At 42.6% G+C, this 288,358-nt stretch overlaps 2 protein-coding genes across 2 annotated transcripts; one reads left to right on the top strand and one right to left on the bottom strand.

Moving 5' to 3' along the window:
• Window positions 1-55,852: 55,852 nt before the first annotated feature.
• TXNDC5 (thioredoxin domain containing 5) lies at window positions 55,853-83,277 on the top strand. The gene is made up of 10 exons (XM_063097928.1): window positions 55,853-56,115; window positions 60,258-60,407; window positions 65,317-65,422; window positions 70,592-70,688; window positions 72,943-73,058; window positions 75,125-75,211; window positions 75,803-75,946; window positions 78,854-78,936; window positions 80,421-80,550; window positions 81,596-83,277. The coding sequence occupies exons 1-10, from the start codon at window positions 55,853-55,855 to the stop codon at window positions 81,716-81,718; spliced, it is 1,299 nt and encodes a 432-aa protein (XP_062953998.1). The 3' UTR covers window positions 81,719-83,277.
• Window positions 83,278-84,376: 1,099 nt separating this feature from the next.
• Window positions 84,377-240,481, bottom strand: BMP6 (bone morphogenetic protein 6). Its single transcript, XM_063097866.1, has 7 exons — window positions 239,836-240,481; window positions 126,397-126,589; window positions 103,634-103,782; window positions 102,665-102,862; window positions 85,673-85,749; window positions 84,738-84,848; window positions 84,377-84,641 (listed from the first exon to the last, which is right to left on the bottom strand). Exons 1-7 carry the CDS (start codon window positions 240,479-240,481, stop codon window positions 84,492-84,494), a joined length of 1,524 nt encoding a protein of 507 aa, XP_062953936.1. The 3' UTR covers window positions 84,377-84,491.
• Between the last annotated feature and the right edge of the window lie 47,877 nt (window positions 240,482-288,358).

The raw sequence follows: 288,358 nt of genomic DNA on the forward strand, positions 1-288,358 counted from the left end.
AATTTCCTTCCTTTTTTTTTTTTTTTTTTAAATTTTTTAGACATTATTCACCTGTTTTGGCAGCTGGCTGGTGCAGGGATTAAACCCTGGATCTTCATGTTATCAGCACCACGCTCTAACCAACTGAGCTAACCAGCCAGCCCCCAGAATTTCCTTCCTTTTTAAGTCGGAATAATACTCCATTGTATGACTGTGCCACATTTTGTTTATTCATTTGTCTGTTGATGAATATGTGGGTTGCTTCCCCTTTTTGGCTATTGTTAATAATACCGTTCTGAACGTGGCTATAAAAATATTTGTTCAACTCCCTGCTTTCAGTTCTTCATATACCCACAAGTGGAATTGCTAGATCATATGGTAATTCTATTTTTCATTTTTTAAGGAATTGCCATACTGTTTTCCACCATGGCTGCAAAATTTGACATTCCCACCAACACTGTACAAGTGTTCCAATTTCTCCACGTCCTTGCTCACACTTGTAATTTTCTGGTTTTTCATAGTAGTCATATCAATGGATGTAAGCCTTAGAAACTTTAATCCACAGTTCCCTTTCCTCTAAGGACCATGATGCCTTCTTTTGTATCTTAAAACCACAACATTTACACTAGTGAACACACCCTGGGAAAGAAACCGTGACTTACCTAATATTTGGAAATAAACTTCGTTGAACTTGAAGATGAATCCATTAACAAGAAACAGATCAGTCTGTTTTTTGCTGTTTTTCATAAATAACAGAAATGTTGGTATTAGGGTTATGCTTGATTTATAGCCATGAATAAATGCTTTCTACCTTTTTTTATATTCTGGAAGAGTTGATATATATAGAATATTTTTTCTATAAATTAGATAAAATTCACCTGTAGAAATAGCAGAACCTGTTGGGAGGATTCTTTGATAACTATCTAAATTTCTTTCTTGATATTTAGTGTATTTATAGTTTTATTAAATTTGATCACCTCTATTTCCAGAAGTGTTTTCTATTTCAGTGAGTCTGAGGAATGTAAGTAAGCATTTAGTTACATAGAGACCCCACTTATAATTTTCGTGAAATTTCTGATTGTTTTCAAAAATTGAGAAAGTATTAGGGAGGTGGTTTTTAAGATTGCTTTATTATATTATTTGGCCAGGAAACCCAGAAATCTCCAAATCTGATCTTGGCCCAGCCAGCCCTGTTTTTTAAAGGGACTTCAAGGGACACACAAGAGCAGAGAAGAATAGCAAAGTGGAACAACAGAAAGCAAAGAATAGTCTCAGCCGTGACTTTCACTGGCACGGCAGCGCGGAATTGGGGGAGAGTGAGCTGGATCTGGATTGCAGGGCTGTCTGCTGGGTAACTGCAAAAAGGTACAACCAAAGCAAGTGAGTGTCTCATGCTGGCACTCTAATGACCCAGATATCCACTGCTACCAGAAGAAAAGGAGACAGAAGCCAGAGAGCATTCGCCCCAGTGACTAGCACTGAGCTAGCCTATGCTGTCTGCCCCCGGGCATTCCTAACATGCTGGTTGTTTTCTGCCCGGCTGCTGCACTGGAGAAAGACAGAGAGGACAGCAAAAGGGACTACCTGACACAGCCACAGAAAGCAGGGACATATGTATTGGGGAGGGGCGGGGGCATTGAAGGGGTGTGCAAGTGATAAAAAAGGGGGTGTAGAGCTCTTTTACCTGTCCGTAATCCTGCCGGCCAGTTGTCGAGCTAGGGCTGGGTCTGGAGCTCACAGCCCCCTCAAGCCCATTCACAGACTGGGTCACATACCCTTCACACGCCAGGCTGGGTCCCCAGACCCCTCATGCACCAGGCTGGGTCTCCAGACCTCTCACACGCAGGTCTATGAGCTAGGTAAGCAGCAAACAGGTCCTTGGAAGACACAGGTTGGAGAGCATGGCCGCGCAGAGAAAGGCTACACCAAGGCGGAGGCCAGCCAGGGTCCCTTGGCCACGCATGCGCACTAACTCCACCCACACACACAATTTGTTTACTGAACCGCCCCCAACCAGCCCTGAGGGAGAGGAGCCTGATTAAATTACTCTATTTTCCCAACAGGGGGAAATAAGAATGCTCTATAAGCTAAACTGTACACTTAATTTTAATATTTCCACTTAGTGTAACTGTATTATTACACATTTTGGCACTGGCAAATTTTAATGTTGACATGGTAGTGGAAGCACGATCACTTCTCAGCCCCATCAGCTGTGGGTTTGCTCCTGAGTCGCTGTGACACACGTATGCCATATGGAGTGGAAACTCACTTTCAAGTAGGCCAGCAAAACCGCAGAGACTGGGGACAGGGGACGTCATTTTACTCTAACGCTTTCTTCTTTTCTTCGTTTCCTGTATTCTCTATTATGTCCGGTTCATATTTGACAATTTATGGGTTATATTATACATGATTTAGGTGTCTTTCCTTGTGAAATTCCAAAGGGTCAAAATAGACAATTCTGCTTTTCTTTCATCTTCACAAGATGTGCAGAATTGCTAAATAAGATTTTCTCTTGGTTAATAGCCTAAATGGAATAATATATATATATATATATATATATATATATATAGTTTAATATTATAAATATGAGTACAACAAACACTTCTATAAAGAATGGGATTATAATCTAGTCTTCATTATTCTGCTTTGTATTATTATTGAAAATTTTATAATATGGGTTGGCTAAAATAGAATTGATGTTTCTCCTATAGCTACCTACCTAATGTATTCTTTTATACAATTTTATCAATTGTCAGTCTTGTTCTCTACTTAACTATTTGAAATTTCTGTTGACCTTGTACACAAATTAATAGTTTTCACAAACAGCATTAATTACAGCATTTTACTCTTGCGTAGCAAATACACATTTGTATTTTATCTGACTGATAGAATTTCAACCTACAAAACGTATAAAAATTTTATCTAAGTTTCATTAAGTGAGCATTCAGACTGGCATGCCTTATTGTAAACTGTTATGCTAATCAGAAACTTTGATCACATGACCACTGGTCACACACACTAAGAGATCAGCTATTTGCACTTCCAAATGCTCAAGGGGCAAACCTAAAGCAAAACTGCAGCTTTTGGCCAAGTTGAAAGATGATGCTGAACTTTGGTGAATCTTAATATGTACTTACATTTTCTCTTATTGTTTTTCTAAATAACTGTAATTATGGTGTATATTTTCTCTTTTAATCATTTACTATTTAGGAGAACATTTTAGGGAATTTTTAAACAGTTTTTTTTAACCAAAATGTTCTTATTTGTTTTTAAATTTTTTGTTATGGTCAAATAATGTGTAATTTACTTGCTCTGAGTTTAGTTTGCTTTTATTTTTTCAGTGGCTTAAGGTTATTGATTTGAGATTTCTCTTTTTTTGTTGTTTTTAATGCAGGCATGGACAACTATAAATTTCCCTCTAAGCATAGACTTCCCTCTAAGATTTCCCTCTTAGCTGCATCCCATAAATTTTGATATGTTTTTATTTTAATTTTTCTCAAATAATTTTATAATTTCCTTTATAATTTTGTAGTGGATTGAATTGTCCCCCCAAAACTCATTGAAGCTTGAATTGTGTTCCCCAAGTTTTATGTATTAGAAACTTAGCCCCCTTTATGACTGTTAAGAGGGTGGGAAATTCTATTATGATAATTGAAAGGTGGAGCCTTGAAGCAGTGATTGGATTATAGGACAGTGCAGTAGTGAATGGATTAAAAATGATAGTCAGGGATGTGGTTCTGAGGCCTTTAAAAGATGTGAAGAGTCTGTGTTTCTCTCTCTGTTGCTCTCTGCTCACTCTGCTTCCATCATCTTGCAATGTGAGACGTCTGGGGTCACTGTCGCCATCACCAGATGGACTTGGGACTTCCCGTCCTCAGAAACTGTAAGCAATAAACTTTGTTTTTCTTTATAAATCACCCAGTTTCAAGTATTTTATTATGAGCAACAGACACAGACTAATACAAATTTCTTCTTTGACTCATGGGTTATTTAGGAATATGTTGTTTAATTTTTATGTATTTGTGAGTTTCCCAAATTTCCTTCTGTTATTGATTTCTAAGTTCATTTCGTTGTGGTCAGAGAACATATTTAGTGGAAGTCAGTATTTTTAAATTTATTGAGACTTTTTTATGACATAGTGTTATTTATCCTGAATACATTTATGTGTACTTGAAAAGAATGTATATTCTGTTGTTATTGGGTGGAATGTTCTATAGATATGTTAGGTCTAGTTGGTTTATAGGGCTGTTCAAGTATTCTATTTCCTCACTGATCTTCTGTCTAGCTGTTTTGTTCATTATTTAATGTGAGCTACTGAAGTGTTTAACTATTACTGTTGAAAAGTCTGTTTCTTCTTTCAGTTCTGTCTGTTTTTGCTTCATGTATTTTGGGTCTCTATTGTTAGGTGCATACATGTTTATAATTGTTGTATCTTTTTGATACCTTGATCCTTTTATCTTTACTTAATATCTTTCTTTGTTTCCAGTAACAATTTTTGTCTTCATGTCCATTTTTTCTGAAAGTAGTATAGCCACTCCAGTTCTCTTTCATTTACCATTTACATGGTGTATCTTTTTTCTTACTTTTACTTTCAACCTATTTGGGTCTTTAACTCTAAAAGTTGTCTCTTACAGACAGCATATAATTGAGTCATGTTTTTTGTTTTTATTTTTATCCATTCTGCCAATTTCTACATTTTGATTGAAGTATTTTATCCATTTATATTTTATGTAATTTATAGTAAGGTAAGATTTAGGTATGCCATTTTCTATATGTATTATGTATATGCATAATGTCTTTTTTATTCATCTATTCCTCCATTGCTGCCTTCTTTTGTGTTAAATAGATACGCTTTAGTGTACCATTTTCAATCTATTTTAGTGTCTGTATATATTTTGGTTATTCCCTTAGTAGTTTCCCTGGGGATTACAATTAACTTCTTAGTTTATAACAATCTTGTTCAAATTAATTACAATTGAATTTCAGAAGTGTACAAAAACTTTGCTCCTACATAACTTTATTCCCTCCCTCATCCTTTGTGCTATTATTTTTACATAAACTGAATCTTTATACATCAGTTAAACCTTAACAAAGATATACTCATATAATTATTGCTTTATGTAGTCTTTTAAATCAGATAGAAAAAAAGGGCTATAGAAATATATTTATACTGTTTCTTATATGTACCTCTGTAGTTGACTTTACCAGTACTCTTTATTTCATTCTTTTATTGGATTTGAGTTACTGTCTACTATACTTTCATTTCAGCCTTGCAGGACTCTCAGTTTCTAAAGTATTTTTTGTAGAGTGGGTCTGATAGTAACTATTCTCTCATTTTCTGTTTAACTCGTAGTATCTTAATTTCTCCCTCATTTTTTAAATGGTAGTTTTGCTGGATATAGAATTCTTGTTCTGAGAGTCCTTTTCTTTCAGCACTTTAAATATGGCATCCCACTGCCTTCTGACCTCCATGGTTTCAAATGAGAAATTAGCACTTAATGTTATTGAAGATCACTTTACAGGATGAGTCACTTCCTTCCTGGTGCTTTCAGGCATTCTCTCTTTGGCACTGGCTTTCAACAATTTATTTATTATATGTCTAGTATATATAGATCTCTTTGAATTTATCCTTTACAGTATTTCTAATGCTTCTTGGATGTGTATTTTAATGTTTTTCATCAGATTTGGAAAGTTTACAGCCATTATTTTGTCACTTATTTTTCTGTCCCTTTCTCTTTTTTCCTTCTGGGACTACCATTATGCATATGTAGATATAGTAGACTCCCCCGTATCCATGATTTTGCTTCTTTGTAGTTTCAGTTACCCATGGTCAACTGCAGTCTGAAAATATTAAATGGAAAATTCCATAAATAAACAATTTATGAATTTTAAATTGTATCCCATTCTGGGTAGCATGGTGAAATCTCATGCCATCCTACTCTGTTCTTACTGGGATGTGAATCATCCCTTTGTCCAGGATATCCATGCTATAAATACTATCTGTTAGTAACTTGGTAGTCATCTTGGTTATCACATCACCTGTCCTGGTATAGCATGCATTTGTTCAAGTAACCCTTATTTTACTTAATAATGGCTCCAAAACACAAGAGTAGTGATGCTGGCAATTCAGATATGCCAAAGAAAAGCTGTAATGTGCTTCCTTTAAGTGAAAAGGTAAAAGTCCTTGATTTAAGGAAAGAAAAAAAATCATATGCTGAGATTGCTAAGATCTATGGTAAGAACAAATATTCTATTCTATTCATTCTATTCAAGAAGAAAAAAAATTGTGTATAGTATACATAGGGTTTGGTAGGATCTGTGGTTTTAGGCATCTACTGGGGGTCTTGGAACATATCACCTGTGGATAAGGAGAGACTACTGTACACTTGTTGGTATCCCAACAGTCTTTGAGGCTTTGTCACTTTTCCTTCATTATTTTTTCTTCTTTTCCTCAGACTAGATAATCTCAATTGACCTATCTTCAAGTTCACTATTTTTTTTCTACCTGCTCAAATCTGCTGTTGAACTCCTTTAAAGTGTTTTTTTTAAAAAATTATTTATTTCAGTTAATGTACTTTTTAACTTTAGAATTTCTATTTGGTTCTTTTTTTATAACTTCTCTCTTTATTGATATTCTCTATTTGGTGACACATCATTCTCGTACCTTTGTTCTTTGTCATGGTTTGATTCTTTAAACATATTTTTTAAAGCTGGTTTAAAGTCTTTGTCTACTAATGTAAGATATTTGTAATAGGAGAAACTGTGGGAGGGGGAGGTATGTGAACTGTCCGTATTTTCTGCTCAATTTTTCTGTTAACCTAAAACTTCTATAAAGTCTATTATTTAAAAAAAAATTAATTCTTTGTCTATTATGTCCAAAATCTGCATTTTCTCAGAAACAGTTTCTATTTATTGCTTTTTTCCTCTTTATACACCACACTTTCTGGTTTCTCTGCATGTTTCATAGTATTTTGTTGAGATTGGGACATTTTAAATGATATAATGTGGTAACTCTGGAAATCATGTTCTCCCTGCTTTCCAGAGGTTTTTGTTTTTGGTGTTTGTTGTTTTTGTTAAATGTTTAGTGACTTTTCTGTACTTATTTGGTAGTCTGCATTCTTTGTTGTATATAACCACTGACATCCCTGCTCAGTTATAGTGGTCAGCTAAGGATTGGGCCAAGATTTTTGTGAACACTTGGGACCAATAAGTCTCTCAATCTTTGCCAAGGTGTCTATGTACAGGTTGTGGCATGCCTTCGGCACTCAGCCAGGCAGTTGATAACTCTACCTTAGCCTTTACTTCCTGCTTATGCAGGGCTTCAAGGTCAGTCAGAGGTGAGAGCTTAGGGCCTTCTCAGGTCTTTCCTGAGCATATGCACAGCTTTCTAGAGCCCTAGCATTTAGTTAAAGATTTTCAAACGCCCTCTGGATATCTTATTTCCTAGCTTTTCCTTTTTAAGTTCTTTTGGTCAACCCATTGTTTGCCCCAGCTGTTATCACCACCTCAGGCAGCTGTGATATTAAACAATAGCCACTGATTTTTTTTGAGAAATGCCCTTGGGGAAACGGCTCTTCACAAGCCCTGAGTCAAATCAACTAAAGACAAGTTCTCTGAGTGAGTTTTCCAGGGAACTGTTAGACAATTCAAATATTTTCTAGGAATGGGGCTTTGGAGAAGCCCCTATCCTGTCTTTCCCCTCCAGCGGCTGCCCGACTGCTGGTGTTCACTGGATTGTGGGACCGCTTGTTTTCAAGGTGACCACAGAGGAGCTAGAGGAGGATAAGTACAGAGCAAGTTAAAACACCTCAACGTTTGCTGTTTTAACGGAAATTTCTGTGGAACAAATGCTGCCCAGATTGTTGCAAGCCTTTGGTTAATTTCTAGAGTTCTGAAAATGTTGATTTGGACTAATTTTGCCAGTATTCTCATTGCTTTTATGGAAGAGAGGATTTTCAGAGGGTCTTACTCAACCATTCCTGTCCACGTCACTCCTTGTAAAATCTCTGGTCAGATTATACCAAAACTTCCTGAAAATCCTCAGAGGCTTCTCTTTACAGTTAAAATCCCCATCCCTCATCAGTGCCTCTTAGGTCCTGTGTGATTTGCCCCTGCTGCCCCGTCATCTCATCACCTATGGCTCCTGCTCCACCCACTGTCCAGCCACTCTGCCTTCTTTCCATCCTTTGTGTACACCAGGGCTGGTTCCTTCTGTCATTCCTGTCTCAGTTCATGTCACCTCCTCAGAGAGGTTATGCCTTCGCTACTTCTCTCTCCCTCTTTTTATCACACACTACTTTGTGTTGTGATTTCTACTGTGTGGTTCTTTCTAATTTGGTATTGAGGTCTCTCCTTTGGGAGGGGCCATAAACTAAGAGGGCCACTCTCTAGGAAAACCCTGACCAGGGTGCGATGGGAGGGGGAGTTAGGTTTGGGTGCATCACTCAGGTGCAATGCAATGACGAGCTGAGCTAAAATGCATGAAACAGAAGAAATGTATCCCTTACAGATCCCAGAGAGGTTAGGAGTACCGACAGGAGGCCAACAGAAAGCCTGGAGCCATAGAGCTCAAGCAGGAGGTGCGGAGCAAGCCAGAGAGAGAGGACCTGTGGGACTGTGCCTTTATTAAGGCACATGGGTGTTACTGTCTAGTTGAAGTAAGTGTGTGTGAAGGGGAACTTATTTACATGACTCTGGTGTTAACCATTAGGTTCGGCTGTGGTCAGCAGCTATGGCATGTGTTGCAGTCCGGGTCTGTGGGATGAGGATCAGGCCTTATCACAAATAACTACTCAGGGAAGCAAAGTTTTAACTAGGCCAAAGGTGACACAGTACAACTGGATTTCAAATAATTTATGTCAGGCCCAGCAATGGATGTCAAGGCAGCAACTATACTAAGCAAACATATGACACCCCGGTTTATTTTATCTATAACATTTAGCAATGTCTAATCTTGTACTTGTAATCTCACACACAGATCTTGTACTTATTTCTTTATTGTATATTAACTGTCTCCCTCCCTCTCATGTAAACCCCATGAGAGCAAGGGCCTTGTCTGTCTTCTCTGCACATGCCCACTACTTAGAACATTTTTTGGTATACAGTAGGTACTCATTGTTGAATGAATTGAAAGCAAAGTCCCCAGCCTAGAAACAACTGAGAGACCCATTCCAGTTTCAAAGAGTATCAGAACTTTGTGGTTTTTCTTTCCTAAAATTTCTCAAATCTGTATTCTGACTTTCAAAATGAAGTTAATAAACTTTCTCAATCGTTTATTAAAGACAATTTTTACAATCGTTTTATGAATTTATTGTCTACATTAATTATGCCCAATGTATGTTCTTAATCCCTTTTGTTCCTGGCCTCATAGCTTAAGACCTCTGTTGATTTCAGAATTCAACTTTATATGTTATCAAACCCCAAAGACCATTTTCCTTCCCTTAACATTAGAAAAAATAATCACAGGAAATTCTGAAGAATTTCAGTCCCTAAAGTGGGAGACTATAAGATCTGAAAGGAAAATGAACTATAATAAGCCATGGGAGGTAAGAACCTGTGGAAGTTTTGGTTGTAAATTAGGCTCTTCCACATACGAATCTATTCTTCATTTATCATTGAATATACTTAGTGCTGAGTTACTCTCATGGAGTAACCAAACCAAATCTGTATTTAATATAAGAAAACTTTTAACTTTCCCCTGCCCTTCTCATGTTTAAGAACCATTTTTCCTCTTATGGCACTACTTGCAGAGTTGAAATCTGTGAAATTATTGTGTGTCCTTTATTAGTGTCCTAGTGCTGAATACACTGAGGTGTGGCCTGATGACTCAATTTGTGTAACTAACTCCACTCTCTCCAGGAACTGAGCTGTGCCCATATATGTAAGAGATCCAACACCAGATGTCAAAAAGTCAATGTTTATTTAGGAAAGGAAATATGTCATTGAGTGATTAACTCCTAGAAGCAATAGTTAAACTTTTGAATCATTTGAATTTATTTCCAAGTGCCACTTTTCTTCTTTACTTTGTAGCTGGAATTATTTATTAGACACTTGGGTTTTCAACAAGAAAACAACATGGCACTGGTAGCATCAAGAGTTTTTCTTTCATGGTTAGTCTGTAATATTAGCCTGGGAAATTCTGCAGTTAATAATTTCCTTCTCTGGGAGGGCTTTTGAACCTTACCAGGATTGTACCTGGGTGGGTTCCACTCAGAGGTGTACTTCTGAAGGCAGGGAGTGGCTGGTACATGTGGAAGATGCTGAAAACCAGAACCACGTGGCAGTGAAAGGTATAGACTGGTTATAAAAAAAGTTTCATTCAAGGAAGATATGGCTCCCAAAACCTTTATCATTTTAAGAAGGAGAGCACAAAATGGCCCTGTCCTTTCATTGGGAACAAGCCACAGGATGTTTCATTGAGTTGGCACACACAAGTCATAAGCCACACCAGGCTGAGAGGCACTGGCAAGCTTGCTCAGTTGGTTCGGTTAGTAACAGCATGATGCTAATGGAACCCGAGGATACCCTGTCTGATTCCTCTCAGCTCAGCCTGCTTGGATCAGAGGAAAACAGTCTACTCCACGGCAACAAGCATTATTACCCTTGCCCAATTCACCTAAACCCAAACCATTTAAAATTCTGTTACACAGTAATATTTGCTTCCATGGAAGAACATAATGGTAAATATCCTGTAGAAGCCACTTTCTATGTACTCACATCTTTTTTGCCCAGCTTTATTGAGATATTATTGACAAATAAAAAATTGTATGTATTTAAGGACTACAAGGTGGCTTTCAATATAACTATATGTTGCTTTGTGTTGCTTTGCCCCCCCCCATGGATTTGTCACCCCACTTCCCCTGGGTGACGGAGACACAAAGGATTACTCAAAGCCCATCTCTTCTGAGCAGTGAGAGGCCCTGAAGTGGTTAATCTCCCACTGGAACCCTCAAGCAAGAGCCATCCCTTCCTTGGGAAATTAACACTGAATTGGGGTTGTCTTCCTGCATTTATTTTCCAGACCAGGAAGTTACAGGAAGAGAACATAGATGGGGTTATAGTTTATCAATATAGGCTGGTAACTTTCAGTGAAACAAATCAGATGACATTCCAGTAGACAATTAAGTGGTCTTATCAACACAAGCTTGGTCTTAGCAAACATTCCTTCTTATAGCAATTTCTCAGTATCTTTACATAACAATCAGTAACTAGTCTGTCTTTGAGCCAGCAACCTGCTGTGCCACAAATCTTTAGCTTACAACAGAGACTTATAGCCTGAGGAAAATTTCCTGTCCTTGCAAGGTCAATATTTAAAACTGCAAGGCTTTTGAAAACCAGGCCCTGTGAAGTACATATGCTTTTTAGTATATTCCACAACTATACCTTGTCTAATTATTCCCACAAATAAGCTAATTAACATGTCTATCTGTTATCTCACATAGTTATTCTTTTGGGTGTGTGTGCGGTAAGAGCATTTAAGATCTTAGCAAATTTCAAGTATACAATGTATTAATATTAACTATAGTCACCATGCTGTCCATTAGATCTCTAGAACTTATTCATCTTAAAGCTGAAAGTTTGTACCCTTTGACCAACATCTCCCTATGTCCCCACCCCTGAGCCCCTGGCAGCCACCTTACTCTGTGCTTTTCTAAGTTTGACCTTTTTAAGATTACACATACAAGTGATATCATACAATATTTGTCTTCCTATGTCTGTCTTATTTCACTTAGCATAAAGTCCTCCATGTTTATCCATGTTGTCATAAATGGCAGGATTTCCTCCTTTTTTAAGGCTGAAAAATATTCTATTGCAAATACCATGCTCTTGGTTTGTCCAAGTTCCAAGTTTATTTCTAGAGAGAAATATTTCTTAATATTGAAGGTATTTTAATAACTATATAGTGAGAGAATTATGCAAATTGTATAAAAAGTATTTAAGCATTTGTTAGCTTATTCATTTAACCAATATAGAGTATTTGTTTGGGACCAGTTTCTAAGAGTACAAAAGCCAATAAGAAATAATTCCTGTCCTCACAAAATTTACAGTGTACTTAATATGCAGTTTGGGTTGTTTGGAAGTACAGACTTTTTAGGGAGAAAAACAGTAGTCTGAGGTCACACAAAATTCAAATATTCTCACACAGTTCTACAAGTAAGCCTTTTATTTTTTTCTTTTTATTAAAAATATCAAACTTATTTCTCTTGCTGTTGCAAAATAAACAGTAAATATCTATTCTGAAACTTTAATTCTGATAAACATTATATATATATACACACACATATAAAAATTATATATACACACACATATTTATACTAGTTTATATATATATAAATATATATAAAAAATATATGTGTGTGAGTACTATATAGATAAAAATTAGTTCCAGGTACTTTTAAAAAGGAATCTAAATTGGGTATCCTGTGTAAGAATACAGTTCTAAAGAGTGGTAATTTTTATTAGTGTTTCATTCTTATATATTCATTGTAGAAAATTTAGAATACACAAACCAAAAAGAAGAAAATAAAATTATCCATAATTCTATCACTCATCTATAACCACTGTTATGTTTCGATATATGCCTTCCCACCCTTTATTATATACATAATAATAAATATTTATTGAGTATGTAATGCACAATAACATTGCAGCATGCTGATAAGCTTATCACATGCAGAATCTCATTTAATAAATGTGCTAAGGCTCTGCATGTGTTTCCTGGCAGTTTTTAAATTAATATAGTGTGTGACACCTTTCTTTTCACTAAATTTCTACTAAGATGCCATTTTAAGTGGTTGCATAGTATTTTAATCAATTTGATTAAATAGATGTATGTAATCAAATTATTTATTTTTTGAACTTTTTTTGCTATTGTGATAAATGCTAGAGAGGAGCATGTATTGTTTGTAATAGCAAACAAAACAAAACTAAACCCAACAAGTAAGAAAACATATTGTTACCTTGAAGATTATTTCCTTAGGATAAATTCTTAGAAATCGTTCTGAATACCAGGGCTTGGACAGTATTAAGCTTTTTAGTAGATATTGGCAAGAGAATGTTCTTTTTGCAATGTTTATATTTGCAGAATGAAATAGACTTAATGATTATCTAATATTTTTGCATAATGTAAGCAATCAGTTAATTTAAGACACATGGTAAACTGTGTTACTCCTCTTGGACTGTTCTTAGCAGCTGCACATTTTGAGTTGCCAGGAACTTGTCTGGCAAAATCATGGGACACTTTGTTGGGCTCTTGGTACCTACTTACAACACTGCAGGGAGGCAGGGCAGTTGCCTTTCTTTCAGCTCAGAGAAATGAATTCTAATAAGTTTTTATAAGTTTAAATGTCTAATGAAGGTTTTTATAGGTTAAAACCCAAACTGCAACATTTTTGTTCCATAGCCCTCTCCTATCACCATAACATCCAAGTTATGAGATATGTGGCTGTGGAAAGAAAGATTGGGAGAGGTAAGTGTAGCCTGGTAGTGTGGGGATATTTGAACATGGAGGTCACACCCTGGGATCTTATGCCCTTGTGGGCTGTGGGCATCTTGAGATGCACAATATCCACCATCCCACCCTGGGAAAGTCTCCAGAAGGTTCTGATGCTCTCAACATTGGCACCAAAGAGCTCGCTTAGCTTCTCTGTGTCCTGGTTGCCAGTGTCCTGCAAAATTGATCAACTAAGTACCAAGATCATATGGAGTGATCACATCAAATAGTGGGAACATGAAAGATGTCAGCTCTAACATGCCCTTAACACAAAAGGAAATTCCGTTCATCTCTTAAGACCAGAGCAAATGCCAGTCTTGGGTAAATATTGGAGAACTGTAAGAATTCCATTTAGGAAGGCAACAGGAAGGACACTGGTCAAGGCAAATGTGGTCTCAAACCTCTTCCTGACTCTTGATTTCTAGCTCATGGTTTGGATTTTGTTCCGAAACTTTCTCTCTGGTACCATTTGGTACCATATTTGTAATTTTCTTGTCCCTTTGAGAAAATGCTGTAGTGTGGAAACTCTAAAGAGATATTTTCTCACAAAAAATACCACACATGCAGGTTTAAAAACAAAAGTCCTAATTAGTTACTTGAGTCTCTTCCACTTCCCCTAACATCTTAAATAAATAATTATTCTCACTTATGGGTTCTTCAGAAAAGGAATTAACTGGCAAATAACTGGTAATAGTAGTTCATTCTTTGCAGAGTCAAGCTATAATAAAATAGTTCAATATCTCCTGCACATTGGTGGGCTTATCAGTACTTTGAAATATTCAATCATATTTCCTGTGTTAGTTTAGAAGGTGGGGAGGTAGTTGCGTATTTACTCTGGTGTGCTATGGGTGCTGGTGGAGAGTCTTATTTTGTTCCACATTGTATTCCCCACGAGTCATTTATAATGGGCTTCCTGAATTCACACTCTACCTATGCATTTTTTAAAAAGCACTTAGAGTCAGTTACAAATATTTTCTTAGATAGCAATATTTTTAAGGCTAAAGAATTTTGTACCTTCAATGTTTGGCACTCAATAAAATGTACTTTGATAAGCATGTGGTTTAAAAATGAATTTTTTGCCTTGAGGTAGAAATAAAATCATGAATTCAATTTAAAATAGGACACGTTTCCAGCTTCTGTAGGTTTAGCTAGGCCCAAGGGTGTATAATTCCTGGTATAATATTTTAAGTCTCAATATTGTACATTGAGTTATAACTATTGGTGTTGCTTTCAAACAGGTTTTCCATTGAAAGTGTGACTTTTTCAAGTTTGCCTACTCCTGCACTATGATTTTTATTGCCCTAAAATTTTATTGTTGGAACATACCTACAATTTTATAGGGAAAGTTAGTGATGATAAAATAAACATAAACTGATTTTTCTCACCAACTTTCAGGAAAAAGCACTGTTCCATTAAGTGAGATATGACTTGGCTGGTATAAAGTATCAAAATGTAATTACATAAAGTGATTATATTTAATATTTAACAATATTTTGTAGTCAAACTTATTACTACTGTTGTTTATAATATACTATGCATATATTCTCATATATACGTTTATATATATATATATACACACACACACATCTCTTTTTAAAATTGGGAACAATGTTTTAAAAAGAAAACATGATTGGTGTATATTCAACAAGAACATCTATTAATCACATATGAAACACTTATTGTGTACCAAATCCTTACAATTTTTTTTCTGATAGTGATGATAGTAACTGTGAAAAATGTCTTCATTGTGCCCTTTTCAATGACAATTAAATATTCAATTTTAAAATGGTACTTATAGCTGCTTAATTATGGATGATTCCATTTTTAAAGATATTTTTACTAACAGTTTTCAAGATACACGGATATGCTTAGTGTATGTTTTCCAAATTCTTAACCATGCCCTCTTATCATTATTTTCTTACCAATATTTTGGCTGCAAGTGTGTGTGCTTTTGTTACTGAAACCCCTAAGGTCCGTTTGCTCGCTGCTCAGTAGCCTATAATTGAGAGACAAGCCTTGGTGTAAGGAAAGGTGGCCTTTAATCAGGAAGCCAGCAGCCTGGGGAAATAATGGATTCATGTCTCAAAGACCATCTCCACTTTTCCCAGATTTGCCAAGGGGTTTTATAGGGACAGGTGGTAGGGGGCTGATTCATGGTGATCTAAGCAGGGACATGCAGGCATAATCATAAAATTGCAGATAAGCATCAAAGAACTTCTCGGTGGGAGCTGATCCATGGTGACCACCCTCCATGAAGTCAAGTCACGGATTCAGTTCCTGTTAACCTCAAAAAGATGTAGTTAGTAAGCTAATAAAGAATAGCCACCTGGGTTAATAATTTCTTCTGTAATTATTCTGTGTACAGTGTGAGCAAAAGTCATTGTTCTAGCATCATGTGAACAAGAATCGTTGTATTCTAAAGTCCAGCTGCAAGCTATGTGGTCCAGGTTAGAAGAGTAAGAAAAAAAAAACCTTTTTAGTTTAGAAGTTTAACAAGATGGAGTCACTTCTGTTCGGCCTGTTACACTTGTTTTTCCTACAGCTCCTTCATTTTCTCCACCAGGTTCTACTGCGTGGCTGGATTGTGAGGAATGACATGCCCTGAATACACCCAGTGGCTGGCAAAGAACCTCATCATGACAGTTCTCCCTGCTCTGATGGATTTCCTTTCAGGTTCCCTCCTGAAAAGATCCCATCCTTGACTGTACTAAAACTAGGACTTCCAAGAAACATCTGGGTAATTGAAGGAATACAGAACTTAAAAATGGAGACGGCTGACCAGCTTCCTAAAACCTGGGCCCCCGAGCCCAGCACTGCTGTGGCGAGTTCACTGGAAGCCACTGGTGGTGGTGCCCACCGGGGCAGGTGGGGCTGCAGCCTGCCCGCTCGTCAGGAGAGGGGCAGGTTCACTGGAAGTCACCTTCAAGCAAAAGCCTTTTTCTCCTTTGAAATGGAAGCAATGCCACCTTGCCCTCAATTCCCAAGTCTCTGTCGAGGCTGCCAGGATTGCGTTAGGCCTTGAGAAGCATACATGAAGCAAACCTGGTCTGTGATGCCTCTGCGCTTCCAGCCTAGGGAGGGAAAGTGACCACCAGCAGGTAACAGGTAAATGCTCCAGAGAGGCAGGCATGAGGAGAGAGCATTAGAGAGCAGAGAAGCATCTGCTTGATTCTGGGAGTCTGAAGATCAGGGACTGCAACAGGGACAGCCTGTGTCCCCCCCGAGAGCAGAGCCTACTTCAGTGTCTCTGGGGAGATGAATGAAGTGGAGGTTGGGGGTTAGGAATTTGGATTTTATTCTTGGGCAGTGGGAAGCCTTCATCAGTTTTTAGCAAGGCTGTGATGGAATGAAGTTTGAATTGGAATGTGAAGGATTGGCGATGGGCCAGACGAAGTATCCAGAGATTGGGGAGGGGAAGCTTGCAACCAGCAGGTCAGGCAAGGGAGGACAAGGCCCCGCCCAGGCAGTGGCCAGAGCGGCACAGGAGAGGAGGGGCTCCGGGACAGATGGGAGGCTGGGGGTGGGCTGGGCGCTGACCTCACCAGACACTGTGCTCTCGGCCCCACAGCTCAGGCCCCCACCCCAGACAACCTGCTCCTCCTCTTCTCTTTCTCACCTGTCTTTTTTCCTTGTCTCTTTCCCACCTCCTGGAGTAAAGCCAAGTTATTCTTTGAGAGTGGCTTTCAATGTAGAATTTTCCAAATCCTGCTTAACCCCTCCCTCCCCCGCAACCCCCACCTCCTCCTGGTCATCAAATTTTATTGATGCTACCTGAGAGTTTCCCAAATCTGCCTTCTTTCTCTCAAGTCCCTGCTGCTGTTCTGACTCAGGCCTTAATTTTCCTCTTCATAACCCCCTTCTTTCTACCGTCTGTCATTCAAATCCTTGTTAGCACTGATTAGTGCTAAAAATGACTACAGATAGGAGAAAGTAAAACTCATTCTACCTAGCTAATTTCAATTCTTTGAAGATGTGATTTAAGCAAAAAACTGATGATGTTTGGGGAGATTTAAAAAAATATTTTAATCTGCCTTTTTTAGTTTAAGAAGTTTATCTTTTAAAAAAAATTTTTTTTTATTAAGAATATTCATGAGATACAAGGCTAATGGTCACCCCTCCTACCCATGATGTGAGGGCCAGATTCATACTGGGGGCATATCCATTACCAGAAATTACTTTTGTACCCTTTGTCCTCTTCCAATTATCCCCCAACCTCCCTCTCCCTCCCCCTCTCCCCTCAACTCCACTTTGTAGCCCAAGGAATGTTCCCTCCCTCTGTTGGATCACAGCACCACTGTGGTCTTTCTCTCCTTCCTTCCTTTCTCTCAGCTCTCACATGAGTGAGCACATGCGGTATTTATCCCTCTGTGCTTTGCTTATGTCACTCAACATAAGTTTCTCCAGGCTCATCCATGTTATTGCAAATGGGAGAATTTCATTCTTTTTTATGGTAGAGTAGTATTCCATGGTGTATATATACCACGGTTTCCTTATCCAGTTGTCCATTGATGGACATTTAGGTTGGTTCCATGTCTTGGCTATTGTAAACAGCTGCGATGAACATAGGAGTGCAGGTATCCCTTCAACATGATTTCCACTCCTCTGGGTATACACCCAGAAGTGGGATTGCTGGATCGTATGGAAGATCTATCTGTAGTTGTTTGAGAAACCTCCATACTGTTTCCCATAGTGGTTGCACTAATTTACAGTCCCACCCATGGTGTAAGAGTGTTCCCTTCTCTCCACACCCTCGCCAGCATTTGTTATTCACTGTCTTTTTGATTATGGCCAGTCTAACTGGGGTGAGGTGGTATCTCAATGTGGTTTTCATTTGCATTTCCCTGATGACTAGTGATGTTGAGCATTTTTTCATGTATCCATTGGCCATTTGTATGTCTTCCTTTGAAAAATGTCTATTCAGCTCTTTTGCCCATTTTTTAATTGGGTTATTTGTTTTTTTACTGTATAATTGCTTGAGTTCTATGTATATTCTGGAGTTTATCTAATAACTGAATTATAACAACTTTTTATAGGACACTGAATTATATAAACAGTAGTTCTTCCTCTAAGATTATTAATAAAGGAGCTACCTCTCCCTTCCTGTCCCCCTCTCCCCAAAGAAAAAACTGAAATATTTCAGTGAAGCACAAAAGATTTCTTTTCAGTCACCACTGTAGTATAGGAAAGTGATTATACATTGTGTAAAAAGCCAATTGATTACCAGAGACTACTCTCAATTATGGAAAATATCTAATTCAAATACTCTACACCATTTTATTCTGTCTAAAATACAGATAAACAGTTTCCTAAGAACACGATGGCTAATACTGCTCTTCTGTTGTTTTTGTGTAGGTAGGACAAGTGCTCTTGCCAAATAATGTGTCCTATTTTGGGCAGCCAGATTCAGCTAAGAAGTACTAATCTCTTTTTAACAGACTGCATTCGATACCGGATTAGTAAATAAGATCTCATCTCTGATGATACCCCTTTGTTCCTGTGATCTTTCTCTAGTGGACTCGAGGATGTTATGATTAAAGATTTTTGTGCTTCAGAATATGTTTAGAAAACTTCTTTCTTGAATGGTAAAGGATTTCTATATTGCTGAGCAGATGTATTTCTGGAATGAGAAAGAACAGACTAAGAAACTTATATGGCTCGATCATAGGAGAACAGTAAGAACACCTATTCCTCCTTCTTAGAGTTCACTTTATAGACAAATAGGCAATAAGTGAGGTTATTTGCACGCATTGTTGAAAGTCATAATACAAATATGACCATGAGAAAGGTAGAGGTAGAGAACCAAAACTGGTGAGTTGCACACATTGGTGAGAATGTGAAGGTAATTTTAGGGCTAGTGAAGTGGCCAGTTAAGGAGCTGCAGGGGGGATAGAATGGGATGTTCCTTAAACCTGGCAATTCTCTGTTGGTAAAGTGCCTCAGAACTGGTAATTTGTGAAGCTCCCAGGCTAAACTGGGGCAGGTGGGGCGGGGAGGGAACAGGGGTTCCCCGGCACACCTGGAACCTGGAAGACTTGGCTTACCTTGATCTGAGGAGACCCCTTTTATATGAAAGCCAATCTATGCACCAATGACTCCTGGCCCTAGACATAGTATTAGGAATCCACATGACGGTGGAATTTGGGTTGTGACAGCAGAAAACATAAAGAACATTGAGAATCAGAACATTTAGGTTCTAGTCCCTTCTTTTGCATTTGTTGGCTCTATCATGCACAGCAAGAATCTTGATGACTTTAACGCTGATTTCTCTCACCTCTGAACACTGGGAATAATACGATTTTCCTTATGTACCTCTGAGGGCATCACAAAGAAGTTCAAGGGAGAAGATGGAGGTGAGGCTGCCTTGTGAGAAGACTTCATGAGGACAAGGTGCTGTTGCTCTCTGCTCCAGGGTGTGATTCCTGTGAAAGGAAAACCGAGGTGGGGGGGTCATCTGGGAGGACTTTTGCTTTATCTCTTTTGTTGGAACTTTTTAAATTCTTTTAAAAGATGACCAGTAAGGGGATCTTAACCCTTGACTTGGTGTTGTCAGCACCACGCTTTCCCAAGTGAGCTAACCAGCCATCCCTATATGGGATCCGAACCTGTGGCCTTGGTGTTATCAGCACCACACTCTCCCAAGTGAGCCATGGGCCGGCCCTTGGAACTTTGATAAGCATGTATTGATAGATCACTTATAAAATTTTAAAAATTGAAAGAGTACAGAAATAAAACTGTGGGTTTTTTTAAAGGAATATTGTATCAGTTACAGAAATTTGATGTAAAAGAAGTAAGTCATTTGTTTTTCTTTTTGAATATAAGTCCACAATTCTTCATTATTCTGAAATCCAAAAAGCTTTGAAAACAGTTTTGTGTAAGTTTTCAGCAAACTTATTTGATGGTAAAACATAACCTGAACTAATGTGAGGCTAGTCTTTATGTATTAGACTTTGTGTAAATGTATACACTGGTAACATGCTACATAATGCATTATACAAGAACCATATTAACTTTCGAAAATCTGAAAAACTCTGATACACCTTGACCCCAGCAGTGTCATACAAGGTATGGGGTACCCAAACAAGCATAATAAGTTCATGAATAAAACAAATAGTCCGGTAGCTCTTTCTACAGATTTAGTCCAGGTGAATCTGATAACCAAGATGTGGTAACTTTTTTGAGGGCATAATTCAATACAACAAACGTTTACTGAATAGGTGCTTTTAGGAAAATATAGAGAATAGCAAGCTGAGATTGCGGCACCCAGGGAATTCTGGTTACAGTGGGAATGCACTTCTACTTAAACTTAACACAAATTACATTGAGCTCAGTCCTGTCACAGGACCCTAATCAGACAGCAAGACAGGGGAGGGCCCAGGGCCAGGCTCGGGGAGGAGGACCAGACTGCTTGGGGCAGGGGGAAGGAAGGCTTTTAAAGGCCTGATGTTTTAATTCTTTTTTCTTTCTAAGTAATTCAGTAACTTGTCTCCCACAACTGCATGGGGTGGAGGTTATTTTCCATAGTTTCTGTTACCTGAGGTCAGTTGTGGTCCAAAAACATTACATTGAAAATTCCAGAAACAAACTATTCATAAATTTTCAATTGCACACTCTTCTGAATAGCATGATGAAACCTCGTGCTGTCCTGCTCCATCCTACCCAGGACATGAATCATCCCTTTGTCCAGTGGATCCACACTGTAGATGCTCCCTGCCCGCATGTCACTTGGCAGCCATCTCAGTCATCAGATTGACTGTCATGGTATCACACTGCTCATGTTCAAGTGACCCTGATTTTGCTTAATAATAGCCCCAAGGCACAAGAACCGTGGTGCTGGCACATTGTTATGATTGTTCTGTGTTGTTACAAGTTACTGTTGTTCATCTCTTACTGCACCTAATTTGTAAATTAAACTTTATCATAGATATGTATGGATAGGAAAAACACATGGTATATTTAGAATAGGGTTCAGCCCTCGAGCATAAGGAGAGACCACTGTGCATTCTGTTGTTGACACCCTTCCTGTGACAGCTAAGGGGCCCTTTGGACTCAGCATTCCCAAAACGTTCCCCAGGGTGATGAGACACACTGAAAGCATGAATACTGGGGGAATGGCTCCCAGTCATTTCTAGTTGTGGCCAGCAGTAGTCAAGAGTCTTCCTCACCAGAGGTGGTGCTATGGCAGAGGACACTCTTCACCCAGACCTGGGGTTCAGAAATGACAGTTGTCCCAGAAAGGCTAGTGGTGATTGATATTGAAACACATTGGTTGTAAAGCCACCAAAAGAACAGTGGATAGTGAAGAAACAAACTGATGATTAAAATGTAGTCAAAACCAGGTTTTCCTCTAAACCCTACATGGGCCAAGAGTGAGTAAACAAGAGCACATAGTGATAATTTTTCTCCCAAAGCCTATTTTGTATCCAAGTTGCCTTTTAGTTTTGGTGCCATTTGTTGCTTCTGCAATTGCCCCTTTTTCTTTTATTTCCATTTTTATGATTACTGGCAAGTATAGTTCCATAATATGGATACATGTAATATCATATCCAAAAGGACGGTGACTCCAGAGCTGCAGGCAGAGGCAGCTGTAGGCCATGTAAAGAAGGTGTGTGTCCTTTAATGGAAGAGAACTTGAGCATAGTAAAATATGTCCAGCATTCCATCAAACACACGAGAGCAGCTGCAGAATTGGCAGGCAGGGAACACTCTCTTTATGACCCGTGACAACCTCAATACGTATGTGGCATGTATGAGCTCTGGCAGCCTAACCGAAAAGCCGCTGCGATTAGCATGATGGCAGGGAAAATTGCGTAAGGACTCAGAGCACAACAGCATATGCACTTGGTTAAAACTCAGCCTCCACAGCCCCAACTTGTGAAAGCTCTAATGGGAAAGGGCTCTAAAACTCACATAATTCCATGCAGAGGGAGCTATTGATCACGGCTCTGCGGGAAGCTAATGGCTCGATGTCATGGCCGTAATTTCATTGTAGTGGCAGTCGCTGAATCAAAAGAGAAAATGGAGAACTGAATAACTGTTATGAAAATATTTCCTCTCAAGCACACAAAACTTGTCAACTTAGCTGGAGTTCTATTCCTGCTAGCGTAGGCCATCTTCTGGGCTGTCAAACCCAAAACATTTGTGGGTGGCAAGATGATGTCATCCATGCTCAGCAGCTTGTAGTAATTTCCATTCCTAGCCCTGCTCAAGGGTTGAGATGATTGCTGTAAATGGGATCTAAGCTTACAGATGAAAGCCTCGCTTTCCTTTTCCATTGAGATCACAATACTCTCCTCTTCAACAGGATGACAATTGTGCTGTCACCAACATTACCTCATACTATCTCCCTTGAAGTGGCATCATTTAAGCGTGTGAGCACAGCTGTGAAAACAAAACATATTTTGCTGTGAGCATGGGAAATCCTCAAGGCACATACTAATTGGTTTGCCTTTTTAAAAGTAATATAAAAAATGTAATGAATGACATGTTGCTGCTACAAGTTAGTCAGGAGGCACCGAGAGATCAGGCCTGGGCAGTGGCTGGAGCTCTCTTGCTCATGGGTCTCATCGTCATATCTTGTGTTAAAAAAGCACAGACAGGAAAATAAGAAAAGGAAATTCACTGTAATAGTGAAACCAGGTGCCTCCTTCAAAGAGCTATGTATCAACAGGCAGAATTCACTCATTCTTGGGATGCACGTCTCCTTCCAGAAAGGAAAGATATTCTGAAGCGCAGTATCACCAAGTGAGGGAGGACTTGGATTGTGGTTTACTTTGCTAGAGCTGCCATAACAAAGTTCGACAGGCTGGGGGGCTTAAACACCAGAACTTTATTTGCTCACAGTTCTGGAAGCCGAGATCAAGGTGTTGGCAGGATGGTTTCTCCTGAGGCCTCTCTCCTTGACTTGCACATGGCCATCTTCTCCCTGTGTCATCGCATGATCTTCCCTCTGAATGTGTCTGTGTCCTCATCTCCTCTTCTTATAAGGACATTGGTTCTGTTGGATTAGGGACCACCCATATGATCTCATTGTACTTTAATTACCTCTTTAAAGGCCCTGTTTCCAAATACAGTCACATTCTGAGTTATTGAGGGTTTGGACTTCAGCATATGGATTTGGTTGGGGTGAGGGGGACAATTCACCCCATAACAGATACCATCCGCAGAGTGCATGCCTCCCACCAGCTAAACCCAGGCATGCATTCAATGTGACTAGGCAGGATTGCAGTGTCGATCTAGCTTTAGCTCTAATGTAAAATTCTATCACTAGCCTTACTCATGTTTAAAAACCAGCTGTTATTATCTTATGCAAGAGACAAAGTTTAGAATCACTGTAGACACTTTTTTTCGAGGGAAAAAGTGGATTTCTTCCTTCACTTCTGCCATCAGAAGTTTCCAGGGTGTAGGGCATTTCTTAAAATCCATATGAGGTCCTCATTATTGTGTCTATTTTGCAGACAAAAAACTTTGCCAGCAAGTCTTTGGCAGAGACAGCCCTGTAACTCAGAAATTCCAGACTCCTCCAGCCTTAGTGACACAGATGTTAGCAGCTACCAGCTCTCCCTGGAAGGGACCCCAGCAGCTGCCTAGCTGCACTTAGCGACACAACACACCTCAGAATGCTGTGACTCTTTTCCTTTGATACAAAAGGGAGGGATGCCACCACGTGTGTTGGGATTTGGCTGGAACAAAGGGAATCACACCACTATGTTTATGAAAAATGCAAAAGATTTTTTTAATTGAGCAGAAAAGTTATGGTTACATCACTGGGGTTTGTTCGTCATTAAATGCATTTGGTGTATTTTATATTATGTCTGACCTACGTGTGTAGATTATTCCAAGTTTGTAGAGTATACCAATATTTATAAAACAAATATATTTCATAGGGCCTAGTTTCTTGCAGTTTCAGGTTTAGCCTAACTTCTTAAAAGTACATATAAAATGTTGACCTTGCAAAAGACAGGGAATTTTTCTCCGGGCTAAAGATAAAGAATTGTAGCACAGCCAGGTTGCTGGCTCAGAGGACAGACAGGTTACTGATTGATATGTAGAGATACTGGGAAATTGCATAAGGAGAGAGAAGGTTTGCTAAGATCAATCTTTTGTTGGTGGATGACGACTTAACCTCTTGCAAATTGCATTATGGAATGTCACTTTGCGTGTTTTACTGAATGTTACCAGCCTATATTGTTAAACTATAACCCCACCTATGTTCTTTTCCTGTAACTTCCTGGTCTGGAGAACAAATGCGGGGTGAGAACCCAAGTTCTTGGTTAATTTCCCAAGGAAGGAATGCCTCTCTTTTGAGGGTTCTGGGAGATTAACCCCTTCGGAGCTTTTCACTGCTCGGAAGAGATGGGCTTTGAATAATCTTTTGTGGCTCTGTCACCCAGGGGAAGAGGGGTGACAAATCCATGGGAGGCAAAGCAACACAAGTTTAATTAAACACTGAGCAAGAAGACACAACTGACAAAGTACTAGGTACTCAAGACCTAATTTTTAATGTTGGCCAGAAGGCACAAAGATCTCCCATTCATTTGTAAATATGAAGACTTAAGACCTTAACTTGATTTTGTTACCTTAGTGCAATCAGTTCTAAAACTGACTTAGTCTTTGGTCTTTACACATATGGTTAAAAAGAGAGGACAAAGGAGAAGGCAATGGTGATGAAATATGGACTGAAATTCTTTAAAAGGAGATTTTTATTTCTATGGAGATATAATTTACTACAAGTTTAAACAGAAGAGGAGAAAATATACTTTGTAAGTTTTGTTTATTTATTTATTGACATTACTCAAAGTTTTCCATAAGAGGCACTGTTTATAAACAACTTTAAAATTAATTCCATTGCTTTAGGTGCCAGAAATTTTGTTTTTTGGTTTTTGTGTATTTTTTTTTAAAACAATTAAGGCTTTGGATAGATTTCTCTTTTTTTAAAAATTTCGCTTTTTATTATTTTTTTTTAATTTTTATGTTTTGTGATTATTGAAACATAATTGATTGTGCATATCTGTGGGGTACAGTGTTGAAAATCCGTACTTGTGTGAAATATGTGATGCTCAAATCAGGATAATTAGTATATTCAACATTATACAGTATACTCATTTTTTGTGGCCCTTTACCAATTTCTCACTAACACCCCTCCCCCTCTCCCTTTCCCACCTCTGGTTGTCTCTGTTCTGTTCTCTCTGTAGAAAAAAATATAACTTTAACATGCTTAATTTGCTTCTGTATTTAATGCTTGCTAAAGAAGGGAAAACATAACTAACACCATTTTAAGTAAGACAGGCCCAGACACATTAAATTCCAGGAAGGGAGTAAAACACCACCCGGTTCCAGGAACTGACTGACCAGTTCCTTATCTAAAAGCCACCTGGAAGATAAACGATTGGGAAGTGCACTGTTCCTTATTGGTGTGCCAGCCCACTAAAGCCCACCAATAAATCCAAAGGTCACCTCTGATAACCTGTAAACAGTAAACAACTCATCCTATTGTGAAAGTCTGTCTAAAAAACTGTATAAAAAGCTCTTGTGTTAAAGGCTTGGGGTCGCTTTTTTCTTGAATGCTGAGTGACCCCAGCATGCTGGAAATAAACTCCTCTTGCTTGATTGCATCGGTCTCTGTCTCATGGTCTTTGTGAGGTGAGCCATCCCCACGTGTGGGGTTTGTGTACGGTGCACAGATTTTACATTTTTGGTACGTTGGCCGGGAAGCGGCTCTCTCTCTCTGGGACCAGAGACTAGAGAACAGCGGATCGCTCGAGCAGGTACTGCGGTTGTCTGTCTGTCTGCTGTGTCTGTCTTTGTGTCTCTGTTGTCTGCTGTAGTCTGGTTTCAGCTTTTTGGTGGCTCTGGGAGGGAGTCATCGGTCTGGTTTTGGCTTTTCAGTGGCTCTGGGATGGAGCCATCGGTCTGTAGTGGTCATAGCGGCAGGTAGACATACTGGCACGTCACGGCCACAGGAATCCTGGAGGACACTCCAGATTCCTCTGTGGGAGACGAGCAAGTTTGGCTCCATGGGAGATCTCTAGGAAGGAGACCCCTCCCGAGTTCTCTGATAATCTGGTTGTGGTGCCCGTGGCAGGGGTGCGTCAGTGTTTTGGTGTTTGTCTGTCTGGTTGTGTGTGTGTGTGGACTGACGATTTTCTGGGGCGACATGGGGCAGACTGTCTCAACCCCTTTAAGTCTGATTCTGAAATACTGTACTGACTGACGTAAAGGACAGAGCTAATAATTTGCCAGTGCAGGTCAGAAGGAATAAGTGGGTGGCACTTTGTTCCTTGGAGTGGCCAGCTTTCCAACTCGGGTGGCCTGCTGAAGGTTCCTTCTCCCCGCCGCTGATCACGGTGGTAAAAAGAAAGATTTTTAGTTCTAAAAGTCACCCAGACCAGATACTTTATATCATTGTCTGGGAAGATCTAGTCACGGATCCTCCTCCGTGGGTCCGTCCCTTTGTTCCCCTAACAGGTCCATCGGCTGTATTTGCCCTCCGAGAAATGGAAAAGAAACCAGAGGTCCTGCTGTCCACTGACCCGGACTGGCTTCTTTCTGATCCTCCTCCTCCTCCCTATCCCCCTTCCCTTCGCCCACAGGCAGCCCGTCCTTCAGCCTCGCCAGAGCCTTCGGCCCCGCCAGTGGATCCACAAAGAGCACAAGAAGGTCCTGCGCAGGGGACATGCAGTAGGCGGGCAGCTTCTCTGGAGGCGATACCTATCTTCCCCCTGCGGGCTTATGGCCCTCCTGATGAAGAGGGCAACCAGCCCTTACAGTGCTGGTCTTTCTCCTCTTCTGATCTTTACAACTGGAAATCTCAAAATCCCCCTTTCTCTGAAAACCCCCAGGGTCTCACTAACCTTGTAGAGTCCCTTCTATTTACTCATCAGCCTATCTGGGATGACTGCCAGCAGCTCCTCCAGGTCCTGTTCACCACCGAGGAGAAACAATGGTTCCTCCTGGAGGCTCGAAAGAACATTCCAGGAACCAATGGGTGACCTGCCCTCCTCCCTGATGTCATAGATGCAGGGTTCCCATTGACCAGACCTAACTGGGATTTTAACTCGGCAGAAGGTAGGGAGCACCTGAAGGTCTATCGCCAGGCTCTAATGGCAGGTCTCCAAGGGGAAGCAAAACGCCCCACCAATTTGACTAAGGCAAGAGAGGTGATCCAAGGGCCCAATGAGTCTCCGTCAGCATTTTTGGAGAGACTCATGGAGGCATTCCATCAGTTTACTCCATATGATCCTAGTAGTGAGGAGCACAAGGCTACAGTGGCAGTTGCTTTTATTGACCAGTCTAGTAGAGACATCAGGAAGAAACTGCAGAAGCTTGAAGGGTTACAAGATAAGTCGTTGAGGGGATTAGTGAGGTGGCTGAAAAGGTTTATCATAATAGAGAGACAGAGGAGGAAAACGAAGAAAGGAGCAGGAAGCTAAAGAAATAAAGAGAGAAAAGCGCCAAGAAAGAAATTTTCACAAAATTCTGGCCACTGTAGTCAGGGAAACTAATAAGACAGTACCGGGCAATAGGAAGGGACCCCTAGCAAAGGATCAATGTGCGTACTGCAAGGAAAAAGGACATTGGGCTCGAGAATGCTCCAAGAAAAAGAAAAAGCCTCAGGCCCCCAAAGTCTCGGCCCTACAGGAGGACAGTGATTAGAGGGGACGGGGTTCGGATCCCCTCCCTGAACCCAGGGTAACCCTGAAAGTGGAAGGGAAGCCTACTCAGTTCATGGTAGATACTGGAGCTGAAAACTCAGTGTTACAACAAGCAAATGGACCCCTTCTCAAAAAGAAGTCGTGGGTGCAAGAGGCTACAGGGATTAAGCAGTACCCATGGACTACCCGAAGAACAGTGGACCTAGGCGGGGGCCGGGTATCCCACTCGTTCATTGTCTTTCCTGAGTGCCCCTACCAACTACTGGGAAGAGATCTCCTCACCAAAATGGGTGCTCAAATTCATTTTTACCCTAAGGGACCTCGGGTGTTAGATCGACAAGGAAAGCCTCTCCAGGTACTAACTCTCAGGTTGGAAGATGAATACCAATTGTTTGAAAAACAAGGGTGGGAGACCGGGCAGATGGACTGGTGGTTAGAAAACTACCCCCAGCCATGGGCAGAAACTGCAGGGATAGGGAAGGCTAGAAACCAGCCCCCCGTCCATGTAGAACTGAAGGCTGAGGCCAGTCCTATAGCTGTCCGACAATACCCAATGTCCCGAGAAGCATGCGAAGGCATCTGACCCCACATTGCCCATTTGCTCCAGCTGGGGATCCTACGGAAGTGCCAATCGGCCTGGAACACGCCCTTGCTGCCCGTCCAAAAACCTGGGACTAATGACTACCGGCTGGTCCAAGATCTCTGAGAGGTAAGCAAATGTGTGGCCAATCTCCATGCCACCGTCCCTAATCCCTATAATCTTTTGAGTTCTTTACTTCCAGACAGGACCTGGTACTCGGTACTGGACCTCAAAGATGCATTTTTCTGTTTGCCGCTGACTGTAAAAAGTCAAGATTACTTTGCCTTCAAGTGGAAAGATCCAGAGACTGGCCTAGCAGGGCAACTCACGTGGACCCGCCTGCCTCAAGGGTTCAAAAATTTCACCCACCATCTTTGATGAGGCCCTCCACCAAGACTTGGCTATGTTCTGGGCCTCTAACCCCCAGGTAACTCTGTTACAGTATGTAGACGATCTCCTCCTGGCAGCAGCCGACGAGGAACTGTGTCTGGAAGGAACAAAGCATCTCCTTACAGAGTTGGGAGAACTGGGCTATCGAGTCTCCACCAAAAAGGCTCAGATCTGCAAGTGACAGGTCAGTTACCTGGGGTACCTTCTTAAAGATGGGAAGAGGTGGTTGTCTGAGGCCAGAAAAGAGACAGTGTTTCACATTCCGCCACCCGCTAATCCAAGACAAGTCAGGGAATTTTTAGGTACTGCTGGGTTCTGCCACCTGTGGATACCTGGTTTTGCTGAGATGGCAGCCCCGTTATATCCCCTCACTAAAAACAGTCAGGCCTTCAAGTGGGGAAAAGAGGAGCAACAGACTTTTGACAACATTAAGACTGCCTTAATGTCCGCACCAGCTCTGGGGCTCCCCGGCGTAACCAAGCCCTTTCACCTGTATGTAGCAGAAAATAAGGGGGTTACAAAGGGGGTTCTAACTCAAAATCTGGGGCCCTGGAAAAGGCCTGTAGCATATCTGTCAAAAAAACTAGACCCAGTAGCCTCGGGGTGGCCAGCTTGTCTAAGAATCATAGTGGCAGTAGCTGTTCTGGTAAAAGATGCTGACAAGTTGACTATGGGACAGAGCGTGGTGATCTCGGCACCTCATGCCCTAGAGAGTATTGTCCACCAGCCCCCTGACCGCTGGCTCACAAATGCTCGCATGACTCACTATCAGACTCTGTTACTGAACTCAGACCGGGTTACTTTCGCTCCCCCGGCGAGCTTAAATCCAGCCACGTTGCTCCCAGACCCTGACCTTGACCCTCCTATCCATGACTGCCAACAAGTGCTTGCTGAGGCACATGGATGGTGGAAAGACTTGTCAGATCAGCCTCTGACAGACGCCGAAGCCACCTGGTTTACTGATGGCAGCAGTTACCTGGAGGAAGGAGTACGAAAGGCAGGAGCCGCTATAGTAGATGGCCAGAACCTGATATGGGCACAGACCTTACCGGCAGGAATGTCTGCCCAGAAGGCAGAACTCATCACCCTCACAAAAGCCCTTGAACTAGGAGAGGGCAAAAGAATCAACATCTATATGGACAGCGGGTATGCCTTTGCCACTGCCCATGTGCACAGTGCCATCTATCAACAGCGGGGCCTGCTAACCTCTGGAGGAAAAGAAATCAAAAACAAGGCAGAGATCATAGCCCTGCTAGAGGCCCTTCACTGACCGCTAAAAGTATTATACACTGCCTGGGCCACCAGAAAGGGGATTCCCCCATCTCCAGGGGAAACAGCTTGGCCGATTCTGAGGCAAGGGCAGCAGCCCACGGGTCCACGTCTATTCTATTAACGTCCCTGAGCTACAAAAGCCCAAGTTTAAATACTCTGCTAAGGACGTAGCAGTGATCTCAAGGGACTCTAATAACTATTATAATCAGGAAAAAGGGCACTGGCATGCAGCGTCAGGCAAGCCTATCTTACCACAAGAACAAGCATGCACCATGATAAAACAAATGCATCAATGGACTCATCTGGGAGTAAACAAATTGGCCTAGACTGCCCTAAGGACAAAATATCATATCATAGGGCTAAAAGAATTAGCAGAGCAGATAGTTAAAAGCTGTGTACCTTGTCAAAAGGTAAATGTCTGCAAAAATACAGCGGGACCTGGCAAGAGACTCAAGGGAGACAGACCAGGGGTGTATTGGGAAGTAGATTTTACAGAGATCAAGCCAGGCAGATATGGTTACAAGTATCTCCTAGTTTTTATAGACACCTTCTCCAGATGGGTAGAAGCATTCCCAACAAAACAAGAAACACCCACCATCGTGGTCAAGAAAATCCTGGAAGAAATCTTCCCACACTTCGGTCAGGGAGTGGCCAGACCTCTAGGGGTCGATTGGAAATTACATTGTGTCTATAGATCCCAGAGTTCAGGACAGGTAGAAAGGATGAACAGGACTCTAAAAGAGACTCTGACTAAATTAACCATGGAGACTGGGGTAGACTGGGTGGTGCTCCTTCCCTCGGCCCTGTTTAGAGCTAGGAACACCCCCTCCTGGTTCAACCTGACTCCCTTTGAAATTCTCTATGGTACCCCTGCCCTCTTGACTTTACTGGGGGATGCTTTTGAACCCACTTGCCATAGTAACAGTGACTTATATGCCAGGTTGAAAGGACTACAAGTAGTGCAGAAGGAAGCCTGGACACAGCTGGCGGCCACCTATGAGCCTGGGACCCCCGAAGTTTCTCACCTGTTCCAGGTTGGAGACACAGTCTATGTGAGATGACATCGCTCCCAGACTCTGGAACTCTGCTGGAAGGGACCTTACCTGGTGCTCTTAACAACCCCAACGACTGTGAAGGTACATGGGATCTCCACTTGGATCCACGCCTCGCATGTAAAACCTGCACCACCAGAGGACCAAGGACCAGGAAACGCCACCTGGAGAGTCCAGAGTTCCAAGGAACACCCCTTAAGACTGAAAATTGTTCGGACACCCTAAATGTTGTAAGATGAAAACTCTCTTGCTCCTCTTATGCCTAACAATTCTCTTCCAGGGCCCAAGAGCTAGCAGCCCACATATCCCCAGAAATTTCACTTGGTATGTTGTAAATGGGGTGGAAGATACAATCTGGAGTCAATCCAAGGTGACTACAGGAGAGTGGTGGCCTGACTTGTTTCCAGATGTGTGTAAACTAGCTTTAGGAGCCCCACCTAATTGGGATTTAGTAGAATACTTTGATAGCCATAAACCCCCTACCGCCCCCATCCCACTAAGCCACCCTGGGATATCAGAAGGGAACCCATAACTATCACGCTGTCTGTCCTTTTGGGCTTAGGATTAGGAGCCCCTGGGGCAGCAACAGGAATTTCAGCTTTGGCTGTTCAGCATCAAAATTACCAGAGTTTACAGGCAGCCATAGATGCTGATATTAAAGAAATAGAAAATTCAATTACTAAATTACAGGAGTCCCTCACCTCTCTTTCTGAGGTTGTTCTACAAAATAGAAGAGGATTAGACCTCTTGTTCCTTCAGCAAGGGGGGCTCTGCGCTGCACTACAAGAAGAATGTTGTTTTTACATTGGTCACTCAGGGGTGATTAAAGACTCCATGGCCAAAATTAGAGAAGGCCTAGCCAAAAGAAAAAAAAAGAAAAAGAGCAAAATCAGGGGTGTTTTGGGTCATGGTTCAACTCCTCCCCATGGCTCATAACCCTCGTGTCTACCCTGCTAGGACCACTAATTATTTTAGTGTTACTTCTGACCTTCAGTCCCTGCATTTTAAATCGCCTGCTAGCTTTTGTTAGAGAACGTGTTAGTACTGTTCAAATTATGGTGTTAAGACAACAATATCAAGCATTAAATCAACAAGAGACAAGTATTTCATAATTGAAATACGCACAAGAAAAAGGGGGAAATTGTAGAAAAAAATATAACTTTAACATGCTTAATTTGCTTCTGTATTTAATGCTTGCTAAAGAAGGGAAAACATAACTAACACCATTTTAAGTAAGGCAGGCCCAGACACATTAAATTCCAGGAAGGGAGTAAAACACCACCCGGTTCCAGGAACTGACTGACCAGTTCCTTATCTAAAAGCCACCTGGAAGATAAACGATTGGGAAGTGCACTGTTCCTTATTGGTGTGCCAGCCCACTAAAGCCCACCAATAAATCCAAAGGTCACCTCTGATAACCTGTAAACAGTAAACAACTCATCCTATTGTGAAAGTCTGTCTAAAAAACTGTATAAAAAGCTCTTGTGTTAAAGGCTTGGGGTCGCTTTTTTCTTGAATGCTGAGTGACCCCAGCATGCTGGAAATAAACTCCTCTTGCTTGATTGCATCGGTCTCTGTCTCATGGTCTTTGTGAGGTGAGCCATCCCGATGTGTGGGGTTTGTGCACGGTGCACAGATCTTACATCTCCTTTTGAAAGTTCAACAAATTATTGTGATTGTTGTATCTTTTTAAAATTTACTTGTTTAGGGGGCTTGCTTTTAAAATTTACTTGTTTAGGGGGCTTGCCTGTGGCTCACTTGGGAGAGTATGGTGCTGATGACATCAAGGGTTTAGATCCCTGTATAGGGAAGGCCGGTTAGCTCACTTCAAAGAGCATGGTGCTGACAATACCAAGTCAAGGATTAAGATCCCCTTACCAGTCATCTTTAAAAAAAAAATAGTTTATTGTTTTTTTAGCTCCTACTTATGAGGACATGTGATATTTTCTTTCTGTGTCTGGTTTTTTTCACTTAACATAATTTTCTCTATATTCATCCATGTTGCTGAGAATGGCAGGATTTAATTATTTTTTATGGCAGAGTAGTATTGCATAGTGTATATATACCACATTTTCCTTATCCAGTCATCTGACAATGGACATTTAGGTTGGTTCCATATCTTGGCTATTGTAAATAGAGCTGCAATAAACACGGGTGTGCAGGTATCCCTTCGACATGGTGATGTCCATTCCTTTGGGTGTATGCCTAGCAGTGGCATTGCTGGATGTATGGTAGTTCTATCTGTGGTTGTTTGAGAACTCTCCATACTGTTTTCCATAATGTCTGCACCAGTTTACAGTCCCACCAACAGTGGAGGAGGGTTCCCCCTCTGCATCCTCACCAGCATTTGTTATTCTCTATCTTTTTGACAATAGCCAGTCTAACTGGGGCGAGATGATATCTCAATGTGGTTTTGACTTGCATTTCCCTGATGCTGAGTGATTTGAGCATTTTTTCATGTGTCTGTTGGCCATTTGTATATCTTCCTTTGAGAAATGCCTATTCAGTTCTTTTGCCCATTTTTTAATCAGGCTACTTGTTTTTTTGCTATTAAGTTGTTTGTACTCCTTGTATATTCTTAATCCCTTGTCGGACAAATAATTTCCAAATATTTTCTGCCATTCTGTAAGCTATCTTTTTGCTCTGTTAATTGTTTCTTTTGCTGTGCAGGAACTCTTTAGTTTGATATAATCCCATTTGTTTATTTTTCCTTTTATTGCCCGCACTTTGGGGTCTTATTCATAAAGTCCTTGCCCAGTCCTACTTCCTGAAGTGTTTCCCCTATAGTTTCTTTTAGGGGTTATATAGTTTCAGGTCTTATATTTAAGTCTTACATCCATTTTGAGTTGATTTTGGTATATGGTGAGAGGTACAGTTCTAGTTTCATTCTCCTACATAAGGTTGTCCACTTTTCCCAGCACCATTTATTTAAGAGGCAGTCTTTTCCCCAATGTATGCTCTTGTTGCCTTTGTCAAAGATCAGTAGGCTGTAAATATGTGGGTTGATTTCCGGGTTCTCTATTCTGTTGCATTGGTCTGAGTGTCTGTTTTTATGCCAGTACCATGCTGTTTTGGTAACTATAGCTTTGTAGTATAATTTGAAGTCAGGTAGTTTTATGCCTCCAGCTTTATTTTTTTGCTCAAGATTGCTTTGGCTATTCGGGGTATTTTTTTGTTTCATATGAATGTTAGGACTGTTTTTTCTATACTGGGAAGAATGTCATTGGTATTTTGGGGATTGCATTGAATCTGTAGATTGCTTTGGGTAGCATGGACATTTTTGCAATGTTAAATCTTCCAATCCAAGAGCATGGAATATATTTCCATCTTTTAGTGTCCTCTTTAATTTCTTTCAACAGTGATTTGTAGTTCTTTTTGTATAAATCTTTCATCTGTTGGTTAAATTGATTCCTAGGTTTTTGTTTTTTTTTTTTTTTGATGACTATTGTAAATGGGCTTGCTTTCTTGATTTCTTTTTCTGCTAGTTCTTTGTTGGAGTAGAAAAATGCTGCTGATTTTTGTGTTGAGTTTGTATCCTACAACTTTACTGAAATCATTTATCAACTCTGAGGTTTTTTTGTAGAGTCTTTATGTCATCTGCAAACAGGGACAGTTCGACTTCATCTTTTCCAATCTGGCTGCCCTTTATTTCTTTCTCTTGCCTGATTGCTCTGGCTAGTTCCTCCAGTACTATGTTAAATAGGAGTGGTGAGAGTGGGCATCCTTGTGTTGTTCCTGTTCTTAAGTGAAAAGTTTTCAGCTTTTCCCCATTCAGGATGATATCGGCAGAGGGTTTGTCATATGTGGCTTTTACTGTGTTGAGTTATTTTCCTTCTATACCTAATTTGCTGAGAGCCTCTATCATGAAGTGATGTTGAATTTTGCCAAATGCTTTTTCTGCTTCTATTGACATAATCATGTGGTTTTGTCCTTGGTTTTACTGATGTGGTGTATCACATTTATTGACATGCATATGTTGAACCATCCTTGCATCTCTGGAATGACTCTCACTTGATCATGTAGTATAATTTTTTTTATGTGTTGCTGTATTCTGTTTGATAATATTTTGTTGAGAATTTTTGCATCTATGTTCATCAGGAATATTGGCCTGTAGTTTTGTTTTTTGTTGTTGTATCTTTATCTAGTTTTGGTATCAGGGTGATGATGGCCTCATAGAATGAGTTTGGGAGAATGGCCTGTTTCAATTTTTTGGAATAGTTTGAAGTGAATTGGTAATAATTGCTCATTTAAGGTTTGGTAGAATTCAATAGAAAAGCCATCCAATCCTGGGCTTTTTTTTTGTTGGGAGACTGCTGTTGATTGCTTCAATCCTGTCACTTGTTATTGGTCTGTTCAGTTTTTCTATTTCTTCTTGGTTCAGTCTTGCTAGTTCTTACATGTCCAGAAAGTTATCCTTTTCCTCCAGTTTCTCAAGTTTGTTGACATACAGTTATTTATAATAATTTCCAGTGATTCTTTGTATTTTTGTGGTATTGGTTTTAATGTCTCCTTTTTCTTTTCTGATTTGTTATTTGGGTCTTCTCTCTTCCTTTTTTAGTTAGCCTAGTTAATGGACCATTTAGTTGATCTTCTCAAAAAAACAACTTTTTATTTCATTGATCTTTTGTATCATTTTGGGGGTCTCTATTTCATTTAGTTCTGCTCTGATCTTAATTACTTCTTTCCATCTACTAATTCAGGGATTGGATTGTTCTTGTTTTTCTAGTTCTTTCAGGGGTAGCATTAGGTTGTTTATTTGAAATCTTTCTATTCTTTTGATGTAAGCATTTATTGTGATAAACTTCCCTCTTAGTACTGCTTTTGCAGTGTCCCACAGGTTTTAGTGTGATGTGTCTTTATTTTCATTAGTTTCAAGAAATTTTTTGATTTCCTGTTTAATTTCTTCTTTGACCCATAGGTTGTTCAGAAGCATGTTGTTGAATTTCTATGTATTTTTATAGTTTCCATGGTTTTGCTCATTATTGATTTCTAGTTTTAATCCATTGTGGTCTAAAAAGATAATTGGAATGATTTCAGTTTTTAAAAATTTGTTGAGACTTGATTTAAGAACTAAAATGTGATCTATTTTTGAGAATGTTCCATGTGCTGATGAGAAGAATGTATAATATGTAGTTGTTGGATAAAATGTTCTGTAGATATCTGCCAAGTCCAATTGGTCTGAAGTGCCATTTAAATCCTGTGTTTCTCTGTTGATTTATTGCCTAGATGATCTGCCCAATGCTGAGAGAGTGGTGTTCATGTCCCCAGCTATTATCATATTGGGGTCTATTACTTTCTTTATGTCTCACAGAACTTGCTTTATATATCTGAGTGCTCCAGTGTTAGGTGCATATATATTTATGATTGTTGTGTCTTCTTGCTGGATAGATCCCATTATCATTATATAATGGCCTTCTTTGTCTCTTTTTATGGTTTTTGGTTTAAAGTCTATTTTATCCGATATAAGAATAGCTACTATTGCTCATTTCTGGTTTCCATTTGTGTGTTATGTCTTTTTCCATCTCTTTACTATTATTCTGTGTGTGTTTTTACAGGTGAGGTGAGTCTATTTTAGACAGCATATAGTTGGGTCTAACTTTTCAATCCAATCATTGGTCTGTGTTTTTTGAACTGGGAATTTAATCTATTTACATTTAGGGTCATTTTTGAAAGGTATTGTCTTACTCCTAGCATTTTACTGATTTTTGTTTATCTTTTTCTTCTTTCTTCCCTTTTATTGATTGTCTTTTTCTGCTGGTTTTTTGAGGTGGTAAGATATGGATTCTTTCTCTCTCTTGTTTGTATTTTTTTTCTACATGTGGGTTTTTTTCTTTCTTGTGTATTTATGGTAGTGATTATCATTTTTTGGATTCCAGATGCAGAACTCCCTTGAGGATTTCTTGTAGGGCTGGTTGTGTGGTGGTGAACTCCCAAAGTAATTTTTTGTCTGAGAAATACACTATTTTCCCCTTGTTTCTGAAGGCTAGCCTTGCTGGATATAGTATTCTTGGCTGGCAGATTTTTCTTTTAGTATTTTGAATATATCATCACATTCATTTCTGCCCAGAGTTTCTGTTGAGAACTCTGCTGTTATCTGATGGGGACTCCCTTATAGGTGACTTGACACTTTTCTCTTGCAGTTCTTAGGATTCTCTCTTTGTCTTTGAGTTTTGTCAGTTTGACTTATATGTCTTGGAGAGGACCTTTTAGGGTTAAATCTGTTTGGGGATCTTTGAATCTCCTGGATCTAAAGGTCCATGTCTCTTCCTCTGCCTGGGAAGTTTTCTGGTATTGTTTTCTTGAATAGGTTCTCAATGCCTTTTTCTTTCTCATTTCCTTCAGAAACACTATGATTTGTGTGCACTTAAGGCTGTCTGCTATCTGCCTTTGATTTTCTTCATTTAAAAAAATTTTTGTCTTTTTTTCTTTGTTTGCCTGGGTTATTTCAAGAAGACTATCTTCAAGATCAGAAATTTTTTCTTCTGCTCACTCTAACCTGCTGCTTAAGCTCTTGGTTGTGTTTTTTATTTTGCTGAATGAATACTTCAGTTCCAGGAGTTCTGCTACATTCTTTTTTAAGGTATTGATCTCTTTGTAAATTTCTTCTTTCATATTCCTGGATCCTTTTTCTTTTTTGCTGTGTTTTCTAACTGAGTCTTCTCATATCTCATTGAGTTTTCTTAACATTGTTGCTTGGAATTCATTTGCAATCATTTCAATGGTTTTCTGCTCTGGGGGGTCTGGTACTAAATAACTATTGTGTTCCTTTGGTGGTGTAATTTTTTTATTTTATTTTATTGGATTGTATTGTATTTCTAGTATCTCTGTGTTGATGTATGGCATCTGGTAGAGCAGATGCTTTTTCTATTACTCTGGAGTGGGCTTTGAGGACAGAGACTTCCTCCTGTAGATGTGTTTTATATTGACCATTGAGTAGGGTGTTTTAGTATTGGATCCAGTACACACAGTAGTGTAGTCTCCATGTGAGTACTTCATCCATATTCGGTGTTGAAGTTGCATGAGTGCCTCCATGGCCTAGGCACTGGGGCACTTAGTGATTCCTTGCTGAGGTTAGTGACACTGTGTTGGTTCGTCAAGGACATGGGTGAGCTCTTGAATTCTTGGGAGAATCACCTTGGTGCCCTGTCACTCTTAGGCTGGGGTGGGTGTACTGGGTGGGCTTGTTAGCACCCACCTAGCATCCCATGACCCTGGGCAGGCTTGTTGGCACCCCAGCTAGTGTCCTGTGACCCTGATGGGGTATACTGGAGCTCCTCAGTTTGGATGGGTGAGCTGGGTGGGATTTCTCTTTTCTCTTTCCTATAGGCAGAGGCTCTTCCTTGGTCCTTGCTTCCCCCAGTTGGGGGAGGGGTTGGTAGTGATTGGGTATTTTCTTTCTAACTTCGTTTGGGTATCCTGGGTTTCTGCACTCTCAGGGGTTTCTGCATGTGTCTCTGCCCAGATCAGGGCAGTTGCATGGGCTGCACACATACCTCTCAACCCCAGGTGTGCCAGCCTAATTCTCCCTGTGGGTTGGACCACTGAGTTGCAGGTCTGTGCTTGCTCATCTCTTTCCCCTTGTTCTGCTGGTGACTCTCCTTGTGTCAATGCAGTCTAGTGGCTGGTGGGCCACCTACATGCTGGTCGTGGCTGCTCCTGTGGCATTGAGCTGGCCTTACAGCAGCAGTGGCTGTGGCTGCAGTAGTGGCAATGGCTGTCCATGGCTCCTGCTGAGGTCCCTGAGGCCCCTTGTCCTATCTGCTAGAAATGTTGACTCAAACAAAGGAAGTTTTGATATTATCATTAAATTAAATAGATATATTGAATGAGGCATTATTCTTTGGAAGTTAAGAAGAATGCTTCTTTAGACATTTGAACATATAGCACTGAGAATTTTTTTTCATAGATAGTTACTAATTTACTCTGCATTGGTGTACATATAATAATAAGTGGCACAGCTATTTATAAAATAAAATGCAATAGGGGCTAAGGAGTCTTTCATTGGATAGAAAGGGTATTAACTTTTGTTGAACTTCTTAATTTAAAGCAAACCTATTCACAAATTTATTCTCTTTAATTGTGGAGGCAATGCCTAACTTACAGTCCACTTAATCTATAATGCAGAAAGAGAATGAAAGTTCTAATTTTTCATTTTACATGTGCTATCTGGAAGGGCCATGTTGTTTAAAACAAAGGAAGGAAAAAACTGCTATGATAGCTACACCTAAAATAATTATGCTCTCATTTGAAAAAGATCTTCTGAAACATTGAGGTAAAGATGCTTGGTTTGGGGGACACAATTTATGTCTAAATAATCATTCCCACCAATGCTTAAATAGATAAAGTAAGAAATATAAAATTAGGAAAAGCACTCATTTATATAGAAAGCTAAGGAAGTCAACATCAAAATGGCAGAGACAGTTCCCACCCTAGGAGGAATGGCATTCTGGGAATAAAAGGGTAAAGATCTGGTCCCTGTGAGTTTCTGGGTTTAGAGGGCTGAAGGGCTGAGTTCTGGAGAAAAGGGTGGGCTGTGAAATTAACCTGGTGCTATCTGAATGTCTATGTACCCCCAAAATTCATATGTTGAAACTAACCCCCAATGTGCTGGCATTAGGAGGTGGGGCCTTTGGGAGGTGATTAGGTCCTGAAGGTGGAGCCCTCGTGAATGGGATTAGTGCCCTGATAAGAGAGGCCCCAGAGAGCTGCCTTTCTCCTTTCACCACATGAGGACACAGCAAGAAGCTACCATCTATAAAGCAGAAAGAAAATGCTCACCTGACACTGAGTCTGCTGGTGCCTTGATTTTGGACTTACAGCCACCAGAACCATGAGCAGTTTATAAGCCACCCAGTCTATGCTACTCTGTTATAGCAGCCAGAGCTGCCTAAGACATGGAACCAAAAGTGCCACATGAAGTCTGCTTAGATGCGTGGACTGCTGGGATCCCCTGTTTATGGGGTCAGTGCAGGACTCAGAGGTCCAGATCACTGTAATTAGTAAAGATCTGTGGTTCTGTAGCTCTAGAAAGGAAGTTTCCCAAAGTGTAAAGGTGACCACAATTGTAGTGATGAACAGCCTGGTAAAATTGGGCTGGAGACTGGGGAGCAGGGACCACCATGCTGAACAAGAAGCTGTTGGTGGTGGTAGGAGCAGCATTCCTGGATGGTGGTCTCACTCAAAGCCTAGGCTTTGCTGACACAGTAAAAGTTGTATAGATCAACTGGGCTAAAGAGGCAGATATTTATGTGCCAGATCAGAGGCCTGGCCTCAACAAGCCAGGTGCCAGGCAGAGTGGTTTCACTATAAACAGAGGAGAATTATAGAGATGAAGTCCCCTAGTCAGCACAGCCTATGGCACAAGTGATCTCTGTCATCCTCAGACTGGATCACTGGATTCATGGCAATCAGTAAGCAAGAATAAAACCAATATGGTATCAATGGAAAGATTCTTTATCATGAAATCCCACCAGTAAGTTTCAGAGAAAAAGTATATTTTTGAAAAATATTTTTGGCACAAAGCAATGAATTTCAGGCAGCATCTGATTTTTACTCTTGGTGATATTTAAGAAATATGGTTTCCATAAAATAAGATAAACTGTAAGATGACATGACAACAGAGGATTAAATTGAGAAGTAAGTAGAACCATAAAGGGAAATAAATGAGGTATTGAAGAAGTGTTTTAGAACTAAACAGATAATATCAGAGTTTCAAAATGCATTAGAAGCAGTAAAGAGCAGAATCAGACCTGCCAAAAATGATTTCAGGAATACAGAAGATAGCCTAGAAAACATGTATACCATTATACAAAAAATAATGCAAACAAAAGAATATGGGAGATTTTGTGGTCATACAATGGATAGATCCAACCTGTGGATAACTGATATTTCTAAAGAAGACACCAGGAGAAATGGAAGAAAAGCAAAAAGACAGATAAAAGTTTCTAGAAACCTAAATCTCCCAATTAAAATAGTCCACTGGCTACTAGGCAAAATAAAGAGGCTCAAACACTGAGCATACCCTGGTGAGAATTTTTTTTTAAGTTTATTTATTTATTAATATTATTATATTTTTACCTTCTAAGATGTTGTGGAGCAGTTAGGGGAGGAGGAGAAGGGGAGGGGGAAGAAAATAAGGTGAAAGAATGAGGAAGCAGAGGGGTGTGCTAGAGGCACATGGCACCCTCCTCATTCCTGCAGGGGAGACCAGGGGGCTTCCAGTGGTGGCTTGGTCATTGCTGGGCTAGATGCAGATGTCAGGGGATGTGGCTGAAGCCCTTGGCCCCCCCACTGCCCTGGCTCAGGAGCCCAGAGTGCTTCCTACAGCAGCTCAGTGGTTGTCGCTTGGCTGGTTGCAGGTGTCGGGGGGCATGGCTGAGGCCCCCAGCCTTTCCCCCTCCCTGTCTTGGGAGCCCAGGGGGCTTCTGGTCCTTCTAGGTGTTAGGGGTTTTCTTTGGTGAGTGAGACCTTTACTAATTAATATCAAACTTTGTCTCTGACCTGTGGGTATTTTGTTTTTTCTTTCAGTTCTGTGTGGGATTATTAGCTGTTCCCACCACTTAAACTCTGCACTGGAACAAATTTGTTGTCCTTTGCTGACTTCTAAAATGGGGGACCTTCCTATGGGAACCAGCACTTGAGCCCTGTGGTTTAGTTAAATTGCTGCTTTGCTGCTGATTCCCTGGGGAAGGCTTTTTGTGCACTTCAGGATTTAATTGTTGACTTTTTTTTTTTGTGACCGGTAAGGGTATCAGAACCCTTGGCTTGCTGTCGCCCGCACCGCGCGCTCGGCCAGTGAGCGCACCAGCCATCCCTATATAGGATCCAAACCCACGGTGGGAGCGCTGCTGCACTCCTAGCACCGCACTCTCCCGAGTGAGCCACGGGGTCGGCCCTAATTGTTGACTTTTTAAGCACTTCTGGGTCTTATGAGATCCGGTGAACCTGGGTTGTATAGAAACTCTGTTCTGGGCCTGAGACTTTTCAGCAAACTGCACCCCCTGCAGATCTGTATTTCTGACCAGTCTCCATAGAGTGGTCCTACGCTGATTGGAGGGCAGGTCACCTGTCCATGTTGTGCCCCAATGTTCCCCTCATGGCCCATATCCCCCACCACCCACACTCCAAACAGTTCCCATGGGACAGTGCACTGGTCCCTTGCAATGACTCACCGGCCTCTGAGTGGGTCTTTTTTTCAGTTGTTGTGGCTCCTCACTACTATGTATATTCAGGACCTGTTAGTGGTCCTGCTGGCCTGAGGGCCACCAAAACCCTCTTCTCCCCTGCAGCCTCCAAGCAACTTCATACGAAGGGTACAGCTTTCGTGGTTGGCCAGTACCGGGATCTGATGACTTTTTCTCACAGTTTCCATCTCTCTGTTGAAATTTTCCTTCTCTTTATGCATGTTGTACGTTTTTTCCCCTACAGCATCTAACATATGAATCATAATTATATTTAAATTCCTTGTCCGATAGCTCCAATTCCTGGGTTCTCTCTGAGTTGGCTGTGTTGAGATTGCATTGTCTATCAACTTTGGTTGTTTTTATCTTCGTGTGTGTGCGTGTGTGTGTGTGTGTGTGTGCGTGTGTGTGTGTGTGTGTGTGTGTGTGTGTGTGTTGGGACTTTTGATTGAATGTTGGATGTCATGTGCAGAGTAATTGACACTGAGGTAAATAGTATTTATACCTGTAAATGAGCACACCTCCTATGCTAGACCAGTAGTGTTGGGAATGCAGTATCTTGAGTATTGAATCCTCCTCAGTAAACCTACTTAGGAATAGAGGTGGGTTTGAATTTCGTTGTTGCTATGGTGACCTTCAGTACATTGCTGGCTTCAATTCCTCTAACATTACCTTGTGCTTAGGGTGGGGGCTGGGGTTCCAGGGGTTTTCTCAATGCTCCAGCTCCAGTCTCAACTTTCAGTCTTCCCTGTGTGCCTGAGCGAAAGAGGGGCGGCCTCTCTCTGTGTTCTTGCCCCCTTCCCAGAAGGAGACTGTTCTCGCTTGATGCTTGGTGCTTGCTAGCCTGGTGGTGAGGAGGGAAGGGAGGTCCTCTGTTGTCATTGCACAGCTTCAGGCTTAGGCAAGTCCTATCTGCCTAGGTCTTAGGGGTGGGTCCTTCTTGGCGAGCCTGCTCTTCTTCCCAGTGACGGCCAAACTGCCTTGTATCTGTGGTGGGTCTTCTATGGGACAGTTCCCTGCCCCTATCCCAGATGTAGGAGACCTCTATTCATATTGGCAGATGATCCTGGACCCAGAACTGTTTCCTGCCTCTTCTCCAGTAAGAATGTTACTTTTTTTTTTTTTCACCCTTCCCCCAGCTTCACCAGCGTCCCAGCAGCCCAACTCTTCTTATATAGGGAAGGAGAGTCCAGTTAGGATTTTGTGTCTTTCCTTTGACAGCAGCTGCTCCCATTTTCCAGGCCTGCACCACCTGAGGAGTTTCTCTTGATCTCCTGCTCTGCTCCCGGTGGTTCTCGTGAGCACCCTGCAGAGGCCCACATAGGAGACCCCATGGTGAGTGCAAGTTCCCGTTGCATCTGCAGCCCTCGCGTGGCCTTTTGTAATCCATTAGAAAGCTTAGCTGAAGTCTTCTTACCCACTTGGTGATGGTCTCAGAATCGCTTTCTCCTGCCTGCTACTGGGGAATCAGTGCGCATGCTCCATCTTGCCTTGAAAGGGCTTGACTTTCCTTGGATTTTAGGGTATTTGTTTGCCCTGTGGCCTCAACTCTGGTAAGTTCATGAAAAGTTATAATGTTGTAGTTGATCTGCTTTTTGGTTTTTTGTTGTGTTTGTTTATTTATCTGTTATTAAGGTAGAAGAATACTCTTCCTGCTTCTACATCCTAGGAGGAACCAGGCATCATTTTAAATGCTTTACATGCAATAATTCATCTCTTCCTTACAACAAATCTCTAAGGTCTCCATTTAACAGATGAAGAAACTTAAGCACAGAAAATTTTAATTACATAGCCCGAATGGATAGAGCTAAAATTCAAATCTAGGTGGTCTGATGGCAGAGGCTGCATCATGAACCACTGAAATACACTATCATGCATGTTGTGTATGTTCTACACAGGCTATTTTTTATTTAGTCAGTCCTCTCCTAGGGGTATTGGTTTGCTTGCAATGGTTTGCTATTATAAACAATACTGCTGTGAAATTGGGAAGTTGTCTCCCACAGATAAGGTCCTGGACCTATTGCTGTGTCAAAAGGTATACTTACTGAAATTTAAAATACCTACCGCCAAATAGCAACTAGGAAGTGTTCTTTAAAATTAATTTAAACTTTTTTCAATTACAAAGTTACATGAGCTGTATGAAGGTATGTGTATTGCAAACAAATCAAATGTAAAGTTAGTTATTTGTGTGTATACATGTATGTCTGTGTACAAATATTGTTTTATTAATTTATCCAGCTCAAATCTCATAGTCAAGTATTGCTGTTTCTCCCCTACTTACACTCTCACCCTGTTGCCTCTCTCTCTGCCTTTGTTACCTCCCTTGGCTGAATCACAAGCCTGGCTAAATCCAACTCGCTGTTTACTCTGTGTCTGAATCACATGGCAGAACATAGCTGGAGAAGATCAGGTATGTCTCATTGACTTCACCCGGAGCCTCAAGGCCACCAAGCAGTAATACCAAACGACCCTGGTCCCTTCACTCTCCCATTCTTTTCTAGATCTCTGTTTCAGACCTTCTCTGCCCTCTACAAAGTTCCAATACTTCCCCCAATCTTTAATCTCAGCTCATGATATTGCTTCCCATAGCGGTGAGAAGATGGAAACTTCTGGAAGAGGACTGTGCAAGCTCCCACCACCAACTGCATCTGCCCACCTCTCTGGGTCTGTGCTCACCCACCATGCCTGCTTTCCTCTTATCCCAGACAACTGTCCATACTCCGTGGAATGCTAACCTCCCTTACCGCTCACCTGGTGACATCCCCCTAGACTCACACAGGGACATCGCTCCAGAAATTCTCCCTCTGTCTCCTGTAGCATCAATATTTCCTTCTTTTCTTCTTCATCCTCATGATCCAGAATCAAAAAAATCAAATGTGCTGAATTTCATGTTAAAAACATAAACCCTCCTTGGCCCTGCTCTCCCCTCCAGGCACCGTGGTGTTCCTTCCCTTTGCTCCACAAGAGTTCCTGAAAGTGTTGTTTACACTCATTGCCTCCAATTCCACTCTTTCCCCTCCTGAAGTCGTTCCTATCAGGTTTCCACCACAACTATTTTCAAGGTTACCGGTGGCATATGCATCACCAAGTTCAGAGCTCATCACACTTGACCTGTCAGTAGGATGACCTGTCGATGTATTATCCAAACGGGGGCACGTTTGAGAGTGAATGAGGTGCTAGTAAGGATTAAGCCAAGGCGATGGGTGTGAACTGGGTTTGTCTGGGGCAAACCAAGACGTATCAGCAGATTTGAAAGAGCTGCTCACTCCCCGCTCTTTGAAACCTTTCTACTCTAGGCCTTCAGGACAGCAGTTCTCAGGTTTTCCTCCAGCCTTCTTGGCTCCTCCTTGTCAGTGTCTCTTCCCCTTTCCTGCTCACCTGCTGATCTTCAAAACATGGAGATGCCCGAGGGCTCAGCCGTTGTCTCTCCTCTGCACTGACTCCCACCGTGATCTCATCCAGTCTCATGGCTTTAGACACCATCCGCATGCTCACGACTCTCAAATTTATATCTGGCCCACATCCCTGCCCTGCACTCAAATGTCCTACTGCCCACTCTGTGTATCCGCAGACATCTCCCACTTGATATGTCGTATTGAGCGACTATTCCCCTGAAACTGTTTCCCTTCTCAGCCGATGACAACCCAGTCCTCCTAGTTGCTCTGCTAAAAGCCTCCATGTCATCCTTAACCCATCTCTCTCTCTCACAACCCTCTGCCCACGTCTGCTCAGTCAGCAAATCCTGTTGGCGTCGACATCAAAACAGACCAGAATCCAACTGCTTTTCGTCCCACCCGCCCCCCACCAGGGTGACTCAGCAGCGCCCCCGCTGGGGTGGTGGCAACGGCCCCTCGCCGGCCACCCTGCCTCCGCCCCGGCCCTTTTCCATTCCTCACTGCAGCTCTCAGAGCTGTGCTGTGGACATGGAAGCCAGACCATGGCATGTTTCTGCCCAAACCCTCCGGTGGCATCACTTCTCATGCTTGAGAGCCAAGCTCCTCGCTGTGTACCGCCTTGGCCTGTGTCCGTCACCTGTCCCTGCTTCTCCTACAACTCACCCTCCTTCATTCCTCTCTGAGTCCTTCAGCTGCTGCTCCCTGGCTGGAACGCCCTTCATCCCCAAATCCCCTCTGTCATTCCCTCACTCCGTCGCATCTTTACTCAAAAGCCACATCCCCAATGAGCCCTCCTTCAACTTTCAGCCCCATCCGAGCCCTGACACATCCCAGCCCCTTCTGCCCCTCAGCATTCACCGCTGCACCCAGTATTGATCTTATCTTTTTATCGGCTGTTTCTCCAACTAGAATCGAAGTTCCACTAGGGCGACGGTTCTGTCTGAGTCATTCCTGAATCCCTAGCACCTATTGGGTCCAAGAAATATTTGCTGAGTGAATTGCATTGCAATCAAGTACATGAAATGGAGGAGGAGATGTTGCCACCGTAGCAAGCAAAGAAGACTAGACATTTCTCCTTTCATTTGAAATACGACCCAGCTTTCATAGAGCATTTCACAAAGTGTTCTTCAGAGCCTCAATGCCACAAGAGCCACCACAGATAAAAAGGAGTCCATGATCAAATAAGTTTGGGAAACACAGCTTGGATTCAGATGGTGCCTTCACTTATGAAATCTCTGAGAAATCCTTTGAGAAATAAACTTGTATCTTTTTCTTTCATCCCCCATCCCCACTTCATCTGCCAATCCCTAAGTATTCTTCAAGATTCAACACATACACATTTGACGTTCTTCAGGCTGCTAACTTCTTCAAACACCTTCCCTGTGCTGTGGAGCCTCCCGCCTAACCTCCCCAAGCTGGAATAGCGCACAGACCACTCAGCCCCAGTGTGGACAGGCTTCCATTGGAAGCTAGTTATGTGAAGGGGCTCGTGCAAACTCCATTCCTGCAAGGGTGGTAGCAGGGCGGAGATTGTGGAGGTTCCTGTGGTTGTGTCTGGTGTCCTGCACCGCAGGTGGGACAGGCAGAGTTTGCACCCAGAGGTGGTGGCAGTGGTGGCAGCACTGTGGTATAATTTGGGCATTGTTCCTGCCTGTTCTGTCTCTGTTTAAATGCAGTGCCCCTCAAACATCTTTCAGTCAGAACTCTTCTCTTAAGAAAATGCCTATTATCTTCCAAGAAACAAAAGCATTCCTTGGTGGACCACTCCATGTTCACACTCTCCGGGCCCTGCAGGAGCCCTCTCCAGGAGCAGCAGGGACAGAGATCCTGGTTTTGCTTCAAATAACCTTAGTGCTTCTCAGACCTGGGATCCAGACCAGGGCGTTGGTATTGTTTTCAAGACCCAGGCAATTACATACAGTATGCAGCCAGAGTTGAAAACCTCTTAGGTAAACCATTTTCCTAGGTTCTGAACTTGGAATAGTGTTTTGGGATTCTGACAGCCATTAAGAGCTGGAGCTTAAGCACCATGAGAGAAGTGTGTTCCTATGTCCCTGTGCAACGTCGCAGATCCACGGCCAAGGCCATCATGGCCAGCTAAAACAGGCAAGGGAAAAGTGGAAACGCTTAGTGAGCAGCCTTCATCCCCAGGGGGAAGTCTCTTCTGTTCTCAAACCCAGCTGCTGATGGGCACGCTTCTGTATCAGGCTGGTGGCCCTGCGCCCAGGGGGTCTGTGGGAGAAAGACAGAAACATCCAGCAAAGGGCCGGGAGAATGTCAGGGGTGAGAGGAAGAAGAGCCAGCATGTGCACGGACTAAAGGAGCTACAGAGGAGCTAGAGCTGGGTTACCGTGGATTTTGAGAAATGACACAAATCAAGGCACTTTGAGCTTTGTGGTCACAATCCACTCAGCAGAGGAACTCTCTTTATCCCCCCACCCACCCGCTGGCAGAGGTCCCACACGGATTTGGAAAGCTTTTATCTCCCAAACACCTGAATCTATTACATTGCTTTCCCATGTTTGTTAATTGTTTACTAGGCTGTGTTGCTCACAGCGCGTATGTGGGTAGTGAGTAATATCAAATTTCCATGAACCATTTTAAAACACTGAAAATAGCTCTACTTCCCTGGGTGGTTCCAAGTTGAGAAATTGCTTTGGTCTTTTTCTTTAGGCTTTCTCCGATGAGAGCAATCTACTAGCTTTGCCCCGCTTCTCAACAAACACATTTTGAACGGTCACCAAAGCTCTTCAAGAAAACCAGTTTCTTTTCTTCTTTGGAGGCACCTTCCAGAATGTTCTGACCAAGTTAGAGCAACAGGATGTAAATGCTTTCAGTACCTGCCTGAAAGTAGTATTTTTTCAGTACCTTCCTAAAAGTAGCATTATTAATTTCCATTAATAACTCAGGATGCACCTGTTAAAGCAGATCAAGTGGTGGTATTTCAGTTTCTGGTGTTCTGTGGGGTCCTCTTCCCAAAGTGGCAACACATCGGGGGTTCATGTCACCTTTGGGAGGTAGAAAACAAAGCCGTGGTTTTTCCCCGTCAGTGGTCATTCCTCCCACTTCAGGTCTTGCAGTGCTCACCGGGATGAGGACAGCTTTACACACAGGAGGCTTTGCCGTGCACCTTTCGGGCCGCTGTTGGAAGTGGGTGCAGCTTCTTGAAGGCTACAGATTTGCAATGAGAAGGCAGTGTAGCAGTACTACTTTGCTATGAGTGACAACACTGACCTCCATCTATTGCCTGATTTGCTTGGGACAAGGTCATGATTTTGAGGGGGTACTCTCTCAAGGAAGCCATCCTCTGAGGGTAGACAAATGTAACTTTTCATTCATTCCCTCAACAAACATGTATTTAATGCCTGCTGTGTACCAGATGTCATATTCACACCCCTCATCCCATGAGCTTACGGTCTGATGGGGGAGTCTGATGCTAAACAAAAGATTTCCCAAACAAATCGTTATTATTCTGTTAAGGGTTGTAGAGAAAAGGTATAGTGTAGGGGGGGTCAGAGAAGTCTTCCCTGAGAAAGTTGTACTTACTTCATTGCTATAAAAATTCAGTCATTTCTCCATTTTTAGGCTTCTTTGAGCTGGAAGCCAGGCTACTCAGAGGTGGGTGTCTAAGCAGGGCCACTTGGAGCCACTGCCATGGGAGCATGTCAGTCCCTCGCAGGGCTGGGAGTTCAGAAGAAGAGGAGAGGACAGCCAGCCGTGTATGGCCGTGGGGTGCTGAGCCGCTTGGAGCAGAGGGGCTGGGGTGGATCGCACGGGACAGGCACCATCGTGACTGGCCAGGAGAAGGTGCCAGGTCATTCTACGCAAGGGGAGCAGCTCAAAGTACATTTGGAGAACAGCGCATCATTTAGTTTTAGTGGAGCATGGGAAAGAGATACGCTTAGAAAGATGAGTTCCTTCCTCCAACACTTGTTGAATGTCTACTGTGCACCAGGCATTTGGGTTCTCAGGAGAGGTGGAGAACATGGCAGACACCCTCTGGCCATCAGGGAGCTTAGTGATGGGGAAGAGGGCCAATTAACATACATCTGGAACAAAATGGCATCAGACTGTAAAAAGGGCCATTTGGAAACTAAGCTGTGTGCCATGGAGAAGGTGCAGTGGGTGGAGGGAGGCCGCTGCAGACAGGTGCCTGGGCAAGGCGCCCCTGTGGGTCACGTGGGGCAAGAGACCCAAGGGCAAGGGTGCAATGAGGTCAGGCAAGGAGACGGAGGGACGAGCACAGGGCACTGCAAGTGCAAAGGGCCTGGGGAGGGGAGTGCTGGGAGGGAGTTTAGAGTCATTGACATGGCCAGGATCTAGGGGAGCAGAGGGCAGAGTGGTATACAGCAAGACCACATCTTTCCTGAAGGTCCTTAAAAGCCAAGGCAAAGGGTTTGAAAAGGAAGCCACAGAAGGAAATTACAGGAGGAGAGAGATGATTCAATTCTAGTGCCATCTGAGGGTGGATTGGAGGGACTCAAGGCAAGAAGCACAATGATCAGAAGACTATTGCAGGAGATGAGATGAGACAAGACATGGAGAGGAATAAGTCCATTGGAGATGCGTCTCAGAAATGGAAATGATTGGACTTGCTGATGGGGGGATGGGAAAGGGGGTGGAGGTCAAGGCACTACAGTGAGGCACAAGGCAAATGAAGTTTGCAACCCAGGATTCTGGTTTGTGTAAACAGCAAGGAAGCACCATTTACCGAGGTGGAGAAACGGATGAGCAGATTGCTGTGGGGAATCACAAGTCTGGTTTTGGCATGCCTGGAAGACAAGCAAGCAGAGGTATCAGGTAGACAGAGCTCAAAGAAAGGCCTCAGCTGGTTATACACATTCTGGAGTCATCAGCATAGAGATGGTGGTTAAAGCCATGGCTATGAATGAGATCTAGGGAGTGAGTGCAGGAAGAGGAAAGTGGGTCGTGGTCCAAGCCCTGAGAAACTAACATCTAGAGGTTGGGATGAGGAGCCTGAGCAGGGACGAGCAAGGTAGGAGGCAGATCAGAGAAGGGGACAGGGCAGCAGCCTCGGATGGGGCTGGTGTCATTGTACCAGCGCTGCTGAGAAGCCCAGTGAGATGACGTGGACATCCTCGGTGACTTTGAGAAGGGAAGATTTGGTGTGCAGTGGGTCTGGGAGCCAGAGCGGCATGGGCTGAAGACTAAATGGAAAGTGAAATGAAGAGAACTCTTGTAAGTTTTGCTGTGAAGGAAAACTAATGAATCAGGACAGTAACTGCAGGGATGTGAGGTCAAGGCACTTTTTAACTTCTAAGTTGATACTGAAGTGTTACACTTCTCACTGTGCAACGGAGACGAAAAAAGGATTACTCAAAGCACCACGAATGCATTGAGGAGCCTGAAGGGTCTGTATCCCAGAGAAAGACTGGGTTACAGCACCCATTCAAAGTTAGCTTCTGTCTTTTATTGTAAAGACAAGGAAGTTTCACAAGAAAAATCAGTTGGTTCAATCATTACAAAGGGACACAAGGACATGGGCAGTGTTACAAAAGTTACCTATGGCTAAGCATGGCTTAACAATGGAAACTAGTAACTGGCAGTAAAATAAACAAAGTGACATTCCAAAGTACAATTAGTGAAAAGCTAGTTGGGCAAACTGACTCATTATCTAAAGTAAAACCTCTCCTTAAGCAAAAGTTACATTCTTATGAAAAAATCTAAATACAATTATCTCTAAAGTTTCCCCCAACAGGTAGCTTGCCCCTAGCAAACATTTTTCCCACAACTTTCCCTTCAGCAATTCTTAAAATCTCTTAACAGGATTGGTATGACAACCACCTGTTATCTCTAAAAACATTGAAGTATACAATCCCATACCTAAGCAGCCATTAGAGTTGATTAGATGGGCTGTTGCCACGCTGTCTTTGGGCTGTGGCTCCCTACCTGAGGGCTTTTGCTCTATGCACTAAAGGATGTTTGTACATTGGTAAAAATGATCCTATAGGAGGGAGTGATTGATAATTCATGGGCGGGGGTAGCTGAAGGGGCAAAGCCCTTGAGTAAGTGGGCTGGGAGGGTGAATGAGTTCCCTGTGGCTGCTGTAACAAATTACCAGAAACTTGGTGGCTTAAAAGAACATTTATTGTCTAACATTTTGGAGGCAGAAGTCCAAAATCAGTTTCAGTGGACTAAAGTCAAATTGTCAGGAGGGCCAAAGGTCCCTCAGGAGGCTGGAAGGGGGAATCCAGTTCCTTGCCTCTTCCAGCTTCTAGAACTGCATCCCTCAGCTCATGGCCCTTCGTCCGTCTTCCAAACCAGCAGCGTGGCATCTTCAAATCTCTCTGCTTCTGTCACATGGCCTCCTCTGCAGTCAAATTTCCCTCTGCCTCTCTCTCTGAGGACAGCGTGATGGCATTTAGGGCCCACACGGACAATCCAGGGTAATCCCCCACTCAATATCCTTAATTTAAACACATCGGCAAAGTCATTTTTTGCCATATACAGTAACAATCAGAGGTTCCAGGGATCAGGACCTGATATCTGTCCTAAGCATTGTACTCAGCAGGGGACACTGCCTCCTCCTTGGTAACCAGATGGGAGAGGGGAAGGTGCCCTGAGGGAGTGTAGAGATTTGGCCGTGGAAAGATGAGGGAGTTCATGTTTTTGGCTTCACCTTTCTGAGAGAAGAGTGAGGTAAACTTGACAACCAAGAGGGACAGAGACTGGAGTGTTGGGGGGGGGGAGAGAATGGAGGTGTCGCTGGAAGTACGGAAGCGTCTCAGAGAGGGAAATCAAACTGCCTAGGGAAACCTAGTTGGTTTCAGGACAGGGGTACTCACCCCTGAGTGAAGGCCCATTTTTATGAATGTGAAGTAAACTACTGCCTGCTTGTGCGATTTTTCTCCAGGGTTGGCTGCGTGGTTACAGGCACGGGAAGCAGAAAGATGGAGCTCTCCGGCATCCGTGTGGAGACCTCGGCAAGGCAGTCAGGGAGGAAGGAGAGTCCATGTGACCTAATAGGTCAAGAGGCCCAGGAAGACACAGCAGTTGCCGGGCTGCGGGGCACTGTGTGTGAGCAGACGGTGGCGTCAGTCACTCAGAGGTCACGATGAGGGAGGCATCGCAGGAGGGCCCAGCTAGCGAACTGCAAGTCTAGGAGGTGCGGCACAGTGGGACGCCTGTCCTTCAGATTTCAGAGACGGTGCCATTTCTGGTGATGACAAGTGCTGGGGTTTCCCTCTGGGAGGAGTTACTGAGGGACGAAGAAGCGGATCATCCAACTGGATGCTAAAGACATCAGGGATGAGGCCAGGAAACGGGTGGCCAGGAACACTGTGAGGCAGGAACCAAAGTCTTCAGTGAACAGTGAGGAGTGACCTGGAAGGATGACCCAGTGGCATCAATTTGCTGGAAGCTGAGGCTCTCACAGGAGGGATGGGGAGGCAGGGTTGAGAAGGAGCAATGGAGAATGAAGAAGACGCCTGCTTCCCTTCCTGGCTCTCAGGGATCCCCGGTGTGAAGGAACAGGCCACCAGCGTGTGCGAGGGCTCCTACAGCTATGCATCTGTTCAGATGAGAAAGAAGTTGGTGCTGTGGTTTGAACATCTGTCCCCTCCAAAACTCATGTTGAAACTTAGTCCTCAATGTGGCAATACTGAGATATGGGGCCTTTAAGAGATGATTGGGTCATGAGGGCTTAACCTTATGAATGAATCGATCCATGTATGGATTAATGGGTTAATGGATTATCATGAGAGTGTGACTGGTGCTTTATAAGGAGAGAGCTGAACTAGCACAATTAGCCCTGTGCCACCTCCAGACTCTGCAGAGAGTGCCCATCAAGAAGACCCTCACCAGATGCAGCCCCTTGACCGTGAACTCCTTAGCCTCCAGAATTGTGAGAAATAAAATTTGTTTCTTTATAAATTACCCAGTTTCAGGTATTCTGTTATCAGCAACAGAAAATGGACCAAGGTAACTCTAATCCTTTGTTGAAATTTCCCGATAGTATAGTTTGAAGGGTTTGGGAGGTATAAGGGGTTCGAGAGCACAAGGATTAAAGTCTGGCAATAACAGATTGTTGGTGAGAATCCCTGGATTTCTGATGGTGAGTTTCTAAGGGACACGAGGCCCTGAATGGCAGACTAAGGAATTTGCATTTTACACCATAGGCTAAAACCACAGGACAGTGTGGTGTGTGGGTGCAATTTGGAGCAGCAAACTGTCATGGTCAAAGGCGGGCTTTAGGAAAATTCGCTTTCCAGCCCTGTGAACAGAGGAAACAGAAAGCTACAGCAATAGGCCAGGTTTAGTATCTCTTCAGGGTATGAACACTGAGAATGATGGAAAGAAATGATGGTTGCAAGAAATCTGTTTGATATGCATTTGGGGACACAAGGGAAATGAGGGAGCAAGTGAGAGATGCCTCCATATTTCTCCTGTAAGTGGTTGGAAGAGTAGGTTTCAGAGGAAAATTGATGGTTTCGGCATTTGGCAAACTGGGGTTAAAGGTTTTCAAGTGGCTGAACCTAAGGTGGGAGCAGAATAGTGACAGGTGACTCGAGGGAGCTGCTGATGTTGCCATGCCAGGAGTAACTGCCCAGGGTTTCCTGGATTGCGGATAATCAAAGACCAAGCAGGATCCCAGGAAGCAACCTGGTGATTCTCCCTAATTTAGCTTCAGATCTTCAGGCCAGGGCTGGAACCTTCCACCACCATGGGCGATAAGGTGTGTGTGCAGGTGTGAGTTGTGAAGTGCCCAGCCCAGGGCATGCCTCGCAGCCATTCCACAAGGCCGAGCTCAGCCACAGCAGGGGTCTCTCATCCATACTTGTAACCTGGAAGAGTTAGGGCACCGTAGGACACCAGCCAGGCTTGCAGGGAGCAGCCCTTCTTGTCCAGAAGGGGCCGCTTTGACCTTCGCTCCATCACGGGTTAAGGCAGGGCCGGGATAACAGGCAAGGGGTCATTTGGGAAGCGGGTTTCATCACACCTCGGAGCCCAGGCCCAGAATCACAGTTGAGGTCTGGCCGGAATCACAGGTGCAAGCCCCACCCACGTCTGCCCATTTCCTTCATCTGCTGACAGCAGCTGTCTTCTTCCTTCGGCCCGGAATCCCGGGGTCTGTGCGTGTGCTGGGATTAGCCGGCGGCCTCAGCCGCGGCTCCCCGCCCGGCCTCTCGGCTCTTCATCAGGGTCCGTCTCGGCTCGGGGCCGAACGTGCGCTGGGGGAGGCCGTGAGGGGCGCGAGTGTGCCGCACGATCCACGACGCGGGTCCGGGAGGTGCCGCTCGGGCGCGCGCGCGGACTCCAGCCGGGCCGGGAAGCGGGTGCGCGCCGGCGGGGCGGAAGGGGGCGGTGTCTCGGGGGCGGGGCGGAAGGAGGCGGTCTTTCGGGGGGCGGGGCGGCGAGGAAGTGGGCAGCCTCTCGGGGGCGGGACGAGGAGGAAGGGGGCGGCCTCTCGGGGGCGGGACGAGGAGGAAGGGGGCGGCCTCTCGGGGGCGGGACGAGGAGGAAGGAGGCGGCCTCTCGGGGGGCGGGGCGGCGAGGAAGGGGGCAGCCTCTCGGGGGCGGGACGAGGAGGAAGGGGGCGGCCTCTCGGGGGCGGGACGAGGAGGAAGGGGGCGGCCTCTCGGGGGGCGGGGCGGCGAGGAAGGGGGCGGCCTCTCGGGGGGCGGGGCGGCGAGGAAGGGGGCAGCCTCTCGGGGGCGGAGCGGGCGGCCTCTCGGGGGCGGGGCGGGGCGGCGAGGAAGGGGGCGGCCTCTCGGGGGCGGGGCGGGGCGGCGAGGAAGGGGGCAGCCTCTCGGGGGCGGAGCGGGCGGCCTCTCGCGGGGCGGGGCGGGCGCCGCCGAGGGGACCGGCGGCCGCGGCGAGAGAGCGCCCAGCCCCGCCGCGATGCCCGCGCGCCCCGGACGCTTCCTGCCGCCGCCGGCCCCGGCCGCGCCGCCGCTGCTGCTCCTGCTCCTGCTGCTGCTGCGCAGTGGCGGCGGCGCTGGGCGGTGGGGCGCCCGGGCCCAGGAGCCGGCGGCAACGGACGGGCCGCCCGCGGCCGACGGCGGGGACGGGGAGGACCCGCACGCCAAGCACCTGTACACGGCCGACATGTTCACGCACGGGATCCAGAGCGCCGCGCACTTCGTCATGTTCTTCGCGCCCTGGTAGCCGGCCGGGCCGGCCCGCACTCTGCGCGCAGGGGTCGCGCGGGGACCGGGGGCTGGGGTCGGGAGGGGGTCGCGGGGACCGGGGGCTGGGGGCAGGCGGGGGCGCGTGGGTCCTCGGGGCTCCGGGCTCGGGCCGAGGGACACGGTGGGCGCCGCGGGCACTGCGGGCTCGGGGCTCCGGCCGGGGGCGTGGGCGCGCGGGCCGGGCGCTCGCGGCTGACGTGGCGCTGGCGGCCGGGGCGGTGCAGGACAAGTGGGCGGTCCCCGAGGGGAGAGCCGGGAAAAGGCCGCCCGCCCCCGCCCCGCGCGCCCTGTTCTCCCCCTCCCACCTCGGAGCCGAGGGAGGGCGAGCGGGGTCGTCGCCCTTTAGGACAGCTGGACGGAGACGTCGCCCCTCTTGTCCCCTGTCCTGCGCCCCAAACTTCCTGTGGACGCAGCGGCCTACCAGTGGCCAGGACCCGGTGGGCCACGTGCACTCGACAGGAGGGTCCTTCCTGCTGGCCGCAGGCGACAGGAGTTGGCGCTGGATACTTAGATGTCGGGCATCACTTTCGTGAGGCTTTAATTAAAAATTAGAAACTCAGGAAGTTGTGATTTTCCACACTGTGCGTGTTTTGCGGGGTGGGAAGGGAAGGTCCAGGCAGAGGAAGGTTCCTGTACGTGCTGGGGGACCCCTCCGCAGCTCGGAGTGGATGTGAGCTGTGCTATTGGTGACCGGAACCCAGGGACCTCAACTTGAGGCTGTCCTTTGTCACCTCCTCCCCTCTGCTGTCCCGGGGCCAGGTCATTTGGAAAGTGTGAGATGGCAAAAGTCACCCCGTTGAACACATAAACCCTCCTGCTTTGGTTCTGTGACTGGGGCTTTAGTGTGGGCCTGGCCGCTGGCCTGAGAGATCCCTGCCCTGAGAATTATCCTAAACAGGGCTTCCTATCATTTGCTCAAGTACCTGCAGCGTTCAGGCCTAGATGTCCTGAGGTAGAGAAATTCTCATGAGCAGAAAGCCATCGTTTTAGGGCATAAGGCAGGGTGAGATGTGGGGATGGCCCCAGAGCTCTGGAGGGGCTCGTTTGGGAGAGGGACGTAGGAAGGAGTAGGGAAAAGGTACCTGAGAAAAATGGCCTATTCATAAATAGTGCCTTTCCAAGTGGGAGGAACTTTTTTCTCTTAACCCCATATTCAGGCTATTATTGTGTTTCAGCTCATTTGGAGTTTAATCAACTGAGTCTGAGTCACAGCCATCACTGCTTAACAAAGAATGTATGGAATACATTGTGTTCCAGTTTCCCTAGGACAAACTGACTTGAATTTTTAGAACTACCAATGGTACAGAAAATACTTTGTAGCCTAAAACAGTCAGTCAATATTAATAGTTACTCTTTGCCAGAGTATTCTGTGTGCTATCTAATTGAATACACTATTTAATTGGAGCCTATTTCAGTGGAATAACTCTATTGGCTTTCCTTTTTTTCTTTTGAGAAAAATTGACATGTAGATGCAATTAGTCCCTGCAGTGCCAGTGGAGTTTTAATTTTGGAGTCTCTGCAATAAATACCAGCTAGTCCTGGACTGAGAAGACTGGCAAGTCTGGGCACTTGGTATTAAGTAAATTCCTTATTCGTTGTTTGTGAGTTCTACACGTTTAGGTGGATGTTCCCAGAAAAACTAACTTAACCATAAGTTTTTATTTGTTTGGGTCTTCGTAGTCTGCTACAAATGTTTAAATAGAAATGCGTGAGTTTCTATGATGGCATTTAAAAGTTAGACTTCTAAGAGCAGTTTGGAGCTTGGATAGAGTATGCTGTAGGCTGCCCTCTGCGCTACCTCTCTTTCCAGTTGGAGCGTCTAGGTTGGAAGTCTGTGTGCGATTGGGGGGTCATTTAGGGTCACCATGTAATGAAAACATTGATGTGTGTATTTTTGCTCTGAAATTGGCAGCTGTAGGGTTTTCCTGCTGTAGATTTTGCGGCAACATCACAGTTTCTCTGTGGTCAGAAATTGTGACTTAATGTTGCAGGTCACAGTGAACCTAGTGCCAGTGAGGTGAGGTCAAGATTAGGACCCAGGGGCTTTGCTGTATTGCTTGGCCACAGGTTACCTTCCACATGCACCTGGCTATCTCAGAGGTGTGTGCTGTTGCCACAAGGGCCCCAAATTAGAAGTGCCAACCAAATGGCACTGTGGACCCATCACAGCTACCAGGAGAGGGAGAGGCACCCCAGTTTGGTGATGACACAGGACAGTCTGTTTGATTTAGTGCATAATGAACTTGTTCTTTCTTCCTATTCGCAATGTAGTCTTGTGTTGATTTGGCAAGGATGTAGAGGAGTTCCAAAGTTCTAAAATAAGCATGTCTGACCCAATTTCCCTAGAGCCCCTGAAAATCCCTTGGGAAGGAGTCTTGTTGGAGACCACCCCACAGTCACCCAGTAAGTCCTCACAGCCAGGTTTTCCCGCAGCATTAGAACAGCTCATGGCTTCTTTGGTTATGTACCAAATGGACTGGCTCTTTGGTTAAGTACCAAGTGGACTAGTTGTCAGATCTGCATCTTTAGACAGCAGGGTCATATTGATGTGGTAAGATGCTGGCGCCATGAGAAGGAGCATGCTGGAACCGAGGCTGACTGAGGAGCAAACATTCACACGTGCAGTCACGCTGTGCTTTTTTTCATTCATTCAGCTAAAAGATTGCCAGGCACTTAGCATATGCCAAGCATGTGCTAAGTACAGGGGAGGCAGGAGTGAAAGTCAGTGCTTGCCTTCATGGCACTTACACCATGTGTATTTAGTGTAACACTGGGTTTCCCCTCACAATTACCTTCCAGAAAAGAGGGAATCATATTGTATTTGGGTCTCATAAAACGGGTTCTCTTAGCTGGCCGAGAATGTGCTGCGTAGGGAAAACACATTAGCTTAAAGCAAACTTTTCTGGTGCTACCTAATTTTGATGCTTATTTTTGAGGTCAGCTGTCAGAAAAGGAAAGAGGCTAGGAGATTTAACACAGATTTTATTGAGAAATTTTTTTCAGGAAGAACTCTCAAGTATAATCTTGGGTGTTCTTGTAAACAAACTTTTTTTAAAAAATCACTTTAAAAAGCAGTACAGCAAGTGACATTTTAGACATGAATATGAGAAGTGAAGAAAAGGAAAAAACCCATGTGCTATAATGTTTGTGATTGTGCTTGAAGCTTGGGATGAGGTTTCCAGTGTTGTCTCATACAAGATTCAAATATGGTACTGCAGATGGCTGAGACAGTGCAAGATGATGGTCAGCTGTGGGACAGAGTAGATCAGTGACGGGAAAGATGCGGGTGCTGTCGCGAGATGTGAAGGATGGCAAGATGTGGTAATCCTGAATTAATGTATTATTTACATGATAGGTCACTTAAAAATATTTGTATATAGCTAAATTTATGCAATGGGTATTATAAATAGACATTTGATTGTATCAGCCGTAGAAGTTTGGGTGGCCACAAACTTTTTATTTTCTTAGCTTCTCATTGGAAAAAATGCCGAGTGGATTTAATTTTGAGGTGGCTTTGTATTTGTGGACATTTGGTTTTATAGTGGAGGAGACGTAACAGTAAAGGAGCAATTACAGCAAGAAGTGCTAAGCTGCTGCCAAAGAGGGGGAGCAGGGAGCTTTCCAGAAGATGAGGAGACGAGAATGGGCAGCAGGCAGCTGGGAATCAGGGCAGATTTGCTGGAGGAAGTAACATCCACATGAAACCTGAAGGGCAAACAGGAGTTAGCCAGGAGGAGGCTAGGGAGGAAGAGTCAGAGAGCGCGTGGGCCTAGTATCAGGGGTGAGCCAGCTGGCGCTTTCGGAACCCTGCAAACGCCACGGGAGGGTGAGTGAGTTTTGGTAAAGAGGCTGAATGGGAGGTGAGCGGGGGTTGGATCAAGGAGGCTCTGAACAATGCCTTGTTAAGTTTCATTTTAATGCTGAGAGCCATGTGGGGACTCTCTGGAGGGGCTCAAGCAGGAGAGTGAGGTCCTGGAGAAACTGTGGGCTCCCCATCTACTGCAGTGCAAAGAAAGGATCGAGAGCCCCATTACCCTATGGAAAGGGCTGAAGAGGTGGGCTGGACACCCCGTGACCTGTCACTCAGCATGCTTGCTACTCTCGCCTTGTCACAGGTGTGGACACTGCCAGCGGCTGCAGCCGACTTGGAATGACCTGGGGGACAAATACAACAGCGTGGAGGATGCCAAGGTCTACGTGGCTAAAGTGGACTGCACGGCCAACTCAGAGGTGTGCTCAGCCCAGGGGGTGCGAGGATACCCCACGTAAGTGGAAAGGAAGGGTACGCACCTCCCAGCCCTCCACATGTTACCAGCAACATTCAGCCCAAGGAAGTCCCAAGTTAAAACTTCAGTAACTTCCTTTGTAGTTTTGAGGAGTGAAGAGATGCTAAATGTAAGCAGGCAGGCCCTGTTGTTAGGGAAAAATTATATTTAATGCTGTGTCTATTTTAGATGCCTTTTGTACTTTGTTTGCAAAAAGCCTCTAATTTAATCAATGTTGGGTTTTCCAGTTTATAAGAGAATGTGTTTGCAAGACAAAACTGGTGGTCTCCATGAGACCCTGCTGCATTTGGAGTTCACCAGTACACTTCACACAGTGCGCACAGACTTGTCATCAATTTTGGTTTGAATTTTTGGTGACCGTATTATTATTAAACACTCTTCCTAGAGTAATTTCCCGTGTGACCAGCACAAGGGTTGTTTCTGTTGGGAAAAAAGGTAATGAACCAGAGTACAGGAATTCTGACAAGTGGTACTACTTACTCTCTTGACAGTAAAGAGGTTTTTTTGGTTAGAAGAAACAGAAATTCAGACTGTCTCCTTAAGCAAAAGGAGATTAGTTAAAAGGCTGTGGGGGCAGCTCTGAGACTCAGCTCCAGGAGCTTGGGGGTCTCTTTCTACTCTGTCTCCCTTGAGGTGACAACTTTCCAGCTCTGCCTCTCTCCTCCCATGGAAGGACTTTGATTGGCCCTGCTTTGATGGAGTGTACATTACAGGAATAGTCGCTGTGGCCGGGGATGCAGAATCTTTTAGGAAGACTTCATCCCCATTCAGACCACATGGCAAGTGTTGGAGGGAAAAGCAGTTCTCTAAAAAAGGGAAAGTGCTATTTCCAAAGGAGGTGGGGAGGGTTGGCCACGACAACTCCCTAAATATGTTTCAATTGAGGAATGAAGTGAATTCTTTGTAATTCATTGCTCTATTGAGAATGTAGGAGGCCATTGATTGAGTATAAAGTCAGAGCTCATCTTCACACCTGAGAAGCGGTGTGGAAAAGTGTTAGGAACCATGGGTTTGACCCTTTCGGAAGCCACCATTGAATCCCAGCTCTACCGTTTACTTACCATGCAGCTCCAGCCACATCCTTTGACCTCAGAGTCTAAGTAGGGTGGTGATGCCTACCCCACCCCTGTAACACTGCTTATGGGAGGTAAATAGAATAATATGTGTGCAAACACCAGTCTGAGCACACCCGGTAAATGTTAGGGTTTCCCTAACATTCGGAAATTTGGCATTTCCATAAAGGGCTCTGGGGCTCTTGGTCTTTGGTGACTCCTTGCAATCTAAGTGTACTAATTTGAGTCTACATCAAATCAGATCAATAGAGGTAAAACTGCCTACATATGTACCTCCTTAAAGGCATTTGCTGTCCTGTGCTTCACAGCGTTGCCTTTAAAGCCTGGAACAAGAGCATCCAAACAAGCAGTGGTGAGTAGTGGGACGAGGAGGAAGAGGTAAATGCTCACCTGTTGAGAGCCTGTTCAGGATGACGTGCAGGGGCAGCAGAGATGGGTTGGCTGTGGTGTCTGTCCACTCTTAAACTGCTGACTGTGTGGCCACGAGGCTGTGTTTGCCACAAACCATGCCACAGGTATGGTGAAACTCAGCTATAAAGGGCTAAGAGAGGCATGTGTTATGGGACTTCAGAGAGGGAAGTAAAGGTTTCCACCTGGACTTGGTCGTAAGAGCTACCTGCCTATAGCATCAGTTACTCCATAGATGCTATTCACAAACTGAAAGATCTGTTTTGGTTCATGTGTTCTGATTTTTATTTAGAAGGTCTGGCCTCCCCAAGTAAACCAAGCACCGGTTTTGTGTTGTTTAAAAGAATGAAAATGAGACCACACTACGCCGAACGTGGTTTGGGAAGGAGCCTCTGTGACCATCACAGCCCTGTGCAAGTTCCTAAGAACAGATCTTTTCCCATGGAATACAGGAGGCGGAGTATGCCGTATAAAATGTGGTCGCACAGGGCCATTCATAGCTTTAGTCGTATGAGCTTTTACTTCCTCTAAAGCAGTACCCATCTCACTGAGTCCTCATGAGGCCTGAATCAGATGATGGATATAAATGCCTGAGCTTGGGGGTGTTGCAGTATATTAGCTGTTATGTCATCCTTCCCCTGGCACATTTAACTGGAGTAAAGGATTGGAGAGGGAGGGAGCCCCTAGAGGTGGCTGACTGTGCTCAGGAAAATGTTTTGAGGTCTTCCAGTTGAGACAGTAAAGGGTGATTATGTCTGAGAAACCATGAGCAGGGGCAGGACTGAAGGAGGGAAACCATCTGTGTTAGTTTCCTAGGGCTGCTTTAACAAAGTACCACACAACTAGGTAGCTGAAAATAACAGAAATGTGTTGTCCTACAGTGCTGGAGGCTAGAAGTCTGAAATCAAGGGTCGGCGGGGCTGTGTTCCCTCTGAAACCTGTTGGGGAATCTTTCCTTGCCTCTTCCTGGCTTCCGATGGTTTGCTGGCCAGCTGTGGTGTTCCTTGGCTTGTAGGTGCATCACTCCAATCCTCCACGTTCATGTAGTCTGCTCCATGTGTGTATCTCTGTGTCCAGATATCCTATTTTTATAAGGACACCAGTCTTAACGGGATAAAGTCACATTCTGAAGTTGGGCCTTAGGACTTCAGCAGATCTTTTTTGGTGGCGGGGGGGCAATTTAACCCATAACACCATCTATAGTAGTAGAACTTTTGTCATGCTGTTTTCTAGCATGACACCTAAGAGGGAATTTTCTTCCCTGCAGTCTCCTTGAAAGAGAAGCAAATCAGCAGGAGATTTGCTCATGTGGAGGTTTAGTGATTGCAGAAAAGTTTGGGGCAGTGCTTTGGGCTATACCCTGAAGTCCTGTCTCCTTCACCCCCTGTCCCCCAGCTACTGAGAATTGAAGTCAGATGTCCCAGACCGACTAGAAGGTCTGTAATGGGAACTTCAGTTCTATCCCTGGGCTCTATGAGCTTATTATTTCAGCCACCCAGTTGTGTGGAAGAAGCTCCGAGTTGGGCAGGTTAGAAAGATTTTCAGTGCAAGAAGAAGAGGTTTTTAAAAAAAACTGTTTATTTTTTGTTTTGCTCAGTGCATACTCAATCAGAAAAATCACAGGCTAGGTCTTAATGGATTTTAACTTTAGCAAAGAAATAAGGAACAAATTTGATCACCCCTGGTCCTATCTGATATTTTGAGGGTCCATCTGTGATCCACCTTGAGCAGACCTTGGGGTTCTTATGGTGTTGGGCTTCATGTAACAGGTGTGCTGGCCAAATCTAGTTAGATCCTGGCTTTGTGTCGTGGTTGTATGAAAGTATAAGCTACTGAGGAAGCTGGCATATGTTCTTCATTGGAGTCACGTTAGGGACCTGATCTAAGCCCCATCACATGACCTAAGGTTTTTGGTAAGGCCAGTATGTCCATTCAATTGAAATGCCTGATCTAGCCAATGTACTGGGTTTTTTGTATACCTATGAGACTTCATTTCAAGGCCTTCATTTCAAAGGCTTCATTGTAAAAGGAGTTAGCTATTTGCTATGGACTGAATATTTGTGTCCCCCCAAAATTCATATGTTGAAATCCTAACCCCTAATGTGATGGTATTAGGAGGTGGGGCCTTTGGGAAGTGATCAGGTCTTGAGGATGGAGCCCTCATGAATGGGATCAATACCTTAAAAAAGAGGCCCCAGAGAGCTCTCTTGTTCTTCTGCTATGTGAGGATGCAGCAAGAAGGCGCCATCTGTGAACTGGAAAGTGGCCCTCCCCAGACACTGAATCTGCCAGCACCTTGATCTCAGACTTCCCAGCCTCCAGAATTGCAAGAAATAAATTTCTGATGTTTATAAGTCACCCAGTCTATGGTATTCTGTTACAGCAGCCTGAACTAACTAAGACACTGTTCAAAACCACAATTATGATTTCAGCATATCTTGGCTTCTTACAATTCTGATACTGTACATAGTCACCGACTCACAAAGTCCGCATACATGCTGTAGAAGTGTTGGGTGTTTTAGATGAGTAGCCTGCGGACAAATGCTCATCTGTATTTCTGTTTTCTTCTGTCAATTGCCCCATTTCTCCATCCGTGACACCTTCTACTGAGTTATATCTAGAGCATGTTTTCCCATTGCTGGTGGAGTCATCCTGGACCTGGAAGTGATCGTTTCATCCTCTGGTGATGTCTTTTGCTCACTACTAAAGGAGTTGCTCCTGTATCCTCTGCAGATTCCTTCAGAGGCCAACACATGTAGAAAAAAAGATCCCTTCTCTGGGAGGAAGTGAATGGATTGGATCAACCTCTGTCAAGGATGTTCTTATAGTAGGAAAAAAATTCTCACAATAAGTGTATATTCGTAGCCTGGAAATACCTTGATTGCAAAACAGTGCTGTGTCTGCTGCAGTTCTGATTCACACACGCACGCGCGCACGCACGCACGCACGCAGGGAAAAGCATGAGTTCAGAGCACTGAACATTGATTGGCACCTTGGGGTTTAATCCATGGCACGAGGCTGCAAGTTGTCACCTCAGTGTTGTTTTCCTTGAATAAAATCAGAAACTTGTGGAAGTTTAGGATTAAATAAATGTATAATCTCCTAGAACATTATTTTTGTTTCCTTTTCCAGTTTTTATTTTTCTTAAAAAATGACCAGTAAGGGGATCTTAACCCTTGACTTGGCGTTGTCAGCACCACGCTTTCCCAAGTGAGCCTCGGGCCAGCCCCTCGTTTTCCAGTTTTATCAGAGAGCGGCAGATACAGGTTTGGCTGCAGCCCGTCGACAGCTCATTCTCTGGTTGTTTTGCTAAATGAGTTTGCTCTTGGATAAGGCAGTGTGCTCAACTCGGGGAGTTCAACGTGCTTCAAAATTTTGCTCTGTCTAATCCTTTGTTACTCTTTCAGCTTAAAGTTTTTCAAGCCTGGCCAAGAAGCTGTGAAGTACCAAGGTCCTCGGGACTTCGAGACTCTGGAAACCTGGATGCTGCAGACGCTTAACGAGGAGCCCCCCGTGAGTGCCTCCCTCTTTCCTGCCTGCAGGCATTTTGGGGGTAACATGTAACTGGGCAGAGGCCAGTTGAAGTGAATAATTGTGCGGCTAGGAATTGAAAGGAATTCTTTACTTTTTTGAAACTCACCGTTGACATTATGAATGTTAGTATTATACCTTTTTAAGAAACTTTTTGTGATGGACATATCCAAATGTGCACAGAAGTAGAGAGCAGAGGCCCAGCTTCAGCAGTTGCTGCCGTTTCTGACCCTGTCTATCCCCCCTGCCGCCCACCCTTGCTTGGCTGCAGTCAGTCCTCAGGGAGTGTCATTTGTAAGCATTTTGTGTGCAGTCTCACAGATGGGCACTTGTTAGCATAGCCACGATGCCACCCTCGTGTGTGAGACACTTAACAGCGATTCTGTAGCATCAGACATTGACTCTTGGCTCCCTGGGGTCAGGGCCGGGCCCAAGCCAGAGTATCCAGTGCAGGGTGGCTTTGGTGCTTCCCGCCCACCTGCCCGAGGACCTCCATGCCCACCCCCCGCAGCTCCCTGGCTCCGTCTTACTTCCCCAGCTGTACCCTAGCGTGGACCTTTCCTTTCCCTCTCAATCCTCAATCTCCAAAGTCCTAGCTGGCTTTGCCAATAAGAACATTTAATAACCTTAATACTCCTAGTGTCCTACACCTCCCTGCAGAAAGGATAATGCCAGGAAATTATAGGCACTGTAAGAATATTACTTACTATATGTAGTCTGTTTTTTGTCACTTATAACAATACCTGAAACTGGGTAATTTATTTTAAAAAGAGGTTTATTTCTCACAGTTCTGGAGGTCAGGAAGTCCAGGGGCCTGGCTCAGCATCTGGTGAGGGCCTCCTTTCTGGTGGGGACTCTGCAGAGTCCTGAGGTGGCACAGGGCATTACAAGCTGAGAGGGACTGATGAGCGCCTGTTAACCTGCTCACTTGCTGTTCTTATGAAGCCACCAGTCTTGATCCTGTGGTGACCCACTCACCTGTTAGCCCATTAATCCTTTATTCTGATCATGAGGGCATAGTCCTCATGATCTAGTCACCTCCCAAAGATCCCACCTTTCGACACTGCCACATCGGCTTTGGAAAGGACAGACCTTCAGACTGTAGCACTTACTAAGAACAGTTTATAGTCCTTCCCCTCCCCAGCTGGTGCTGAGAGTCTTCATTTTGTGATCAGTCATTGTGATCCCAAACCATTCGTTGGGCGTCCCTCTGCACGTGGTGTGTTCTGATCAGTGCTGAGTGCTCATGCCACAGAGGCTGAGCGGGACGCCGGTGGTTTGTGCTGTTGTGTTGGTGGGGCTGGAAAGATGGTCATTGTTCCTGATCCGCGAGTTTCTGATGAAATATTAAGAGCAAATGAAACCCGTGAACATGATTGCAGTTCTGACAATTAACTAAGACTGCTGGATGGTATCAGGTGGGCATCTGCTGACTGAAGGTGGGCTGTGGTCATTTGCAATCCCAGCATCTTTCTGGAGCCCTGCCGCTTATGGCTGTCATCTTTCAGGGTGTCTTTGTGGCTCTTCAGCTGAGTCCCATATTCTGTGCAGTTCTCACAACTAATGAGAAACTGGCCGCTTCAGCACTACTATACCTCACAGCATGGTGTATGGTGTTGATCGAGTGTTTGCCCAAGACTTATCTAATTTTAGGTGACAGGGAAAACCACAGACCTCTCAGAGAGTAAATTTGCATCTTAGTCATGGCAAGAAAGCTGGATAAGCAGGTGTAGCTTTCAGGTAGATTTAAACTTCACCTGTTTTCTTTGTGAAAATGTTCTCTTTTGGTGCTTGTAGGGTGTAAGAGGAAACCAATTTTTTTTTTTTTTTGGCGGTTGGCCCTGCAGGGATGGAACCCCGGACCTTGGGGTTTATCTGCACCATGCTCTAACCACCTGAGCTAACCAGCCAGCCCCAGAAACCAGTTTTAGAGAGGAGTTAATACCCTCAAGTAAACATTTTTTTTTAAATTTTTAAAAATTATTTTTAACTGAGATGTATCAATTATACATATTTATGGGGTACAGAGTTATATTTCAGTGCATGAATACAATGTGTAATGATCAAGTCACAGTAGTAAGCAAATTCATCGTCGCAAAAGTTTATCATTTCTTTGCGATAAGAACATTTAAGCTCCTCTCTTTTAGCCAGTTGACAACACACAATAAATTACTGTTAATTATAGTCACCTAACAGTGCTATAGACCACTAGAACTGACTCCTCCTGTCTAGCTGTAATTTTGTCTCCCATAACCACTACCCTGCCCCACTCTTCCCAGCCTCTAGTAACCACAGTTCTGTCTCTACTTCTAAAAGGTCAACTTATTTATTTTTTACGCCCACATATGAGTGAGAATATGCAGTATTTATGTTTCTGAAATAAACTTTTAGGGGTGGCCGGTTGGCTCAGTTGGCTAGAGTACAGCCTTATAATACCAAGGTCATGGGTTCAGATCCCCATGCTAGCCAGCTGCCAAAAAAGAAAAAAAATGAAATAAACTTTTAAAAATAAACTTTTAACCAAAAAAAGCCAGTCTTCTATGATGCTTTATTCAAGAAACCAGGAGGCAGTGTCAGGAGAGCAGGAAGATTTTATCTCATGGACCCCCTTCCCCTTGGGGGAAGCGGCAGCCTCAAGCACGGGCTAGGAAGGACTGCGAGGCCGTGGCTAAGCTCAGCTCGACTTCCTGAGGAGCAGATCCTGTTTTTCTGGGTGTAGGAGAGGGGTGGCCATGTGGAATCCACCCTTTGCCACCCAGAACTGCAGTACCTTCTCACCATGTTTCAGTGTCTCCAAGCAATAGAGGTCTCAGATAATTGCCAGAAACAATGACAGTGTGCCTAATTGTGGAAAAGGTCAAGTATTCAAAGTTCATACTACAGACCAAGACTAATCTTCAATCTGAACTTAGCTTTTTAAACAAAAACTTTTTAAAAACTTCTTCATCTGTGTTTATACCTAAATAACTTAATACATACATTTTTTGTATCCATGCAGGATAAATTTAGATTCCCCCCCCCCCCCTTAGTGTTATGGCAATGTTAAGGAAACAAACAAACAAAAAAAGAAAATGTGCCATTTTATACATTCTACCCCAACTTTATATTGCCATTTTTGGTTCTGTATTTTTTTTTCTTGAACAGTTATTATCATATGGACATGTTTCATTTCCTTAATGATTCTTATATAGTTATGTAGTCTCTATTTGGATCATATATTATTTTATCAAATGGATTTGCCACAATTTGACTCTTCAGTGGATATTTACATTATTTATAAGCTTTCTGTCATCAGTAATGCTGTAAGGAACATATTTATCTTTGCGGAAGACTCTTTTTTCCTTCTTTGGAGTGATGTTTTTAGAATGTATTCCCAGACATAAAATTGCAAAGCGAAAAAAAAAGCAAGATCGCCTTTGTGGCTCTTCATGAATGTTGTCAGGTTGCTTTCTTAAGAGTCATGTCGGCCTGCCCTGTGACCAGCAGGGTGCAGCTGTACCCATTTCTGTACACAACGGTGTTCCTGTGATGGCAGGTACTGCCCAGATGTGTGCCCTGCAGCACAGGAAGCAGCGGTGCTCCCATAGATGCCATAAATGAACATTTTAATACTTTGAACAGCTTCGGAAGGATGACATGTGGTGTTCTATTCCACGTTATCTGAACTCACTGACTCTTCACCGTCGTTCTCTTGGTGTTCTTTTGTGTGGGTGCTTAGCACTTTGAAAGTTTTGACAAGCTAGCAGGAGAAAGGAAACTTCATTGTGCTTCATGACTACAACTCTGCATGGCTTTGAGCTGTCAACACTTTTAAAACCTTTAATAACTTAACCTGGTTATTATTTTTAATAGGATTGTGAACCTCCAGATAAAAATTGAGTAATATATACCCATGCATCTGCAGCAAAACAGTGATTCAATGATCTTCCTCATGTTTGTTTACTTTTGTTGGAAGTCACAGCTGTACCTGGCCTCAAAATTTGAGAAATTTAGAATTCTGTAGTGCTGTGGTGTCTGTATAGTTGCACACACTGGTGTCTGCTCAGGTACTGGCAAAAGCATCTTTTAAGAAGCCACTTCTCCCCTCTTGTGTGTTTCTGTTCCAAACTTAGTCGTGTGAATTATATTCTTTCTTAAAAGTGCAGTTTCTCTTTCTTAAAAGAGAAACCCATGGTTTTCTCTTTGCTGCCTTTTGTTCACCTGGTTTGCCTGCCATCACCTAGTTTTACCTTCTGTCACAGTTTTCCTTTCATTTGAATGAATCAGGATGACCAGGCATCCTGCTCCCTCCTGGTTTTGCTTTCTCAGTTTTGTCCATTCTGCTACCTCACTGTCTTTAGGCACTAATCCCTTCAGAGTAAATCCATCAGGAATTTTACTCTGTATTCTGTGGGAAATCTCAATTACATTTAACAGAAAGGGACAGAGTTGGGGTGGACTGCCCTGCAGTTGTCTGATTTGCTTGGTCACATTTTGGGCTGGGGATGTCAATCCTGGAGCCTCAGTTCTGGAGCATTTGCTGAGGGGAGACTGGCGAGGGGCTTACCGTGGAAGCATCCAGAGGACTTGATGAAGTCTTTCTGTCCTGGCCTCACTGAACACAGCAGCATCACACAAAGGTTCAAAGTCACCAGGTGAGGGAGGGTGTAGTGGATTGAATTATGTCCCCCCAAAACTCACTGAAGCTTGAATTGTGTCCCCCAAGTTTTATGTATTAGAAACTTGGTCCCCATTGAGACTGTTAAGAGGGTGGGAAATCCTATTATGGTAATTGAAAGGTGGAGCCTTGAAGAGGTGATTGGATTGTAGGACTGTACAGTAGTGAATGGATTAATAATGGTGGTCAGAGGTGTGGTTCTGAGGGCCTTAAAAGAAGAGGATATTCTGTCTCTCTCTGCTCTCTTTGCTTCTACCGTCTTGCAATGTGAGACCCCTGTGTCATTGTCACCACCACCAGATGGACTTTGGACTTCCCAGCCTCAGAAACTGTAAGCAATAAATGTCGTTTTTCTTTATAAATCACCCATTTTCAGGTATTTTGTTATAAGCAACAGAAACAGACTAATACAGAGGGCATCTGCAGAAGGCCCTGGACAGACCTACTGTGTCTTCACAGACAAGCCCCGTGACTGTTGTGTTTCTTCCTATCAGACACCAGAGCCAGAAATAGAGCCTCCCAGAGCCCCCGAGCTCAGGCAGGGGCTATACGAGCTCTCGGCGAGCAACTTTGAGCTGCACGTGGCACAAGGTAAGGTGGGCAAGGCTGTGGGCATTCGCAGTGGGACGCCAGCATCACAAGACCACCAGCCACTGCTCCTTGACCTGCTGGGCTTGTCCTTCTTGCCACTTGAGGGTACTATTGTAGGTAGCAGTGTCAGTGGCACTGACTAAGAGTCTCTCTCTCTCCAGGACCATTAAGATTGTTGTTTAATCCTCCTCCTTCAGACGTTATTTCTCCTTTTGTCTCTGCTGGAATAGAAATGCCAGGTCTACTGATGAGCCATCGCCTTAGGTGTGGCAGTTTGGAGCTCACAAATCATGAACAGGCACACTTAATTCCCACACTAGCTGGACAGTGCATCCTTGGATAACAGTCTCATATGTATCAAAATGATCTGTGCACAGTCTGTAATGTGAGGAACGTACATAAGTCTCCCTTCCTCGCCTGTGGACACGCCTCAGGAAAGCAGGCTCAACACAGAAAGACCTGGAAGCAAGTTTGGCCTCCTCGCTGGCTCCCACCATCAACTGCTTCTGTGGAGAGAGACCCCGGGAGGCTGGGTGGTGGAGGCTGGGAAACAGGGCTGAGAGTGGTATCCGGCCTTGTGGCCCCCGCCTGTGGGGGGAGGCAGAACACCTCCCCTCCACTCTCAGCCTGATGCCTTCAGCCTTTTCCCGTCTTTATTAGAAGTTGTTATTTAACCCAGATGAGTGCTCCGACAGCGGAGCCTGTTTTCTCCCATGGGGGAGTCGCTGTAAGCGGAGGCTGGCAGGCCCTGGACAGGACGTGCTCCCTGGATCGCCCCTTTCCTGACTGTGCCCCGTGAGCCCAGCCTGGCCCTCCTGGAGCAAGTGGCTATTGTGGGCAGGGTCGCGGGATGCCCCCACCACACTGCTCGGGAGGGTCTCTCCGCAGATGGCAGAAGCGGCTCTTGCCTTGCGGGTTTCTCCTCAGTGCTCTGCCTGGGTTCCAGCACTGGATAGTGACGTGCCTGTCTGGACAGACATGGCATCAGCCTTGCAGATCAGCCACTGATTTTTTAAAGCAAGTTTTCCACCATTTTCCTCCCCTGCATTGTTGCTGTGGCGATGAGTCCGTGTCTTCTGCCCGGGCTGGCTGCCTCTCGGGGCCAGTGGTTAGCGCTTTCCTGGCCGCAGCCTTGTTTCACTTTGGTATCAGCCTAACGTCGATGTAGAACAGCCTGGATAGAAATCCTCAGTGTCCAAATAATAATGTTGTGAGGGTTTGGTGTTTTTTTCCTAGAAATTCAGTTTTTTAAGCCTTCTATTTTATGGGAAAATATAACACAGATACAGAGCGCAAATGTAGGGCTTAGTGAGTTGTTATAAAGCGGTCACCCTGTAACCACTGTCCAGTCCAAGACATGAAACTGCCAGCCTCCCCGTGCCCTGTGCAAGTCACAGTCTTCCCTCCCTTCGTCTCTTCCTCCCACGAGGAGGCACTGCCATGACTTTTGTGGAAATCACTCCTTTTCTTTCTGGTTTCGTCTCATGTGTGCATTCCTAAGCACTGCAGTTCAGTTTAGTCTTTTAAAAATGTGTATCTCTTCAGAGGCTCTTTTCATCTGCGTGCTCCCCAGCATCTCTTTTCTTCCTTGCATTCTATTTGCTGAGGATGCAGGTGGTTTGACCTGTAGAGTTCCCCACAGTCTGGACTTTGCTGGGTGTAGCCACATGGTGTGGGGTACAGGTTTCCCTGATTTCTCTGTTTCCTGTAAATTGGGGTTGGATCTAGGGACATAGTATCAATTTGGTGGTTGGGGGGGCCTGGGGAGACCTCACAGCTGGTGGTGGCATGAAGCGTCATGATGTGAGCGGCTGTGGCAGTCACTGTGGGATCTGCTCATTCACTAGGGCTGCCAAGTGCTGATAGCCCTAATTCAAGAATCGCTTCATTTTTTTAGCAAAAGAAACTCACCAGCATTGATCACTTGGTTATTCTCTGGTGCAGTTTATATAGGAAAAGCAGGATAAATGCCTGATTATTCCCGTTTTTCACCAGTTTTCCAAATAATGAGCTGGTTCCTTATTGTCCTTCAAAGATGACAATTTTGGTTTTGCATATCACAGGTATGAACATATTTGATGGAGAGTCACTTTTTACCAGTTAAAGGGTTCAGGATGAACTGAGATTTGTTAAGCAAGAGGATTAAAGATCTGATTCTTCAATTTAAATCTGAGTCTTCAATTAAATCTCTAGCTGGGTCTGACTTAAATTATGGCTGCTCTTTCCCCCTCTCTGCCTTGGCTCTCCCCTCAAGGCGACCACTTTATCAAGTTCTTTGCTCCATGGTGTGGTCACTGCAAAGCTCTGGCTCCAACCTGGGAGCAGCTGGCTCTGGGCCTTGAACATTCCGAAACTGTCAAGATTGGCAAGGTAAGTGAGAGCCCTTATTAAACTGGAAATAGACCGGTGTTGGCTGGATTAATTAGCAGAGTTGCCCATCATTCATTCTGTGTGCAGCGTCACACACTTGATTTATTAACTCCATTTAGTGTGCCACTTGCTAATTCATCTCACCTCACAGACGGCAGCATGGTTTTGAGTTTGCTGGCTTTTCCACAGCCTGGAGATAAATTATGGCCTTGGCTGTTTTGTTTGTTTTGAAGAGATGGCCAATTCTGAATTGGCAGCCCCAGAGCCTGTTCTGCAAAGATATGGGGTAGAGCCTTGTAGAATGTTCACTGGACGTACTTGGAGACCATCCACATTTGATCTCACCCAGGAGCTCTTTCCTCAAGGACCCTCAGCTTTGTGCCCACACAGGCATGCAGAGACCCTCCCTCATGGGGAGCGCCGGTTTGCACCACTGCCTGGGATCCTTTCCAACTTTTCCCATTTTTCAGAGAGAAGCCAGAAGTGATATCTGACAACTTCTGTACAGCTGGATTTTCTGGAACTCTCCAAAGCGGGCTCCAGAGCAGCTCTGGGCCATCAAGCACTTTTAATCTCATCCGTCTTCTGGCACCCACCAGATATCCTGCATGGATTTCCTTTTCTGAAATCTAGTTTTTCTACTTTGCACTGGGCTGGTTTGTATACAGATGTAATGCTACATGTCTAGGAATGATAGTTAATAGGGTGACCTGCCAGGGATGGTGAGATGATTAAAAGCATAAACTTGAGCGGGGCTCAGATAGACCTAGCTGGTTGACTTTGGGAAAAACCTCTCCATGACTCAGTCTCCTCCTTTGCAAAACCGAGTCAAGTTCTATTGTGTGGTGGTCCTGAAGATGTAAGTGTACTGCTCAGTGTGACTCCTGGTGTGCAGCAAATGCTTAGCACATTGTAATCATTATGGTTGCTGTTAGTTAAATGGATTTTTCACTGTTGCCTGTTAAACACTTTCAATAATGTGTTCTAGTTATATGGGTTATGATTATGATTTTATATTTATTGAACATTTCATGGAAGTAATTATAAAATAATCTATCTTACCCCATTCCTTGTATCCTTACTTTACCTTATTTTAGGAACTTTTATGGGAGATTACTTATTTTTAGTTTAGGTCAATAGAGGCTCCTGGCAGAACCAGGCATGAGCAGACACAAACCTAAGTAACTGTGCTATGGCCCTTCATCTCGGGGCATGTGTGTATGGGTGAGACTGGACCTTTAAAATGCTTGTCCCTTCTGCAGACCCTAGGTTGGGCTTCCCGTGCTTGAGTTTAACACTAACTGCTCTCTGACTACAGTCTTCTGCGTTAGAGTAATGTATTTAGCCTACTTTGTTGACACAGTGAAAAACAACTTAGTCCTACTTAGGTGATTTTAGTGCCAATAGAAAACCAAAAAGAAAGAAATGACATAGAACAAAATGTTTCATGAAAATATTGGGCAAGCAGAATCTTCATAAGATTTAAATGAAATAAAAAACTTGAAGTGCTGTGGTAGTTGGTAAATTAGCTTATAGCGTTGAGGACAGATTCTAATCTTAAAGTGACATCTTTCAGCTTTACCTTTATTATGTGCCAAACTTTTCTATTTGAAATAGACTCCTTGCTCCGCCTTCATTTTAAAATCCCATAAGTTTGAACGTGAGAATAAGTTTCCAAGCTGGCATCGTGGTATGGGTCCTGGTCCCCGACAGCCAGGCTAAAGCACCCCTCTCCCCAGATGTCAGGCCAGTCTCCCAGGCTCCAGCTACTAACCTGCTCAGGTTAAAACATTCCTTCCTACAAATTGGCGGTTTTAACTGAGCTAAAATAAATCTGGTCTCTAAAGGAAGTCTCATCACCCTGCTCTCTTTAGTTTGGGTATACTTGGGGGTAGCTTTTAGGAAAAGTCTCTCCAAAAACTGCAGCTTGCTGGCAGAGATGCTACAGAGTATGGATTTAAAAAAAAAAAAAAAAATCTTTTTTTTTTTAAGTACAAAGTGTCCAATAGTCACTTTATTAAGAATACTCATTGAGAAACGGACAGGGAACTGTACTTTATTTTTAGGTTGATTGTACACAGCACTATGAACTCTGCTCGGGAAACCAGGTTCGTGGCTATCCTACTCTTCTCTGGTTCCGAGATGGCAAAAAGGTACGTCTTCAGTTTAGTATTGAGACAAAATTCTTGTCTTAACCACAGTGGGCCAAGTTGTTGAGTGGTTTAACGGGTGCAGCAAATTGCCAGCATTGATTGATTGGGCACTAGTTCAGAAGAATACGTATGATGAAACACGTTTGTTACTCTTAATTGATAAGATTTGGGTAGTTGAGAAAAACCGTCCTCTGTTACATTGTTTGGAAACATTTCAGTTGGCTCAGGTTATTGCTAGAGTAATGCTAGTCTGCAGTCAGAGTAACCGGTCATGAACACAGACCTAGACTTTTGAGCAGGGTTGACACTTGCTCTTGGCAAGGTTCTGTCTGCCTCCTGCCCTCTGTCCCCAGCTGATAGTCAGCAGGATGGCTTGCTGGCAGGTCTCCACCCCAGACTATATGTCATGGAGCTCCACAGAGTGACAGAGTTTTTTAATCTCTACTTTCCCATCTAACTGTGCACATGGCAGACATCGCACACCATGCAGCCATAGCCAGTACATCTGGCAGGGGTCTGACACAGGCGAGGGGGGATGGCAGAAGGTTTAGTGACTTAGGGCACTAATTCAGCAGCCCATATCTCGGACAGGTTGACCAGTACAAGGGAAAGCGGGACTTGGAGTCACTGAGGGAGTACGTGGAGTTGCAGCTGCAGAGTGCAGAGACGGGAGCCCCGGAGACTGTGCAGTCCTCAGAGGCCCCGGGGCCGGCTGCCGAGCCCCCAGCCGACAAGGTGGGTGCCTGCCGCAGTCGGGGTTGACAGAGATGGCCCGTGGCCCCCTGCTTGCCTGCCAACCCCCTCAGGGCTTTCTCCTCAAACACTGTGGACAAAATGACAGTTTGGGGATGGTACAGAGTCATACTGATGGCTGGCTGCAGTTGTCTTTCAATATGCAGCATGTTCTTCATCTACTTTTACATGCCAATGAGTGGTAAATGTGAGCAAAAGCTTCCCTTTTATCAGCCTGAAATAGACGTGAGACAGATCCGGAGACAGTGTCTGATGTCAAAAATCTCTAGAGAACTCTTCCTTTTGATTCATTCATTTGGGAGGTGACTATACCCTACAGGTATTTACTGTGAAATCGTGGCTGCTGCCCGTGGGCCCCATGTCTGTTTATTTGCATAACTTGCTGCAGTCGTTTTACTTTAACTCTGTGGGAAAGGCCCCTGCACAGTCTGTAGCAAAGGGTGTCTGCAGTGGACTGGAGGGACCTGTCACTGCAGGATATTGAATTTGTTCAAGCCACCTCTGACATGCCAAAGTGTTGTCTTCATTCATTCAGACAGGGTCAGGCTTCAGATTCATCGTTCAGCACTTCTCACGCCCTTGCTGTGTTGCAGGCACAGTACGAGGCCATCAGAAACAGAAACAAGTGAGACCATTTTCCTGCCCGTGAAGGGTGCAGGTCTAGGGGGAGATGGTGAGGTCATGCACAAGCAGGTGTCATGGGGGCCGTGACACAGGTGGGCACAGGGCCAGTCACGTGTGTTGGAGAGCAGTGGGAACAGATGGGCAAGATTTGTCACTGAAGGGCTGCAGGATGACTTGGTGTTTCCTGGACAGATGGGTGGGTAAGGCTGCCTGCCAGAGGCATGGAGCTGCAGCTGTGGCCAGTGCTGGGACTGGAGGGTGGGGTGGCCGCAGAGGAGGGTACAGTCGGGGATGCCAGAGGATGGGGGCAAAATCGGAGAGGACTTGGTTGCCCAGCCAAAGACTTTGAACTTGACAGCCTATATTTATAGGAAGCCCCTGGAGGATTTTGAGCAGGTTGAATTGTAGAAAGATGACTGGCAGCAGCATGTATGAAAGAGATTGTGTATTAGGCCAGGAAAGATGATGAGATCCTGAACCAAGGCCTTGGCAGCTGGGATGGAGAGGTGGAGAGCAAGTGCAAGGAGCCTGGCTCTCCTGAGGTGAGGGAAGAGAGGTCTGCGGTGACTCGGTTTCTGGCCTGTGTGCGAGTGCAGGGTGGAGGGCAGGTGGAGGTGGCCAGTTACAGGTGTGAGTCTGGAGCTGCGGCAGGTCCGCTCTGGAAGAGTGCAGCTGCGTGTCGTCAGCTCCCTGTAGAAGCCGTGGGTGCAAATGAGATTATGCAAGGGGAATCAAAGTGTGTTTTCCTAGGAAGTCAGTGCCTGGGTCCCCGGCTGCTACCCTAGGCCTGTCCGTTAGCCTTTTCTAGGACAGAATCTTATGTCTTTCCTTCAGCTCCACAGCTACACTTCAGAGCATGCCACCTTCTTACCTGGGACATGGACCTTGGGGCAAAGGCAGGGGCAGTGGACCCTTGTTCCTTGGGATGAGGGCAGTGACCCAGTGACTTTGAGCCTTCAGCATTTACCTTAGAGAACATGACTTGCTGGAGCCGTCAGTCCCAGACCATTGTTTGGAATTGGAAAGACCGATGGAGCCCCCTCCACCCTTCCCAGGGCAAGGGCAGTAAGGGGCGACCCTCACCCCCATGGCCCGCTCCTTAGTTGGACTTTTAGTTTTGATTGAAAGCTGACTTTTGGGTTTGAGAAGTAAACATGATTTTGTAGTTGTTGTGACCACATATGTTGAAGGAGTGCATGTGTCATGGTGGTTGTAAAGGTCACCCCAAATTGAGTCTAATTATATACTATGGATGTTTTCATCAGAGAACTGTTTCTATTTATAACAGTTTTCCAGCAGTAAGTGGGCCTTTTAGCAAGTGTGGCGTCATGTTTCTGGACATAAAGAAAGATGGTAGTGTCCCACAGTGGCCCCACGTGGCCACGCTGCGCCTCAGAGTGGCTGACACGTGTTACTCGGTGCCTGACTCAGATGGAACAGCCCTGGCACACTGGGCCACATGACAGGTCATCCATATTCCTGCTCTCCCAAGAGAGTCGCAGATCCGTTTTTGGAGAAACACAGATATAATTCCGTAAAGAACTGTCAAGACAGCATTGCTTTAAAGTAGACTGCCGTGTAGCACCTCTCAAATTCTCCAGCTGGGGCTTAGATGAACATTCCTCACACTCCCTTTGGATATAAAAGTGGAAGGAAGCCTGTTCTATGTGAAACATGCGTCGTGGCCTGTGCTCCTGTAAACTGGTCCCTCTTTAGGTAGAGGAGAGAAAGTGTGTGCGAGCACAAGGGGTGTGCGTGGTGTGCTCGGGGAGAAAGCAGCGTATGGACAGACCTCAGGCAGACCAACCAGTGGTCACTGTGGACCCTTCAGGCAGTGTGGGAGGCTCAAGCCCGGGAGATGAAGCCCAAGCGTAGGCCCCTGAGCTGGACGGGCTGCCCCTGAACCCACCTGGGCTGGTTGCAGCGGCAGAACAAGGGGCTGGGAGTTTCTTTCCAGAGTCTTCAGCCTGTCTTGTCTCCTATCAGACAGCACCCACCTCTACAGCGTCCCACCACCTCCTCACAGCATCTCCTGGGCTCAGGACCCTGGGGCCAGTGATGACCTCTCTGCCCCTCAGAGGCCACTAGCCTGTCCCTGTGTGGGTAGTTTGTGAAATGCAGATTTTGTAGTTATTTTTGTATGACTCTGGAGCATGCATAGCAGCATTTTAAAAAAATGACTGGTTTGTATTTCTGCAATCCCAAAGCATGGCCTTGCTCTGCTTTATGTGCTGTATTTGAACTGTGGCTTTCCCTCCCCTGAAGGGCATGGTGCTGGCACTCACTGAAAATAACTTTGATGACACCATTGCAGAAGGAATAACCTTCGTCAAGTTTTATGCTCCATGGTAAGTGGCTTAATTAAATTCACTGTGTCCTAGTATACTAACACATCATGTCTTCAACTCATGAGCCAACCCTCCAGGCTCAGTGTTGGGCCAATATTATATTCACATGTAGGTCACGTGGGAAACATTATTATATTGCTGTGTTCAAATAGGTTAAAGTTCAGTGGCGTCACCCATCATCTATAGAGAATGAGGCTAATATGTTTTAAAGTTTAACAGACTTTGGAAAAAAAACAAAAATCGAGGTGAATTATGATAGCCATACAAAACTTTAGTTTTGTTGTGTCTGTACTTTTCCAAGTAAACTGCCTTTTTGGTTAAATAAACAGTGAACATGATGTAGCATTGATCCTCAGTGTCTTTTAAATAATGTAGAGAGAGATCCAGGAGAGCTCAGCTTTGTTCGAGTGGTTGAGTGTCACCCGATTGCCTGAACCTTTGTGCCACATGATCCTTGGGGACCAGAGCATTAATGGGTTGCAAACAGTGAGAGACCAAGGCAACCTGGTGTGGTGGGAGGATGATAGGTTCCAAGATAGACTCTGAACTTACCATAGCTTTAGATGTCCTTTGATTCCTTTGAACCTCAGTTTCCTCAGCTGTAAAATGGGAACACCACTTTGTCTTCACAAATAAAACAATCCATCCAGACAAGCAGTGATTGCGGGCAGATATTCGATTGTATATCTGAACATGAACACATAAGGTCACAATGTGTCCCTTTTGCTCTTCAATGTCTTCACTCCAGGTATTGATGAGAAACTGACAGCTGGGATAAAGAATTAACGAGCTCATGGCTCACATGAGCTGGGCCGTTTTTATTCTTAAAGAATAGAAATGTTAGTAAATAATGTCTTAAGAATTATTTTCTGTTTTTAACCTAACACTATATATTGTATGAAGACAGAAGGACCCCTTTCTCTGAAGGGGAGCAGTCCACGTAGCAGGAGAAGGTCAGGAGAGAAAAGGGACTGAACTTCGCAGGGGAGAAGGAGGGGATGACCCGGACTTAGCCATGGCCTCAGCGCTCACACCTGGTTGCTGAAGCATCGAAGCAGCTTTCACGTTTTGGAAGTGAGACCATAAGCAACCAAATCTAAAATGCCGTCGGCACTCAAGTGTTTTTTAAAAGTTGTGTGTGGTCTGTTTTGTCTCCTGTTCACCTCCTCCTGCTCATGGTGCATTCAGAAGCCAGTTGGCTTAGTTTACCATATTCATAGGAATGGTCTCAATCTAAGCTTGTTTTCAGACCAGCTTGCTTTTATCAAGTTATCTGAATGGCTCTTTGGATTGACAGTGAATTCCTAGTTTGGAATGGAAGGGCAGGTAGGGTTAGTGTGTGCCCAGTGGGAGAACTTGATGTTTTATCATTTTCTAGGCAATTGTTGGCTGTCTCCTACAGAAGAAACAAGGCTTGGCAGCATAATGTAGGTGGATGACCTCAACCCAAGACTTCAACAAAGCTGTCACTGTTCTGTTCCTAGGTGTGGTCATTGTAAGAATCTGGCTCCTACTTGGGAGGAACTCTCTAAAAAGGAATTCCCTGGTTTGGCAGAGGTCAAGATCGCCGAAGTAGACTGTACTGCTGAGCGGAGTATTTGCAGCAAGTACTCGGTGGGTACACTGGGATGAAAATGCTTATGGGGACCTATGTATTGGGAGCAGGTCCCAAGTGGAACTGTAATTTGGTACCGCGGACTCCACCAAGCAAACTCTCCCTGCCCTCCCCCTCTCAACAAAGTGCTTTTTGTGTCCTTTTGAGTTGCTTTGTTTTGAGAAGCAAAAGAGGTGTGCTGTGGAAGTCCAGCTTTTATCAATTAGTGCACACATTGCTATCTGCAGTAGCTGGGACTCCAGGCGTTGAGCCCGTGCCGCTGCTCACACGGCCGTGCTTGGTGGTCGGCAGCTGGCTAGTGACACAAATAAGGCAGCATTCTAAATTACAGTGGCCGAATAAAAGAAATGCTTGAACTAGACTTCCTTCTGAAAGGGTCATGCCAGCAAACCAGTGTTGTGCTTAGGCTGTTTTTGTAACTTGCCTTCATTCGCAGCTGTTAGCACAATCAAATGTCCTAGAAGCTTTCTAATTTATGTTTTTCCTTTTGTGTTATTTTTGAACACACTTTTGGAGCCTCTGAAGTGGATGACCTCATTAGATTGATACATGTAATACAGACATAGTTTACCTATCATAATAAATACTAGTCTCTTTTTTTGTGCCTTAAAATTCTTGAGAGAGAGAAGTGAGTTGTGGCTAAAAAACATGTATCCTCAAGGGTCTTGCTCCTGCTCCCGGTGTGGTCGCAGAGCAGCACAGCCATCGCCAGGGGGTGTAAGAAATGCAGACCCCCCCCGCCCCCGGCTGTCATATCCCATTCAAGACTGAGAGGCTCTACTTTAGGGTAAAACCATTCCCTTGACACTAATCTTTGATGGACTTAAGGATTAAAAAGAGTACCTAGCCCCACAGCTTTCCTTTCTGAACTACCTGGTCTGCATTTTGATTATCTGGCCCTTTTTTCTTAATGGTTTATACCTCTTTAAAAATTAGTCACAGAATTTCCTGGCTATAACTGTATGAGTTTTTCTGGTTTTATTCAAGAAGCAATTTGTGTGTAATTCGGACCACTGGTTTTCAAACGTTTTTTCTTAATTAAAGGTACGAGGCTATCCCACATTGTTGCTTTTCCGAGGAGGGAAAAAAGCCAGTGAGCACAGTGGCGGGAGAGACCTGGAATCCTTACGTCAGTTTGTCCTGCGCCAGGCGAAAGACGAACTCTAGAAATGCAGTTGGATGTCACCTCTCCTTCCTGGCCTCCTCCATGCAGCAAATAGAAGTTAAATCATTCGGACATCACTGAGTTTCACATGATGGTTATTCAGAAAGCCGAATGTACTAAACTTGTGGTATCTTCTTTGTGTGTGTGTTTTTTAAACCAACACACTCTATGGATTCTTTATTAAGTTTCTCTAAGTAAATGTGTAATTCGTGGTCACTGTGCAAACTAAATATTTTCAGTGGCGATACATCCCCTTTAACCTTCTTGATGAAATTTCAGTGGTTTCCTTTGAGACCAAAATAGAGTTGAGGAAAATCAAATTGCTGGGCTATTTTTGGCTCCTGAGTGATTCTTGTGAAGGCATCATCCAAAGCCTGGTTTCTTAACTGCCCACGAGTTCTGGAAATGTGGCCTTGTGGCAGTGTTGATGTTCCACTGATCTGAAGGTCACAATTGACTTAATAGTGTGGTTGGTCCATAGCTTGGAGCAGATTTAAAAACGAAAAAACCACACCTCTGGAAGATACCTTTACGGCCATAACTGGATTTTAATCTCATCGCGAGAGGCTAGCCATAATGAAAAGCGATGCTACTTTTGACATGTGCCTGAGTAAGATAATGCCCATGCCGTGATTTTATATGTGTTATTACTTGTCAAATCAGTTATTGTTCAAGGGATACACCTGTTTGTTTCTCATGGGATTTCATTAGTTCGTTTTGTGTTAACACAAAGCCAGAGTCCATGTGAACTTTAAGATTTGATGTCTTCCGTAGAATGTGTGGTCATGGAAAGTTCCACAAGCTCATCCTCACTATTAACTCATAGAGTCTCATATTTGCCACCTGGGGTGACAGAAACAGATGGGCTCTCCCAGGCCTGTGTATCCAGGGGTCCTAACTAGGAACTGTTTCTAATTCTGCTCCTAACTAGTCCTTTTAGAGTTCTGCTGTATTTTATCCACCTTCAAGGAAGTTGACCTTCTCATGTAAGAAGAGTGGGATTCATTTGACCTCAAGACCAAAGACTGATGTTGGGGGCTGTTTTGGCGCCTGTGCGCATGGCCAGCCGGGTCAGCCATCGATGTTAGCATCCTTCCAACTCATGCCGTCCTGGTTGTAAACACCTTTACTATCACCCGTGGAAATAAGCAACTGTAGGACTAAGTTCCCTCAAGATAAGTATCCGTCTGTTCTTCACCATTGAGTTACTTCTCACAGTAACCACTTTGTATCAACACCCTTCACCCACCTCCCATGCACAGGGTGATGTCGACTCTTGGCACAAAGCAGTCGGTGAGAGGAGCCTTAGGAACGGGACCACTTATGCTGTTTGAGGCAGAAGACAACAGAGCAGCATCTTGACCAGCCTCTGCCTTAAAGGGAATCTTTATTAATCACGTGATTCACAGATATTCTTTTAAAAAACCCCAGCTTTCTAGAGAAGCCCAACCATGTGAGTGGCTTCAGCTGCGCATCATGCGTCTTCTATTCCAAGAAAATCACAGTGGTACAATTTGTTTACACTATGATACTTTCTAAATAAACTCTTTTTTAAAAAGTCTGGTCTTTTCCTTAAATGTTACAGCAAAACAGATATAAAATAGACAATAAATTATAGTTTATATTTACAAAAAAAGCTGTAAGTGCAAACAGTTATAGATTATAAATGTATTATTTAATCAGTTTAGTATGAAATTGGTTTTCCCAGTACATGATTGTGAAAAAGATATTTAAAATATAGTCTAAGATTTAATCTCAGTCTTACTTTCTACAAGAGAAAACTGATTTCGGTTCTCAAACAGCATGCTCATCCCCCCAAACCCATTCTTATAGGCGGGGCACCCTTCCTCACCTCAGCGCCTCGGTCGGTCCTGACCTTGTGACTTAGTGAGCTGCACAGTAAAAGGCAAAGGACGGTTTTACTGAAATAGATGAGATGTTAGGGCAGATAGTCCTGAAGTGAATGTGCTTTTCAAAGAGCCATTCCAGTCAAGAGATGCAGAATTGCTTTCACGTGTCACATGGCTAACACGAGAGCTGTTACAAATGCCCCCACCCCTCCTGGCCTCACCTCAGAGTACGATTGGTTTGCTTTGGGTACTAGCAAAGAGCACAGAAGATGGGGGAGGACCGAGGACTGGAAATGGTATGGTTTGTTTTCACTGAAATAAGTATATTTTCATGCTGACAAAAATCCAGCACAAATGTGTAACAGCAATGACTGCGGCCAACGGCACCTCCAGAGCCCCAGTTACCATCCAGGCTGTTGCTCACGTATGAAATTGGCCTTCCTGGGAATGAAAGCTATGAACAGGCTTTCCTCCCTCCCGCCGCTCTAGTTTCTATTTGTAACATTTACCTTTGATAGACACTACGAACCCGCGATACTTCAGCCAAGAATACTTTAACTCCTTCAAGATTATTTTCCCAATTTAACATCACAAAGAGCGTGACCTAAAGCTAAAACTAATTTTGGTGGGGGTATTTTTGGTGGTAGGGGAGGATGGGACCCTTCAAAGTTACATTTCTGCAGTTACCAGACCTCATACTGCAAACATTCCAACTGGCTTCCTACAGACCAGCAACTACTCACGTTATCTATGAAGTGAGCAAATTATTAAACAAGGTCCTTTCCAATCTTCCTTGGGAAGTAAGGCACCAGCATGAGATGATTTCAGAGTCTTATCACCCCACTCCCACTGTGCTGCTGTGTTTAAGGCAGATGTAATCTAGGCATCCAAGGCAGAATTTGTGTCCCCAGCAACTGGCTTCCAGTTAGTGACATCCACAAGCTCTTACAACCATATTCCTGTATTTTTTCAAGATGACATTGGAGTTGTCATCAAAATAAAGAACTGAGATGGCATTTAGTTTGGTTGGCGCACAGCACGGTTTGGGGACGTACTCAGGATTCATTAGGTGAACCTGTTTCAAAACAGAAGGGAGAAAAGTACCATTAGAAATGACACATGGTCTTGGCTTTACTCCTGCTTATAAAGTGGAAAGGCTCTGAGGGCTCACCAAGGTCTGTACGATTGCGTGGTTGGTTGCGTTCATGTGTGCATTGAGCGGGAAGGAACATTCTCCATCACAGTAATTGGCAGCATAGCCCTTGGGTGCGATGATCCAATCCTTAATGTAAAGTAAAAAAAAAAAAAAGCAACAGAAGATGAATATTCTTGCACCATCTGCATGCTCAGTGATGCTGTGAGAAGGTATTGTTCACGTCAGGCAGGCAAGGAGACATAGAATTTGTCCAAAGTCACATTCAAGTAGCAAAGCTGGGGTGGGAGCCTGGTCGGTCTGTCTCCAGAACCTTTGCTCCTTCCCTAGGCCTACACAGCCTTAGCTGCCACCTGCCTGTTAGGCCTGGAAGCGTGCAGGTGACTGGCTTTATGGACCTGGCCCCAAAGCAACCTCTCTAGGAGCCCATGGTACTCCTGTCAAATGCCACCTGCATATGGAAACTGTCTTCTACTGCTCATCACCTACAATTAAATTTGCTTCTTTCAAGCTAGTGATGGTTCTCAGGTGTGGGGCAAAACATGTGAGCTCTTCTGAATAGTTTGGGTGAACCAATCTACAGCCATTAGAGAAGTTAGCCATTAGGTCATATTTTCCAACCCTATCTCAAAACACAATTAAAATTTGTTTTAATGCTCAAATAAATATATATCCTGTGGACTTTGAAAGAATCAGGTAAGAGAATTGGGAAATGTGGGGGTTGATTTCCAGAGATCACAGAACTTGGGAGCCCTAGAAAGGTGTCTGTGTGTGCTTGGTGCACCGGCAGGCCAGGCCTTCCTCTGCCCAAGCATTTGTGGGGGCGCCCAAGTATTTCCATGGAAGGAATCATCTCAGCCCTAAAGCTAAAAGGCTTTGATGATGGCTGCCACTTTCAGAATGAGGACTGCTGAAGAAAGACCTCTGTCCTCCCTGGTATCCAGAGAACTCACCTGCCATCCCAGATCCTGGAAGCTCACATAAAGCTCGTGCTTCCTGCAGGCTGTTTTTAACTCGCTGCTGTTGTAGTCTGTGGGTAGACAGTAAATAGGCACATATTAGCTTATTCATTCCTTCATTTAAGAACTTACATGAGAGTTCGACACATGCCGGGCACTGTACTAGGTTTGAAACAGCAGAAAACGAGGCCCCTGTTAGACACAAATATGGTTACCCAACAGCTCCGTCAGGTTCCTGATTGTTTGAATGTGTTACACTCTGTTGTATCCATTCTGGGGTCAGTTCTGGGCACAACATTGACTTGAATGGCTGCCTTCAAGCAACAGCTATGTGTTGTGAGCCCTGCTGAGCGTAAGGCCTAGGAAGGACTGTGCCAAGATGCCCATGACTTGGAAGACATCGTATCCACATTAATGGATAACTGTACCAGGCAGGACTTGCTGTTTTACAAACAGGGACCATCCTGAAGCTGCACAGGGGCTTTGACAGTAGGTTCTGGGCCAGGAGGGTGTCCTGAAGAACGTGCAGTGGCATGGGGCCTAAGCGGGAGGCCCAGGAATGGGGGAGAGGGAGACTCCGCGTGGGGCCAGCCTTCACGTTATACTCTGGCCTCACTGCCAGGCTCGAGCCCTTCTGCACTGAAGCAGTGATTCCAAAGCCAGTGGTTCCCTGTAGGAATCACAGAAGCATATGAACCTGCCTCGTGATTCAGGAGTCACTAGCCTGCCTTTACCTGCTCACCAGTAGGAGGCCTGGGGGCACCCAATTCCTTTAGGCCCATTGGAACAGCTCTTATGTGACAGGACTTCTAAGCAGCACCCCGGAAAGTAGGAAACTAAGTCAGACTCAGTTCCCCTCCTCCAGGAACCGAGAAGCTGGAAGGGGTGGCGTGCGACACGTACACAAGTAACTCAGACACGAATCAGAGCATGAATGCTGTGGGCAGGGGCCGCAAGTAATACCATGGTGGGGTCAGAGCAGGGGCAGTTCTGTGAGAATGGATTCAAGGATTATGTGAAGAGGGGTCAGGCAGGATAAAGTCCGAGAAAGGAATGGCCTAGAACGCCAGCCACAATGATTTGGACTTTCTACTAGAGACACGAAGTGAGCCTTTGGTTTTTGAGCCAGGAAGTGTCTCATGTAGAGCTGTGGTTCTGAAGGGTTGATCCTGGTAGTGGTGCTTGAGAGTCCCAGAGACATGAAGGGTAAGAAGACTTCAGAGCAAGGCTCTTCATCCCACCTGGATGGCGAGGGACACAGAGCCTAGGTCATCTGCATGTTACCTCTGCCCTTTCCATCGACATGAGCTGAAAGTACCTGACTGCTGAAAGCCTGTTTGAACTAGATTTTCACACTTGCACTCCTGGCCCTGAATCAGGAGAGAGCGTGCAGATTTCGTAAGGAAAAGAGAAACAGCACCAACTCAGGCCAGTCACCTACGCCGGGAGGACAGACAGGCCCACTTTCTGAGGTGGTTCTTAATGCTAAATTTATTCATTCTTCCCACCTGCCTACCTCCCTGCACAGCGCCATCCTCGCGGCAGCCCCGGAGAAGCAAATGCAGACCACACAGGGGAAAACGCTCGCCACACAGGCACTGAGCGCGCTCTCAGGAAAAACCACCACCACAGGAAGACAAAACCTGCTGCTGAAAATAACCCCTCAAAAGGAATCAGCCACACAAAAAAACAAATTCAAGAGGAGGCACAGGACCCTGGGAACCACAAGTAAGAGTAGCCCCTGAACAAGGCTATACAAGAAGAATATCTAAAATAATGTAAGAGAAAAAAGGACTAGAAACTCCAAAGCAAGAACGTTATACAAAACGAACATGAAAAAAGAACAGGGAGATGTGAAAAAGAACCAAACAGAACTTTATAAAAGCATAGTCACTGAAAATAAAAATGAAATGCATAAGTTAAATACAGCTTAGACATAACTGAAGAGAGAATTAAAGAACTGGACAATATATCTGGAGATACTTCTTCAAATATAACCCAGAGTCAAACGGCCAGAAGATATGACTATTTCTCTATGAAAACATATGGAAGATAGAATAAAAAGTCCAACATACTTCTAACAGGAATTTCTAAGGACAGTAATAGGGAAGAAGTAACATTTGAAGATATAATGGCTGTTTTTCTTCTACAGATACTCTCAGGCCACGCTTATGTTTTCTCATTAATTCCATGTTAAGTGTTGGCAAAGCATGTATAAATATCGGCGAAGGCCAGCACCCCTCAGTGATTTGTGTCCGCTGCTCAGAGGTTCTGTGTGGAATTACACTGGCATGTGTTTTTTCAGTTTTGTTTTTTAAGTCATTGACACATTGCAGAAAAGCCTTCCCCCGGCCCCACCCTTGATGTTTGTTTAGATGAACAGTCTGAAGAGGGCCAATAAAAATGTTATGCAGTGGAACTTTAATAGAAACATACCCACTTCAGCAGGATAAAGGGAGATGATACAGCTTTGTCCAGATGGGTTCGCTGGTGCAGATCTGCCTGGCTAGAGGTGGCCCTGCCCTGCTCCTTGGACCCGGAGGGGAGCAAAAGCCTACCCCGCCCTGCACCCCAACCCATGTTGCACCAAGGTGAGCCCAGCAGCAGCAGTGGATCCTCATGGCTAGAGGCAGCCCTGCCCCCCTCCTTGGTCCCAGAGGGGAGCACCAGCCCGCCCGTGCCCCAACTCATGCCGAGGTGTGCCCAGCAGCAGCGTCAGATCTGCTCAGCTAGAGGTGGCCCCTCCCCGTCTTTGGTCCCAGAGGGGAGCACCAGCCCACGGGGTCTGACCTGCTGAGGTGTGCCCAGCAGAACCATGCAGGACTAGGAGCTCATTCTACAACCACAGATTCTGGAACAGGACCCAAGGTGATTTAACATCACCACCACACCTACTGTCAAGCAAAGACAATTTACCACCACAGTAGCCACCAGGGTCACTCCACAGCCAAACTCAGTTTAAAAGAAGAAACAAACCCTCTACCAAACAACCAAATGTCAATAAAAAATATATTAGAAATACAAACAAACAAGAAGAAATGACATCACCAAAAGAATACAATAGCGCTCCAAAGTTAGACAACATGGAACAGGGAATCCTTGAAATGTCTGAAAAAGAATTTTGAGCAATGATCTTAAGAAAACTTGAAGAAATAAAGGAAGACTCAATTAGAGAACACAATGAAACAAGAAAAAATATCCAGAATATGAAGGGGGAAATCTACGAAGAGATTAACACCTTAAAAAAGAGTGTAGCAGAACTTCTAGAAATGAAAGACTCACTCAATGAAATAAAAAACACAACTGAGAGCTTGAGCAGCAGGGTAGAGCCAGCAGAAGAAAGAATTTCAGAGCTTGAAGATGGTCTTTTTGAAATAACTCAGGCAGACCAAAAAAAGGAAAAAATAATTAAAAATAATGAGGAAAATCTAAGAGAGAGAGAGCAGATAACCACAAGCACTCTAACATCCGAATTGTGGGTCTTCCTGAAGGAGAGGAGAAAGGAAAAGGTATTGAAAACCTGCTCAAGGAAAAAGTAACAGGTGTAGGGCAAGATACAGACCTTCAGATCCAGGAAGCTCAAAGGTCCCCAAACAGATTCAATCCAAAAAGACCCTCCCCAAGACACATTATAGTTAAATTTACAAAGCTCAAAGACAAAGGGAGAATTCTACAAGCAGCAAGAGAAAAGCATCAGGTCACTTATAGGGGAACCCCCATCAAACTAAAAGCAGACTTCTCAACCGAAACATTTCAAGACAGAAGAAAGTGGAATGATATATTCAAAATACTAAAAGAAAAAAATTACCAGCCAAGAATTCTTTACCCAGTGATGGAGTCTGGATGTGTTGTCCCCTCCAAAACTCATGTGGAAATTTGATCTCCAATGTGGCAGTGTTGGAAACTGATTGAGTCATGGGGGTGGATTCCTCATGAATAGATTAATGCTCTCCCTGGGGGAGCAGGGGTAATGAGTGAGTTCTCGCTCTATCAGTTCCTGTGAGAGCTGATTGCTTAAAGGACCCTGGCACCTCTTCTCTCTCGCTTCCTCTTGCCATGTGATCTGCTTGTACCCACCAGCTGCTGCCACTTTCCGCCATGAGTAGAAGCAGCCTTAGGCCTGTGCCAGATGTAACTGTCCCAGAATTGTAAGCCAAATAAACCTCTCTTCTTTATAAATTACCCAGTCTCAGGTATTCTGTTATAGCAACACAAAACGGACTAATACACCCAGCAAGGCTCTCCTTCAGAAATGAGGGAGAAAATGTATTTCCCAGACAAACAAAAGTTGTGGGAGTTCATCACCACATGACCAGCCCTGCAAGAAATTCTCAAGGGAGTCGTTCATCTGGAATGTGAATAATGGTGACCACCATCACAAATACACAAGAAAGAGCAAAACTGCTGTTAAAACAAAAATGCCAGCAAGAAAGAGAAAGAAGCTAACTCATCCCACCTTAAGTTCCAAACTAACATTGAAGAAGAGAAATGAAAGGGGAAATAATGATCAAAAGATATTTAAACCATCTAAACAAGAAGCAATTAAATGACAGGAATTAAGCAACACTTGTCAATAACTACCCTAAATGTGAATGGACTAAACTCCCAAGTCAAAAGACACAGACTGACTGACTGGATTAAAAAGCTAGACCCAAGTATATGATGTCTTCAAGAGACCCACCTCACCTGTTGAGACATACATAGACTAAAAGTGAAGCGACAGAAAAAGATATACCATACAAATGGAAACCAAAAATAAGGAGGAGTAGCTATTCTTATATCAGACAAAATAGACTTCAAACCGAAAAACATAAAAAGAGACAAAGAAGGCCACTATATAATGATAAAAGGATCTATCCAGCTAGAAGACAAAACAATCATAAACATGAATGCACCCAATACTGGAGCACCCAGATATATAAAGCAAACACTCTTAGACCTAAAGAAAGAAATAGGACCTAATACATTAATAGTGGGTGATCTGAACACCCCTCTCTCAGTATGGGACAGATCTTCCAGGCATGAAGCCAACAAAGAGACACAGGATTTAATCTACACCCTAGACCAACTGGACTTGGCAGATATATATGGAACATTTCACCCAACAACTGAAGAATACACTTTCGTCTCATCAGCTCATGGTACATTCTCCAGGATAGACCACATATTAGGTCACAAATCTAGTCTTAGAAAATTTATAAAAATTGAAATCATTCCAACTATTTTTTCAGACCACAATGGACTAAAATTGGAAATAAACAATAAGCAAAACTCTGGAAGCTATACAAATACATGGAAACTAAATAATAGGCTCCTGAATGACCTATGGGTCCAAGAAGAAATTAAAAAGGAAATCAAAAAATTTCTAGAAACTAATGAAAATAAAGATAACATCATACTTTGTATGCAACATACTTTGTAAGTAACAACATACTCCTAGATGTTACAGGGATACTGCAAAAGCAGTACTAAGAGGCAAATTTATTGCAATAAAAGCTTATATCAAAAGAATCGAAAGACTTCAAATAAATGACCTAACACTATGCCTCAAAGAACCTGAAAAACAACAACAATCCAATCCTAATGGTAGGAGACAGAAAGAAATAATTAAGGTCAGAGAAGAACTAAGTGAAATAGAGACGCAAAAAACAATAGAAAAGATCAACAAAACAAAAAGTTGGTTTTTTGAGAAGATAAATAAAATAGACAAACCATTAGCTAGGTTAACAAAAAAAAAAGAAGAGAGAAGGCCCAAATAACAAAAATCAGAAATGAAAAGGGAGACATTACAACTGACACCAGAGAAATACAAAGAATCATTAGGGACCATTATAAACAACTGTATGACAACAAATAAGAAAATCTGGAAGATATGGATAAGTTCCTAGACACATACAAACTACCAAGACTGAACCAAGAAGAGACAGGAAACCTGAACAAACCAATAACAAGCAAGGAGATTGAAGAGGTAATTAGCAATCTTCCAACAAAGAAAAATCCAGGTCCAGATGGTTTTACAGCTGAATTCTACCAAACCTTTAAAGAGGAGTTAACACCAATTCTCCTCAAATTATTCCAAACAATTGAAACAGATGCTATTCTCCCAAACTCATTCTATGAGGCCAACATAACTCTGATACCCAAACCAGATAAAGACACAACAAAAAAAGGAAATTATAGGACAATATCCTTGATGAACCTTGATGCTAAAATCCTTAAGAAAATATTAGCAATCAGAATACAGCAACATATTTTTTAAAACTATATACTATGATCAAGTGGGATTCATCCCAGGGATGCAAGGATGGTTCAACAAATGAAAGTCAATAAATGTGATACATCACATCAACAAACTCAATGACAAAGACTGTATGATTATCTCAATAGATGTTGAAAAAGCATTTGACAGAATTCAACATCCCTTCATGATAAAGACTCTCAACAAATTAGGTACAGAAAAAAAAATATCTCAACACAATGAAAGCCATTTATGACAAGCCCACTGCCAGTATCATTCTGAATGGGGAAAAACTGAGGGCCTTTCCCTTAAGAACAGGAACAAGATAAGGAGGTCCACTCTCTCCATTACTATTTAACATAGTACTTGAGGTACTAGCCAGAGTAATCAGGCAAGAGAAAGAAATAAAGGGAATCCAGATTGGAGAAGATGAAGTCAAACTCTATTTGTAGAAGACATGATACTATATATAGAAAAACTTAAAGACTATCAAAAAACTCCTAGAGCTGGTTAATAACTTCAGTAATGTTGCAGGATACAAAATAAATGTCCCCAAATCAGTAGCATTTATATACTCAAATAATGAACTAACAGAAAGAGAAATAAATAAAGTAAGCCCATTTACAATTGTCATGAAAAAAATAAGATACCTAAGGATCAATTTAACCAAGGAGGTGAAAGACCTCTACAATGAGAACTACAAACCACTTCTGAAATAAATTAAAGAAGATACAAAAAGATGGAAAGATATTCCATGCTCTTGGATTGGAAGAATTAACATTGTGGAAATGTCTATACTACCCAAAGCAATCAACAGATTGAATGCAATCCCCATCAAAATACCAATGACATTCTTCACAGAAATGGAAAAAACAATCTTACCCTTCATATGGAACAACAAAGACCCTGAATAGCCAAAGCAATCCTGAGCAACAAAAATAAAGCCAGAGGCATAACACTATCTGACCTCAAATTATACTACAAAGCTATTGTAACTCAAACAGCATGGTACTGGTATAAAAACAGACATTCAGACCAGTGGAGTAGAATTGAGAACTCAGAAATCACCCCTCAGCCTTATCTGATATTGGACAAAGACAACAAAAATCTACATTGGGGAAAAGACTGACTCTTCAACAAGTGGTGCTGAAGAATGAAACTAGATATGCATCTCTCATCATACACTAAAATCAACTCAAAATGGATTAAAGACTTAACTATAAGACCTGAAACTAAAAATACTAAGGGAAAATATAGGGGGAAACACTTCAGCAATTATGTCTAGGCACAGGCTTTATGAACATGAGCCCCAAAACACAAGCAGCAAAAGAAAAAAATAAACAAATGGGACTATATCAAACTGAAAAGCTTCTGCACAGCAAAGGAAACAATCAACAGAGTGAAAGGACAACCTACAGAGTGGGAGAAAATGTTTGCTAACTATGCATCTGACAAGGGTTTAATATCCAGAATATACAAAGAACTCAAGGAATTATACAGTAAAAAAACCAAATAGCCCAATCAAAAAATGGGCAAAGGGCTGAATAGACATTTTTCAAAGGAAGACATACAAATGGCCGACAGATACATGAAAAAATGCTCAACATCACTAGTCATCAGGGAAATGCAAATTAAAACTACAATGAGATACCACCTCACCCCAGTTAGACTGGCTATAATCAAAAAGATGGTGAATAACAAATGCTGGTGAGTGTGTGGAGAGAAGGGAACACTCCTACAATGTTGGTGGGATTGTAAATTAGTACAACCACTATGGGAAACAGTATGGAGGTTTCTCAAATAACTACAGATAGATCTTCCATACGATCCAGCAATCCCTCTTCTGGGGTATATAACCAGAGGAATGGAAATCATCATGTCGAAGGGATACCTGCACTCCCATGTTCATTGCAGCTCTGTTTACAATAGCCCAGATATGGAACCAGCCTAAATGTCCATCAATGGATGACTGGATAAGGTAACTGTGGTATATATACACTATGGAATACTACTCTGCCATAAAAAAAGAATGAAATACTCCCATTTGCAACAACATGGATGAACCTGGAGAAACTTATGTTGAGTGAAATAAGCAAAGCACAGAGGGATAAATACCGCATGTGCTCACTCATATGTAGCAGCTAAGAGAGAAAGAAGGAAAGAAAGACCACAGTGGTGCACTGGTCTTACAGAGGGAGGGAACATTCCTAGGGCTACAAAGTGGAGTGGGGGAAAGGAGGAAGGGGAGGAAGATTGGTGGATAATTGGGTGGGGGACACGGCGTACAAAAGTAATTTCTGGTAGTGGGTATGCCCCCAGTATGAATGTGGCCCTCACATCATTGGCATGAGGGGTGACAATTAGCTTTATATCTCATGAATATTCATAATAAATAAATTTTTTTAAAAAAAGAAAGAAAGAAATGGGTTCGCTGGTCAGAGGCAGGAAGTTATAGATCTGGAGAGAGGTTAAAAAAAAAAAAAGTCAAAAATCAAAAAGCCCGAGAGTAGCAGACGAAGACTGAGGAAACCACCCCTGTTGACAGCAGTCCTCAGCAGCTGACTTGTGGGCTGTCTGTGCCAGAATCATCAGGGACTTAACCTAAAGTACAGAGTCCTGAGCCCCATCCCAGACCCACGTGTCAGATTCACTGAGAATGGGTCCCCTGCCGTGCAGGCAAGTCTGCTGACACTAGAATTGGAGAGGCTTCCCTCTAACCTGGAGGCTCACCCACAGGTGATGCCATCACCACATCCAGACACAAAGTCTGTCTTTGGACACTAGGATTCACTGGGTGTCCTCAGATACTGCTGCAATGAGGGCCCAATCTTGGTCTCAGACATTTTCAAGAAACCCGGCTTTTTCAAAGTTGAACACAGAAAGTGAGATCTGGCCCCCCGATCATCCACACGATTCTTTGGCACAAGAGTGAAAGTGAGAGCTGGGATGCTGGCCCAGCCAGAGCAGGCCCAGGGTGCCCCTCCGGGGTGGCTCGGACAAGCAGGGCTCAGCCACAGCTGGGTTTGAGCAAAAAAACTGTTAAGTGATCAAGTGATGAAATCTGACGATCATAAAAGCTCCCAGGATGAATTCCTTCCATAACCAGAAGGTAGTTCCCTAGTCTGCTCTTAAACAGGACACAAACATTCTACTCACCACAGGTTTCTGAGCTTTGAATCTGTAAGATGGGTATCAATTGCCTCTAGCTTCATGGCTTACAAACTGCTTCGGTAGAGAAAGCTTCAGATACAATTAGTATTAAAAAGCTCAAGTTCTTCCTCTCCTGTCCAAACGAACATTACAGACGTTTAACATGGGTTTTAGGTGGATTTAATCTCCCAGGACAGGACAGGTGGGGACCATCAGGGAGGAAGATTCAAAAGCTCCCCTGGGAGGATAGGGATGAACTTTAAAGATCCCAGACAGGGTGACAGCCGGTTAGCTCAGTTGGTTAGAACGCCGTGCTGATAACACCAAGGTCTGGGGTTCGATCCCTATACTGGCCAGCTGCCGAATTAAGTAAATAAATAAATAGACAAATAGGTAAAGTCCATGAGAACAGGAACCACGTCCAATTAAAAAAAAAAAAAGATCCCAGACTGACCTGCCTGTCTTCCCCTAAAAAAAGCTCCTTTGGGAAGAAACTCCATGCTCTGCAGTGGGACAGGGAAAGTGACCAGCTGGGACAGGTAAAGCCCCTCTTGGAATGAAGTGTGAGCTGAACAGAGGTGGGCAGAGAGGCCCAGGCTATAATGCCCAAAGTGGTTTTTTGTTTGTTTGTTTTTGTTCTTTGAGAGGGAAAGGTCTTAGTGTTTTATTTATTTATTTTAAACTTAGCTACATTTTTTTTTTTTTATCATTACAGAATGTAATCATTTTTTGTGGTCCTTCACCAAATTCTCACTAACCAGTGTTCTTTATTAAGCCTTTATTTTTCCAGTACTTGCTCCCGGGAGGTTTGCCTCCTACTCAGGCCTTCTGAACAATTAAAGCAGCAGCAGGCAGAAGGAGCCCATCTGTTCCCAAGGGCCGAACCAGTGACCAGCGCCTTCCATTCTCCACTGGGGCAAGGGCCGAGACAGATCAGTGTGTTCCAATCAGTAGTTTATCTTGCAATAAAACATCGGCTCCCTCCACAGCTCTGGTGTCACTCTCCCAAGCCTCGGGTGTGTCTTTGAGTAACTGTCATTCTACCAGGTCACCTTGGGGCCAGGTGTACCCGGCAGGGGTTGGGTGGCCAACTGCAAATGAAGTGTATGGAGGCACATCTTCTTGGAGTCCAGCAACAGGAAGGAGCAGGACATGCGATGGAGCACCTTGCTCTTGTCCTTGAGACACCAGTTAGCTTCCACGTCCCAGAGCTGCTCCTCAGGCAGTGGCGGGGGGCGTCTCGTTCACCGCAGGGTGAGCCATCAGGGGTCACACTGCGGCTCCCACTGCACACACCTTTTCACTGACCCCCCCTTCATCCTCGTGCCCATCTTCCTGCCCCTCCCAGGCCCCCTCCTCTCCCCTCAGTGCCTTTTCTCCTCTGCCTGTCACGTGCGTACGTTCCACGCAGGCTGTGCTGAACTCCTGCAGTCTGCTCAGTCCTGGCTGCGAGTTCTCTTCTCAGCTGCTGGGCCTTGGCCGACAGTCAGCTTCCTTGGTGACAGGCGCTGTTCTCCGACTGCAGGTCCTGGTCATCCCTTTAATGAATTAGGGGACATTCCATCTACAGGAAAAAACAAATGGGCCCATCTGACACCCACTCACCCCAAGGTGAACAAGAGACCACAGGGAGTAGCTGTCATCCAGTGCAGCGAAGACAGGGTGCCCTGACCCCACAGGCAGCAGCTAGCTGGGCTGGCACCTCCTCATAGAGTCCATATCCCCAGGTGGTGGCTGCATGCACCATATACTGGCTGACTCCAAATGTAGGGTCACATCCCACAGCCCTAGGGAGGACATTGGGTTAATTCCATCTAGTGTTCTTTGCAGCTGGTCCTCCTTAAAAGCCACAAACGCAGAGTTCAACGGTGGGTGCCACATGACAGTAGAGGTCGGACCCCAGTCTTAGTTTATTTCTGAAGCCAAATCACACACGCCATAAAAGCCAGTGACATGCAGGCTTCCCTGGCACTGACAACCATGAGATTCTCAGGGTGATGAGCCCTGGATGGCAAAGCAAGAGCACAGCAACCCTCCTGACTCCCAAAGCAGGCAACACGCAGGGAGGCCGCACTGCCGGGCACCAGGGCCACAGGCACGCTGCAAACATGACGGAGATCGGGCGCTGCAGCAAGCCCGACAGCTCCCAGGAGGCGGAGGCACCTGAGTCGCAGCAGCCAAAGCCCAGCCCAGATCCTGCCTGCTGTCCTTTCCAACCTCTAGAGGCAGGGCAGAGAGACACAAAGGCAAAGACATGGAGAAGGGAAATGAAGGCAGAGTTGGGGCCACCAGAAGAAAGCAGTTGAGGGGAGGAGAGTGAGCGGGATGGAGGCCACCTCCCTGGCCAGCGCTTCTGCAGAGGGCTACTCGGCCACTGGGGCCCAGCCAGCTCAGCCCCACTGACCCTGCTCAGCAGGCCACACACAGCAGGAAGATGCCAGCACACAGGAGCTCAGGCAAAGTGGCCTGCTCCACACTGTAGTTCCCAGCTTTTCTGAGCTTGTTTCTCAGAGGGAGCAATTCGCTACTTTTATTTCCCTTCTCTCCTAGAATGACAGGGACAAGGACAAAATAGTGGTGGTTCAAATGGCACCTCTGTCTTCACTGGCCTGGCTGCTCTTTCTATACCTCCAGGTCTTATCGCCCATCTTATCCAGCATGAGTCTCTGGCTCCCATGCACCCTTCAGGAACACACACGAGGCACCAGCCCCTGGGGACTGACACGCCGGGAGGCTAGAGGGCGATGGCACGTTTTGCTTTCTGGTGTCGATGATCTCATCACAGGCTGGGGGGACAGCTTGATTTTTAGACTTGAGAGTTTGGTTATAACCTGGCTGGTTAGCACAAGAAGCAAAAACAAAGCCCTGTTCTTCTGTTGCTCCAGGATTTCAAGATCTCATAAGGCCCCATTTAATCAGGGGGGTCTTTAGTCTCTTTCCTACCTTCGTCTTGATTACAAAAGAATATGGAATTAATTGTCTTAGAAAGAGACAAAGACCTCCTTTAAGGACTGAGCTCTAAGCACCTTCTAATCTCTGTCACTTCCTAGGCTGGGCCTCTGGCCCCCAGCACCCTTCCTGGGGTTGGAGACAGCTGGCGAATTGTTCAGGCACCTTGCAGCACACCCTCTTGCCCCTTCACTATGCCTTTCAGCATTGCTGGCCACATGCACATTCACCGGGGGTGAACCGGGGGATGAGGGAGAAGGGAACTTTCCAAGCCGTTTCACTCCTTGATAACCATAATTATCCTAAAGAGGCTTAATGGTGAATGAGCACTGAGCATGATAAAAGTGGAGTCTGAAATGATGCTAACTTTTAAATCACTCACGCCATGCCTATCCTCCACATCTGTGGAGAATAAAGATTTGATTTCATTTAGGAAGCCCTGAACAAGCCTCTACTTCCTAACCAAGACATCTGGAAGCCGAGCCTCAGGCCCTAAAATTTAAATTTAAGATCAAAATGACAAAGTAAAATTCCCAACTCCTTTGAAGAACTATAAATTGCTATTTCACAGTCCTGAGTCACGTCTATTCTTCCCAAGACGAATGTCCATGGTGGGTTGACCCACTCAGCTTTGACACCCCCAACCCCTGGAAGCCAATGATGAAGTCGTGGGGACACTGTAAGAATGATATCCCCAATCGGTGGAATAGAGTTCCTTGAAATCTACAGCAAAAGATGTCATAGTTATAATAAAGGACTCAAACAGCTATCCTGCAGGAGATGAAGTCTCGCTGTCTTTCTCATGCTGCAAGCACACTGAATGGCCCCAGTTGGGAGTTTAAGGAACAGAAGGCAGGAACTATCAACAAGATCAATAGGATCCCGTAAAGTACCAGAGTCACGTTTTCCCCCAGGTCCTTAAACATTCATATTTGGGTGGGTGGGAAAGAGAGGGAAGGAGAAATCACTCTAAGAAATGCTAACAGGTGGTCCTGGAGCCATGGCAGCCTCACCTCACTCCAAAGGACAGACAGGGCCTTGGAGGCTGCTGGTTCATAGACAGTTGGCAGGCCTGGGTAGTGACAACAGAAACATCAGGAATGAAGAGACTATTCCAACTTTACATGAATTGGTAAAAGTGGCAGATGATGTTTCCAAATCATTTCTCAGTCACGTAGGCAGCAGCCAGCTGGTTGACATGGCAGAAAACCTCAGACTCACCAGCTAACTTGAAATAGCGTCAATGAGTCCCTCCCCAAAGATGTCTTCGAAAGGTTCTGGAAAATTAGCTAGATCAGGACCCAGAATCGCCGAATGGAATCATCCTTCAAGGCCATTTGTTCTTGGACCTAGTAAATGGATTGACCAAGTGCTGGAGTAGTCCCCCAGAAGACACAATCATGAATCTCAAGAGAGATGCCATAAAAGGGCGTGAATGGCAGCAAGTAGAAAGAGACTGCCAAATTAGAGCCAAAGAGCCAAGGGCAGGGTGTCCTGAGAGCAGCAGGCTGGTAAAAGACAGAGGCTGAAAAGGAATGGCCAGATGCATTACAATCCCCAGGGGGCTGCACAGTGTGGTGTGGGCCAGTACTAGTAAAACATGTGTAAAAACGATAAACAATACTGTCCAGAGGCCATCCAAGCCCACTGGAGACGTGCAACCCGGCCAACATCCATCATTCATTTGGAGCAGACAGCTGCAGAGAAGCGAGGGCAAGTGAAAACCATCTAGGCAGACTTTGATCCAAACCCACTGTCCAGTGCACATGTTTGCAAGGTCCAGCTTGAACGCCAAGTACAAATGTCAGAGTAGATTCTGGTGGGCGGTGGGGCTCTTGGCCTGTCTCTCGCTTGTTGTGGCCTAGTCCTGCCTTCTCAGGCACACACAGCTCAGTTCCAAAAATAGCCATTGACTTCCTTGCTATGTTTCACCCTGATGACAGGCAACTTGACGAATGATGTTAACTTCTTTACCCAGATGAGGACGATCCCTGGTGGGCTGCTTCTGGAGGTGACTGTTTCGCTGGAGAGATATCAACTCGCTGGGAGCACACTGTGGAAGAAGGGGGCAGCAGAGGCAAAGTAATCTCCTCCTTCAATCCTCCCACCAGACGCCACTGGGAAAGTCTGCCTGCAGTCACACCAGAGACCACACTTCTGTCTCAGCACCGTCCACCTGGTTCATGAAGGCCCAGCAACATCTGGCCCCCCCCCAGGGCCCAGGGGGAGAGAGAGACCAGGTGCCTGTTTCTCCTGCGAGCAGACCATCAGCCTGGCAATCCCTTCTTGGAGCAGAATCTTCCTGTGCATGTCCACTCCCATTAATGGAAGAATAAACAAGGAAGAAAGAGCCCAATATGTAAAGTAGCACTTCGCTGAGTCAAACACGAGCATGTTCTCAGATCACTTGAGAGGGTCTTTGAAGACAGTAAGAAGGAGGGAGGCTCCTTTGTAGTAATCCTTTCTTGGGGCTTGTAAGCATGTGAGGCCAGAGGGATTTGGCATGAACCCTTTTGCCTTAGTACGGACAAAAGGAGCAAAGCAAATCGGTAAGTACTGGGTTGGGAGGTTGGGCATGGGGAGACCAAGGAAAACCAGAGATACTTGCATCTTATTACAAACTAGGTCAACTTTAATATCCATACTTAATTTAAATTCATCAAATTGAAAAAAAAATAAGTTGAAAGGGACATGGGACATGGAAAATAATAATTAGGTGACACTGCTAAAACCTAAATCAGGGACAGCATGTTTTCTCAATTAAAAAAAATTGGTGTGTGTATTAGGCAGGGGGATGTTGACTAAATCAAGTGAAATTTTAACTTTAAAAAGCAATCAACATTTCAAGAGATGCCTCCACGTCGGAGGTTCCAGAACCAAAGTGACCACAGCACAGTTCATTAGTGAACTGAAGCCTACCTTGGCAGCGTGGTCATCATGCCCGCAGGGAAACACTGAGATTATTAGCACTATTCACAGGCTGCCTCTGCAGTGAATAAAGGAAAGCAAGCATTTCATCTTCTTTTAAAAACCGCAGCCCTGACTGTTTCTCATGGTAAACACAGGAACACCCATGCTGTGCACCGCTTCCAAGAAACACCATGAAGACAAGAAGCAAAATGTCCCATCACACTAGGTGGTGGATCCTCAAATTCCACACCCACATCGCTGGTAAAGAGGAAGTTTATTAAGTCAGAACCTAAAATGGAGAGAGACACTTCTTCCCACAGAAAAACTGGGTACTTCGGGCAGTTTTCTTCTGGCCACTGAAGATGAAATTTACAAACATCACCTGGATGAATTAAAACATCTTCCAGAAGTATTTCACTTCCTTTCCAGGGATCCTGACATAAGCTCTGAGAACCTGCTTCCTACAATTGGACATAACTAATCTCTGAGTGCCACTGTGAACAAATCAAATGATTTCCACCGAATCCCAGCAAATCTACCGGATATTCCCCAGCTCCACTTTACAGACGGGTAAACTGAAGCTGAAACAGATTAGGTTTGCCCTAAGTTGCAGGGTAACAGTTCTCTGCCTGCAAATCCCACTGCACATCTTTAAACTTCATGCTCGATTCCCAGGCTACTTAAGCAGCCAAAGGAAACCCAGAACTTGCAAGCACTGGTTTTAGAGTAAGAAATACCTGGGTTTGAATCCAACATTTCCTACCCACGTGACAGCTGTCAGGAGGGGACATCAGTTCTCCTTTCCTCTGTGTTTCCATGACTAGACGTCCATGCCACCAACTGAAAAGGAATAGCCTTGGAGAGACTGAACTGACAGCCAGGCAGCAGGTGCTGTTTCCTCTCTTGCCCTTAAAATTGCCTGTCCTGGGCAGAATGGGGCTGACCCCACTTGCTAGCTCCAGGGCTAAGCACACAACTCAGGCCTGGCCAATCCGAGCAGTGCCCACCTAGCAGTATGCTGCAGGGTTGGGCTCACCACTCACACCACGCCTCTGAGCTCCATGCCCCGGCTTTCTGCGAAGCTACTGCTGAGGGTGCCGAGGTGATAAACTCCTGGAACTGCTGGTTGCCTTCCTGGCCATCGTGGAGAGACAGTCTTTCTGAGAATGCTACCAACCAAGGACAGCAGAAAGAGTGAGTGAGAGAGATTCCTAATATCATCTGAGCCCAAAGGTCCAGCCATGCCTCAGGCTAGAACTCCTGAACTTCCCAGTTAAGCGAGCCAGTGAAATCCATCCTGGGGGTTGAGTTGACTTCCCATCACTTCCAGCCAGGAGCTCTGAGAAATACAAGTCCACACTGCACCAACAATACAAAGTTTGTTTGTACATCACAACTCCCCCAACCATAATGCAACTAGGAAAAAAAAAAAAAATCCAGGTGCTCCCAGGATTTTGATGGGAATGAAAAAGGAGTTGGAAAAATCTAAGCAAACAGAAAGACGCTTGTCTGGACACATAGGCAATCTTAAAGTCTGAATCCTGCAGACTCAGTCTCTGGGTAACAAGTGTTAGGTCTATGGGCCCCAGGAACCCACCTAGATGACCCATGACTGTGACGAGACACTGCCATCCATATGACACCTACAGGCCTTTGCACATGCCCGGCAGAATCTGTTTAACATCTGAAACCAAAGGCCAACGCGTCCTCCTGGAGAAACCAGCTCCACCCACACCTACCTGAGGCGCTGGACACCCGAGACACATCCTGGGACTGGGTGGAACGATTGCGACTCTGCTGGCGGCGCCGGCCAGAGGCTGACCTGGTGGTGCGCACATGGACCTCACTCACTTTGAAGAAGGCCACCATGAAGGGCTGCTTGTCGTAAGGGCCATCTCTGCCCACCAGGCCTGCGGCTCGTGGGTTGATGTGGAGTCCTTGAATGCAAACCAGAGCACGCCTCTTTACTCCACAGAACCTTACTCTTGCGGCTACTTAATTAAGTGACACTTCCTAGTCACCCAAGTGCTAATGACAAAGCGTGAGTGGGAGGGAAAAGCATCACGCATTCTCCCACCTTGCATGCCCCCTCCAGAGGGGCAGGGTCAAAACACTCCCTTCCAGGTTTCATGGCCCCACTGAGGAGTCGTGCGGACTCTCAGCTCCCCTGTTTCTGCTGGTCCTGTCCCCCTGTCTCACTCTTTCTGTCCAATCGTCTTTCTTCTCGACCAGTGAGGCATCTACTCAGGTGGAGCACGCACAGTCTGGGTGTCCGTGAGGGGCAGGGTCTGCGGCAGGACCCCGAGCTGCTGAGCTTGGATGCCGGGGAAGGATAGGGGACTGAAGGGTCCCTGGCAACCTGCTCAGCAGGCGGAATCTCAACAGAAGCTCACCTTTCTCCTTCGTGCCACATCACCCCCACTTGCCCACGGGCACTGCCCTCCCACTCTCACTCTGGGAGCCTGACCACCCCCAGGGGATGTGGCCCAAGCCTGTCTCCAAGTCCTTTCTAGAAGACCTGTGGGACAGGTTTTGGTTGTCAGCAGCAGTCACGAGGGAACAGTAAATGCAGTCATCCTGGAGCTGAGGACTTCAACTTCACTATAAACTATTTTACAGTGAAGTCCCTTATGTTTTGACAGCAGCTGCTCTATAGGAAATGGGTGAAAATGACCGAACTTGCTAGATTTCTGTGACTGACAACTTACCATCCCGTGTCACTACACTCAGCTGAATTCCCATGTTATGCTGTGGGGTCACAACCCACAGATTGCTCGTGGCCGTGATGTCAAATTCCAACCAGCCTTCTTCTGAGGCCCACACCACGCGGGTATCCAACAAAAACAGGTCAGAGTCCCTGAAAGAGAGAAAATGGCACGGTGAATAGCACGCCACCCAGAGGCTCGGTCCCACCCTGTCCTGTCTCAGCGTCAGAATATCCAATACCAAAGTCAGATCACGTCACCTGAGAAGCACCTGCACAGTAATGTGCCGTGGCTCTGATTGGCTTGATATCGTATGAGGCACAGGCATGATGTGATTAGGACAGACGTGAACACGTGACAAGGTGCTTTGGAGAAATCCAGCAGGAGGATCCCTCAACCTCAACCTGCTACTGCTACTCATGCCAAATCTGTTTCGGAATTAGGGTAAATTACAAACATTATGTCCTTCGTTTTAGTATTTCTTATTATTTATTATTTATTTATAATACTATTTATTAGTTAATAGCTGGCTTTATGGCTAATGAACTCTAAAAAAAAGAGCAAGTAGGAGGGAGTCAGTAACAGGATTAAGAAAGGATTAAATTTAGGATCCACAGGAGCATTTACAAAGTTGTGCTTTGCTAATTTATTTATTTTTTTAATTAGGACCTGCCAATCTTCACATTAGTTCCCGTGAAATGGGATATCCAAGAAGCTCCATTACATTTCTGTGGAATCATGCGTCCTTCTCTTTTAGTGAAGGCCTCTGAATGGTCTGTATCGAGTGGTGAGTCCTTTTTCATACATACGGACTGTGAAGCCAGGGGACGCACGTTGAGCAGGTTTAAAGTTCATCCCGGCACAGCTGTGAGCTATGGCTGGGGTTCTTTGAGGCAAACTCATGGAGTCCATTCCTCCCATCGCGTTCCACAGGGATATTTTTTATGTTTTCCAACAGTTTTCCACCAACATCAACCCAGGGGCTATGGGAAGGTGGTGTGAGAGTTTATTTCTGTTCCCCCACATTTCATGGTAGGTAAATGTTAGGGGACGGTCACTTTTGTGTGTTTCAGGGACAATCTGAATCTTTACATCCCAGGGCCACTAGAATGAAATGGCCTGGGATTCCCATGACACGGAGAGGTATATCTTGGCCAGGGAAAGATTTGAATCTGATGCTAGAAATATTTTGCCACAATGTCATATAGGTATAGAAATTTACTAGAGTTAAATACTAAATATAAGATGAGCCACAGTACTAGCAGTGTACATTCAAATAAGTTACAAAGTGCTTTCATTTACTTTGTTTTGCTTGATCCTTGTAACAATCCTAAAAGCTAGGTAAATATAGCTATCTCCATGTTACAGCTGGGGAAACTGAGGCTCAGACTTGAGGCTACAGTCGTGCAGTCAAAATCACAAACTAATAAGTAAAAGAAGCACAACTTAGTTTTGGATTCTGAGTTTCCGTGCTGATATATCGTCTTGAGATTATTACCAAAGACAAATAATATGAAATTTATTTCTATTTTATCAAACATCTGTGAAGTCAGTGAAACATCTCAGTTAAAAATTTTAGGTTTCTCGGGGGGGGGGGGAGCAAATGGTTTTTCCTGCTTACATGGCTACTTAGTGTTAGAAGGAAACTCTATTGTCATCTTTTCCAAGTGTAAACAGTAGGTACAGCCAGACGTCATTTACTCAGCTGCGTAGCAGAACCTGTGGGGAGCCAATCGGTCCTGCCATCTCTAAAGCTCTCTCCAGCAAGGATGTGTCACACCCCCTGTGGACAAATTACCCCCCGTTACTGAGGTAACAGCTGTGAGCAGGGAGACAGGGGGCGTTCATGGCCAGCAGCAAGAGCAGATGGCAAGTCCAAAGCTTTGAAGTTCAGATGCAAAAAGACATAAATTTTGTTCTGGAAAGTCATAGAAGACCCTTATCCAGAAATAACACAGACAGTATGAACAGCCCTGGGTGAAAAGTGGCCCCAGTCCCGAAGGAAGCACAGGACAGATTCGTGTCACAGGAGCAGAATGTGGCTGGCACTCATTGGAATGGAGACGTGGGGAGAATCTCAGGTGGTGAGGACGCCCCTGAGGCAAGAAGACAAGTGTGCGCGGCTGCCCCCGAGGATCACTTTGCCATTTACAGAGCTTCAGGGATGCAAAAGGCACCTACTCAAGGACTTTTAACAAGGACACAGAGAAATACAGAAGTGCAAGTGCAGCAAGGCTGGCAGAAAGAGCTAGAACGAGCTTTTATTTTTAAAGAGAAGGGTTTATGGAAAAGGAAATGTGAGCCCATTACAAGAGAAAGTGGGGGATGGGACAGAAGGCGTGATCCAAGAAGGAGGAGAGGAGAGGAAAGGGAAAGAGCGTGAGTGCAAGAGGAGAACAGGAGTCAGATGTTAAACTTGGGGCAAGGGTGGAGGACTGTTGATAAGCCAGGTTGATACTCATGATGTGGAAGAAATTAAATCTACAGGGTTAGTGGGGATCAGTGAACATGCGGAGCTTAGTTTCTATTGTGTCTCTGCAATGGAGTCACGTTGGGCCCCTGGGGATTCATGTTGTTTCGTGGCATGCTTTTCTGACTGTGCAAGGAGGATAAAGCCAGTTCTGGCTGCTGAAGAGACCTGTGAGATAACGAGTGTGGTCTAACAGCTGGGCCTTGAAGATGAACACTCTGCACTCAGATGGCAGTGAGGCATGTTTGGCTCTAGGATGCTCAGGTCCTTTGGAAGGGAAGTAAGGAAAAGCTTGGGCTTAGAATAACTGGACTGAATGGGACAGAGGAACAGCAGGTAGTGACTCTGTGCTTTTAATCCACGGGACAATAGCCTCCCCTTTATCCCTCAAGACATCCAGAAAAGGTGGGTCTTGTTACTGTGTCTCTTCTACAGCTCAGGAAATGGAGCCTGGAAGGTGTCAAGGTCAAATGGGTGTTGAGTGGGGCAACCAGAATTCCATCAGGGTCCAGACTCACATACCTAAAAAGGAGAATGAAGAAATGTACAGAGTACAGGCTGAAAATACTTTGTAGGGGCTTGAAATGAGATAATGGATCAAAAGCTACTGCATATAAATGCCACAGCCCACTGGACAGAGAAAATACACTGAGCCACGGAGGGTAGGCACAGGCATAGGAGTCCTGAGCGGGCCTCACCCAACGAGGTCAGGGTAGGGGTGACAGGTGCACAGAGCAAGGCGCCAAGATGGCTAACGCCGGCTGTGGACAGTCGTAGTGGGTGGCATCCTGGCAACCTTGCCGGCTTCTCCTCCAAGTGGAAGATTCTGTGTGTCTAGCATGAGAATCACTAACATGCATTCACACAACCAGGGCAAGGAACTTTAAAAAGGAATAAAGCTTTAAGGTACAACTTCACTGGCTACCCTTAAAGCATCCAATAACTCAGGTATTTAAGAGACACTATTTACGGCAAATCATTAAAATGGTCTGGTCTGACCCACATCTATTCGCTTTTCTTTGGTGACACTCGGCCTTCTTAGTCTACTGACTCTGAAAAAGTGTAGCCTCAAATAATGCGCATCTGATTTTGCCACGTAAAGAACAGGATTCCCTTGTCAATCTTACTTCAGCAGAGTTGAGATGTCCTTATTTAAAAATATTTCACTGTCAGATAAAGAATCCTAGAGTCTGGCCAAAATCACCACCATGACTGGATTACTTGGACTTTCCCACTGAGATGAAACTCTCAAGTTAGCATACCATGACAGAAAATCTGGAAGCAAGAGAGAGAGAGTTTTGAACACATTTACTGATGCTTATTTTCAACTAACTCATGAGCTCCATGTGGCACGATGAATGTGCCTTGTGTCTTGAAGGATGTAACAATGTTATTCCCTTCAGTAGTGTCCCAACTCTAGGGTGTAACTCTCCACATATGGTGATCACCCTGGCAAAACAAGGTTCTTAATAATTAATAAACCTTACAAGAGATTTCTAGAAATTTTCAGAAATTCACAATGGCATTAGAAGTTGACCAACAAGCCACTTAAAGACGTGCAGAGTTGGTGTTTGTGGGCAATATCAACACCGTGAGGTCCCTCCCATCACGCAGCCTCCAAGGCGCTGCCCATATTGATGATGTCGCATCAGGCTGAGAGGCAGAAAGCACCTCACACAACAAGGCACGTCTCTCTCTCCTTCACCCACAGAGAGGGGCAGGAGGTACCTGAGTTCCTGGTGGGTGGGCTTTGACCCTTCCTGACAAACTGCACCCAGTAAGGTCATACTGCCCTGGTCAAAGTACAACCATGTTTACTACTAACCATTTTACTAGAAAAATGTTCTTATTAAAGTAAAATTTATACGTTTGAAACAAACAAGTTTATAAAATATTTGATAAGGTGGCTGTGGTCTTGTTTATTTCTGCATAACACATTCCTTTGCCTTTTATGTGTCTGAACTTACTGGTAAATTAAGATACAAGACAGCATTCATGCACTGATGAACTGACTTTGTACAGTATGGAATATTCAATTTTCAAATAAAATGAAAGTAAAAAATAAATCGTTTTAGTAAATTAGTCAAGTCCTTGCTTTGTACTTTATCCTTATGTAAGGTACAGTATATGAGGGTGCTTCAAAAAGTTCATGGAAAGAGTCATTATCTTTTAATTCTATTTTTCCAAACTTTTTTGAAGTACTCTTGTATAATAGATTATGTCTAAATTTTTCCCGTTAAAAGGATAGAAAAGGAATAGGATATTTGAAAATAGAGCAATACAAACCAGGGTAAACTGTTACATACATACGTGCACACACACACACACACTCTCAGATTGGAGTAACAAGAGTGAGTAAACATGATGATTATATAATTGGCTAAGCTTTAATTGACTAATAACCCATTTTTTTCACTTCAATGGCAAGCATGGTATAAAGAGATGTTTCAAATATCTTTAACAAACCCATATAAATCACTTTGCTGTCAGAATACCAACATAGCAAACCCTAATACAGTATTTACTACATGACTGTTCCAAGTGCTCTTACATACAAGTATGTTAACTCCTCACAACTACCATAAGAGGTAAGTACTACTCATACCATCTCAGGTTTACAGGTGAGGACACTGTTGCAGAAAAAGGTGAAGTAGCTCACTCATGCTCACACAGCCAGGAAGTGCAGAGCTGGGATCTGAACCCAGGCCATGTCACTCAACTGCTGCACATGCTCCAGATCCATCACTCCAGGAGCTCTCAAGTGCAGCCTGTGTCAGAACCCTCTGGGGGGCTTGTTAACACAGACCACTGCCCTCTCCCCAGAGCTTCTGACTCAGCACGCCTCAGACGGGGTCTGAGAATTTGCATTTCTACAGGTGATGTTGATGCACCTGGTCTGGGGACCACACTCTGAGGGCCACAGACCTAAAGCATACTACCTCTCCATTAAATGTGAGTAGTATTAGCTTTGCCTATTTTTTTTAGACTTAAGGTTCAAACCTATCTGCTGTCAAGATTTTTTGCCCCTCTCCCTAAAACAGCAAACCAAAAAGTAGGCTGCTCCACAAGTCAATGTTTGATTGTTTTTTTGGTTTTTTTTTTTGTCTTTTTCATGACCGGCACTCAGCCAGTGAGTGCACCGGCCATTCCTATATAGGATCCGAACCCGCGGTGGGAGCGTCGCCGCACTCTCCTGAGTGCGTCACGGGCTCGGCCTAAATGTTTGATTGTTTTATGGATTGTCTTAACCCTTAGGGAGTTACCAAATCAGGCTAATAATCAGAATCACAGGTAAGATCAAGTTCAGAGTAGCAGTGTTATTAGAAGACTTGCTTCTCTGTGCCCACAACAGGGAGATGATTACTTTATACAAATTCATGGCCACCCAACCTGTCCTCTTTGGCCACATAAACAAAATAATGCTTGTATACACTACAGTATCCTCCCACCTACCCTAGTGATCAAGCACAGATAGACTGGGGAGTTCTACTGCCCTTTAAACATGTTATCTGCAACTTATATATTTTAGTTCTCATTACCAATCCTCCATTTCCACATCCTTGTGCAATGGGGGAAAATGAAACAGTGAAAGAACTGTTAATCTGTGATTTTTTTAAAAAAAGATGTTTCACAAAATCATCCTTTCCACTAGCATGGCCTGCCTCCCACAAAGCCGGACATCCTGGTAAGGAGATGCATGCAACCAAAGCAATCTGTTTCTAGGAATGAATAATACATAAGGCATAATACATAATACTTTCCAGAAGTAAAAACCTATCCTTTTTTCTTTTGTGTTTATGAAGTGGATAAGCAGTTCCCAAAGAATGGTGTCCCCTGCCCACCACACCCTGACTCACACCCTCATAAAAGATTTTAGCATTCCTTTGAGTGTATACAATTCTTTATGATAACTTTAATTCCTCTCTGTAGCATTCTCTTCTACACTGTGCCTTACAAAGATCAAAATACAGACAGGCTGAGGAACAAGGTTCGGTAGATAGACCCCACGTCTTTTTTTCTTTTTTTCTAATTTCAGGTAGATTATTCTAGGTATAAGGAATATGCACTTGACTGTGAAGATGAAACTAACCATTTACATAACCTGAGCTGTGGGTCATTTGTATTATCCCTTTTTCGGGGGCAAATAACAAACACTGAAAAGTTCCCTGCTTGTCTGAGGCCCACACTGAGAGCCAGAGATTATCAAGTCAGCAGTAAAAATTTCATGAGTCCCTGAGGATTACACCTTTGAAAGCCAGATACAGAAAGAGAAACAGGTGTGGCTGGGCACGGGGATAAAAGGCTTTGATTTTCTTCTATCCAAACTATACTGGTGTTCTCCCAACCTGGCTTTCTCAAATTTGCCCTTCTGTTCAAAAAAGGACCCCATCTCAGGTATCTAAAAGGTTGAACTTTTATCTTCATTTCAACAGGCAACACTGAAAGTCCAACAGAATTAATTCATAGAGCCGCTGGCCCATAAGTAATGCGTTTCTAAAGAAACTCCTCTCCTAGATCTTGGATGAGGATCAACTACTGGGTCCAGATCTTGTTTCTAGAACTTCACCATTTGGTTAATGAATCAAATATAAACAATTGTGGGGATTCATTAAAAAGATTTCCAAATGAAAATTGTAAAAAAAAATATACTATTCCTCAGAGACTAGTTATGATATATCAAACTAACACTCCCACCAAGAACAACTAAAAAACCTGGATTAACACAAAACTAAACCTGTTTGAAGTCATTTTAGAGCAACAAAGCAGGTAATACTTGATGGGTCAAGACCTCAGAAAGAAAGAAACTGCATGGAGGTAAGCCCTGTATTAGCTGTTGCCTGTTCATTTCAGGGCATTTTTTCATTCCTAGCATGTGGCATGGACACCTCTGCTTGCTTATGCAGCAGCAGCTTAAAGCTTTAAGCAATATTACTGGCTGGGGATAAAAACTGGAGAGCAAGACAGCTAATACGTGAAGGGCTAAGGTCCCAGGGAAAAGTGGCTGCATTCAAGTGAGCTCATAAAAGTGATCTCATAGAAGGTTAGTTCACTTCTATGCAGTCCCTATCCCCTAGGACCCTGGCTCTTCGAGTCCTGGCTGCCTGCAACTCCATTATTTTAATTTGAGGTATTTGCCAAATATTAAACTAAGCAGCTTACATGGGTTGAGAAGCTGAGAAAACAGCAGAAAGAAACTGTTTAGAGGCTTAAAATCCAGAGTGAAATTTTTGGCAGTCTCACAGTGCTGGGGAGTTAAAAATTAGAGTTAAGAACCCACCAAGGACAAGGGGATCTGATAAACATCCTGGACTTTCAGCTGAACACCCTTAAGGGCTAAACTCTAGGAGAAAGGAAAAACCAGAAACAGATCAGTCTTAACAAATCCTGAAACCCAGCCTTAATTGGAGCAACAAAAAAAAAGGTGATCTGCCCATATTTTGTCTACTTTCCAGAAGAACATTAAATTCAGTCTGGAAGGAGACAATATTATCTAGAACTGTTTTTTTAAATTAGTTCCAAACTTTAATAAACAAAAAATCAGTAGCCATGCCAGGAAATAAAACCCAATGAGGAAAAAATCAAGAGAACAAACAGATAATGGAAATAGACCCAGTTCCATTATCCAGATCCAGACAGTAGAGTTACCATACATGGTCCTTGAACCCAGCCTACATATAAAGAATAATAAATCACAAGTTGAACTTGTTCTATGGATGTGAGCTTGGTTTAACATTTGAAAACCATTTAATGTGGTAGACACATTAGCATTATTAAGGGGTAAAATCATGCAATCATCCCAAAAGATTCAGAAAAAACATCTGATGAAACTCTATACCAATTCCTAATTTTAAAAAACAAACCAGGAGTAGAGGAGAATCTCCTTAATCTAATAATATCTACATAAACATTTATAGCAATCATCATCATAATTATGAAATATTAATTCTTTCCACCTGAGATAAGCAATTTGACAGGGATTTCTGAGATTAGAAATCTGACAGAAGAGCCCCACCCCCAAGAGACCCTCCCAGCTGCTGCTGAGGCCCACCAGAGAGACAAGAAGCCATGCCATCAGCAACACTCCCTGCCACTGCTGCAGACATTAGTGCAAAACAAGTGAGCTGCGACAGCCACCGCCACAGCAACTGCTGCCATAAGCATGGCTCGCTGACATAACAGCAGACACTGATACCTCATATGATAACTGGTGACCACTCATCAGGATAGACAGAAGGAGAGTCAGCAGAAGAGCCTAGGGAAAGAGGAAAGAGAAAACCCACACAGAGTTACCTATTCAAATTGAGGAGCACTAGTATACTCTGGTGCACCCATCAGGGTCACGGTGAACTAGAGAGGGTGCCAACAGTACCACCCAAGAACACCCATCATAACCTAAGAGTGACAAGACTCCAAGGCACTGCCCCCCAAAACTTGAGAGCTTGTCCATGTCCTAACGAACCAACATAGTGTCACCAACTTCAGCAAGGAAATTCTAAGTGTCCCAGGGACTAGGTCAAAGAGGCACTCTCACGTAACTCCAACACTGAATTCAGCCAAAGTACCTACACAAACACTACATTACTATGTCTACCTGGAACCAATACAAAAACACCCCATTCTACCATCATTATAAAACACATTCACAAGAGGAACTCCCTCCCTGAAAACCCCACTCCAGAGTACAAGAAAAAGCAACTTCTCCAGCAGATGACTAAACACCAACATAGAGATGCTAGAAATATGAAAAAACAAGAAAATATGACATCACCAAAGGAATATAATAATTCTCAAAATACCAGATCCTATAGAACAGGAAGTCCTTGAAATGACTGAAATGGAATTTTGAGCAACAATTATAGGGAAACTCAATGAGATACAAGAAGATTCAGATGATACAACAAAATGAGAAAAAGTATCCAGGACCTGAAGGAGGAAACATACGAAGAAATTAATGCCCTAAAAAATAATGGTAGCAGAGCATGTAGAGCTGAAAGATTCTTTTAACAAAATAAAAAACACAACAGAGAACTTAAACAGCAGACTAGAACAAGCAGAAGAGAAAATTTCTGATCTTGAAGATGGCCTTTTCAAAATAACCCAGGTAGACAAAAAAAAGAATTTTAAAAAATGAAGAAAACCTAAGAGAGAGAGAGCAGACAACCTTAAGCCCTCAAATATCTGAATCACGGGTGTTCCAGAAGGGGAGGAAAAAGAAAAAGGCACTGAAAATATATTCAACAAAGTAATAGCAGAAAACTTCCCAGGTTTAGGGAGAGATACATATCTTCAGATCCAGTAGGCTCAAAGATCCCCAAACAAATTCAACACAAAAAGGTCCTTTCCCAGACACATTATAGTCAAGTTGGCAAAGCTCAAAAACAAAGAGAGAATCTTAAAAGCTGCAAGAGAAAAGCATCAAGTCACCTATAATGGAGCCCCTATCAGACTAACAGACTTTTCATCAGAAACCCTAAAAGCCAGAAGAGAATGGGATGATATATTCAAAATACTAAAAGACAAAAATTGCCAGCCAAGAATACTATACCCAGCAAGGCCATCCTTCTGAAATGAAGAACAAATAGTATGTTTCTCAGACAAAAAAATCTATAGGAGTTCACTACCACATGACCAGCCTACAAGAAATTCTCAAGGGAGGACTGTACCTGGTACCTAAAAAATACCTTCACTACCATGAATACTCAAGAAAGAATAAAACACACTACTAAAACAAAAATGCAAACAATAAAGAGAAAAGAACTTTATCTACCACCTCAAGAAACCAACAAACACAGAAGACAAACAGTAAAACAGAAAGAAAGGAACAAAAGATATTTAAAATATCCAAACAAAAATCAACAAAATGCCAGAAGTAAATCAATACCTTTTAATAATAACTCTTAATGTAAAAGGATTAAATTTCCCACTCAAAGGACATAGATTGACTGATTGGATTAAAAGGATAGATCCAACAATATGCTATCTACAAGAGACTCACCTCACCTGTAAAGACAAAGACTAAGAGTGAAAGAATGGAAAAGGATACATCATGCACATATAAACTGAAAACAAGCTAGAGAAGCTATTCTTATATGAAATAAAAAAGACTTTAAACCAAAAACCATAAAAAGAGATAAAGGAGGCCACTACATAATTATGAAGGAATCAATACAGAAAGAAGACATAATAATCATAAATATATATGCACCCAACATTGGAGCAGCCAGATATATAAAGCAAACACCATTAGACCTAAAGAAAGAGAAAAACCCAATATTATAATAGTAGGGAACCTGAACATCCCAATCTCAACATTGGACAGATCAGCTAGGCAACAAATCAACAGAGAAACACAAGATCCAAACAACACCTTAGAGCAGTGGGACTTGGCAGATATCTACAGAGCATTTTATCCAAACTACAGAATATTCATTCTCCTCATCAGCACATGGAGCATTCTCCAGGATAGACCACAAGTTAGGTCGCAAATCAAGTCTCAACAAATTTAAGAAAACTGAAATTATCTGACATATTTTTTTAGACCACAATGGATTAAACGTAGAAATCAATAAGAAATGAAACTCTGGAAGCTATACAAACACATGGAAATATAAACAATATTCTACTGAATGACATATGGGTCCAAGAAGAAATTAAACAGGAAAAATTTATTGAAACTAATGAAAATAATGACATATCATAACAAAACCCGTGGGATACTGCAAAAGCAGTACTAAGAGGGAAGTTTATCACAATAAATGCTTACTTCAGAAGAATGGAAAGATGGCAAATAAACCATCTAACACTTCACCTCAAAGAACTAGAAAAACAAGGACATAATTATCCCCAAAGTTAGGAGATAGAAAGACATAGCTGAGATCAGAGCAGAACTAAATGAAATAGAAACTAAAAAAACAGTACAAAAATCAATAAAACAAAAAGTTGGGTTTTTTGAGAAGATAACCAAAATAGACAAGCCATTATCAAGGCTAACTAAAAAAAGAAGACGACACAAATAACAAAAATTAGAAATGAAAAAGGAGACATAATAGCTGACACCACAGAAATACAAAGAATCATCAGAGAGTATTATAAACAACTATGCACCAACAAATTTGAAAACCTGGAGAAAATGAACAAATTATTGGACACACACAAACTACCAAGACTGAACCAAGAAGACACAGAAAACCTGAACAAACCAATAACAATCAAAGAGACTGAAGCTGTTATCAGAAGTCTCCCAACAAAGAAAAGCCTAGGACCAGATGGCTTCACTGCCGAATTCTACCAAATCTTCAAAGAATTAATACCAGTTCTCTACAATCTATTCCATAAAACTGAAACAGACGCCATTCTCCCAAACTCATACTATGAGGCAAACATCACCCTGATACCCAAACCAGACAAAGTTATGATAAAAAAAGAAAACTACAACTCATTCTATGAAGCAAATATCATCCTGATACCAAAACCAGGTAAAGATATAACCAAAAAAGAAAACTACAGGCCGATATCCTTGATGAATATAGATGCAAAAATCCTCACTAAAATACTAGCAAACAGAATACAACAACACATATGTAAAATTATTCACCACGATCAAGTGGGATTCACCCAAGGGATGCAAGGTTGGTTCAACATACGCAAATCAATAAATGTGATACACCATATTAATAAAGTCAAACACAAGGCCCATATGATCATCTCTATAGATGCTGAACAAGCATTTGATAAAATTCAGCACTCATTCATGACAAAGACCCTCTATAAGTTAGGTATAGAGGGAAAGTATCTCAACATAATTAAAGCCATATATGACAAACCCACTGCCAATATCATCCTGAATGGGGAAAAGCTGAAAGCTTTTCCTTTAAGAACAGGAACTAGACAAGGATGCCCACTCTCACCACTCCTATTCAACATAGTATTCAAAGTACTAGCCAGAGCAATCAGAGAAGAGAAGGAAATAAAGGGCATCCAGATTGGAAAAGATGAAGTCAAACTGTCCCTGTTTGCAGATGACATGATCCTATATATCGAACAGCCTAAAACCTCTACAAAAAAACTGTTGGAATTGATAAATGATTTAAGCACAGTAGCAGGATACAAAATCAACACACAAAAATCAGTAGCATTTCTTTTCTCCAATAGTGAACATGCAGAACGAGAAATCAAGAAAGCCTGCCCATTTACAATAGCCACCAAAAAAATAAAATACGTAGGAATTGAGTTAACCAAGGATGTGAAAAATCTCTATAATGAGAACTACAAACCACTGCTGAGAGAAATTAGAGAGGATACAAGAAGATGGAAAGATATCCCATGCTCTTGGATTGGAAGAATCAACGTAGTGAAAATATCCATACTACCCAAAGTGATATAGAAATTCAATGCAATCCCCATCAAAATTCCAAAGGCATTTTTCTCACAAATGGAAAGAACTATCCAGACATTTATATGGAATAATAAAAGACCATGCATAGCCAAAGCAATGCTGAGCAAAAAAGATTAAGCTGGAGGCATAACACTACCTGACTTTAAGCTATACTACAAAGCTATAATAACCAAAACAGTATGGTACTGGCATAAAAACAGACACACTGATCAATGGAATAGAATAGAGAATCCAGAAATCAACCCACACACTTACTGCCATCTGATCTTTGACAAAGGCACCAAGCCTATTCACTGGGGAAGGGACTGCCTCTTCAGCAAATGGTGCTGGGATAACTGGATATCCATATGCAGGAGAATGAAACTAGACCCATATCTCTCACCATATACTAAAATCAACTAAAAATGGATTAAGGATTTAAATATACACCCTGAAACAATAAAACTTCTTAAAGAAAACATAGGAGAAATACTTCAGGAAATAGGACTGGACACAGACTTCATGAATACGACCCCAAAAGCACAGGCAACCAAAGGAAAAATAAACAAATGGGATTATATCAAACTAAAAAGCTTCTGCACAGCAAAAGAAACAATTAACAGAGTTAAAAGACAACCAACAGAGTGGGAGAAAATATTTGCAAAATATACATCTGACAAAGGATTAATATCCAGAATATATAAGGAACTCAAACAACTTTACAAGAAAAAAACAAGCAACCCAATTTAAAAAGGTGCAAAAGAGGTAAGTAGGCATTTCTCTAAGGAAGATATACAAATGGCCAACAGACATATGAAAAAATGCTCAACATCACTCAGCATCCGGGAAATGCAAATCAAAACCACACTGAGATACCATCTAACCCCAGTTAGGATGGCTAAAATCCAAAAGACCCTGAACGATAAATGCTGGCGAGGTTGCGGAGAAAAAGGAACTCTCATACATTGTTGGTGGGACTGCAAAATGGTGCAGCCTCTATGGAAAATGGTATGGAGGTTCCTCAAACAATTGCAGATAGATCTACCATATGACCCAGCTATCCCACTGCTGGGAATATACCCAGAGGAATGGAAATCATCAAGTCAAACCTGTTCCCCAATGTTCATTGCAGCACTCTTTACAATAGCCAAGAGTTGGAACCAGCCCAAATGTCCATCATCAGATGAGTGGATATGGAAAATGTGGTACATCTACACAATGGAATACTACTCTGCTATAAAAACGAATGAAATACTGCCATTTGCAACAACATGGATGGAACTTGAGAGAATTATATTAAGTGAAATGAGGCAGGCACAGAAAGAGAAATACCACATGTGCTCACTTATTGGTGAGAGCTAAAAATTAATATATAAATTCACACACACACACACACAGTAAAAAAACCGGGGGTGGGGGGGAGAAGATATAACAACCACAATTACTTGAAGTTGATACGACAAGCAAACAGAAAGGACATTGTTGGGGGGGAGGGAGGAGAGAGAGGAGGGAGGGAGGTTTTGGTAAGGGGCAACAATAATCAACCACAGTGTATATCGACAAAATAAAAGTTAAATAAAAAAAAGAGAACTACAGGTGAATATCTTTGAGTACAGATGCAAAAATCATCAATAAATATTAGCAAAGAGAATACAGCAACACATCGCTAAAATTATACACCACAATCAAGTGGGATTCATCTCAGGGATGCAAGGATGGGTCAACATACACAAGTCAATAAATGTAATACACCATATCAACAAAATCAAAGACAAAAACCATATGATTATCTCAACATGATGAAAAATTATTTGACAAAATTCAACATCCTTCATGATAAAGACTCTCAACAAATTAGGTACAGAAAGAAAGTATCTCAACACAATTAAAGCCATATATCACAAACCCACTGCCAATATCATCCTGAATGGGGAAAAGTTGAAAGCTTTCCCCTTAAGAACAGGAACGAGACAAGGATGCCCACTCTTGTCACTCTGATAGCCAGAGCAATCAGGGAAGAGAAAAAAATAAAGGGTATACAGATTGGAAAAGACAAAGTCAACTGTCCCTGTTTGCATATGACATGATCCAATATATAGAACAGCCTAAAGACTCTACAAAAAAACCCTTAGAGTTGATAAATGATTTCAGCAAAGTTGCAGGATACAATATCAACACGCAAAAATCAGTAGCATTTTATACTCCAACAATGACCTAGCAGAAAAATAAATCAAGAAAGCAAGCCCATTTACAATAGTCACCAAAAAAACAAAAACAAACAAAAAAACCTAGGAATAAACTTATCTAAGGATGTGAAAGAACTCTATGACAGGAACTACAAATCTCTGTTGAGAGAAATTAAAGAGGGCACAAAAAGATGAAAAGATATTCTATGCTCTTGGATTAGAAGAATTAAGATTGTGAAAATGTCCTTACTACCCAAAGTCATCTACAGATTCAATGTAATCCCCATCAAAATACCAATGACATTCTTCACAGAAATGGAAAAAACAATCATAACATTCATATGGAACAACAAATACCTTGAATAGCCAAAGCAATCTTGAGCAAAAAAAATAAAGCCAAAGGCATAACACTAACTGACTTCAAAATACACTATAAAGCATAGCAACCCAAACAGCATGATACTGGCACAAAAACAGACATATGGACCAATGGAACAGAGTGGAGAACCCAGAAATCAGCCCATATACCTACTACCATCTGGTCTTCAACAAAGGCATCAAGAACACACAGTGGGGAAAAGACTGTCTCTTCGATAAATGGTGCTGGGAAAATTGGACATCCATATGTAGAAGAATGAAACTAGACCTGTATCTCTTACCATATACCAAAATCAACTCAAAATGGATTAAAGAATTAAATATACATCCTGAAACTATAAAACTCCAAAAAGAAAACAGAGGGGAAACACTTCAGGAAGTAGGACTGGGCATAGACTTTATTAATACACTCTCAAAAGCACTGGCAACAAAAGGAAAAATAAACAAATGGGATTATATCAAACTAAAAAGGTTTTGCACAGCAAAACAACTAACAGCAAAAAGACAACCAACAGAGTGGGAGAAAATATTTGCAAAAAATGTATCTGACAAAGGATTAATATCCAGGAACTCAAACAACTTAACAGCAAAAAAACAAGTAACCCAATTGAAAAATGGGCAAATGAGCTGAATAGGCATTTCTCAAAGGAGGATATAAGAATGGCCAACATACACATGAAAAAAATGCTCAACATCACTCAGCATTGAAGAAATGCAAATCAAAACCACAGTGAGATATCATCTCACTCCAGTTAGGCTGGCTAATATCAAAAAGACTGAGGATAACAAATGCCAGTGAGGATGCAGAGAAAGGGGAACCCTTCTACACTGTTGGTGTAACTATAAAACAGTGCAGCCACTATGGAAAATGGTATGGAGGTTCCTCAAACAACTATAGACAGAACTGCCATATGACCCAGCTACCCCACTAAAGCAATGGAAATCATCATGTTGAATGGATACCTGTACTCCCTTGTTCACTGCAGCTCTATTTACAATAGCCAAGAGTTAGAACCTGCCTAACTGCCCATCATTGGACAAGTAGATAAGGAAAATGTGGGTATATTTATACAGTGGAATACCACTCTGTTATAAAAAAGAATGAAATTCTGCAATTCGCAGCAACATGGATCAACTTAGAGAAAATTATGTTAAATAAAATAAGCCAGGCACAGAAAGAGAAATACTGCATGTTTTCACTTATATGTGAGAGTTAATATAAATAAACAAACAAGTAAATAGAAAAGAGACAATAGTCACAATAATTCTTTGAATTTCTTAAGAGAAGTGAACACAACTGAAGTTGCCAGGGGTAGGAAACAGAGAGAGGAAGGGGGAAAAGGGAGGAATTGGTAAAGGGCCATGAAAATCAACTGCATTGTACAATGATAAATAAAAAACAACAAAAAATTAAAATAAAAAAATTTAAAAAATAAATCTGACAGAAATCTGAATGGATTTCAGCATCGTACTGAATGTCCTAGCTCTAGCTAGGACAACAAAACAAGAAAAAGACAAACAAAAAATATATAACCGGAAAGGAAGAAATAAAACTGAGATTTACAAATTACATGACTATATTCATATAAATTCTAAAAGACTATACAGAAAAACTTAAGAAATAACATGTAAATTTGCCAGGTTGCTGGATGCAAGATCAATATACAAAAATCAACTGTATTTCTAAATGTGAGCAAAAAACAAGACACTAAAATTTTTAAAAACTAATGATATCACAAACTTCTTTACCTGAAATTAATGTAATAAAAATGTTTAAGACACACAAAATACCTATATATTATTGAGAGTTATTAAAGAAGGCCTAAATAAATACCATGTTCTTGAGTTGAAACACTCAATTTTGGTAAGATGTAAGTTTTCCCCAAATTAATCCTTAGAATTAATGCAATTTCAATCATAAGTGCTATAGTGGATTGAGTTGTGCACCCCCCAAAGTTTAGTGTGTGTAGACTGGATCCCCTCTGTGACTGTTAAGAGGGTGGGAAATCCTATTATGGTAATTGAAAGGTGGGGCCTTGAAGAGATGATTAGATTGTGGGACTATGACGTAGTAAATAGATTAATAATGGTGGTCAGGGGCATGGTTCTGAGGGCTTTAAAAGGAAAGCACGTGAGAGTCTCTCTCTGCTCTGCCATTTTCTGCCATGTGAGGCCCCTGCATTGCTGTAAAGCCACCACCAAAGAAGACCCTCACCACATGTGTTCCCTGGACTTTGGACCTCTTGGCTTCTGAAACCGTAAGCAATAAATTTTGCATTCTTACAAAGTACCCAGTTCCGTGTATTTTGTTATAAACAACAGAAATGGAATAATACGAGTGCATCATTTTTTTTGGTAGAAACTGACAGGCTGATTTTACAATTTATATGGGAATGCAAAGGGCCTTTAGTAGCCCAGAAAGTCTCAAGAAGAAATATGAGAAACTTACATAGCAGATATCAAGCATCGTTACAAAACCAAAGGGATTAACACAGTGCACTATTGGTACAAAAAGGGGAAAGTCAACTAATGGAACATAATAAAGATTTCAGAAAGACTCACACATATATGGCCACTTTATGATAAAGGTGCCATTGAAGTACATGGAAAAAGGATAGTGTTTTCAATAAATGGTACTGGGTCAATTAGGTTTTTTTATTCTTATGCAGCTGGGCTATCTAATCTATATCAGTGGCTCACTTATGGTCACAAAAATCTACTACAGCTTGAGTATCCCTTATCCAAAATGCTTGGGACCAGAAGTGTTTCAGATTTGGGATTTTGTTCAGATTTCAGATACTTACAGAATACACACCAGTTGAGCATTCCTAATCCACAAATTCAAAATCTGAAATGCTCCAATGAGTGTTTCCTTTGAGCATTATGTCAGCACTCAAAAAGTTTTGGATTTTGGAGCATTTTGGATTTTTGGAGTAGAGGTACTCAGCCTGTACTATAGTTTAGCTCACGCTTCTGAGCTCAACACTTCTATATGCCACCGCCTCTTGGGCATACCTGTCAGGACTCAAATGTGTCCAAACCTGAACTCACCTTCATTCTTCCTCCCTCACCTATTCCTGCTTTCCCAATCTCTGTGAATGGTTCACAGTGGAGTATCACACTAAAAATTCTGGACAAGTGTGTTTTTGCTGTTCAACAGTTATTTTCTCTCCTGGGATCATTATATTCTACTTGTAAAATAGGTCAGAACTTGTGAATTCTGTAAAAACTGAAAGCAATAATTCAGTCTGGGATTGTTCCTGGGAACTCCAGCAGCATGGCTTCTGGGTTGGCCTAAGGAAATCTTTCTCAGTTTTGAAAACCAACTCTAAAGCAGCACTGTCCTGTTTCCTTGATTCTAAGATGCATTTCTTCACATCCTAAGGATTCAGAAGTTAGAATGAAATACGTAAACCAAACTTAACAAGTGAATTTTTTAAAAAACCTTGCCTGTTTTTAAACAGGGGAGTAAGTTATGATATTACTTATATCAGGAGAAAATTAATTTTAAATTTGTCAATTCTCACTTCAACGTCTTCAAAGAGACTATACCATGATAGAACATGGAAAAGAAAAGTTATGTACACAGAAGATAGATCATCGCTGCCAAGCAACGCAATTGCCAAAACAGATAGAGTAGAACATGGAATTTCAAAACCAGCAGAGGAGAGTGTGGCCAATACAAGCACCAAACACGACCATGGTTCAGATCATGAACTAATCTGAATGAACTGATCAGAGACTGAATATGTCTCTTGTTAAAATTTCTGGTTGGCTTTCAAAAGACACTCTTTGACTTCTAGGTATACAAAATTCAATTAAGAATGGTAAAAATATACTATTATCCAAATAAGAAATGTAGATGAAAAATTATATTCTTTAAAGGCCTCAGAATTGCACTATTAATCTACAGGTGCTATAGAAATAAAGGTCACGCATACATGTCATAAAAGGCAGTATGGTACAACATGCTACTATGTGTAACTACGCAAGGTCAAAAGTCATTCAGAGTCCATCTACACTCCAAGTGGGAAGACAGCTTAGTGTGTGTGTGTGATACAGAAGAAAACAGCAAAGGAGGAAACGGACAAATGTATAATGCTGTGAAGAAGTACATATACTTTTATGTCAATTTATTCTAGTCTTTTTCCCCCTCCACTCCCCTCCTTTAGAAAAGCTGCTGATAGAACAATGGTTGATCAAGAGATCAACAAAGGTTTGCAAACATTTCCTGTAGGGAGGCCTTGGAAGCCAAAGTCCTAGGGCCTGAATTCTAACAGACACACATCCTCACCACAAGGTGAGCATCCAAGCAGAAGCATCCTTGGAAATGGAGATGTGCGCACGGGCCGCAAGAAGACCGCTTATCTCTTCCCAGCAGTTCACCTTTACTTCAGGACCGTCCCCATATCATCGGGGTGACTTTGGGGAAGCATAGCAGACCACAGTTTTGGCATTATTTGGCCTTGGCAAAATTCTCATGTGCCACACTTCATTGTCTCCAAGGTAGTAGCATGGCTCCCCTGTCCACCTGATGGGGTCGTGGTAAAATCCTAATGAGAGAACCTGAGAGAAAGCCTTTTCTGAACTGTAAGTGCTATATAAATGCACATGTTTACCAGCACCATCGTAAGGATATAATGATGTATAACACCAAATATTAACACCAAGCTCATCTTAAAATATAAACACCACACAATACTACAGAGTAAATTTTAAGAAATAAAGTGCAAAGGGCACCCTGTGCTCCTTGGACTTAGCAGTGCAGACTAGGGGTGCTTATCCCACTTGAATCTACGAGTTGCTTCAGATTTTTTCATGACTCAGATTCTACCTAAGGGCTTATTCTCAAGTTTTGAATAAAGTGTCAAGTGTTTCCCTGTTCCTACTCCCCCCTGTCCCCCACTGCCCCCCGCCAAACTTACCTGGTCCAATGATTTCTTATCAGTCAAAGGAACATGTTTCTGCAGAGTTCACAGCAGAGGCCTATCTTCCAAGAATCTTTTCTGACTGCCCTCCCTGGGTCGGGCTTCCTATCTGCCTTTTCTATCAGAAGGCCCACTACATCCCCTTCCTCTGCCTCAGCTGAGTGTATGACTCAGCATTTTAAAACCTGACTTTTTTTCTTTTTCTTTTTCAAGGAGTCCAACTATTTTGCAATGCGAACATTTAAGTTCATCCATCAAATACTACAAATTTCACTTAAACACAGATGAGACAAATAAGTTTCCTCACAAGCCTGGAGAATTGTTTTTAGCCCAAACACTCCAAGACAATACAGATGGAAGATCAAACCTTCCCCGAGGAGGAGTCCTGCAGTTCAGTCTGGAGGCCTCTGCAAGAGCAGCAGGAGGCCTGGGCTTCTGGCCCACAGAGAAGAAAAGAAAATCTCCTCTTGGCCAACCTGGAACTGTTTAAAAACATGAAATTCTCCCCATTACCCCAGTATTTCCCCTTTCCTATGCACAAAAACTAAACATATCCAGTCACCAATATTCCCATCCTAGAAGGCAAAGAAACTACAATTATCTGCTTTGACAGAGAGTCACCAAAGGCCGGCACCATTCAGGATTTTGTTTTCCCACCATCTTAAGCACAAGGCAGCTGTTATTGTTCAGCTGGAGTTCAGTATAAACCCTACAATGTTCTGCTAGCTTACCCTCTCTTTTTAAAAGTAATAATAATTTTGAAAAATTCCATAGTCACTGAACTCCCAGCCTAGTGTCTTTACTATAAAGCTTTTCCCACAGGATAGAGAAAACTGTCTATTCGAAACAAATTTCTGAGCCAAAAAGCTATCAGTAGGTTATTCCCACCAGAGAAATACAATGGAATAAATAATAAGGCAGATTGAAAATCAATGGGTAAAGCGTTTCCAAAGAATGGCTGAGTATTAATTCTCTCTAAAGTATCAAAAGATGAAAATATAGCAATGAGTAATTAACTTTTCAAAAGAGGCCCTCAACAGTAAAGCCATTGAACACACTTTTATTTAGGAGTAAAAATCAGACATCAGAGAACATCCCTTTCATTCCAAAATTTTGATCCACTGTAAAGAAGCCACGACGGCTCTATTTTACTCATTATTTGACTATTCCAGCTAAGAATTCACCTACAACGATCAGTGTGTATGTATCCACCATGGGGTGTCCCCAAAGCCTGCCACCTGTCCTTCCTTCATCTCTACTTCCTCCATTACAGACTTGAATATGCACAGAGCCAGATGCCAGCAGTGCTGTCAAAATGAAAATAAACCTTTTATAGGGCAAGTGAATGTTCCTTTTGAATTTAGTGTGCATATTTATCACAAACCCACATACAGATCAGTAAGTTCAGGAGAAACCAAAATCATTCCTAAACCTTTGGAAATTCTTGAGAAGTAATAGACTTCAAAGACCCAAAGCAAGAAGAATCTGGACTTGCTTTATAAAAACCAAAGCTGACAAATCCATTATAAGGTCTCCAAGTGTGGGGTTCCCTCCCTCTATATGCTTTCTTCCTTTAAAGTTTATCTATGTATCTAGCACATAATTGCCAGACTGTCAGGTCACTTGCTTAATGTCCACCTTGAGCATGCCGAGAGCTATGCAGCGACGCTAACCTACTATGCACTGGGTGCTTGATTCTCACCCAACTACTAAACTGACCCCTACATACTAAGCAAAATTCCATGTCATCGGCTTCTTTTCTTTGTACTACCAGTTAGAACTAACTACTGCTCTCATTCCTTCCCATCCTCCAACAATCACTCCGTGCAAGTTTTTCTTCATTGCTAGGCAGCCCCACAAATGTATGTCATTGCAGCTGTTTTGTATGATGGTCTGGCCTCATTTGGGGAAATAAGAATAACATAAACATATGGGAAAAGTCTATCATTCCCTTGTATCCAAATGATAAAAAAAAAGTACATTACATACACACTTACTCAAAGATAAACACATGCAAGTGTATTCAAGTATTATATGCACCAATACATAGCCTGTATTTACTTCAGTTAGTATCACTTATAAGCATCGTCATGTAATTTTAATGTGTGGATTTATTTTAGCCCACCCTCACCCATCAAAGTGGGCACTAAACAATAGGGGGAAACATTTTTATCCCCAACAAATTATATGATTGGCTGACCACAAAGAATGCTTAGTAAATACCATTCACAGTCTTGCTCGGGAAAAGAAAACTATTTGGAAAATCCACTTAATAGTGGAAAACCTTGCCAGCTAAACCCCACCTCATCACGTTCACAGGCTGCCTCTGAACTCCAGTCACCTTGTGCAGACACACTTGGGCTAACATGATGACAGAGGGTGAAAGAGGGGGCCGGCACCCCCTTTTGGGCTTCCTTGAGCCTTCATACCTGTGCTGATGCTCCTGTAAGACTTGATAAATGCTGATAAGAAAAGTTTGGTTTTTAAAACTCCCCACAACACAGTCCTTGTAGATGCGGAATTCTGCAGCCGTCACCGCCTCACCCTCAGGAATCTGGGATAAGTTGAACTTGAACTCTTTGTGGTGTCGCTGGCGAGGGGAGAACTCCTTGTCGTACTCCACTATAGGATCAAACAAGAGAGAGTGACAACTATTGTTACTTGGCTAAGTGCCACAGGCTCACCTCCTGAAAGTTTCCCCGTTTTACTTCATAAATGGATTACCCATTCCCAGCGGCTTGTGAGAGGGGTGGGGGTGGTGAACAGAACATCTCTAGGTGGTCACACGGACTGGGGCTAAGATCCTTCACATGACCCTGATTAAATAAAATTCTTAGGTTGCATTTAAATACTTGAAATGCTTACTTGAACTCATTTGCATGACAGCAAGTTATTTAAACTCTTGGCTTCAGCTTTCCTCATCTGCAAAAGCAGGAAGAACATGACTTCCCGGGAAAAGGTGAGAATGAATGAAATCTTGAGTGAGAACCTGTCCCCCGTCCTGGACCAGTCATCCCCTCCCAGCCTCGCCTCCTGGCTGCTTTTCCCTCCCTTGGGTTGGTTCATGTGTCACCGTCACTGGTTGACATGACCGCGGATATCCCTGAGTGGACCTTGGGTGGGGGGACGAGAGAGCGGTGCGGGGGGGAGTGGGCAACACATTCTGCCTGGGCCCGAAGTTCAAAGGGTCCTCGCATTTTACCTGCTGTTCAGTGGAAATTTTTGTTGAGGAGTTTAGGGGAAAGCTTCATAGAAAATGGTGCTTTAGATCCCACCGCCCTCCCCCTAGCGGTGGGACCTGAGGGCTGAACGACTCTGAGGGGAGCGACTCCTGGCACTGGGAAGCTGCTGGAGCCCCCGTTTAATCTGCAAGTAGATGCCAAGCAGGAGAACCAAGACATGCAAGGAAATCACCAACAGTGCAACATGCTGTTTTCTAATGCTCTACACTGAAAAAAAAAATTGCTAAAGGACTTGAATATAAGAGGTTTCTTTTTCTTCTTTTTCTTTTTTTTTAAATTTGGAATCAACCTAACTGTCCATTGATGGATGAATGGATAAAGACAATGTGGTATATTTCGTATCCATTCACCAATCTCCCCCTACCCCCACAACCCCTAGCTTTCCCAGCCCCTGGTAACTACTGTTTTACTCTGTACTTCTACAGATAGATAGAAGGAATAAATCCTAGTGTTCTACAGCACTGTAGGGTGACTATAGTTAATAACAATTTATTGTATAACTTCAAATAGCTAGAAGAGAGGATTTTGAATGTTCCCAGCACAAAGAAATGGCAAATGTGACTGATATGCTAATTACCCTGATTTGATCATTACACATTGTATACATGTATCCAAATATCACACTGGACCCATAAATATGTACAAACATTATGCCAATTAAAAATAATAATAAAAAAGGAAAGGTGGTGTGTGTATATATATAATACATATATACACACATATACACATACACACATATACATACACACAACAGAACAGTATTCAGTCTTTAAAAAGAAGGAAATCCTGCCATTTGCAACAACATAAATAAACCTGGAGGATATTATGCGAAGTGAAATAAGCCAGACCCAGAAAAACTAATACAGCACGATCTCACTTATATGAGGCATCTAAAAAAAGGTGAACCCACAGAAGCAGAGAGTAGAGTGGTGGTTACCAGGGGCTGGAGGGGGGTGAGTAATGGAGAAATGTTGGTCAAAGGGTACAAAGGCTCAGTTGTACATGACGAATAAGTTGTGGACACCTGATGTACTGCACGGTGACAACAGTTAATGAAACTTTATTGTATACTTGAAATTTGCTAAGAGAGTAGATCTTAAATGTTCTCACCACAAAAAAAATTAAAAAGTGGTAACTGGTGAGGTGATGGTTATGTTAATTAGCTTGATAGTGGTAATCGTCTTATAATGTGTATGCATGTCAAAATACAGTGTACCCCTTACATGTACACAATTTTTATTTGTCAGTTATACCTCAATAAAGCTAGAAAAAATAATAAAAGTTTTTTTAAAAAGTATTTCTCCTGCAAGAAAAATTGTAATTTCTGATTCTCATTTTGAGAGTCAACTCTTGGATGTCTCTATATAAAGTCCTGCGTGAGAGAAATACATCAAACCTCAGATGCTTAACTCATAATCACTGTGAGAGGAAAAAAGGTGTGCTATGCTCCCCCCTGTGAATCCTTGACTCTTTTCTCCTGAGTTAGGAATGCTTCTGTCCTGCTGTCCTGTTAGCTTTCCCTTAATAACGAAAACCACAATGAAATCTCATGAGCAAATTAATCCTTTATGACAGAGTCTTCCCAGGGCTTGTGGGTAGAAAAAAATATATCAAATTATTTGCCACCTCCAACTTCCCACTTTCTCCTACGTGTGTTGTTTTCCATAATTACCAGAGGGAAAAAAAAAAAATCTAACAACTCTCTAGAAGAACCTAAGTCTCCACTGGCATTTGCAGAAGCTAAGGAAAGTTAAGCCATCTACAGGTAGATCATCTACAAGATTTTAAATAAGGAATTTCCAAATATGCCATGTAATTATGCAACAAGTCTTTTAGACTCAAGTTTTCTTCTTTTTTATTTTGGGGGTTAAAAAAGAACAAGCTTTGGCTTCTGTAGGAGCTTGAATATAAGTAAAAAGAGGTCCAACCCTAGAGTAAACCATGGTTCAGTCCCAAGAGAGCAGGTTTTCTAATTAGTGGCTAAGCGTGAAAAGCAATATTGTTGGAGGGTTCACCCAAGGACACCCACACATGACAGTGTATCACTTTTCCCTAAAACTGATCTTGCTTTTAAGTGTGATATGTTATCTCTGTTGGTTAAAAAGTGAACCAAATCTGATTTCCCAAAGGGACTTTCTAAAAAATAGTTACACAGCTTTTCTATAGGGCCTTGTAGATGCTTAATTTCAATACTGCTAAATAAAAATACATTTGTTTTTTTCTTTTATTTTGAAAAAAATTAAGATTCACTTGAAAGCATGCATAAGAATTCTTCAAAGTCTTTCGATCTCTCTCACAATAAACAATCAGAAAAATAAAAACATGAACGTGTGAAGTAGGATGTAAGTAACAGACATTTCAGTTATAAGAAACAGAAAGACAGAAATGTCAATAAATGAGAAATGGGGTCGCTAATCTTTGGAGAGGTACACTACCCCCAATAAACCACACTTCCCTGTATTCATGCTCTTTGGTGGTCCAGACCCCTGGAGTGGCTCTGGCCTGGCTCTGTGACCTGCTTTGGACCAACAGGAATGCAGCAACACTGATGCTGAGTGACTTCGAGGTTACATCATAAGCTTCGAACTCCCATCTCCTCCCTGTGGCCAAACGGTAGCTCATATCATGAATACTATGTTTATCATTCCCCTGCCTTTTAAAAACTAACAGTTCTATTACATATGTGTGCATCACTAAATCATACAGTGTTTAGGTTCTTTTTTCCCTTAAAGTCTTTCCTTTTCGAGACATGATGAGACATACACAGGCACATGTGGCAAACACAGGCACAGTTACAGCTGACAGTGAAGGCAGCCTGTGCAGATGGCTGAGCCACTAATCAGCAGGTAGAAAAGAGAATGTTCTATGGCAGGCAGGGCTGCTGTACGGGCAGGGGCTGGTCAGGAACTCCTCCTCTTTTCCAGCTCTACTTCGTATGAATCTACTAACAATATGGGCATTTTCTAGCAAGTGCTGGTAAGGACATGGGGAAACTGGAATCCTTGAGCTTTGCCGGTGAAAATGTAAAATGGTGCAGCTGCTGTGGGAAATAGTAATGGCGATTCCTCAAAAAATTAAACAGAATTGCCATATCATCCAGCATCTATCTTTCTGGATATACTGAACAGATATTTGTACACCACATTCATAGCAGCATTATTCATAACAGCAAAAGCTGGAAGCAACCTGAGTGTCCATTGACAGATGAATGGATAAACAAAACGTAGCATATACTTACAACAGAATATTATGTAGGCTTAAAGAGGAAGGAAATTCTGACACATGGTACAATACGGATGAACCTTGAGGATATTCTGCTAAGTGAAACAAGCCATTCACAAAAGGACAAGTACTGTATGATTCTTTTCATATAAAGGCACTTAGAGTAGTCAAATTTGTAGAATTTGACAGAAAGCAGAATGAGGGTTGTTGGGGTCTGTGGGAAGAGAATGGGTTGTTATTGTTTAATACAGAGTTTCAGTGTGGGAAAATGAAAAGGTTCTAGAGAAGGACGGAGGTAGTGGTTGCAGAGCAATGTGCATGTATTTAACGCCACAGAACAGTATGGTCAAAAATGGTTAGAGGGATAAAGTGTATGTTATATATATATTTTGCCACAACAAAAAACCTAATAAAAATGTACATTTTCTTACACAATCACAATGCATAATCACACCTAATTAAATTAAAACAATTCTCCACTATCCTCTAATACCAATCCACAATAAAATTTCTTCAAATATCTCAAAAACTGTCTTTCCACACCTGATTTATTGGAATCAGGAGCCAAACAGGAGCTCACTCTACACTTGGTTGTTCCGTCTCTTATATTTCTTTTAAACCAACAAACCAGAAATCGAAAGAACCCCATTAACTGGTAATGAGTCTACATAAAAACCTACAGCTAGCAACATTCTTAACGGTGACATATTCGAATTAATGCCTTAAAAGTCAGGACGAAGGCAGGGACTTACACTTTCAGACTTGTGTCAGAGTCCAGTTCAGCTCTGCAAAGATTAAACAACAGGAAAGAAGGAGACGTGTTACAAAGCATTGAGCCTAATAAGCTAGTTTAGCGACTGCTTCCGTGACCTTCAGGAGTCACTGCACTTGCTCTGCCACCTTTCGTACTTGCCATTTGGACTTCCTGAGTCTGTGTTCACAAGTAAGGCTGCCGACGTTGTCTTCTCCTGCAGTGCTGTGTGGTTTCCAGTCATACTCGCTGGTGGAATAAGGTGGGGAATGTTCCCTCTTGTTCTTTTCAAGAAATCATCTCTCTCTTCTTGAAAGTTTGCCAAACTAATCTATAGAATCATCTGATTCTGGCATTCTCTTTTGGGGAAGATTTTAAACTACTCGTTCATTTTCCTTTAAACATGTAGAAATTTTTTTTTTTTTTTAAATCGGTGTGTATTTTCTAGAGGTTTGTCAATTTTCGTTTAATTTTTCAAATTTATTGCCATAAAAAATTTTATAGTATTCCCTTATTATTTATTCTTTGCTCTGTCTTTGGTTATTTTTCCTTTTTTCATCCTAACATTGTTTATTTGTTTATTCCTTGATTGGTCTTACTGAGGGTCATTTTCTTTTATTCTTTTTTTCCCTCACTACTGTTTAATCTGATTATAATGAAGATATATTTAATGTAGGTATTTTCTGAATAGCATCCCACTAAGTCCAAATTAGTTCAATTGAAGTTGTCTAAAGAAAAACAAAGATATCACCTATCCCAACTGCAAATACAATGGTACTTTGAAAAGCCCATGGAAAGATTCATATTATTTTTCAATTCTATTTTTCCACAAACTTTTGGAAGTACTCTCATATTAAGAGAATAAAAGGGAACAGAGGGAAAGAACAGAAGAATCTACGTAATATGTTTATTTTAAGACTGATCACGTTCATTATGGATGCTCTTTGACGTATGATGGAGTTACATCCTGAAAAAACCCCATCGTAAGTTGAAAATCTCATTAAGTGCAAAATGCATCTAACACACCTAACCTACCAAACATCACAGCTGAGCCTCGCCTACCTTAAACATGCTCAGAACACTCACATTAGCCTACAGTTAGGCAAAATCACCTAACATAAAGCCTATTTTATAATGAAGTGCTGGATAGCTCAGTAATTTATTAAACACCATAATAAAAGTGAAAAATAGAATGTTCGTATGGGTATGTGAAGTATGGTTTCTACTAAACGCCTATCACTTCTTCGCACCACCATTAAGTCAGAAAACCCTAAGTCAAACCATCATGAGTTGGGGATCGTCTGTATTTTCTCACTAACTGGACTCACTCTCTAGTTAATTCATTTTAGATTAGTTATGGCAATTATGTTACTTCCCAATAAATTCTATATTTTCCAAATGCTCCATGTTTCTACTCATAGCTAGACACCAAATGTGAAACTAAAAACCCCCACAGAACTGCCATTCCATTGACTACTGTAAGCAATTTTTCATGCTATGAAACATTTATTTAATTTTAGGCAACAAGGACAGTTCTAGCTAATCTTCCAAGGGCTGTAACAACAGTGGTCTTTTGACTTTTATATTGAAAGCATTCAGCCTTGAATAGTAATATAGGCACTGAGCTGAACTTTCCAGTTCCTTTTTTGACCATAGTGAGATGAAAGACTTTACTCTCTTAGGTTGACCAAATATTTCTAAATATCTGTATTAATGTTCTCTGAGAATCACAAATATCAAGAATCTATTTTTCTGGCTGCCATGCTCTAAATGACTTTTCTAACATTACTTATTTTTAAATAGTTATAGGCCCATAAACAGTTGCAAAAATAGTAGAGGTGTCCCATGTACCTTTTGCCCAGTTCTATGGTTTGAATTCCCCCTCCAAAACTCATGTTGAATCCTAATTGCCATTATGTCGGTATTAACAGTTGGGACTTTTAAGAGGTGATTAGCTCACGAAGGCTCTGCCCTCATAAATGGACTAAGGCTGTTATGGGAGTGGACTTCTGATAGAATAAGTTGGGTCCCTATTTTCTCTCTTTCCCTGTCGCCAAGTAATGCTATCTGCCAAATCATGACACAATAAAAAGGCCCTCACCAGATGTGGCCTCTCAATCTTGGACTTCCCAGCCTCCAGAACTGTGAGCCAAATAAAACTGTATTGTTTATAAATTACCAAGCCTGTGATATTCTGTTATAATGACAGCAAACAGACTAAGACAGCCAGCAAACCACCAGAAGCCAAGAAGTGGCAAGGAAGGATTCCCCAACAGGTTTCAGAGGGAACACAGCCCCACCGACCCCTTGACTTCAGACGTCTAGCCTCCAGGACTGTGGGATAAGACATTTCTGTTATTTTCAGCCACCCAGTTGTGTGGTACTTTATTAAAGCAGCCCTGGGGAACTAACACAGATGGTTTCCATCCTTCAGTCCTGCCCCTGCTCATGGTTTCTCAGACATAATCACCCTTTACTGTCTCAACAGGAAGACCTCAAAACATTTTCCTGAGTACAGTCAGCCACCTCTAGGGGCTATGGGAGCCCAACACTGCTCCTTCTCCAATCCTTTCACTTCAGTTAAATGTGACAGGGGAAGAATGATACAAAAGCTAATATACTGACACACCCCCCAAGCTCAGGCATTTACATTAATTATCCAGTTCAAATTTGGACCTCACAATGACTCTATGATCTTAGACTTCCCAACCTCCAGAATCAAGAGCCAAATAAACTTCTATTGTTTGTAAATTAGCCAGTCTGTGGTACTTTGTTATAGCAACAGAAAACAGACTAAGATACCCAGCTTTTCCCAAATGGCAACACCTCACATAACTGAAGTACAACGTCAAAACCAGGAAACTGACGTTGGCATAATACGTTCACTAGACTACATCTACTCTGAGTTTACCAGTTTTTACTTGTGCTTTTATTTGTATGTATGGGGGGTACTTCAAAGAGTTCATGGAAAGATTTGTACTCTCTTTCAATCCTATTTTCCCACAGACTTTGTGAAGTACCCTCATATGTATATAATGCTATGACATTTTATCACATGTATAGGTTTATATAACCACCATCAAAATCCAATACAGAACTCTTCTGTTACCACAAAGAAACTCCCTTGGGCTACCCTTTTGTTCCAAATGACTTTTCAGGAATAGACAGTACATGTGAAAGGGTACTCCAAAACATAAGTCCCACAAATGTCAACCACATTTTTGCTTCTTTATAGCAGTCCTTGTAAGTGGGCAATCAGACCACATTTAGTAAGAATCAATAAACACAATCTATTGTGTTTTATGCATTTCTTCACAATTGAGAAATAGTTTAACAATTTCAGTCAAAACACATAGATGGGACAGCCGAAGGAGAATAAACACTCTCCCACACCTCTGATTTCCATTGCAGAGCAATAATAGGCAGAATGCCCTCACTGTTACAAGGAGAAATTTAAGACTGTACTCATTATATCAGATTAATCATTTCTTTTTAGAAGATCTGGTTTTTCTGGTTGCTTTTATAATGTCATTGTCTTTGGCATGCTGTAGCTTCACTACAATATGCCTGGCTGTGTTTCTTTGCATTTATCCTGCTTGGATTACATTGTAGTTCATGTATCTGCGGATTCCCATCTTCCATCAGTTCTGAAAAATTGTCACTATTAGCTCATCAATTACAGCCCCTCTTCCATTCTTTAGTGTCTCCTTTAAAAATGACAATTAGATGTATATCAGATTTTAATGTCCATATTTCTAAACTGGTTTTTTATATCACTTATCTCCTCATTTGAACTGGATAATTTCTTTAGCTCTATCTACAAGTTCACCAATTCTCTCTTCCCATTGTTTTCAATGTGTAATTTAAACCACCTACTAATTTTTCACTTTAATTACATTTTAAAAATTTCAAAATAGTTCTATATTTGTTGTTTGGTCTGCTTAGTCATTTTCAATTGTCAACTGTCCTATGTTACTATTACTTATTACATTATTTTTTCTTTCTGTATTCCTATATTGTTCTCTTACATTTCCTGTCTAACTTGTTGTCTGTCCTCCAATGTGAAATCCTTGGGGGTACTTAACTCACATTCTTCTCCCATCCCCCTGACGAAGTTTATTTTGGTGGTGTATTTCCTTGTATGTTTGCAGATTTTTGATTTTTAAGTAATTTCTGGTTGAAATTCACCATGAATGTTTAAGTTGGTGTTGCTTTGGTGAGGAACACTACTGACCTGGAACCACTTTATCTCCCTCTGAAAGTCCCAGCTTGATGTAAGAACCTCAGGGACAGCTCGTCAGCCTTGTCCCGGACCCCACGCTGGTCTCAGGATCAGCAGTAGTGCTGGTCTTTGCACTCACAGAAACCCAGCTTTTATGTTTGTTTGCTCACAGGAACCCACTCAAGGGAGTCCTCAAAGATGTCCCTAAGACCCTGACATTCATGCCTTGGACACAGTTGCTCTTGTTTATCCTGGATCTAGTCATATGTTAGCAGGAGGCCCCACTGAATATCCACTCTGCAATACTTCCAGAATTTGAACTGTTTGTTTTATCTTTTATGTTTGGAAAGTAACATTTGAGACACATTCTTCTCAACTCCTAAAGATACTCTAAAACCTGCCTAATCTCTGAAGAGTTTACAAAGCATTTTCATATGCATGATCTCGTCTGTTTCTCAGAATAGTCCCAGAAAACTAGGCAGAACAAATATTATTACCACCATCAGATCAACAGGACACAGAGGCCAGAGGCAGCTGGGTGGCTTCCCAGTGCCACTCATGTTTACGATTTCAACCACTATCTTTATGTTGATACCTCCCAAGTTTCCATCTCCAGCCCAGTGCTCCCCCTTAGGGATGTGTTTATCTTACTGCCAGATATACTTCTTCATTCAGACGCTCACTTGCCCTTGAAGCCAACATGCACGCAGCATGACCCCCATTAACCTGCCCCTGTAACTCTACCTCCATCCACCCTGTCAGTCCAAACTGGCCAATTCATCACCAACTCCTGTTGATTTTACCTTCTTGAACTGCACTGTCCATTACAGTAGCTACAGCCACAAGTAGGTATTTACGTTTAAATTGATTAGCATTAAACATTTGGTTTCTCAGTCACACTGGCCACATGTAAAGTGTTCAATAGCTACAGGTGGCTGGAGGATATTGTATTGGAAAGCCCATCAATGAACACTTCTATCACCACAGTAAAGTTCTATTGGGAAGCACTGTTCTAGAAGTTTCTCAAACCCTGCTCCCTCTGCTGCCACTGCCCTGTACAGTCTCGGCCCTGCTCCCTCTAGTTCTGCACCTCGTCCATCCACTCTCCACACTGCAGCCAGTACCACAACCACAAATCTGATGCGTATCAGTCCATACCCCCCCACCCTCTCCAGCCTCGCCCTTTCCCACTTTCCCCTGCCTTAAACGCTACTCTTGGGGGACATTAAACTGCTCTATTTTCCTTTGCTCACTTATACAAGTCTCCCTGCCCTTTAAGCAAACTTTTCCTCCCTCTCCTCCAGGATTAAGCCTTTTACAGGCCCCAAATTTTGAAAACGCTTCAGTGCCCCTATGGCATTCTAAATAAAAATAATTTATTAAAGCTTTGGAACAAAGGTAGGTACATCAAAGTTCTTATTTCCCCCATAATTATTAATGCTTTTATAATAAAATTCCACAGGCTGGTGTCTTATAAACAGAAGTTTATTTCTCACAGTTCTGCAGGCTGGAAGTCCAATATCAAGGCACTGGCAGACTCGGCTCCTGGCGAGGGCCTGTTTCCTAGTTCACAGACAGCTGTCTTCTTGCTGTGTCCTCACACAGTGGAAGGACTGAGGGAGCTCTCTGGGGTCTCTTTTTGTAAGGGAACTAATCCCATTCATGACGGCTCCACACTTAGGACCTAATTTCCCCCAGAAGGTCTCACCTCTGACTGCCAACACATTGGGAGTTAGGTTTCAACATATGAATTTGGGGGTGGGGGACAGACATTCAGTCTATTGCTGTAATCCGGCAATATTTTAAATCTTCCTTTCAGAGTGAACTCAAGGAGGCCTTCTTCACTGCCAACGGCCTTCCTCCATCCTAGAACCCCTAGGAGGTTTTGGTCCTTTCAACTCTGGTTTCCCAGAATGTCCCGTGGAAATCTTCAGCATCCCACCCCTGATGTATACCAAGACAATCAAGTTGTTTGTGTGTCTACCTCACCTGCTAGACTTAAGCCTCTCCAAGGTGGGGTCTATGTCATGTTCACCTTCATACCCCCGATAGTGGGTCTAGTACATGGTGCTCATGAATGTGTATTGAATGAATGTGTGAGCCAGGATTGGGGCAGCTCCCTGCTCTTTTCTGGCCTCAACAGTATCCCCTTTGGGCAGAAGGAGCCAGAGGGAAGCTCAGGCTTCTGACCCCAGCCCCAGCAATCACTCCCCAAGACCCAGGGGCAGCTCTCCAGAACACAAACGGCTAAGCTGGGAGACCTGCTCAACACATCTATCTGGGCTTGTTTTTTTAAGCAGCAGCACTATTGGCCCAGTATACCAATTCATATAATGCTTGCATTCTAATTCAGGATGCTGACTTCAAGCATGTCAAATGTTAAAATGCAAAGGAAAGAAATTAATCCACTCAAATTACTTCAATTAGTCTCTAGCTGCACCACAAGGTCACCATGCCCAAGAAAGACAGAACGGATTTCTAAATCACATCCTTAATTCAGAGAAATAGATCTCTGACATGCTCCTTGTCTTTCACTCTTTTCTTTTTTAATTGAAGTGAAATCTACATGTCACAAAATTAACCATGTTAAAGTGAACAATTCAGTGGCATTTGGTACATTCACAATGTTGTGCAACCACTCTATCAGGTACTAAAATATTTTCATCATCCCCAAAGAAAACCCATCAAGCAAGAGCTCCCCAGTACCCTCTCCTCCCAGGCCCTGGCAACCACCAATCTGTGTTCTGTCTCTATGGATTTACCTATTCTGGATATTTCACGTGAATGGAATCACACAGCGCGTGGTCCTTTGAGACTGGCTTCTTTCATTTAGCACCACGTTTTCAAGGTTCATCTACGTTGTTAGCACATATCAGCACTTTATTTCTTTTTATGGTTGAATAGTATTCCATTGCATATATACCACACATTTTGCTTATCCATTCATCTATTGGTGGACTTTTGGGCTCTTTCCACGTTTTGACTATTGTGAATATGTCTCTGAACATGTGGGCATAAGTATTTGAGGGCCTGTTTTCAAGTCTTTAGGAATATATACCTCTTTCATCATCTTTTGCTCTTCCTCTTCATCTCCCCTTCTCTGTCATTGAGTCCCCAGAAGTAACACTGGAGGGGTTGATGATTGCCCATCGGTGTTTAGTTCATAGCCTGCCCTAAACACTAGGATGATAAACTAAGCCCTCTCTTCTCAGGGCCAACTATGCAAGACATCTGAGCAGAAAGAGGCTGGAGAATCAATGACTACTGAGTGAACGTACCCAGTACAGTACCTGGCACATAGGAGGCTTGCAACGAACATTGCTGAAGTCTGAGTGCAAATGAGATTAATCCAGGGGCATCACAGAAGAGACTAAGAGGAGGAGAAACAGACAGGTGTTGTAGACTGACAATCAAAAGAAGAAAAGGATGAGAGAAAAAGAGCTTCTTGCCAGAAGAAATCCTGGGAAAGGTGAAAATCAAGGAACCCTTATCAAACAGTTATTGTCTACTTTTCTGAAAGAAGTCTAGCATGCAGGAAAACATGGGACCAATAGGCTGAAGATGTAAGATCAAGAGGCAGCAATATCTTTTTTTAAATCAAGTGACTTAGCTGTTCTCAGTCTCCTGCAGCTATAGTGGCCATAAAATCTGGAAATGAAGATAAAATTACTTTGTCATGTATTGGAATGTAATGTCAATAACCCATTTATTATGGATTTACCTGTGCTAACCAGTTTGGTGAGCTATATGTGGGGCAGTAACATCTATCCACAAGGTAGTGGGAGGCAAACGAGACCCTGTGCACCGTGATGCTCCGTCACCATCCAACAGGGCCACAAGGCACTGGACGATTCATTCTTTTTGTTACGTTACTTAGTACTCATTTACTCATTTTGTTACATTACTTAGTACCATCAAGGTTTCTCTTCATACACACCCTTACCTGGGCAATTAATTGTACTGCTCCCATCAAAACTTCTGAAGGGCAGAGGGTTGAGAGAGAGAGACAGACAGAGCATGAAAAATCCACAAGATGGAAAATCAGTCCTTGAATAATTGAGAGTTGAACTATATTGGGCAGCAGTTTCTCCCATCAGGTGGCAGCTTAAATAAATACCAAATCCTGCCTTTCTCCATAGCAGTCTTTTGACCATAACAATGGAGCTATTTGGTTTAATGAAATGCTCGAGTTTGGAAAGTTAAAAGTAACTGACAGTCCAATTCCTTGCTTTGGTTCCCAGGGTTACGGGGGGTTCATAGTCCTATCCAATTACCCTGCATCAGATGACCTATTACTCGCGGCCCAGCACCAAGAGTGCCAAACAGAGGGTTTTGGAGAGTCCTTTCTCATGATCCCTTCCAAACCCGCCTCTGCTTGATTGGCCTGAGCACCGGGAGCCAGGGCCAGCACGCAGCCCTCACTGGAGGCATCTGCACATGGCCCCCTCCCTCATCACCTTGACAACCCCCAAACCGGTAGCCAGTGAAAAAGAAAACACCAGCACATTCCTGCTGAGGGCTAGAACTCCTCTCCAGTGTATGCCCTGCAAGGGCAGGGAATCGTGTTTTGTTCCTTCATGTAGGCCAAGTGCCCAGAACAGTACCTAACACACAGCAGGTGGTTGGTACATGTTTGCTGAATGACTGAATGACCCACCTAGAGCTAAAGGAGCCACACTTCTCAAGCACTGGCTGCCTGGTCTGGGAACAGCAAGGGACAGACACTTGAACTTTTCTTGGTCAAACTAAGACCTGCAGTTCTAAACCAAGATGTGATTACAGACACCAAGCTATGTGCAGGATGTGTATATGCCCAGGGGTTCTAAGCAAGAGAATGGAAAAATCCCACCATGGGGTGTATGAACATAGTACAAGCCGTGTGATCTGAACACAAACAGAACAGGGCCATTCCTTTCCTTTAATAGACAAAACTTGGATTCCCATATCCTTGCAAAAACACAACAAAATGCTTCTCTCAGGACTGTTCTTGGAGAATATATTTCCTTTTCTGGGGCAACAAGGCCTCCTGGTTCATTCTGAGCAACAGCTGTGTTGGTGTTTAGCCCTATTTGATTCTAAGTATTTATCTGAACAGGCAACGCTTCCCAAATTACAAAAAACAAACAAACAACTCAGCAGGATTATGCATTTGAATCCCAAATTACAAAAAACAAACAAACAAACAACTCAGCAGAATTATGCATTTGAATGTATGATTTGAAAAACAAAAACAGAAAACACCTACAAGAGCCTTATAAGAGTGGGGAAAAAGAGTGCCTTATTGCTCCAATCAAAAAAATCACATAACTTCTGAGTTGACCAAATAATCCTGACCCAAACAATGTCATTTTCTCAGCAGTTTTATTTGTAAGGCCAAAATGGACTCCAGTCTATCAAGGTGCTTCCGGGTGCTCTGACTCATAGATGACAATGGAGATGAACGGTGTAAAGTCAGAAAGACAGAAATAAGCTGGGAAATATTCAAGTGTGACAGATTTGTGGCATGCGCTTATTTGTATTTTTCATTTGGTTTTGATTTACTAATTAACAAGTGGGGCAAGAAAAACATACTTGGGTTGAGTTGGAGGCTGATGCACTCAGTTCTCCATCTCCACTTCCTGGGGCCTTCGGTGAAATAATCATCTTGGATTTGTTGCTCTGCAGTAATTTCCATGTCTAACATGGCCTTGTCATGTCACTGCAGGACTGAGTTAAGGAAAAACCAGGCTGGGAAAGAAAATTCTTATCCAAGCATCTATCCGAGGGAAGGGAAAGGGGAGCAAGAGGAACAACAAAGCGACCAGCCAAAGTTTTCTCAGTCTCTCCCTCTCTCCCGCCTCTAATTCAAAACATCATCCCCTGTTACTGGTGCAGCACCAGAGAGCACATTCTTCGCTCCGGTGATTCACTTTATTTTCCTGAGAACACAATGGAGAGAGTATCTCAGGGTAAAGTTACTGATTTGCCTTCGGATTAAGTCCAAGCTAAACTGCTCACTTAACATTCTGTTTTCCCTGAAGCACAGCAGGTCCGCACGGTGGGGGGGTTTGCACGGTAGGGGGGAAGGTGTCCCTCCGCCAAGTCACAAGATCTGGGCTCTTTCAGGATCTCAAATCACAGACGGATGAGATCAGCAAGCAGACACTTCCACAGGTTTGGAGAAGAAGTGGAGAGAGCTATAAGGACTGGTAGAAAGCCGTCAAGGACCACTACTCTCAATTTCCAGGTGGATTCAGTGCTGTGATTTATTTGGACCAACATTTCAGTCTCATTAGGGCACTGAAATGATCAAGTCATGGTTCATATGGTCATGATTCAGGCGAGAGAAGGGGAGTGAAGAGGAGGCTGTCGGGGGTGCCAAGGAGCACTCCATAAGTCAGGGAGCAGAGCAAGCAGTAAGAAAAAGACGTGGCGGTGCAGCTGTGGACAGACAAGACACGGGACTGGAGTCTAGTCCTCACTTGTTGGGCAACTGCCCCAACTCCCATAGTCCTCCCAGCACAGGTGGCCATGTGGCCCTGCACGCTGGTGCAGTCCTGTGCTGCACATCGATCCCCCACAGCAGGGGCTCTGCCTTTTCTCCTCCCGTCTGGTATCAGCAGTAATCAGTGCAAAAGAGAGCAGGACTGAGAACAAGTCACAGGTCTTCCACCCAAACAACTAGTGAATGGTGCAAGTGACAGTCCGAATTATCATTTTTCTCTTTTCATAGCCTTCAACACCCAGAAGCTGGCAGTAAGGAGCTCAGCACAAAATAAACCAGGAATGAAACGGGTGGCCCTCGGGTAACTCAAACCCAGGATGACAACAAACATTTCCACACCCCCTCCAGGTGTGTGACCACACTGGCCCTGACCTCTGCTGCAAAGTCGCCTGCAAGTCAAGACGTCAAAGGAGCATAGGAGAGTAAGAACGAGAGGAAGTGAATGTGAAATCTGCAACAGAAAGGGTTTGCCTTGGCTGGGAGTGAGCTGCAGAGTAAGAGAAAGAGAAGCTGATCCCTTTCAGCCCTTTTGAACCAGGGAGGAAGTCGACCCAACTGGGCTTGGAAACAGAGAGATAAGGTGGAAGATGCAGCACCACCATGACCACCGACCTCCAGCATCCTGCATGTTCCCAGGGGACTGTGGTCTCAACTTCCAGGATACACGGAGTCTATGTCATCCCTGGATCTCCTCTGTCCCGCGTCTGGCTGAAGACCTCATGTGTGTGACCAGGAAGGGCCAAAGTGGGAAAAGGAAATATGGGCCACAGTTGTGGGATGGGAGACTTCTAAGATAAGAGAGTCTGCAATGACACTGCTTTTTTTGTGGCCCTGCCTCATACAAAACACTGATAGGTAAGATGACGATGACTGGGGAACATTCTCTTGGACAGGCTGCCATTTGATCATAGTGGAGTTGTGGTTGGAAAGAGCACTGTGTACTTCTAATGACAACTTTGGAAAACATTTGTCTCTTAAAATGACTATAGTTTTACAAGTTACCAGAGATGGCCAGATTTTACTGTCACATAACAATGTCAACAAAGGCCAGCCAAAGAAAAACCTGGAAGGTGAGTGTGGATTGAAGCGTGCACGTGTTCAGTGGAGCAACAGGATGTGAATGCCAACAGTCAATGCCTGGAATTCAGCCGGAAGATTCTACTGCATGTTCCTGACTCCACTAAGGATGAGCCAGTGGTGTCGTCTTGGTTAAATCTCTCCCTTTTTCACCTTTCCCCATCTCAGTTTTCTCATCAGGAAAATACTAGAAAAACACTGACAGCTCTAATCACCGATATAAGAAAGAGAACTGAAATATACATGTTCCAGAAAATGGCAACGCTCAATATTCAACCAAAAATCCCTAAATTCAATAAATATTTCCTGAATATCTATCATCTACAAGGCATACTAATAAGCCTTTGGGATTATCAGATCATCCTCTCTATAGTTCATTTTCGCACATTAAATAATTTTAAAGGTCATCAACGGGCTTTTAAAGATACCGCAAGTAGACTGAATGGCATCTTGCTATTTAATTGGATATTCAGTTAAGGCTTCCCATCCCCCACATGATGTCCTTGAAATAAACTAAAGGGTTACACAACAATAATGTACCAACTTCCTCCACTGTTCAGTCAGAAAGGATCGATGCATGTCTACAGCCAAAAGTGGGGTTAACAGAGGGACAAGGGAAGTGACTTCTCAGAAGACTCACAGTGGCCACCAGCAGGAGGTGCCTGGCCAGATGAAGACCCTTCTCCCTGCTGACCCTTGCTCACTGTGCTCTGGATAGATCACCGGACGTCTGGACCAATCTTCAGCCAACCTTGACAGCTTTATCATATCACTTCTTGAATTCTGCTCCTGAGCTTAGAGTCCACTTCAACGTCTCTTTCTCTCATGCCCGCCTCCACAGCACCAGCAGATCCTGCCTGCTCTGTCTTCTGCTCACCCCCTGCGCAGCTTCCACTGTGGGCTCAGACATTGCCACCTGAACTCTGTGATAGTCACCTAATGTGCCTTTCTGATTCAACTCTTCTCCTACAGCCTATTCTCCCGCACAGCGGCCAGAAGGATTCTTTTAAAATAGAAACCCAATGATATCATTCCCAGTACATCAAATGCCCTTTCTCTGAGCAAAAACCTTTTCAGAATATAATTCAAAATCCTTAGGGTGGTGCACAAAGCTCAGTTGGATTGAGGCCCTGGCTTGCTCTCTGACCTCACTGCATACCACCAAAGAAGCTTTTCGGTAGGGCAATTCTGCGAAGTCACCAAGCAGCTCCTGCCACAGGACCTTCGCACTTACTGTTCCTCTGTAGAGATGCTTTACCCCAGACAGCCATACAGCTCACTCCCTTGCTTCTCACATCTCTTTGTTCAAATGTCATCTCCTTGGAGAGACCTTCCCAGACCACCTAACACAGTACTTCTGGTCACACTCCATCCCCTTAAAACGCCTTCTTCTTTGATCTCCACAGCACTTGTCTCTACGTAGCATTATATTGAGTTTGTTAATTCATTGTCTGTCTCCTCCAACTAGAATGCATGTTTCATGAGTGCAAGAAGTTTGTGTGGTGCCTTTTCATATCCTGTGTGCCTCGGACTGTGCATGGCACATGGTTGTGGTGGTAACTGCAACCCCTCAACTTAGAACATTTGCCATGGAAAAAGAAAATCAGGGATGTGGAAGAATGTGAGATAGAAAAACGTATGGTACAGCATATTAGAGAACATTGGATAAGCTTGCTGTAATATATAATCCCATATTCAGAAACTCTAAAATAGATCAGTGCCAGAAAAAAGGAGGAAGTGTCCTCACTGGAACACATTACCCACAGCACTGATCCTACTATAGGGCTGAGGTCCTGCTGCAGTTTCCAGAACTAAGTGGCCTGGAGGAACCAGCTGCTACGGCTTAGGGTTCCATCCAATCGAAAACATTCTGAACACTGGCACTAATGACTTCTGCAACTCGGGCTTTTGAAGGTCACACCACTTTTTTGGTAATCTGTACCATTTTGCTTCATTTTTGGCCACTGCTCCCAGAGGAGTGTTAACAATTGGGAAGGAGACTCTAAAAGGAGGAAAAGGAGAGCGTGGGGCTCAGGTGGTGCAGGAAGAAGACGGAGGAGACCAAAGAATCAGGGTGGCCTAGACAGAGGCAAGAAGGGCATTTCCACCCCCCCCCCCCGGGATGAAAATAAAACCCACAGAAATAGGTCAGCAAAGAGACACCTGCAGGCTGGCATCTGGGCGAGAGGAGGGGTCAGGAATTGGGCTCTGGGCATTAGGAGAGAAAAGGGGCAAGAAAGAGTTTCAGGGACCTGACCCAGCACACAAAGTTAACTGCACAAAGAAATGAAAGCACCACGTGCTTCTGCAGACCGCCTCCCATTTCAAATACCAGGGCTGCTTACAAAATCCTTTCCACAGTCCAGGACAATATGCAATCAGCTGGTGGTTTCACAGGATGGAGGGAGTGTGCATGGTTGAAATTCATAACCTTAAGCCTTATTTTAGGTTAAATCTTATTCCCAGCAAATTTTCCCCTCAATTTCCAAACAGCCAAAGTCCCTTCATATATACTTTTTTAATGTGCTTAGTGTCAAATATTCTAAGGAAGTAGAGACTGTCTTGCTTAGGTAATATATGGAATGCTAAATGTGTTCTAGATAGTTTGCAAAATGATGTACATGCACTGTCTTACTTAATGTTCATAGTCAGTGCGTGTGCAGTCACCGTTATATACCCACTGCATGTTTGAGGAAATTTACTCTCAGGGAGGGAAGTAACTTGTTCAAGGTCACATGATTAATGAGAGTAGAGCTGGGACCTGACCCCAAAATCCATGCAGTGATTATTATGCCGCATTGCCTATGACAGGAGAGTTGGCCCAAAGCTCAGGAGTCTTGATGGCCACAACCACAAGAACGATAGAAAAACCTCAGTTCTCCCACTCAGGCAGAGAAGCCCTTCCTCAGGTGGGGACAGAAAGTCAGAGCAAAGAATCCCAAATCTCACCGTTCTTGGCTCAAACTGCCAGACCTGGATGGAAGAGTAAGGCAGAGAGTTCCTAAAAGGCTTGTATCATATTCAGCTCAAGAAGGTAGAGGTTACCCTGGAAGACAGGAACTGGAGAAAGAGTCCACAACAGGAAGAACTGTGTCTCATGGAATAAATGTGCCTGGGAAAAAGCAAAATATGAAGAGTGAGCAATTCAGGGGCTAGAGAAATGGGCTTCAGCCTCTCCCTGGGACGGGGCACCTGCCTTAGGGAGTGAGATGGGCCAGCTCTGGCTGACTGTCTCATCTGGCTCCCTTCAGGAAAGCACCTGTAGGTGCCTAGGCTTCCTAGAAACTCCCAGGTACAGCTCCTAGGTACAGCGTGGTGGGGAAAGGAGAAGGGGCCGCAGGAAGCAGAAGAGCCCAAGTGTGCAGTCATCAGCAAGTCCTGAGGCCCAGGAGAAACACTTTCCTGAGAGCCGATGACTTGTGCAGTTGCTAGTTTTGGTCACATCACACCCAACAGCTCCCCAGCCTACCACAAGCCCATCTGAGTTTGAATTTATCAACTCAAGGTAAGAGCTTTTAGTCCTATGTTAGAAATGCTGCAATACCCAGAATAATCTTAAATAATAAAGAAGAACAAACATTTAAAAAGTATCTATTTATAAAACTATGTATGGGATGATACCACCTGTATGCACGAACGTATTAAAATGTACATATGCACACTTTTTATAATTGGTTTTGTTTTTGGGGGGAGCAGTTGGCCAGTACAGGGATTAAATCCTGGACCTTGGTGTTATCAGCACCACGTTCAAACCAAAGGAGCTAACCGGCCAGCCTATCACTTTTTAAAAGACAGAAAGTATATGCAACCAAATATTAGTTAGCTGGGATGATGGAAGGATTACGATAATTTCTATTGTCTTATTTCTTATTTTTAGTTATCTCTATTTTATGAATTATTCATAAAATTCATTCTCTTTGTAATAAAAATACATTTACATTTTTAAAATTAAAAATTTTTAAGTACACAATTAAACAAATGCCCCCAATTTCACCAACTCTTAACTTTACTTCTCAAAGAGGTTGTTAAATACTCTCAGATGACTAGAAACATACTTGGAATGCCTCCTTCCATCTGATTAAAAGATTACTCACTGTAGCCTAATTTATGGTAACTCTGCTACCAAAAAAAAAAAAAGACAGCTTCTGTTTCTGGTTGAAACTCACAGTATTACCTCAACTCCAGCTGGAAGATGGAAAAACAACATTTGGAATTCAAATACCATTTCATATAGCTGCTGAGTTTTGGAAGAAAATTGTAATTGGGGGAAAAAATTAAATACAACTAAAAAGGATTTCCGGAATAGATTCTAGGTTCCCATGGTTGAGCTCATGTTGGTCTAGTAACATTGCTGGGTGTTATGAATTGAATGTCCCCCAAAGATCTAGGTATTGGAAACTTGGCCCCCACTGTGACTGTTGAAAGGGTGAGAAATCCTATTGTGATAACTGGAAGGTAGGGCTTTGAAGAGGTGATTAAGTTGATAGTTTAATGGTAGTTTAATGGTGTGGTTCGGAGGACTTTAAAAGAGAGCACAAGAGAGAGTCTCTCTCTCTCTCTCTCTTTCTTTCTGCTTCACCATTTTCTGAGACCCCTGCATTGCTGTAAAGCCACCACCAAGAAAGACCCTCACCAGATGTGTTGCTGTAGACTGGATGCCGCCCCAACCACACTGAGGCTTAATCCCCACTGTAACTGTTGAGGATAGGAAATCCTATTATAGTAACTAAAAGGTGGATCCTTGAAGAGTTGATTAGATTGTAGGACCATGCCATAGTAAATGGATTAAAAATGGTGGTCATGGGCATGGTTTGGAGAGCTTTAAAAGTAGAGTGAATGTGGAGGTTAGTCTCTCTCTGCTCTGCCATTTCCGCCATGTGAGACCTCCAGGTCACTGTTGCCACCACCAAGACTCCCACCAGATGATTCTACAGGAAGTATTAAAGATTCCAAAATCTTTTCTATTTTTTTTCCCAAGTCCTCTTCAATAGAGTAGAATATAAAATATCCCCAAAGTATAAATCAAACACGATGTTGTCACTCGTCTTACATAAAAAAGAAATGTTTAGGAATTGTTTTTACAGTTCTAGGGCAGCGAGATAAGGGAATCTGGAATGCTTCTCTGGCTTGAATTTGTATGTATTTACTTATTTTTTATCTATTGCAATTCTTTGTACTTTGTAAATTCTGAGAAAAGTCAGCAGAACAAAACAGTCTAAGCCATGGATTTGTTCTATGTCATGCTTTTTAAAAAATTTTAAGTAAACAGTCCAATTATAAATGTGTTCTTAAAAATGAGTGTGCATGGAGACATGATCTAAATTCATTTACCTGTTGGACCCACATGTGAATCCCCAGAACAGACAGGACGAGCTGGCTGAGTCACACTGGGCGACAGCTTGCATCTCCTGACCTCAGTTCCCTCACTTTGCCACATGAGGTGGTGTACAAGATGATTCCATAAGTGTATTCCAACACTACAGTTCTATCATTACAGGAGGTGTTTTAGATCATCTAATATCCTGGTTAGCTGAAGGTTAAGTTTAAATTTAAAAATCCACTCTTTTAATTCAGCTTTAAAACGTAGGGCAGTTTTCTTCCTTGATAAAAATATAATCGCATCATTCTTTAATGACTAAATATCCAGTAGAACCTTAACATCCATCAGAAAAGTAAGGTAAGTTAACAGTGGTGTTTAGCTGAAAAACTTAGAACACCAGAAGACCCGGGGATACCAGCATATGAACATGTCCCTCACGCCTAAGTATCAAATGAGCTCATTAACACACATGAAAGCACTTTGCAAATTGTAAAGTTCAAAGGTGAGGCATATTTTCAAATAAGACTGAACTCATGCTTAACAAAGGACCCACCCAAATGTTGGTTTCTTCAGAGTGAACATGGTGATGAGGACGTGGGGCCTGAATCTTGTTTGCCTTTGTTTCTGAGTTTCTTTCTTCTCTAGAGTTCAGAGTAATAGACAATCCTGGGTAACTGAAGGATCTGATCTTAGTAACTGAACTGCTATCATAACAAAAAAGGCCAATCAGCTAATAACCGATGTTAGAAATAACATTGTAAAGTAATAATTTTTGCTGATACAGCATTCTATAGTATTTTCTCCTAATGTCATAGTGCTTTGTTTTGTTTTTCTAAAAAACCTAATAAACAAACCCTCTAGGGAAACCTGATATTAAGGAGAAAAAGTAGAACAAAAACAAAACCACCACCACCAAAACAAACTACACTCTGATGTGCTAATGTACTTTAATCAAGTTGAACTCGTTCTCACAGTTTAGTCAATAAACAAACCATCAGTCTGAAATAAAGGTCTGCGTGGACAGAAAACAATTATGAATGGGACTTTAACTGAGAGGCATTCCACTAGAAGGAATTTTCTCCAATTTTGCTTTAATTTTATCTCCCCTATCAAAGGGACCACGGCTGAATGTGTTGACACTTTCCTAATTATGATTTCAGGTCAGGTCAGAATCCGATGTCATACCAGTGGAAAATGCGTGGGTTTTGTGGTCACATGGACCTGGGTTTTAATTTACAACTCTCACTTATCGATCAGTGTGCCCTTTAAGAGTTACTTGACCTCCAAGCTGCTTACTTATCTTTAACGTGGGGAGAACCTCTGGGGACTGAGATTAAATGTAAAAGAACCCACTCGGTACAGAACTACAAATTCCATTCCCTTCACCCACTTCTATGTATTTCTCTCCTTTTCCACTATTTCCCCCTCCTTTCTTAACACATTTGTCAGGAACTACATCCTCAATACCAAATGCTGGTATGAATGTGCACACAGGACTCTAGCAATTTTCCATCCTACTAACTGACGGCTTTGCAACCTAGAGGACAGGACTTCCTTGGGTTCTTTACTATGTAAAATGCTCTAACATAATTAAAGCACAACCCCATACTGGAGTGTCACAAAGTCAGAAGCAACAATTTTGCCAGCAAGCACAGCTTAAGCCATATCAATGCACAAGTGATTAGTAAAATACCCCTGTCAACCACTTGGTTTCCGGCCAGAACTACTATTTAATCCTACAATGTCACTATGTTCTATTTCCTTTGTTCTATTTTTGGATAAATGGGTTGTATTTTAGGAAGTCCAGCAACTGGAAACAAAGAAAAATGTTAATACTAAATACATCTTTACTGTTAAACGCTCATTGTCAATTATAACAGAAATGAATTAAGCCATTTTTTTCCCTTCTTAGAGGTCTTATTATAGTGTGTGCTCTGTTTTTTAAAATTTAGTATTAATTCAACTGTGTGATCCTTCTATGACCATCTTAACCTTTGAAATGTTTCCATTATAATGTAATGTCAATCACGGCTAAGGCTTTGCCATTGCCACCAGCAAAAGTAACAGTAGCTACTTTTAGTTCAACATGTATTATGTGCCAAGCACAGTGATAAGCTCTTTACAAACATCTGATTAATTCTCTCATCTCCCATTATTATGCTAATTTACTGAGAAACTTGCTCCAATTCCTAAAGTTTATCAGTGGCACAGCCAGGATTCAAGCCCAGATATTTTTTTATTCTAAAGTTTGTGCTCTTAACTACCCTACTATTCTGCATACATAGATTTAATTGCCACACATCCAAAAACATCTCCAAGTTCATCAATTTGTCAATGTTTAGGTACTGCAGCACTTTGTAGAGGTCTGGAGTCCACAGCTTCCAGGAGGTATTTTGAGTAAAGGTTTTAAATAGCTTGGTGAGAGAAACCAAGATCCATCCCTTGATTAAACCCCAGGAGTTGTTGGATTTATCATGGAAGAAGGGACCCCAGAAAGGGAAGAATAATCTTACAATAGGTGGCTTAGGAGCTCAGCATTATATAATTCGAATATTTTAAAGGACATTTAAATAAGCTCATTTTATACTCAAACAGGTTGAGAGAGAGACATATTAGTTACTACCACTTGAGAAAACTAAGACACTAAGAGATCAAGCTACATACTCATTTTAGGGACAGCACTGGAGCTAGTATATGGGTCCTCTGACCCTCAGGCACTACATTTATGTCCCCAAAGTCCTGAAGAAAGAGTGAGATGTGGTGAAAAGAAAAGAAAGGTGGAGAGAGCTACTTCCTACAGTTACTAGTGGAGGATTCAGAGATGGTGACAAAGGATAACATTACACAGGATATGAGCACTTTATGTGACAGAAGAAAAAAAAAAATCCCCAAATAAAACTAAACAACAGCAGAAGCTAGCACACACGGAAAGACAGAACAGGGAGTACAATAAACACAATCAAGGATGAAGAGAAACTAAGGACTTTTGGTGTCTGACTACGGTAGGCAAATTCCTAAAATAGACCCCTAAGATTTCTTGCTCTAATCCCCAAAACTGTAAATACGATGGGATAGTACACTCTGATTATGTTATGTTACATGGCAAAAGGGATTTTGTAGAGGTTCTTAAGGTTGTTAATCAGTTGAGTTTGTGTTGATCAAAAGGGAGATGATCCATATGGGCCTAATCTGATCTTGGGAGCCCTTTGAAATTCAAGCACAGTCTTCTGCAGCTGGCAACAGAAGCGGGAGGCAGAGAGGTCCCAGGCAGATGAGCTGTTACTGGCTCTGAAGGTGGAGAGGGCCACCTGGTGTGGAAAATGAGCAGATTTCTGCACCTGAGAGAAGCCCTGGCTGACAGCAGCAAGAAAACGGGGACCTCGGTCCTACAACCAAAAGGAACTGAATTCTTCCAACCTGAAAAGAAGAATTGGACCAGCTGGATTCCCCCACACTGGCCACCAGGTGGTGGCACCACCCAAGAACAGCACGGTTTCCTCTCTGAACCTCTGGGTGCAGCAGAGGAAAGGGAGCTGCAGAGGGAGGGGGCAGTAGGAGTGAGGGTTACTGTCCAGGCAGCTATTTATACACATGACTGTTCACAACTCAGGTGTTCAGACTCTAGGGAGTTCCCAAGATGAACTGCAGAGAGATGCTATGGAGTATCTTTAGAAGTTTTAAATTACATATTTTATGTAGTGTCTTACTTAAAACCCATGTCATTCCACTATTTTATTGCAGGTATTTTACAAAATCAAGTCATACATCACGATACAAATATACAAGTGAGTAAACTAGGCAAGAGGAAAGAAAACAAGAGCAAGGATATACAAATTGCGTGTCATTATGATCCTTTACTGATGTTAAAGGATGTTTCCGCCCTTCCTAGGAGTCACTGAAGAGAAGCAAAAACGACCAGATACACACACAACTCACAGAGAAAAGTTGCCCAGGAAAAGTCTAGACCTGGGAGAAAGTCCTTGTGCAGGCCCTTACAAATGGGACACCATGTCAATATCATGATGAGGTCCTCACAGCACTTCTATGAACACAATAATGAAATTCACAGGGTTGTTGAAAATACACCATAGACATTTATATTGCCTTCTCAATTGTTTTTCATGTGTTTTGCATATTTTAATTTAATTTTAATATTTTTCTTCTTGATCTATATGGACTCTATATAAAGAATAGTTTTTGCCATATTTATTGTTTATCATATTTGCAACAAGTATACCAAAGGGTTAATGTCACCAATGTATTTTATTTTGTTTATATTTTGACATAAGTGAGCTTTAACATTTTTTTTTAATATATTTTGACACGAGTCTTAAAATCTGACATGAGTTTTAAGTTTTAATTTTACGTACTAAAATTTTAAACAGTAACTTACATACACAGGGTACTTCAAAAAGTTCATGGAAAGATTCATATTATCTTTTAATTCTATTTTTCCACAGACGATTGTAGTACCCTTGTATATGAAAGGTATATATATACACACACACACATATGTACACATATATCATACAGTCTCCTATTATTTTATAGCTAGAATGCATCTCTCCATCAAGAGTTAAATAATCCCCTTTATTTTCTTCTGGTTTGTAATAGTTTAATTCTGTAAACTTCTTCGTTGCCTAAAGACTACTGAATTTCAAAGCACATCTGAGGTTCAGACCAACATTTGTAAAAACTGGAATGGGTGGTGTTCTATAAGCAAACAAAAGAAACCTTTTTCTAAGATTGAAAGTTTAAAATAAGTACTTATTTTATTTTAGATACTTATCATTATATAGAATTAATTCACTACCAGTCCTGAGAAAAAGTAGACAGACTCACCCATTACTCCCTCTCCCAAAAGTCCTTCCATCTTCTCAACCCATTATAACATGATTCTATCAAAGTATATAAAACATACAAGACTTGCTCTAACTCAGTCCTAACCCAAAACAAGCAAATAATGCTGAATTTAGAAACTGTCCTTGGTTTGCCACCCCATCCTGTTTTCTCTGTTTGAACACCTGCCCATGTTGATACAAAGCTCTGAACAGAGGCGTTACCCTATTCCCTAGTAGCCCTTTGCGAAACAGTAATTTTCATATATACATTTTCCATTTAGTTAAGAATCCCAGTCAAAAAAAAAAAAATCAATATTTTCATCACCATGGGCTTTTACTGCCCAAAGCGAAATTTAGATGCTTCTACTAGAGAAGAGTTCTATAGAACTCTGTAGAAAGAGTTCTCACCTCTGCAAGAATTTCACTGGGAAAAATTTAACTAAGAGAAAAGAGAACCAATGTGAATTTAATAAAAAGGAGGAAAAGATGTTAGAGAGACAATGAGGAGGCCTGGAATCAATTACGTGAAATGATACCCTGTGTTACATGTGCAAAACTCCTGTCACAGTCAAATGCAACAGCAGAAAAGAATACTGTCCTGAACTTAGACCCTGTTACAGAACGCAGAGTGCCTCATAAACAACATCCCCTGAATCAGGTCGCTTCAGTCGAGGGTGGGTCAGAAACTGCCCACCGAAAATGCTTCTCTCAGGGGAACAGACATTTGCCCTAACGGGGGGGGGGGGGGGGGGGGGGGGGGGGGGGGGGGCTCATTCCCATGGCAACCAGTGGAAGGGCGGACATAGCAACTAGTTACCAGGCCAACAGCAGACCTTCCTCTCAAATATTCTTTCCATGTCCTCTTCTGCCACTGACTTCTTCCCCCTCCCATCTTACACCCCAAGCAAGTGTTTCCCACTCTATATCCTGATGCCCTGAGTCTCGGCCTGCACGGGCTGCCTTACCCATGTGACTGTGGCTCCTGGACCCCAGTTCATGCACCAGGGGGGAGCCCGGCATGCTGCACACCTAAGAAGGTTGTCCTGGATTTATGGGTCCAGGAGCAAGATGGGTGGGGGGTAGATCTGTTCACTCAGACATCATTGCTACAATAGCAGCAGACAGGGGCCTGGGAGGGTATCAGGAGCCTGTGATGCAGTGACAGGAGGCACCTTCTCAAGAAGACAGGAGCCACATTTACCTACTGACCTTTGATACCATTTAGCATGAGCTTTGTAACTTACTCAACGGCACTGTTTAGTCCCAAAGTGTGAGCTGTCCTGAAGTAAGTGCACACTTACCATATGCTCCGCATGGCATTTTCCAATCAGGGGGAAAAGACACCTCGAAGGGGGCTCAGTTTCAGACCTAGGGTTTGAAAGTGTGGCTGTGGCAGGGTCAGAATCACAGCCCCAGCATCTGACTCCATGCTGTTTCTGTCCCATGGGAACATACAGTTTAAGGATGTCTCCTCTCAGCTGCCCTGTCACCAAGAATCACTGTTGTCAGAGGAGCCAGGCATGAGAGAGTTTTATCTCTCATACTGTGAGATTTCCTTTCTCTCAAGAATAGATGTATTTTAATAATTTTAAACATCTTTAGTAAAATATATTATGCTTAATAATTGCATTCATTGCAAGTGAATAATCTGAGGGATCCTAACAGACCCTCTGGCTAATTTTCACACTTCATAAGATTCCAGTTTGTAACATTTGAGAAAGAAAAACCTAAGGCAAATGTAAATGTTATGAGCTACTCAAGGATAGGGACCTTCAGTTTTATTTATAGTTTTAGTCACCGAATCCAGCGCGGTGCCAGGGACCAAGGCTATACCTCAGTAAAAATTTTCTGCATGTAGAGTATCTACGCAGAGGGAAGCAGGGACAAGAAAAAGACTGAGGCTCCCATGCTTGGCAATTCCACCGGCTGCCTCTGTAGCCTTGGGAAAGCCACCTGAGCTAAGCTTACTGGACCCCAGTGTGATCTCTTGCAAATTCAGGATATCAAACTGGATGTTTTCCAGTACTCCTTGGAGCTTTAAGAATTCCATGATTCTATGTAGCTGTTTTCTTAAACTTTGGGGATCACACAACTTGAGTGGTACCATTTTTGCAATTTATGGATAAGATAAACAACTTGGCCTGGAGATAATATTTAACTCTTTTTCTTTGGTGAACCAAATAAACATATTTAAATATGACTTTTTAAACTTTTTCCCATCAATATATACAACTAACCAAGAAAGTAAGGTCCAACTTTAGAAATTTTTAGAGGCTATGTAAGAATTATCTTTTTTAAAATGGTTACAAAACTTTGGACTAAAAATCTCTAACTGTGCACACAGTAGGTAGTCAACAAATATTTGTCCAGTGAACAAATGTATGAATAAGTGGTCTCCTGTGCAAAGAGATTTTGGAGAGTTAATACATTTTAATGATCAGTTTCCCTTCATCCTGCTGTCTTGTGTTTTATAACCTAGAAGACCTCCTAAGCATTCAAACCAAGGAGGAACTGCTTTATACATAGCAAGTCTTTTTCTCAAGCTGAATGCAGTGCACACTCAAACACAATCACATGCTGTTCACCGCTGGGCTGTCACCCCTGAAAGAACAACAAAGAGCATTTGCAGTAATAACCATGTCTGTCTATTTTACAGAGTCTGAACATTTCTACTGAATGGTGGTGGGTGGAATGCGGTCAATGGTTGGGAGTATCTCCTGGATTAAATGTTTTCTGTCATTCCTCAGAGGAGAAGAGCAGTTAGTCTGCATTTAATTTTTAAACCACATTTCATCCTTTTCCGGCCCTACATAACCACACACACAAGAAAAAAAAAAAAAAATCCTGTTGCTCATGCTACGCATTCTTTTTCCAATTCTTCTGGGCTGTTCTTCCATTTTTGTTTAGAACAGCTAATCTTCCACAAACCTGGACTGAGTGCAAGAGGCACATTTTGCACATCCCTAATCACACAAACATAAATAAGTTTCAAACACCATTAACCCCTTGAACACAGCTTCTTCCTGGCCATGGATCCAAAGAAGGCTCAAGAAACATATGATATCTATTTCCCACTCGTTCAAATCAGTTTATTACAGGTTGCAAAAAGCTACCAGAAAGTTCCATCTGAATAAACTCAAGCCAAAAGTTTTTAAAAGGATGAATGTTTAAGCCATTGCTTTTAAACTGTTATCAACACAGACATTAAGAAGGGGTCTATTTCTGTACTATTCACCCATTGGAAGAAATGGGGCCCTTGCCAAAACATTACATTTTAACAAATTAGCCCTAAATTTTCCTGACAGTCAAAGTTCTCAGGAGTGTCAAGGAACAGAGCACTGATGGAGAGAGGCGCCTCCCATCACAGCAGCTGACATTTGCCTGAATTGCTCTTTCGAGGTGAATAAAATCTGAAAAGTTTGGTGCCTGTCAGAAAGGAAGAGGAAGGGGTTTCGGGAATCATCCAAATCTTCTTTAGCTCTCCCATGTCCTAAGAATAAATGTGAAGTTTAAAACTGACAATTAAGAACTGCAATCTTGAGAAGTTTAACTGCAGCACAGAAATTCTAGGCTATTGGTTTTGATAAGTTTGCAATGGTCCCGGCAAGAGGCTCTGAGCAGTTTCAGGTAAATGAAATGTGCATTGTTAACAGGTGTTATTTCAGAAATGTTTCCCTGCCCATCTCTCAGTAAAACGTTCAGATACTCTAGAAGTTTGTCTCCGACCAACCAAAAGTATGAGCTGACTAATTTGAAGTGCCCTCTCTTTATGTGCATTGTTTTTTTCATTTAGTAATGCAAAAAGAGGTGGGATCGTGCACAGGCACGGGGGCATAGTATGGCTGCATTCCATAGATGTCTTCAAGATACACTTAACATGGGATAGAGGGTGAAGGGTGGTCTGAGTTTCCCCCTCCTCTTTGTAACTGATTCTCCCCAACTTCCCATACAGCAAGAGTTCTTCAACTTAGAGCATGCATTAGAACCACCTTGGAGGGTGTATTAGTCCATTTCTGTTGCTTATAACAAAATACATGGAACTGGGTAATTTGTAAGAAAATGAAATTTATTGCTTACAATTTTGGAGGCTGGGAAGTCCAAAGTCCAGAGAACACATCTGGTGAGGGTCTTGGTGGTGGCAACAGTGACCCAGGGGTCTCAGATGGAAGAAAATGTTGGAGCAGAGAGAGAGAGAGAGAGACTCTTTATGCTCCCCTTTTAAAGCCTTCAGAACAGGCCGGCCCATGGCTCACTTGGGAGAGTGTGGTGCTGATAACACCAAGTCAAGAGTTAAGATCCCCTTCCTGGTCATCTTTTTAAAAAACATAAATAAATAAAAAAATAATAATAAAGCTTTCAGAACCACACCCCTGACTACCATTACTAATCCATTCTCTACTGCATGGTCCTACAATCTAATCACTTCTTCCAGGCCCCACCTTTCAATTACCGTAATAGGATTTCCCAACCTCAACAGTTGCAGTGGGGATTAAGTTTTGGGGAGACATTCAACCCAAGGCAGGGTTTTTGAATTACTAAGTCTGGGGTAGGGCCCCAAGATATATGCATGTTTAAACAAGTTCCTGGGAGATACTGATGCTACTGCTCTGTGGACCACACTTTGAGAACCATTGTCCTATGTGTATCAAAGGGATGGACGTAGGACAGGAGGTATAAGGTTCCTGTGGGGCACCATTCTCTCCCCCAAGTACAGTCCCAGGAGATTATTGCACAAGAGAATGATCCACTGTTTTCTATTTCTAAGAGTAAAGAAAGAATTGACAACCCTAGGCAAGAGATGCTTAGATTAGATGTTTGGAGAGTGGTCAAATATTGAAATGGGATGTCAGAGAGACAGTGGAATCTTCTTGTCAGGAGGTTAAGACTAGGGACAACCTTTAATTCAACGGCAAGATTTAAACTGACAACAGTGAGTGTTAACCGAACCCTTCCCATCCTGTGATAGGTAAAGGTTTTCCTTTCCTACCTGCCTAGCTACACAAGATTTATCAGCCACTTGATAAAGCATGAATCTTTAATCCTAAACTACATTTTTTAAAATAAAAAATTAATTAGCAACCCAATCACGGTCCTAGAAGATAAACGATTTTAAATTTAAATGGAAAATATTAATTTCATTAGAATGTAAAATATTTAAGGTCACCCGACCCAAGGAAAGAAAAAGATATCTAAGGAAAGGCTACATTAAAAATTCTCTGTAGACTAATTTGATAAAATTGCTTTGCTTAAATCCCTTTGTTTTCTAGTTGTCAGCACCAAAAGAAGTGTGTGTTTCTTAGAATCAGAAAATATCGAGAGCCAATGAAATAGATTTGTACAACCGCAAAAGTCATACATTTGCAATTCAAAAATTCGAGTAGGCGAAGGAAAAAAGTTACAACTTACTCATGAGAAAAGCTACATAAACTCATGATGAGAATGTAAAGGATTATAAAGATGTCTTTACAAAGAGCAATCAGCTGGTTAGCAATCCTAGAAATGGGACACAGGGGATTTAACTTGCAGGTTGTCTACTCACACTAAGCAGCGATCACTAATAACAAATCAGTTTCATCAAGTTGGGTTGGATACTAAAGCGTTGCCCTCACTTGAAGACCCTGCTCCCCATGTGTGAGACTGAGGAAAAGGGTGCCGGAAATTCCAAGAATAGCACCTGCCACACGTCCCCCTGGATGCTGGCACCAAGTGGTTAACTTGATGTGATAAGCAGGCTTTGTAGAAAACATGTTCGATGTTAATCTCCTAAAAAGCATCCCACATTGCTGACCCCATATCTCAGAAGGCAACAGCGCTTATGGGTGAAAGAATGCATTCTTTCCAAGGGGACACTTCACACGCCAGCAGTAATGAGAAAATGCGACTGCAGTCATGTGTCATTCCAGCTGGAGAGAAACAGATTCAAATGTGCCTTCCACGATGACCTCGTTAGTGTGGGAAGCCTCACTGGGACATTTTTCACATCATGGCATATTTAAGATTTTAATGGCCTTCTGACTTCTGTGTTGGAATATTTTATGATCTCTACTGACCCTCAAAATGCTCTTTGTGGGGTTTTATTTTGCCTTACATGGTCCTACACAAGTGCTCTTCAAAAACTGAAAAGCTCTTGAACCAAATATTGACACTGTATGTTTTCCCCAGCCATAATGAAATATGTGCTCCTTGATCCACATTCATTTCTGTTACTTGAAACCTTTACAAAACTCTAATGGGGATAGATCTGGTTTCCTTTCAGAGTATCTGATGCATCTCCACTATTAAAATTCCATCCTCCTAAACCATTAAAATAAGACAGCAGGACAGACGTGGCTCTTTAAATGAACCTAACAGAAAACCATGAAGAAGCATAGTAGCATCTCAGTGTCTTGAATTAAAAGACACAAATCTCATTCTACTTTCCAAGATGCTTGCAACCAAGATAATAATTGTGTGTGTGTGTTGGACAGATACAGATCACTTTACATACCTGTATGTCAGCTGTAGCCTTGTAATCCAAAAGATAACATTTATGAACTCCACAGTGTATAAGGTATTGACAATGAGCTCAGCGATTACTCTGGCTCTACTGAGAGGATGACAGACAAGATGAGCAAAGCTTTCACATGGGAAACACCAGAGGTGAGATTCATGATCCTTCATGTCTCTTTCTACTAGCTCTAATAGAATCTCTACACGAGGGATGAGAAACCAAACTGGGCAAAGAAAATTTACATCAGATCAACAATAGCATTAGGTTAATAGGGTGAAACACTGTCTTTTGTTTTTGGCAGCTGGCAGGTACAAGGATCTGAACCCGTGACTTTGGTGTTATAAAGCATTTAACCTTGAACAATAAAAGTGCTTAGAATATAATAATAATCTGCCTTCTACAAAAGATTTCATCACTCTAGTGTGATCTGGGAGTGAGTTTACAAGCATCAGGTTGGTGGGGTAGGGGAAGAGTATTTGGGGGTAATGGCTGTCTTTTAAATACACTAAAAATCAGTTACAGAAAGAGATGCAAAATATTTTTTAAATCATCTAGTCCAGTTAAGGAAATCCACCTAATTTAAACCAACCCATTAGAGAAGGTGGACTATATACATTTAATATTAGTCCTAAGTACGTTCTTTCTCTCTCTCTGACGCTGTATAAATAACCTGCTAACAAACTCTCTTTATGTTTAGGATAGAAGCTGCTTGAAGGGAAGAAACAAATCTTTATCTGTGTATTCTGCAAACGCAGCACGGTGACTGGCATGTAAAACACACTCCACGTTTGCTGAATGAAGTCTGCAATCAGAGGGAAGGAGACGGAGACTTCCAACATTACCCATGTGTCTGGGTTCTGAAATCTTCATCACCATTGAAGTCCAGGCCGAGTGTAAAATTAGTCATTTAAAAAATAAAGGACTTTGGTAACTGATCCCATAGTCGTAGAGCTGCCTGAGAATACTGACCTGGCAGTCACTGGATAAAACCAGGACCTCTACTGAATAATAAAGAAAAGAGCAAAAGAAAAAGGGAGAGGAGTATTGAAAGTTCACATGGTGAGAAGGCTAGTGGCAAAAGGAGGTAGGTAAAGACAACAACAACAAAAATAATCTGTGTTTTAAGTGAAGAGAATCAAAAAAAAAAAAAAAGAATTATCCAAGTGAGGGTTAAAACCAAAAGAAAGTTACTTTAACCTCTGCTTTAATTTCCAACCTCAGTGGCTTCACCTCTTATATAGTCTGGGAAAATCCTAAAGAGGAGATGAGCATTCCTTAGCTGGGCTCTTGGGGCTCTCTACTAAACGGGTCACCCACCCCACTCTAGACATTTCTGTCTCTTATAATGCCCCAGTATAGTCCCTCAGATCCAGCTGGAGCAAATTCCTCATTGTTTCCTGAACATTTTTTTCTCGTTTATCATTTTGGATTCATTCTGGAGCACCAACTTCTCATGTCAGAAAGTGTGCTTACCTTGGGATACAGAAAGGGGTACCATGTGGTCTCTGAGCTCAGAGTTCTCATTTGGAGATGGGAAAATGCAATTTTATTGATTACTAGAGTACCTGGTGGACACCGTATTTTATCCCATCTAAGATGTCATTGTTAGTAAGACGCAGCATTCATTTACATAACCAAGAAAGTTAAAAGCATGACAAATCAAACTGTGATACACTATCAATGGTTAGACAGAACCTGATCGCAGAAGTTAAATGTGAAAAAAAAAAAATGTGTATCTGAAATCAATAAAATACAATGATATGCATAAGTTACAAAGGGAGAAGGGAGATCACATCTGAGCGGAGAAAACTATGGGAGAAAGTATCGAGGAGAGGATGCCATATGAACCAAGCCGTGAAGGGTTGGTGAGTTTTCTGTAGGTGGAAATAATGGTGTGAACAAAGAAAGGCTTGACATGAAAAAGTGTAGGGCGTAGAGGTTAACATTAGGTTGGAGCTGAGTCTGCATGACAGGAAGAAGTAAAAATCAAGCTGAAGGACACTGACTGCCAGTTGGAAGGTAGTGGGGAGTCCCAGAAGATGTCCGTGTAGGAACCCGCAGAGACCACTAATCTGCTAGTGGTATCTAGGATGACTTCACAACTGCATTCAGACCTCTCAATGGCACCTCGTTGAACCAAATCCAGACTCTTTTCCCAAGAAAGACAAAATCCTCGATGATCTGGCTGCCACATCCTTCCCCTTGGCTGCTGACTGGTCCAGCCACACCTGAGCCACCAACGTCTCTCCGCCTTGGGGTATTCACATATGCTGGTCCCATTGCCTGCACTGCTCTTCCTCGGCTCCTGACAGAGCAGTTTTTTTGCATCCTTCATTTCTCTATGGACCTCCTCAGAGGGAGGGACCTGTCCTAGCCAGCCCCATCCAAAGTCTGTTATTTTCCTACTCAGGCTTGCTGTGGGTCAGATGTGTCCCTCAGAAGTCCACGTGTTGGAAACTTGATCCCCACTGTAACAGTGTTAAGAGGGTGGGACGTCCTACTGCGGCATTTGAAAGGTGGGGCCCTCAAGAGGTGATTAGATTGTGAAGACTACACCCTCTTGAATGGATTTTTAAAAAAAAAAACAAAAAAACAACAGCTGTATTTTATTTTACGTTTCTTTAACATTCTAAGATGTTGTTGCGGGGGGTGTGAAGCTGGCCTCTGGCTCCCGTCTCAGGACTCCAGGTGGCTGGCTCCATTGCTTGCCTGGCTGTGTGGGTAGGGCTTGAGGCCCAGCCCCCGTCTCAGGAGCCCCTCACAAATGGACCGATCCATTCACGGACTAATGGGCATGGTTCTGATGGCTTTAAAAGGACATTGAGTGAACAATTTAGCTCTCCTGCTCAGCCCATTCTCACCATGTGACACCCTGCATTGCTGTGGAGAGTCAGTACCAAGAATAAGGTCCTCACCAGATGTGTTTCCTGGCCTTTGGACTTCCCAGCCTCCCAAACTGTAAGAAATAAATTTCGTTTCTTTATAAATTACCCAGTTTCTGGTATTCTGTTAAAAGCAACAGAAACACACTAATATAAGCCTTTTATATTCTTCTTCCCTAACACCTAGCACAGCTTGAAGTGATTTTCTCCAAAGTCTGTTTACTTATTCTAAGCTTTTCTCCCTCCTTCAAATGAAAGGTTCACCAGTGTAGGGACCACGTCTCTTGTCTCTTCTGCTGCATCCCAGCACCCAGCAGTGTCTGGCAGGAAGCAGGCACTCAATGAGTATCTGATGAATGAATAAGTGAATGCCTGACCCACTCCCCTACAGCAGATGTGCTCTAAGCCAGAATGCCAGATGGGCCCCAGACCTACTCAGTCTCACCATCTGGAAGGAAAGCACTGCCCAAGAATGTCTCTCTGGAGTGCAGAAACCACATAATGAGTCTTCATTGTCAGGTGACAAAAGAGAAGTCTCAGTCCATCCAAGGACACTACCACCTGCCTCTCCTTTTACCAACCTGCTCTGGAGCATACACTGTTGTGGATGGCAGCACCCTCTCGGCTGGTTCCAATGACTGCCCTGTCCTTCACCGTCCCTGATGGGGTCTATGAAGTCTCATCAAATAGTGTTCTAACTCAGCCATGCCACAAATCCATTGCCACGCTGCACATTGTGCCTACCCCGTGAATTCTGACTGCATTATGAGAAACCCCTTGCTTATGAATGTTACAATTGTGGGGAAATAGAGTTCAAGAAAGAATGAGTATCAGGATCATACTTAGTCTCTTAATGATGCTCCATTCCTCGACAGGCTGTGGGAGGACAGGGACATTGCGCAGCTAGTGCCGAAAACACAGAAGTACTCAACCAATATTGATTGACTAAATGAATGAAAATGTCAAAATAAGACACTCTTCCCATTGGGCTCAATAATCAATCATAGTTTTCTCTTACATCAAAACATCTGTAAATAACAGAGCTTTTACTTTAATAAGTGACACAAAGATGAACTGAATTAGGTAGCAAACTAACTGGCTCACAAAATGTTCTCATCCAAGCCGCAGATCTCTTGAGCATTATACCAAATGCCTTCAAAATGGCCTGTCGGCAGGACCCGTGTGTTCAGGAAACCAACATGGAATTTACCCTCTGGACCTCTGGTTAAGGGCACTCCACATATCTCTGACAGAAAGGACCTTCTATGGGCTTCGGGACAGCGCATATGTCTCCCTGACCTAGATCAAGCTGACCTTATTCATCAGTTGTAGTATGGAACCATCTGCATCCCATATTGCTTAATATCTGTCATGCTGTTGCTTCTGCCAACAAGAACAACATCTGCTATGTCTACTGTGGCTCAGGAGCCCACTAAATCTCAAGAGGCATCCCCACGTCTAAGTTCTCCATCAACCTGGCAGAGATACGGAAGGCATCTGTGTTCACGCTGCATCCTGCAAGCCACTTGAGTTTCCCACCCACCCCCATTTGGCACACATCACCCAGACTAGGAGGAAAAAGTGGTGGGAAAAATTTCCTCCAACACTGCTCTACTATCCGGACAGACTCCTGCAGATGCTGAGCTGTTTCATGGAAGTCCCTGAAGTCACAGATGATGCCAAGCCCGTGGGCGAAGCATGACCTGGCAGCACCCAACTGTCCTGGGCCTCTAGCATTTGATCACTGTGCATCTCAGAACTCAGTGCTGACCAGAGGGAAGTGATTTTCTGTTCACCTGAGCTTGCTCCTAAGCATTTATTCAGACCCCACCTGGCAGAGGCCACCCCAGCATCACTCACTGCAGGCGCTTCTCTGTCGAGTTGCTTGGTGCGTCACTGCTCAGCAACGAGGAGCTGCAGTGAAGTCCAATGGCATTGGGTGTTGCCAAAAATAAGAACACTAGTCTTCAAGAAAACAATAAACAAAGCAGTTTGGAAATTTTGCAAGAAAGTTTTTAAGAGGATACAGTTCAACTTCATAAATGCTCTATTAAAAAAGCTGATGCTAAGCAACTGAAATGAAGATAGACTGTTCACTTGCACAGGAGAGATCAGCAATTTAGAAATATTTTGCTTCATCATCTTTGCCTTCATTATTACATTCCAGAGCTGAGATAGCATTTCTTATTCCAAATTAAGCAGCCAGACAAAAACAGTCTCAATTCTAAAAAGTTTACGCACCTGAGGCAAGCTCTCACCCTTTTCCATGAAACTGGGGTCAAGAACTCGTGGCCCATGTCTGCTTTGCTTTATTTTATGGCCACAACCTGAATACCTAACCCTGACCAGTTCAGGCAAAGAATCATTGGCACTAGACAATGTGGACTGAGTTTAATTAAATTAATGAAGTTTTACTGAATCAGTGCATCTGTTGGTTTGTAAAATAAAATCACACTGGAAAATACTTCTGCTGTGCTCATGAACATGGACATAAAATGGAACAATGAAAGAAACCCCAGAATAACCAAAAGTAAATATATAAACATACCCCCAAACCCTTGAGAAAAAGAAAATTTCTTTAAGTGGGGGGGAGCTACCATTGAGCCCCCAGAGCTTAATAAGAACAGAACAGAGAGCCCCTGCCACCCATATGTGGTTTAGATCTGGCTTCCCAGACACCCTGGGCAAGAGGGGACGCAGGAGAAGAGCTTTTTCAGGATATAATAGTTAGAGGTTTAGGAAAGTATTTGGGCTGTAGAGAGAAAGGCCGGTATGTGGGGAAATGTGAGATCAAATGCAACATTTTATGGACATTATTGATTATCTACAAAGTTTTCCACTGGCATTGACTCTACAAGATAATATTTTTTTTAAGTCTGCATTTTAAAAGCTCTCTCCTTAAGAGTTCAAAGGATGTTTATATTTATTATCTCATTTGTCTCCACATCTTTCCTACTTCACAAGTATTATCCCGTTTCATGGTCTGGGAATCTGAGATAAAGGATCACAGTAAATCTGACATGTTTGGATGCAGACATGTGAGGAGGAGGGGCATGTGCCAGTGTGGCTTTTTTTTTAATTAGCATAATCATTATTACAAATTGTAATTTTTCTTTATGCCCTTTACTCGACCTAACACTCACCAGACTCCCTCCCTCCCCCCTCCCTTCCCCCCATCTCTAATATCCTTAGGTTTGTTCTCTCCTTCTGAAAGTCTGACGTATTGTTGTCGTCTTTTCTTTCTTTCTTTCTTTCTGTCTATCTTTCTTTCCTACTTTCTTAGCAAAGGTGGCTTGTTTTAGATGAAACACACACACATCCCCCACACCTTCCTTAATTGTAATAACACTCGCCTCTTTTGGACAGGAAAAGATACACTGATAAAGATCATATAAACAACAGAAAAACCTAAAAGCATCCTGCACTAGAACCTCATCAAGTCAGGACTTTGTGAATTTGGAAAGCATGCTTCGTGAATTTGGCTGCATGCTTATTTGATGACACCCATTCTTCAGCACTTACCGCTAAGCAATGGGTTCCTTAAGCACATGGAATGACACCCCATAAGGGAACAAGCCCAACTGGTAACAAGGGTGGAAACTAAAATCAAAGAACCTTTCTAGTTTTAAAGATTCTAAGATGATACACTTGTAAGCAATGACATTCTTCACAGATATGGAAAAACAATCTTACCTTTCATATGGAACAGCAAAAGACCCCCGACATTATCTTTTTTCACAAACAGTTTAACTGCGATGTAAGTCAGGGAGAACAGATTTTGGCTGGTGCTCTTGTGAACTATAAATCACAATTGTTTGTTTATTAAAGTAAGCTGATGGGTTGGTATTACTTGGTTAGCTCATGACCTGTTACTGTAGGCATTTTATATGTTACATTTTTTTTGTTGGTGGTGGTTTCTTTTTTTTGTTGTTGTTGGTGGTGGTTTCTTTCTTTTTTTTTTTTTTTTTTGGTGGCTGCTCAATAAGGGGATCTGAAGCCTTGATATGGGTGTTATAACACCTCACTCTAACCAACTGAGCTAACCGGCCAGCTACTGTAGGTATCTTAAAGCAATAGACGTACGCGTATAAGATGTCAGCAATGGAAGAGATCTTAAATTTTATCATGGTCTGTCCTCCTTATCTGGAAACTCTGAGGTCCAGAAGAGTTAAGTAACTTGCCCAATAACATTCGGCTAGAATCAAATAGCCCTTCTTCTGAAAAAAAATCATAACTTTAACCTCCTCAATAATTTCAACAAGCATTCCCTGAATTAATCCAAGTTACCAGCATTTTTCTGAATTCTACTTTATGCACAATTACGAATTTAGCATCTGGCCATGTCCCTTGCTTTGATTGGCTGAGACTCGGTGACCCTTGAAAATCCACAACATAAATAATCCTTGAAATGGATAATTGAGAACTGACTGTAGTAATTTTAACAAATTAGCTTGGCACTCAGGCCTTAAAATGAGGTTATTCTGTTGCACAAGCTCTCTCTCCTCTCTACCTCCTTTGGAGTCTTTGCCAGATCCTGCCATCCAAAACCTTGGAATTCGCAGTAGCCGAAGTTTTCGTGCTCTACGCTGGAAAGTTCGAGTAAGCTTGTTACTCTTCAGCTACTGACGAATTAACATCAGCACACGATGTAGAGAGAGCAAGTGAGCGAGTGAGGTCAAGAGGTAATAATTAAAAATGATGTAATGAGATGATCCAATCTCCCTAGGCCTGCCAGAAGGCCCACTGGTGACCACGTTCTGAGTTTCTATATATCACTTTGGCATCTAGCCGTGGAAACCGTGAATAAAGTCACCTCTAACCCAAGCAGGGGTTTCTCTGGTTCCTGAGCCAGTTATTATAAAGTCTGAGTCTAAAGGAATTACTTTATAGATCGCCTTCTTTATTCCACATGTGGTGTGGTGGCCAAGGACTATTTTAAATATTTCCTGCTAACAGGCAGACCATCTGTCCTTGTTCCCTACCCTTAGTGCAGTGTGTGGCACACAGCAGTACTCAGTGCGTGAGTGTGGAAGGAACATCTGAGAATCACCTTCGAGATGAGCAGGACGGACAAGATGTCACTGACTCTGGCATCAGAACAGACTGGTGGGAACATGGAGAACATGAAGCCTTAGCTTTTTGCTTCTTTGCAACAATGTGGGATATTTGCTGAGACATCCATGCACAGCATACCAAGAAGAGTGTTGGATGAGAAGGGTGATGATTTGGGCCTCAGTTCGTCATCTGTAGAGTGAGGAATATGGCCAAGGGTATTCCTGTGGTTCCCGCTGGGCCCACTGTCCTTAGCCCTCTGGTCTCACATCTGATTCTCCCTCATGACTCACAGCAAGGACTTAGCTGACTGGGTCTAAAGATATAGCATGTGGCCTTAACATATAAGGACTATAGACTGTATAAACTATAGAGCCTAATGGACTCTACAGAGATATGTACATGTAAGATGTAGAGGATGATTTTTGTCACTATTAAACTCAAGACGTGGTCTCCTTGGTACTTCACACAGCAGAATGAGTCAACTAGTTAACCGACCAAGATTAGACTACTAGAGAGTTCTAGAAGCATATTTATCTCAAGGGAAACGATAAGAGAGAAGCACAAGATCCACAATACAATGGCAAGTGGAAGTCCCCCAGCCCAGGAGAAGGATGAACCAATGGATACACCTGATCTTCTGAATTGCTAGTTTCTGTACTTCTCAAAGCATCATGATGGAACAAAGTATAGAGAAGATGACTTAGCAAAAAAGAAATACACATAAAATGAAAAAGTAGAATATAAAATATTTTTAATTCTGAGGTTCTCTAAAACTTGCATCGATCTACTTGTTATTGCTGTTATTAATAAAGTTGAAGTCTAAGAGATGAACCAAGCCATCGCCCAGCACGTGAAACTCACTACTCATGCAATCTGCACTCCAAGGAAGAGATTTACAGACCCAGTGTGAAAAATAAATCAAAGGTACGCTTGTGAGTAATGTCTAGTAAGAACAGTGGTGTGATGAAATGTCACCACGGGCAGTCCGATGGATTATTACTCCCTCTCAACACCCACTCTTGTTTTCTCACCTAAAACACAATTTCGCATTGATATGGTTTATAAGCATCAGTTGGCCAAGGTTGATCGCTAACCTTAACTTTTCACTCAATGAATTCTTAGGTGCTTATTAGGATTAAAATCCATCACCTCTTAGAATATTATTTCCTTAGCTTCAGGTGCCAAGAGAAAGTTGAAGCAACTGTACACTTCATTGCTTGGGATCTATAACAGCCCATGTTTTGTATGGTGGATGGAAGAGGAGGGTGCTGCCCACGCTAGATTTATTTTGGAGACTGAGAACTCAGGGACACATTAAATAGAGCATACATTTGAAAATAAGCACCACCTGAAATTTCCAGTGTGTCATCTCCACAAAGAGTATGATGACGTATATTTGTTGTAGTTACTGCAAAGTTTCCTATTGCTTTACCAAACACTCCTCATTATTGGATTGGTTAGTCTACATTGAAACATACTCGAAAGTACTTAAGAAAGTATCTTTTATAGAAAACACTTAGATCCAGAATTTAAATTGACAAATAATAAAAATAAACCCCAATCCACATGACCAAAACAACAACAACAAAAAAAACCCCAACTACTTGACGTTCTGTTTATGAGCCTAAAATTATGCTGATATCTGGAAAGCAGAACCAATTTTCCAGAAAGGGTAGGACAGCTATGATTAAGATGACTGTTTCACTGAATTATTTCACTAATTTACAAATCAAAAGATTTGATTCAATTGTGAATCCAGCAACCTTCTTTTGTTTAAAAAAGTCTGTTTTAATTTGCTTATAGAGTATAAGGGGCAACAATAATCAACCACAATGTATATCGACAATATAAAATTTAAAAAAATAATAATAATAATTTGCTTATAGGGTAAATACTATATGAAATGAAATTAAAATTCCATTATGCATTAATTATACTAAAGCAGTAAAAGAGAAAACAACATTATTTTGTAAGTATTGCTTTATCTGGAAAAATAGGAACTTGTTCACTGTGAATTCTAGGCCCCCTAAGCGTTAAGACATTCAAGACGTACAGATAATGTGTTTTTCTCTAGACGTGATATACCTGATAAAAATTTAGGAATAATTAGCTAAGATATTCTGGCATCAAGACAAAGTCCAAAAGGAATATTCCTATATATGCTGAAGGGGAAATGCCACTTATATCCTCATGCAACAATGTGGGGAACAGGGTGAAAAAAGTACTATTTTTCCACCAAGCACAGAAGGGACTTTCCTGCAACAGAATGAGGCCTTCTCAACCACAACGGCTGCAGTCGCCTTCTTCCCGGCTAAGTCTGCAAAACGTCCCGCCTTCAGGCCACCAAGGAGCTCCCTCTGGCAATCCAGACGGCAATCTTCTTTTTCCTTCCAGACCTCTCCGCAGCACGTGGCGTGACTGATCATGCCCGGCCCCCTTCACTTGTGGAATTCCACCTGTTTCTGACTCCGTTCAGCCTCCTCCCAGGACCCTCCTCACCACTTGGCTCCTGAGTCCATCCCAGCAGCAACTCCATTTTTGCCCCAGGCACGTGCTCTTCCCAGGCAACCTCATGGGCTCTTAGGGCATTTAACTGCTACTCCAGGCTGGAGACTCCAAATCCCACATCTCTAGTCTTGACCTTTCTCACAAATTACAGACTTGATTCCAATGGCCTATTGGGTAGTTCCTAAGGGTACCTTGAGTTCAACATATGTCAAACTGAATCATCATCTTCCCAACCCTTCTGCTCCTCCTCATTCTCTAACTCATCTGGGTGCACGGGAGTCACCTTCACCTCCTCGCTGCATCACCCTCCCCTCTCCAACTGACTTGCCCTGCATCTTCTGACTTCATCTCTGCTCTCCATCTGCACCATCACGACCTCAGCCCAGCCCTCGTCTCTCTGCCAGATGATAGGACAGCTTCCCATTGCCAAGTTCCATCTCATGCATTCTCCTCACTTCCACCTAGCAGCATACTTAAAAACACACGTCTGATCACATCACTCCTGATTAAATTCCTTCAATGGCTTGTTGTCAGCTGCAAGGTTGAAACCAGGCAGCTTTATGACAAACTCACTCTTTGTACCCAGGATTTTGCCTCCCTCTCCAGCACATCACTCTATTCTGGAGATCCCTGAACTAACAGGGCTGGTTTACAACCCCATGGCTCTGTTCCTCCCCTAGAGCACACCCCCAATCACATCCTCCAGATCCTTTTCCTGGGCCAACCCTGTCTTACTCAGGGCTTGACTCCATCCTTTGGGAATGTGGAACCAGCCATCTCAGACTGGGCTAGGGTCCCTCACTGGGTTTTCTGCTGTCCCTGTGCATGCCTCTTTCAAAATCCCAGATTGGGTATCAATTAAAATTGCTTGCCTCTGTGTTTTCCCCCATGGAAGGAAACAAACACAGGGACTATGTTTCATTCTCACTGTGTCTGTAAAAGCCAGCACATAGTAGGTGCTTTATCTCCGGTGCCTCGCAAAGAAGAGATATTCAATATACTTTTTTTTTCTTTAAGAAACTGTTATGGTATTCTGCAGTTTGATAAACACCGAGTAAACATTAATACATAAATGTTTCCTGAAAAAGACTCTTGCACTCCCTTGGGAAGTATTAGGAACCTAAGGTTTAGAAGATTTTCTCTATTGAGTAGGGAGGGTCTGTCTAGGGTTTAAAAATACTATGAGTGGTTCTTCTCACAGTGTCAGGTATCCTCTGGAAAATAGTCTCTTCTTATGAGCAGTACAGCATGTGAAGTCAGGCCCACCTGTGTCCAGATCTCTGTCCTACCTCTTATGACCTTTGGGCAAGTGAAGGCTCCTCAAATTCTCCACATCTTATTTCATCACCTTTACCCTGGAGGTAAGAATATGATCTCCTAGGGATGTTTGTAAAAGTAGCGGACTTATTATGAAGTATCACCTAAAGTATTCCTTTCCCGTGCCCAGTCACATTCTCCTCTTTACCCTCCAGCAGCTTTCCATCGGTGCTACTAGACCTGAAGCAACCCCTTATTCCAAAGAGAAACTGTTCCAGCAGAACACGAGAACCAAACAGCCCACCTTTCAGGTTTTCAGTTTTAAAAGTCAAGACCCTTCCACAAATAATAATGGGTTCGCTAGAACATATGCCGATCCAGGTATATGTCTCTCGACTCTTTCCCAGCACCTGAAGGGAAACAGAATCTCCGTATCAGGGGACAGTGAAGAGCGAGAGGAAAGAGCAGCACTGACATGGGCCTCTGAGGACAAGCTTTACCCTTAGGCAGAGCTTGGGCATGAAAGTGGAAGAACTTTCAGACAGGTCTGTAGACCCTGTCCTTAGTTTCCCATCTCGAGCCCTGGGAGACATCAACCCCCACGGAGTCCCCACAACACTAATCAGCCACCGAGGTGGAGGGAAGACAGTGTCTGGGGACCAGATGAGAAAACCTACATCCAGTGCATATCACTGGTGATGCAGGACAGACACTCTCCCCTCACCTCTTTGAAGCCGTGAATGAGATGTAACCCCATGGAGGAGGACTAACAAGATTTTATTTTATTTTTTATTTTAATTTTTTTAAAAGATGACCAGTAAGAGGATCTTAACCCTTGACTTGGTGTTGTCAGCACCACACTCTCCGAAGTGAGCGAACTGGCCATCCCTGTATAGGGATCCGAACCCGTGGCCTTGGTGTCATCAGCACCACACTCTCCTGAGTGAGCCACGGGCTAGCCCTGAGATTTTATTTTTTAATAGGCTTTATTTTTTAGAGGACTTTCAGGTTCACAGCAATATTAGCAGAAGGTACAGAGATTTCCCAAATACTCCCCACCCCATCCCCACAAACTCTTTCGTTATCAACATCCCCCACATGGTACATTTGTTACAATGGATGCACCTACATTGACACATCACTATCACCTAGAGTCCATGCTTTTCATCAGGGCTCACTCTGGCTGTTGTACCTTCTATGGGTTTGGACGCCATGTAGTATCACGTATCTACCACTGTAGTATCACACAGAGTAGTTTCACTGCTCTAAACATTCTGTATTCTGACTACTCATTCCTGCCTCCCCCCAACCCCTGGCAACCACTGATCTTTTTATTTCTCCATATCTCCGTCTTTTCCTGAATGTCATATAAATTGAAATTATACAGTATGTAGCCTTCTCAGATCAGCTTCTTTCACTTAATAATATGCATTTGAGTTTCCTCCATATCCCTTCATGGCTTGAAAGTTCATTTCTTTTTGGCACACAATAATATTCCATTGTCTGGATGTACCAGTTTATCCATTCACCTACAGGACTATTGATATTTAACTGAGAAAACTCTGAATTGACTCAGTCTTCCTTGCATTAACTATTAAGTTTCTGCCATCAGGCGTAAGTGGGGAATGTGAGACAAAGTAATTTATCGGGAAATAAAGCAATTATATTTCTTGCAAGCCCAAAGAGCATGACCTGAAAATGTATAACTGCTACATAATGAAAAATCATGTAACAATTTTTGAGCCCTTGACAGATGGTAGACAATGATTAGTAGTTATTGTTACTAGACTCCTGAGTATGAAACATTTAGCTGCAAAGTGACCTATCAGTTCTGTGTTTCTCTCTTGCAGTTTCCTACCTTTGAATCCAAGCCCAAGCTATAGTACAACATGACATATTGTTTGCATGGCACATTGAAATGCTCATTTCCTCATAACCATCCCCTGCCTTCAAATGTCCTCTGTTACTGGTTGGGCACTGTTGGGATATTGCTTCCTATGGAACATCCAAGAAAACAGAGGACCAAGAAAGTGAACATTCACTTACTCCTCCATGTGTGTGTGTGTGTACATCTCTGCACACGTGCCTCCATACATGCCTGTCTGCATGCATGTGTGTTTATTCCTATCTCATGCAGGCACTGGGCAGACAAGGCATGATCCCTGCCGACAGTCCAGCAGGGCACACAGCTGAGTGCACTTCAATGGAGTAGAACACATGAACAGATAGGGGCTACGGGAACATCCACCCAGAAGGAAACTGACAGGGTGACTTATGTGCCAACTCAGCTAGGCTATAGTACTCAGTTATATAATCAAACACTAATCTAGGTGTTGCTCTGAAGGTATGTATTTTGTAGATGAGATTAACATCTAGATCAGTTGACCTTAAAGGAGATTGTCCCTTATCATGTGGTGAGGCTTATCCAATCGTTTGAAGGCCTTTAGGGCAAAAACAGAGGATTCCCAGTAACAGAGTTTGGATGTATTGTCCTCCCAGAACTCATGGAAATCTTAGCCACAGTGTGGCAGCTGAGTCACAGAGGCAGATCCCTCATGAATGGATTAGTGCTCTCCCTAGGTGGGGAAGTAATGAGTGAGTTCTTGCTCTATTAGTTCCCATGAGAGCTGGTTGTTTAAAAGATCCTGGCACCTCCTCTTTCTTGCTTCCTCTCGCCATGTGATCTGCTTGTACCTGCAGGCTGCCTGCCACTTTCTGCCACAAGAAGCAGCAGCCTGAGGCCCATGCCAGATGCAGCTGTCCCAGAATCATAATCAATAAATTTCATTTTCTTTATAAATCACCCAGTTCAGTGTTCTCTGTTATAAGCAACAAAAATGAACTAATACAGAAAACTGGCACCTAGGAGTGGGGTGTTGCTATACAGATACCTGAAAATGTGGATGCGGCTTTGAACTGGGTAATGGGCAAAGGTTGGAGGAGTTTGGAGGACTTAGAAGAAGACCAAAAAATGAGAGAATGGAACATTTTAGAGACTGGTTAAATGGTTGTGACCAGAATGCTGATAGAAATGTGGATAGTAATGACCATGCTGATGATGAGGTCTCAGATACAAATGAGGAACTTATCAGGAATTGGACAAAAGATCAACATTACTACAGCAAGGAACTTGGCTACATTGTGTCCATACCCTTGGACTTTGTGTGGAAGATGGGACTTAAGAGTAGTGAACCAGAATGTTTGGCAGAAGAAATTTCCAAGCAGCAAAGCATTAAGGAAGCTACATGGTTACTTCTAACAGCCTACTCTGAGTTATGGTGGCAAAGGCATGATGTAAAGCCAGAATTTAAAAGGGAAGCAGAGAGTAAATATTTGGAAAATTTGTAGCCTGGCCATGTGGTAGAGAAGCAGAGAGCCAGAGAAAAATCCAAGGGTGAAGCAGATAAACTGGTTGCTAAAGACATTAGCTTAGGGGTGAAGCAGCCAGATGCTAATAGCCAGGACAATAAGAGAAAAGCCCTGATGGCATTTCAGAAGTCTGGAAGGGCACCCCACCCATCACAGAGCGTAAGGCCTAGAAGGACTGAGTTGTACCAGAGGACAGACCTGGGGCACAGCTGCCCTCAGGAGCCTGTTCCCTGCATCCCAGCTGCTCAGACTGGAGCAACCTGCCTCAAGCAGCCCCAAGTGTGGTTGGTGTAGCAGCTCTGGAGAACAGAAGCCTGAAACCTCACTGGTGTCCACATTATGTTAAGTCAGCAGGCCGACAGAACATGAGAGCAGTGGAGGCATGGCAGCCTCCACCTAGATTCCAGAGGATGTATGGAAAAGCCTGGTGACCCAGGCAGAGACCTGCCACAGGGGCAGAGCCACCATAGAGGCGATCTACTAGAGCAATGCTGAGCAGAAAAGTAGGGTTGGAGCCCCCACAGAGAGCCCCCACCAGGGAAGTGTCTACTAGAGCCAAGGCAGCGGGGCTGCCGCCAGGACCCCAGATCTGTAAGGCCTCTGGCAACGTGCAACGCAGGCCTGGAAAAGCCAGAGGCACCAGCACAACCCATTGGGCTGTACCTGGCAGAGCTGTAAGAGTGAGGCTGCCTGATGCTTTGGGGGCCCAAATGCCCCAGTGTGCCCAGGATGCAGGAGTTGGAGTAGTTATTTTGGAACTTTAAGACATAATGTCTGCCCTGCTGGGTTTTGGACTTGTTTGGGATCTGTTTTTCCTTTTTTCTGGCCTATTCTTCCCTTTTGGAATGGGAATGTGTAGCCAATGTCTGTTCCACCATTACATCTTGGCAGGAGATAAATTTGTTTTTGATTTTTACAGGTTCACAGCTGGAAGGAGTTTGTCCTCGGGTCTCAGATGAGACTTTGGACTTTTTAACATGGTGCTGGAACAAGCTAAGACTTTTGGGTCTGTTGGGATGGAATGATTGTATTTTGTATGTGAGAGGGACATGAGTTTGGGAGGCAAAGAGCAGAATAATGGAGTTTGGATGTATTGTCCTCCCAGAACTCATGGAAATCTGCTCCACAGTGTGGCAGTTTCAGTCACAGGGGCAGATCCCTCATGGATGGATTCATGCTCTCCCTAGGTGGGGGAGTAATGAGTGAGGTCTCGCTCTATTAGTTCCCACAAGAGCTGGTTGTTTAAAAGACCTCCCCTCACTCTCTTGCTTCCTCTCGCCATGTGATCTGCTTGTACCCGCTGGCTCCCTGCCACTTTCCACCATGAGCAGAAGCAGACTGAGGCCTGTACCAGATGCAGTTGTCCCAGAATCATAAGCCAAATAAACCCCTGTTCTTTAGAAATTACCCATTCTCAGGTATTTCTGTTACAGTAACACAAATGGACTAATACACCCAGGCCGGAAGAAATTCTATCTCAAGACTGTAGCATCATCTGCTGCCTGAGTTCACAGCCTGCCAGCCTGCCCTACAGATCCAAATCTGTCAGCCCCCACAACTACATGAGGCAGTTCCTTAAAATAGATGGATGGAGAGATGGTTGGAAATTTATCTATTGGTTCTGCTTCTCTGACTGATATAAAAACCTAAACTGTTCTTGTGAGGTCAGGGAAGTCTTCCGGGGTATTGATATTCAAGTAGGAGGTAAAGAGCGGAGAAGGACAGAAATTAGTAGACAGATGTGAAATATATTAAGGAGACAGAATCGACATACTTTGGTAATTGAAATGGGGGGTGGGGCAGTTGGACAAAAGGAAGGAAGAAATCTCAGATAACGCCCTTTTTTGCCAGCTTAGAAAGATGAGTGTATGCGATGCCACTCACTGGATGGGGATTATGGGAAGAGTGACAGGCTTGGGGGGCCTGATGACAAAGTTTCCCATGGGGTGAATTTGAGGGGTTCCTGGAACTTCTAGATAGCGATGTCCAGAGAGCAGTTAGAGGGAGAATAACAACATTTAAGGGGCCAGAAGCAGTGACCGAAGAGGTGTGGGGCAGGCGGGATAGAAAGAGCAGAGAAAATTCAGGAGTGGGGGCAACACAGAAACCAGGAGAAGACAGTGCGCCCAACAGAGAGGAGATGCAGCAGTAAGAGTCATGAGTCCCATTCAAGTGGTGGAAACGAACATAAACACAAAGGGGACTAACGTGTCTACTGGAAATGCTTTAGAATTGTCCAAAGTAGTTGCAATCAGTTCAGTAAATCATGGAACAAGACATGATTGTATCTGTGCTAGGAAAATGTAAAAGTCATAACATTTTAATAGAGTGAAGAAAACGTCACCACTCTCTCATGCAAGTAAGCATTCACCTCCACCCTCTGATGGGGAAGCCAGATGGCAGAGGTAATGGGGGTGTGGGGGCGGGAAGAAAGAGAAATATGAGTGTAGACGACACTTTCGCGAATGTTGTCTGAGAAGTGGAAGGGTGAGACAGAGCATGTGCTTGAGGGGGATGGGACCAAGGGAAGTTTCTGTAGAAGAGACAGACTCTCAAGTGTGTTTAAGTGCTCATGGGAAGGAGCCTGCAGAAAGGGTGGACTTGAACACGTAAACAGGAAGGGAGATAAGTTTATTTGCAGAGGCAAGAAGAGCAGGGAGGAGGAACTGGCCCAGCAGAAGGAGTTAGGGCTCTTCCATGGACAAGAAAGGAGGAAAAGACGCTCCTTTAGAGAAGCCTAGGAGTGTGATGGGAAGAAGTCCTGGGCGCTGCAGCGACAGCTCAGCTGGTGTAGCTTGTGGTGCATTCTGTTTTGTTTGTACAACAAAGGCCTCAAGAACCATGATGACCAAAGACAAACTCTACCCACACTATTGACTTGCACTCCCTGCCAGGTGCTAGAACATCAGAACATTTCTCACAACACAGAGGGGCAGGAGGAAGGGGACCGTGTGAAGAATACACTTGAGAACAGACTTTAATACATACACACAGCCCAGCAAGAATGGGTGTGTCTGTGTGTGTGTGTGTGTGTGTGTGTCTGTGTGTGTGTGTGTGTGTCTGTGTGTGTGTGTGTGTGTGTGTGTGTGTTCCTGAGCCAACATCAGAACATGTGGCCTAGGTTGAGAAACCTGACTGTGGCAATTGATAAAATACAAGTGGCTTCTAGAAAGGAGCACCAGGCATGTGGCAGGCCTCACTCAGAACTGATAAGGGAACGGCCTGAGTGACAGCTCAACAGACACAGAAGGAAGGATGCTGATCAGCCCTGGCAACCCTGAGAGCGAGTAAGGGAGCAGGGCCAGGGCTTTGGACATGGGGTGCTGGCCAACCCAGCAGCCCGCTCCTGGGCAGTCACAGGGTGTGAAAAGCAGCTGGACTGCAAGTCCCCGGGCTCACAGGGGGTGGCCAGGGTCATGGGAAGCTGAAAGAACCTCCTTCATCTTGAAAAGAGGAGGTTCATTTTGAAAAGTCCATCCAGGAAGAGTCTCCTAAGAATCTTGCGAGCTGAGAAATGATTACCAGCCCAGAGTACTTCCAGAAAGGAAGTCGTCAAGACACGTTGGAACTGACTGCTTAGGAGCAGGGAGCCCATTTTCCATGAGCTTCATGGAGCACTTGCCAGCCTGTCTATCTCTCAATACCACCCATACATTTCCAGTTCAAGGATCCACATGAACCACAGTCTCATGGTTCTCATTCTTCATTCCATTTTTCTACCTATTTTTAAAACTTCCCATCTACACCTTACTTTATGATTACACAATAAAATACAATTTTATTTTTCACAGTATTTTTGGAGACACTTTTCCTTGATCTTTCCTTCTACATACACGCCTGGTAAGAGATATGCACTGCCAATCAGTAATCTCCCGACGGGGATTTATGAAGCCCTGGGTTTGCAAAGACTTTCTGGAAGGGGCATAAACATGCTTGGTTTTTAAAAGTAGATGAAATTCCCAGAACCTCAGTTTCCTGATAAACTCTTCCCTGAAACGGATTAGCCTGAGATTGCTGGTTCTCTCTTCCCACCTCTCCTTAACTCTTCTCCCTCTTAAATCTTAGGGCACATTGACCAGCATGGAGAAGCCTAAAGGAAGATGTGGGGCAAGGGCACAAAGTCTCAGCTATGTGAATGGAATAAGTTCTGGAGAGCTAATGTACAGCAAGGTGACCGTCGTTACCAATATTGTATTGTACGAGGGCACTTCGAAAAGTTCACTGAAAAATGGATTTAAAAGATAATATGACTCTTTCTGTGAACTTTTTGAAGATCCCACGTGTATGTATACACACACACACACACACACACACACTTGAAATTTGCTAAGAAGGCACATCTTAAACGTTCTCACCACCAAAAAAAAGGGTAACTATGAAGTAATGGGCATGTTACTTAGCTTGATTGTAGTGAATATCTCACAATATATACATATATCAAGTCATCAAGTTGTACACCTTAAACATATACAATTGTCAACTATATCTCAATAAAACTGGGGAGGAAAGCTTCTGGGGTGCCAAATACAAGGAGTAATTTGAGAACACACTCCTGAAGAAGAGCCCAGAGAACAAAGTACAGCACTTCTCTTGAAACAGAGGGCTGGACAGTTAGCTCACTCATGCTGGGAACACCAGGTCAAGGGCTTGGTGGGGATGGACCTCATTTCTACCAGGTGACAAACTCTCCGCAAGGCCCTCGCCTCCTCTAGGTATATATTTCAGAATTTAAATTCAGAAGTAAGATGGATGTCTGGGGATACATGTTTTTAAGTTGAAAGAACAAAGTCACCACTTCTGGTTCGCTTGATGAGTTTCCTAATGAGGACTGGCTTTTCCAACATTTGTTTTACAATGATGTACGTTTTCCAAATAGGAAGGAGAAAAATCCGTAACTTTAACATTTTGATGAAAATACACCTAAAGCACATATACAGTGTTACAATCCATAGGATATTATACCCTTGAAAACTATCCAAATTTATAAAAACAATCTTTAGTTTTTTGCTTAAAAACATCTGAAGGGGTCCGCAGTTGTTTAGCAAATACACAGAAGAGAGTGTTTGGAACGAGTGACTAACCATTTTCCCCATTCTCAATGGGTATACAATAGTACACACTTGTGTTTCCTCTTCGAAGTTACTCATAGTACACAGAGTCTGGCCAGAAGAAACAACGTGTAAACCTCAGTTCTTTTCATATTGGATACATATGACGACTCTTTGGTTTGAGATAGAGGCCTCATCTGAGGTCTATCATAATGCCCTCAACTAAATGCTATCAAACCTTTGCTCAAGAACACTTGGAGGTGTAAATGTAATTGACTGAGTCCCTGGCAAGATGTTCCCAAGGACTCCATCTTATTCCAGTGATTCAAGAAATACATTCCAGACTGTGCAAAGACTTCCCATACCTGAGGGACTGAACTAAACGTACCTAAATGGTAATCATCAGTCTCACCTAACAGGTCACATTTATCACACATGATGTAAAGCTATACTTAAAAATTATATCAGGCTCGGGTGCCTGTTTCATCAAAATAATTTGATTTTTAAAAAATCAATTACCATATCAGCAACCCCAAAGGTGGATAAGTCATGCCAACTACAAACGTGAACTTACCAATCACCAAAAAAGAAAGGATAGCTCTGAAAGGAAGTGCTAAGATCAAGTGAGTTTGTGAGATTCTGAGTAAGAAGTCTTGTTATTACTCTAACAAAAGGAATAAACATTCCATAGGAGTTAAGAAATACAAATTCCAGAAAAGTTATACCAGTGTCTAGTATTTACTAAATTGAGAGTCTTCATTCCAACCTAATACACAAATATGCAAGAGCTGGATGACCTTGACCCTTTTAGATAGGGCAGCCATGGTGGAGAAAAAGTTGCTGAGCGGCACACTACACAGAGCGGATGGCACCCTGGTTTGCTAACAGGGTTGCAAGCAGATAGACCCCGGCTCTGGGTGAGGAGTCTAACAGATTCCTCTTAGAGCTTTTTCACAGCCTGCAACAATTCATCTGTCAAAAAAGTGCATGAATGGGAAAAATCTAGCATCTGAGCCAAGGACTGTGTTGCAACTGTCTAAGATTTTTGAGAGCTGGCCAAACATGCCTTTATGGATTGTTTTTACTCTCTTGGCTTTGCAGCACCTCATCGTACATACTTGATAACTGCTTGAGAGGTGTAACTCCATCTCAGTCACTGACTCACTTCAGCGCTTCCAGAGAAATGCATGCACATTCTTCAGCACAGATGGTGTATTTGCATATGAACAACCAGCACAAAGACAAATAAACATTCTCCTTTTACCAAGAGTCAGTCAACACTTCCTTATTAGAATGATTTCCCAAAGTCTTTACTTCTGTTCCCTCCCTGATGCTGCCCTATTCGAATGAACTTTTGCTTCTCCCTAATATCTTCAGCAGGATTAGTGGAAAGGAAGCAAAAGGAGACTGAGCTCAAAGTAGTCAATATAGCTCCATATGGCAGCTCAGGGGAACAGAGTCAGAGGAAACAGATGTGAAAACCATTACTGAGATTTGGGGATTATCTGTGGCTCTTAATTACTCCTGCTCTTCCTACCGCTAAAGGTTAGGGATATCGACAGCTAGCTGCTGATTAAGTTTGAAGTGGGACAAACTATCAAATTGGTATAACCTCAGCAAACTGGTGTACTCTCTGTCCGTGGACTGAGTCACTTGCATGGGGTGTTTCTCCCTGATACTGAGTGAACAAGATAAATTATAAATCATGGATTTTCTTCCACTTTCTGCATTGTCTCATGAAATGCTAGGTAGGGCTTGCTTGTCACTGGGGGCTGTCTGTTCTAGGCTGACAATCTACAGTTCTGATACACACACACAAAATCACCGCTCACTCACAGAACAGCAACCTGCTAAATCGATGGCATGCCTGGAGTAACAGGTGCCAACACGGAGCATGGCATGGCCCAGAATGTAAGGGCTCTTTGGAAGCATTGCCAAAGACGTGAGCTGAAAGGTTTCCAGAGGGATTTTATTTTAAAAAAAAAAAAAAAAAAGGAAAAACAGACTAAAGAAGGGAAAAGCAGCTGTTTGGAAATAAACTGTAAAACATCTGTAGCACACGACCAGAATTCTCTAAGTGTGAGCATGAAGTTTTAAAGGGACCTCATCTTTCAGAAACGACACTCCAGGCACACAGCATACACTACAGGCAATAAATCCTCTCAGGTGTTCCCAGTAGGGCAGAGAGGAGGCAGGTACACATGTGCTATCATGAGGCATGTCCAGCTTCCCTGGCAGCAGCTGAGCACAACTGTCCCCTATCACAGCAAGCCACAAAGATGGGGAAAGATCCAGAGGAAACACCAGACAATCTTTTCTTACTGTGGATGGAGTTTACAGAACCAAATACATGTGGACCTGCTCTCCCTCTGCTGGGAAGCCAGGGCTTCTGCCTTGTGCATTTTCTGGACTTTGGGGGTACCTTAGTTAATAAAAGGGTAAAGAGACATTCTGCATGGCTTCTTTGGCATCACTTGCATCACTGCAATAGAATTCAGAGAACTTTTTTTAAAATCAAGGTTCAAGGGTCTAAGTAGCTCCATTTATTTTTCAGTAACTAAGTTACCAGAAACTCGTAGAGTGGCTGTATTTATTTTCTGAAGGAGGCTCCAACTTGGCAAAAGTGTCCTCGGAAGGACATATTTCTTCACGTTCTCTTGATCTCAGTGTGTGGAGATTTGCTTAACAGCTGTTTTATGTACAAGTGTTTTTTCAGCCACGTCCTCCCCCTCCATAAACAGACTTTTTTTTTTTTTAAAGGCAAAAGAAGTCTGCAAGACACAATAAAACACGAGGCTGCTCCCCACGCTCCTGCCAGTAGCAGACATGGTGGAGTTTAAGCTCATCCTGTTGCACAGCCACCATTTACTCCTTTAGTAGCTTAAGATGAAATTGGAGTCGAAAACAAAAGCAGCTCCCTTCTCCTACCATGCCAGCGAAGGAGGCCTTGTGCAGTTTGTCACCACTCAAAAAAATAGACCATCTTAATGTCAGATCATATGATAAAACACAACCAGTTTTACTAACCATCTGACAGCTCTGAATTTCAAACACGGAAGAACTCCTTTCTGATTTACCAAGGAAGCTAATAACAAGCATTTGAAGTCGTTACACATGAAAAGAATTAAGAGAAACAAGCAAATTAGCCATCACTCTCTCAGCTATATGTTTATTAATTACAGCAATAGTTCCTTACATTTTTTAACATCATTTATTTGAATGGTGCCCAACTCAGTAGACCTGTCATTTCCTTTCCTTCCCATAGCACTGGTAAGCAGAAGACAACTACTATTCACTGTCTTTATAAACACTGAAAGAGGAATCCCACAAAAAGCTATCCAGTGTACATCACACTCTGAAACTTCAAAATTACTCCCTCTAGCTACCTGTGTTTGGGGTGGGGGGGGGATCTGTTTTCTCCAAATTCATTTCAACTTTCTCATCTCCGTGATTACTCTTCTTGGTTTGCAAGAATTGGTTGTCCCTTGCTAGAAAGGATGGTTCTAGGGTCTTTCCCTTCCTAGAGTAAAAAGTGTACGTCAGATTGTAATAAACACAAAACCCTCCCCTTCATTTCCTCAGCACACTCTGTAGCCCCAGGAAGGAGGAAGCAGCCATGCGATCCCAAGGCAGGAGGCTGCCAAGCTCCACGGGGACAACGGGTCCGTCCTTCCCTCTGCTGCTCCTATAAGCTCTGGGTTTGCATCCTACCGAGAAGTGAGATGACTTCAAAGTACAGTCCAAGATCAACTTACTACGCTTCCTTCTCTTTTGTGTTTGATCTTACCCTGTGCTCATATAAAACACTATCACTTGAAGTTCAAAAGATTTTGCATGAAAAGTGAATTTTGCCAAATGTGTTAATTTAAAAAAAAAAGGGGGGGGGGAACTCCAGAAAAAAAATATCTGGATTGAGACATGAAGTTTTAAAAATTTATCCTGGCACAGAAAAGTGTTATTTTGCAATAACACTTGTGATAACACTCAGAACGCTTGGACTTTACTGCCATAATTAGAACACACACTCAGACACATACACACAGACCCATTCAGCTCTACTTGAGAACTAATTCATTTTCAAAGAAACTGACACTAAAAAGAATTAAGATGGATTTAGAGAATAAGCAGGGGGAAGTGCAAAATGATATGTCATAAATTTAAGAACGAAATGCAAAAAATGTCAGCAATCACAAAAGGAAACTGTAGAGAAGAACATTTTAGGTTTCTATGTGAAATACAGAATAGGCAGGCTAGAAATGAAAGCATCTTACATTTCTATATAATATTTATATTTATATACATTGAACCAAATTGCTAAAAAATGTTCATCTCTACTTAGATGATTTTTATAAAAATGAAATTTAAAAAAGGATTAGAGAGAATGAAAAAGGAAAGAAACCATTCTTTATGTAAAGAAAATAAGTAGCAAAGAGAAATCAAATAAAGACAATTAAGACTTTTCACACCCAGAAAGACAGAACCTTAGAAAGGATCCAATAAAAATAGACCACGTGATAGAAGACAGGACCACCAACTGTTCCGAACACTTCACCTGTTACCTCATTTAATCTTCACAATGATCTTAGGAGGGAGATATTCCCATTTAATACTTTCAATCATCTACTCTCTCTCCTGGAAACTCAACCATTCCCTCTCCACTGGATTGTTCCCAGGGATAATTTAAATATGGTCAAATCTCTCCCCTCTACCACACAAACTCCCCTTTGCTTGTCTATCCTTTCCAGCGTGTGCCTTTTCTCTCTCCTCCTCTCCACAGCCAGACTTCATGAAAGTTGTCTCAACGCTACATATGTCTGCATTTCCTTACCTCTGTGCTTACCCTGGCCCATTCTGACTCGACTCTTGCCTGGTTATCTCCACCAAATGGATCTCAATACTCAACGATGGCCATGTTGCAAAACTCAATGGCCAATTTCAAGTTCTCATAAAGTTCTCTTATTACTGAGCTAGCTCTCAGCAGTATCTGAAACTGTTAATCAGCCCCTCCTTCTCGGCACGCCCTCTTCTCAATGCTCCTGGATTTTCTCCTACCTCCCTGGCTGCTCCTCCTCAGTTTCTTTTGCAGGCTCAGTCCAGGGCCTTCTGCCTCACTCTATACCTGTTCCCTGGGCAAGTTCATCTGTGCACTGTTTCAGTTACCTTGCATGCACCGAGAGTACCTAATCCTATCCTACCCCACCTCTCACCTTTAGCCTCCAAACACTATCAACCAATGCCTACTTGCTAATTCCCCTTTGATGTCTCAAAGGCTCTCAAGCTCAACATAAGCATGAGAAATAATAACCCAGTGTGGGGACTTCCAGAGTTCCCTGCCTCAATAAAGAACACTCCCGGGTCTGCAAGCTAGAAACCTGTGTGTCATGCAGTACACCTCCCTCACCAAGTCCTGTCAGTGTGCCTCCTGAGCCTCTCTCAAATCCATCCACTTTTCTCCATCTACTCTGTCATCCAAGGAGAATGGGTCCATGCCACACCCTTCATTCTATCTGTTCTCCACCCTGAAGCAGGTGGTCTTTTTCAAATGCTTGTTTGATAAGTCACCCTACCACTCCCATCACATCACTTAGAACCGTGTCCTGACTTCCCACTGCTCTTGGGGAAAAGGTGGAGATCCTGAATGTAGCCTGTAAGTCTTACCACCCCATCTTTGGGTCTCCAAAAGTTCCACATTTCCCACTGACACGGGGCCTTGATCAAGCACCATTTATTTCAGGAAACCTCCCCAGACCTCCCAGTCTTAGTCAACAGTGCGTGCTCCTCCAGAGCACCCGCAACTTAGTTTGTCATGATATTCAGTATTATAATTACTGGTGGATACCCATGTCTGTTTTTTATTTAATTGCATCCCTGTTGTACAGTTCCTGACACTTGACAGGCATTCAACAAACATCTGTTGAATGAATGAATGACTCAGAATGTGCTAAGTCAGTGGGTGACAGAAATACAATTTAGAGCCAGGCCTATAAAATGCCAAAGGCATCTTTTGTCTACACCACACACCTCTCACAGCAAGTGCTCATTTGTGCTTGTTGAGGCTGAATCTACAAATACAGTAAAAATGGACTGGCTCACTAAGTCTGGGACCACATCACCAAGGAGCCGGCCTTGATGCAGACAGAGATAGCAGCATGGCACGGACGAGGGAGCATGGGTTTCACCACTTATTTTGTAGAAATCTGGTGAGGATTATATACAATGTAGACAGCCTCGATTATTTAATATGAAGCATTCGAAGAGAGGGCACTAGAAGCAGTTGTGGAAGTAGCTTAATATAGTGTCAGGACAGAGAGAAAACAGTCACATAATACACTGTACACTGTACTGCTCACATTAGAAAATTGCTAAGAGGTACAGGTTTAAAATAAAGGAGAACTGTCTCACCCACATTTAACAAATGTGCATTGCTCCTTTGCTAAGTTAGAACCTGTTTGGGGCATAAAAGAAGAATTTATATTAATTCAAGGATTAAGGAAAACTAGGAGAGATTGAAGGTCTCCCTTACTTTTTAAAAAGAATTAGAAGTTCCTTGTGACAGTGAAGAGTCTGGAACCAGCAACACACACCAGGAGATGCAGAATAAGGTTGATCACAGAAACACAACACAAGTGCAGGAACATCTTGGTGCCCTAGAATAAGCTAGGACAAATTAGCACTACAGTTAAATAAAAGCAGCACAGAAATAAACAGCTGGGTGTGTGCGCTATCTAGATTCTACTTAATCCAAACAGAGGCCCAACCACATGCAGCCCATGATGGAGGTAGAATGAGGTGAACCAGAGCTGCAAGTTGGTTTCCCAAAGGCAGCCTGTGGTTTCAGGGAAGAAAGACTATATGCACCCAAACGTGTTCACCAGACACCACGAAAAGACACAGCAAGCCCCAAGAGGGTACCAGTGAAAGGCTGTTTCTCATCAGTCCCTTCCTGACCTCAGATGGCATTTCTTTGCTATTTAAGTACCCCCTACTCCCCACCCCGCTTTAGTTTTCTCATCTCTAAAATGAGAATAATGGTCTGGTGAGAGTGCAGTGCAGAAGCAGTGAAACAGCGCACCTGAGAACACTTGTAAGAGTAATAACGTTTTTATCATCATTTTTAGTAAGTACACTATTTGAAAATTAAAATTTTATCATAGGCTATCCACCCAGATAGTCTGTAATGAAATCCACCCAGGTGAAGGGTAAAGATAATAACTTGAGCATCTCCCAGAGGACACAGCGGTCACTTGGCACTTGGGACACCACACGTGGATGAGGTACAGGGTTTCTTGGGCACTCACCACAAATATCTGCTGGGCTATAACCTGGGCAGTAGGGCAAGCATGAGTCTTCTTACCTAGTTCCTTAGGGAGACCTAAAAGGACCCAGAGCTTGCCAAGATAATCCACCCACTAGCGCGAGAGTCAGGAAACACCACTTCCCAAGAAGCACAGTTGTAGGGAGTGCCTAACTAAAATCACAAATCCTTGAATACCTACACGTCTGAGGCCCTGGACCATGAGCCTGGGGAATAACAAAGAATGGGTTATACCTGTGCTCACAGTATATAATCTTGTTGGAGAAAGAAAACATGAACAAAGAAGAAAATAATCAGCATGGCCAGGAGATGACTAAATACCAAAGCATTCAGAGAGATCATAGAAACTTAGATAGAACCCTCCTTGAATGGGAAGGGTTAAGGCCAAATGGCATAATGGGAGTCTGGTGTCCCCAGATTCAATCCATTCTCTGCTTCTGATTCATTTAGTGACTTTGGGGAAGTTACTTCATAGAACCAGACTCCAGTAAAACAGCGAAAGGTTAAGACATGATCATCTCAAACTCTTTTCTAGCTCTGAAACCCTAAGATTATAACATCAGTTCCAATTTCTCTACTTCTTTCAAGTCCATCCTGTCATTTTAAGAAACTTACAAGTTCATAGCCACAAAAGCAATGTCTAGGAAGCAGCTCCGTGCTTGCTTATTTCTGGAGAGGCAGAATCCTCTCATGGTCAAAGGATGGGATTTGGAGTCTGACACACTTAAATTCGTTCCTGGACTCTGCTGTGGCTGGCATGTGACCTTGAGCAAGACACTGACCTTTAAAGCCTCAGTCTCTTTATCTGTAAGATGGGAATAACAGCAGCAACTACCTCAAGGATGGAGGGAATTAAATCAGACAGCACACTTAAAGAATGGAATACAATGTTTGGTGCATAGCAAGCACTCAATACATGTTAATAATGTTTGTGTTCTAAAGTTACACACACACCCATTTCTCTGTAATGTGCATTTATCCTGTGTAGGACCCCTGTTTTGAAATGACAGTACCTAAAAGATAAGTCACGTCTTCTATTACACACCCCTCCCCACAAAGTTTCACACCGTGCGCTGATGGTCACCAATCAGTAAACTGTTATTTTAAATAATTCCCAAATGGGACACCTGCCCCTTGTGAGGGGATGTCCCTCTGACCAGGAGCATGTAACTGGACTTCTGAGCTAACAGGTCATGTCCCCTACATAAAAGTTACTAGCACTCATTTAGGAAAGGAGGAAAAACAGAAGGGCAATGTCATCACTACTTAATGGTCTGTAAGCCAGAGAAAACATGACCAACATATACTGCTGTGTCTCAGGTGGGGCCCTGGCGAGTGTGTGTTGCCTGGAAGAGTCACTGCTGCTGCCCAAGCAAGAACCTCCTGGAAAGGTCAGTCCCAAAGTGGTTCCAGCCCTAAATAGAAAGGTGTATTTGCACAGAGGACTAATTTGGTCGTTCTGATATGTTTGCTAGGTTCATGCTTTACTCTTGGCTTTTTCTCCCCTATTTATTAAAAAAATAAGAAGATGCCAGAGGGATGGAGGTCTTCACTCGGTTTATGTGTTTGTTTTAATATTGGCCTGTGTCCCCCCCTTTTCCTCAGCTTCTCTCTCCCACCTCCCTTCCCAAACCTGCAAATGCCAGAAGTCTTCTAAGAAACAAGGCACTTCCTTTTCACCCAACTGGTCTCAGGGAGTTTGATTACTCTGCATCATCCATTTTCCAGGACACACTGGAATAAGAGAGGGGGCATTCCATGTGACACAGCGTCACTCTGGGGGAGGTTTAAAATGCTTGAAGGAAGATGTTCTTATAAAGCAAGCATTTGTGTATTACTTGCACAAGGATGTTTTAAAATCACGATGCATACAACAGCTCCCAGTCCCCTCCTCCTTGCCTTGATGGCTGCCTGTTGAAGTGTGTACCCACACACATGTGTGTGTACATGTGTGTGCATGTGCAGTGCTCACATGCAGTGTCAATGGTCTGTCAGGGGAAGTGCATGTGACAATCACCCACCAGCACGCAGGGCTGATCCGGCCTACTCAGCCAGCGCTTCTGTCCTACTTCCCCTCCCAGGTGCACAGACCCAGGTGAGACCTGCCAATTCCAAGGACAACCTCCTCAGATGGAAGACATCCTTCTTTGATCATGGCATACAGACAGCTCTGCTTCCCTCTTCTCAGGGGAGGCTGGAGAGTAGACGGCTTCAGGGCCATCCCCAGTGCTACACGACAAACAATTTCTCATTATGCCCTCCCTGTATGGTGGTAACGTGGGTGCTAATCTTCAAAGAAAAAGTTCGGGACTAGATATTCAAGTTGTGGGGCGTATCCCTAACGACTGGATCCTCACCCTACCACATGCCTTCTTTTATGTCTTCTCGCCTTCTCTTCACCCCCACGATGGTAAGGTAAACCGAGGTATAGGCCTGAGCAGTTTCCACACCATTAAAATTATTAATATAAAATCTATTATCTGAAAGTACTTGTTCTTAATATTTTTAATTTGACAACCACCAATAGTAAAGTAACGTTGGGGAATGAGACACAGAAGAAGTTTTGGCGAGCAGGTGACTCTGAAGAAACAGCCCTAGTGACTAAATGATTGACTGGCACCAGGAAGGTTCTTCCTCCTGAATTCTGGGGTGGACTCGCTGCCTAAGTTGAAGAGAGAGGGCCCCTGAGCACCATCTTTTTCCTGGGGACCAAAAGAGAAGCTATACACGTAAACCAGATGACGTAGCTTTACGTTACTTTCTGGTACTTTATCTTTTATTATTTCTAAGTCTCTCTAAAATCTCTTCCAGTCCAGGCTCAGCTGGTTAAAGCTCTTGAAAAGCTGGCTAAAACTCAGAAAATCAGGGGAAGGCAGGCCATGTTGATAACTCAGGCAGCTATTTCAATGACTGAATTCTTTCGTTGAGCTCTGAATTTTGCTTAATTCATGGGGGTAACCACCTCTAAAAAGTAAAACTATGTCCAAGCACTGTGAAATTTACCTTTTATTCCCTTCCTCAGCTAAATAACAAATTAGGAACATTGTCTAGTGTTCTGATTTTTTTAATTAAAGAAAAATGTAGAAAGTGTTGGATTTGAAGCGTTGTCTCATCCTAATGTAAGTAGTGTTGAGTGCAAAGTAAGTACTCAAAAATAAACATAATTTCTTCTTAAAAGATGATAGAGAATTACACCTTTTTTGCTGCCCCAAATGTTTAGCTTTAGAATCATGGAAGATAGATTATTAATACTGAACTAAGTCACTGGAAGTGATGGTGATAAACTTGCTGAAGTTCTTCAATCATCAAGAAGAGCTAACCTGACCTAGGATGCCAAGCAAGGAAAGCCATCGACTTCAGAAGCAAAGAAAGAACCAGAAGGGATTAACAGAACCAGAGAGGTGAGCTTGCCACATTCCTGCAACCAGGGACATGAATCAAAGTCCCTTGACTATCTGAGAACAGGCAGGTGGTCTCACTTGATATATTTTCACATTAAGTAGCATCTTAATGTGAAAAGTGCCTCCTCTTGGTGGGGAGTCCCTTTTACTCATTAGGAGATAACTGAGAACATCATTCTTACATTAAAATAAACAAGGATGTATTGTGGACAAAAAGCAAAATCTGCCTGATATTTTGAGAGAATGCAAGAGATTTAAAAAACAAAACAAAATGAAACAAAAACCTAGGATCGTGGTGGCAGCCATGGGTACTCTAGACCTTTCCAGAGTACAAGTTCAGTCCGCACAGCCCCTGGAGCCACTTTAGCAGTCCTGTGACTCTCCAAATTCCTCACCAAGGTCATCCTTGCAGCAGAGGAGAAAGAAGTTTTATGACCTAGAGACCTCCAGCTCAGCCCAAAGTCCACAATTTCTTTAACGTTTCATGCCTTACCTAAGTGAATTTCCACTATGTTCCACAATATATCCATGTTTGTTTTAATAAGGAAATAATGTCCTAAGGTCTTTATCAGTGAGGAAAACTGAGGGTCCAGGGAGATGTGCCGCATTGATCCTTCATGCCTTAGGAATGATCCAAGGTCACGCTCTCCTGTGGAAGCAGGTGGAAAGAACCCCAGGCCAGAATTTGGAACATCTAGGCCCTATTCCAGTCCCACCACTAGCCAGCTGTGGACCCTTGGCTAGTCACCACCTCTTTGGACTAGATGAGCTCTAAATCTCCACCACCCCCAAAGTATTATGATTAAAATTACACATTCAGTGCCTCGTGCTGCTCCTTCCCCACTCACACTCTAAGAGTAATTGGCACTGACTTTATTAGACACTCTGTGCTCCTTCCTTCTTCTGGTTTTTTAACCCGAGAGCTAGTGTTATAGAGGTAGGGAAGGAGTGGAAGAAACTCCATGACTAGGAAAAAAAAATTTTTTTAAATACATTTCTTAGAATTTCACAATGCCACTTAATGTGAAAAGATTTCAAGTCTTGCAGTAAATAAATCTTTTAAACTGTTTGGAATCCTTTTTTGAAAAAAGAAAATATAATCTCTATTAACACCAAAATAGTAATTCTTCAGCACGTGTTTTGGAAAATGGCAAACTGGAATAACTTCGTGTTCCATGCACGAGTCTCTCTCCCCACCAGCCATCCCAGTAGTTGGAGACACTAGGCAACCCAGTTGTGACTCAGCAGGTGGCCACGCATCTCATTCTGACCCCTGGCACCCATCTCCACTGTCACCAAGGCAGTGGCAGTGGTGGAACTATTCCTCACTTCAATACCCTCCAAATGCCCTTGGTTTTCAGTTCACCTGTAGGATCCAGGATGATTTATCCTCAACTCACACCCAATTAAAATGTGCCCTGAGAAATATCAGCTGGTATTTCTCCTCTATCTTGTCGTCTGACCTCTCCTGCATCCCCTAACCTAGAACCCAGCAAATAAAAAACACCCTATACATATCTGTAGAATATGTAAATGAATGAATACACTGCACAGAGCACTTGGAATACTGGAACTTGCCACAGTATGGACCTGATCCTGACTCAGCCTTCCAGCAGTCATGGTGAGGGTCCACGATACAGGTGCTCCTCTCCATGGAGCTCACACTCTTGGCCTGTGACAATAATCAGGAATAAGCACTCTCCCCAGCTCTGGGGAACACATAATGCACACACTGCACGCTGCACTGTGGGAGCGACAGTGACTCAGGCCACCTGACTCAAGCCACAGCCTGAACTCGGACTCAGTGGGGACTCTTTTCATCAGAAAAACCTGAATTCACCACACAGAGGGGGGCATCCCACTTACTGTGTGCAATGGATCTGCCCCTCAGCCTGCCCAAGAGCAAATAGGAGAAGCAGCACTATCAGGGCAGCAGCCAAGGGGGCTGGTAATACACACAGACTGGGACAATTAAAGCCAGAAAGAACTCCAGAATGATCCATTCAAGCCTCGTCGTTCTACAAATGAGAAAACCAAGGCCAAGAGTTGTTAAATAACCCAGTGAAGGTTCAGGATTTCAGAGGGAGGAATTCACTAGAGCTCCTCTGGGTCCAAATCCCGTGTGTTTCCTACAACACCACTCTGCCTAGTCCTCACTCAAGCCATAAACCTGCCGCTAAAGCTTTAACACAAATGTTTTGAAACTGTTTTAAGACATTCTTGGAAACATCTGCTTACATTCTTTTAAGTTGTCCAAGGGTCCCAGAAGACAGCAACAGCTAAGCCCTGTGCAATCCACTGACCACAACGCGTCGGGTTTCTGACATTTCACGTCCTGCTGCAATTACTCATCTCTTGCAGGAGAGCAGAGCCACCATTGCTAAATGACAACATCGGCACCGATCTCACCCCTGCCTTCATATAAAATTATTGCACACATATGCTGTTACTAAGCACAGTTCCACGAAGGGGGCTTGAGGGAGCACAGGAGCAGATGCCCACTGGGGGCACCTCCTTCCCAGCCATAGCCTGTGCCCTCGCACAGCAAGCATGCAAACCCAGCAAGAGCCCAAACCAGGGTTCTTCATATAGATTCTACTTCTTTTTTCGATACTTTGGAAATGACAGGAGAGATGGAAAAGAAGATGGAGGTTTCAGGTTTTGCTGTTGCCAAAATGTCCATTGCTATAAATCGTTTCATCCAATGAGTTCAAACCATTGAACGGACACGACTCTACAGCTTTTCTAAAAGTCTAAACTTATTTCAAGGTAAAAAGTTCAAAAAATATATAAAATTAAAAATAAAGAATGGAAGAAGTCAGGAGGGAAGCCGGGGAGGAGGACGGGGGGAAGGAGTCACAGGACCATGAACGCCCCGACTGCTCTGCAATCCACGCAGGGGGAGTATTGGGGACCACAACACGGTGCCTCTTCTCTTTCGATCAGGGTTCAGTTGCAGAAAACAAAACCCCACCTAGGACCTGAAGCAGAAAAGATCTTAATTCAGGCAACTAGGTGCTTACGAAATCATAGGAAGGGCTGGAGGCACAGACTCTAGCTGGTCCTCCGGTGATAATGCCTAAAACAACACTCCAGAACTGGCCTGCTAGGAACTGTTACCTGGACAATCTGGAAGCCACTGCGCCAGGACCACATACCATCTTAGGCACAATCAGGGAAACAGGAAGTCGCTGTTGGCTCCAGAGCCTCATTGGGCTTGCAAAATCAGCACCAGCCAGCAAGTGGGTGCCTCAAGCACCTGCTCCTCTTTCCCACAAGTTGGTTCCAACTTCAGTTCTTCCACAAGTACATCTGATTGGGGAAATGCACATCTTATCAAGAGCTTGAAACAGAAGAGGCACTACATTGTGGTACACCAATGGGCCTGGGAAATGGCATTTTTTAGCTTTCCACTTCTGCAGTACAGCCAGGCACACCGGGAGGGTTGAGTAGATGTTGAAGAAGTCAGCCTACTACATATACACACTGCACCCGTCTACCAGATGAAGTCCTGTCCACAGGGCCAACACTTTGGCAGGCAGGGAGCAGGAGGTCCAACCTCACTCTAACTTACTCCATCCTAAAGGATCCCAGCCACGTCTGAGCCCTCTTTCAAGGTACCCAAACCTCTGCAAGAACAATGGGTACACCAGCTGCCTTGCTGGAGTCAGTGAAGACCACATGCTGCAATGCCCACTTACCCCAACATCACTCCTTTCTGCCCAGGAGAAGCCCAAGGACAGTGCTCACAGCAATTGCCCTCTACTGTGTCCTCTGTCTGAGCCCCACTCCCTTCCGGATACTGATACCTCCCTGATAATTGCTTTTGAGACTGGGATCCTCCTCTCCCCCACTTTCCAGAATTCCCGGAAACTGTCATTCTTCCTTGCCTGGTTTACTTTAGCTGAATGCCTGCCACCTGTGACCACAGAGGCAGGCAGCTCTGATACGATGGAAAGAACGCAGGGGTTTCAGTCAAAAGAAATGGGGTTAAATCCCGCCTCTGCACTGACAGCTGAGTGACCCTAAATGACATACTTTGACACACTGAGCTTTGCTTTCCTAATATGTACAACGACAATTCTAGTATCACCCAGGGGTGTCAAGGATGAAATGAGATAAAATGTCTTAAGGCTGCTGGTGGGCCAGCACTGGGAAACACTCAAATATTCCTCCATTCTTTCACCAGGTTCCACTCGCTGCCTGTTGCTTTCTCCCAGCCTTTCTTGTCCTCGTGCTGGGTGACTACTGACCACCCCAACATCCACTGTCCACCTTTCTGGACTTCTCTGCCTACTACTGAGCAACGGCCCAGTTTGCAGTCCCTTCGGGGTGCCTCTTTTGAGCCTGGTGGTTTTCAACCACAGTGAGTCATAACCAGATGTAATAAAATACTGGAGTTTGCAAAAAACTCACATTTTTTATAAATTAGTTGAATTCAAGGCTGTCCCTGTATTCACACCAGTCTCACCTCACTCAGCTCCTTGAATTTGAGACACTTTCCTGGGTGGCAGAGAAAGAGCTGGAATTACAGCTGAGAATGATGCCTGCCACAGACCTGAAGGCACCACCCAAACCCTGGCACGGATTGCACACCATGAGCATCTCCTCATCTAAAGACAATTTCCTCGAGGAACCTTATTCTAGTCTAATAGACCCTTTTCATGAAGTCCAGGTGCCACCGCTAACTACTGCCCACTCCCCAACTAGGCTCAGGACTAGCCCTCCCCTGGGCAGGAGAAGCTGGAATGTGTTGTAGGCCCTCTGGAAATTAGAGGTGATGGTCAAAGACATCATGGCTCTTTCATACATTCCCAAGAAGTCACTGTCAACTGGCTAATATGCCATTACCTGAAAATTCCAAACAGACTCAGGAAAAGGGTCTCTCCCAGAACAGAGAGAAATGTCCCTAAAAATGAAGACCAAAAAGAAAGGCCAAGAAAGCTTTAGCCTAAAAATGAAGACAAAAAGTCGGACAGCAAACACATGGAAATTCCAAACGATCTACTCAGCTGCTTCTGAAAAGGTCACATACACATGGATCAATTAAACTAGAAGGCTCATCTGAGATTACCTAGTGTTTAAATTTTTAAGTCCTATGCTTACATTTAGTCATTGTTCAACTTTCCATCTCTATCCCTTTTAAAATCTTTGGCTTTAAGATGCTTTTTTGAAAGTCTCCAAATACACATAGATGTTAATGGAAATAGAACCACTATGCACACTCTGAAGTCATGTGAATAATAATTTGTATATTGGTCCCAAGCCTATGTTTATGCATGGTGCAGAGCTCAGCTCATCTATCCTTTCCCTGTTCCTGATGGCCTGTAGGATACTCTCCACAGTGGCCTCTGCTTTCCAGTTCCTCCCTAGAACCCTGCGCAACCACCTGCACTAGGGAGAAGCATTGTGGTGAATGAACACTGTTCATGTTCTGTTCTCCTCTTCCTTCCCTAATCCCCTTTGGAATATGGGAACTCATCTAGCTTTCCCTAAAATGCCACAATCAACAGTAGAACTGGTTCTCTTGGGCTGTATGCATGAGTACATGGAGATGGAGGGCAGGGGGAGGATCCTTCTGGGGTGTTATGTGCACATTCAGGAGCACGTGCAAGGGGAAACCACAGAAATGGTTCCAGGCATTAGTTGGGTGAAATTCCATAAAAAGATAAATTCTACAGGGTTCTGAGTATTTTTCTTCTGCCATTTTCCTGTTAACAGCATATACGGGCTATAGTAAGGGCTACTCCTCCAAAAATCTAGAAATAAGAGAAAATTTCCCCCAGAAAATTAAATTTTAATATAAATCCACAATGAATCTGATTAAGACAAATGAATCCCACCATAAAGAGACAGATTGGTTCCCAGGCCTGCAAGGTATGAGAGTAATCAGATCAAATGTCCTGTACGATAACTAAAATAAGAATGTAAGAATGGGCTAACCATCTGGAGGAAGGGGTACCTGTCACCTTTTGGCAACTGGACCTTAGAAAGAAGGGTCCAGAGATAAAGACAGGACAGGTTCTTACCCAAGCACTGTCCAGAGTGAGAGGAGACTTAGCCTTGGGAATTCTGAGCAGAAATCCCAATTTTGGAAGTCTGATTAATGCCTGAATTCTGATTCCAGTATTGCCTAACCACCTTCTGGTTACAATTTGACTCCCTGTGACATTAATCTTCAGGGAGAGGACACAGTGGCAGAAGGACACAAGTGCTCAGTCCCATTGGCAGTTGTCATTCTCATTGTAAATTAATAAACTGGCATTAAGTTTGGAATTTGGCTTGCTTCGGCCCCCACCTACAAGGAGGGAATGTTCTGGCTGTTTGGCTAGAGTTGTCTGGTCCCTCAGTAGTTAATTTCATCACAAATCAATAAATTCATTACTGACAGATTGGGCTGTGGGCCTTTAAGACTATGGGACAGGCTATAAATTCACCAAGAAAAAGAATCCCCGACTGGTATAATGAGAAAGTGAGAAAAGTGACATACAGGACGATGCCTTTGCTACAAATAATGACGAGAAAATGCAAGGTGTCTCCATGCACTGGAGGCTGCTCTGTTGGCTCAGGACACAGCTGAGTTTAGTTATGCAAGTGGAGAGTGGAAGTGCTCTGTCAAATAAAGGAAGGACGGTGTGGAGTTCCCAGGGGTGTGCTCCCAAGGCTGGCACCACCAGGGATGCCGACCAAGTGACCAGCTCCTCGGTGGCATGATAGCTAAAAGGACTTCGAAGAAAAGGAATCATTCCCTGGGTGACACCCTCTGTGCCCCCCAAAGTCTTCAGTAAAATCCACTGTTGAGAGGCAAGAAAACATGATTCTGAAAAGCCTCAACAGAGACCGTGGGGCTAGAATGCTTGGGTTCAGCATCCAGTTCCAGCACACACTTACTGTGTGATCTTGGAAAAAGTTACATAATTTCTCTGCCTCTGTTTCTTCATCTGAAAAATGGGAATAATGAATGGCACCAACTACCTTATCTAAGGGGTATACACGTGTGGTATGATTAGCAGGGTTTTGGGTGAAGGACGGATGATTTCGTATGTAGATCAACTCAGTGCAGAATAAAACCTGTAGGCACAGAAGTAGACAGGCCAAGGCAGAGACTGTCTACCACCCAACCACACAGACACTGAACGTAGGGAAAATATAGGGCCCCTCAGATGTTCAGGATTTTGCCGAGCATTTGATGTAAATATGCACATGGGCCCAGGTGTTCCTTGGTTGTCTAATTGTGCATGTGCACCCAGGTGTCCTGGGTTATCAGACTTAAGTATAAAGGACAAGTGGCTTTGTTACAGTGCCCCTCGCCCCGGGGGTGTGGTGTGGCACGGGGAGGCTGCCGCTGCTGGATCTGCTGCTGCCGCCACTGTGAGGAAGCTGAGGACGGAGCTCGTGTCATCTGCCAATGGCTCCCGGGATCTTTCCCAATTACCTAGCTTGTGGACCTGCATGTGAGGGGTCTTGTGACCCAGTCTATACAATGGGTTTGAAGGGTCTGTGGGCCCTAACCCTAGCCCTGATAATACAAATGGAAAACTTAATGTAACTAAAATAATGAACATTTTAGCTTTAGTTATGAATTGCCTAGCCATACAATTGGCTACGTTGGCCGGATTCCGACAACTGCCCTAGCCAGACAATTAGCGTAGCTCTACACTGAATCAGAGACATCTACAGGAGAATGTGGAATGGAGCTCAGTGCTATCACCTCTAGAGCGTAAGGCGCTGGACAAACCCAGCTGACATCTAGATTCTACTAGCAGTACTTAACATTTATTGAACTTTTACTATGTCAGGTACACATCTGTTTTTCTGAGGAGGTTTAACTTGGTTGACCTATTTTAAGTAGAATTAAATCCAAGAAAGAGAGGTGGTGGTAAAAAAAATAAAAATCAGAATAGAAAAAGGGTCTCAGTCTCATTCCTGGTACGCAAAGACACAGTGTCTACTCAGTTACACCTAGTCTTGATTTTCCAATGAGCCAAGGAATTGAGTTATCTCAAAAAATACCACTCACTTCTTAAGAATGAAAGTCAATGACTCTCAATGCTGCCAGAACATTTAAAAATCCAGATGCCCAGGCCTCATCTCCAGAGATGGATTCCCTTGGTGGGAAAGGCCTGGGCAGCAGGATTTTTAAAGCCTGACAGGTGATTTTCATGTGCAGTCAAGGTTAAGGGCCACTGCTATAATACATTCTAAATTATTTTCACATAGGACATTGTTTCCCAAGCTTCCCTAATAATAGACATCACCTGGGGTAACTGTCGAATATACAGATCCCCTGGCCTCCTTCTCTAGAATTTCTGAGTTGGTAAACCTGGAATGGAGCCCGGGAATCTGTATGTTTGCAAGCACCCCAGGTGAAGTATATTATCAAGAAGGTTCAGAAGACAGAGAGCACTTTTAGGGAAGGGTGTGGGTAATATGGAAAAATCAACAAGTTAAATTGAGAATAACAACTCTAAGTACACATATTTACATCATTAACCCAGAATCTCTTCCTCTGGGTTTTCTTCCAGTCCCAACCTATGTCCAGGACTTAGATGACAGATGAAATATAAAAAAAAAAAAAAAACCTCAGTTCTGAAAATATTCAATCCTTACTCAGTAGACCGCAAAGCCCGGAGAGAGCAGAATCAATTGTTACATGTGGTTTCTATCAGTCTTAAGGGATCATTTTTTATTTTTTACTATTATTTGAACCAAACCACCAGGACCTAGTATTTAACAATGATGTAAGTTGTACTCACATCACTGAAAAGCACTTAGATATCAATTCACTTGAAAGTATGTTCAACCGCTTAAAAACAGGATGTGGCTTATTTTCCGATTTTAAATAAGTTTTATACTGTATTATTTAAACTGTTCCACATCATTTTTTTTTTTTTAAAGGAGGTGGGGGCGAGGCAGAATGCTTCTAAGCTCATTCTTTAGCTTTACTCTGTAATGGCCAGTGTAACCCTGACACCACAACTGGACAAGCATGGGGGGGGGGTGGGAAGAAACGTATAGCAATATCACTTGACTATATCCAAAGATGCTAAAATACTAGTCTATTAAAATAATTATATACGATGACTAAGGGTTCGTAAAGCTCGTGACTATGCCAATTGTCGGGTTGAGGCAATAGCTAAGCTAATTGTATGGCTAGGGCAATTCATAACTAAAGCCAAAACGTTTCATTATTTTAGTTATACCAAGTTTCCATCTGTATTGTCAGGGCTAGGGCTCAAACCCTTCATACCCATTGTACAGACTGGGTCATCAGACCCCTCACCCACAAGTCTACAAGTTAGGTAACTGGGAAAGGTCTCAGGAGCCATTAACAGATGACACGAGCTCAGTCCTCAACGGCAGCTTACAGCAGACTCCAGCAGCAATGGCAGTGGCCTCCTGGAGAGTCCTGGAGGTCCTGACAGCAACAGCCTCCAGCAACAGTAGCAGGCTCCCCGCGGAGCCCCCAAGGGCATCCCAGGGGCAGGGGGCACCATGAATCAGAGCCACTCATCTTTTATACTTAAGTCCATAACCCAGGACTCACATGTGCAATTACATAGACAATAACCAAGGAACACCTGGGCACACGTGTATATTTAATCAAATGCTCGGCAAAATTCTGAACATCTGAGGGGCCCTGACCATTTTCCTGTATTTTCCAGGGAGAATGATTCAACATTAGAAAATCTGTTTACATAAGTCACTACTTTCAAGGATGCCTTTTGTCACTATTATATATTTTACAGAGGTTCTGGACAATGGAAGACAAGAAAAAGAATTATGAGCACTGAAAACAAAAAGAAAATTTTACTTTTATTTGCAGATATGATGGTATACCTCAAAAATCCAAGGAAATCAACCTCTTTGCATTTGATGTTTGCCTTGATTTAAAGATAATTGTAAAGTATAATCTGTAAATTATAATAATTCTTTTCCAAATATGTTTTTTCCTCTCAAATTCCAAAACTCTATGGTTACTACCTTAAGTATTTTCCCATGCTTGATTTCTGTTGCGACTCTTCCAGTTAAGTCTTTCAGGTTTTAATTTCAAAGGCCAGAAAAACAAAAATCCTGCAGAGATCGTGTTAATAATGACTTGAGGATCAAACACACCTGTGCTGATCTTGAGACACCCGCCCCCCCCCAAAAAAAATCAATATATAGATACAAAAGCCAGTGGCCCACCACAAACCCTGCAGTATGGTGGAATCACGTGGGAAATCTTTAAAAGGTTCTGATGCCCAGCTCCCACCCCCAGACATCATGACTGGACTAGGATAGGGTACAATCTGGGCATCTGGCTTTTGAAAGCTCTCCAGGTGATTCTAATGTAAAACAGTTTGGGAACCACTGGTTCCCAAGGTCACTCATCACTTTGGCAAGTGTTGGCTATAAAGAGCTGGTCATCAGAGTTCCACTCCATCCTTCCCAACAGCTAGCTCAACTCTCCTTACCTTTAACTAGTCTAATGCAGAAGCTACCAGGGGCATTTGGGTACCTCATTTGCTTTGGGTTTTGTTTTTCCTATCTGCATTACTGTACCAACCCATTACATACTTACTGAACCTGTTTGGTTTTGGGAGGAAGAAGTGTGTATTCCTTAAGAACTGTTTTATATCTAGTCAGTAAAGCTTTTATACAAGAGTACTTCAAAAAGTTCGTAGAAAAATAGAACTGAAAGATAATACAAATCTTTCCATGAACTTTCTGAAGTATCCTTATATAGTACTTATAGACTACAATATATTATTTCAGACTCTGGGAATAACAGTGAGAAAGGCCCAGTCTCTGGCCTCCTGGTTTTATTGTTTACAATGTGGTAGAAAAGTATGCAAGTAACTCTAATACGTGACAGATCATAAGGAGCTGTAATCAGTACAACAAGAAAGGCACAAATAAAGTATTATGGGAATTCAAGGGAGGGAGAAATATTTCTTTATCCCTCAAAATGTTGATGCAGGATAAAATAGCCACTCCTGGTGAGCTGCTGAAGTAAGATAGAGAAACCTCGTGGGCCCCTGAGCAGATTGGACAGATGTGACAAGGTGATGCCATATGGGCCAGGCTGACTTTTCAGAGGAGCCACTACAGGCAACAAGAACAGGGGACAATGGCAACGGTGAGCACATGGTGAGCCTCTCTGAGGCTGGAGACCTATGCTCAGAAGCAGGTGGGAAAGAGCAGAAGGCAGCCTGAAAAGCAGAGGGAGCAGAACCGTGGCCTGCAAAACCCAGGGGACCCAGCGCCAAGGCAGGGCACCAAACAAGTGACACAAGTAATGTCAGGTGATCTCATCTCCACGCTGGCACCTAGGCACTTGTAGGCACTCCATCCTAACAAGTCAAACGCTGAACAAACTGAAAAATCAACAACTCTGCTTAGATACATCAGAGCATGAGAACACAGACCAAGCTGCTGCCCCAGAAGTTAGACAGACAGATAGATACAGACTATCACTACTTACCAGACCAGAAACCTCCACGGGAACCAGCACCAGGGAAGGAAAACCTGACGAACTGCTCCCTGTGGACAAGTGTGAGAGTTAAAAATCCTAGGGGGACCCAGTCATGTGAAGGGCACGCTTTTGTGAGTTTTTCCTCTAGGAGCTCAACCAGGTCCTCACAGTGAACATCAGAGGAAAATCTCCTCATGCTTCCAACATTGGGAGGGAAAAGGAACCATTTTGAAGCACACCAGAGCATTCTGTTCTTCTTAACAAGGTCTGTCCTCACAAGAAACCAATTAACCAGAGCCTTAACCACTGGGGTGTCATCAGAGCCTAACCTACCCAGGGGGAGGGAAATACCCAATTCCAGCCTGTTCTAGCCATCCTGTCCCACCCAAGGGTGTAGAAAAAAACTGAGAAATTCTTGTGAAGATCACAGCCCAGGGCACAGGTTCACTAAAAGGCAGAGACCTAATCACAGGACTGTAGAACGTGTCCCTTCCCCCACACCTTACTGCCACATCACTAAAGGCCTGTTTATCACAGTTCCTTTTACCCAGTACATCATGTCCGGCTTTCAACAAAAAATGACAAGGCATACTATAAGGCAAAATAGTTTGAAGAGACAGAGCAAGCATCAGAGCCAGACTCAGACACAGAACAGAAGTCGGACTTATCAGATCAGAAAATTAAAATAACTATGACTAATTGCCAGGTACAAAAGATTTGCCCACTGGTTCCTGAATAAGAATCATCTCTGGCTTAAACGAGCTAACAGTATTAAATTTTCACCTAAGATTACAAATGCAAGTGTACTTCAAAAAGTTCACAGAAAGACTTGCATTATATTTCAGTTCAATTTTTCCCCAAACTTTTTGAAGTACTCTCACACACAAAATTACTTTGAACCGTGGAGAAAAACAGCTAAGAACTGAGTTTCCTGAGCAACAGCCCCTCCCCCAACATAAGGAATCCCAATCTCCAGGGTGGGACTCAGAAGCCTACACTTTACAGAGCACCTCAGGTACTCTGACTAGGCAGTTTGGGAATAACTTCTCTGTGCCAAAAGAAGTGCAAAGAAACCAACCCAGAGACATGCTTTCTAACTCCACAAACAAATGAATAACTTAATTGGAAGTATGTTCTACCTTCTATAAGCATAAACACATCTTCAAAATACTACACTATTCCATACCTGTTTGGTTTATTCCTTACTGGAGCATTTCTTCTCATCTGAAGATATTTAATTCTTTTTGTTTTTGTCTGAATTTTTTTTAAGACAGTCTTTAAAATGGAGTAGGTAAACCCACCAATAGCACAGGGACGGTTCTTCGTACATATCATGGAGACATACATGATATGCCTTCAAAACACGCTGATTTTATTTAGTTATGTAAGTTAGCCTTAAAAACAGAAAGTCTACATTTAGGGACAATGAAATAGTCTATGATTACATACCTTCTAATTAATAATTTCTTCTAATCCACCTTATTTAGCTCATCATTGGAAGTAGATTGCAAAGCCACTCAGAAAAACCTACAAACAAGATACAGTCCTTAAAATTCACTACAGGATCTTCCTTTAAAATATACCAACTAGAAGCACACATTAAATGCAGAAAGAACTTCACATCTAAAAATTGTGTCACTGTAAAGTCATATTGCAGAAGAGAGAATAATACCACCGTTCCCCTACTCCAAAAGATATCCTCATCCTAATCCCTGGAACCTGTGCATATGTCACCTTACATAGCAAAAGGCACTTTACAAGTATGATTAAGTTGAGAATTTTGAGATGGAGAGATAATCTTAGATTATCCAGCGGGCCCAATGTTATCACAAGGGCTCTTATAAGGGAAAAGGGGGGACAGGAGAGTCAGAGAAGATGTGATGATGGAAGTCAAGGGTGAGAGTGAGATGGAGATTTGGAGGTGGAGGAAGGGGCCATGAGACAAGGAATGCAAGTGGCCTCCAGGAGCTGGAAAAGGCAAGGCAATGGATGCTCCCTGAGAGCCTCCAGAAAAAATGCAGCCCTGCCGGCACCTTGATCTTAACTGAGTGAGACTCATGTCAGACCTCTGCTCTATAGAACTGCAGGAGAATAAGCTGAGGCTGTCTTAAGCACTAAGTTTGTGGTCATTCACTACAGCAGCAATAGGAAATACACTTGCTGCCTACCAGCATGTGCTAAGAGGGGGTCAGGCCAGCAAGTTAATGAGGAACAGGAGTCAGGGTTGTCCATCACCTGCGGAGATGAGGACATTGACGTGGTGAGAAATGGACTTTGGTCCATGTGTGCTTTTGACACACTTACACATCTTTATTAACACTAGGTGTGGTCATGGAGCAAGTTAACCTAACCAAACCAAGCAAGGATTGACCATGTTTTGTCTTGTCTTTTTGGAGGAGGTGCCTTTTTTCCTTACCCTGTAATGGTGAGAGTTGGTGCAATTATTCCAATAATTGCATCATTACTACATATGTCCTTCCTACAGTCCTGAGGCAGTAGATAAAGTAACAAATGTGGCTGGACAAACTGGGATTTCCCCTCTTTGGAAAACTAACTCAGACTTTCTGAAGACAACCCTGAGCTCATCAGCATTCCAATCCCAGCCAACTAACTTAACCAATCAGCGGGGGGAGGCATAAACTAATCGCCGGGAAATTTGAGACCTACAAGTCTCAAGAATGTTCCATGCCAGAGCAGTGATTCATTGAAAATGGCATTGCAGGAAGGAAATGGGAAGGAAGATGACTGGGAATGGGCAGATTCAGACTTAACACAAGTCTCCCTCTACTCAGAGAAGACCTGCATGCAGGAAGTGCTTAATAAATAAACGAAGTACTTATTAAATAAATTATTAAATAAATGAAGGCAGGAATGGAACTCTTAAGTCATCAACTGCCAAGGTGAAACAATCCCCCTTGCACAAAATAAATCCCTTCTTGGCTTCCCCCTCCTGGTCTCCCCCGGGCCTCCTCCTGCTGCGGCTACTGCTGAGGAGCCAGCAGTTCCAGCAATAAGTGTGCAGCAGACAAGCAGATGCCAATAGTTCACCACGATGGAAAAACCTGACCTCCACAAGATGTCATCAGAACAACTGACGTGCAAGTGGCGGCCCCACCGTGACAGCATGCTGTCTGCACATTGTAGATATCACGCTGTGAGTCTACGTTCTAGCAGTAGAGAGAGGAAAGAGACAGGAGAGTGGCCCAAGACTTGTTCTTACCAGTAATCAATATAAATCTAAGCAGCTGAGCCCACAAATTTCTAATGTCTTTTACTCCAAGTTCAGATATTTTAAAACAAGAATAAGTGGAGAAAGAGATAAAAGTTCCCTCCCATCACCTCCAGGAAAAGACAGCCATGGTCTTGTGCATTAAACAAAGGTTTAATCTGAGGAAAGCAGATGAAATTTCAGACTCCTTTTCCCTCAAAGCCTTCCCACACTAATCGTTCTGAACACTCCAGCCGCCTCAGCTGAAAACACAGAACCTCCTCTCCTCACACCCAGCTTATCCTGGAAAACAGAGAAGACACATGGTCCAGCCCTGCTGCGCCTTGCCTGCCCCTCCAGAGCCCTGGAACGAACCCTGCTGCTGCGATCCCACTGGCAGGACAATGCTGTTTTTTCACCATTGCTGAAGACGGAGTCTTTGCTCAACAGCTGTGTTTGTTTACAGGCCTAGAGATGAACGCGGGACACAAACGCTTGATCCAGCAGTCTTCATTTTGGCATTTCCCCCTCTAGACTACACAATATATTAGTCCTTGTAGTCCGATTATAAGTTGCCATCAACGTGAGCCAAGAGGGTGGGTGGAGAGAAGGTTGCCACAGAGGGGAGCCTTGTATTATTTGCTCCAAATTGTATAGACAGACAGACATAGAGGGTTTTTTTCCTTTTAGTAGAGCCAAGGGATACAGCTACATTTACTGTCTGAATCTGTCAATTCTTTATGATGGAGGGACAGTGTCCTCACTTCACAGACACAAGGGGACAGCCCACTGGGGTTCCCTTAGATGTTCTGCCCAGACACAACACAGCAAACTTGGATGTCAACGACCACAGACCACACTTTTATATCTGGCAAATTGTCCCCTGTAGCAAATAGCTTTTTTCCAAGAAACCTACTATTCTCTTTCTTTGTAAGTGGTGTTTTAAAAGGATGGGATTAAAAGGCTGGAACATTAAAGAAAAGGGGAATGTTTTCTTAAGTTTTTTTTCTATTTGGAAAAAAATACTACTTTTGTTTTTGGTGGCTTTTTTTTTTTTTAATTCCCATAAGAATGTCTCCCCCACAATTTGTAACATAGAATAATAAGAGGATCGTTATTCTCTGTAAAAAATACAGAATCTTATCATTACTTTTTAAAAATGAATAGTCTCAAAGTAACTGGGGGTCTTGTGCTTTTGTTTCTTTCAGTTGTCTTTTATATTATCCCTTCCCTGGGGTTGGCTGCAGACACTGGAGGCTGAAAACACTGGAGATCTTTCTCCAAGTTCTAAGTTTGCTTCTGAGATGCACGCTTTGTACTTCAAAACACAGGTTTGTAAAAGCCAACCTGTTTATCTAAGACTTGCATAATGCACAGAAGTATCTGCAGAGCACAGTGTGGGATGCAAACAAGCCCAAAAGTTCGGGGTCAGGTGGCAAGCTGGGCCTGTACTGCACAGTCACGTTTTATGGGCTGTGGCTACATGTCACAGTCATTAAAAGGCCTCTCCTCCAGACTCCCTGGATACCGGCATTGCACAACGGTCTTCAGCTGGCTGCACATCTGTGTCACCAGGAGGCTGAAACACCAAGCCAGCAATCAAGATTGTCTCTATCCTCTTACTGCTATCCCTAAAGGAGAAATGTGAGAATATGGATGGACAACCAGTGTTGATAGGACATATTACAGCTACTGGAAAACACTTAAAACACGTGGACACACACACAGACATTAAATCAGAATACAAGCACTGTTATGGATGCAATCATGTTCAGATATAGAAAGATTAAGCTATGGATTAAGATTAAGTTCATATTTCTGTACAATTTATTGTTTACTCAGCTAGCATTTAGAACACATTTGCATCGTAACTTTTTGTTATACATTTTTTATTGCCCCTAATATGTTGTAAACTCCAAGAGAGCAAGGATTCCTGCATAAAAGTTTGAATTCCCTTACATGTGCCTTAGCAATAGTAGGCGCCCAGTAATGTTGTGAAAGACAATTCATTATTAAAGCAAACCTTCAAGTGTCAACCCAGGAAATCACTGGCCGAGCCTGGATGTGTCCATTGAAAGATAACACATAACATCACATGGACACATGGTCACTCACATCTTAATCAAGATACAACCTCTTCTTTATAACAAATCCAAGGTGAGTAAGACACAGTCTTTGTCCTCAAGGAGGTTACAGATGAATGGGGGCAATGAGAAGTTAATGAGTGACAACTGAATGATCACAAAGTATAAATAAAATGCTACAGAGACTTCAAGGAAAGGGAGTCTGAGTCTACTCTGAAGATGTCAATGAAGATTTAATGAAGGGGCCTTGCAGGCTGGCTAAGAGCAAATAAAGGACAGCCTGTGTCAGCAGGTACTTAGGACAGTAAGAGACAGACACCGATGGGCAGTGCCCTTGGGTCCCCATTCCAAGGCTATGACTGTGTCCTGTGCCCTGGCCAGTCCGTTCCTCCATCCCTAGTGCCTCCACTACACAGCAGCCACAGCTGGGCTTGGTCATCCTCCAGCTGTATTGGATTTTTCTAAGCTATTACTTGATCACACTGAGTCTACTACAGAATATATGTCTTCCTCAATCTTACAAGAGAAATGTACTTGAAATTCTACGTTAAAATATACACTGTGCTTCTTCTGTCTACTGCCCAATTATATTATGCTGGAACACTCTACTGGAAAACTTACTATCATGGCCAGCCTAGTGCTGCAGGGCATAATGTTTTGATTGTCAAACAGGTTGTACATGATGCAAATATATGACTTAAGAAGTGATTTCACAAACATTTTGGTAACAGTAATCTGACTCATAAGCTCCAACATAGTCTCATAAAACAGCTGTGTGTATAAGTAATCCAAAGATAGTCTTTGAGAAATGTTACATGGAAAATCATAAAATAAGAGAAGAAAGTTTGAATCTTGAAAGGGATATCATTTTGCATTGTAACTTCAATGTTCCATATAAGGCAAGGGCCAAATCGACTGTTCAAATAAGATGTGCCATTGCTGTTCAGATCTGCTGGAGTTGTTAATCCAAGGAGAAAGAGCAAGATATGTATAGGCCTGTAGTTTACAAAATTAACTGGAGACTTTTTATTTTTATTTTTTTAAAAGATGACCGGTAAGGGGATCTTAACCCTTGGCTTGGTGTTGTCAGCACCACGCTCAGCCAGTGAGCGAACCGGCCATCCCTACATAGGATCCGAACCCGTGGCCTTGGTATTATCAACACCGCACTCTTCCGATTGAGCCATGGGCTGGCCCTTAACTGAAGACTTTCTACCCACTAATCACGTCACAAGGCAAAGAAAACTTACTTGACAGGCTCCATGAGATAACAACACTTATTTCACAGAGAACTTTTGATACATTCAAAACATTGACTTTGACTTTTATATTTTATTCACCAGGCATCCATTTTTACATATGGAAACACTGTGGTCCAGAAGAGTTAAGCAACTTGACCAAAGTTACCCAGCATCAAAGTCAAGGTGAGAAAATGGTGTTTCTCACTCTACTCTGATTCATTTATTTTCATCCACATGTGCACTGTCAAAGATACTCAGGAAAATGACCAAATAAACTATAATTCTGCATTTTCTACTTCCATTTCACTAGCTCACATTTCATACCAGCTCAAAAAACTTTGAAATTCTGGTTTCTTAAAAATAATCAAGAAAGGAATCAGCAAGTTTTTTAAATTCACTTTTTTAAAAAATAAAGTTATTTTATTTCACTCAAGCTTTTAAAATCTGATTTGCTTCATTTCATATGTGTCCATTACTTAAAACTCAGAGCAGGTTCAAGGCAAGAGTTTAGAGTTAGAAGGCCATTAAGAACACACCTTTTACTGAAGAGGCAACCAAGATCTAGAAAGGCTAAGTGACTTTAAGGTCACTGGCTTATTAGCTGCAAAGCCAGGACAAGAGCCAAAGCGTTCTGGATTTCAGCATCCTGGGGGGTGGCTGAGGACCTCAGTGGGAAAGGAACTGAGTCTGACGCCCACCGCACTGCTTGGGTTTTTTTCACCCACACCCTCACAGGATCCTCTAACTCGAGCTGCCCAAGGAACTACCTGCAAAATTCATATCTCACGGAATTATTCTGTGGCAATGTATGACCTTCCTACACTGGTTTCCTGGTAAGATTGATATCACTAGCATTGCACTTGTATGATAATGGGAAACTTACAGGATATGAAACTTCAAGGAACACCTCCTGAATCGTTGAACTTCAAGTCCCAAAACCAGCAGCGAGAAAGATATTCTTGGAGGGAAGCCTTCCTTGCACCATTTAACCATTCAGAAGATTATTCAGTGGCTCTCATGGGCAAGGCACCATGCTAGACATTGAAGTTGCCAACAGCAATGAGACCATCCCTGCTTTTAGGAGCTAGTGGGAGGCCCAGATGAGTAAACAGACCGCTTGGGTTAGTCTTCCATGGGCACCCCTATTTCACCGCGGCTGCGTGGCCTCTCTGCAAGCCGCAAATCCATCTGTGAACAAGTTGAGCTCACAGGAAAGGGGACGCTGCCTCCTCCTCATGTGCACGTGAGTACGGCGGAAGGTGGGTGGGAAAAGGGTGAGGGGGTTTGTGGTTAGGTCGAGGAGAAGACTGGAAGCCAAAATTGCTAGGCACTGCCTGACCCGAGGGCTGCAGCTTTCCTACACGTCAGGCTTGGCAAACCTCCCTCTGTGACCGACCCCTCTAAGGCATCCAAAACTTCACCCTCTAGCCACCACCACCACAGCTATTTGAACGAAGTCAAAATTAACACACAAATACCACAAGGTCCTGTAGGGAAGAGAGGGGGGTTGCTGATCTTGTTTTAAATAGGCTTGGTTACAAACCATAGCTGTCTGTTCGGCAATTTTCCAAAATACAAATCTAGCAAGGTCCTGCAAGGACCTAATAGAAACCCAGATGAATTTCTTGGTCTTTAAAAAATGCCTGGTAATGAGTGATGAGCCAAAACTCACTGAATCTATTCCTTATTCTGCCACTTTGAGTGAGGATCTTTGTTTCTTTATCCAGCTCCCTACCTGGATAGTTGGGATATCACCTCTCTAAGTGTGGTGGCTACTTAACCTGCAACCACATTCCCAGTATGAATTCACAAAGATGCTGTAATCAGCACAGATTATTGTCTCACCAAAAAGAAACTGAGCGATAACTCTGTAAGGCAATATGTGCAACATTTGTGAACATGTTATACATTTGCTTGGTGTTTTCCCCATGCAGGCGCATTCTTCTCTACCAGCAAGAGTGGCTTGCCATAATTCTGTGTCTCATCTGCAGAAATTCAATCTAGACAAGGAGCCACTTCTAGTGAAATGCGTCACAATAGAAACTTGTGAAGATCATTAGAGGCAGGCTTCGAAAATATGTGAACTTTAAGAGAGTGGCTGTTTTGGCAGGGTTGGGAGTGGTGACCAGCAGTTATGACTGAGGGTTATCAAGGGAGTGTAGAGGAATGTTACACGGAATTTCTTCCTTGCTCTGAAGTACAGGAATATCCAGGAAACTTACAAGGAATGGACATTCCTGACCTATGAAGATGAAGCTTTGGGTACATTGTGCAACTGTAAAAGCAGACCGATGGATGGCTGCATAGGGTGTGGAGACACAGAGGGGGTGATGTGAAAATGAAGCAGGCAACATATCTGAACTAGTCTTTTTTCCAGTTTAAAGAATTTCCTTATCAAGGGCAATAACTGATGTGTTTCTTTTTTCTAAGGGAGAATGAATGAACTGGAGACATTTCACAGCATCACAGGAAATTTGGGACTCACAGCTGCCATATGTATTGGGTTGAATAGTGTCCCCCAAAATTCATGTCCTTCCCAAAACCTCAGAATGCGACATTATTTGGAAATAGGGTCCTTGTAGATATAATTAATTAAGATGAAGTCATATAGGAGTAGGATGGGCTCTTAATCCAATATTACCAATGTCCTTACAAGAGGACACAAAGAGACACAGACACAGGCATAGAGAGAATACCATGTGACAACAGAGGTAGAAACTGGAGTGATGCTTTTAAAAGTCAAGGAACACCAAGGACTGCCAGGAGCACAGGGAGCTAAGAGAGAGGCCTGGAACCGATTCTTTCCTAGAGCACAGCCCTGTCGACTCCTTGATTTCAGACTTCTAGCCTCCAGAACTATAAAAGAATAAATTTCTGCTGTTAAAAGCTGAATGAACTTAATTAATTGAATTGACTTAATTATAGCAACTCCAGGAAAATAGCACACCATACTCTGCATTTTGAAAATGGAAAAATACTTACACACAATATAGTCTTTAATTTGACTTCTTTGTACCACACAATAGGACTTGCCCTTCTTTCTGCGAAGGATTAACTGCTGTGGAATTGCCATCCCACCATAAACAATTAAAACACTGGATAAAAGTGCAAAGACAAATGACTTGAGCCCTATGAGTACCCAGATCATGGCCTGGAGAACACGTTCAGGCAGCAGCCCCGGAAAGGGCCACCAAATAGAGCCCAGTAATCTCACTGAGTTTAGAAGACAGAGATTGGAGTTCAGGGAGGCCAAGGCAGCTACATTTGCAGGGCTGAATACTGGAAAAAAGGGAGACAGAGAGAGAGAGAATAAGCTCCACAGATCCACAGAGGAGTCTTCTCTAGTGTTTAGCTGAGTTCTGAGCTGTTCATGTACAAGAAAAATCTCCAAGGCAGAAAAGAGTATGGGAAAGCAGTAGGCAAAAGATTATCAGAGCTTACACAAGGCTGGGAAAAGTTTGTGTGCCCAAGAACCAGAGTGTAGACACCTCATAATATATGGACTGTTGGGTATAGTCCTCAAAAAGAATGTGCCTTAGTAGCAGGATAAACTAATCCTACAACAAAGGCTGATCTGGATCCACCATAACAAAGCTTAAATGTAAGCCTCCAAGGATTAAGCTGATCTACAATACTTAACTGCACACAAGAATGAAATCTAACTTTCTTTAAGGAATATGACAAAATCCCACATACAGCATCCAATCAAAAATTAGTGAGCATGCAAAGATGCAAGAAAATATAACTCATAACAAAAAGAGAAATCAACCAATAGAATCAGACTCAGAAATGATGGAGGTAATAGAATCAGTAGGCAAAGACCTTAAAATAGCTATTATGAATCTTAAAAATATGTTCAAGGATGTGCAGAAAAACGTGAGTGAGTATGGAAGACATAAAAAATATGCAAATGAAACTTGTACAAATCAAATAAAAAATACCTGAAATTAACAGCAGTTTAGATATTGAAGAAGAAAATATTAGTGAATTTGATGTTGTAGCAATAGAAACTATCCCAAATGAGATAACACAGAGAGAAAAAAAAAAGGCTGGAGATGAATGAACAAGGTTCATTGAACTGTGGGATATAAAGGAATCTAACATATGTATAATGTGAGTCCCAGAAAAAGGGGAGGAAAAGAGGAAGACTGAAAAGTGATTTGAAGATGTAAAGGCCAAATTTTTCTAAATTTGAAGAAAACTATTAAACTCACAGATTCGAGAAACTAAAGAGCCCCAAGTTGAAGAAACATAAATAAACAACACAAAGGCACAGGATAATAAAATTGTTGAAAACCAATGATAAAGAGAAAATCTTAAAAATCAGCCAGATAAAAAAAAAGACACATTATGTACAGAGGAACAAAGATAAAAATGATAGACTTCTCATCAGGCCATTCAGGACAGAAGTCAACAGAAAAATTCTTTAAAGTGCTGAAAGAAAAAAATACTGTCAACCAAGACTTGTAGAACCTGCGAATATCCTTCTGGAAAGGAGATAGAGACTTTTTCAGACAAATAGAAGCTGAGAGGATTTATTGCCAGTAGACTGGCATTACATGAAAAATTAAGAGAAGTTCTTCAAGCAGAAGGAAAATTACTCTAGATGAAAATTCAGATCTAAAAAAGGGAATAAAGAGCAATAGGAATGATCAATAAGTAGGGAAATATAAAAGGCTTTTTTCTCATTTTTAGTTTCTTTAAAACATAGTTGACTGCTTAAAGCAAAAAATAACAGGGCATTGAGGGAGTTGTAACATATGTAGGAGTAAAATGTATGGCGACAATAGTTCAAAGGACAGAAGGGAGAAATTGAAGTATCCTCTTATAAATTTCTTATATATATGTAATGTGGCAAAACATTCAAAAGTAGACTGTGATAAGTTAAACATGTATATTGTAAATCTAGAGCAACTACTAAAAAAAATATAATAAAGCATAAAGGTATAAACCACTAGTGGAGATAAAATTAAATCATAAAAAGTACACAATTAATCCAATAGAAGGCAGAAAAAGAGGGAAAAAGGAACAAAGAATGGATGGAAAAAACATAAAACAAATAGCAAGATGGTAGATTTAAACCCAGCCATACGAATAATCACATTAAACGTAAATGTTCTAAATACGCTAATTAAAAAGCAGAAATTGTCAGATTATTTTTTAAGAAACAAACAAAACCTAACTACATTCTATTTACAAGAAACCCATTTTATATATGAAGACTAAAGACAGATAAATTAAAAACACAGTCACGCATCACTTAACAACAGGGATATGTTCTGAGAAATGCATTGTTAGTGATTTTGTCATCCTGCAAACATCAGAGTGTACTACTACACTATAGCCTACTACACACCTGGGCTATATTGTACAGCCACCATCATATAGGCAGCCCATCAATGACTGAAATGTTATGCAAAGCATAACTGTAAAGGTTGGAAAATTATACCATGCACACACTAATCAAATAAAAAAAAAAAAGCTGGAGTGGCCATATTAATTTCAGACAAAGATGACTTCAGAACAAAGAATAATTATCCGAGATGATGAGGGACATTTCATAATGATACAGGGTCCAATTCATCAAGAGACATTAGAATCCTAAATAAAGAAGAAGGAACTAAGACCAAAAAAAAGTGAATTCCCTACTAACAGAGCTTCAAAAATCACAAAGAAAAAAAAATGATAGAACTGAAAAGAGAAGTTGATAAATTCATAATTACAGTTGGAGATTTCAACATTCAGTAATTGATAGAAAACCAGTAAAGATATAGAAGACTTGATCAACACTGTCAACTAACTTTACCTAATTGCCATTTATTGAACACTACACCACACGGTAGCGGAATACATATTCTCTTCAAGTGCACAAGAAACACCTGGGAAGACTAACCACATGATGGCCCTAAAATAAGACTCAAGCTCAAAATGACTGAAATCATGCAAAGTGTTCTCTGATTACAGTGCAATCAAACTAGAGACCAGTAAATCCCCAAGTCTGAGTATTTCAAAATTAAACACTATACTAAATAATCCACAGGTCAAAGAAGAAATCACAGGGGAAATTTTAAAAATATTTTGAGTCAAATGCAAATGAAAAACATATAAAAAAAAAATGGTAGTTACAGGAAAATGCTTATTTAGAAAAGAAAAACAGTCCATATAGAAGAACAAGAGAATACTTACTTAGTTTTAACATTCGGAATCATTTTATTTTGTAGATTTCTGGGCAAAGTCTCAATGCCATTGGAAGCAGGACTTCTCCCCCCTACCTTGTCTCCCGAAAACAACTCAAGTTCTTTGTAATATGGGCAGGGATAGCCCTGCCATGTCACCTCTATGAAGAAGGAAGGCTGTGAACTAGATTGGTGCTTCTCAAACTTTAACAGGCCTATGAATCACCTAGGGGCCTTGTAAAAATGCAGATTCGGAATCAAAAGGTACAGGGCTGGGCCTGAGATGCTGCACTTCTGACACATTCCCTAATGAGGCAGCCTCTGCTGGGCCACCGACCACCCTCTCAGTAGCAGGGCTACATAAGCCTTGTTTTAACCAGGAACAACTTCTCCCATCAAATCTGATTTTTCATTTCCTCTTGTGTCCTCTCCCCTCTTCGGAGAAAGTGCTGAGAAAAGGTCAGTGGGTGACTGGGATAAAGTGACTTACTACAGAAAAGACAGGGCTTACCAGAAACCATTTGATCAATTAAGTAGCAGGTGCCTGACTGAGGTCAGGTCTAGCTCTAATAACGGTTACTTAAAATGTTCTGAAACCTTTTTAATGTGTAAAATTACTTTGGACTCAAACCAGTAATTTTTTCTTACCATCAGCAGTGCTTTTACCATATATGATATGAAATCTTAAAAATGAGGCTGGCTCTGTGTTAACATTAGCTGCTCCTGCAGCATGATAGACTCTGACTCCTGGCTGACCCAGTTTCTTGATCCCCTGAGCTACTGTAGGTGTTTACTATGGTCAGTGGATAAAATTCTGGCACTACCATGGCCCTACAGACAAGGTGAATCAGTAAAGAGGAAAATACAAACGGTAAGAGGAAAGTGAGGAAACACATGTGCAGCACTTCTGGAGGCCACTGCATGAATACATCTGATTACAACCCACGGCTCAGAAAGGGTGGTTGTATTCATAAACATTCCTTCAAAAATAGCCTCTATTGTGGGGGACAAAAGTTTTTGTTCACCTGTATCTTCTTCATCTCCAAATTGCCAGCTCCCAGCCAAGAATGCTCAATGATGAAACACTAAAAGCACTTTCTTAATGGTAGGCTTCTTGGCATGAAAAATTATATAGCATTAAAATTACCCCCTTTAGAAAAAAACAAACAAAAAAAAACTACTGAACTCCATAATATCATGACCATTTAGAGCAGCAGATAACTCTCGTTACAAATTTATTTCTATTAAGATAACTTTTATAAGAATAGTTTAATGGCATTAGATAGACTTTCCTAATTAACTGATCAAGCACTTCAGGTAGAGAGTAAGTGCCCCTATATATGTCAGGAATCAGCCTGGAATTAAAAGTTTGAATAATTAATATTCAGGTCCTAGATTATAAGGCTCTAGAACGAGAGTCAGAAAACTACTGCCTATGAGCCAGCCACCTAGATTTATGAATAAAGTTTCATTGCGATACAGCCATGCCTATTTGTTGAAGTATTGTTTCTGCAGTACCAGAGCAGAGTTGAGTAGCTGAGACGAAGACTATTCCTGCAAAGCTGGAAATATTGCTACCTGGTCCTTTAAGAAAAAGTTTCCAACCTCTGATCTATAAGAATGATCAAGATCAAAGTAACTCAAATACTTTAGAAGGACACTGGACAAGATCTATTACAGATCAGACCCTCTGATTCAGAACATGCATAATAAAAAAGATTCGACAATTAGAGACAGAAAGATTTCCACATTCCAAACATAACTACTTTGCAGTCTAGTGGTTAAGAGCATAGACTCTTGAGTCAGATGGACCCAGGCTCAAAAAAAAGAAAAGAAAAAAGGATGATCACGGATCAAGAAGTTTAGGAGGTGGAAGATCATTCTACTGAGCAGAAAGCTATCAATGATCACAATTCAAAATTGAAATGAAGTGTCTTTGTGCAGTAGTGAGTTTCCTGTAACTGGAAGCATTTAAGCAGCTCTTAGATGGCCACCACCTTAAAACTGTGGTGAAGGAGATGCATGTACCATTCAAAGGGGTGTTTGAACCACTTCTGAGATTCTGCATCATTTTACACTATCAATGGCTCAGAGGTCCAGACTAGACTTCTTGAAAAATACTCCTATTTTTGAATAGGATAACAAAAACAACTTGAATAACAAAAAACATCTCACATTATAGCTAAGAAAAGTGTAAAAGAAAGCATGTATCTTGAAAAGGAGAACCCTGGGTGCCAGTTCATCTGCAACTGGCCCACTGAAGTGACTCTGCTGGACAGAAGCCACGTCTAATGCTGTGGCCATTGTAGCTCTTCACATGCTGTGATTGCTCTACAGATGTCTGTAAATATAATTTTATGATGTCTCTGTGTAATCCAGATTGCTAAATCTTTCTGAAATCTTACAGAGAATGCAGAGGCAGAGAATGTATGTGTCAACCCATAATATACTCCGAAATATCTGCTGCACTGTGACCCTCTTTTAGAACAACAGTATTGTTTTCTAGAAATCCAGTGGGTGGGCTACCGGAGAAATAACGAAAGGCTTAAAAAGTTGTCAAAGATCCATCACTGTTTCTCATTTCTTAACCAAATTGCTTTTGTAATATAGCAAACTAAGATCTTAGAGTGGCCTTTTTTTTTTTCCTTTGGAAGTTTCCAATTAAAGCGTTTGACATGTCTATGACATTTTAGTTACGGAGCCCCATGAGATTGATCTGAGCTCCATTTCTTTGCCAGAGGAACATAGTTTGCAATTCTCAAGCCAATTCTTTCTTTGACCAATTTGGCAGTGTGACTGGCTGGGTTGCAGGTAGTAGAATGAACACTCTCAGTAAAATGTTCATTTTTATGGTGTTGGCTTCCACCTAAACATCAGCGGGAGGCAATACCACTTGGTTAAGTCTGCCTTCAAGCTACATCAAAGGCGCTGAGCTTAGTGTGGCTGTGAGAGAGTAATCCAACAACATTCAAAGCTTTGGGTTGCAGCCAAGGACAAGTAGGTTGAGGGTTTGAGCTCCTGCTCCAGATTAGTCACTTAAGCAGCATGCTGAGATAGGTCATCCACCCTTGCAGCTAATCCAGTGCAAGAAGAGAAGTGAGGGGGGAAGCAGAGCTTGGACACGTCAGAATCAGTGCAGAAGGTGAGGACGTTACCTGACGCTCAATCTCAAAGTATCTGATGGCCACGGAAAGCAGACTTTAAAAGAAATTAAAAGTAGCCAAGTTATTAAAAACCTTGCCATTTTAAATCTTTCAAAAAAAGAATGTTCATTTTGTTTTTAAAGAGTAGGGAATAAAAAGTCACAGAGACTATTGATTTTTTAAAAATTTCAGGTTCCAGAACCAGCTGGAAAAAAATCTTAAGACATACCCAGTCAAAGCCAGCATATTTATAAATTTTATTGAATTAAGCAGCAAAAGGACAGGTAAAACACAAACAGTCCAATAAAAATAAAAAGTCACTGCTATTGCCAAAAGTCACTGTGGGAATCTCAAGCTAAATCACTGCATTGTACAATTTCAGAAACTCAAAAGAACAAAAATATCTGTTCAACTTTCAGTTTCAGAATCCATCTGCTTCCTCTTCCTGCCCTAATCATTTCCTAACTGATAAAACCCCCAAATACATTTCTAGCACCCAGGATAGTTCAGAAGTCCTGTGTGTCTACACATCAGCTTCTTCCTTCTAAACAACATACTCCTAGAAGAACGTGGCCCAAATATTTTAGTATCCTTGGCACCTGGCAAAGCAGCTGGCACACAGCATGTTAAACGTTTAACCTGGCACACTCGAATGTTTAATGTTTAAATGTTTAAATAGATATAAAAATGACACTGACAGTGAGTAAAAGCGCCCTCCACATACATGGTATCCACCCTTAAGCCGTCTTACCTCACTCATTTTGCCTATAATCATACTTTGTGCCTCTGCTTTTGCTAATTCTATCATCGGGAGCACACAACCCCTGCCTCTTTAAAGCCTACCTGCCCTTTGAGTCTTAGTATGTCTCAAAATCTGGTCCAGAAACCACTGGATCTAGGACACTTCTTAAAATGCAGATTCCTTGGTCCACATCAGACATACTGAATTGAAGTCTCTAGGGAGTGAAGCCCAGGATGGTGCATTTTTAACAAGCTCCTCGATTGACCCTGAATCCCTGATCCACGGACCACACTTTAGGAAGGTTTAATTTCAAGTCAAACCTGGCAGCAGTTGCCTTCACAATGAACCAACTAGGCAATGTCACATTGTCGTATCTGCACTCAGGGCTGTGTATGACACATAACCACTTAGAAAGACTCCAGCCCCACATGCGTGGTGACATAATACAGGATATAGGCTCATCCTTAGAGAAGAGTCCCAAAGGCACAGCCATAGAGGTACGTTTGGGACCTCCTGGCTCCCACGACAATGGGTAATGTCTTCTGTGAACATTTACTATTGATTTTGAGCAGTAATTTGTTTCTGCCTTGCCTTGTTCTGAAAATAGATCTGAGACCATTTGCAGAAATACAATTTTATAAAATAAACATCAAGCAGATATGGAAATAAGAATGAAAGGAAAATGGGGCAAGAAAATAAGATAAGGTTAATATAGGAAAATAAATGCCATACAATAAATAAAAGTCATTCTGTGTTTCCTTAGTGACCAAAGAATATGGAAATGTGATCATGTACAAGACTCTCAATATTCTTAAGATAAAACAAAAATTGTTAGAAAAAACACTCAATTTTCCAAGAATTTTCAAATATTGGCAATTTGAGCTAAGCACAGCTTTGCATTATGGAAAGCATATCATTAACATGGAATACCTACACCCTCCTCTCCAGTGGAGGGGCAGTGGTTTCATCAGAGGTCACCTTCTGTAGATGAAACACACAGGAGACAATGAATATCTGCAGGGAAGTTGTAAGTCCTTGTCCTGAAGGGTGGAATACCATGGCATCAATGTGCGAGTACAAAATGGTGCGAATAGAGATTTTTCGTCTTTGTACTAAGACATCTGATTTGGCTAAACCATGTAGGGATTTCCAGATTTTTTCTTGATAGATTCATTCTCCATTGATTCCAGGATTAGGATATCATCAACCTGACAGAGAAGGACACTCACAATTCTAGAGACAAGGGGCATTTGAGACACACAAAAAATTATAAGACTATGGAAATTATGGGACTATGGAATCCCAAAATTACAGGACTATGGACTTGGAATGTTTCTCAGTAACATGATGATTATTCGGACATTGACAAAGAATCTTCATCATTCAGCTTGGGTAAGCTTAATAATGGCAAACATCCCCACCCCAGTCAGAAGCTGACTGCAGAAACTGAGCTTATTCACAGTGTATTTGTGGTCACCACAACTCGTGTAGCTCACAAATATCCTACTTTATTTTCCAGTAGCTTTATAAGTTTCTCTCTCAAACTTTATCTGCTCAAGTTCCAGAGGGTGCATAATATAAAAGTGCTTACAGAATAACTTAGGAATAAATAGGTACTGCCTGAAGTTTTCCAGTTTTCTTTCTCATGGTTTCCTACCCTTAGCATAAGAAAATGATGTGTTAAATAGTATGACAGGCAAAGAACATGAAGATTTCTTAAATGGCCCCTTGTATTAATCTGTTTCTGTTGCTTATAACAAAATACCTGAAACTAGGTTATTTGTAAAGAAACTATATTTATTGCTTACAGTTTCAGAGGCTGGGAAATCCAAAGGCCAGGGAACACATCTGGTGAGGGTCTTTTCCTGGTGGTGACCACACAGTAACACAGGGTATCATGTTGTGAGAAAGGCAGAAAGAAGCAAGAGAGAGCTAACTCCTCATTCCTCCCTTTGAAGCCCTCAGAACCATGCCCATGACCACCATCAATTTACCAATCCATTTATTAGGGGGTGGTCCTCACTACTAATCACCTCCAAGGCCCTACCTTTCAACTACCACAATAGGATTTCCTACCCTATTAAGAAACACTGTCATGGTGGGAATGAAGCCTCAGTGAGCCTGGGGGGACATTCAACCCACAGCACCCCTTACTGCAACCAAATCTAATAAATAGCTTATAAAACTATTAAACACTTAAGAGCTGTCAAGCACTGTGCTAAGCTCTTTACATGTAGTATCTCAATCCTCACAACTACACTGAGAACTAAATGCAATTATTTCCATTTTACAGGTAATAAGCTGGAGCACAAAGAGGAAAACTCAGCTAAATCACACAACCTGTAAGGGGTAAAGCCCATATTCAAACATAGGCAGTCTAACTCCAGTGCCTACAGATTTAACTGTTCCAGAATGCTACCATCTCAGATCACTCTACTCAAAGGGGCCCAAGGGAACAAAGCCCTGTATCAATAACAACACCGTATTCATTTCTTATTGCTGCCTTCACAAACTTAGCAGCTTAAAACAACACAAATTCATTCTCTCACAGTCCTGTAGGTCAGAAGTCCGGCAGGGGTCTCATGAGGCTAAACTCAAGATGTCGTCAGGACTACATTCCTTTCTGGAGGCTCTGCTGGAGAATCTAGTTCCTAGATCACTCAGTTTGTTAGTAGAATTCAGTTCCCTGTGATTGCAGAACTGGGGTCCCCATTTCTTTCCTGGCTGTCAGCTCAGGACCATTTCCACCTTCTAGAGCCCACTGCATTGCTTCGCCTGCACACCCCTTCCTCCATCCTCAAAGATGCTCACACTTTGAGTGTCTTGCTTCTTCTTCCATGGAATCTCTGATTCTTCTGCTTTCCTCTTTTGTTTTTAAGGGCCCATATGATTAATAATCCAGGATAATCTTCCTATTTGAAGGTCAGCTGCTTAGCAAACATAATTCCCTTTTGCCATGTAAAATAACACATTTATAGATGCAACACCAGAGGCAGACCATGGGGCCAGAATCTTGCCTACCACAAATGCCAACATTGAATGTCTACTCTTCTCTAAACTATCTCTTCTACACATAGTTGTCCCTGTTTTGTACCAAGGTAATGATGTTTTGTGAATTGTACCCTGTAAACAAATATTGGTTAGGAGAAGGTCCTTCTGTGATTAATTCAAGAGGTAGAAGGGAGAAAAGTGTGTCACCTGCTTGAACTGGCACTGGCTACTTCCCAGCCCCAGGAGATGACACCTACTTGGAACAGGTGCGGGTGGCCAGAGTATAGACAAACCAGGTAGAAAACAAAGCTGAATTTCACTCTGCTCATTTCGGTTGGCTGAGTGGCCTGTGAAAGAGGCTCAGATCACTGTGCAGTCTCCTCTTGGACCAACTAGCTTCAAAGACGGGAACATTCTCTGCACCTTCACCAAGGATAAAACTCCTAATTCCAAGCAACCAGCTTACAAATGGGTGTTTTTAATTGTCAGGAAAAATGAGAGAAAGAGTTCCAGGAAGACCAGGTTAAGTCTATTTAAATATCTATTTAAATCATATCTTTCAGATTTTACTTACTGGAACTAGTACTTTTTACACAAGTTATAATCTCTTGGGTGCTATTCACAAATTTATCACCTAATTTCCCCTCTTGATTAAACACTCTAAATTTAATTACAGAAAAGAAAAAAATGAAAATGATCTTAAAATTTTTAGAAGACCCTTAACTACTGCAAATACAGGTCAAGTTGGAGGGTTTACCTAAACAATTGCCAGTACCTACCCTGGTGCCTTGAAAGGGCTCTATAAACGTCAGACAACCAAATCAAATTTAAATATGTCATTCATAATACTGAAGACACTCCCTGAGTTTCAGAATCCCCTTTTTCAGGGTGTGTTAACTGGTGCCTTTGATTCCATTTGGTTAGAGATACATGGTCACTGTATCTACCGTAACGTACCACAATGCCACAACAGGGCCTGTATACATTTTTCTTCACAGGCTACTTGAAATTATTTTATAATAGAACTTTTAGTGCATTCCCTTTAGACACAAAAATTGTTAAAACAATGAACAGGGTTCTAGTTCTGGTAGTGACCAAGAAGATCCTTTCCACAGATTTAAAACATAAAATCTGGGCCTGAGGCATGGATCCAGGGACTGGACCCCCCCCCCCCACAACCAGGCACACGGCCAGCACCTGGAGGCCCACCCAGGGGACCAAGGCACAGATCCCGGGACCAAGGCACACACACACATCCAGGCACACCACCAGCATCATGGAGCATGCCAAAAACATCACATCCATGTGGGTGGCCCACCACAGCCACCACAATAACCACGGCTGCCACGAAAGTGGCTGGACATCACAACCACCACGCAGATTGTCCACCAGCCACTGGAGTGCATTGACACGTGGAGAGTCACCAGCAGAGACCAAAGAAAAGAAGATATCTCTCTCCACAAAGCCCATTCCACAGTGACAGAAGCATATCTGCTCTATGATATGATAAGGGGACCTGACCACACTTCTCAGCATTGGACAGATCATCTAGGCAACAAATTAACAGAGTAACCATTACTCTTTAAGGGGAGAGGAGAAATCTAGGGTTATCAGTGGTGGGAGGCAGGAGAGAGAGGGGGGATAGGGAGAGATTATACAAGGGGTATAAAGAATAAGTAAAATTTGTAACAATATATAAACTACTAATATCGATTTGATCAACATATGTCAACACTGAATCCCCAAAATATGTATAATCAATTATGATTCAATAAAAAAAAAAGAAAAACATAAAATCTGGTTATAAAAAATTTTTTAAAAAACAAACCCCGCTCCATTACCAGAAGGCTTTGGAGATTGACCAAAAGCAGGCATACTCTCATTCTGGGTATTGACACCTGGAAGTAATAAACAGCATGGGATGCTGTGAGAGTGTATAGGAAAACACTGTGTTTTTTCTATACTCTTATTTAACAACAATCAACACACAGAAGACTGACTTCCAACTTCAGTGAGCAAATATGCCCAGATGCCTCCCCAGCAGCAAGCAAGCAATTCTCCAGCAGACAGCAGTGGGGCGTCCTCCAATTCCAACACCGTCTACCTGGAGACAGCCTCAGATCCCACAGGCTGAGGGCTCAGTCCCCAAGACTGCCCCCACTTCAGATGCCAGTTACAAGTCCAGGCTTTTGGAACTTCCAACCGACAAACTGTAAATCAAGGTTCCCACACCCTTTATTTGGGTTCGATTAGTTTCCTTGAGTGGCTCATGGAACTCAGGGAAACACGTGCTTATGTTGACTGGTTTATTATAAAGAATATCACAAAGGATACAGTCGAAGAGACGCATAGGGTGAGGTAAGGAGGAAGGGGTGCACGACCCTCCAGGAACGCTCACGTGTTCTGCTGTCTGGGAAGCTCCCTGAACCCTGTGCTCATGGGTTTTTATGGAAACTTCATTGTGTGGGCATGACTGAAGTATGGACCACAGCACAGAGTGTGGTTGGACAAAAAGGGTCTGATCTAAAACTAACATCCTGGGTGGGGAAACGCAACAAGGCCTGTTTGTTTAGATGCTTCTTGGCCTCTCTGTGCAGCATTCCTTCCTCCTGGGTATGGGGCAGGGCCCTTCCTGAAATGGGGAGGGGGGGGTGTCTTATGATCTACACTCAGCTAAGGTAGCTCAGAGAATTCCCTGCCTCGGGGAGAAAAGGAGAAGGGAAAGGAGGACAGAAGGTCAGAGAGTGGCAGCAGCCAGGAACCATGGGCAAACACTGGCATATAATTATCATAATGTCACAGTGCGTTTCCCAATTTCAAGGCTTCTAGCTTAGAGGCAGGACCCAGTCTGCACCATGCAGGTCAGGTGGAATACCAACAGCAAACCCATAGTCTTTCTGCTTGGAAGAACCAGAGGACAGATTTGGGGCATCCCAGAAAGGAGAGATACAGAGAGGGTAGTCCTATATTCTGGGTGACCCATGAACCACCCATCCCAGGCCAGACAACAGCAACCTCAGGGAATTTTCTAGGTGCTAGTAATGCTCTATATATCAACAGGAGTTTGGGTTGCACAGGCATATGTATTCGTAACAACTCATCAAATGGTACACTTTAAAAATGTGCATTTTATTGTACAGAAACTTTCTCTCGAAAAACTCTAAACATTGAACTTTAGTGGCATGCAAGCAGAATTATTTAGAAGGCAGTATATTGATGTCTGAAACTTCACTTTGTAATGCATCAAAAAAAAGATGAATGGATAAAGGCGCAGATAAACAGAATAGACACATGATAAAGCAGATATAGTAAATTGCTAATGGTAGAATCTCAGAGGAGGGTATAGAGATATTTGCTGTGAAATCTTTCCATTTTTCTGTATGTTTGAAAATGTTCACAATAAAATGTTGGCAAAAGTTAAAAGATGCATCACAACTTGGAATTCACTTCCTCAAAAAGGTGTAGAAGTAAATCACCATAATTGCAAGAATCAACATGAAGAAAGCCAGGAATTCCTTGTGGAATTGTAAACAAAAAGCACTTAGGTAAGAGTTTGGTAAAACATGTTTGCTTCCCAGTAGGAAAAAGCATGTACTATAGTTGACCTTAGAGAATCATGGAAATAAAGTCTTCATCTCAGTGAAATGTTCTGGTGACATACTTTATTTTTGTAGTGATGACAGGGCTATCCCAGTAGTCTTTGTGGCTCATGATGGAAAGTGGCACCTCAGGAGAAGTTTAGATTCCAAGTCCAGCTTCGTATGAACCAGGTCTCGAGCACCAGAAGGGCCACGAAAATATAACCCTCAGCAAGAGAGACAGAGATCACACGTGCATGGGGACAAGCAAGCGTTTATACCATCCCAAAAGCAAAGTCCTCTTGGTACACATGAAGTCAAAGGGATGCCGAGCCCATGTGCTTCAGAAGACAGCATTTCATGCCACCCAACCCTGAGCAGACTGTATCCCACAGACACAAGATCCTAACAGGAGTGAGCCAAATGAGGGCACAGATAATTCAACAGTTAAGACATGTTAACCTTGTACATTCCAAATAATGCAACATTATACACTGTTACTTGTTCCTAAATACAGCCAAAAATAAAAAATGATAGGCTACTTATTTATGGTGGGGGAATAAAAAGAGTATATACTGTATAATATACTTGCCTCTACATCTACATATATGTTGAAAGAATAAAATACGTAAGATTATCACTTGTGGACTTACAAATATGAATCTGAAATTATTTGCATATTTCCCTTGGCTGTATCCTTGAAGTTCATCAAATAACATGTGAAAGACATCTGGATTTGCTACTTCTGTGGCCTGAATTCCATCTCTCTCCCTTTTCTCCGTTCTAAGGCTAATATATGTCCTGGAAATGAAAGTGCTTATGTTTTATATACTCTGGACGGGAGAGCACAATTTAAGTGGGATAAGAAGAAAAAAAAAAGTTCTCCATTCCAGGACCTACCTGTCTCATTATACATAACTTAAGTACTGAAGAGTTGTTTAATTTTAAACAACTTTTTTAACAGTCTATAAAAAGAGAAACATCACATCTTGTATGGGCTTACTCTGATTTGACATTTTTTCCAGCCTATTTGGACGCACTTGTGCTCACTTAAGCAGGCTCTCTAGATTGTCCGCTCCAAGTTTAATTCTGCCTGATTCATTCCACCAATGGCCTGGAAATACAGTGAGGCAATAATGCACATCTGTTCCGGGCAACCAACCAAGAGACCACCCTCCCCCTGGGTAGGGGTATCTCAACGCTGCCCATGGCTTTGATCTGCTTTCAGTTTTTAAATGCTCCCTGTTGCATAGTGGGGCGCTAAGTGACTTTGCTTCAATAGACATTATGTCAGCCCCTCAGCCCTTATGTAAACAGAATGTCTAACACCTTCACAATGTAAGCCAAGCAAGCAAGCCGAAAGTAGAAACTGACAAGATAAGTATTTTGCATCGGCACCTGCAGGAGGAGCCGTGCCTGCTCGCATGCAAGCTCTCTGCCTGGCACAACCAGGAAAACTTAAATTTAGACTCTGCGGCACTTCTTTCTGACTCCTATTCACACTTATTAAAGTCATAATGACATCAGATAGAAGGAAAATAACATTTCTTCTTCCCAAGTTCTTTTTTTTTAACCATCTAGAAAGTCATAGAATATAAACCCTGAAAGGAGAAGGCAACCTCTCTTTTGATATAACCATTGCTGTGTATAGAATTGAATAAGCATTTCTCATACCTGCACACAGGGCTTCACAGTTTATAATTTCTTCATTCAAATGTTGGATGCAATTAGCGACGAGAGAAAAGAAGACAGCACACAATTTTATTTTAGAGAAACTGACCTTCATTCATCCAGTGAGCCTTTATTAAGAATCAGTCAAGGTCTACCATCAAGCTAGGTACTTGGGGAAGGGAGGACATGTCAGAGATGAATAAAACATTACAAAATAGGAATTGGAGAAGTCAGTGCTGAGGGTGACTGACCCAAATTCATTTGAACATCGGAACTCAAGGCTCCAACTCCTTTCTCTAAGCCTTCATCTGCAAATAGGCATCTGAAATTAGAATGCCGCTCTGTGGCATTCTACACTAGGGAGAGTCTCCTGTCATTAGGCCCCAAATGCTCTTGGAGAGCATCATGGCGTGTGCGTAAGCAAATTTCAGAAAGATTTCCTTGATGAGATGGCATTTGAGCTGGGGTTAAAAGAACAGACAGAGTTGGAGAACAGCTGGGGTTTGACAACATGGAAATGGGCACTTTCACAATGTAAACAGAAGAAATCACGGAGCAGGGCTGGCTGAATGAATAACAGTGTACGCAAAGACGAGTGGAGGAGATGAAACTGATTCAGGTGGAAGTCAGAGACATTTTGGCTTCGCTCCGCAGGCCCTAAGGATCCAGCAAAGGTGGTGGAGGAAGGGTAACAGATCACATCCGCACTATAGGAAAACCAAGTTGGCAGGGGTGTAGAGATGGGTTAGTAGTAGGGAGACCAGTGCATAAGTCAAGGCCAAGGATCATAAAGACCTCATCGAGGGAACTTGGGGAGAGAAGGAGAAAAAAGGAGGCAAGATGAGAGCGGGAGATTTTAGAAACAGAAACAGTAAGTCTGGCAATTGGTTGGATGTGGGAGTGAGGGCAAAGACAGCAGTCAAACCTGAGTAACTAGCACCATGATTCTCAAACCTCATCAGTCACTCTAGCGCGTCACCAAGTGAGCTCGTTAAAATGCAAATACCCACACCCAAATCCCCCAAGTCCAAAAAACTGCTTGTTAACAGATCCATACTGATCCACAAACTCCTTCTCTATTGACCCACAATGAGGTAGGAACAGAACAGAGAGTGTTTAGACAGTTTGATGGCCATTAATGGAATCTAATAATTAAAAGTTGAAGCTTGATTTTGTATGTAGATTGAGTTTTTCCATGTCACTTTTCTAATGATTCATTTTTAATGAATTTTACAAAAGGATGGGTCCACAGAAATTAAAAATTTTTTTAAATGAAGTGGTTCTTACACCAAGAAAGTATGAGAAGGGCTGCACTGTATGATTCCGGTGTAGAGCCACACCTCGGCCATGCTCTAAATAGCTGGATCAGTAACAGAGAAGGGAAACACACGAGGAGGGGATCAGAGATGGGAGATCTCTCTGCTGTGACACCTGGCCAGGCCACTGAGCATCCGTGGTGGGTCCTCTGACAGCCTGATCATCCTGCCCTCTGACCACATATTAATTTCTCAGTCCTGCAACTAGGTGTGATCTGTTCCCCTGCCCATGTCCTAACTCAGTCCAGTGTGTAGGTCTCATGCCACATGCCAACCCTTCTGAACCTTCTGCTGTATTTCAGAAAATGTCCCAAAAGGCAGCAGCAGTTTGCAAGATAGGAAAGGAACCAACAGTGAGCAGGCAGTGCTACAGAATCTGGGAGAGAATTTTTAGAAGGACTGTACAGTAGGGGGAAAGGATTGCCAACATGATCAAGACTTGCAGAGAAGAGGATAAAGACCCAGGAGAGAGTCATTAGTTGCCTTCAATAGAACAATTTCAGCAGAGTGATGGGGACTGAAGTCAGACTGCAAGGGGAGAGGAGACAGTGGGAAGGAAAGAGCAGCTGCCCTGAGTGGTGGGCAAGTGGAGATGGTTAACTAATGTCACAAAACTGTTCTGTTACATGACTGGGTGCTATTTGGAACATCCTGTTAACTCTATTCTAAATATTAATTCTCTCCAGAAACCTCCAAAAATCTCTCCCTTATCTTACCTACTAGTGCTTACTGTATATTTGCAGCTCTTAAAGTCTAAGTTCTTGCCTTGCTAAGATAGGATAAGTGACATCAGTCATTCTTTAAGACAAAAGAAATACAATATTTAGGGATTTTTGCAAAAAAAAAAATCCATTTCTATTTAAGCTTATAGAACATTTGGAGAAGGGTAAGCATAGAGGAAAAGTTGGAGGTAAACTGGAGTCTACTTTCTTAAAGTTGTTGGACTTGTGCCCTACTTAAATGGCCTGAATTTAAAACAGAAACATAGGGAAGCATCTCTGTGCTACTTTCCATCAGGATCAAATCTTTTAAACTTGAGCTTTAGAAACAAGATGCTGACAGATTCACCGACAATCCAAAAGTACCCCGGATGCTTGCTCTCAAAATTAGAAAAGAGGTCTGCCAATTATTGTTATTATTTCCTAAAATAAATGTGGAAAGTGAGATAAAGGGTAAAGGCCAGTCACAACTGCAAAGAGCAGGTTTGACCCCATGGTTCCCTGATTCAACAAAACCATTCACAGACATCATCAGCAAATTCCATTCTTAAAGATGGTCAAAGCCCATAAGATAAAAGCATGCAGAGCAACAGGCATCGATGAAAGATGGGACCTGCGTGGCCCCTCCTTCCCTAGCACTGCACTGTGTAAAAGAATAGCTCAAAGTATGTTTGCTGTCTTGACTGTGGTGGTTTCAGCGGTGCCTATGCATGTCAAAGTTTATGGAATTATATGCTTTAAATAAGCAGTTAATTGTATGTCGATAATACCTCAATAAAGCCATTTTTTTAAAAAGAAAGAATCACTCAGAGAAACACAAAAGGGGTAGATACTCCTAGAATTGAGTTCTGAGCATTATTGAATCTGGGTTTCTCAACTGTGTTCCAAGGAATTAAGAGGCCGTAGCAACGTGGGTCCAACCAGGAACAGAGAAAGCCCTTTAAGTGTTTACAACAGAGGGGATTTAATGCAGGGAACTGGTGATGCAGAAGTGGGACAGCGAAGCAGTCAGGCAGGTCAGGGAGAAGGAACCCATGGACAAGCAACACCAGGAAGCCACTGCCCCCCGGGAAAGCAGGAAAGAGCCCAGAGTCACCATGGAAGGTGGAACAAGGTGGCTCGTCCAGATGGAGCTGGAGCAGCAGCAGCAGCAGCAGCAGCAGCAGCTGGAAGTACAGCCTCCTGGTCCCTGCCCTGCTCCGAGAACCACAGGGGAAGGGCCAGAGCAGGTGAAGGCGCAGAGAGGCCCGGGTCTGCACAAGGGGGTTTCAGCAAAAAGAGGCTACAGAGCAAAAGTTCACAACGGGATTAAGACAAGCCAGCAAGCTTCTTTACTGCTGGCCTTGTCAGAACTGTAATATGCTAGTAGACTTGTAAATCTCAAAGAGAGGAACGGAATATAAAGTGCATCTATGACCTTTTTTTTGCAGAACATTTTGGAAAAGCAGTGTTCCATGAAACACTTTTTAGAAAATGCCGTTCTAGCCCAATACTCACATTTTACAGACAAAGAAAGAGACCTAAAAACTTGGGTAAGTGGCTTGAACAAGACATTATAAAAAAGGATACCACTAGACTAGAGGCTAAATTGAAGCTTCCTGAATTTTAATCAAGTGCTCTTTCCTCTACACACCAATAAATAGGCCGTAAGCACTTTCTAGCACCATCAAGAAAACCAGCTATGTAACCATCATAGCGGGCAACGAGTCATTTTGCCCTATAAAACTGCCAGACTCCATGGGAACGTGTACAATCTGCTCTGCTAGACCAGTGACAAAGGCACCAAAACTGAACACATGTAAGAAAGGAAACACATGCAAAGGTGTCGCCAAATGTATTAATGGCAGGAAAAGAAAAGAAGAAGGAAGGGAAAGCAAGAGAGAAAGGGGGAGAAAAGGAAACTGATGTAGGCTGGGTATCGCCTACATCCCTGCCACCAGGCTGGATTCCACATCTTAGAATGATGACACATACATGTGTGCGCAACAGTGGGGTCATACAACCTCAGTGAAGCAGATGCAGTAACCAAGGTGCCAAATCTGTAGGAGGAGTTCCCAAAGTTGCTCTACCCTAAACAGACGCCATAAAAATGCAAAGGCCTGTTCCGTCGCCCTCCAGGAGAAATCAACTCTCCAAATATCTTCAACTAAAGATATGCACCTATGTCCTTCCCCCAATTCTCCCCATATGCCTTAGCCCTGCCTTCCAGGATCACTTCTGTTCTTGCTCCATTAAATTTCTATCCCACCACACAGAGAAGTATTAAATCACAGCACATCCTGAGTCTGATTGTGTGGAACAAAGCTGAATTTCTCAAGCCACTGACACCTTGGAAGGCCCCAAGCTCTTCCCTATTTTTAAGAGGTTCCATCTGTGCAGGTGGGGGGAGCAGGGAAAAAGGGGTGGGAAAGTTAGAATTCAATGAGAACATACCTCACTATGGTGGGCAACTGGCATGAGGAGAGATGGCGAGAACTCATGAAATGTCTCACCTGTCCCATATTTGTAAAGGAAGCCTCACGAATTCCCAACATATCTCAAATGAACTGCTAGCTATTTGTCCAACAGCATTCTTTAGGGTTACCGTGTATCTTGTTGCTAGTATTGTTTTCTTATTTATTTACCATTAAATTTTGTCACTTTTTCATAGAAAACAGTTCAAAGGCAAATAAACCTATTGTATATATCACAAAGACCCTTGGACTTATGGAGTCTCTATTAATTTAGTTTTACTCTGATCTAAATAGTCTCTTCTGAGGAGCCTTTTAAAGCCCCTTGATCCTGCCTCTAGGGCCAGTAAGATATTTTTGTCAGTTTCTCAATCCTAAAATCACACTAAGTTTTAATATAAGTTTTCAGAAAGGAAGGAAAAATGTTTAACTGCCCCCTCCCATCAAACCCCCAAATTTCAATAATTTACAGGCAAAGAATTCCTGTAATTCTTGTTCATTCTTCAGGTTCTTTGTTTTACTCCCCTCAAATCCTGCCGAGCATGGATCAAACAGGGAGAAATTTAATCACTCATATCTCTGCCCAAGGGATTGTCTAGGTACTATGGTGACAGACACCTCAGTGAAAGTATGTGGACAAAAAAAGATTTTAAACTCCTAGACTTAAAAAAAAAAAAGATTTCTTATGGATTTGTCGTCAGCACAGAAGCACTATAAAAAAAGGTCCACACTGGCATAGACAATCAAAATTATTTCTTTACACACCCTGTGGTAAGACCCCAGAAACAAAATATTATTCAACAAAAGTATTTATTACTCTTTGCCCAAACGCTGCATACTTTGAGTTTTTATATTTTCATTGACTTTTTTTTTTCCTTGTTAAATGTTCCGCTTCTCCAGAGATCATTTTTTAGGGCAGGGAAACTACTCTGTCTGACACTACAATGGTGGATACATTCATCCAAATCCATAGAATGTTCAATACCAAAAGTGAACCCTGACATAAACTATGGATTCTGGGTGATAATGACGTGTCAATGTGGCTTCATCAATTGCAGTAAATGCAACTCAGCTGGTGGGAGATGTTGATAATGCCAGAAGCTGGGGCGGGGGGCGGTATATAGGAAATTCCTGTAAAATTTTCCTGTGAGGCTAGCTGGTTAGCTCAGTTGGTTAGAGCACAGCCTTTAATACCAAGGTCATGAGTTTGGATCCCCTCCTCCCCCTCCCCTGTACAGGCCAGCCACCAAAGAAAATAAAATAAAACTACGCTAAAATTAAACTTTGCTGTGAACCTAAAATTGCTCTAAAAAATAAACTCTATTTTTAAAAAATGTACAGCTTCTCTGTCATTAACTTATTCTGATATGGGAGTGTGCAAATAAAATCTGGAAAAAACAAAGTCAAGTACAAACTGTTAGTCCTTCGTTTTGTAGTTTACAAAACCCAGTCTTTGGGCTACTTAAATGTAACTCATGGATTTAAAGGGAGGGAGGGAAAATAACTGGCCTCAGAGAATAAGCAAGGCCAATTATACAAAATCTGGCCTAAGCAGCACATAGAACAGTTCACACCAATGACAGGGTTAGCTCATGCTCTGCTGAGACACAGTCGGAATTTTTCTTCCAGCCCATGTTCATGTACAGGAAACCAACAGAACTGTAAACACAGGAACGACAATCAACCAACGCAGATGTTTAAGGCTGGAAGTCACATTCTGGACAAGGTGAAAGGCCAAGTGCAAGAGAGGGATACGAACAAGAACGTGGCGGATATCAGAGGCTCCACCCACTGAGTGGCACTGTTTTCTGCCTGCTGTGAATCCACGCCTCTCCCTCCCCTCCCGGAAGGAGCTCTCTGATGATGAGAAAACAATCTGAACCTAAAATCAGTGCTGTGGAGCAAGGACGTTTTGGGCCTAGGACAATCCCAACCTATCTGGCAGGATCAGGAATCAAGGGTGTGTTCCCATGAAGCTGAAAGTCAGGAAGGCTCTCCCACTTGGAACCAGAACCTCATTCTGTAAAAATGTTTGAAGGGGATTCTTCGACCCAGTCATCTGGGACTGTGTTTGAGATAACAAGACTGTGGGGACCCATCAAGGAATTACCTGATGTAATTTAGATATCATCGCTATTATGGACCCAATCTCTTTAATCATGGAGATGGGAAGGGCAGGAAGAGAACCAGTGAATAGAAATGGAACAATGCTGCTTAGAGCAACATGGTTTTCAAGTCAGTGTCAGAGCAGAGAACAATTCTTTGGGGTCAGCATTCCTTCAGCATACCAAACAAGAGTATATTTATAGAGATACATGGCATTTTCTTTTCTAAAAGCAGAGTTCTAGGAGAGACTGCCTTCCACCAAGAGAACACCCACAAAATTCCAGATTTGGGCTTCCTCGCCTCTTGCGTGGGATTGTGTTCTCGAGTGCTTTTGTAATTTGTCACCCACCAGGCCTGACCATCAGTCCTATCCTCTGATGCACCAGGATCTCTTTGTGGTCCCATGGGTGGTCCCTCTCAGCCTTAGGCAACAGCAGTCAAGAGGAAAGGGTGCTGAATAAATCTAACAAATTCAATTGCCAACCTAAGATATTAGATGATATGCAAGAATATTTCAAGCTCTAAATTCTATGATCTATGGATAACACAAATTTACCAATAATTCCAAACTGAGTTAGCCAACAAACCCACAGCAGGTTGTCTGTTGCTGGGCAAATGTTTCCCCAGAAAAACCATGTTATGGATAGCAGCTGTGTTCCCAGCCAGGCTCCAGAGTCTAACTTTATTCACAGGGTGCTGAAATGCTATATTTTATATTGAAGAGCAACTGAAGAGAACAGTATTGTCAAATGTTCAAAAAAAGGTCTTTGAACAAAAAATCCAATAACAATGTGTCGTTAATTTCTAATGTTTATGGCAGAAGATAAGCAGGTGGAACACAGATTCTGAGATTTTCTGGCACTCTCAAAAACTTTAGAGGTTAATGGCACTGGCTCTTTCGTAATTCTAATTGGCACTAAAGTGGTGATGGTTTTCTTCTCCTTGTCACAATTGTCACCACTTTCATATATTCCAGGTTAGACTAGTGCTGTTTTCTGGCTCACAAGTTTCCAGAGGGCAAGAGCTGGAACAGAGATGGGAGAGAGGGTGTTGAGGACGTAAGGGTATAATTAAGAAGAGAAAATGTGCTTGAATAAAATCAACTCAGCTGTCACGATGAAAACAGAGAAAGAAGGACAATGTAATGTACCAGTTCTTTGTGGGGAACACAAAAGAAGAGAAGATGTCAGCCGTCCCCCAACGCAGCCCCTGGTTGACACCCTGCATTGCAGCCTGGGTAGCCCTGCTGCCCGGCACGTGGCTGGGTTGTGCAGCAGCCTCTGAGGGTGGGACAGAACAGTTAATACGTAACAGCTGTTTATGTGCATGGGGAGTTGGTAAATTGTCTGCTCATATCTTAGGGAATTTCTGCATTGATTTCTACTCCTTTTACTCAGATACTTATGGAAGCTTCTAGTCATAAACAATTATCTGATTAAAATATTGCCTACTTTTCTTTGCATGGTGAAATGACTAAAATTCAGGAAAGAGGAGGGGGGTAAAACAGAATAAAGCTCAAAATGGAAAAATTAAGGCTGTAATGATTTACACTAAATTTAAAAATAAGCATTCCCTAGAACAATTAATTTTTTAATGTAGGATGGAAAGCAGAGAGCAGAGGATTGGTTTGCAAAAAAGATACAGAAAGCTGATTAATTATCCAATAAATTGTACCCTCTTCATTCTTGTTTTCTAACTCAGCTTATTAAACAGACAGGGGTAAGGCAAAGACGACACAGCTATTATCTTTCAGAGTTTACCACACTGCCTTTGATAGCCGGTATTCACCGCCCCCTTCCCATAGTCAAGTAAAATATTAATCTGAAATTCAGCATATAAAGTAACTAAACTCTGAAGACATTTAATTGTTATATGCTGAATACAGTGCTGAACATTGTTTTTTTTTCACTTACACAGATTCTTGTATCCCTGGGAAGCTCTCCTCCAAGCTAATCAGTGGTCAACTCTTACACAGAGGAACTAACCATGAGTCAGCATATTTAAAAAGGATTTATACCCATTCTTAGAAGGACAACCAGAGGAAACACCATCTGAGGCCTAAACAATGGTATCTGCTTGCCCTTTGATCTTAGTTTAAGAACACTTTGTACAACTTTTTTTGTTGAAATACCACTGAATTTCACATTTACTCTTTGAAATCTCCTCAGGATAACATCTACTGCTTCTTTGAATCACACTCTTGCAATCAAATTCTCCAAACTATTTTTGTTGTGAGTAGCTTGCAGGCATGGATTTATTTTCTACTAACAAAAACCTTCATAAGTACAGGCAGCTTAAATAAAAAATAGTACTACTGATCCTATGTTTATGAGAAAAAGACAGTACAGTGTATCTGGTTACAAATACAAGTAGGGAGTATTCTATTTTTCTTCTAATTTATGTTCCCCAAGAGTAATTTTGTCCAGAAGCCTGCCAGTATTTTTAGTACAATACATTTCTTGTTATTTGTACTAATATATACTGATTTTTTTCTGAGCATAATTTGTGTTTCTTATTTCATTTAATCCTAGCATCTGGAGATCAGCTCCTCATTAATTCAAAATAAATAAGTGAAGTCTGAAATGCAGAGATTTAAAGAAACATTTTTACTTCTCTCAAATGTAATGCATATTACAAATTAATATACCTATGGGTAACTAATGAAAAAAGAAGTATATTAATAAAGCATTATGATATACATCAAATACCATGAAGGTCGACATCCTAAATGTCTTCATTTCAAACTTTTTACTCAATAAAAATCAGGTGTTCCATTTCCAAATAATCAGATATTCCAGATTAGTGCAATATGAATTTAAAATGTGGGATGTGTCTATATTTTCATTAATTCAATCTTTTTGAAGCACCTTTCTTGTGCTCTGCATTCTGTCAGGCACTTAGGCTATGGTGGTGTAGATTAATTAGTATGCTCTCTGCCTTTGAGGCTGACATCCTAGAGGGGAGACAAACAAATGAGTAAGCAAGTTTTAAAAGAAAAAAGAAAAAACTCCTTGTGATAAGCACAAAGAAGGAAATAAACAGCGTGCTGTGATGTAAAGAAGTGGGTGGGGATGGGGGCAGTGCCAGTTTATAAAGAATGGTAGGGAAGGTCTAAGAAGGTGCATTCAAGCTAAAACCTGAAGGATATTTCAAGATACTTCTCCAAGGTCACCAAATTGGCAAGCTCGCTCATCAGGCTGCCAAGACATTTTTAGCGTTAGAAAACAAACAGCACATGGCATCTGTGGCCCTGATTTCATGCAAGTTCACAAGCTCACCCAGGCACTCTGCACACCACCAGCAGCAGCAGACGGTTAGCACTTCGGAGGTTACACATCCCAGCCTATTCACCCAGAGAGAGTTTAAAACATCAACAACAATGAGCTGGTCGAATGAGCAGCACTTGGGCTATGAGAGAGAAATTTATCCCGTTGATTCATACTTCCTGATAGTCCTGCTGGCTGACAAAGTTCGGGGTGTTTTAAATGCATTTCGTGAGTAAATTATTCCTGCAGTCCCAGGGAAGACGGATGTTTACAACTATGTAACACTTTCCCTTATCCTTCCAGTTTATGACTGACTTAACCCAGTAGGTACAAGAGCACTTTAAAGCACAGTGCTGTAATGTTTATCTTGCTGTGGGTTCTTTAATAGAAGAGTCGTGTAATGCAGCAATTAACGTGACATTGACACCAATTAGGAAATCTGTGGAATTCTCCCAACATCCTTATTTAGAGAATACACATTGCTAAGCAATTACTTTCTTCAAATGAGCTGTCCTCCTGATCAGAGCATAGTAATCAGATTTTATCACATTTCAGCCTCTCATTGTGAAATCCTCCTTTCCTACTGCTAAATGGAGTAAGATTAAATAGAATTACTTGACTGGCAGGTGGCAGGACTTGCAGCTCAGATTCTACTCACCTGGAAAAGGTTTTCTCCTTTACCCACACGGAGTCCAGTACTGGGATACGTGGAGTTTGGAGTAGAGCTCCCTAACCAGAAATCTTTCAGTCCCATGTTAGCCTGTCCCCAGGCCTGAAATTGCACTGTTGGTGGGTTGTCCTGGGATTTTTCAAATCTTTAAAAATCCCTTATGAAAAATGGAAATATCCTTAGGGAGATACTACTTTAAACCATCACCTTAGGAGTATTAGTTGACAACCAGCTTCAAGCAGTATGACTCAGAAGCACGGTGTATCTATAGACACAGGAAGGTCAGAAAAGCAAGGAAGGAGAACTTGGAGGTCACCAAACACAGTAAATGTCACTGTACTTTACAAACTTCCTTCAAAGTTGGCTCTCAAAATTTCAAATACCATCTAAGGCTGTAGTTCCCAAACACTGGAACCACCTAGGGATCTTTAAAAAATGCTGATACTTGCTTCTGTCTGCCCACATTCTGATTTAATCGATATAAAGTGCCACCTGGGCATCTGAATTTTTAAAGCCCCCAGGTGATTCTAATGTGTGGCAACATTTGGAAGCTTTGCTCTTCCTCTCTCACTGGGATGACATTGATTTTCTTCAGACACTGTGCCAGTGGTTCTTGACCATGGTGGCACTTTAGAAAAACCCAAGTCACCTTTTAAAGAATTAAAAAAAAAATTTTTTTTTTAAGTGCCTGAGCCCCACCCTCCAAGATTCTGATGTAATTGCTCTGGGTCTGGGGAGCAGCCTAGGCATCCCTCAGTTCTTTAAGTGCCCCAGGTGATGCCGAGGGGCAGCCAAGGCTGAGAAGCCTGGTCCAAGCCCAGGAACTCTTTCCTCGAGACTGTAACACGATTCTCTGTGAAGGAGCCAGCAGTGCCAGTCTTCCTCCACTTTATCCAGCTTAGGACTACCCCCAAAAGGGAATAAAACATTTCCCCATAGCTGTCAGGAAATGTGGAAGATGGGGGCGGTGAGGGAGAGGGCAAAGGGTGGAACGTATTAAGTCAGAAGAAACAGAACAGTTAGAAGGAGGAACAGCGCCGGTCCTCTGCCGCCCTGGCTCTCCTCACATCCCCATTAAATTTTATTGACTGGCATGAGAATTTCCTTAGAATGCTTCCTGGAGGTGGCTCGCCCTTGGATTTGGTTCCAATAAATTGTGAACATTCTTGTCCAATCAGAACCCCTGGCAGTGCCAGCAGCCAGATTGGCAGGCCCTGAGTCTCCACTCCCTGTGAGATTCTGTTTCGTGAATTTCCCAGGAGGATTTCTGCACCACTTAGATGCTAATCGTTCTGCCTCCACACCCTCCCCCCCACTTGGCTCCCACCTCCACGTTCTCTCCCCCAAAGCTCAGCGGAGCTGGGAATCATTGACATACTTGTAAAGAAGTCACCCAGGTATCTTGAACGGGAATCATTCGAGTAAATACTGTCCTTCACTGACGGACGTCCTTGACTGGCTTGGAGACCCATGTGCTACTTTAGCAAGAGTCTGCTAAGCCGCTCTGAGGCCTGGGCACAGCGCCCTGTCTCACACGGGGCAGCAAACCCGCGGAGGCCACCCCACAGCGCTGCTGCACCCACTCCCGGCGCGGCTGTCGCGCCCTAAGTCTCCCCGCTGACAGTGCGTCCTCTGCATCCCTGTCGACGCTAAACTGAGTCAGGTTAGAGCAGCACCAATCGGAGGCACTGACTCCGAGGAGAGTCTTCTTTACACCCTTCTCACTTGCAGATGAGAAGACAGGGGGATGGGGGCAAGGCGATGTGACTCGGTCCGGGTTTGCCACAGCACATTTGTGGCCGGGCCCGATTTAGTCGCCCTTGAATTGCCATTCTGTTGCCTAGCAACCGGTTCAGAGGAGCTCAGCGCCCAACCCCGGCCCCTGCCCCGCACCCTTTCTCTGCCCTGCAGCTTGGGCAGCATTGATCAAAGGTTCAGCCTTTTGGGACAATGGCCAAGGGCATGTGAGCGAAGACACTGGATGGATTGCCCCAGTTGGGCGCGAACCCCGCCTGGCCGGGACTGGCGCGCCTTCCTCAGTCCTTTCGGGACCTTCCCCTGCCACCTAAGTCCTCCTCCCCCGATGCCCCGTATATCTCTTAACACTCTCATGTCACGTTTCCAAAGCTCTCAGCTGCTATCGGATTCCCTACAAGCCGCGCTGGGAACACGGGCACTCCAATTGTTAAGGGGGTCGAAAGAAGACAGCTCAGAGCGGAGAGAGTGTTCTTGGCAGGACGGCCACGCTCCGGACGGACTTATCCTTCGCGGCCGGGTTAACGTGGCCCGAGCTGGGCTGGAGTGACAGAAGCGCGGCACGTGCTCCGAGCGCCCACACAGACACGCCCGCCAGGACGGCACTGCGGGAGCCCCGGCCCGGCCCGCGGGGAGCGCACGTGCCACCCACGGCCGCGCAGGTGGCGGGCGCGCAGCCCGCCGGTCCCCACCGTGCCAGGCCGGACACGTGCGCCGGGGCTCGTCCACCCGCTCACACCACCCCACCGCCCCGAGAAAGTGACAACCGGGAGGGGACATTCTCTTCAGGACGTTACCACCAATCCTTACCCAGATTCACAAAGCTCATGACCATGTCCGCGTCGTGGAGGAAGGCGCTGTCCTGCGCGCTGGTCAGCGGGGACGCGCTGCCGCCACCAGGTCCGGAGACCAGGAGGCTCTTGCGGTGGAGCGGGTGCGCGGCGCCGGGGGACGGCTGCCCGGGATGGGACGAGCTCGCCCCTCCGTGGGGTCCGGGGTGCCGCCTCTCTCCCTCCGACGCCTCGTCGTCGTCGTCGTCAGCGGACAGGGCGTTGTACAGATCCAGCATAAAGAGGGGCGCGGACTTCAGCCGCCCGGGAGGGGGCTCCCCGCGAGGCGGCTGCTGCTGCGGGAGCGCCGGGGGCTGCGGCTGCAGGAGGCCGTGCAGGGGCCGGGGCCGGTGCGGGAGCCCCAGCACCGAGAGGATCTCCTTCTGCATCTCCCGCTTCTCGTGCGTCTTGAGCCTCCGGTAGAGGAAGCCCGGGGAGGACTGCGGCGGCGGCGGCGGCGGCTGCTCCGCGCGGCCAGGGCTCCCGCTGTCCCCCAGCAGCTGCGCCCCGGCGGCGGCAGCCGCGGCGGCGGGCAGGGGCGGCCGTAGCGGCGGGGGCCCGCAGCAGCTGCACAGCAGCCCCCACCACCAGCACAGCCACTGCGCCCTCCGCCCCAGCCCCGGCATCCCCGCCCGGCCGGGCTGCCCCCGCGGGCCCCGCGAGGCGTGAAGCGGCGGAGCGAGGCCGGAGCGCGGCCGCTGTGGCCCTTGGCGCGAGCAGCCCCCGCCACCTCTCGGCGGGCTCGCTTCCCCTTCCTGGCCCTCAGTCCTTATCTCTCATGGTCGTCCGGGGCGCCCCCAGTTGCCCAGGCTGGAGGGGTGGCGACGGGGCGATCACCGGGGGAACGACTCGGAGGGGACGGAGGGGAGGGAGCCTTACACTCCCGCGCCGGTCTCTAGAGGCGCACGGGCCAGGCCAGGTGCGTCCGAGTCAGGGCTGCGCTGCAGCCGGCGACCTCGCCCCTGGGCGGGTCACGGCGCGGTCACTCCCGGGCCTCGCTGCCCGCGCAAGTGCGCTGCCCCGCACCGTCTCCAGCGGCTGAGCGGGACCTGGGGCGGCGGGGAACCGGGGCCGCTCACGAGCTGGAGGGGATGCCAGGCATCATCCCCGCGCACGTCCCTCCCCGGCTCGCAGGGCCACCGTGAAGTTTACCCCGCCGCAGGGCCCAGGTTGTGGCAGCAAGGCGTCCCGAAATGCCAGTCTTCTCCGCGAGGCTTAACTTCCTTGCCGCTCACAAACTCTGCGCCCCTCCGCCCTGGGGCACTGTCGCTCCCCCTCAAAATCTCTGCGCGCCGCTCGCCTCCCCGAGCCGAGGCGGCGAGGATCTTGCTTTCCTTCAGTGCTCGCCCGCGGAGAGGATGGGAGCAAAGGGGACCGGGGCGCCCAGCAGTGGCCGCGGCGGCGGCGCCGGAATTCGCAGTCTCCCGCCCCTCGGCGAGGCGCTCCCCGCGGCGGCCAGCGTGGGCTTTCTGCGGCGCTTCTAGCCCAGGTACCGCACTCCAGCCCCGGGACTCCCCGCTGCCCTGGGTAACCGACAGGCTAGCAGCCAATGGAGAGACGAAGCTCGCGGGCTATTTAAATAGGCCCGCCCCCTTCTTTCACCCTCCCTCTCCCGAGAGGCGTCGCCTCCGCTGCGCGTAGGTTTCAAGTAGAGAGAATTCTTGGAGGCACCCGGGGAGCCTCGAGGTACCAAAAGCAAAGAGGTCACCGCTATAAGAATGATCTGATCGACACCCCAGTCTGAGCCTTCCTCTTTTACGATGACTTAAAAAGCCTAAGTTGAAGCTTTAACTAAATAAAAGTAAAATCAGCTATTAAATCAGCACTACCGGAATTAATTGAAGAAAAGTGATAGATTTCCCATTCCTTCCTTAGTTTCTCTTATTTATGTAACGGAGGCGTTTAGCGGACACGTGGCTTTAAAGGCAGCTGCTGGAAGTTGGGACACACCCTCCGAGGGAGCTGCTCTCAAACTGGCCACAGAGAGGCCAAGTATAAGCCAGACCAACGGCCTGCGGGTTTGGGGTCGAATATTTGACTTATCTCTTCATCTGGGCTTTGGTTTGGCTTCTTAAGCTAGCACCCGAAAGAATGAGGGTGTAATCAGATAATATAATAATAGAAAAACCATCCCCTACCTTCTTGGAAATGTCTCAGTGCTTCTCCAGTTTGTTTGTGAATGTTGCATTTTAATGTATTGAAATACAATATAGTTTACATGGTGCAAGATAAAACTTGAGGAGAGGTGGTAAAGATCATTCCAGTAAAGGTAGGGGCTTGCTATCTTACTTCAAAGAATCTGTTTCATGTGGGTAAGGGTTTTTACCTTCAACCAGCCACTGGATCCCTCCTCCTAGTTCTGTCTTGGACAGTCTTTAATTCTACAAATATCCAATAGCCGTTGATTTCGGGCCACACAACTTCAGCAACACTAAAGGCCAGTCTTTAACCATCTACAGAGACCCTTTTCATCTGAAAAGAGAATACATTGCTACTTGGTCTGGGATGCCAGGACCCTTAGAATGCAAGAGCCTCCATCACTTTTTTCTTCTACGTAGGAATGTTAACGAACATAAAATCATTGCAGAGCTCCCACAGCAGCCAAAACCTCTGCTCAGATCTGAGATCACAGTGAGCATATGTAGGCTTTTTGCCAAGGGCCTCTTTCTTTCTCAAACCTATTCACACATTTGTAAGTCTTCTGGTGAAAGACACAAAAGAAGTTGCAACCTACAAGGGTAGTGAGGGAAGCACTGTAAAAACCTTGAGCATAGACAAGGGCGCCTTGGTAGGGCCATACCATTCAAAACACAAAATTAGGTTGTGACCCATCAATTGTATATGCATCTGTGGGGGTCGAGCTAGTGGAGAACACATACGCATACACACGCCTATGCCACCTTCCCCTTTTCTGAGATACTTGGTCAGAGGTACACGGACCCATGTGACATGAATTTAAAACGGCACTTAGTGATTCATTATCAGTTAAACACCTGAGCAGCAGCCCTAATTTAGGTCTGTCATGAGCTCCCTACCCCCACCAAAATGGACTCTCAGTTCCTGTTGAACAGCACTAAAATAAGGAGGAGCTCAGGATGTCTCCAGACAATGATCATAAGAGCACACATCTCCCCATAGGGCCAGAGGAAGCCCCCAAAATATGTAAAGTGAGATATGACAATGATCATAAGGCTAGTGACATTCAACAGAGGGCCACAAAAGAGGATGTGCTCTTGTTACGTGTCCACTGCTCCCAAAATGTGCATGTCATGAGTGCCAGGAAACATGCGGGCAAGCCCTTAAGTCCAGTGGGGACCGAAGGGATAGGTAAAGAGGTACAGTTCTGAGATTATAATAACTTCAATATTGGGACCACTGCTTCTCCAAGCCAGTTGGAACTCTGGGTGGATAAGGAACCACCACCTCACCCACTTCCCAGTTCTCTGACCCTTCCTCGACTCTACCCCATCGGACACCCCACTGCTCCCCAGAAGTGTCAGGACAGGGAGCTAGACAAAGTCCACACGTGATTCAAGAGTAGGAGGAATGGGGCAGGATGGAGTTGAAGGAAGAGGAGCAGGTTTGACTGGAGTCTGCTGGAATGTGTGGATTGACTTGAGAAAATCAGAGGTAATTTCGCCCCCTGCAGGACACCAAAATATTACCGCCCCTTCCTCCGGCTACCCTGTTCAAGCTTCCTTAAGTTCTCTGCGCAAGTCTCTAAAACATCTGGGTGGAAAGAGGAGGAATTCAATCAAGAAGCCGGATGTGGGAGCCAATCCATGTCAAACATCTGGTTGCTTGGCTGACATTTCCTGCAGATGGCCTCCAGTTTCTGGAAATAGGTTGCCTGTCCCCCCACCCCCACCCCCACACACGCCCCACAGAAGGTTGAAGTGAGGAACCCTCACCATAAAGCACAGATTTATCCCATGCCATACTGGGGACAGGGTGGGAATCCTGTACCTAAGAGCTTATTAAGACACAGCGTGACTCACACGCCAGATTCTTTCAAACCACACTTGTCATTGTTCCTGTGTATTATGAGGGTTTCTGTTAATACATGCACAACACACTTGACCAAATAACCTCTGTTGTGAAAAGATGCTGTTTATAATTTGATATGTTAAATATTCTGTAAATATTCTGTACCCTATAGTTTCTTGTGAAACTGTATTATTAGTAATAAACTGCAACTGCAGTCTTTAATTTTTATATTAAATCCTACACTGGCCTCTTTCAACTGCCTTTCCTGAAGATGTAAGTTGCTGCTCTTAGAATTAATTTAACATAAAAGTGTTACAAACTATGTGGCTGTTGTGTTTAAAAGTGGGAGGTCTGGCCTCCTTGGAATGTTCTTGGAAAGCTCCACTCAAAATACCAAATTTTTATCTTTTCTATTAGCATAAGGATTGACGTATTTCTTAATATTAATTTTTAAATCTAGTAATTTGCTCAAATTTTTAAAATATCAATTTGGAGTGGAGCAAAAAGGAAAAGTGTTAAGGAAGTGTTTGCAGAGCATAAGAAAAGAAACTTTGAGAGTGAAGGAAATATTGCTTCTGAAAGCTACACCTGTAAGGCAGCCTTCAAGTACATGTCTCATCCAAAAGTCTGCGGTAACGTTTACATTCACTCTCAACCTGCCTTCACTGTCTATTCAAAAATGCTGGGCATTCACACTTCAAAATAGCATACAAGCCATCATATTTTCCTACTCATGAAGGACATCTGGTGGCAAAGTGAAAAACTAATACATAAATCTGTTTTCAGAGATTTTTTTTCCACACTGTAACCCACAGAGCAAATCTGTTACTTGTGTGTGTCTTCAACTTTTCACACAAGCTCAGATCTTTATGATGCTAGGATTTAGGCTGCCTACATAATATTAAGCAATGCAGTATTGAGAGACCTCCAAATGATTAAATCATTTTTAAGTTTTCATCGGGTAATTGACACATGCAGACGAAGTTTCATTTTTTTTTTTTTTAATGAGCAAAACAATGCTTAACATATTTCCCTAGCTTGTTTTACTATCCCTCAAAAGTTTTGTTCCAAGAAGTCATTGACACTGAGCTGGGCTGGGTAGTGAGTGAGGCTCCCTGGTCCAGCCTGGCCTCTGAGCTTCACTCCATCCTGTGGCCCCATCTATACCCCTGGGTCCTGGATGCAGCTCTTTGTTAACTAGGAGGTTACATGAAAATATGACATTATCATGCTACCAATCCCTAGCAGAGCCACAAACAGTGACAGTGGCAGTGGCACATGGCCAGGGAAAACCACACTGACAGCAAAATCAAGTTAAAATAAAAGTCATGGACAGCTTTTAAAGGGGAAGAGAAAGACTAATTACCTAGTTTGCATCCATCCATTCATTCATTCAACAAATATTTGAATGCCTACTATGTGCCTGGCAGTGTTCTAGGTTTGGGGATTCCAAAGTTAGAGATTCCCATTCTCATAGATTTTAGATTTTAGGAGGAGATCACATAGATTTTAGATTTTAGGAGGGGAGAGGGGACAGACAACAAACAAAATAACCAAGAAAATATATTGTGGTAGGCAGGATGTCGGCTCCATGATTTTTGCCCCCAGTGTTACACCTGGGACTTTGCAGATGAAATTAAAGTTGGTAAAGAGGTGACCTTAAGATAGGAAGATTATCTTGGATGATCCTAGTGGCCCAATGTAATCATAAGGGTCCTTAAAAGCAGAAGAGGAAGACAGAAGAAATGCAGCAGCCTGAATGAGAGGAATTTGATCCGTCTTTGCTAGCTTTGAAGGTGAAGGAGCCGGGAAGAGGGAATGCAGGTGGCCTCTGGACGCTGAAGACAAACCCCAGCTGACAGTGAGCAAGAAGACCATTTACAACCTGAATAAGCCTATAAGGAAATTCTCACACAGAGACTCCAGATAAGAGCCCAGGGCAGTTCATAGCTTGATTTCAGCCTGGTGGGACCCAGAACAGAGAAAGCAGCAGAGGCTCCCAGACTTCCAACCTACAGAACTCTGAGACAATAAGTTTGTAATTAAGCCACTACATTTTTGGTATTTTTTTTTTTTTTCAGCAACCACAGGAAACTAACATGTATATAGTGTGGAGATAAGTGCTGTGGAGGAAAACCAAGCAGGGTAGGAGGGTGACGAGTGTGTGGATGGGCAGGAAAGGCTCATGGAGAAGGCAGCACTTTAGTGAAGACCTGACAGAGCACGGGGAACGGGCCGTGAGGACATCTGGGGAGAGAGCTTTCTAGGCAGTGGAAACAGGAAGTGAGACAGAGCCCCTGTGGCAGGGGCAGGCCTGGTGAGTTTGAGAAAGTGAGAAGCCCAAGGACGTGAGAGGGGATAACAGAAGGAAATCATATCCGAGGGTGAGCACTGGGGGCCAAACTGGTATAGGGCCCTGGACACCCTGGTGAAAACTCAGCTTTTTAAAAGCATGAGATAGCACAACATGGAAAAATTTCACAAATGTAATATTGAGGAAAAGAAGGCAGACAAGAAAGAATACATACTGTAATTCCATTTATATAAAATATAAATTCCATTTATATAAAATCTAATTCTAGGCCTAACTAATCTAGAAGTCAGGTTAGTGGTTCCATTGTAGGCGTTAATGGTGGAATGAAACCAAGCAGGGGGTTCCCAAAAGTTGGTCTATTTCCTTACCTGGATGGTGTTTATACAGGTGTGGTCAATTTTAACCATTCAATGTGCAGTATGCATTTGATCTGTCTGTTATATTGCAATAAAAATTTGATTAAAAAATAATTAAGTGAAGGAAAAACAGCAACGACAAACAAGTGTGAGATGAGAGGGTCACTAGAAGGTTTTGAGCCAAGGAGATAAATGAGCCAATTTAAATTTTAGCACGACCTCTCAGGCCACTGTGTTTAGAGGAGACAATAAAGTTGTCAGGACAGGATCAGGAAGAACAGTTAGGAAACTCTTGTTAATGTTCAGGCGGGAGGTCCCGATGGCTCATGGGGACCTCAGAGGCAGGCAGTGGAGGTAGAGAAAAGTGGTTGGATTCTGGACACATTTTGAAGGCAGACCCAATGCCAAGAGGATGTGCTAACTAAATGTAAAAACAAGTCATGCCACAATTTCTCACCTGTATAGGGCCTATTGCACAAGGCCCAGGGTAGTAGTATAGGCTTGCTGTGGGTTGAGGTAAACAGAGTTTATACCCTAATGATGTGGGTTAATACTGACCATGCCAAGAAGTGGCCTGGAGAGCTGTATCCAACCCGTAAACCCATAATCTCCTCTGCACCCATACTTCAAAAGCCACTCAAAATAAACATTCATAGGTCTTGCTATGCAGGAACAGCTTCAAGACAAGTTCCCTAATAACCCTCCAACAAGGTCCCCTATGTAACAATGTAATAGCTCCATCTCTGAATATAAAACCCTCCCAAGATACGAAGTTTAGCCATTAAGCATTAACTTTAAAAGGATTCCTATAAATGCGATATTCTGGATGGAATATTGGAGCAGAAAAAAGGACATTAAGGAAAAACTAATAGAATTTGAATAAAGTATGAAGATGAGTTAATAGTAATGTATTGGTTCAGTAATCAAATATACCAGAATAATGTAAGATGTTACATTACAATAATAGGAGACACTGGGTACAAGACATACAAAAACTCTCTGTACTATCTTTGCAACTTTTCTGTAAATTTAAAATTATACTAAAATAAAGTTTACTTAGGGGGCCGGCCCATGGCTCACTCGGGAGAGTGCGGTGCTGATAACACCAAGGCCACAGGTTCGGATCCTATATAGGGATGGCCGGTTGGCTCACTGGCTGAGCGTGGTGCTGACAACACCAAGCCAAGGGTTGAGACCCCCTTACCAGTCATCTTTATAAAAATAAAATAAAATAAAAATAAAAAATAAATAAAGTTTACTTTTAAAAAAAAGTTCTGTAGCTTTAATCATAGGATGTAATAATTAAAGGTCAGCTACCACCTTTGCTGTGGAAAGTAATACATGCCTTTATTACAATTAGATTAATAATGGCTAAATTGTTTCACTAAGTTTTTCCTTAGTATTTCATTTATTAATCTAAATTAAATTAATCTAAAGCCAAGCTTCTGGACTCCCAATCTACTGTTTCTTACACATTGTTTCAAGCCACTCAGTGTTGAGTTTTTGCATAACTCATTTTTAACTCTAAATTATGTAACTACCTGGGAATGTCAAGTTTAGTGTCAACTTCTCTTGCTTTCCAGTGGATTATTTGAACATTTTTTTAGAATTCCATTTTGATGGGTTGATTTATAGCATTTTTTCAGTTATTTTTGCACAGTTTTCACAGTGGTTGCTCCGGTTACTGAAATACACATATGTGACTTATCACAAGCTATTGGTGTCAACATTTTTCCACTTTAAGTGAGGTATGAAGACCTCACTTTCATTTTGATCCCTTTACTTTCCCACTTTTAAATATCATTATCTCATTGTTGTTACAATTCTTGTTTCAATACTCAAATATGATTTCTAAAACTCATAAGGAAGATCATATTCTATTGTATGTACCAATTCTGCTCTTTGTTATTTCTTCTTCCTTCCTGATTCTCCAAGATTCTTTCTTTTGTTTCCTTTCTGTATGAAGACCTTCCTTTAGCCATTCTTTAAGAGTAGGTCTGCTAGAAACCAGTTATTTTAGTTTTCCTTTGTCTGAGAATTAGTTGACTTACCCTTCACTCCTGCGGGATAGTTTCACTGGACATAGAATTTGCGCTTGACAGCCCTTTTCTTTCAGCACTAGGAAAATATTGTTACAGTTCCTTCTGGCCTCCACCTTGTTAGAAGTGAAATCTGCTGTAGTTCAAGTTGGTTTTCCCCTGTAAGTAATATGTTGTTTCTCCTTAGATGCTTTAAAGACTTTGTTTTTGGTTTTCAGAAGTTTAATTATGATGTATCTTTGTGTGGATTACTTTGGGTTTACTTTGTTTGGGATTTGCTCTGTTTCCTGAATTGGTAGATGTGTGTCTTTCAAAAAATGTGGAAAGTTTTCATCCATTCTTTCTTCAAATATTCTTTTAGTCTGACTCTTTTGTTCTTCTCTTTCTAGGACTCTGACAATAAAATGTTACATCTTGTTATTATTCCACAGGTCCCTGAAGTTTGGTTTTTTCTTTCCCCCAATCTATATACTCTCTGTTTTTCAGATTGAATGAATTCTATCGATGTGTCTGAAGTTCACTGATTCTATCCTCTGTTATCTCCATGCTAATATCGAGCCCATCAGCAAGTGTTTTGTTTGTTTTTTTTCTGTAATTGTATTTTCAGTTCTGTACTTTTTATGATTTCTTTTTTAAATAATTTCTGTTTCTTTGCTGAGATTGTCTAATTTTTCATTTGTTTCAAGAGAATTTGTAATTGCCTGTGGAAGCATTTTTAAAACAGCTGCTTTAACGTCCTTGATAATTTGTAAAATGTGGGATAATTCCTACTTCTACATCTGATTGATTTCAATGTTGGTTGTCAGTTGATTGTCTTTTTTTTTTTTTTTTTTTAATTCTATCTTTTAGAGCATTTAGGTTCAGGGCAAAATTGAGAGGAAAGCACAGAGATTTCCCATCTACCCTCTGTTCCTGGCCACATGCACACCCTCCCCCATTATCAACATCCCCCACCAGAGTGGTACTGTGTTGCAATTGGTGAACCTACATTGACTCACCATTATCACCCAAAGCCCATAGTTTACATTAAGCTTTACTCTTGGTGTTATACATTCTGTGGGTATGGACAAATGTATATTGACATGTATCTGCCATTATAGTATCATACAGAGTAGTTTCACTCTCCTAAAAATCCCTGTGCTCCGCCTGTTCATCCTTCCTTCTTCCCAATGCCCTGGAAACCTCTGATGCTTTTATTATCTTCATAGCTTTTGTCTTTTCTAGAATGTCATATAGTTGGAATAATACAGTACAGACTTTTCATGGCTCCTTTTACTGAGTAATATGCATTTATGTTTCCTCCATGTCTTCATATGGCTTGATAGCTCTTTTTTTTTTTTTTTTTTTTTAGTGCTGAATAATATTTTATTATTCAGATGTACCACAGTTTATTTCTCCATTAACCTACTGAAAGACATCTTAGTTGCTTCCAAGTTTTGGCAAGTATGAATAAAGATGCTATAAACATCCATGTGCAGGTTTTTGTGTGAGTATGTTTTCAACTCCTTTGGATAAATACCAAGGAGGGCAATTGCTGGATCATATGGTAAAAGTGTGTTTAGTTTTGTAAGAAACTGCCAAACTGTCTTCAAAGTGGCTGTGCCATTTTGCATTCCCACCAAAAATAAAAGGTTCCAGCAATAAACAGTTCCTGTTGCTCCACATCCTTACCAGCATGTGGTGATGTCGGTGTTGTGGATTTAGGCCATTCTATCAAGTGTGTAGCCGTGTCTCATTGTTGTTTGAATTTGCATTTCCCTGATGACATATGATGTGGAAAGTTGGTTGTCTTTTTTAAAATTAAAACATATTGATTATACATATCTGTGGGATACAGAGTTACATATCAAGGTGTGATGATCAAATTAAGGTAATTAGCATATTCATCATTGCAAAACTTAATTATTTCTTTATCTTAACCACATTTGATCTCCTCTCTTCTAGCCATTTGATAAAATGCAGTAAATTACTGTCCACTAGAGCTAGGCGTCTATAAATAAGTTAAATAAGTTCAATAGAACTTATATTTCCTATCTAGCTGTTTTGTGTTCGTTAACCAAGAGTTGGTTGTCTTTTCTCATTCAAGTTCAGAATTTCTTGGTCTTTGGTAAGACAAGTGATTTTTTTTTTTTTATTGTATCCTGGTCATTTTGTCTATTATGTTAGGAGTCTCTGAGTCCTATTTACATCTTCTATTTAACCAGGCAGCCACTCTGTTGAGGACTGGTGTAGTGAATTGAATTATGTCCCCTCAAAACTCCCTGAAGCTTGAATTGTGTCCCCCAAGTTTTATGTATTAGAAACTTGGCCTCCTCTGTGACTGTTAAGAGGGTGAGAAATCCTATAATAATTGAAAGGTGGAACCTTGAAGAGGTGATTGGATTGTAGGACCGTGACGTAGTGAATGGATTAAAAATGGTGGTCAGGAGCGTGGTTCTGAGGACTTTAACAGAAGAGGAGAGTCTGTTTTCTCTCTCTCTCTGCTCTCTCTGCTTCCACCATCTTGCAATGTGAGACCCCTGGGTCACTGTCACCACCACCAGATGGATGTTGGACTTCCCAGTCTCAGAAACTGTAAGCAATAAATTTTATTTTCTTCATAAATTACCCAGTTTGAGGTCTTTTGTTATGAGCAACCTAAACGGACTAATACAATTGGCATGCAGGTCCTGGCCTACTTGTGTGGGCCACTATTCTAATGGCAGTCTAATTTTCTGAGCCTTTCTGGTATTATTTAAGTCTGCTTGGTTTTTCTGCTGCAATTGGGGTTTCCGTTGGTCCCTGCTGGTGCCCTCTGGGGAGACATGAGGGTCTTCCCCAGCCCAGGTAATCAGGTGTCTCTCAGTAGGGGGGTCAGACCTACAGAGATGAGGGGCTTTCCTGGAGTCACTCCCCAAAACCCAGATATTTGATTATCTCCAGTGAAATGTAGATAACACAATGATTTATGGTAAAATTATAGTTCCAGGACAGTTTTCTCTAATGACTGCATAATGAATGTGGTCACTCTGTTGATGAGTACATTTTAATTTTTTCTTTTATTTGAATAAAATGTATTAAATATGCCAAATCTACTCTAATAAGCTTCATATGGTATATTCCAGGAATAAATAAGAACTGCTCTTTGGGCTTTCACGTGGCATTGTTTTCCCAAACTTCCTATGGAGGCTACTGAATTTGCTCTACAAACAAGTGAACTGGGGTTGGCGGGCAGAACAGGTAACTTTAAGTCACTCTCCAGATATCCAGTCTGATTTGTGCAGCTGAGAATCCACCATAGCCCACTTCCACCTAGCCAAAAATATAGACTGAAAGCTCTGTTGTCTCCCAGCACTTAACACAGTGCCTGGCACACGGTAAAGTGTTAAATAAGTATTTGTTTAAGGATGGAATTTTATTGGCTAAGCCTTTGGGTGGGGAAAGGGAACATACAGGACAGCTTCTTGATCACGTAGTTTCTCTACCATGAAAAGACTGCAAAACATAGAAAAGTATGTGCATTTATAACAGTTAAACTAAGTTATAGCCAATGATAATAAATACTAAGTTCTTCACTAAATATAACAAAAATGTCAGGACTTTTAATTATATTATTCTCTTCCTATACAGACATTAGCATGGGATGACAGAAACTAATGTCAGCAGTCACCTCTACTACTTAAATGTGTATAAGTCACACTCCTAAAAATGAGGCTTTTATACAGAAATAAAGCTAAAATTTGCCAATACGCCTCAGAGTAAAATGTTATTTAAGGATTAGTAAAACATTTATTTTCCTAGCATGTGAATAGGACACTTGTTCTCACAATTTTCCTTCATGTCCCTCACCAGAACTGAATCTTCTGGCATCTGGAACAAATTCTTCCAAATGCATACAAACACCTGTTTCAAATTCAGACTCCCCAGCATCAGTAAAAGAAAGTTCTTCTAGACTCTGCCAGTAGGATGGGGCTGCTGTCATTAGGCACACTGTGCCAAGGAAAGAAGAGGAACTGTCCCTGCCATTAGAAGTGAACTGAAGGGAAAGAAAAATGCTGCTTGTATTCATTTATAATGGTGTTATCACTTACAATGTTAAGGAAGTGTGTGTTCCATGTTAAGCACTTTACCATAATTAACCTTTGCCCTCAATCATTTTCTCTTGCCTTTTAGCAGAACTCAAGAAATATATTTTTAAACTGCTGTGTTCCTTCCTACTGTAAGTACGTTTCATTCTGCAAAATCGCAGGGCCTCACAGGGGCACTTCTCAGAGAGAAGCTCCACCTCGGCTTCAGGTTGCCGCCGATTCCAGAGGGAGGCAGCTGGCAGAGCAGTCAGGGGCCTGGATTTTGTCCCTGATCCAGGAAAGGAGTTTCCCTCTTCTCACCCAAGGGCCAGAGGAGGGCTGTTGTCAGGGACCCTCAGAATACCACTAGGCAAACACACGTCGAGCACCTGCCGGGTGTACAGCAGGTGCTATAAAACAGGCTTGGGGTTTTAGTGATGAAAAGACAAGGTCCCTGCATGCAGCAAGTTTATGGTCTACTGTGGAGATGGATGTGCAAAGAACTTTCAACACATCACACAACTGCTGCAGTGAAGGTATGTATAATTTATAAATAATATATATGAGAGGGAATCTCTGGGTCAGCTGAAGGAATCTGGGAAGGTGTCATGGGCTGGGAAGGTTGTTAAGTAGGCAGGTCTGAGTGGAGACTTGGAGCATGACTGTGAGATTGTTTGTTAAAATATGTACTGAGTACTTAGTAAGTGTTTGGTACCGGGTATACAGCTGTGAACAAAGCAGGCTTAGTTTCTATCTTTATGTGGCTTACAGTCTAAATAAATGAATGAATACACCTACAATTGCTAGTTTTGATAAATGCATGAGCCAGCTATGAGGAAATAGTGAGGGAAAGCATTCCAAGATGAAGGAACAGTATGTGCAAAGGCCTGGAAACAATAAAGACTTGGTGTGCTTAAGAAATGCTGAAGACTGATATAACTGACACATAGTGAGTGCAGGGTGAATGGAAAGACCTGAGGTTGGAAAAATAAGCCGGAGACATATCATATGTGACCTTGAGAAATGTTAGATTTTCAAAGGATAAAGGGATTGCACATAGGGTTTTAAACAAGAGAAATAGTCTGCTACATTATTCTAAACTATCTAACTGGCTGCTTTGTGGAGTATAAAAGCACAAAGGCTGGTAGGAGACTAATGTCATAAGCCAGGTGACAGAAGATGGCTTAGATTAGGGGAAACATAGTAAAGAAGTGGACAGATTGGACATATATTTAGAAGGTAGAAAAATTACAGGACTTGGTAATAAACTGGAATGGGGGGGGTTGAAGAAGAGGAATCAAGAATTTATACTTGAACAAAGTGTCTGGTGGCTCCATTTACTGAGATGGGGAAATCTAGAGGCAAACAGGTTAGAGAGAAGGGAGTTGGAAAATAGAGTTCTATTAAAGACATTCAGTTTGACGTCCCTTTGAACGATCCAAATGGAGTTATCAAGTAAACACTAAGAGAAACCACTCTATAAGGCAGAGCAAGTATTGGTTGAAAAAATTGATTTCAGGTTCAACTTACATATAAATGATATTGAATACCCTTGGAATGGATGAGGTCACTTATAAAAAGAGGGAGAGAAGGAAGACACACATGGAGCCCTGAGAAACACCAACATTTAGAGCCTGGATAGAGAAACCAACATAAGAAACTGAAAGGGAGCAACCAGAATGATTAAAACAGTATGTACCATAAAAGTGTGGTATCACGAAAACTAAGAGAGAAGGAAGGAACGGCCGACCGTGTTGAATCTAGTCAAGGACGGAGAAGTGTTCCTCAGACGCAGCAACATGGAAATCGTTGGTGACCTTGACAGAAATAGTTTCAATGAAGTAACCGGGTCTGAAGCATGACTGATTAAGGCCAATGAGAAAATGGTAATTGAGGTGTAGAAAGAATGTGTAAAGGCAACTTGTTCAAAAAGTGTTTTGTAAAGAAAGCAGAGTAATGAGATGATAGCTTGAGGAGTATGTGGATGCCTGAGGTCGTATTTATTTGTGACAGGAGGGTAGGAGAAGGGCAATTTGTCAGTGATAAGAAAAAAGACAGAAATGGATGAAGATGAGGAAGGTATGAGACTTAGGAGCAAGAAGATAAAAGAAAACCTTATCAGCTATTTTCTTAATGAATAGGAGGCCAAGTGACCAGGGGAGTCTGAGAGTTATAGAGGGTGGAGTAGAGGGAAGGGTGTGGTGTGAGGAGAGAAGATTTGATAGGAAGCTGCTAAGAGGGCCCCAGTGATACCCACTTCTGGCTATTCATGACCTTGTATAATCTCCTCCTCTTGCAGGTAGCTGGACTTGCCTTTAATGAATAGACAATGGTAGACGTGATGTCCCTTTTGTGATTAGGCTATGGAAAAAAGTAGCTTCCCTCTTGTGTACTCTCTCTCACACTCATCCTGAAGGAAGCTAGCTGCTACATTGTGAGCTGCCCTGTGGAGAGGCCCACCTGTCAAGGAACAGAGGGAGACCTCAGTCCAACAGTGCATGAGGACTGAATCCTGCCAACAAGCACATGCGTGAGCTTGTAAGAGATCCTCCTTCCATTGAGCCTTCAGATGAAACCGCAACCCAAGCTGGCAGTTTGACTGAAAACTCATGAGAGACTTGTCTTCTGAGACTCTCAGCTATGTTGCACCCAAAGTCCAGACCCACAGAAACAGTGAGATAATAAGTGTTTGCTGTTTTAAGCTGCTACAATTGGGGATGGTTTGTTACACAGCAATAGAAAACCAATACAAAGGAAAAAGCAAGGAACAGAAGTCTTGAACAACAAGAACTCAAGTTAACTAGACAAACGGAATTGATGAACAGTGTTAAATAACCAGTTTATTAAGAAGTCTCAACCCAGTGGGGTCAAAATGAAAAACATTTTTATTTTTCTTCAATCTATGCACTCAACTATGTTCTCTCAAATCTCTGTTTCCCATCCTTTAACACAGCTGGGGAAGATTTAATAACTTGCCATGCACTTTCAGTTTAACTGGCCATACAGTTTAACTCTCCAATATCTTTATTAAATGTCTAAGATTTTGAAGGAGCGCCCCAACCCATTGTCTGGTCCACAGCCTGGGTAACCAGTGGTTTATACCTTACAACAATGTTTCACAAAGCATGTCCCACAGAATGCTATAGCTCCTCAGCATAGTCTTCAGAATTCTGCCAAAACAAAACAAAAAGCATGTTCTATTTTTATTTTATCTAGAGTGCATTCACAGTATGAAGTTTGTCTTGGGATTCAAAGTATGACTATAAGAAAAATATCTAACTACATTATAAAGTTCTGTGTTTCTTAATCCTTGATAATCTGCCTTTAGAAAATGGCGTGTCAGGTCAGAAAATGCTGGGAATCTTTGAGTGTGGTGGCCTCATGCATGAATGCATAGCTTTCAATTTGCTTACAATTTGAGTATTTCTAAATTTATTACTGCCTTGATTTGATAATCATTGATTTATATTAGATATCTTGTTTAAAATTTCAACTTTTTCGATATTTTGGGTGTTTTCCTTTAATATCCCTAATGTTTAAATAATTAGGAATACATTTAGAATAATTTTTGGAGGAGTTAATTAATCAGTGAGACAATACTTCACGACATCAGCTGCAAAATATCTCATGTGCCTTTGCTAGTGTTGTGTTCATTTTATAATTTAAGTGTATTCTGTATTTAAGAAAGCCTGGGATATGCTACAGAAACCCTTGAGTACTGGAATTATTTTTTTTCTTCTAAATATATTTTCTTGAGTACTAAATGTCTCTCTCTGTGTGTGTGTGTGTGTGTGTGTGTGTGTGCATGTGTGTGTGTGTGTGCATGTGTACGTGTGCACATGCAATTTAAAGCTCTGCCCAACACCCTCCCATGCCAGCATCTTGAATTGGTAGAAGGGTGTGGTCTGGTTCTGGGACACCTCTTCCTCCTCCCCGTCCTGGGTCTACTGCCTGCGGGAATGAGGACCAGGAGAAGCATGCAGGAGAGCCAAAGTTATCCTGAGCACCTGATATCCACTGGGGGTGGTGATGGGGAGCATCTTTGGTCCACTCTGGTTCAGTCTGATGTTGGTGCCGTCTGCTGATGTGTGCTTTTGGTGGTTGGTTCAGGTTCACCCTACCTTCTCCATCATTGAAGACACCTTCAGAAAGGGGCAGCCATGTGTCTCTTTGGCTCCAACAATGGCCCAGACTCTTAATCTCCTCTCCAAGTTGGACCTCTCCTTGCTGGCCCAGATGCCTCCTGGATCACGCTCCTCCCTGCCTCTTATCTAACTTCTGTGCTCCTGTGTATTGAGCCATGGAAGCCACTGACATCCTTTTCCATGTGCCCTGAAGGCCAAAGATCTGCAGTGAGGCCCTCCAGCATCCATTTTCTTTGTCCAAAGCATGTTAGGCTGTGTTCCTTCTGCTGGCAAGGGTTATTCCAGATGCCTGTCACCTTAGAAATTTCAGGCAGAGGAAGCACCAGTTTCTACATACACATATGCTCCCGAGGGCCAGGGAACCATGGCAGACTCCTTCCCCAGGCTTGCTTCTGCTCTCATGGCAGCACGACAGTGGGCCAACAGGTTTCCAGCCTCATGGGTCTGAGGTCAAGGATTGAGACACCAGCCTTCCCTTCTTGGGATCCACCCATCTCTACAAGTGATTCTCCTGATGCTCCCCCCACACATGTGGCTTCGTGGGAAACTGCTGTCCCTCCTCCACCGTGAGCAAGTGGAAAAGCTATGCATCCCCACCAGGCCAGTGACTCCTGACCCCAAGTATTCCTTCTCTCTGCCCTCCTTAGAAACGTAGGGGAAGAACTGGAGTCACCGCCGAGAGTTGTGGCGAAGGTTCTGCAGCCTCTTTAATAATCCTTGACGGAGTGTCTGGCCCTAAGTGTGGGCAGTTCCTGGTACTCACTGGTGCTCTGGCCTCCACTTAGAATTCCCAAGTGCTGCAAGCACTAGGGGATATTCCAGGGAAATGGAACAGCATACACAAAGATGGAGAGGCCTGAAAGACCAGCGTCACTGATAAGTAGATCTGCATGCTGATTAGCAGGGGCTCTGAGACCTGAGTCCAAAGTGGACATCCAGTGGTGAAAAGACCGCCATGCCTTTCTAAAGAGTAAAAATTACATTCAGAGGGAGAGAACAGACTTATAATTACTAGAGGTGGGAAACGGGGAAGAGAAGGGGGGTTAGCGAGTACTTGGATAAGGGACACAAAGAATAATTATGATTTATAATGATGAACATGCTCATAATATTGATTTGATCATCACATTCTGTACACAGATACTGAGAGTCAATTCTGTACCCCATAAATATTTATAATCAAAAATAAATATATAAATTTTTTAGAAAAAAATGTACAAATTGTGTGCCATGGGTGATACAGAGTCATTGAATTTCTTGCAAAGAAATGACAAGGCTTAATTTGCATGTTAGAAAGGTGACTCTGATAGCAGTGTGGCAGGCAGATCATGGAGATACATCTAGAAACAGGAGGAAAGGAAAGGAGGGTGTTGCCATATCTCAGGTGAGAGGGGAGAAGCATCTGACCTAGAGCAATGGCATCTGGGATGTGGGAAGTGAACAAAGGTGAGAGATGTTTAGGGTATAGACTGGATGGACTTTTGATTAATTAGATGTACAGAAAGAGGGAGGAGAAATTTACAATGATACTTCGGTTTCTGACTTGAGAAACCTGGTAGAGAGCATGACATTTGCAAAGATGGTGGTTCAGCAGAAGAAAATGATGAATCCAGCATTGGACATACTGAGTTTGAGGCCCTTATAGGACATTCACACGGAGCTGCCTAGTTAAACATGTAAGAATATCTCTGTTTTAGTCCATTTGTGTTGCTATAACAGAATTACCTGAGATTGCGTAATTTATAAAGAAGAGAGGTTTATTTGGCTTACGATTCTGGGACAGCTGCATCTGGCACGGTCCTCAGGCTGCTTCTACTCACGGTGGAAAGTGGCAGGCAGCCAGCGGGTACAAGCAGATGACATGGCCAGAGGAAGCAAGAGAGAGAGCGAGAGGAGGTGCCAGGGTCCTTTAAACAATCAGCTCTTGCACAGGAACTAAGAGAGCAGGACCTCACTCACTACCCCTCCTCCCCCAGGGAGAGCATTAATCCATTCATGGGGGATCCGCCCCCCATGACTCAATCAGTTTCCAACACTGCCACATTGGAGATCAAATTTCCACATGAGTTTTGGAGGGGATAACACATTCAAACTCCATCATTCCGCCCCTGGCCCCCCAAAACTCATGTCACCCTCACATACAAAATACAATCATTCTATCCCAACAGTCCCAAAAGTCTTAGCTTACTCCAGCACCAACTTAAAAGTCCAAAGTCCACAGTCTCCTCTGAGACCAAAAGCAAAAGTACTTCCAGCTGTGAACCTGAAAAACAAAACCAAATTTATCTACTGCCAAAATACAATGGTGGAACAGACATTGGGTACATGTTCCCATTCCAAAAGGGAGGAATAGACCAGAAGAAAGGAAAGACAGGCCCCAAACAAGTCCGAAACCCAGCAGGGCAGACATTGTCTTAAAGCTCCAAAATAATGTTCTTTGACTCCAAGTCCTGCATCCTGGGCACACCTGGGCATCTGGGTCCCCAAAGCATCAGGCAGCCTCATTCCCACAGCTCTTCCAGGCACAGCTCAGTGGGCCATGCTGGTGCCTGTGGCTTTTCCAGGCCTGCATTGCACATTACCAGTGGCCCTGAAGTTCTGGGGTCCTGGCAGCAGCCCCACTGCCTTGGCTATACTAGACATTTCCCTGGTGGGGGCTCCCTGTGGGGGTTCTGACCCCACATTCCTGCTCAGCATTGCTCTAGTAGATGACCTCTGTGGTGGCTCCACCCCTGCGGCAGGTCTCTGCCTGGGCCCGCAGGCTTTTCCATACATCCTCTGAAATCTGGGTGGAGGCTGCCACACTTCTACTGCTCTCATGTCCTGCCAGCCTGCAGACTTAACACAACGTGGATGCCACTGCGGTTTCAGGCTTCTGCTCTCCAGGGCTGCTGCACGAACCACATTTGGGGCTGCTCTAGCCAGAGCAGCTGGGATGCAGGGAGCAGGTTCCCAAGGACAGCTGTGCCCCAGGTCCGTCCTCTGGGACAACTCAGTCCTTCTAGGCCTCAGGGCCTGTGATGGGTGGGGCACCCTTCCAGACTTCTGAAATGCCTGCAGGGCTTTCCTCTCATTGTCTCTGCTATTAGCATCTGGCTGCCCCACTGCAAAGATAAAGTCTTTAGCAACCAGTTTATCTGCTTCACCCTTGCATTGTTCTCCAGCTCTCCACTTCTTTACTGCATGGCCAGGATACAAATTTTCCAAATCTTTATGCTCTGCTTCCCTTTTAAATTCAGGCTTTACATCATGATTCTGCCGTCATAACTCAGAGTAGGCTCTTAAAAGCAACCATGCAGCTTCATTAATGCTTTGCTGCTTAGAAATTTCTTTGGCCAAATGCTCTGGTTCACAACTCTTAAGTTCCAACTTCTACAAAGTCCAAGGGCATGGACACAATGCAGCCAGGTTCCTTGCTATGGTATAGCAAGGGTGATCTTTTGTCCAATTCCCATAAGTTCCTCATTTATATCTGAGACTTCATCATCCACATGGACTTTACTGTCCACATTTCTATCAGCATTCTGCTCACCACCACCATTTAACCAATCTCTAAAATGTTCCAAACATTCTCTCATTTTTTTATCTTCTTCTAAGTCCTCCAGACTCCTCCAACCTTTGCCCATTACCCAGTTCCAAAGCTTCATCCACCTTTTCAGGTATGTGTATAGCAACACCCCACTCCTCGGTGCCAATTTACTATATTAGTCGGTTTTGTGTTGCTATAACAGAAATACTTGAGACTGTGTAATTTATAAAGAAGAGAGGTTTATTTGGCCTACAATTCTGGGACAGTTGCATCTGGCACAGGCCTCAGGCTGCTTCTACTCATGGTGGAAAAGTGGCAGGCAGTCGGCAGATACAAGCAGATCACATGGCGAGAGGAAGCAAGAGAGAGAGAGAGGATGTGCCAGGGTCCTATAAACAATCAGGTCTCATGGGAACTAATAAAGCAAGACCTTACTCATTAGTCCCTCCTCCTCCAGGGAGAGCATGAATCCATTCATGAGGGATCCACCCCCATGACTCAATCAGTTTCCAACACTGCCACACTGGAGATCAAATTTCCACATGAGTTTTGGAGGGGATAACACATCCAAACTCCATCAATCTCTCAGTGTCAGGCTGGCTGGAGACATCAATTTGAAACTTGAGAGTGAGTGAGATAAGTACACAGGGATAAGAGGACTCAGGATAGAGTTCTAGGAACCTCTGACATTTTAGGAAACCACAAAAGAGACTAAGAAGAATTTGCCATGGAGATAGGTGGGAAACTGGGACAGAAGAATACCTTAGAATTCACTAAGAGGAAGGTCCACAGTGGAAATAGTACAGGAGACACCAAGACTGCAGAAGCAGTCACCACTGGACGTAACCACCAGAGGTCATTTGAGACCTTGGGGAGGGCAGCTGCAGAGGGGTGGAGGCTGGTGGGAAGGCAGCTGAAGAGTCGATGGAAAGTGAAGAAGAGAGAGGGCAGCAGTCGACGTTCTACTGTGAAGGAAAGAAAAGAGATGATAAAACTGGAGGGGACACAGGGTCAAGGAAGGCTGGTGCATGTGGCAAGAGGGTGTGCCGGAGGTTCTAGTTCAAGTCAGAGAAGCAACCAGAGAGTGATTTTGAGAGCTTACTGCAGTTCTGCACCCTGAGGTGACTGTGGGTTCCAGAGACACGTGCTCCTTAATCACGTGACTTACTGTACTTTACTCACCAAACTATGGAGTACACGATGGTGCAGTGAAATTTAGTAGCCAGAAACTAAATTTCCAACATATAAATTCTAATTCTTTACCTGAATCTCTGCTTTTGCTGCCAACAAAAGAAATTTAGAAGCCAGGAATGCCATGTCAGTGCCACTGAAGCCTTGTGAATTCAATTGGTTCCCCTTGCTGCATCAGATATACATCTGGTATTTTGGTAGGCACCATAAGCATCTCGGAAAGCATACCTAACTCTAAATTGCTAATCATCTAAATCAACCAGTAACTCTTCCAATAGCTTCCCAAACCTAGATGAACCTCAAACACTGCACAGCTAAATGCTGCTGGAGAAAAAATACCCAGTCTGAAGACTGTTATCAAGGTCATCAGTTTCCGAAGGACACTGCCTAGTAAGCCCTCTCCCCACTGTCATGAAATGGTGGTTTCATTCATCCTAAGTTCTGCTCCAATCCATCTCCCCTCCTGTCCCTCACTATGACTTTGCTTCATGCCTCATGAAGGGGAGAAACCTACTGAAAAGAAATGTCTTCATCCTCCCACACCAAATCTGTACACCCATCTTCTCCTCCTTCCCCTCTTGTCACAACAATGAAAGGGCCTCTCTTCCTATCCCTGGAGCAGTATAGAATCATGTGAAATGTTCCACGCACACTCTGGTCACATCCCCTGTGACTTCTGAGGGACTTTACTCCTTTGATTAGCCAACAGTGTGCATCTGTCTGACATTCTCACACAGACCATCACCACCACCACCATCATCAGTCTCTCCCTTGATGGTAGATGACTTCCATTATTGCACCCAAATGCGTTAGTATGTTCCACTTTCAACATCGTGCCTTCAATCCCCTGCCCTATGCACACCCTGTCTTACTCTGCTCAGGCTCCTACAACAAAATGCTAAAGACCAAGTAGCCTATAAACAACAGAAATTTATTTCTCACAGTTCTGGAGGCTGGGAGGTCCAAGAGCAAGGCATCAGCAGATTCAGTGTCTGGTAAGGATCCTCTTCCTGGTTCATGGATGGCTGTCTTCTCACTGTGACCTCACAAGGTGGAAGGGACAAGCAAACTCCCTTGAGCCATTTTTTAATAATGGCACTAATCCCATTCATGAAGTTTCTGCTCTCATGACCCATTCACCTCCCAAAAGGCCCCACATCCTAAGACCATCACCTTGGGGATTAGGATTTCAACATTTAAATCTGGGGGGTACACAAACATTCAAACCATGGCACACCCCCTCCAGCTGCCACTCCATCTTTCCCCTTCCTTTGATGATTAAGTTCCTATGAAGTGAGGTCTACATAAGCTCTCTCCATGTCAACTCACCCCAATCTGGCTACCACCCCCAGCCCCCCTGTGTGATCATCACTGGCCTCCACGTTGTCAAGTCCAAGAGCTGCTTCGGAAATTTCTTATGGCAATTAACACACTTGACCTTTCCCTCCTTCTTAAAATACTCTCATCTCTTGGCTTTTATGAAATCCTCCTCTCCTGCTTTGTCCTGTCCCTTCTTTCAATCTCTCACCACTCCCCCCTCCAACCCATTCTCCTTGCATCAACCACAATGGTCATAAAATGTAAACTGTGTCCCTGCTCAAAATTTTTCAGTGGCTTCCACAAATCCTGCTGACCTCTGCAGCCTCAAAATCATGCCACTCCGTTCACTGTTCACTGTCTCTTGCCACACCTGGGCTCCTTCCACCTCCTAGAGGAACTCTGCGTCAGGAACTCAGCTCACTTTGTTCCCTCTATCTAGAATACTCTTCCCTCCCCGCTGACTCTTCACCTGCCCTAATGCTGAAACGTCACTTCCTCAAGAGGCCTTCTCTGTCTAAATTAAGTTCCCAGCTAACAATCTGTCATTGCACCCTTCAGAATTTCATTATAGTATTTATCATAGTTTTAACTACATATTTACCATTTTTGCAGGATTGTCTAATGTGTATCTTGTTGACAACTCTATAACCTTCAAGAAGGCAGCGACCATCTGTATTCCCCCCCACAGAACCCAGCATTATTTGTGGCTCCCAGGAGGTGCTGAACAAATAACTGTTGAATAAAACATTATTATTTCAAAATAAAATTAATTCATTGAATAAAATGAATTATTATTTTGAAAAAACTTTGTCCAATTTGAAAATAATATTTTTAGTATATCAGTTATATTCTAGCATATCATTTGCAAATTTATTCTCAGAAAAAAATGTGAGAAAAAAATTCTTCCCCTTTCTAGTCACAAGACTGTGTGATGTCGTAGAAAGGATGTAACCTACCTGAGGACGCAGGGAGACAGCCCTCGCTCTGCCTACTGAGTCAGTTTTCTTATTTGTAAAATAGGAGTAACAATCACACTTAACTAGGATTAATAGAATTTTTGTGAGGATTGAATAAGGAAAAGGTAGGAAACATGCTTTAAAGTGCTAAATAAGCATAGTTGTTAATATGATGGTGATGCTAGGTTTAATTCCTTAAAGGAGGCTTTTTCCCCATTAATTTTTCTTTAAAAGAAATAGGCCAATTAATTGTCTAAGTACTGCAAAAATATGTAGCAGCCACCTGGTTCTAGTCCACACCTATTTTTTTAATGCATCTAGAAATATACATGCATATTCCATTGAGGAGAAATTGTGGTAGTCCTCTATTTTTTAAAAAAGGGGGGAAGGATTTTTTGATGCAATAATTGGGTTGGCTTAATGAGACTATCACGTTGGAATGTGATACCTCACATTTTAACTTTTGTTGATGAAAACAAGAAACATGGCCATCAAAAGTTGAGTGAACCAAGATCTTAAACAAAAGGATTCCTTTGTTATGGCTAGGCTGAAAAGATATCTAGCTACAAAGTGCAGAGTATTTGGGAGAAGAGATAGGGCTTGTTTCCCAGCAGGAGCCTTTTGGATTACATATTCCGTAAGCCCTAAAAGATGGCTGTATAAATATGCATCAGCCTCTCTTGGAGAAGAGCTTAGGTATAAAACTGGAAAAAACTCTAAAGAAGTGAATTTTTTAGTTCAGCCACTGATAAGTCAAGCAAGTTTCACTTGAGGTAATCGTCCACACCCTTTTAACTCACAATCTCTGCCTCCCTTCCCTTAAATCCCTCATAGAATATTCCTGCTTCAACCAAAGAGGAGGGATTTGGAAGTCAGACTGTGATTTCTTGTCTTGTGTAAACTTAAAAGCTATCAGCTGTTTCTTTCAAAAACTACGTTCTGTACACATTAACATGCCTAAGGTTATAGTCCTTCTAAAAAGGATATTTATTTAAATGTGATTTTTCAAAACTAATTTACGAATTAAGAAAGATTACTCTTTGACACTATATATTTAGTGAATTATGCTAAAAATGCTTTCATAAAGCTCACAACGTCATTCTATAGACCAGCATAATGGTTTATTTTTGCTGGAATTTTCCCAGTTTTACTAGGCCATGGGTATATAAGCCCTTCCAACATCTCCATGTATCATCCTGATGCATAAAGCATGCTTTGTAACTGTCAAATATGTGATAAAACTGTCAAAAGTCTATGGAGGCAGCTGCATAAATTCTGAAACCAAACTCAAAGTTCTATTTATTCTGTGACAGTTGTGAGTGTTGCAAACTTTACAGCATTACGGAAAGTAAAAACCCCACCCCAACATCTTTTTTTTAAAAAAATTTATGCTATAGTAATTCCTTCCAAGAGCTAAGCATTTATTAACCTGTTCTATTTCTAAGATGAAATGATATACATATTTTTAAGCTTTTTATTGAAGTATGATATACATTCAGAAAAGCACATAGGTAATAATGCACAAGTTGATGACTCTTCATAAACTGAACACACATATGTAACCAGCACCCAGATCAAGAAACAACATGACTAGCCCCTCAGTCCCACTTCCAGCAACCTCCAGCAGCCCATCCTAGGAATAACCACTATCCTGACTTCTAAAGTCTAAATTAGTTTTGCCCAGTTTTGTATTTCATATAAATGGAATCATACAGTATGCTGATTTATGTCTGGCTTGTTTTGCTCAACACTATATTTTACACACATTATGAATATTCTATTATTCATTTATTTATAGAAAGATGAGTAAATAAAACTTTAGTTTAACAACACGTCTTTCAAAGTTAATCGCTTTGCCAAACTGAATTTCAGCATTTAAAAAAAATCTAAAAATTATTATACAAAATTCTATTAGAAGAAAAGCTCCGAAGCGGTGTCTCCAGATTTTAAACTTACTTTTAACTACTCAAATGAAAAACTGAATCCTGTCTCAATGGCAGCATTTGCTATGGATGGCATTTTCCAAGTGACAATTCTTAGTAATGAGCATAACTACAGCACACAAAATCTGAATCTTTTTTCCCAAAGAGAAAATTGATCAGATGTGTTGCCTTTTTCCTTTGTTCTATAAAACACTTGATTAAAGATCTAATGTAGCAAATAACAACAAAAAATAACCCCTGAATACTTCAGTCCTTGGAATTCTTTTTTTTTTCCATTGTTACAAATCGTAATCCTTCCCCATGCCCTCCACCTGACCTATCACTCCCCACCCCTCCTCCGTCTCTCACCCCCCATCACTAGCATCCTTAAGTTTGTCTCTCCTTCTGAAAGTTCAGCGCACTACTGTAGTCTTTTCTCAGTCCTTGGAATTCTTAAGTCTAACCACTAAGCTTAAAAAACAGTACTTAATAGATAAGGGACAAATGTCATGTTTTTCTGCATCCCCCTTTCCTACGCTCCCTCAACTGGGAGAACTGGGGTGTTCTTCAAGTTTAAGTAGTAATTAATAAAATGAAGGTGAAAGTAGAAAGTATGTTGATAAATACACTAACATATTGCCTGCTGAAGTCCATGCCTGTTTTCCATTTGGTAAGGTCTAAGCTCATGGCTTCATTTTATTAATATAGATTGGAGAAAATCAAAAACAAAAACAGAACCAACTGAAGATGACAGAACCTTCTGTCATCTTCAGATGAGGAATTGCAAACGTTCAAATCAACCCGCAATCCTATTTCTGGTTTATTTGAGGGAGAAATATATCAACAAGAATTTTTTTTACCTCTGAAAAGTAAGTCACTACTTACGTAAAACAAACACGCCAGAAAGGACAGCTTCATCATCCTGGGCCTACAGTGGGATTTGGGGGAGGTGCTGACGCAACTCAGAATTTCATTTGCCAAACAACAACTGAGCTCATCTGTATGGAGTTGGTAAATTTGAAAAGGTAAACTGCAAGAAATGTTGCGTAATGACACCGTAAGAAAAAAAAGTTATTTCTGAGTTTGCTGTTCTTTAAACTCTTTGAATTCTTGCTTCAGTGGCTCTGTTGAGTCACAGCTGTGATCCATGTTGGCATGAACCAAAAATAACATGACTAACTGAAAAGGTTACAGGGTTTTGGCCAGCTTTTTATGGCCACACAGCAGTACCTTTCTGTTGAGTGGAAATGTAACATTTAGCTTGTAAGGGAAATCTTTCTCAAGCAGGTTCTTATTCAAAGTTGTCTTAGGTCTTCCCGGGAGTATTGCTTCTGCTCTGCTGAAAGCTGGAGTGAGCACACTACTAAAGTATTAAAGGTACAGAATTAAAGGACACACTTAGAGGGACTTCCTCTGAACATTCTATGCTGGATAAGACCACTAATGGAGAAAATGAAGCAGGTTACTTGAGCAATATAAAATGAGTACTACATCTGACTTCCATTAGAAAACATAAACCCTTTTCAGAAACTTTTCCCCTTCTTCCCCCTCCTTCCCCCAAAATGGCACTACAGACAGCTTCACTTTTTCCAATCATACAGTGATATTTGGAAAGTTCCACTTGCGTCCATTAAGAAAAATACAGAGAAGGAAAAAATACATAATAGCCATCTATCATTTTGTATGTGAGGCTTGCTCAGTTATGGAATTCTCCAAAAAAAAAAAAAAAAACCCACACAAAAAAAGCAAAAAACCCTGTGTGTCATATGAATAATTTAGGTATCATAGTGATAAACCTTTTGTTCTAAAGATATGACTTATATATTCAAATAATGTTTTGTTTTGTCATCTCTCAACAAGGGTTGGTTTTGCCCTTATCTTCCAATCATTTTTTTTTTTTGTCATTTATTCAGCAAATATTGATTAAATGCCTATCATCCTACAGGCACTCATGAGACAGCAGTGAGTGTGATCAGACATAGTCCCTGCCCTTGCAGCAGGAGACTTAGTAGGAAAAACTGACATGAATCAAAGAATCAGAAAATAAGTCTGACAAAACAACTGGGATAAGGTTTCCTAAGGGGAACAGGGCACATTAACAGAGCAAAACATCCAGAGGGCTGAACCTAACCCAGGAGGTCAAGAAAGGTATCTCTAAGCAAGTAAGATTTGAGCAGAGACCTAAAGAGTGAGACAGAGCTAATTGGCAGTGAAGAAAGAAGAAGGGCCACGAAGGCAGAGAACTGTTCTTTCTCAATGCAAAGACCCAGGACAGGAGAGCCCCTGATGCATTTGAAAAACTGGAAGATCTGGGCAGCCCAAGGGCAGCACAGAGACCAGAGGGAGTACAGGGTTGGGGACGAGGCTGGAGAAGTGGGCAGGACAGAGACCACACAGGGACTAGTAGTCACTAATCACCATTTTAGTCTTTTTCCTAAAAAAAGCAGGAAACCGTTAAAGGTGTTTAAGTCTTGGGTGACTATAAGATTTCAATTTTATATTTGTCACACAAACTAATGGTTGAGTCAAAAACCAAAAAAACAAAAACACCCAACAAACTCCAGGGTATCCAAAAATGAATTATTGACTTAATTATTAATTATTGCTAGGAATATCCCCAGCAATGCATATTAAGAATAAACTTGACACATGCCAGTTTCCTAGCAAGGGCAGACAGTGATTCTTCTCTTCATGGTCATAGGACATCAACCCAAACCCAGGTAACCTTTGCCGTTAGTCATGTCAGTTTTGGCCAATCCCAACCCACCTGTTTCCAAAACACTAGGGAGGTGCTCTGGCAAGACAGGTCCAAGGCCTTCAATAGGCCAATGAACCCAAGTAGCCTCAGTCCTTGGGCATCTCTAAATGGAACACCTGCAGGAAAATGCAGAAGCGAGGGGCAAACCCCAAAAGGCAAGAGTAGCTAGTGTTCACTAGGATACCAAAACACCTGCCAGAGCTGCCCTTACGAGAGGCATTTTTGTATTTTGTTTTGTCTTGTGTGAAGGTGTCTTCAGACTTCCTAAAGTTTGAGAGTAGGCCAGCTATGACAGACCTCTAAGTTCCATCCTTCCCAAGTGGACTTCCTCAGGATCTCCACAGTCAATCCCCTGCAGGCCCCATGATCCAGATCAGTATCCACACCCTGGAAGTCTTTCCTATGAGTTCCATTCTCTCTCCTCCTTGCTCAACCCCTACTAGCTAAAGCCTCCCCAGATTCACACCCACAAGACGTCCTGCCACTGGGAAAAACAACTGTAAGCAAAGTTCTTCCAGAGAAAAAGTGATGACTTTTAAGATTTTTAAAAATGTTTCCAAGAATGAGAAAGATTGGATGACAATGGTATGCAAGGCCCTCCTTCTCAGCCCCCTCACCTGAGTCAGTCCCTGCAGAAGAGCCTCATGCAGCTGTCAACAATTGTGAAAACACACCCGACTGAGCAAGTGCTCAAGAGATCACGAATAGAAAGTTCTTATCATGTGCCTAGCACTTTGTGTGGGAGCTATGATCATCATTATCATGATTGCTTCTAAAAAGAGCTCTCTCTGTGTGCTGCCTTTGGGCTGCCCACACGTAAAGCCCCTGACTGACGTGGAAATTGGACTGAAGGAGCACATAGCTCCTGTCACAAGTCACATAGCATGGTGCTCCCATGCAGGAGCTTTGTCTTACAGTGGAATACTATAATCAGGGACAAATTAGGACTCTCATGGGCCCTAGGCAATTTTGCCTTCCTGGCCCTTTCCTCCATTAAATAATTTTATATATATATATATATATATATATATATATATATATAATTATATAATACATATAAGTATATATATATTTTACAACGGCATTGGTATAAAGACAAATATATTCGTATTTTACATTAAGACAAGTTCTTCAACCTAAAAGTTTATTTTTTTTGTTCTGATTTATTTTAAAAGAAATAAAGACAATTTTTGTGAACCCCTAAAAGCAGGGTGGGCCCTCTGCCCTGCACCTGCTCTGCTGTGCCCTGTGCTAAGCAGGCCCTGACTGTAATGCCCTTGCCTCACAGAAACACTCACACACAGTGATGCTTCTTGTGCTCAGGGTACTGGTGGCCCTGGGCACTCAGGACTCCACACACCTAGGTCATGGCACTTAATATGAATATCACATAGTGCGAATATCACTGTCGCACTTTCCCATGACTCAGTGAGCTCTTGGAGTGCAGAAACATCTTCTGTGCAAATTTTCCTCCTTAACACTTAGCAAAGTGCCTATCACGTAATAGGGACCCAGCAAATATCTAAGTGATTAAGTCCAATGAGCTGGATGCAGGGCTTGACTGAGAGGGCAGATGCAGCGATGGTCACTGTGGCTTGGACTCTAGCCCCAGCGACGACCCCATGTGGGTGGAATTTGGCAGACTGATGAAGAACAACAAGTCTGAAGTTGGACTGCCTATGTGAACACTTGGGCTGCCACACTCCATAGCCATGTGGCTTTAGGCAAATTTTCTAGCCTCTCCAAGCCTCAGTTTTCCCACCTTTAAAATGGAGGATCATGGAATTGTGGTAGGAGTCAAGGAGATAATACATGTGGAGAAATTAGCAGAGAGCATGACACGTAAGAAGGAATCAGTATACGGTAAATATTATTGTGATTGAGCACAAATCTCTTCATCTGCACAATGGAAATAAACATATCTGTATTACCGTGTCATTGTGAAAATAGAGTGAGGTGATAGAGGCTGAAGCACTTTCTTGATTGTGATGTAGGAGAGAGTATTAAGACTGTATAATGCATTAGATGACCTGAATCTGTGTCCCAGCTCCAGGACTTACCAGGTGGGAGACCTGAGACAAAAGTATTTACCTTATTGAGAGCCTCATTTTATTCATCCACAAAATGGGGATAATGCCTACCTCAGAGTGTGACTTTGGAGATAAAATGATACCGTGAATGTGAAAACAAGAGCATTGCGAAGCCTGAGGTGCTATAAAAAGAGTTACTGCGTAGCTGTTGCTATCAGTAACAAGTATCCAAGGCAACACATTCATAGTGTAGGCTTAACAGTGTCAGCCACTGACCCCATCTTCTGTCCTCCCAATTCTTTGGGGCCTTCCATCTTCTTATTCCTCTGCTGTCAGACTGCTTTGGGTTTTAGCGTTGCTTCCTTAACAGGGTCTTCCTTGGAGTTTATTTGAGTTCCTTGCTCCTTAAACACTGGCTAACCTGAGCACCTTCCCCTAGACACCCTTTGCTCATATCTCAGAATTGTCTTGCTCTTTGAAGTCACTCAGGGCGAGACCCTCCTGACACTTCCCACTTCTCAAACTGACCAACCTGAGTCTGCATTAAACAAGACGACACCAACCACTCTTCTCACCCCACATCCCTACAGTATGCACAGGTAGATCTCCTGCCCGTTTATAAAGCTATTGTTCTAGACTTAGGAGGAAGTTGTAAAACAGTAAAACAGAATAAAGAGCTGTTAGATTTACCCTCAAAGATAAGGTTGAAATAACTCCTCACAGCAAGGGACAATTTCAAGTCCCCAAAAGAGTCACACTGACTTTGCTCTCAGACCTTAGACATTGACACCCCAATGGGGTGACTCACCCTCCAGAGGAAGAGGCGGGACTACTAAAAGCAAACAGAGAGCAGGACACCTGAGTCTGAGAACCTTGGTCATGTGCTGTCTCGGGGAGGAGGCCCTGGCTCCCAGGGAGATCATCAGGAGGGGATATCCATGGTTGAAAGAAATCATTGTGGACCGGCCCTTGTTAACATTGTCGTATTTGATCCTCAAACACTGGAGACATTTGCCTGTGATTCAGCAAATACCTCCTTTTGGTTTTATGGCTGGGAAGGACAATTTCCTCAAATTCCCACTGAAGCTATTGAGAAGCAAGACGTCTCTTCTCGCCCATGCCAGCTGCTTCTTCCACTCCTGACATCTTTTCCTCCACACTCCAGACCTGAGAGCAGTGGAGGAGGAACGTGGACCAACTGGCAAAAGACGTTGCCCCAGTGGGGGGCATTTCCCCCATCGACAGTACCCCAGTGCCAGGGAGTACTCTGGAGGGGAGGGGACAGGAGGTGACAATGTTGGTTCCTGATGACTCTCTGGTTCTTGACTCCTGCCCCTCCACCCATGCCCTGAAACTTCCCTGTCGTTGGATTCCGTGAAACATGGCTGCATCTGTGTAATAAATTCCCTATCTTTGTTTAAGCTAGTTCAGGTTGATTTCTGATATTTGAGTCACCTCCTGACATGTATTTCCCCTTTCTTGCAACTACCTCGATTTTCACTCTGTTATCTAATATTTCCTCAGTGCCAGACACATGCTTTAGGGGAATTTGATTTTAGAACAATACATACTCGGGCTTAAGTTAATCAGTATAACCTGATCTCCTCACCACCGCTGAAGGTTCACTAATGGACTCATCAGGCATTGAAGCCAATGGGATGTGAGGGGAGTTTGATGTGGTCCTCTGGAAGCTTCTTCGCTCACCTCCTGCGCCCTGATAAGGAAGCATGCAGACCAGGGAGTTGTTGACAGCCATAGTATAACCACAAAGAGACAACTCCATGGAGGCTAGATGGAAAGATGGAAAAGCAACCTTGACTTAGAAGATATTAAGCTGCCGAATTAAACCATTTCTAAAGTCTACCCTACCTCAGACTATTCAGTGACAAGATTCAATAAATACCTTTAACTAAACATCTTAACTAAAATTCCTGAGACACTGCTCCAATGTATGTGCTTCCAACTGCAACAGTCCCAACCTGCCTCCATGTATTCTGACAGAATGAAATGTAAAATAGGAAGAGTGCTTGACTGGAAAATCAGAGGCTTCCACGATGCTAGTCCTCCTCTGCCACTAATTACCTATGGAAACTTAGGCAAGTCATGTACCTTCTTTGAGCCCGGCCTCTCATTTGTAGAATGAAAAGGATGAGACTTCCAACACTAACATTCTCTGATTTTCTTTGTAGACCCTTAGCACTAAATTTTATTGAGTCCCATGGGAATAGTTTGTAATTACATATGTGAATTGTGCCAAGTTCTGAAATCAGAAACTAACAATAACAACGCAAAGACAAAAACATTTTATCTGCATTAAAACTCACTGTGAGGCAAGAAACCCAGAGTTGGAATTCTAACAATGAAAGATGGAGAGAGGAAATGAGGGAATACAATTGAAGAATCTTCTGGCCCAGCCCTGCTCACAAAGAACATTCCTTTGAGCATTTTTGAGTTATAATAACCAACGAATCCATCTCTGCTGGTCACGCCCAGCTGGGGGACATCCTTCACTTGAGCTGGATGTTTGTGGTTGACTTCAACAATGGAAAGAGAAACTGGTCCATCAGGCTTTGTAAAAAAGATCTGAAGTTTTAATATTTAATTTAGGCTTTGAATTAGCTGAAGAACACACTGAACCCTTAAAAGTTAGTATTTGTTATTGATACAATTTTTCAAGACATTTTTTAATTGTCAGACATTGTTTTGATTTTCCCTTTTGTGTCTTGGTTACTGCTAAGAAAATAAAACCTGCCACAAACCTGAAACTCAAGACTGATACTCCAGGTTCTCTCACTGGAAAGAATAACAAAAACAAAAACCAGCATACCTGACTTCCACCACAGACAGCACATACAGGACTGTGTGTAGACACTCACACAAATTCATAAGGTATCTTGGACCCAATCATGCAGGAATCAGACCTGCCATATGGGTTTACTTTTACATAAGGTTTCCAAATATTCAAGTTTACAGCAGCCTTCAGTACTGTATTTTTCAAGAAATCTCTTCTCTCCACAGCTTTAAACATAGTTGAGCGAAAGTCAAGCAGGATCTCAAAAGAGCTAAGCAGGAAAAGTTCATAGATCATCAGCTGGGGAAGGACCAAGGATGTATCATATGACAGCAGTACATCAGGCAAATTTTAAGACTAATGTCTACCCATACTAGGGAAAATAATACTGGAGAAAAATATTATTCTGGAGATCATAAAGGAACAGTATGATGTGCATTTCCCAAACACTTTTAAATTAGCTTTTTTAAAAAAATAAAAAATAAAATTTTATTTTTTTAATATTAAAAAAAAAAGTTGGTTAGTTTGCTTGGCCTAAAATGTATTTCAAACAAAAAGTATGTCACAGTTCTCTCACAGTCTCTGTGATTCCAAATTTGCAACCTAGAAGAAATCATAATGATTATCTAGTTCCCTCTCCTCCTCATTGCTTGGTATATCTATACTTAGTTACACAGAAAACTAATTGGAAATGTAACGACACCTGTTAATAGTGCAGCACTCAATACTGTATGATTTTATTAACACTGAGTTCAAAAATGCACATAACTAATCTATAGCGTTGGAAGTCAGGAAGGGGTAGGGATGGGGATTTCTGATAATGTTCTATCTCTTGATCTCAGTGGCAGTTAATTAAGCACATGATAGTTGTGATACTTCATTAAGCTTTACATTTATGGTCTAGGCACTTTTATGGGCATGTTACGCATCAATTTAGAAAAAGTTCATTTCAGAAAAAGGAACATAGATAATCAAATCTAAGTCAAGAAACAGAGAAAGAAGATGTCACTTTATCTTCAGTCCCATACTGTATGTACTTTAGAAAGACACTGGCCTTTTATTCACTTTTTTAATTTATGCAAAATTAACTTCTTTTGGTGTAGACTTCTATGAGTCTGACAAATGCTCACAGTCAGGCCGCCATTATCAAAACAGAACTATTCTGTCACTCCAATATTTCCTCACACTGTCCCTTTGTACTCGGCCCCTCCCCTGGCAACCACTGATTTGTTCAACCCCTGGCAACCACCCAGCTGTTCCTATAATTTTGTGTTTTCAAGAATATCATATAAATGGAGTTGTACAAAATGTGCCTTTTTGAATTTGGCTTCTGTTTTCTTTTTTTTTTTATCTCTTTGAAAAAAGTCTCATAGATTTGTTGAACTGAAGTTATAGAAGCACTGAACAACTTTATTTTTTTAATTTTTAAAATTTTTATTATTTATTATTAGCATATTCATTATTACAGATCATGATTTTTCTTCATGCCCTTTATCCAACCTATCACTCCCCCAACCCCCTCCCTCTCTCCCCCCCATCTGTAGTATCCTTAGATTTGTTCTCTCCTTCTGTAAGTTCAACGTATTGTTATGGTGTTTTCCTCCCTCCCTTCCTCCCTCCTTCTTTCCTTCTTAGCACCCACTTATGAATGAGAACTCATATTTCTCTTTCCTTGTCTGCCCTATTTCACTTGATTTTCTCCAGACTCATCCATGTTGCTGCAAATGGCAAAATTTCATTCTTTTTTTTGCTGAGTAGTATTCCATGGTGTATATATACCACATTTTCCTTATCCAGTCATCCATCAATGGACACTTAGGTTGGTTCCATATCTTGGCTATTGTGAATAGAGCTGCAATGAACTTGGTAGTGCAGGTGTCCCTTCAACACGATGATTTCCATTCCTTTGGATATATACCCAGTAGTGGGAGTGCTGGATCATATGGTAGTTCTGTCTTTAGCTGTATGAGGAACCTCCATACTGTTCTCCATAATGGCTGTGCTAATTTGCAGTCCCACCAACAGTGAAGAAGAGTTCCCCCTTCCCTGCATCCTCACCAGCATTTTTTATTCTCGGTCTTTTTAATAATGGCAAGTCTAACTGGGGTAAGACGATATCTCAATGCAGGTTTGATTTGCATTTCTCTAATAACTAGCGATGCTGAGCATTTTTTCATGTACCTGTTGGCCATTTGTATGTCTTTCTTTGAGAAATGTCTATTCATCTCCTTTGCCCATTTTTTAATTGGATTTTTTTTTTTTTTTTACTGTATAGTTGAGTTCTTTGTATATTCTGGATATTAATCCTTTGCTGGATATATAGTTTGCAAATATTTTCTCCCATTCTGTGGGTTGTCTTTCTGCTCTGTTGATTGTTTCCTTTGCTGTGCAGAAGCTTTTTAGTTTGATAGAATCCCATTTGTTTATTTTTTTCTTTTGTTGTTTGTGCTTTTATGGTCTTATTCATGAAGTCTTTGCCCAGTTCTACTTACTGAAGTGATTGCCCTGTATGTTCCTGAAGTAATTTTATGGTTTTGGGTCTTATATTTCAGTTTTTAATCCATTTTGAGTTGACTTTGGTAAAAGGTGAGAAGTACAGGTCCAGTTTCATTCTTCTGCATATGGATGTCCAATTTACCCAGCAGCATTTATTGAAGAGGCAGTGTTTCCCCCAATGTATGTTCTTGTTGCCTTTGACAAAGATCAGTTGGCTGTGAGTATGTGGGTTGATTCCCAGGTTTTCTATTCTGTTCCATTGATTTGAGTGTCTGTTTTTATGCCAGTACAATGCTGCTTTGGTTACTATAGCTCTGTAATAAAATTTGAAATCTGGAAGTGTTATGCCTCCAACTTTATTTTTTTTGCTCAGGAATGCTTTGGCTATTTGGGGTCTTTTGTTGCTCCATATGGATGTTAGGATTGCTTTTTCTATTTCTGTGAAGAATGTCATTGATATTTTGATGGGGATTGCATTGAATCTGTAGATTGCTTTGGGTAAAATGGACATTTTTGTGATGTTAATTCTTCCCATCCAAGAACATGGTATGTCTTTCCACCTTTTTGTGTCCTCTTTAATTTCTTTCAGTACTGTTTTGTAGTTTTCATTTGTAGAAATTTTTCACATCCTTGGTTAAATTGGTTCCTAGGTATTTTTGGTGACTATCGTAAATGGGCTTGCTTTCTTGATTTCTTTTTGGGCTAGTTCTTTTCTGGAGTATAAAAATGCTACTGATTTTTGGATGTTTATTTTGTATCCTGCACCATTACTGAAATTGTTAATCAGCTCTAAGAGTTTTTTGGTAGGGTCTAGGTTTTTCTATACATAAGAGCATGTCATCTGCAAACAAGATCAGTTTGACTCTGTCCTTCCCAATCTAGATGTCCTTTATTTCTTTCTCTTGCCTGGTGGCTCTGGCTAGTACTTCCAATACTGTTAAATAGGAGTGGGAGGGTGGACATCATTGTCTAGTTCAGGATGATATTGATGATTGGTTTGTCATAAACAGTTTTTATTGTATTGAGATAATTTCCTTCTATTCCTAATTTTCTGAGAGTCTTTATCATGAAGGGATGTTGAATTTTGTCAAATGCTTTTTCTGCATCTATTGAGGTAATTGTATGGTTTTTGTCCTTGGTTTTGTTGATGTGGTGTATCACATTTATTGATTTGTACATGTTGAACCAACATGTGCATTCATCCCTGGGATGAGTCCTACTTGATCATGGTAGATATATATATATTTTTTTGATGCATTGCTGTATTCTGTTTGCTAATATTTTGTTGAGAATTTTTGCATCTGTGTTCATCAAGAATATTGGCCTGTAATTTTCATTTCTTTTTGTTCCCTCTTTATCTGGTTTTTGTATCAGTTGATGCTGGCCTCATAGAATGAATTTGGGAGAATGGCTTCTGTTTCAATATTTTGGAAAAGTTTGAAGAGGAATGGTATTAATTATTCTTTAAAGTTTTGATAGAATTCAGCTGTAAAGCTATCCAGTCCTGGATTTTCTTTGTTGTAAATTGCTGATTATTGCTCCAATCTCATTGCTTATTATTGGTCTGTTCAGGTTCTCTGTTTCTACTTAGTTCAGTCTTGGTAGTTTGTTTGTGTCCAGAAATTTATCCATTTCCTCCAGGTTTTCATACTTGTTGGCATACAGTTGTTTATAATAATCTCTAATGATTCTTCATATTTCTGTGGTATCAGTTGTAATGTCTCCCTTTTCATGTCTGATTTTTGTTATTTGGGTCTTCTCTCTTGTTTTTTGTTGTTGTCATTGTTGTTGTTTTTCTTAACTTAGCTAATGGTTGTCTATTTTATTTATGTTCTCCAAAAACCAACTTTCTTTGTCATTGATCTTTTGTATCATTTTGGGGGTCTCTATTTCATTTAGTTCTGCCCTGATCTTAATTATTTCTTTCTGTCTACTACTTTCAGGATTGGATGGTTGTTTTTCTAGTTCTTTGAGGCATAGTGTTAGGTCATTTATTTGAAGTCTTTCCATTCTTCTGATGTAAGCATTTTTTGCAATAAACTTCCCTCTTAGTATTACTTTTGCAGTGTCCCACAGGTTTTGGTATGATGTGTCTTTATTTTCATTAGTTTCAAGAAATTTTTTGATTTCCCATTTAATTTCTTCTTTGATCCATAGACATTCAGGAGTCTGTTATTTAGTTTCCATGCACTTGAGTAGTTTCCAGAATTTTGTTTGTTATTGATTTCCAGTTTTAATCCACTGTGGTCTGAAAAGATACTTGGAATGATTTCAAATTTTTAAAAATTCACTAAGACTTGATTTGTGACATAACAGTGGTCTATCCTGGAGAACGTTACATGTGCTGATGAGAAGAATGTGTATTCTGTAATTGTTATTCAGGTCATCCACTATCATCATATTACGACCTATCTCTTTTTTTTTTTTTTTTTACATCTAAGAGTGTTTGCTTTACTTATCTGGGTGCTCCAGTGTTGGGTGCATACATATTATGATTGTTATGTCTTCTCACTGGATAGATCCCTTTATCATTATATAATAGCCTTCTTTGTCTCTTTTTATGGTTTTTAGTTGGAAGTCTATTTTATCCAATATAAGAATAGCTACTCCTGCTCGTTTTTGGTTTTCATTTTCCTGGTATATCTTTTCCCATCCCTTCACTTTTAGTCTCTCTCTCTCTCTCTCTCTGTGTGTGTGTGTGTGTGTGTGTGTGTGTTTAAGACAACTGGTAAGGGGCTCTTAACCCTTGACTTGGTGTTGTCAGCACCACACTCTCCCAAATGAGCTAACTGGCCATCCCTATATGGGAATCTGAACCCATGGCCTTGGTGTTATCAGCACCACACTCTCCTGAGTGAGCCACGGGCCAGCCCTCTTGTGTGTTTTTATAGGTGAGATGAGTCTCTTGAAGACAGCATATAGTTGGGTCTAGCTTTTTAATCCAATCAGTCAGTCTGTGTCTTTTGAATGGGGAGTTTAATCCATTTATATTTAGGGTTGTTACTGATAAGTATTGCTTTACTCCTGTCATTATCTTGCTTTTGTTTATATGTTTTAAATATCATTTGTTCCTTTCTTCCCCTTTTATTTTTCATCTTCAATGTTAGTTAAATTTTTGAGGTGATATGATTTAGCTTCTTTCTCTTTCTCATTTGCATTTTGGTTTTAACAGTAGGTTTTGCTCTTTCTTGTAAATCCATGGTAGTGATTATCATTTTTCAGATTCTGGATGCAGGACTCCTTTGAGAATTTCTTGCAGGGCTGGTCATGTGGTAGTGAACTCCCATACTTTTTGTTTGTCTGAGAAACACGCTATTTCTCCCTCATTTCTGAATGATAACCTTCCTGGGTATAGAATTCTTGGCTGGCAAATTTTTCTGTTAGTATTTTGAATATATCATCCCATTGTCTTCTGGCCTGTAAAGTTTCAGTTGAGAAGTCTGCTGTTAGTCTAATGGGGGTCCCCTTATAGGTGACTTGCTGCTTTTCTCTTGCTGCTTTTAGAATTCTCTCTTTGTCTTTGAATTTGCCAGTTTGAATATAATGTGTATTGGAGAGGATCTTTTTGGATTGAATCTGTTCAGGGATCTTTGGGCTTCCTGGGTTGGAAGGTCTGCATCTCTCCCTATACCTGGGAATTTTATTGTTATTGCTTCCTTGAATAGGTTTTAAATGCCTTTTCCTTTCTTTTCCCCTTCTGGAATACCCATGATTCTGATGTTTCTGTGCTTGAGGTTGTCTGCTAGCTCTCTTAAATTATCTCCATTTTTCTTAATTCTATTTTCCTTTTTCTTTCTTTCTTTTCTTTTCTTTTTTTTTTTTTTTTGTCTGCCTGGGTTTTTTTTTCAAAAAGACCATCTTTGAGGTCTGAAATTCTTTCTTCTACTTGCTCTAGCCTGCTGCTCAAGCTTTCTGTTCTGTTTTTATTTTATTGAGTGAATCCTTCATTTCTAGGAGTTCTGTTATATTCTTTTTTAAGGTATTAATCTCTTTGTAAATTTGCTCCTTCATATCCTGGATATTTTTTCTTGTTTCATTGTGTTCTCTAATTGACTCATCTCTTACCTCTTTGAGTTTTCTTAAGATCAGTGTTCAGAATTCCTTTTCAGACATCTCAAGGGTTTCCTGTTCTATGAGCTCTGGTATTTAAGAATTACCATATTCCTTTGGTGGTGTCATATCTTCTTATTTATTTGTAGTTCAAGTATTTTTTCATTGATGTTTGGTCATCTGGTAGGACACCTGTTTCTTCAATTACTCTGGAGTGGGCTGTGAGGGAAAGAATTCCTCCTCTATTTGTAGACTCTGCTGGTGACTCTTCTTGTATCAATGCAGTTGAGTGTGTGGTGGGCTGCCTTGGCTCTTGTTTGGTTGGTGGGAGGGCTCCTCTGGGGCCCAAGTGGATATGGGTGGGTCTGTGGCTGCATCAGGGGTCAGCACATGGGACTGGTGCTCACTTGGGTGCCAGCTCGGACCAAGTTTGGCTTCTTTGACTTAGCATGATGCATTTGAAATCCATCTATGTTGTTACATGAATCAGTAACTGGTTCCCCTTTATTCCTGAATAGTATTCCATTATCTGGATGTGCCACAGTTTGTTTATCCATTCACCAGCTGAAGGACATTTGGGTCCTTTCCAGTTTTGGGTGATTATGAATATATGTCCTATAAACATTCATGTACAATTTTTATGTGAACAAAAGTTTCCAGTTGTCTTGGGTAAGTACCCAGGAATGGGATTGCTGTATTGTATGATAAATGTACATTTAACTTTATAAGAAACTGCCAAAGTGTTTTTCAAAGTGAATGTACTATATGCATTTTCACCAGCAATGAATGAAAATCCAGTGCTCTGCATCCTTGCCAATACATAATATCATCTTTTTTTAGCCATTCTAACTTTTGAAGTCATTTTCATAGAAAACATTTGCCCAAAATTCTGCTAAAGGTGTGCATGGTAAGTTTAAATTAAGGAAGAGATAATATTCATTAATATAATTCTGCAGCTGATTGAAAGTATTTATTTCCTTCAAAGTAATGAACTTTTTTTTTCAAAAGAGAAGCTTTAATCTGGATTTCTTTAATAATTGATAGTGAACATCTTATATTCATTGACCATTTATATTTCTTTCTATACTTTGCCCATTTTTCTATTAGTATTTTAAATACTAATTTGAGAGAACTCTTTGCACATTAATGGAAATCAGACTGTTTATTGTTATTATGTTCTAAAATAAATTTGTTTCTGCCTTTAGTTTATGAAGCTTCCTGCTATAAAGAGATTTTCTTAAGTTTATACTCTAATTTATAATTATTTTCCTTTATGTTTCCTAAGTTTAGTATCCTGATTAGAAAGCCATTTTCCATTCAAAGATTATAAAAAAAAGTTCTCACCAATGTTTTCTATTATTTTTATGACTTCACTTTCTTCTGTGTAAACACTGATCTAGCTACAATTAATTTGGGGGTCATAGTTAAGGTAAGGATCTCAACTTACTGAGATTAAGATTAAGTAAAAAAAAAAACTAAAATTTGGAGGTAAAAACTGAAAAAAAAATTCTTAAGATTAATAAACATTTTTCCAAAAGATACTTTAAATTTAGATTTCTTTAATCACTTTCATTTGATACTCTCCAGCTTTATAATCTTTTGAGATTTTTTTTACTTTTTTCAGCTTTAATTAAAATTGAATGTAATAGGGACTTCTTGGGAAAATGTGGTATCAGTGTTTGCTCTTAACTTAAATATTTGAAATGTAAATGTAAATTTAGATGGCATAGTTTGGTCTTGAATATCTAAACAAAATTCTGACACCATTCAAAACAAAAACCCATTGTGAAAAATATAAATGCAATTGACAATAGTTTGATCCCAGTAAATGTAAATTCAAATACATAATGTTATCCTAGATAGGTAAGAATATTCCCATCACCAGTGGTTAAGTAATTATATTTCTCCCATTGACTTGAAATGCACCTTTATTATATAATAAGTTCCCATTTGTTTTGGTTTATTTCTAGGTTCTCCATGATTTTTTTCTTAATCAGTCCATGAAATAGGTACCTTAAAGTTTCATCACATTATGCTTTTAAAATTGAAAGAATAACCTTCATTTTTTATATTTTCGTGTAAAAATTAATATAGACACAGAAAAAAAGCATAAGATATATAAGAACATTTAAACAAATAGTTATAAAGTCGAGCACCTAGGTAGATACTACCCAGGTCAAGAAACAGAACAAAAATTTATTATTTTAAAGTTGTCTCCTACAGACTTTCTATTTAAAATAAGAGTTATCACCTAGTGATATCTGATGGTTTGATAGTCACAGTCTCAGCCATTTAGTAAAAGTTTGAGTGTAAATTGGTAATGAAACTACCAAAGCTCTAGTAAATATAAAGAGCTCGATTCATTTTGTTATGTTTATAAATAGATGGGGTTTAAACTTCCTTATTACTTCTTATTATACAAATACAATGCAATAATTATTCCTTATTATACAAAAAGATTTTTCTAAGTAAGTCAGTCATGTAAAAAAGAACATATAAACTTAGGAAGAGACCCTTGTCAGGCGGTCAGAAGCATTTGTTTATTTATAAATTATGCAGTCCTGCAATCTCCAATATGGCAGCTGCTAGCAGCCACTGGTGGCTATGTAAATTTAAAGTTAATTAAAATTAAATAAAATAAAAGGTGCACCTCCTCAGTTGTGCCAGCCACATGTCAAATGTTCATGAGCCCCCTGTGGCTGGTGGCTACCATACTGGACAGGGCAGACACAGGACATTTCCATGCTCGCAGAAAGCGCCATTGGACAGTGCTGCTTTAGACCCTCTTTGGGTTCCACAAATGAATTGGGGTGTCTTAAAACACACAGATTTGAGATGTCTTTAAAACATACAAAATATGCAGTTAAAACAAACATAACAAAGAATGATCAGAAATTATGAGAAAGAAAAAAGAAATGTACTGGGAACTGATGATATTATACAATTGAGCACAGAATCTGGTTCTGACCTCATTTAGCCAAGGCCAAACAAACAAACAGATAAGGCATCCAATGACTCATACAGTTCTCTTTAGGCAGAAGGAAGCATACACTTCTATTTGGTGATGTATACTATTTTCTGGCAAAAATATTTGGCAAGAAAATACTATGGGAATCTTTATCAGTGTAACCCATGGGTGGCTGGACCATTAAGGTGGTCTTTGCTCAACCCAAGCACACCTTGAAGTTGAGTCATCATTTTGTCACATCAAAAAAAAAAACCAGAAAAAAAAAATTGTTGGCAAGTGGTGTCTGCTTTCCTGAAAGTTTTGTGAGGAGATATGGAGGAAGGATTATGTCACATATTACATGGCAAAACCTCATCCAACTTCACGTTAGATGTCTCTGTCCTTGTCCATCTCAAGGCCTCTTCTCTAGTCTCCCTTCAACTAGGTTTCCTTTTTCTTCCTTCCTCCCAATTCTCCACTCCTCACACAGCCTCTAAAAGTCCTCTTTATTGGTCTCGGCCATTCAGCTCAGTGCCCTCCCACACCTATGTCACTCAGTAGAACAAAAGTGCAGTGGAGAGCTAAGTGACAGTCACGAATAACTCCTCCAGCTTGACTCACAGGAGTTTCCAGTTTATCTTGCCACATAACAAATACTGAGCAATAATGCCTTTAACTGCAATTTTGAAGACATTATAGAAAAAAAAAAAATGCTGGAATGATGACATTAAATTAGAATTTAGTCAAAGCAATTCTTCAGAGTTTGCTTTCTGGTAAACTTCCTAGGAGTCAAGGGAACACAAAACAACAAATAGACACACAACGGCCGGAGCATTTCTCCACCGGCAGAGGGAAGCATACAAGTTCTCACGGAGGGACATTCACTCTTTTCTAACTATACTGCCAGTGACAACTGGGGCTCAGGGGAAATGACTGGCCCAGTCACAGAGATTTTGAACTTTTAGATCTGGGATTCCAGCATATGTCTGTCTGTACAACTCTGTAACCCCGTTCTGCCACCATGTTGACCACAAGCATGGGAGCAAGTAAGGTAAAAAAAGTTCATCACGTTAGTTCCAAACCCGGCCCCCTATTAGAGTCCAGTTAGAACCATGAATTCCCCCACAGCAACAGCCTCTGCTGACGCTGCACACTGCAGAGGAAGGAGCATAAAAGACACAGCGGCCATACCTATCTTGGCAGAAGGAATTAATGAGAAGTCTATTTGGACACTGAAATCATAAAATCATAGAACTGGGAAAGACTCCAGAGCTCAGGTCCTATGGCTTATTGCTCCACTTTATGAATGAGGTTACTGGGGCCCAGAGAAGTTAGGTGATTTTTCTAAGATCACCACCAAGTTAGGGGCAGAGCCACAATGAGAACCCAAGGTTGCCTACAGTTTCCATCATTTAAATCAGAAGCCACAAACCATTGGGCAATAGTGTTTTTAATTCTTGTAATTGCTTGTTAAAATTTTTAAATTGGGAGATTTCATCCCCAGAAGTCCATATTTCTGACTTTGTTTTGTTTTGTTTTAAATTAGATTTGCCAGCATGGAATAATGGCTGCCTCCATTTGGTGAGCTATGAGGTCTCCAATTCAGACAGTTGCCGAATATCCCCTAGTTACTCCACCTGCCAGCTTCATCCTTTCCAAGCCAGCCTAGCCCCCAGGTCTGTGAGTTGACAAGCTCTGGTTGTGATCCCTGGTACATGCCCACCCTCCCCAATCAGACACTAAGATTCCCACGCTCTAGAACCACGTTTGGTTTATTTTTATAACTTCAGCAGCTAACAGTGAGTGAGTGCTGAATGAATGAGGAATTGACATTTAGTTATCGAGGACAATGGGGAGGAAAAAAGAAGCAAACAAAGGTCTTCCTTTGGTGCACGGTTCTGCTCTCTCTCCTGAGTTACTAGCCTGCTGGGTGACATTAGCACCCACGCAGATCACCTAGCAGCTGCTTGCCTCACTGGTCCCTGATCGCCTGGGCTCCAGCCACATTCACCACCCCCTTTACCACACCCATGGTCACACACAGAACCTTAGAATTCCCTTGAAGCATTAAATGGCCATCTCTCTCTAACCAAAGTGCCCTTCTGGTTGGCTCCGTTGCCTCTTTGCTCCACTACGCCCAGTTTTTAAACCTGCAGGCACAGGACTTCGGCTCTCCACCACTCTCTTGTTTCCCAGCCTATCCACACTCCTGATTACGCTTCCTTCTTTGGCCTCCCCAGACTCCATGCACCATGTCGCAAAATCTCAAAACGTTTTCTTAAGGAGTATTGTGGTCTGATCATTTCAGAGCACTTTTCACAAACATTTTTAGGGTCAAAAATGTGTAATTTAGCAACTTTAAACAAACACTCTACTTTGAGGAGCTTTTTGCTCTGCCTTTTATCTCTGTTTTTGTTTTCTTGTGCACCATAAATTTGTCTTTGTTGAGCATAAGGGTTGCATTGTAGTGTGTGTGTGTGTGTGTGTGTGTGTGTGTGTGTGTGTGTGTGTGTGTGTGTGTCTGTGTCTCACTAGATAAAATAATATGTTAACCTTACTGAAAACTTTGGGTATGTCATATCTAGGACAACTGTTTAGAAGAATATAATTACCATAAACTGAGCTTTCCTGCTCACTGTAGAAGTATCACATTCAAGCATGCTGAAAACTTAGAAAGTTGGCTTTCGAGGCAAAGATATCAACCACAAGGGGATTAAACATAATTCTACTATGGAGTGAATATTGTATTTCCCAGTAAGTGCCACAAGTGGGAAAGAGTGAGAGTCAAAAAAGTCCAAATTTTATTAAAATAGCAGTAGCAAACAAAGCAGAATTAACTTTGACAGTCATACTTGCACGAAAACATCTGTTCTTACATGTGTGTCAAGATATCCAAACATCTAAAACTGAAGTATGAATGACCCATTGTTTAATCTGCAGAAAAGCAAGCTCATGTAAATGAAAATATAATATGAGAAAAGGTACAAAAATGAAGCCTTCAAATAGAAACTTAAACACATACAGGGGCTTTGCCAAAGACAGACAAAAGAACAAAAATCCTGGAGAAGAAAGCAGCAAAATGAGAAAATGCCATTCAGGGAGTGAATAGCCTGAAAACAAAAATGGAAAGGAAGGTGGGATCAGATGGAGTTGGCAGGGAGCCGTGTGCCTAGGAGTGAGCAGGGGGACTTTTGCTTCCATAACCATCCCCAGGTTTCTACCAGAGCCACTCCTGAATAAAGATTCGGTGTGACATTGCGCAAGCCCACCAGCATCTCTACCCAGGACTGCTGTCCTTACGTACTTGCTGTATGAAATTTCTGGCGCTGCTACATCAAGGAGGCATTCAAAATGCTGGGAGTTGCTTCAAACAAACAGGCAGGCAGCTTAAAAAGAAATAAACAAGAGACGGAACTCCTCATAGCATTATCTTGCTGGTCTAACAGGAATGATCATTTAATTATCTCCAGTGTGATGAATTGCAAAGAATATATGTTTTACCCGCATTTGCGCCACCATCTAGGCTAGACAAAAAAATTTAAAAAGCAATTAGGTGATGATTAAAGCTAGAGGGAGTCCCATCTCTCCCATTTCCAACACAGCCTTATGATGTGGTATATCCTGATAGAGAAAAAAAAAAAAAGAGAGAGAGAGAGAGAGATCAGCAGCAGCCACTCCCTTCAGAGCTGTTTCACCCAGGCACATACCAAACCGTTGCTGGACAGCCAAAAACAAAAACAAAAAAACAAAGGCAAGGGAAGATCAGCTAGGAGGGAAGCTAAATTTCCACACCATGGACTGCATCAATAACAGGCTTGGAAAACTACTTCCAGGGGAGACCCTAGCAAAACAAGCAAATGCCTTCAGAAGCATGGAGCCAGTACCAACGACTTTCCTCCACCATATTCATTTCTCACTTGCCATTTTTACAACACAATCTAGTGGCCAAACCAGGACAAGAGTAAGGAAGCCGTCCTATCCCCAGCCACCCCCAAGTTCTGTCCTCCTGAAAGGGTATTCCCTCGACCTCTTTCTCCGTCTGCTCTCTGATTGATCTGTCATATAACGTCCTTTCACGCCCTTCCTCAGAAATGTTTACAGTCCATTAAGTACAAGCCTCTGTGTTCTGCATTCAAGGCCCTCTGCAAATTGCCTGTAATCACGGGTTCTGTCTCACCTCCCCTGCCCCTCAGCACATACCCTGTACTGCTCAGGAGGCATGCGGCTCTTCCCCCAACACGCTGGGTCTCTCTCCTTGTGAAACCCTCCTCCAGTTCTGACGATGTGTGAATTCACTACCCTTTGAACCTCTGTTCTACTTTCCTTCTTTCAGCATGCAGCCCCTACCCCAGGTCTCAGAATATCACCATCCCAATATTAAGAACACTGCACTTCCCTTGAGGAGATCTGGAACCTTCTGCCACTTGCTTCACGTCCTGTCTTCCATGTTTCCTGAGGGTAGGCTCCTTGAGGACAAGGGTAGGCCCTGGCCTTCATATTCACATACCCATAGTGTCTTACATATACTAGGTACTTAATAGATACTTGTTTGAATACTTATGGTTGAACTGGCTTGAAATGTAAGGTAGGGTTTATATGGTCCAAGCTTTGGGTACCCTGAAGCTAGTTTCACAGAACCATAGACTGCTAATGCCAGAGAGAACTTAAAGACCATCTAGTTGACCCTTCTCACTGTGCAGATGAGAAAACTGAGGCCTGGAGAATTTCTGACTTGCCCAAGGACACACAACCAGAAACAAAAACCTGAGACTGAGAACAAGTTCCCTAGGACTTAATTATGACAATTCTATTTCATATTAAGGTACAATATTGATATGTTAATTTCAGAATATCTATTGAGGAAATTGTCTGATTTTTCAGTGACACAGGGAGAGCCCAAGGGTCGCAGGCAGTGTGCTAAATGTTCAAGGGCATGGACCACTCAGAGCCCCCGGATATTACCTACCTTACCAGTATGTAAATAAAAACAGTTATTATCATCTGCAGAAAAGCGGAAAGCAGACTTATTCCACTGAGATCACAAGCAGACCAGAGAGATCCTCGTTCCCTAATCCAGTGTTACTCAGTGTTTTTAACTAACTCTAATTCTTCTGTACTTGTGGATTTCATTTTTATTCCCCCATGTGTTCTCCTCTGTGCCTTCTGAAATAAAAGTCTTAGTTTTAAATCAACAGCTATAGTACTATCTGCTTTCACTTTTAACTGTTCTAATACTGGTCCTGGTGACAGCTGCATACCCTGTAGCTTTGTCTTTAATGTGGATGATAAACAGTACTCAAATTTCTAACATTATGAGGTTTATGATGAGTCATTTAAATCTAGAAGATATACTGTATCTTCCCAGCTTCCAGAAGCAGGAAAGGAGAATGCACACAAATGATTTTCACTTCTGACCTGACCCTTCCATTTCCTTGCACTTCCTTCTTAATCTTTACACACTTACTGTCTTCTAGAATAATATGGAAAGAATGGCATGCTTTTAGATTAGCTGTCTGTAAATTAACCTCAACTGTTACTTACTTTTGTTTCACTTTAACTTCTTCAGCAGACACAAATGCTTTCAGACACAAAGACGGCTGCATAAGTGGCACTACTTCACAGGATG

This window comes from Cynocephalus volans, chromosome 5 (genome assembly GCF_027409185.1).
Source record: "Cynocephalus volans isolate mCynVol1 chromosome 5, mCynVol1.pri, whole genome shotgun sequence".
NCBI classification, from domain to species: domain Eukaryota; kingdom Metazoa; phylum Chordata; class Mammalia; order Dermoptera; family Cynocephalidae; genus Cynocephalus; species Cynocephalus volans.

Coding starts and splice junctions, on each gene's coding strand:
- TXNDC5 (XM_063097928.1), top strand. CDS start 55,853: ATGCCCGCGCGCCCCGGACGCTTCCTGCCGCCGCCGGCCCCGGCCGCG. Junction 70,689..72,942: donor TGAGCTGCACGTGGCACAAG/GTAAGGTGGGCA, acceptor TCTCCCCTCAAG/GCGACCACTTTATCAAGTTC. Junction 80,551..81,595: donor GTATTTGCAGCAAGTACTCG/GTGGGTACACTG, acceptor TCTTAATTAAAG/GTACGAGGCTATCCCACATT.
- BMP6 (XM_063097866.1), bottom strand. CDS start 240,481: ATGCCGGGGCTGGGGCGGAGGGCGCAGTGGCTGTGCTGGTGGTGGGGG. Junction 103,783..126,396: donor TTACAGGAGCATCAGCACAG/GTATGAAGGCTC, acceptor TCTCTCTTTCAG/GGACTCTGACCTGTTTTTGT. Junction 84,849..85,672: donor TCCAGGATCTGGGATGGCAG/GTGAGTTCTCTG, acceptor CTTTACATTAAG/GATTGGATCATCGCACCCAA.